Source organism: Mytilus galloprovincialis, chromosome 13, assembly GCF_965363235.1.
Source record: "Mytilus galloprovincialis chromosome 13, xbMytGall1.hap1.1, whole genome shotgun sequence".
Classification (NCBI taxonomy): Eukaryota; Metazoa; Mollusca; class Bivalvia; order Mytilida; family Mytilidae; genus Mytilus; species Mytilus galloprovincialis.
In genome coordinates, this window is record NC_134850.1 from 21,394,921 (window position 1) to 21,683,278 (window position 288,358).

At 32.3% G+C, this 288,358-nt stretch overlaps 3 protein-coding genes and 2 long non-coding RNA genes across 7 annotated transcripts in view; 4 read left to right on the plus strand and 1 right to left on the minus strand.

Annotated features, from left to right (window-relative positions):
* The first annotated feature begins 6,006 nt into the window (after positions 1 to 6,006).
* LOC143056373 (caspase-2-like) lies at positions 6,007 to 34,900 on the plus strand. 2 transcript variants are annotated; one of them, XM_076229464.1, is made up of 15 exons: positions 6,007 to 6,145; positions 10,837 to 10,985; positions 12,105 to 12,411; positions 13,381 to 13,484; positions 15,121 to 15,354; positions 16,288 to 16,513; positions 18,320 to 18,430; positions 20,300 to 20,415; positions 22,813 to 22,936; positions 23,666 to 23,769; positions 24,357 to 24,578; positions 25,866 to 26,100; positions 27,279 to 27,389; positions 28,812 to 28,927; positions 34,457 to 34,900. In XM_076229464.1, exons 2-15 carry the CDS (start codon positions 10,851 to 10,853, stop codon positions 34,664 to 34,666), a joined length of 2,355 nt encoding a protein of 784 aa, XP_076085579.1. In that variant the 5' UTR covers positions 6,007 to 6,145; positions 10,837 to 10,850; the 3' UTR covers positions 34,667 to 34,900. The 2 variants fall into 2 exon arrangements, with proteins under 2 accessions (XP_076085579.1, XP_076085580.1); XM_076229465.1 differs by having other exon boundaries at positions 27,279 to 27,386.
* A 3,693-nt stretch (positions 34,901 to 38,593) lies between these two features.
* On the plus strand, positions 38,594 to 197,566 carry LOC143056750 (caspase-2-like). Of its 2 annotated transcripts, none has more exons than XM_076229900.1 (15): positions 38,594 to 38,791; positions 40,949 to 41,098; positions 42,609 to 42,909; positions 46,795 to 46,898; positions 47,323 to 47,523; positions 48,291 to 48,516; positions 49,536 to 49,643; positions 50,493 to 50,608; positions 52,890 to 53,022; positions 53,685 to 53,794; positions 55,311 to 55,547; positions 56,932 to 57,166; positions 57,999 to 58,106; positions 59,372 to 59,487; positions 196,679 to 197,566. In XM_076229900.1, exons 2-15 carry the CDS (start codon positions 40,964 to 40,966, stop codon positions 196,907 to 196,909), a joined length of 2,361 nt encoding a protein of 786 aa, XP_076086015.1. In that variant the 5' UTR covers positions 38,594 to 38,791; positions 40,949 to 40,963; the 3' UTR covers positions 196,910 to 197,566. The 2 variants fall into 2 exon arrangements, with proteins under 2 accessions (XP_076086015.1, XP_076086014.1); XM_076229899.1 differs by lacking the exon at positions 196,679 to 197,566 and adding an exon at positions 60,295 to 61,225 and having other exon boundaries at positions 38,596 to 38,791.
* Positions 108,980 to 111,753, minus strand: LOC143056752 (uncharacterized). Its single transcript, XR_012972494.1, has 2 exons — positions 111,447 to 111,753; positions 108,980 to 109,187 (listed from the first exon to the last, which is right to left on the minus strand). It is a non-coding gene; the product is annotated as an uncharacterized LOC143056752 (long non-coding RNA).
* Positions 135,611 to 161,697, plus strand: LOC143057346 (uncharacterized). The gene is made up of 4 exons (XM_076230649.1): positions 135,611 to 135,926; positions 150,216 to 150,337; positions 160,641 to 160,793; positions 161,605 to 161,697. Exons 1-4 carry the CDS (start codon positions 135,650 to 135,652, stop codon positions 161,695 to 161,697), a joined length of 645 nt encoding a protein of 214 aa, XP_076086764.1. The 5' UTR covers positions 135,611 to 135,649.
* A 13,947-nt stretch (positions 197,567 to 211,513) lies between the features above and the next one.
* Positions 211,514 to 288,358, plus strand: part of LOC143056751 (uncharacterized) — a 78,421-nt gene continuing 1,576 nt past the window's right edge. The window contains exons 1-4 of the long non-coding RNA XR_012972493.1: positions 211,514 to 211,536; positions 278,236 to 278,300; positions 281,198 to 281,512; positions 283,200 to 283,260. This is a non-coding gene — a long non-coding RNA (uncharacterized LOC143056751). The remainder of the gene's footprint in view (positions 211,537 to 278,235; positions 278,301 to 281,197; positions 281,513 to 283,199; positions 283,261 to 288,358) is intronic.

The following is a 288,358-nucleotide window of genomic DNA, read 5'->3' on the forward strand; positions in this document are numbered from 1 at the left end:
TGCGCACAAACAGCAAGATGAGACACACATGCACTTTAGAGCCTCTAGTTTTCTAAATAAAATCCCATAAGTTGAAAGCCTTTTTTGAGTTATTGTCAGGAACTGGAACATCCCCCTGGTTAATTAATAAAACCTAATAACCCCGGAAACGTATAATCTTAAAGTATTTGTCATTAGATATACATAATTCACCAAAGTGTTAGGTTATATGTTATACTTCTATATTCCTTTTACTGGTGAAACAAAACTCTCAAACTGCTGGCAAAACAATGATGACTCGTACAATATAAAAAAAGAAGATGAGGTATGATTGTCAATGAATCAACTATCCACAAGAGACCAAAATGACACAGAAATTAACATCTATAGGTTACCATATGGCTTTGAACAATGAGCAAAGCCCATACCGCATAGTCAGCTATTTTTATATATGTTACATTTTACGTTTCCGAGTAATAGGGTTTTATTAATTATAAAAAGGGGGGATTTCAAGTTTTCGAACCAAAACTACTTTTCATGAAGCTTTGGTGAATTGTTTATATCTATTGAAGTGTCCTTCCTTATGATTTTTATAAATTTTATGGGATTTTATGAATAAATAAAAATCTGACGTACTGAACATCGGATGACCGCAAGTTCTGGTGGATGGTCAGATGCAATTGTCTTAGAACAAACATCACATCTATATACCTGAAAGTGAGGTTAATATGTACAGAGATATTTTTTTTGTTTTCTTGCGTTGATGATGAATAATTGACAGGCAATTCAACATCACCGTAATAACTATAATTATATTAAAGTGATACAAATCAATATACTCTAGTATGTTGTTATATATTATATAAATGATTTTCTATAACAGTAACCTGTATATGTTATTTTCATCCATTTGTATATCATTCTATTCTAATATTCTAATAATGGTGCAGTGAATTAAAGTGCAAAGTGGACATTCTTCAGTAATAGTTGAATTTTTCTAATAGATTGGATTTTAGCAGACATTATATATTTCTAACGACAAAACTGATTCATATTATTATTTTATGTTCTAAACAGAAACATTTTTATGAGTATTCATTTAAGTAATGAATGTATAACCAGCATACGGAATTTTATTTTGCTCTTAAAAATGACCGCGTATTTATAGATCGGTTACCAGTCAAACACGATCGTTACGTAAGTTGAAATCTCGTTGGCAACAACTACATCGGAATGACCTCATGGTCATCGTGATGTAAAAATGGGTTTTTTTCCGGTTTTCAGACAATATCTGAAATGAGCAGTTTTTTCATGAAGCTTTTGTGAATGGTTTCAATCGATTAAGAAAGCCTCCCTTCAGTTTTTTCATAAATTTTCAGATAAAACATTGAGAAGTTATATTGAACTTTATTCTTTCTATCATGCGCACATGGCGCAGCTGTTTATTTTTGTATGTTATTCATTTGATCTGCTGATGGCTTTATCTTATCTTTAGTCTGCTGTCGCATATTCGGGTTGCCAATATCAGCTCCTTTAAGTGTTGCAATTTGCAAGATTCGCAATAAGAAGACTCTAATCACAACCTTCGAAATTAAATTATAATCCTGGTACCTTTAATAACTATTTACACTACTGTCATGGGTCGATGCCACTGCTGATGGACGTTTCGTCCCCGAGGGTATCACCAGCCCAGTAGTCAACACTTCAGTGTTGACATGAATATCAATAATGTGATCATTTTTATGAATTTCCTGTTTACAAAACTTTAAATTTTTCGAAAAACTAAGGATTTTCTCATCCCAGGCATAGATTACATTAGACGTATTTGGCATAACGTTTTGGAGTTTTCGATCCTTAATGCTCTTCAACGTTAACTTTGTACTTGTTTGGCTTTATAAATATTTTGATATGAGCGTCACTGATGAGTCTTATGTAAACGAAACGCGCGTCTGGCGAACTAAATTATAATCCTGGTACTATCACTTAAAGGTATCAAGCTTCAAAATAAAGTTATTATTTTTTACTATTGTTTTTTTATTATTTTAGGAAAAGTACTTATTTTTGTTAATGTGTGGATCATATGCGTACTTTCCTTTACATTCAAATTTGGCAAAACGAAAGTGGATGGTCCAAAATATTTTTAATTTTAAAGCAGGAAGTTACTTTTACAATTAGCCCACCAAAATTATATTCGTTTAAATACACCATCACTAGTTCACCTTTGTTTGAAGGGTGTGAAGTTTAAATCTACCTAGAACTACGTTAATTTCAATTCTGAGAAAATCTCGAAGCAATATATACAATGCGATCCTAACGTTCCGGGAAAAGAGGTATAGACGGGTACATAATTTTAGTAGATAAAAATACGATATTGCAAATGCAAACTGTCTTAACAGCTTCTGCAGGTAAGGAATTTAAAACGCCTATTCTTTTCTCTTTTTTAACGGAACCAAGTTATACTGAAATTGATTAATATATGGAAAATATTATATACTTTAATCATAATTATTTAAATCAAATGTTTACTAATAGTACGAAATCAATTGTTGTAGTGTGATGCAAAGGTCCAATATACCTCTAACTGTTTGATATGATATTTATTTTAGGCAAAACTATACTAAACCACACAAATAACGCACCACATCTAATTATTTATGTCAGTTTCATAGTTATATGAAGATATTATCTTTAAAGCATGATTTTCAAAAGTAATTCAGAGCTTACAGGACAATTTAATGTTAGTGATGACAATGAAGTTTTTCTACCTAAATCCCCCAAAGTATCCTATAAATCAACTTTAAATTGGTCTTCTTACAATAATTGAATTACTGAAGTGAAGGCCTAAGTCATTTTGTTGGGATTTTTTTCGAAGGAAAAGTGTCACACGTCTTTAGTATTCGCAAACTTTTAGTGTTTTGTGAGATTTCAGAAAATTAGAAATAGAGAAATTCTCATAATTTTGATATGTTGATGTTGATGACTTCATAAAAGTTGTCTCGATATTAATTAATAACAATAACTTTTTTATGCCAATGGAGGTGGTAATAATTGCATGCATCCAAAGCTCTTTTCTGGATTTAGTTAACAAGAACGTTTAAAGCTAATAATGTGAAAGCCGAAGATGTACAGGAATTGAAACAGTTAAAATGCTAAATGACAAAAAAAAAAACCTTTAAAAAATAGCCAAATTCATCTGAGGCAAACTATGTCTGGGGAAGTTGAAACCTTTGTTTCTTTTTAATTTCATTATTTTTAAGGGACAATTTTATACAGCTTTGTTATAAATCATTCCAGTACAGAAGTATTGACTATTGATGAATTGATGATACCCTCTGGGACTGATAGTCCATCAACATAGGAATCGATCCAGTGGTGTAAGCGCTCCAATACTTCGAAACGATTTACCTTCACATTTAAAAATAAAAGTTCGAAAACTGAGGATAAATAAATATCGAATCACATAAAGAGGTATATAACTTTACGGGACCTTGCAAAATATCCGAATCCCCCTTATGGACAAATGTGTCTTGGGAATTTGGGTACATTATTAATATAGCATTATGGAGACATTATTTTGTTTCATGAATACAGAAGCTCTGATGGAGGTTTTAAAGAACCTGTATTCACATTGAAGTAAAAAAAAAAATTGAAGCAATCATTATCATCGAAATGTACATCTACCGCAGTAACATTGGTACTGTTTGTTATTCGATTCATCCTCATCATGTTTATTTTCCCTTAACTCGAATCAAGTTATCACTATAAAAAAAATCATATGAAACATAAATCTACTTTTATTTGCATTATTGCATTAGAATTTAAGAAATAGTAATTTTCAATACGTTATGCTGACATGTTATTGATAAATACCCTGAATCTGTTTGCATTGCAAATATACAGAAATGCACACAAAGACAGCTTTATTATAAGCAAGAGCTCAAGCTTAAACGATTTGTATTTAAGTTTCGATGGGTTTGTTATAAAAATGAGTAAACTGTCTGATTTTGAAGATTGCAAATAAGATGATCGTCCTTATTTATAAAAAAATAAATATTGTTAACACTGCACTAAAACTACTTTCTTCATTAATCATAAGTTTTTTTGTAATACTTGTCACATAAAATTATGTATTGTCATGGTTGGTTTCTACAAAAGAGACATATCTACTTACCTTATACTGTAATTAGAAACTATTTTTTGAAGCTTTAAACTCTAGTCTATATATTTTTTAAATGTATTGATATGTAAATTGTAGTTGAATTGTGGATATGAATATGTATATGAATACATGTACAGAGTGCTGACTGACTCGTGGATTTATATACTTGAGATTGCAAAAATACTCTAGTTATCAGAATATATCTAGTGCATAGCAAATCCAATGGCTTTAAATGTAGATGTGCATATCGAAAGGAAATTATGATTCAGGTTTTTTTCTAGGAGTTGCACCCCATTTTACTTATTTACCTCAATAAACTTTTGCAACAGTTTGTCATCGCAACCGTTCTTAAACCACTCAACAGAATTTCATGAAACTTTGTAGATAATATAGACATACCACGTATATGTGCATATCGACAGCAAATTATGATTTAGATTTTTTCCATGAGTAACGCTCCTTTGGACTCATTTGCCTCAATATACTACTGCAACAGTTTGTCATCAAAACTCCTCTGAAACTCCACAACAGAAGTTCATGAAACCTATTAGATAACAAGGACATACTATGTAGATGTGCATATCGACAAGAAATTATGATTCAATTATTTTTCCTTAGAATTATTTTATTTGTCTCTGACAATGTTGGGGCGTGCAGTATGTGAGCACACTCACCAAGGTTCTTTAATTACACTAAATTTTAAAGGCGGTGCCTTAATAGCTTTAATGGCACCAGGCAATTACCATTATGATTTTACGTGAGGGTTAAATATATCACCATTGAAGTCCAAAAAAGTGGATTTTTTCTCTTTCTATTTGTTTTTTTTCCCTTGTAGTTCATTGACCTTGTGAAATTAAGTATCGAACGGTGTTTTGTAAGTTTCAGAATTTACGATATCGTTTCAATTTGCGTTTTGAGCAGTCAACCGATTGCCATATTGGTATTGCCTAAAACACCTTGTGAAAGAGTTCAGGTTTATTACGAGTGGTATTTCAATCTTTAGTTACTTCGAAAATTGCATCAGTCGTTGATATAACCATAAAATGTCGACTGATCTATACCAGGTAATGATAATGAGCTTAATTCTGAACTGTTCAGACTATTCGCTTTAATTTAATTTAAATCTGTTCAGTCTTTTTTCGGACTGCTCATATGTCGCGTTTTGTCTGCTCCCTTCAATTATATACAGAATTGTCTGAAACGCTGCTGAACAATACTAAATTGACGACAAGTGTGTTGACTGAATGTTACTTACTTTTACCGTAGCGGAAAATTCTGGAAATTGACTGGAACGTAGAAAATTACTAATGTGATGTTCAGATTTTTCAGAATAATTCAGGATCAAAATTGCTGTTTCAGTCCAAGTTGATCTTATTCGTGTTCCTTTATGCGTTGCAATATTTTAGTTTTGCATTGGGAAACTAAAACACATCTTTCGAAAACATCATTATAAGATATCAATCTTACAGATAAAGGTATTGATTTAAACTATATTTTATCAAAAAGTAAAATCACCAAAATACTGAACTCCGGGGAAAATTCACAAAGGAAAGTCCCTAATCAAATGGCAAAATCAAATGATAAAACACATCAAACGAATGAACAATATTGTTTTGATTATTTGGTGCAAATTACCAATATTTCCTTACATTGTGGATCCTCTGGACCTTCATTTGTCTTTAAATTTTGTAAAACGAAAATAGACTGTCCTAAATATTATAAATATTCATAAATTTAAAAGCATGACATAACTTTGTGTTTAAATCACCATATATACTAATCGGTTGAATACCCCGTCACTTGATATACCTTGTTTGAAGGGTGTGTTGTTAAAATACATACTTGTTATTATGTTCTGCCAAGAACTTGTTTAATTTCATTTCTGAGAATACACCGTAACAACACAATGCGATCCTATCGTATTCCAGAAAAAGGTGTAAGGAGTGGTAGATAAGTTGGTAGATAAAACAAATTACCAAATACAAAGCATCCACAAAGCTACTTCAGGTAAGAAATTTACAATCTTATAAAACGGATTCTTCTGTCTTGTTAAACGTAACAAAATTGTACAGATATTTATTGTTTGGAAATTATCGTGAGCGTTAATTAAGAAATAATTCATTAAAGCCGTAGATTTGTTTTCATTCAACCATGGGTTGGGCATTTATATCCAATTATTTTATCCTGAGTGACAGCGATCCTACATACCAGCGACGTCACTATGTATGTTCAGTTTGTAATTCGATAAATTACAGCATCATGGAAGTTGTATAACCTTCACATTTTCACGAAATTAGGAAAGAAGGTTGTTTATGATTAAATACAAATTTTTGAAAGTATATTGTTATTCAATATTCGGTATTGTATTTGTAAATCAACTTTTTTGTAGTTGTTTTGTTTTTGAAAACATTAAGAAACAATCTACGGTTAATTTTTTTCAGAATAAGATAACGTTTGTCAAGCTTTCGTGATGTTTAAGGACACAGGTCGCAACATTCTTCCCCACTTTTCTTATCTTTTAAACAGCGGTCTATGGACTTTTTTTGTATCAGTTAGTATTGGCTTTGAACTAACTGCAAGTACTCTTATATATTATGTATTTTTGTAGTAGGGATGTATAAATGTCCTGCCCCATACATTCTACATTTTTTACATGTATTTGCAACTGAGTTTCATATTTTTTCTCATGTTGTACTGTTAAATCCCTGTCCTAACTTTAAGTCATGGTGGCACATTCAGACTATTTTTAACCCGGTCATATTTTGTATATACTTGTCCAAATTCAGGAGCCTGTAATTCACCGGTTGTTGTTTGAATTATTCAAATTTATCATTCTGATGCCTTCTTCAGCTGAACATGGGATATGAGCTTTGATTATTGTTAGAGACCGTTTGCTGATCTATAGTTATTAATTCATGTGTCTTTGTGTCATTGCAATCATACCATCTCTTCTTACTTTTATATTTAGTGGGTTTATCTTTGGAATTTGACAGTTTTATGACACTGTCTTAGATTGCAGTTTTTCAAATATCAATAGATTAATAAAAAACCCATGGAATTTAGAAGAACCTGGACCAACAAATGTTGATGAAGCCGAGCTTAGTTTTTTTCTATTCAATCAATTAGCGCCAGTTAATTTATATCTGTTAATTCCATGTTCAGGCTGTACAGAAGTTACTTATTGCTTGTTTTCGTGAATTGTCTGAAACGCTACGGAACAGTAATAAATTTATTGCAGGCGAATGGTCTAAACGGTACTTAATTCGAAATGGAAAAGTCTCAAAATTCGCTAGAAGACTCAAATCACTGACACATGTTTTGTGCAGACATTTCAGACGAAGTTGAGTTAAAAATTACCGTTTGAGTTACAAGTTTATTTACTCATTGTATAAAGAACCAAACAAATATTTGAAAACGTTATGGTTTGCTCTAGTAATTCCTGGTAGTATCACAGTATTGTGATTTCATTTCAATCGTCAATAAATGTTTGTTTCTACCGAAAACGGTTTGTCTTTCTTTTTGTTTGAAAATCCTGAATAAATCAGTCCTCCATTTGTGTCAGTCATTTTCATGCTATATTTTATATTTCTACATACCGTCTACTAGTATTATACAAATACATAATTTGATTCATAATTTCTTGTTTTTGCTACAATTTTCTCATGATATATATTATGTTTAGCATTAACTATGAATTACAGATTACAGGTAACTGTAACAGTTAGTGGCGACAATGAGGATTACATCGATTCCATGAAATTAAAAATTTATAGCATAAAATTAGAAAGAAGATGTTGTATGATTTCCAATGAGAAAACACTTCACAATAGACAAAAGGACACATAAATTATCAACTATAGGTCACCGTACTGCCTTCAATAGTAAGCACAGACGATACCGCATAGCCAGCTATTGAGGGTCCCGAAATTACAAATGTTAAACATTTCAACGAAAACACTGACGTTATAACGTGTTAATGAATGTACAAAATGATAAACGAAAAACAAATATGTGACGATAACCGCAAACAACATCCCTGCATTACATGCTCCCGACTTGGGATTGGCATGCACAGAATGTGGCGATAAGTTCAAGTTTAATTTGATAAAAATGAAACTGGAAATGGGGAATGTGGCAACAAGCAGAAAACAGCCGATGCTAACAAACGGTTATCAACACCGCGTACCAAAATGTGTACTAGTTCATTAAATATTGACCTCTTACTAACCTTAAAGACAAATGTTGTTATTGTTGACTTAAATAAAATTTTCACACAACTTTAATTTTCGCAAATTAATGTTTGTGTAAGATTTCGAAAACTTCAAACTGTGGAAATTCTCATTCGTTTTTCTTAAGAGATCGGTATTGTTGTTTTATACTAGTATCCTTTTTTCAACTTTGATTAAATGTTTCTTAAATGTGTTTCTAAGTAAATCATAATCACATTGTGGATTAATATACATGTACACAGGCTTGAATTATTGTTATATATAACCCAAAGAGGATGGCAAATCTACATACTTACGCAGGAAAATTCTTAACACTTCCCATGGTATTTCATTCCAAACACTGATGCGAAACAACACATTATGTTTAGTTTGCTGTTCCTTATATTATTATTTACGAAATGTCATATTCTGACCCAAAAAAATGAGAAATTAATGTACAGCATTAATATCGTTATTGTTTCTCATTTATAGTAAATGCGTGCGTATGAAGTGTTCGCAAGCATACGTAAAGCTTCGTGGATATGTTACAGTGAATTTGTATAATCAGCGATTATTTAAAATCCTTGAAATTTTCAGGAATTATGTAGAATCACAGGCCAGTTTAGGGATTATATGTAATCACTTAAATTTTCAGGGATTATTTATAATCACTAGACAAAACGTCATGGATTATACAAATTAACTAAATGAAAAAAATAGTTTTAAATATAAAGAAAAAGTAAAAAAGTCCAAAAATTCATGCTATAGATCATATTAAAACAGTATTACACTGTATAAACATACATTGTAAAATTTAAGCATCAAATATAAAAATGATAACCCTATTTTTTTAAATGTTCGGCACACTATATAAAATTCTAATGCAACAACGTTTGTAACGTTCATTTTGATTGGATAACGTCACTTATTTACATGGCATCAATTGACAATTGATGCTATGGGACGTACGCGCAAGCGCAGACGGCATATGACAGATTTTAAATACATGTTTTAACGTTGTTTTCTGTCAGTTTCATTAGAATGGAGATAACAATATTGTATTTTAAGCTCAGACGGCATCAATTGGGGATTTGATGGTCGCAAATACCCGTTCACTTTCTCCGCTAACGCATCGCCAGTAATCTTAATTTGCGACCATCAATTCCCCAATTTATGCCGTCGGAGCTTAAAATACAATACAGTTATCTCCTAAATGTTTAACACAATATAAAAAAAAATGCTTCACATCTGTTTTTACTACAACATCCACATTTAAGAAATCATTTTCATTCACATATTGAATCAGATTTTATGACTCACCTAAGTGAAATAAAGTGTTCAGTAAAAACATTTGTAGGTACCCAAAAAAAATGGAATTAGCAACCTCGAACAAATTTGAGCCAGGCGATATCCTTTTTCAGACTTTTGGTGAACAGATACCATTATGTGTTTTGGGATTCCTTTCCTACATGTATGTTACCCTGTGGAGATGCAATGAGAATATTACAATAAATGCCAGCTTCCTCTAAAATTTTGTTCTAATTGTCAATTCTTAGGTTTTCTATACATATAGATGCGTAAGTTCTATCTGTTTTAATTTCTTATTTTTTTTAACAAAAAAAACCCCAGATGTTCCATAGTCTTCTTTACCATTTGCTTTGCATGCACCACAACTATCACGCTCTGTAGATTTACAAATAGAACATTAATATCCATGTGACGCTGGATTTTAACAGACAAACAATGCATTTAAAGTTATCGCTATAAAGAAAATGTTGATATTATTAATTTTGAAGTCTTCAACTTTATCTCGAAACCCTGTGTTGGTTATATCTTTAAGATCATCCTCGAGCTCTGTGTTTAAAAGCAAAATTATTATATTTGGCAAGGAATACGTTAGTAAAAAATGATAATTTGTCTACATTTTTTTTTAACAAACAAAGGATCCTAAAATTATTCATTATCCCTGAAATGATGTTACGGAATTTGTAGAAGGATTACCAAAATGTTCAGTGATTATGTAAAATCACTGGTCATTTTCAGGGATAACATATAATTACTAATGATTTTAGTGATTCTACATATTCCCTGAAAAAAAACAGTGATTCTACATAATCCGTGATTATACAAATTCATTGTTACAGATATACAGTTACCACATTTGTTTACAATAATAGTTCATTATATGTATCAGCTATTTAAGGAACAACAGTTTTTCTGTATTTTTCAGCTTACAAACATTTAATTAGTCCATCAGATTACCTATAGTAAAGTTGCATTCAGTTAATGTGGTAGTCGAACATTACATGGGATATTTATGTGTGCTTATAGCGTTAAAGAAAAATACATGTATTTGTTGATCAATGAGATTGTGATACTATGCAGTATATACATTTACAGCATATTGTTTTAAACAATGATATAAAAATAATACACAAGTGAATAAGCTGCATTTTATTGTTGTTTATTATTGTTTATTTTTTTTTGTAGAAAACACAATCAAAATGAATGATCAACACAGGAATGTTCTTCAAAAAAATTTTGCATACCTGATAAAACATCTTTCAAATATAGACTCCATATGCGATGAATTGTATCAGAACGGGATACTGACATCTAGTATGCAAGATTCAATAAAGGTCTGTCATAGAAATGTACTTTTCATCTTAAAATACACATGGACCATTATTGTAAACATCTGCTGTTCTTGGGAATCATATCGACTCAAACTGGTTTAAAGTTTTACTGATTTGATCAATATTTTTTTGTTTGTTTAATTTATATGTGACATAAATCGTTTTTGTCTCAGATTCAGAATGAAAATTGTCCGAAACGATATTTTGATTTGCATTTATTATTTCTAATTTATGTACTAAAAATGTCTTTTGAATTTTTGGATGTGATTAATTTGACAACGTCCTAGTAGTGCTCTCTGTATTAGAAAATGTATACCGAGATATGATTTATTTGAATTGCTCGTAAAATTCATATAAATCTCTAAAAACTGTCGTTAGTTCACGCATCATTGTAAATATAACGGACCACTATTTTCTACATTTGAAAATGCCTGTTCCAAGTTAGGAATATGACAGTTCTTGTCCATTTGTTTTTTATGTGTTTTGTTATTTGATTTTGCCATGTGATTATGGACTTTCCGATTGGATTTTCCTCTGACTTCAGTATTTTTGTGATTTTACTTTTTGTATGTCAACCAATGCGTCAATTTCTCTTTTGAAGATTTGTCACTTTTTAATTTTCCTTTACTATTTCATTAGCTTGCAATGGTTCGAGTATTAGCGTTCCTAGCCTGAAGGTAAATAAAGAATGACGCTTAAAGATGCAAGATATTTTTATAAAGTGTTTTTATATTTCTCGTCACTGGGTCTACGCCACTGGCCTTTGTAAGTTAGTAATCGGTCCATGATTTTTTACAACATAATTGTTTTAGATTTATGAGTTTGACTGTCCCTTTGGTATCTTTCGTCCCTCTTTTGTAATAATGTTTACATATTAGTTTATGTTCATCAGTAACGCTCGAAAACAGCAGTCAGTATTATTTTAATAATGGTTTGATGGGTTTTATTCTGCCTGTTATCTTAGAATCGAATCACACAGTTTTGTTTTGGTCAGAACGTCAAACATTACTATTCTAGTAATTAACATATGAGCAGTACCAGGGCAATCAAGAAATACATTGAGATATAATATAAAAATGTCATATAAATGCAACATGGGTTTTCTTACTTTCTTTTATTTAGAACAAAAAGCCAGCACCTTCTGCACAGATAAGAGAACTGTTATCTATCTTACCTAGGAGAGGAGGGGAAGCCTATGACTATTTTATTAAAGCGCTCTATGAAGCAGAAAACACTGGTGTTGCTAACTACTTAAGAGAAAGAGATGGTTCAAAAATTAAGGAAACAAGTCCATCAAAACCGTCTGATATGTCAGATAATAAGAATATAGGAACACCAAAAGATTGTAATGGTGATACAAAAGTGACCACAAAACAGCATTCCGGGAAAATAGAAGAAAACAAAAAACTAGCATCTACAAATATACAAGGTATGACAACCATGAGAAAATATTTGATTGTCATATTATATTATTTCCTTTTAGGGTCGATTTTAACCAGCCCAGTAGTCAGCACTTCGATGTTAACATGAATATCAATTATGTGGTCATTTTTAAGAAAACTAAGGATTTTCTTATCCCAGGCATAGATTACCTTAGCCGTATTTGACACAACTTTTTGGAATTTTGGATCCTCAATGCTCTTCAACTTTGTATTTGTTCGGTTTATAACTATTTTGATATGAGCGTCACTGATGAGTCTTATGTAGACGAAACGCGCGTCTGGCGTACTAAATTATAATCCTGGTACCTTTGATAACTATTAACATAGTCAGCTTGACTTCACGTCATTTTGGTCAAGTGGACGATTGCCTAATTTGCTATTAAACTAAATATCATTGTCCTTTATTGAAACTATCTTACCATTATTAGGCATATCATTCTGGATATTTTGCGTAAATCATGTAAATAGTACCATACAATGTTAATTTACTAAATTTGTCTCTTTGACACATTCCTCATTTCCATTCTCAATTTTATATCTAATAGTTTGTATATTTTGACTTTTCGTGTAATTATATTCAATTGAACATGTTAAAACACGACACGACCATAACACACTACACTGTATCGTGATATATGTCTTCCTTTCACAGTGACTTCCATTTGAGCTTTTGTATAAAAAAATCAACAAAACAATAGTCAAGTTACTCCGAAAAGTTTTCTCTCGCAATCAATTCAAAATGTAATGTATTCAGTTATTCAAAACAGACATTAGCGAATTTGTAATTTTAACAAAAGAAGTTTTATTTTAACTTTGATCAAAGACATATTCATTCTAATGATAGCATAGCACAATAGCAGAGTGTGAATAGGTCTTTTAGAAAATTCTTTTTAGCAAATATTCATTTCGAAACAATGTTTGTTAACATATTATATAATGTCAAATTTTGCTTATAGATTGGCCAGATTTAAGCAAAAAATTGGAATTTGTAAAGGAAGATGACATAATAAAATGCACTGAAGAATCTTTAACAAAGATATGCGAAAACAAAAATGGAAAGGTATTGTCTGGTATTCTTAATCATACTTTAAAATATGCTGTTAGTAGATTCTGGTCGTTAACGTTATCCTTGAAGGTATATTTTTATTGGTCACCGTTCAGTTTATCATTGTTTATTTACAGGTTTAGTGTATTGTTTTTGCGTTTCTGCAAACATGGCAAAAGCAAACATGTTTTAATATTGTCATGAATGACAGTATAAGGTAAAACCTACTAATGATGAATCTAGCAAAAGTCCTTTCAATAAAACAACACTTTCTATTTGTTTGAGAACATTTTGCTGTAAATAGAAAATAATTATCTAATTAGACAGCAAAATAAACAGTGTGAGATCTGAAACAAAAAATAAAAAGTGAATATCGAAAATCGACCCTTTCCTCATTTTGGAGGGTCATTTTGACAATCCATAATTACATTAAATACCATTTTCTGTACTAGATTTGTATTTTATGTCTTTAAAACGTTTAATTGTGTTGATCGAATGAGTTTAGCACTTTTCGACTGATTTTTATAATTTGTTCATATGTTGTAATGTTTCACAACTGTTACAGATAGGAGGAGGGTTTACTGCAATTTCTGTATATTCTATATGTGTCTGTCCAAAATCAGGACACTGTAAGTCGAATCTGTTAATTTATTGCTGTATATATCATTTGTATTTCATTTATTGTTTTGTATATAAATCAAGCTGTTACTTTTTTGTTTGTTTGATCTGTTTTACTTTTGTTTTACTGGTGCATTTACTGCTTACTAGCTTCATGATTTTGGCTCATCGGTGAAGCAATAGATTGAACTATTGTTGTTATCAAAATCAATTTTAGGGAATGGAATTTGTAAAACATGTCGAGTTTTTGTAATGGCATCTGTTTTCAAAACATAGCACATTTTATTTTTTAAATATACACTTATCCCATTAAAAAAACTCATCATGGATACCAGGATTGAAATTTTATATTTGCGCCAGACGCGCGTTTCGTCTAAAAAAAGCTCGTTAGTAACACTCGTATAAAAAAAGGCCAAACAAACACATATAAAATGCTCCTTTTCATTACATATTATTGGTTTTTACGTTTGTAATTTTGTAATTACAAATGTTGTCCCTACATGACAGGTAAACTGAATACCAATTAAATAGTAATTTTTATAAGTTACCTTATTTTCGAAAATCGCAGAATGTTTTATCCCAGGAATCGATTACCTTAGCCTGTGTACATTTTTGGGTTTATATCTATTTTAATCTGGGCGTCACTGATGAGTCTTATGTAGACGAACGCGCGTCTGTTCTTTTAAATTATAATCCTGGTATCTTTAATAACTATTAATTTGTCGCAGGTCGTATAATATCATATAATCTTTATCTAGCTGTCTTCTTTTAATCATTTCTTAAATATAACATCTGTGATACAGAAATGCAGTATGTTCGTGGCATCTTAGGTTGATAAAAGTATATTTGATTAACCAACCATAAACATTACGTAGGAGTTAAGTCGTACAATTACGTACGGTTATTTGAACATTTTAAACACATGCAGAGGTGATCATGCATAAATGAACGAAGTGCTTATATATTGCCAACAAAATATGCTGAATAAAGTAACTGGATAATTAAACAGTTCATACCTTTTTTTTCATTTTAGGTTTACGATATGACAGGCAAAACGAAAGGAAAACTTATAATTATATCAAATGTTCAATGTACTGATCACGACACAGCAGCAAATTCCACTGATGATGCTCTTTCCAAAAAGACAGAAAAAGTTCAGAAATGTGGACGTTTGGTGGACTTTGATCAAACTGCTATATCAAAACTATTTACGGAAATTAAGTATGAATCAAAAGCAGCAGATATAAAGAAAGGTGTCTCAGAAGAGGTACACATGTAAATCTTAATGTTTATCAGACCGTTTTACCCAAAATTTTTCATTTAATGTATTAATAATACTAAACTAAAAGTGTTTTCAAAATCTTTACTTTCCCTTGACAAAAACTAGAGCAAAAAAAAAAAACAAACTAACTGCACACTCCTAGTTATGTGGTGGAAATACGTACAAACTAACGAATATTCAGGAAGGGAATCCGTGATTATTTGCCCTTCAAACTCAGACTGAATTGCAGACAGAATACAAACTTTAAATCAGCCATAAGGTATACTAAACCTTAGCTTGAAAACAATAATGGTACAAACAACACGAATCGTTTGGATGCACTGCGTATATAACTGAACATATTATCACTATACAAACATAGATTTTGCCAAACAATATGCTTTTTTAGAAAGAGTAATTGTAATGTTTATTATCATAAAATGTCAACATGGGAACAGTTTTGTAGCATCGTATTTCAAGGATATTATAGGTTTTGATCATGAGCATCATTTATCATGTTTATGTGATGTTATACTAGTTAAGGGCTGAAGATATGTGAGCTATTGCCATTACATAACTTTTAACCTTTACGGTAAGTTTCATCAGATCTTCTATTGTGTAAACTTCCCTAAAAACTATTTTAATAAGGTTTATGACTAGAATCACAATATGTTTAAGTACATATATTTTTGCAAATTGTATTACAAAAGTTCATATCATCACAAAGCCTTGATAAAGTGGCACTGATAAAAATAAATTGCATGTCATAGCTTTGTTTCTATTTATTATAAATTGATTAATCAAATATATCATTTCTTTAGGAACATTTTGCATGGATTTATTTGATATCAGTTTTGATTAGTTTTCAATATTGATGTAAATGTTGGTTTGATTTAAAATAATGCTTCAGTTCAAATTGTTTTTATAACATTTAAAAAGGAAATGACAACTTTCCTTGCTGGGAAACTAGATAAAAGGGAGAATTCAACATCTGATAGCCTTGTTGTAGTAATATTCTCTGGTGGACTGAATTATAAACCAGGACAGATATATGACAAAGACGGCAAAGAATTAGACAGAGATAGAATATTAGAAATGATCGGGAAATCTGAAGCCTTTAAAAACAAACCAAAAATTGTCATTATCAGAACATACAATTTTGAAGGTATATACACGTATAATAATGATTAAGAAGAGTGTGAGTAGATAGATATGAGTGCCAATCAGACAACTCTCCATACAAATATCAATTTATAAAAGTAAACCATTGTAGGTTAAGGTAAGGCCTTCAACACAGAGCCTTGGCTCACATCGAACAACAAGCTATAAAGAGCCCCTAAATTACTAGTGGAAAACCATTCAAATGGGAAAACCAACCTTTTAATCTATATAAAAAAAAACGAGAAACGAAACAAGTATAAATTACATAAACACACGACAACTACTTAAAATCAGATTCCTGACTAAGAACAGGTGCAAACATTTGCAGCGGGATTAAACGTCCCCGAGGGTATCACCAGCCCAGTAGTCACGAAAATCAATTATCTGGTCACTTTTATAAATTTCCTGTAACAAAACTTTGAATTTTTCGAAAAACTAAGGATTTTTTTATCCCAGGAATAGATTACCTGAGCCGTATTTTGCACAACTTTTCGAAATTTTGGTCCTCAATGCTCTTCAACTATGTACTTGTTTGGCTTTACAACTATTTTGATATGAGCGTCACTGATGAGTCTTATGTAGACGAAACGGGCGTCTGGCGTATTAAATTATAATCCTGGTACCTTTTTTTATGGCACCAATCTTCTCACTTCTTCTGAAACAATAGTATAACATTACAACATAGGAAAACACACGAGTCATAATTATATGAATTAATTCTGTACAAATGATAATAGGAATGCAGATGTATTACATTCACTTAATTTATTATTTATAATGGTTTTATGCCGTCACGTCTTCTTAGCTAGTATCTTTTAATTTTAAAATGTTCTGTACTTTGGTAGTTTAAGTTTTTGTACATGTTGGTTTATGGGAGTAAATATTGTTAGTCAATAATAGTTATACAGATAAATTATACCTGGCACATCTGAAATTAATTTGACCACCTTTTCGGTCATGATCAGTTGACTTTTCGGCATGATGACAATCAATGAGTGTTTAAATTGTGTTTTTAAGAGGAATGACTAATTGTAAGTCAATAATGCTCGTATACCTTTGTTTCAATGTCGAAAAATTAAATGTCTCTCGATATCGTTTGAATCTCCAACTCGTTCATGCTCAAATTTTTGGTTAATAAACTCATCATAGATACTAGCAATAATATTTTGTATTTGCGTCAGACACATCTATTACAAAAAACTCATCAGTGACGCTCGAATATAAAAAAAAAATATTAACAAAGCCAAATAAAGTACAAATTGAAGAGCATGGAGGTCCAATAATTACTAAATATTTTGCCAAAAACAGCTATAACTGTTAATTAGTGTTGCTATGCAAATGCATCAATTGTATTATACTGTCAATCACATACAGACGTGGGTTATCTCTGTGTACCTATGTACTCATTGTTTGTATCTTTACATGAAAACATATAAGAGTCTTCTTTGTCTAAATTTTGGCATATATATTATTTGGAGACCCATTTATTCAATATTTGTGACATAGATGACAATACATAATTGTTAAATGTAGTATCCACATATCCAAAATGTCATCTTTTCACCGTAAATTTCTTCATCGACAAATCCGATTACTACAACAGCATGTTAATATTTTATCATAAGATAAAGGGAATTTGAATTTTTAAAACGACCATGCATCTTTCTTTTATTTGTGATTTGTCACTGTAAATTTCAAAAGGTTATTCATGAATTTGATTAATGAAGGGATTGTGGTATATAATATTTGAAATTTAATAAAGATGCAAATTTTAGAATTCAAGAACATCTTTTTATTTGTATATATACAGAAGAAACAGAAGCAATTGATTCTTTAGATGCAGAAAAGCATGACATCCCTTTTCACACAAAAGAGCCAAATCAAGATGATTTATTTGTGGTGTCTTCAAAACCGAGACCAAGTATGGATATTTCTCTTACTTTTATAAACATAGATTAACAAATTTGAATTTTTGTGTGCTTAAATTGTTAATAATGAAACTCAACTGCTATCTAATAATATTCTAGCATAAAACTTTAGGTTGCATGTCCTCATTACAGAAACGTATTGTGAAAAATATGATTTTTTGTGACAAACTTAAGAACTCATTAAGTATATCTAACTTTATCGTTCTTAATGCGATAACATTGGCAAGTGACCTTAAACTTTAAGTTTTTAACATACAACATGTACAATACTTTCGAGTCTGCAATGAGTAGAAAATGTATTTTTTAAAAGTTGCATTTGCCCTATAAATGAAAACATTATCATTAAGAATAATTTCCTGCATGTTATATTTTGTAATTTTCAATATGATAGTATCTGATTTAATTGAATCATGTCCTTTTATTAAATCCTTTTCAATGCAGCAATTGAGTAAAATAAATTGTTAAAATAAGTCTAAAAGCATGAACTTCGCCAAGAAACTTATACTTTTTGGTTTTGAAAAAAGTTCTTTTTGTTATGAAGTCTGATATTCTAGTTCATGGAATAATATATATACAACTTAAAGTACAAGAGCTGATCTTGGAAGACTTTATCTGAAAGTAAATATCAACTTATAATCTTTATTGTACCGTGTTTGATTATATTCTGGTGTCATGAATTATCTTTGAAATTAATTCTCGGTTTCGATTTGAAAAATATGCATTAAAAGAAATAGGTATGAATTTGGAAAATATATTTCTTACATAAAATAACTAACATTATAAGAGAAAAAAATACAATTAAAATTGAACTACTTCTATTTAAAGCTAGTAAATGATAATCTATTTGATATAAAGGATAACATCAAACTCACTATCTATCAATATTTCAGTAAAACTTAATAATACAGAAAAAAAAATTTGAACTAAGAAAACTGATAACAAAATTTGGAATGACTAACCACATTTTTTTAATAGAAAGAGTAAAAATATCTTAAACTACCAAGAGACGAAAGGTTATGAAAAAAGATGCAGTTCATTTCTCATGTTATTGTGACAATTACATTTATAATAGAAAAGGTTTTTTCTTTCATTTTTGGATAAACGAAAGTAAGAACTTTACAGATTTAAATTATAAAGATAGAATTACATATTATACCCAAACCAAGATCGCACATTCAGGTAAATAACATTGGTTCCTTTTTTTTCAAATCTATAGAAACGGGGACAGGTGACTTTTTAAATCAATATTTAAAATTGAGAATGGAAATGGGGAATGTGTCAAAGAGACAACAACCCGACCAAATGAAAAACAACAGCAGAGGGTCACCAACAGGTCTTCAATGTAACGAGAAATTCCCGCACCTGGAAGCGTCCTTCAGCTGGCCCCTAAACAAATATATACTAGTCCAGTGATAATGAACGCCATACTAATTTCCAAATTGTACACAAGAAACTAAAATTAAAATAATACAAGACTAACAAAGGCCAGAGGCTCCTGACTTGGGACAGGCGCAAAAATGCGGAGGGGTTAAACATGTTTGTGAGATCTCAACCCTCCCCTATACCTCTAACCAATGTAGAAAAGTAAACGCATAACAATACGCACATTAAAATTCAGTGCAAGAGAAGTATAGTAATAATCTTGTTGATATTGGTTATTTTTATTTTTTATGTTGTGCCACATGCTATAAATATATGGTGTTTTTGCAATAATGATTGCATAAAATTGAATTCTATCAATTTAAAATATAATGTTTAAATCAAAACCATTTGGGTTTAGGCAAATGGGCAATCTATATTTGAAAAAAATAACTAAATGAATATAACTATTATTTATTTATTTGTTTTCAATATCATTATAGAAAAAGGACCTTGGATAGTTGGAGACGAAATTCAAGGATCATACTTTATACAGGCCTTAATTCATGTTTTTAAAAATATGGCTTACGACAAAACATTTATGGAAATGATGAAAGAGGTAACAAAATAAAACACTATCTCATAAAAATGTCAGAACTGTTTCTGGATTGATATTCATCAGAAAGGCTTAATCTCGAATTTTTGAAAGCCAAAGTTGAAACAGCATCGAAACAGTGGAACAGATTTATGAACACAAAGAACCTAAGATTAATAGCCAACCTCATTTTAGTTCAAATATGCCTGAGGGGTTTGAAAATTAATTTTTATAATGAATTAAAATATTATAAACGTACAATTTAAGAAATGTTTACCAAAGATAATGGCAGTTCCGAAGACTGACAACTGGCCGCGTGCTACTGTCGGGTACTGGCAATCTTACAGCAGCGACATATACCATGTGTTGTATAATAAAAACAACACGTTATTCCTTCTATTCATCCGAAGCGATTTTGTGAGGAAATGTTTAATGGCGAATTATGCAATTTATTGAGTATTAAAAACATGATTTTTTTTATATCTATTAATAATATATAACCAGTCCGTAAATGTTCGAAATTGTTTAACAAAGTCTTATGAATAAGTAATGTTAGTCGAGCTACAACAAGAAGAACACATGGCTACAATTCTGAGGCAGAAACACCCTGCAACTTAACTATTATTATGCGGCTTACTTCTATGCATATCAATGTTTAAGTCATATCAATGTTGGAGTATTAATTTTTGAATTAATCAGCATATACATTCAGCGATAAGAACTACAACTTATAGACATTATTTGGTTTGGATCCATTAAAACGTTTAATCCCGCTGCAAATGTTTGCACCTGTCCTAAGTCAGGAATCTGATGTACAGTAGTTGTCGTTTGTTTATGTAATATATACGTGTTTCTCGTTTCTCGTTTTGTTTATATAGATTAGACCGTTGGTTTTCCCGTTTGAATGGTTTTACACTAGTAATTTTGGGGCCCTTTATAGCTTGTTGTTCGGTGTGAGCTAAGGCTCCGTGTTGAAGGCCGTACTTTAACCTATAATGGTTTACTTTTTAAATTGTTATTTGTATGGAGAGTTGTCTCATTGGCACTCACACCACATCTTCCTATATCCAATTATGCTCCGATCAATCATTGGTTGTAATCAGTTCAATGTATTTGTAGAACTAGGTTATTCAAGTCCATCTGGTGAGTTCGGCCTTTTTCAACTGATTTTTATAGTTCGTTCTTATATCGCACTTTTACACAACTCCAAGGTTAGGGAGAGGGCTGGGATCCCGCTAGCATGTTCAAACCCATCACATTATGTATATATATACCTGTCCCAAGTTAAGATCCTGTAATTCAGTGGTTGTTGTTTGTTTTTGTGTTACATATTTGTTTTCGTTCATCTTTTGTGAATAAACTAAACAGGTTGTTTTCTCGTTTGGGTTCTTTTACATTGTCATTTTGGAGCCTTTTATAACTGACCTTACGGTATGGGCTTTTTCATTGTAAAAGGTGACCTATAGTTGTTTATTCCTGTGTTATTTTTTGTCTCTTGTGGAGAATTGCCTTATTGGCAATGCTACCATTTATTTTCTTTTTTCTATATATACAATCTCTATATCATACAGGATGAGGGTTTGATGAGTTTTTAGTTTCGTTCTTTAACACTTATTGATAACATCTTGAACTTACATATAGTTTGTCAATGAATATAACATGTTTAAATCCAAATTAAATATTTGCTTGACATTCCATACGGAAGCAAGTCATTTCGTACCCTGACCATTTCGATGATACCACTAATGCTACTTGTTCAAGTTTAACGATTGTTAGGATGGTTATTTTAGTATAATATGTTTGTGTGTATATTTTGCTTGATATATTTGTGATTATAAAAGTTCACTGAGTTTTACAAAAAGTCTAAAACATTGCATTCGTTGGTGTGTTTACAATTTAACCACCTTATCAGTTGTTGATCGCATCAAAGATAATATTTGTCATGTACGTTCTCTAATGACATATGTTTGGAAGTATTCCTACACGTATTATGTATTGTGGTGTCAATCACAAGGAGTATGACGAAAGAGTAGATTTTACTTAAATCACAACTTAGAAATGATTAAATGTACCTTTATTTCATAAATTTCGGTGAGAAATTAAGCTGCACTAAACATGCTAAATAGATGTATGGAAAATTAAATAACATTGAGTTGCTATATTTTCTTTTGGACTATCAAAACCAACACTGGTGAATTTGCTTTATCATTTTTGATCAAGTTTCCGATCAGCTGGAAAGTTGCAATGGGGAGAGAATTTTGAATTCACTGTACTATATTTAAGGTGAAAGAAACACTAATTATTTAATCTCAGTAAACAATGAAAAGGTTACAACAATCCATGTTTGAAAACCTATTAAGACATTAACAAAAAATCGCTACATATTCAGATACAATTTAAAATACTTAGAATTTTTTTTAGATAGATAATTGTCTCACCAGTGCTGTGGTACCTGGAAAAGGAAAGCAAGATGTGGCAAACGTTATGATTCTTGAACATAGCAAACAGAAGGAATTGTTCTTTTTTCCAGGATTGACAGGAATAGGTACAAATTTATTACAATTTGGATTCATAATAAAGTAAAAAAGTATAGCAGAAATACAGATCTAGGCAAACCCAAAAGGGAAGTCCATATTGTGTTTAGAATTAAACTCTACCAAGTAATATAACGAGTGGTAGAGTACTGTTGCATTCCTAAATGAGATACATTTGATGTAACTTTTTAACGTTGTTTTTTTGAGAAAAAAAATCATGTTGGTACATTTGTGGTAAGCACCCTAGTTTTCATTTTCTTCCTTAAAAAGCATAATTAAGTTTGATATCTTAAAAGAGATTACAGTATAATAAAATTGTATTACAAGAACAGATAGAAAAACGGCGAACAAATAGTTTTTATACCATATTACTTATAAAAAGTTAAAGATACCAGAGAGACATTCAAACTCATAGATTGAAAATAAACTGATACCGCCATGGCTTAAAAAGAAAAAGACTGACAAATAATACTACACAAGACACAACATTGCATCACGAACTTGCCAAAAACTGGAGGGATCTAAGGTGCTCCACATGTGACACCCGACGTAAATTTACAACATTTTGTCAAATGAGTACATATATATTATATACCTCATAATATATTCATCAATATTGATAAAGATATTAATTGTATAAACATTCATGATATATATTGCAAACATGTTATCCAACTGCTGTCAACTATCTTGAATACTGTATAATCATCTAAATTTTACTATGCAATGTGTTCAACTAGTAACTGGATGGCCAGACTTAAAACGAGGAGTAAAACTAGTACAGAAAAAGGATATAGAACCATGTTCAGGGGATTTCTATGACAAGATATCAAACGAAAAAATGGTAAATATTGTCAGATTAATTTCTTATGCGTTAACCAAGGATAACTTGAAAATAAAAAAATATAAACCAATACTTTAGTCAAAAGTAATACGGCTTATTAAAGTTAAGAAAGCAAAAGTCATTTTGTTTTCCACATTGACTTCTTTTAGTAAATAAATTAAACAGTAATCAATTGCTCATTTAATTCTTCTACCTATTAGTATTGAATAAATAACTAATGTAATATCATGTTTTTATAAGCACCTTTTGATAATTGATTAAGATGTCAAGCTCAAACAACAGTTTTCACATTTTATAAACGTAAAAAAAAACACATTCGCTAATAAGACATGTTATAATAGACACACACGTTTACCGGGGATTATCAGAGGGTGCAACGAGCTTGCTGGTCAAACTCTACATAAAAGTATTTCAAAAGAACGTTCTCGCATTAACATGCGAAATCGTATTTTAACTTTGTTCAATAAAATAAGAAAATAAAAGAAGGATATAAAGTCCTTACGGAAAACCGAATAATCAAGTATCCTTTGCATTTTGATACTAGATGCTACTGAGTGTTACAGTTCAAATAAGAGTTTCTCTTTAAGGCATACCCAATGAAAAGTGTAAAGAGGGGGAAGTTCATTCTGATATCTAATACTCAGTGCAAACCACAATCTAGCAAAACCAAGACCAAAGAAGAAGAAGAAATGGAAAATCGATTTAAAGGATGCCTCGGAAAATCCGACTTAGATAAATCCAACATGAGTATGCTATTCAAGTTTATGGGTTTTGACATGGATGCCATCCAGATAGATAAAACAAAAAAGGTAATTCAAGTTTGATTAAAAGTCTTTAGTCTAAAAACAAAAACATGATGTAAAAAGTCATTTGATAAAACTATTCATCTGCTTTGTTCTATTGAAATTGTTGGTTTTGCCGTTCAAACGGAAATTCATGCAGCTTGTCTTTCATTATAATGAATACAAACTTTAGTTTTAGTGCTTCGTAGCCTCAGTGGTCGGATTTTCAGTTTTTCTACCAACTGACGATGGTTCTCTTTTCACTCTCCGCAAATGCAAATTCACCACAACAAAATTTGAAGTGACGTTTTACACCAAAAAAATCATTCGATCAATCAACCAATCAAAACAAAACAGTTAAAACAAAATATACTAGAGCTTTTGACAGCTTCCTAAACCTAGGACATCCAAAACAGATCGCCTTTTTAAGCGAAAAGCTAAACAGAACATATTTGTTAGTTAACATGTTTCATTAAATTGATGTTTATTTTTAAATACATAATGTGTCACACAAAACGCGTCAGGCCTTGTGAATAGCTTTTTCTAAATAATATTGATAGTACTTTGAATGATGCTCAGATTCTTTACATAAAAGCCATATTTTCTTTTCATAATCATTATTTTTAAACATGTACATAACTGTCTATTTGAAGTCTACAACTAGACTGGTCAGATCAAACCCGCCTGTAAAATGCAAAAGGGTAATGTCTTAATTTTGTCACTGAATGTACATCATTTGAATATCTTTGAGACTTTCACGACCAATTGGTCACCAAAACAATATCTGACAAGATCATAAGTGTAATGGATTAATTTTAATGTGGTTTTGTTCAACCTGTTTTAATTATTCTAGGAAATAAACAACATTAAATGTCGATTGTAATGTTTATAATATAACCCACATAGATAAATCTTTTTAAGGAGTCCTGTTTAATACATGACCATTTTTTACAAAAACGTATTGTACATTAACATAATTAACACAGCATAATTTCAGCACTTTATGTGCTGATATGAATTATCATTGGTATTGTTATATTTATAAATTAACTGTTTACAAAATTTTGAATTTTTTTAAAAAATAAGGCTTTTCTACCTCAGGCATAGATTACCTAAGCTGTATTTGGCAACACTTTTAGGAATTTTGCATCTCAATGCTCTTCAACTTTGTACTTTATTTGGCCTTTTTTTTCAACTTTTTTGGATTCGAGCGTCTGTGATGAGTCTTTTGAAGACGAAACGCGCGTCTGGCGTATATACAGAATTTAGTCCTGGTATCTATGATGAGTTTATTTCTAATATTTTACTTTTTAGGAAATCAAAGATATATTGAAAAGACGGTTCAGTGAAATAGACACTGATGTGTCTTCCAATTATGATAGCCTTGTTATAATGTTCCTATCTGCAAAATATGAATCGTCAGCAACAAAGATTTATGACATAGACGGAGAAGATGTTCCACAGAATGAGATTTTAGAAATAATCAAAGACTGCAAACATTTTGAAGGAAAACCAAAAGTCGTTTTCATCCAAACCTACAATTGTAAAGGTAGCTTGTTTGTAATAGTTCTAAAAAAGTCAATGTTTAATTATATTCATAGTAAATTTTTAAAGCCTTTTTTCGTTCCATACAGAGTCTTTAAGTGGCCAACCAATACATACATTCAAACTTATTTTTTTCAAATTATCTCAGTTGTTACTTTGAAAAAATAATCATATGATTTCCTCATTCATTTTGTCTAAGCAGTAGACAACAGTCCAAGATCGAACTGGGTCTTCAACACTGCGAGAACATTATGCACCCGGACACGGGCTTCATCTATAAAACTAACATAGGCCAGAGGCTCCTGACTCGGAACAGGTAAACATACGACGGGGTTAAGTGTGGGTTTTTTTTTCTCAGCCATCCTCCTAAACAATAACATCTAGCCGATGTAAAATAAACAAACTCACAGCAGTACACAGAGCAAAATACATAAATTAAAAGAGGACTGCTGGCAGTTACTGACATGCTAACTATATCTTTTCTGAATAAGTATGTGTAAAGGTTTGGTTAGCTTTTGAGGTGAATGACTACAATTGTGTGCTTTGTTTAGAATATTACAATAAACGCTTGAATGTGAAATGTTTGGACGTATAAGACTACAAAACATTATTCCTTTTTTTCAACAAAAAGTGAATTGTATGAATTTAATAAATGAACAAATGAAACCCTGTCAAATCTTCGAGTATTTGCAAACTAAGAGTTTCATCTCAACCTGTAATGCAAGTAATACCACGTGTTCAAGTATAATGAGCGTTAGCATGGTTATTATAGTGTTATAGTTCTGTATGTATGTTTTGTTTTATATAATTGTGATTATCAATGTCAAGAGGATTTAGTTTATAATAAAAATCGTCTTAAACATTTCCCTCGTCGGTGTGATTGTAAATTAACCACCCTGTCAGTAATTAACCGCCTTAAAGATAATATTTGCCTTATAAGGTATTTGTTGACAGAATGCTTGGAAGTCCCCATACACTTATCGTGCCTTCTGGTGTCAATCTTTTTTGGTGTTGTTATTGACATTTGTAATTATATTTGTATTGAAAGAAAGAACTATCAATTGTGCAAAATATATATTATATTTCTATCATATTCCTAGAATTTCTTAAGTTACCTGACTGTGTTCAAAAAGTGAATATATAATTTGCCTGTTGAAATAAGCTATTTATATTTGATTTCAGAAGCAGAGGGTGTCATTGATTCAACTGATATTACAGCTACGGACATCATAAAAAATATTGATCCAAACATGGATGACATATTTGTTGTGTCAAGTTATAAAAAAACAGGTGGTGAGACATTTGGTGGTTAGATCATGAAGAACAATAACGTTAAAAATAGATGCAAAGGGGACAATCGGCACTTTTCATTATAATACAACATGTATAGCTAAACATCACCATGTTAATAAATAAAACGACGCAATACCAACAAAAATAACAAGAATTCACGTAAATAATGAACACGCTGTACTCATTTTTAAACAAAAGCTCCGGTTAACGGTCAAGTGCTCAGGAAAACTGGACTTTTCCACTCTTTATTTGTCACAATATGATTATATCTGTGAAATTCATTAACTTTGAGAACGGTCTATATTTGTGATTTGTCTTTTGATTCATTTAAAATTCAAAACTGTAATTGATTAAAACATAAAATGATAAGTAGTTGACAATGCAATAAAACAACTTCTTTATTTATAATGGAAACGATCGATCATTATTAGTTTGCTTAAAGCTTTGATGAACAGTGTATAACATAACAATGAATGAAGTATTTAATATTACTTTTTTTTTTTTTTTTTTTTTTTTTTATTGTATTTGATATTATTAGAAACTTTATTCATTCAAAATTTAATGTCGAATTAAGTTTTGGGGTGTCAAATACGATGAGTTTTACATGTCTTATTGTTTATTTTAGTTTTAAAACATGAAATTAGATTTGTCACAACTATAACACAAAATTGTTGAAAAAACTATTCTGGTTCTAAGATACGGACAACAGTTGGATGCCATTTAATATCTTTACAAAAATATACCGACAATAAGTGTGTTGATTTATTTGGAAATAATTTAATTTTGGATGTAACGCGTCTTCTGATTGGCTCACGTTATTTTGTTATGAGCCCATAGACATAGTTTAGTCATGTGACCGTGACGTCATCAACGTTTTTTCATGGTTTTCTACGGTTTAAAATGGAATTTAGAATTAAATTATAAGAAATGACTGTAATATTTTTTCGGTCTATTCGAAATAACATAAAAATGTGGTGCACACTGTTAAATAACCCGCTACGCGCGTTATTCAGTGTGCACCAAATTTTTTATGTTATTTCTTCATAGACCAGAAAAAATATTACAGTCATTCCTTAAATATATTTGTAGTTATCTTTAAAAGTAAAATCACAAAAATACTGATCTACCAGGTATATTCAAAACGGAAAGTCTGTTATCAAAAGACAGAATAAAAAGCTCAAACACATCAAACGAATAGATTACGGCTGTCAAAAGAATGTATTGTCTCGGCAAACATGTATTGTTTGCGAATGATATAATAAGACGCCAGAAGTTAACAGATGCTCAAATCTTGTAAATCGATTGAAGGGAAAAAAAGAATGGTTACAAACACAAACTTAGGGAATCATTGAACACTTATAATAAGCGAGATCGAGTGCGATAACAGGATAGGCGTCTTATAAGTTAAAGTTTGTTTTTCAGAGAAAGGTCCATGGATCATTGGAGAAAACATGAGTGGATCATACTTTATTCAGGCACTTGTCCATGTTTTCAAGAAATTTGCATGTGAAAAATCATTTATGGAACTGTTACAAGAGGTAAAAGTAAAAAAAGTACAGCACTTTAAAATATTATAATGAGATATATTGTGATTTGTGTTTAAAAATAACTAAATAAAGTTGTCGCTTTGTAAAACTAGATGATTCCTACTGAATGTGTAAAAAGAGCCGGAAGATACCAAGGAGACATTAAAAACTCATAACGCGAAAACGAGGCAATACACGAAAAAGGACGAGAGACAAACAAGCAATACAATATCATATACTAGACAATTCAAAACTTTGTGATTCAATCCTCAACAGTAGGGCTTGATTATATGGTTGTCTTATCGGTCGCATCTCCTCCTTTTATAAAAACACAGAGCAACACTAATCACACAAAACACATGGGGTGATCTCAGGTACTCCAGAATGGTAAGTGATCCTCGTCAATTAGTGGCGGCCGTCATAATAGTCATGGTAACACAAAAATAGTGATGAATCTCAATTGTTAATGTTATAATCCGGATTTAACTAGAATTGTGGTTACGACGCTAGAAACATAATCGTGGTAATTGATTTAGAAAGATATACCACAACGGCTAGTTAACATGCGTACGTTAAACATGGATGCGTAGTTATATATTAGGTATATGAGAATACAAACAATTATCTACTCAACGTGAATGTCATCATGACTAATGGGTTATCTATTTACTCATTCTACTATTTAATACTGATAGCGTTTGACATTTTTAGCCGAACAAATTTATCCATTTTATATAACTTCAATTATTGTATGCTGGTTCATATTCTGGACGCCAATCTTTGCTCCTTTATTATATAATTCACTAACAAAACAATTATGAAACTTAGAAATGGAAAATTACTAAATACTAAACTTGTTCAAAGGGTATCCACACGTCTCAATCTTCAAAATCGGTTATCTAAAAGTACTACCATCACTAACATTTTTAACAATAAAAATCGTGGTTACCCTTCTATCGATAAGTGTCATGCCAAAAAATGACTTACATGTCCCCGTCTTTCCACCAACAATACGGTAAGGTCCACGTTTAATGGTCGCACATTTTCTTTAAATTTTGAAACTGATATAACTTGAAAAACAAACAGTATTATTTATTTACTCACATGAAACAAACCGGGGTGTGGTATTCAGTACGTAGGAGAAACTGGACGATATTTATCTAAACGCACTCAAGAACATCTGTATCGTTTTAAAAGACCCAATAAATTCAAAAGTATCATTTACCAACTCCTTAAGAAGCACAACCTTCCTTTTAAATATTTAGCAGTTCAACCTTTAGAAGTTGTAAATAAGCAGCCTGGTGAATCGCATTCAAAGTTTGTACGATCACGGAAAATAATTGAATTAAATTGGATTAAAAAATTACAGACAGTTTACCCTCTCGGTCTAAATGATAATATCATGGGAATTGGTAATATATCTAGAACCAATTCCGTTAACATTTTGGATATAGTTTCTAAAACTGTTCGTAAAAAACGTTCTCACGGTCGTAGAACAAATCGCAATCAAAGAAAATTTCGGGCCAATCATACCAATATTTCGGACCTAATTTCTATTTCAAAAAACAACGGCAGACATTATCTGTTAATAAAACTCTGTTCGTTACCGGTTAATAAGTTAAATAAAATTTTGGAGGATTGCAACACAATTTCATATAGCAGTCCTAAGTATGAAATTGTTCAAATTATTATGGCATATTGTTATTCTAAATTATTTCCCAAAATTGATCGCCCTGAAGATCATAAAAAACATTTTATTAAAATTAAGTATGTCAATAAAGGCTTTGATTTTGTAAATATTGCCGGTATATTTAACGACCATTCTGTTAAAGAACAAATTCCTGGATATTTTGACAATACTGAGCTACCTCTTATTTGTTATATTTACAAGAAATCTACCCGAAAATTTGTGTTTAATTATAGTCAATTGTGTAAAGATGTTAATATCAGTGAAAATACACCTACTTCATGTAATTGCAGTAATTCCGATTATATTTATGGACCCATTTCCCATGTTATAACAGGAGATCTTAACATCGTTCAAGACCGAGAGTTAAAATCATTCCTCAGTAAAGGACCTAAATATCGTCCCCCGTCAATTATAAATTGGAATGAGTGTGGTAATATCATCCACGACTCACTCCATACTTACTGTATGAAATGGATAAAACGGGAAAAAGCTGACAAAAAATCTTTGGACTCTTTTTTTAATTCAGTAATGAAGATAGTTGATATACGTATTCAACATTTTAAAGAACATTTTACTATAAACAATAACCACAATAAACCTATTTCTCGTATCAAACATAAACTAAAAGAACTAGCCAAGGAATTTGTTTTTGTCCCGGCAGATAAAGCTGCTAATAATATTATTATTGTTTGACGTAAATTTTACATTGAGGTTCTGAAAAAGGAAATCACCAATTCACCAACATTCCAACTGACTCCATTTTCAGAAAACGAAATCTGTAACAAACATAAACTTTTAGCCACCGCTTTACAAGCAGAGCCAAATACAATGAAAGTCCCAACTATGTATTGGCTTCCGAAGCTACACAAAAACCCTTACAAATATAGATTTATTTCGTCTTCAAGCCATTGTTCAACTACTAAATTGTCTATTCTTCTTACCAGCACACTTGGTACAATTAAAAACCTGATAATAAATTGTTCAAATAAGGCCTTCGAAAATAGTGGAATAAATTACTTTTGGAGTGTCAAGAACTCGTTGGAAGTACTTGATAAATTGCATGCTTATATTGGTGATTTTGAATCTGTTCAAAGTTTTGATTTTTCTACCCTGTATACCACATTGCCTCACATTCTCATTAAGAAAAAATTCACACACCTAATTAAATGGGCATTCAAAAAATCAGAATGTGAATATATATGTTCAAACTCTTTTAGGTCATTTTTTAGTAGCAATAAACAAAAAACTTTGTTAATTGGACATGCTTTGATACTATATATGCCCTTGAATTTTTACTAGATAACATTTTTGTTCGCTTTGGAGATTCCGTATATCGTCAGATTATCGGAATTCCAATGGGGACTAACTGTGCACCACTTATTGCGGACCTGTTTTTGTATTGTTATGAGTTACAATTTATGACAAAAATAAGCAAAGACCCATCGAAACAACATCTGATAAACAAATTTAATAATACTTTTAGATATTTGGATGATATTTTGGCTCTCAATAATGACGACTTCAGTATGTATATTAATGAAATTTATCCTGTTGAACTTACTTTAAATAAAGCTAATACTAACAATGACCACTGCCCTTTTCTCGATCTTAATATCTATATCACTAATGGAAAGCTGAATACTAAAATTTATGATAAAAGGGATGATTTTTCATTTCCTATCGTTAATTATCCGTTTTTAGATGGTGACGTTCCCTTGTCACCATCTTACGGTGTTTATATATCTCAACTTGTACGATTCGCTCGTGTATGTAACAATGTTTTTGATTTTAACGAGAGAAATTTATGTATTACTGAAAAATTATTACACCAGGGTTTTCGATATCACAAACTAGTCAAAACATTTACTAAATTTTATCATCGGTATAAAGACATCATTCGTAAATATAGCTCAACATGCAGACTTCTAATACGTTCAGGTATTTCACATCCAATTTTTTATGGTAATATTCTTTATAAAGCACAAAGGTGTCAGTATTCACCTCAGAAACTTACAAAACCTTTGAATAGACTTATTAAGAAGGGATATAATTACGATACTGTTGTCAAGTCATTAAAGATTGCATATTTTGGCGTTAATATTGAGTCACTGATAAGGTCTTTGCATCGGAACTAAACACATTTATTCTAAAAACAGTTGTTGGCATGACACGGGTTATGTTCTTCTCATATATGTTATGATGGTATGATACTAAACCCCTAACGGGAAGGATTGTGCCTGATGTTCATATGATGAAATCATAATCTTTCAGTCAGTTTAATTGAAGTCTGGAGCTGGCATGTCAGTTAACTGCTAGTAGTCTGTTGTTATTTATGTATTATTGTTATTTTGTTTATTTTCTTTGGTTACATCTTCTGACATCAGACTCGGATTTCTCTTGAACTGAATTTTAATGTGCGTATTGTTATGCGTTTACTTTACTACATTGGTTAGAGGTATAAGGGGAGGGTTGAGATCTCACAAACATGTTTAACCCCGCCGCATTTTTGCGCCTGTCCCAAGTCAGGAGCCTCTGGCCTTTGTTAGTCTTGTATTATTTTAATTTTAGTTTCTTGTGTACAATTTGGAAATTAGTATGGCGTTCATTATCACTGGACTAGTATATATTTGTTTAGGGGCCAGCTGAAGGACGCCTCCGGGTGCGGGAATTTCTCGCTACATTGAAGACCTGTTGGTGACCCTCTGCTGTTGTTTTTTATTTGGTCGGGTTGTTGTCTCTTTGACACATTCCCCATTTCCATTCTCAATTTTATCTGTTTATCGTCTGTTCAATTTGAATAAATAAACACAATTAATACAAAAAAAAGCCCCCACATGTCTTTACATGGGATGTAATGGTATGTAAAATAGGACAACCGAAATTAAACAAAAAACTGTTGTCAAAACGAAACAGACAAAAAAGAATAACAAAACCTGTATATCATTATTGCACAGAAACCAGTGGACTACTGCATAAACGGTTATTAGTTTTGTCTTTAAATGCATACATCTCATGCTGTAGCGTTGTACTCACATTAAATAAATACTTGCGAATGTTTAGCGCCTGCAGTGCTGTCTAGTAAACTCTTTCATTAACACTTAAAACTAAATGTTTGAAAGATACGTATATTTTAACACTCAGAAATGTAGCGGTTGAAACGATGTCTCAAGCGAATTAACCGTATTCATTTTCCAACTATTCAGTGATGCCGATGTCAATATCTTTCAAGATATACAACCTAATAAATTGTTGAAGAACTACTTTAATACTTCCATTTTTTACATCACTGGGTCGATACCTCTGCTGGTGGACTATCAGTCCCCGAGGGTATCATCAGCTCAGTAGTCAGTGCTTCGGTACCGACATGATTTAACAAACTTTACTAAAATTGTCTGTTTATAAATTTTGAAATTATTATGAAACTTAGGCTTCAACTCCCTCAGGAAAAGTTGGCTTTAGATGAGTTTGGCTATTTATTTTAGGTATTTTTGACATAAAGCTCTTCAACGATTTTCGGTACATATACATCTTCGGATTTCAAATGTTTGGCTTTGAGCGTTCCTGATGAAGGTAAATCCAGAAAAGCGCTTCGGACGCAATAAATTATAAAACGTGTTGTTTTCCATTTTTTAATAAAAAATGACATAAAGTAAGACTTAACCTGGACAAGTAATCAGAAACACGGGAGTTGGACGGTGCTTATCAAATTTCAATAATTTCCAAAATTAATGAAATAGTATTATATTTAGAAGTGAATTAGGATTTTTGAGAAATATGTAATTATAGTTAGAGATGTGTAAATTTTGGAGGATAATAAATATTTTTTTGGCTTTTCGCTTTGATTTTTACAGACTAACATGTGCTTAAATCACGCTGTAGTACCGGAGATGAAAGAAGATAGTAAAAACAGCGGGAAAGTAGAGAAAAAACATGTTGCACAAATTGTTTTGTTACAATTTTGTGAAAAGAAAAAGCTTTATTTTTTCCCGGGACATAAAAATGCTTCATCATCAGGAAATCCTGTCTGTACTCCTTCAGATGACAATAATGCAAAGACATAATTTGAATATAATATATTTCATTCACTAGATTGAGCTTACTTTTTTCGTTAATGTTTAAAAACAAAAACAAATATACTGAACTATACATATTTTATAGATATATCATTATTAATGGTCACATATTAATTGTTTTAGAGACAACTTACAGAAATATAAACATAAAATGACTCATTACAATGTATCCTGAGGAAATGAATTTTAAATGTTTTATACAATGTAATAAAAGAATAAGCCAGTTAATTAGTTAGGTGTCATATTTTCTGAGGATGTTACCTTAATTAGAAGTAAACAATTATATGTACAAAAGTAAGAACATATTGTTGAGTTAAATTTCAATAAAGAGATCTCCGAACAAACAAGTACAAAAATTTAACCATCCTTTTTTTTGCATATGAATGCAATAAAAGAAAAGAAAATAATTTAAACTTTTTTTTATCATCAAAATCATCTTTAAATTATAAAACTATTAATTCGAACTTTGGTGCATAGTTGTGTCATTGCCATCACACAGTACGGTGACACATAAGGTAAATTTGTAAATGTAATACTCATGGCTAATTTCAGTCTTATTTTGTAGATCAATAAACTACTATCCTTTGATTAAGGCACGTCGTAGAGTGTAAAAGTGGTGCAGATTTTTTAAAACTGTGATCAAAGATCAAAAGTGGGGATTTTAAGAAATCGAAATTTTTAAACATTTTGACAAATTCTCGGTAATCTCTTGTGGAGGCATACGCTAGGAATGCTCAACAAATACAGCTAGTGATATGTATGTATGATTACCAGATATTAGTGATACATACCCTCGTTTGCAACATGTGAGAAAATGAAACAAAAAACTTTATCTACGGAAATTATCGACAAAAATACTCAAAATTAAGATTTAGCTATAATATAATATATGGCCACATATAAAGATATTTTTGGGAAAGTTTTGTTAAATGACATAAAGAACAGAGGAGAAACAAGAACTGTACAGTTAACACCCGGTCCATAATGTTTTGAAAAAAAAATGATGAAAATTCTTGGCTGATTATTTTAACCTAAAATGATGTTAGAACTATAAAAATATAGTCTTAATGTTCATGACACTATAGGATACGAATTTTATACAGCAGACTTGAAATTAACTCATCCTAGATACCAGGTACCAGGATTAAAATTTTATACTTACGCCAGACGCGTGTTTCGTCTACTAAATACTCATCAGTAACGCTCGAATCAAAACATGTTATAAAGGCCAAATAAAATACGACTATTTATAATTATACTACACTAACACTAAACATCAATATGCACATCAATTTGAAAAGGTAACGGAATCTGGAGAACAAATAGCTGGATGTCATTGTATGGCACCGACAATATGAGTTTATTCAGACCACAATATACTGACTTATAATTGCTTCTATGGTCATTTTGATTAGCGGTAAACTGATTTTCACTGCAACATACATTTGGATGTGTGAATATAAGAACCAGCTAGAATGACAAATTTTGATACATGCATGTTTTTCACGACCCTTTGTAATTGTTGTCCTTTGCAAATTTCGGTTAGAGAAGACGTATCGCATTCTGTAAGAGAGCGAGCTGCTGTTGGTGTGCCAGAAACCAGGGGTCCAGTAACTAAAAAGTTTCAAATGTCGTAAATAGGTAAAAACTGTCTTGTGGCTTTGGTTGATGAAACGCCTCCAGTCTAAAATCCCAATTCATCATGTTTGACAACTGAAGAAAAGTGTTCTTGCAAACCAAAATCATTGTTGTGCGATAGTGCATAGTTACAATGTACATACAAATATTATCAACACATGTTTATTTTCAGGTGCATAAAGACATTTAATATAAACTCTAATTGGTCTGAATTCAATGACTTGAAAATAAATTAGATCTACCACCATTTGAAATAAACCTTATTGTTCTTTTGACGCTTTAATAACTGACTAATTGGTATGGGACTTGCTCATTGTTGAAGGTCGTGCGGTAACCTATAGTTGTTCTATTGGCAATCATACCACAACTTATTTTATATACACCAATGTCCGATGTAAATGGATGGTTTGGCGCACGCTGACACATTTGACCTTGCCACACTATGTATGTTATTCAATTGTTGTCATTTGTTGCTGTTACATTTTTGTCGTTTGTTGATTATTTTGTACATTGATTATGCCTTTTTTTTCGTTTGAATTGTTTTACATTTGTAAAATATATCGTGGTGGTGTCTTGCCATGGCTTTATTTGGACTTGTTTGTACGCTTTTTAGCCTTGAATTTTTGTCCCTGATATTTTATTAACTGTGCATTTGCATTCAGGTATCGCAGATCAAATTTGTTCGTTCATAGAGTGTTACGGTTTTTGATTGAGTTAAGCCTTTCAATTGATATTTTATCGTGTGGTTTTCTATGTTGTGATGTTATGTTATTGTTTCAGGAAAATGGGAGAAGGTTTGAACCATCAAACGTTGAATCCCGCTGCAAATGTTTGCACCTGTCCTAAATCAGGAATCTGATGTACAGTAGTTGTCGTTTGTTTATGTAATTTATACTTGTTTCTCGTTTCTCGTTTTTTCTATAGATTAGACTGTTGGTTTCCCTGTTTGAATGGTTTTACACTAGTAATGTTTGGGCCCTTTATAGCTTGTTGTTCGGTGATAGCCAAGGCTCCATGTTGTAGGCCGTACCTTGACCTATAATGGTTTACTTTTATAAATTAATAAATATTATTTGGATGGTGAGTTGTCCCATTGGCATCCATACCACATCTTTCTATAACTATGGATGCTCTACTATGTAATCATTATTTTAAGTCTACAGTTTGTATGTGCATTTTATAAGTGTTCCTGTGGGTGATGAACACTTCACCTGCTGTTCTGTTGTAAAGGTGTAATTATTTGTAGCGTTTAAACTGAAGGATAACGTTTGTGTTTTCCACATGGGAACACACTCTTATTAATGTTTTTTATGTTGTCGTTAGACATCAACATATGTTTCAAATACCTTCCACATAGATTTCAGAACCGTTTGATTTAAGTGAATATGAATATGGATGTCAAAAGAAGGGTATTTATTGTTTCTGGTGAAAACATTCCATTTGAAAAAATATGCAAAACTGAACTTGCATAACAAAGAATGGAGATTCGAGGCGACATGCCACCATTAGTTTTAATTCATTACATTTGTTTTATTTCTAATTAAAAAATCAATATTTCCCCCCGACATTTTCACTATTTAAAAGTATAAGACTTATTGATTTATTTTTAACACCATTATGATATTATATTTATTGATAATACTATTATCATTTGTATGATACTGATAAATCATCATTTGTTCCGTTGTGGACCCTCTTTATACTTGAAGTTGTATTAAAAGTTAAGAAACCGAAAGTTAATTGTTCTAATTAAATTGCATTGTAATGTAGTAACACGAGGAAGTTAAACATGTTAAATCTGGATAAACCGGCGTACGATGAATAAAGGTCAAGTATACATGGTATACTGTAAGTGACATTTGAGTGATCAATTTAACGAAATTTAGTTAGAAAACCCCATAAAAGACATGTTTTACTGAGAATCTATTCAAATTAAATTCGGAGAAAATTCCAGGCAGATTACAACAGCACAGCGGGATTTTCCAGGAAAAGAAGTAAGACTTCAATTTATTTTTTGTGAATGGTTGGTATTAAATAAAAAACACATTTATACGTAAGTAAAGCGCACGAACAGCTACATGTACCTCAGGTAAGAACTTAAATTTTCTAAAGCCGTACACTACTTTGTATGATACTGAATCATCATTTGTTCCGTTGTGGACCCTCTTTATACTTGAAGTTGTATTAAAAGCTAAGAAACCGAAAGTTAATTGTTCTAAATACATTGCATTGTAATGTAGTAACACGAGGAAGTTAAACATATTTAATCTGGATAAACCGGCGTACGTTGAATAAAGGTCAAGTATACATGGTATACTGTAAGTGACATTTGAGTGATCAATTTAACGAAATTTAGTTAAAAAAAAAACAACATAAAAGACATGTTTTACTGAGAACCTATTCAAATTAAATACGGAGAAAATTCCAGGCAGATTACAACAGCACAGCGGGATTATTTGTTTTCCAGGAAAAGAAGTAAGACTTAAATTTATTGTTTGTGAATAGTTGGAATTAAAAAAACCACATTAATACGTAAGTAAAGCGCACGAACAGCTACCTCAGGTGAGATCTTAAATTTTCTAAAGCCGTACACTACTTCGTATGATACTGATAAATCATCATTTGTTCCGTTGTGGACCCTCTTTATAATAAATGAAGTAACAATGATTCCCCCTTTTTTTTCAAGGGTTTTGATTTTAGTTATATCGACGCCTAGCTGCAGAACCGTAGCTCCTATGATATTGTTTCACTATTTGCAGACCATAAATCTATAGTCCGCAAAAGGCAAAAAGTATCATAAGGACCTAATAGCTACGTTTCAGCATTTTATACACGCCGTACTGAAGTTTCTGTTCTTGTCTAAGATTAAAATCCTTTAACGAAGCTATCGATAACATTTTGGACATTTTGTCAATTTTAGCGATAGGTATTAGTATCAATAGTGGATATGAAAGTAGCACCATCTTCCGTCTCAAAAAGGTACGACTACTAACAATCATATATCCCTTTCATCATTATTCAGAGTAGAGGTTTACGACTGGAAATTGTTGATGTTTGTGGCCGGTTCGTTATTCGTTTTCGATATCCAACGGGCTCTGTTTAAAGAAAAATGTTTGGAATATGTTGTCTTCAATACAAACAAAGATGGCTTTAAGTACCGAATCAGAACCAAAATGTATTTCAAACTGAGGCCACTGAAATGACGTTGAGACTTTCCGAATCTTTCAAAGTCAATATATGTTGATTAATGTTAGGCTATATCGATAGCAGTACTATCAAAGCAATAAATTTGTAAAAATGCACATTAAACTGGTACACGGAAGACTTAAAGTAACACTTTACTATGAAACAAATCTATGAAAATCAAAAAGGCCGGATGCGTTAAATAGTATTTCCTGATCTTTCAGCGATCTTCAACTGATATGACATTTAGCACAGGACAACCATTTACGTATCTAAGATAACAAAAAATCTGGAAAATCCATCTGATATGATATGTATCTATGCCTAATATAAGGAATGGTCAATGTCCATAAATGTTGAGGGTCTCCTGGTCAATAAAGCGATCTCCGGATGTCTTTTTTTATATAAAAATATCAAACTGCCACATAGAGTCATACGTTCAAATCGAGGAAAAGAAATGTCTTTGAATACATACTGACATCATGTATATATATTTATAATATTTAAGGTTGGTCTATTGCTTTCATCCCAAATATGGAGGCCACTTCTCCAAGTTAGTCAGCATTTCAGAGCAGTCGGGTCATAAACTTGATTTGTTTAACCGCATGAAATTTCTAATGATTGAATAGAACATTCACTGGAGTTACGTCTATTGAGTATCGAGTTATGTTTTTTTTTATATTAGGATGATCAAGATTTGGAATTAAATTAATTGACCAAAACTTACCTATATTATTGTGCTTAATATTACCCATACAATAAGTATTATTAAAATTATTGACACTAAAGAAAGCTATTTGTTAAGCCGAAATAGTTGTCCCCACATCGATTTTATAACATCATGTCCGTATATTATCGTCTTATATAAGTACCGTTGCGCAAATCTTTAGACTTTTATATATATACATATTCATAATATATACGACGCTAGATTAAAACTGACGGGAAAAGGTAACACCCAGCCACCGAAAGCTTTTGTAGAGCCTAGGTGGTCGAATGGTCTGGGCGTCGGGCATGGTGCAAGGTGATTTGGTGCCACGAAATCTTAGTAGCATGAGTTCGAATCCGAGTGAGGGAAAAACAAAACATTTGCGAAAGCAAATTTATAGATCTAACATTGTTGGTCAGATTTTTAGACGAATTATATATACAGATGTATTTTCAGCTTTGTATCACCATCACTGCCGGTGATCCGATTGATCAGATATATATGTAGAGTCGTCACTAGTTCAGACGTACTCGCGTATATATACATGTACACAGAAGTCTATAAATAGTACCAACCAGCAAATTTAATATGTACTGGATCACCTAGAATAAAGTTAAGAAATGGAGTGTTGGTAAGAATATTGATCCTGACGAAGGATATGTATTAATTTAAAATATTTGTCAGGATAATACATTTTATCATTTATCACTTATCTTGTTGTCTTTTCATGTTTTTCACAGAACTAATCCGACAGGATGGAAAAGAAACACAGAAATGTTCTTCAGACCAACTTTGCATACCTTATAAAAAATCTTCATAACGTGGAAGCGATATGTGATGAATTACTAGCAGACCACATCCTTACATCAGGGATGAATGAATCAATTCAGGTTTGTCTGAGAGAGAAAAAAACCCACATATTTGCTATTTAATAACTCAGATGTTAGAGATGAGGAATGATAGTTAAATTACTTTATAAGTTAAAATCATACAAATGACATTTTGATGTTAGTTGATCAATATGATTATGAATTCTATTTACAAGGTTGTTGTTTAGGAAATTTCAAAATGACTAGAAAGGAGTTATTATATGTACTTTAAGAAGTATGTATATAATTATATATGTGTGTGTGTGTATATATAAACCCAATTGTGACGTTATGTCTCGTGAACTTTTGAATTGTCCTCTGACTTTCTGTCCTATAGCTATCTATACTATTCAACTTAGAGACCAAAACCATTCTATAAAATTGAGAATGGAAATGGGGAATGTGTCAAAGAGACAACAACCCGACCAAATAAAAAACAACAGCAGAGGGTCACCAACAGGTCTTCAATGTAGCGAGAAATTCCCCACCCGGAGGCGTCCTTCAGCTGGCCCCTAGCATGTTTGTCTCCGAGCCGACTATCGTCTGAAGTATTTTAAAAATGATAATAAAAAATTAGTCTATGTTACTAGTATGTACTTTATAACTTCATATAATAATTCTATTCAATAAGCGTAGCGTAATTAATTAAAACCCAAATAAATTTCCGTAGCTGGTTTTCTACTGCCTACGATTTGTTAGCAGTCGGAAATGATTTTGTATTCAATTTATATGACAACTAGGCACACGGCCAACTCGCCGAAATCAAACACGCTCACTAATTATTACAACTTGCAATACTTTATCAAAGTCGAACCACTAAAAAAAGAATTATAACGAGCTCACAAAAATGTGTGTTTTTTCTCGTTTGAATTGTTTTACATTGTCTTTTCGTGGCCTTTTTATAGCTGACTATGCGGTATGGGTTTTTCTCATTGTTGAAGGCCGTACGGTGACCTATAGTTGTTAATTTCTGTGTCATTTTGGTCTCTTGTGGAGAGTTGTCCCACATAGACAGAACTCGAGAAAAATACTACTAACTCGGACCACTGAAAATAAAATTAAATCATCAGACAGTTCTAAATTGTCTTCTTTTAGTTATTTCCTCCGTTCTTGGATCACCAGTGGAATATAAAGTACATGTACAGGGTGAACAGGGGTTTGTCGTCAAAAATGATAAAATAAAGCGTTCTTTTTGTCAACATAAAATATGTTTAAAACATGTCATAGATGGCAAAAATACGGTAGTTACTCAAAATTTAGACAGCCAGTGCACCTGCAGTGAGATAAACTTTGAATAACTTTGTGGGAAACAATGTTTGCTTGGGGCAATTACTTTTGGTGTTTGGCATGACCAATCGAGGGGTACACATTGGAGAAGATATATCAAATAAAAAAAAATATATATAACTGTGAAAAATAAAGAATAGATTAATATGTTAGCACTTGCAAGGGTTACTATTTAGCAATATAAACTCAAAAATAAGAATTTAACATTTCTCCCGTGATGTTTATTTTAAACTTAACATTATAGCATAAAACGCCAAGGCCTACTGAACAGACCAGGGAACTATTATCTATATTACCACGGAGAGGAATGAACGCTTATAAAAGTTTTATTAGCGCACTCAATAAAACAGGGAATGGCGAAGTAGCTGATCATTTAATAGCAAAGGATGGTTCTAAAAATAATGAAGTAAATTCAGACACTTCTGGAAAAAAAGATAATGCCTTGTCAAAGCCTAAAAATGGTAACGGTGATACACAGGAGACAGAACAACATTATTCCGAAAATCCAGAGAAAACTAAAAAATTAGAATCACAAAATTATCAAGGTATGACAAAATATTAGATAAGTAAAATAGAGAAAATATCTGCATTGATTTTTTTTCAAAGCTGACGATTCAAATAATCTAAACTAACGAGTTGGAATATTCCTTTGGTACCGTTAGCCTGTCTTTAATTACATACACATCTACAAAAAATGGTAATGAATTTATCCCTTCTAGATTTAGATATTTCAGTTTCTCACTGGAAACTCTACATCACAATTTACGATAAAGGGGACGATTTTTCATTTTCTATTATTATTTTTGTTTGTTTTCGATGGTGATGTTCCTTGAAGCATTAATAAGTTCAAATTTCTCAACTCATTCACTATCCCATTTCTGAAGTGACGGTTTGGATTTCAATTAACCTAATCTGTGAATTACTGGTAAATTGTCAAGTCAAAGATTTCGTAACCACAAATGACTTGAAAGCTTAACTAGATAAATAAAAAGATATGGTATGGAAGTTTGGCTGTATATGTAGACATTGTATATTAGACCGGATATCACATCCTTATTTAGAGAAGTTGTTACAGTGAGTTGCTTATAGGTGTTACTGTAAAACTTTACCTATAGCTCAACCTGTTTTTAAAATTGACAACACAATAGGGACATTTAAATTGACCAGTTGGTATTGTTAGATTTAAATCTACCTTGATGCTACCTGTAAAGATTTTTATTCACCTAACCCAAAGTTTCAGCATGCTTTTTTCCTGAACTTTTTCTTACCTAGGATTATTCTATTAAAAAATTGATAGGGAAGAAAATAGTTTCGGTTTTCATTGTTTTAAATCCCTGATATATATAATTTATCTATTTTTTACCTAAAATTCTAAATCAGTAAAAGATTAAATTAAATATGTATTACTATGTTTAAAAATTAAACTGTTTTTACACACTATATGCTTCTTTATATATAGTATTGTACAGCTGCCAGTGAAACAAGAAATAGCTGTTCAGGTGTTTACAGTTTAAATTTTCAGATGGATATGTTGTTCATTTCTTCACATGTCCCTTCAAGATTCTCATTTTGGATTATTATTTGCAATGTTTGAAATCTTTTGGGTGTCATTGTGCATACAATATTGGATTTATTTTATTTGAATTCACTTCTTAGATTTTTTATAGCAATTTTGCTTCTTAAAATGTGATGTGTTTTTTTCAAGATTTTATTGTCATGAAGGACATCAAGGAGGAAATAATTCATTCAAACTGTTTTGTAGGGCTTACATATGATGTTGTACATGTAAAATTCGAAAATAAGTTTGGAGTATACCTTGCTGTGTTTTTTCTTTGAAATCTATTATAATATTAGTGGGACTTTTGTGCATAAAATGCTGTGTTTGCTCAAGGAAATTCAAATTTTCATACGATGGGATTTAGTTATGTTAAAGATTAAAAAATTTCAAAACTGGAATTCAAGTAGGAGATATAGTGTGAGTTCATCCAACATGTTTCTGTGGCTTTAAATGTGATTTTAAAAACATTCATTATTAATTTGGGATCTATTACAAACTTAAGATGATTTACCATTTAAATGGGATCTTGGAAATGAAATAAAATGTTGAATTAATGCAGTGGATATAGTCTAATCTAGTGATAAAGTAAAAAATGAAAGTAAAATATTCTAAAATATTCCTAACGTGGGGAAATGTTTTAAGTGAATGTGACATTGGAAATAGTCATTATAAAATTCTGGATCAAATATTGTTTGATTTGGAAATTTGTAATAGGAAATGAAATAAAATGTTTACTGTGGATATAGAAAAATCAAGTGATATATAGTAAAAATATAAATAAAATATTACAAAATATTTGTAAAGTGAGGATAACTTTTTGGAATATAGTAATGGAAATGATAAAAAAAATTTACAAGATTCTGAATTATGTATAGATTCTGCACCTGTTAAATTAGGATGTATATATCATGGGAAGTTAATCAGAATTTATACTATGGATTTAGAAAAAAATCTAGTGAAGTAGTGAAAAATGAATAAAATTGGGAATTATTTAAAAACTTTGGAATTCTGGATGAGATGTCAAATATCAGTGTAAAAAAATAAATGAAATTGTTTATTCAAATATGATTTTGATGTTTCATAAAGTGAGTGAAATATTACGACTGGATTATTTAGGGTATTAAACACTGCTAGTAGTGGCTATGCAAACATTAAGATGAAATGTAGTGCATTTGAGGCCATGCAATTTTAAATAAACTGCAAGAAAATAACATATATGATATAGTCATTCTTGTTCGGCTTGATAACTCCTAATATTTTGAATGACAGTAAAATAAAAATCTCTCAATAGAATAATCCTCGGTAAGAAAAAGTTCAGGAAAAAAGCATGCTGAAACTTTGGGTTAGGTGAATAAAAATTTTTACAGGTAGCATCAAGGTAGATTTAAATCTAACAATACCAACTGGTCAATTTAAATGTCCCTATTGTATTGTCAATTTTAAAAACAGGTTGAGCTATAGGTAAAGTTTTACAGTAACACCTATAAGTAACTCACTGTAACTGATCCTCTAAACTAAGATACACTCCCGATAAATCATTAATCATTGAAATACATTTATTCGAAATTATTACCATTTCAACACTTTCATTAGAATACTGTTTTTATTGGTAGCTTAAATAAATTAAAATAAAATACCGTTGTTAAATAAATAAATAAAATAAAAATATGCAGATTCAGTGTTCATAAGTCTGTCGATACCTATAGTTTGGCATTTCACAAGGTTATTATTTTTTTTTGACAGTTAAGGATGTTTGTATACTAAACCCAATGGATGCAAGATTGTACTGATTAATATTTAAGCTCCAGATCTGCATATTGGTTTTGAACTAGCTGTTCGTTACTGGGAGAACTCTCAAAACTGGACTTTGTGTCGTTTGTTGTTGTTGACGATTTAAAATTTCGCTGATACGTTTAGTCTGTGATTTTATTTGTTGCTTTTCTGCTTTACCGTATATCAATCCGATGAGCGTTTTTTTTTAAATTTGTATACTTTGTTCTTCTTTTGTGCAGTTACACCACTGTCCCATGTTATGGGATTGCCACTTTTTGTATGTTGCTGTCCCACGATAGGAGCCTGTAATCCAGTAGCTGTCTTTTGTAGCTGCTTATCATATCTATTTTTCGTTCATTGTTTTGTACACAAATGTAAGCCGTTAGTTTCCCGTTGAATTGTTTCTATTAAAAATGACTGGGCCTTGTATAGCTGATAATGCTGTATGGGTTTAGCTTATTGTTGTCGGCCATACGTTGCCATATTGTTGATAATAAGTTTGTTGTAAACAGGTAATCAAATTGTATTACAACAAAGTACATGTTCATGAAGTTGCGAGCATTACCATTAATTAGATTGTTCTAGCATCTGCCATGTTTACCTCTTTATTAAGCTGTGATGATTGTCGTGCTTTTATAATCTGAACCACCAAAAGTTGCACCAACTTTGCATATTATAAATTTATTGTTTTGTTATTTCGTTAATATGTAAAGAAGATATAATGAAGTTTGCAATAAATTCAAAATTATACCAAGTTGTGGTGCAAACCCCGGTGCAAACACAATCTTAATAAATATTCCAAATGTACTGTAAACCAACTTATTTTTGCCGATATTTTACATCGCACTTAATTCTTCCTAATCCAATTCGCGGCGATTTAATTTCGCGATTCTAAAATTGTCTCAATAATAGAAAAGGAAAAGTCGAAGTTTTACAAATATTTTTATAAATCGATTTATATTCCCGTTATTTTTCTACTAGCGAAAGTCGCGAAAAATAAATCGCTCGCTAAATTAGTTGGTTTACAGTATTCAAAAGTCACAGTTTGAAAGTTATGTTGTTTAGTATGCAAGTATATATTGTTATGGTTTACTTGAAGGTTGGCCAGATTTACTTAAAGGTTTACCATCTTTAAACAAACGTGATATAGTAAAGTGCACTGAAGACTTACGTACAAAGATTTGTAAAAGCAAACATGGAAAGGTAATTTTGAGAAGCTTTTACATGTACATGGAACAATTTTCCAAATTGATCTTGGCTGGGTGACACTAAACAACACAATAAATATTCCGTGAAAAATAAGAACAATTGTTTTACCTTTTTGCAATTAGATTATAGATAAGTTATTGTGAATAAAAAATCAAACAAGCAAACAAACAGTTAAAGTCCTAAGTTTCTATTAGTAAATTTTTTGAAATCTTCTATCAGATGTGAATCAATTTAAACACAAGGATGGAATGATAGAAGTCACACAACTGATTAGTACAGATAAATTACTGTTTAAGTGTATCTCTCTTTCTTCCAATATTTTGTTTGCTAGTTAATCAAATCAACAACAACATACTTATCAACATAATTACCTACAATAAAACAGTTAATGACCGGTATTATATTACTTTATTATTAGGTATACCATATGACAGGCAAAAAGAAAGGAAAAGTTTTAACTATATCTAATGTGCAATGTTCGGATCAGAGCATAGAAGCAAAAGCAGTAAACAGGTGCAGAAGCTGTGTGGACTTTGACAAAACTTCTCTTTCACAATTGTTTACTTACATGCAGTATGAAACAAAACAGAGTTATACAAAAAGAGATGTTTCAGAAGAGGTATATCATAATGTTCAATATATACAATTAATGTAATATAGAATGCATGATGAACGGCAGGGCTGCTGTCAAAGTGTGTGATTGGATAATTGATATTATCTAATTGTAAGATAACAGTAAAATCTCTAAGGAATATTCAAAACGTAAAGTTCCATAAAAAATGGCAAATCAAAAGATCAGACACATCAAACTAATGGAAATGAACTGTATTACTACTAACTGGCATTAAACCTGGTTTTATAGCTAGCAAAACATCTCATTTTTATGACAGTCACGTAAAATTACAATGTTTAAACAACAAAGTATGAGCCAAAAACAAACATGCAGACATGATAGGTAAAAATGTAAAAAAATGGGGTCCAGCGGTTTACATTGTGCTGAGATTTATAGAACAAACATATGTCAACAAAGAAAAAAAATAATAATATGCAGTTACTTTATAGACAAAGCACACACCAACAATGTTATTAAATTTTGAAAGTCAATGAAAAACAATTTAAAACGATAAATTACATCATTAAAAAGAGCAATTAGGCTTACATGTTTTGCCAGGTCAAATATTTAGGCTACATAATAATCTTGTTCATCTGCTCGGCTAGAACTGTTTTAAGAAATATTATAATCCTTTGTTTTTCTGAGAGGTTCTTGAAATAACATTTACGTTTAAATAATGAGTCACGTTTTTTATCTTCTCTTGGTATGTAACGTATCAGTTGCTGGACTTCAAAAGTAAATTTGCCATCTTTTTATACTTTTTTTTTTTACAGGAAATGAAGACATTTCTTGCTACGCAGTTAGAAAATGAAGATAATTCCACTTTTGACAGTCTGGTAATAGTTTTTTACTCTGGTGGAATGGAATTTAAACCAGATTGCATATATGACACAAATGGCAAGGAAATTGACAAAGATGGCATACTTGAAATGATCCGACAATCAAAATATTTTAAAGACAAACCAAAAATTGTTATAATCAGAACTTATGATTTTAAAGGTATGTAACTTGATGTTATTGTATGTTCTGTTACACATCTTACAGCTAAGTGTATAAACTATTATCAACTTGTATACATGTGTTTAGCAATATTCATAATATGTGTATACAATATTAGATTTCCTTTATATAGTCTACTTTTAATTTCTTTATGAACATGTATAATAAAAAAAACTTCAAAAAGTGTTGACCTATGTTTATTTAGACTATGTTTGATACTGTGATGTCAAAGTATGATTGAAAACATGCAAACTCCTTTAGAGTCGAAGAAGATAAAACAATTTCCTCAATTGTACTAATTATAATTATAATTATAATTAACAGAAATAATTAATGTCTATATTGTGATTACAACTTTATATAGTAAGATGGTGTGCGTTATTTGTGTTGCTAAGTATATAGTATTACTTAAGGAGGTACCTAACACTACAGGGAGATAACTCTGTAAAATCAGCTAAGCGTTTTAATCACGTTGTATTGTAAGGGAACTATTAAGCTTCTCAATGATAAAAATTAGTGTTTGCCAAACTGCTATCCATCCAACCATTTTTTCCGAGAAAGTGATTAGTTCAAAATTTCTGAAATTTTTATATTTTTTTCGAAGGGTCAAAGTAAATATTTTGTCAAAATTTTATGAAAATTAAACGAGCCAAATTAATTTCAGTCAAGGTGTTACTTACAAACATGAATTCAAAGCCTATAGTCTTTCGAGAAAAATGCCTAATGCAGTTATCCATATTAATAAACGGTTCAAATTTTGAAACCTTAAATTGTACATCTTGTACGGAACAATTGCAGCAGTTTATTTGCAGAAAAGACATAATGATCACTCTAATGTTTTGTACCTGGCGTTAGAATCTCATATTACTAATAGAATGTGCTAAATAATTGATGCAACACAAAGGAATCTATTTTCATTTTAATTCATTGAATGCTATAATGGGTATGATTATCATTTAAGAATAGAACTTGAAGACAAACTGCTCATGTCTAATTTATATTTCGTTTCACTTTATCAGAAGAAACAGAAACGGGTGATGTACTTGATGCTGTTTCACATGAACTGCATTTTTACAAAAGGCCAAATAAAGATGATCTTTTTGTGGTGTCATCTCAACCCAGGACAAGTAAGCATATTAATTATTACATATATTGTAAGGCAGTAAGTAAAAATTGTTTTTCTATGTAATGATGCTAGGAGAAAAGTAAAATCACAAAAATACTGAACTCCGAGGGAAATTCAAAACGGAAAGTCCCTAATTAAATGGCAAAATCAAATGAAAAAGCACATCAACCATATGGACAACAACTATCATATTCCTGATTTGGTACAGGCATTTTCAAATGTATAAAATGGCGGATTGAACCCGGTTTCACAGCGCTAAACCTCTCAATTGTATGACAATCGCATCAAATTCCATCACATTTACAACGATTGTGTCACAATCTCAATTACGGATCACATATGATATTTTCTTTAAGACATGTTTGATAAAACGTGAATATATCTCTTTAAATTAATCAGCCCATCTGGTTCAAACTGGAGAAAGTATACTTTAATGGATTTGACATACGGCCTGTAAATGTAAAGAACTGATATTTTTGGCCTGTAGATAATAACAAAAATGGTGACATTTACCAACGGAATAGATTACCTTAGCTGTATTTGGCAAAAAAATTAGGAATGTTTGTCCTGGATGCTCTTCTACTTCATACCTTATTTGGCCTTTTTAATTTTTCTGGATTCGAGCGTCACTAATGAGTCTTTTGCAGGCGAAACGCGAGTCGGCGTTAATACAAACTGTTATCCGTTTTTATATCCATAGTATTGCATGATCAGTGTCAATATCATTATTTTCTTCTCTGCTAATTAAGCAATTATGATAAAACATTTGTAGCAGGACACATATGTTCAAACTTAATATTGTTATTAAATAACGAATAATGTTCATGTTTGAAAATTATATTCATTTAAGAAAAAGGACCTTGGATTATTGGAGATGAAATGAATGGATCATATTTTATACAGGCGATTATTCAAGTCTTTAAGAAAATGGCCCACGAAAAATCATTTATGGAAATGATGGTAGAGGTAATTTTAGAAATAACAATTAAAAAAAAAATTTGTCCTCAATGCTCTTCTACTTCGTACCTTATTAGGCCTTTATAACGTTATTTATGAGTCTTTTGTAGATGAAACGCGCGTCTGGCGTAAAGATAAAATTTCAATATTGGTATCATGGTATCGATGATGAGTTTATTCACTTACTTCCCAACAATAATGTGTGGACTCAATCTAGAAGACACTCGCAAAATCGCGGGCATTCAGAGCGTGGCTTTATGTATGTTTAAAGTGTTGAAAGATGAGGTTTTGTAAAAAATAATAATAAAAGGTATCAAAAGTCATAGGTACTTGGGAACCGGACAATTTTTCTTCTACCCTCTTCCTTTTTTTCCAAAATTCCCATTTTTTTTCTATTCAGGAAAGGTATCAAAAGTCATAGGTAATTGGGGACAGGACACTTGTTTTTCTACTTCTCCTTTTTTTTCTCCAAATTTTTCCATTTTTTTTTTGTTTTCTATTAATTCCAATATGAACCTACATTTAGAATATTATGAACATTCATTACTATAAAGGGAGTGTGTTTGTTTTTTACTATCAATTCTCAGTTTACTAATCAATCCACGGTGGTCATTGATATATTATGTAGACCCTCTGTAGTTAATATACTTTGTGACCCGATGAATTTTTGTAAAAGATTATATGACTGGAGATTTCAGAAAAGGTATCAAAATTCTTAAATACTTTGGGACAGGACAATTGTTTTTCTTGCCCGGTCCTCCTTTTTCCCCCAAAAATTCCCATTTTTTTCTATTAATTTCAATAATGTTAGCGTTATCTGTATATTATGAACATTCGTTTATACTATAATAAATAAAGTGTATTTGCTTTTTAATATCAATTCTCAGTTTATTAATATCGATTCACTGCGGTCATTGATATATTACATAGACCCTCTCTATTTAATAAACTGTCTTACTATAAATAAACTGTATTTCCTTTTTACTATCAATTCTCAGTTTATTAATATCGATCCACTGCAGCCATTGATATATTACATAGACCCTCTCTATTTAATAAACTCTGTGACCGTCGTGGATAGTAAACTTGAAAATGGTAGCAGATAGCAAATACACTTTATTCATGTATAAAAAAAAGTATACAGAAAAACGCAAATCGGAAGTATATTCCTACTTAAAATTGCGTCCAATGGCGGAACAATATCCGGACGTCTTTTTTTTTCGTTTTTATCCCAAAATAACCCAAACTGAATAATCATAAGAATGGAAGACAAATGCGACTATGTATGGTACCTATAGTACACAGAGGCATGATGAATAATTTATTATGGAAAGACACATAAAATGAGGTCTTCTCGTTTAATACTATAGATCTATTGTCATATGGTATTTTTGACACCATGGATAATTAACCCCGGCTTCAAAATACTGCTTTGGAAAATTTACCTTCAATAGAAAATTGATCTCCCCTTTTTTTCCTTCTAAATAATTTTTAGAAAATTTTTACATTATTTTAAAGCTTATTACTTGAATGGGTTCATTATTTGAACTTCTAACATATAAAGGGAGTTAAATTTTTTCACATCCAATCTCTAAAACCAGAATTTGAAGTCCTGTGTTCGGACCAGTACAATGTTGTTTTTACCGGCTTTTTTGTATTATACATGTAGTAATGACCAGTTCTCAGACACATGAATTCAACGGACATTTTTAAAATGTGTTTTTTGTATTTTAGGCCATTGACTCATAACAAACTATATATTATAGTTAAGTAATTATTTTTACTAATGGACTTTTAATATTTTTCTCAATCATATTTTTGTATGCTTTACTGTAGGAATTGATGACAAATAAACCAGACACATACTATATTCATCATTTTCTTGTACCGTGTGTATGGTACATAATAAATACAAACATTGATAAAGGGTAGGGTAACCATACGTGATATTTGATAACAATAATAAGCAATTGTTCGGTGTCTTTTTTTAAAACAAAAATCACAGTATATATGTGTCATTATATTTCTTTACAAATGAGAATAAAATACGTTATCATACGTGTGTAAGGTTACTTTTTTAATACTTTATTATTTATTTTACAGTAAATATGTGTATATATATAACAGTTTTTGTTGTTTATACAAGTGATAAAAAAAGTAAAATCACATACGTACTGACCTCTGAGGAAAATTCAAAACGCAAAGTCCCCCAATCAAATTGCGAATCACAAACGACTGGATAACAATTGTCATATTCCTGAAGTTGATACGAATTCAATTCTATTCTCAGGTAAATAATTGTCTAGCCAGTGCTAATATGCCCAAGAAAGGAAAACAAGCTGTTGCAGAAGTAATGGTTCTTGAACATAGTGACGATAAAGACTTGTTCTTCTATCCAGGATTAAAAGACCTTCCAATGATTGGTATGGAATATGTAATTCATATAAAAACAAAGAGTTTATTCAAATCCGTATCATTAAAAAGCAATTTTTTCAACCATACTGCAAACAAATACGGTAAAAAGTATCGTTTTTAAAGATAACACTACATATGCAATACAGAGAACATACATCTACAAATAATTGCCTTTTAGAAGACGATAGTATGTAACCAATAATCTCATGGTACATTGTGAATAAGTTATTACCATTGTAGAGTGATATTTTGTACGGCCAAATTGCATTAATAGAAACAATTAACTGTGTGTGTTCAAAGTTTGTAAGGAACTTTGTATTTCCTTCAAACATCAATACATTAGCTTAACAACACGAACCACTACTCTGTGTCCAATAATTTCAAACGTATCCTGGTACCTATGATGTGTTTATTTTCGATCTAAGAAGCAATATAGTCGTTTTCATTGTTACAAATGATAATTGGTGTTGACAGAAGTGTAATATTTTCATGAAATTTGTTGCAATTTGTATTTATTATAAAATGTATACACAATACTTTAAAATAACACTATATATATTTACATAATATATATATACATTTTATATTAAAAAAAATATATTGTAAAAATTATCATATGCTAGTTTTGATCTGATTATCTTAAATCCTTTATTTTGAATGTTTCATTTAGTACCTGAATGGCCAGACTTAACAGCTGGTGGAAACAACGTGCAGAAGAAAGATGTCATATCACATGTATCATCTGAATGGAATTTCTACACTAAAATAAAAAATGAAGAAGTAAATATTTGACAAATTAATATGTTATTACAAAATATACATCACTAGACCCAAGGTGTCAATTAAGAAAAATGATTTGCATGTCTGTATTTAGTATACACCTCGAAAAAAGTATTGCAACACTTCCATTGAAAACAATGTAAAATGACATGATTGTAGAATGGTTATAATTTGGGTTTTACCAAATACTTTTAACCCATTTATGTTTTAAAATTGAATTCATGGTATCAACTTACTTTCATCCAATATTAATGCTACATATATAGGACATAACAGCTGCGCGAAAAATAGTTTTTCACGCTTTTCACAAAAAATGCAAATTTTGCAGGTCTCAATTTTTCAAAACATTAGTTCTGCAATAAATACATATTTTTTAATGCATTAAACTCATTCAGACCTGTTTAAAATGCCTAGTTTAAAACATATTTTCTGTATCAGATGTTTAGTTTGCTGTAAAAATTCTACAATCATGTCATTTTACATTGTTTTCAATGGAAGTGTTGCAATACTTTTTTCCAGGTGTATAGTTTGCCAGTTGTTTCTTAAACCAAATACTATAACCATGTTCATGGAAGGAACATAAGAATATGATTGTAGAAATGAATTACATACTTCTCTTGAACTGAATTTTAATATTCGTATTGTTATGCGTTTACTTTTCTACATTGGCTAGAGGTATAGGGGGGGATTGAGGTCCCATAAACATGTTTCATCCCGCCGCAATTTTGCACCTGTACTAAGTCAGGAGCCTCTGGCCTTTGTTAGTCTTGTATGATTTTTAATTTTAGTTTCTTGTGTATAATTCGGAGTTTAGTATGACGTCCATTATCACTGTACTAGTATACATATTTTTAAGGGGCCAGCTGAAGGACACCTACAGGTGCGGGAGTTTCTCGCTACATTGAAGACCCATGGTGGCCTTCGGCTGTTGTCTGCTCTATGGTCGGGTTGTTGTCGCTTTGACACATTCCCCATTTCCTTTCTCAATTTTACATATACCAATAAACCACACCCTGAAATTAACTACATGAGTTATTGTTTAACAATTGATGTTTGTCCAATTTTGGAAGACACAGAAATTTGAACTCAAGTGGCATATAGTCATTATTTGGTAGCTCAAGTCAAATGCCCAGTTTTATATGACTCTTAGAATTTCAATCGTGTATATCACTTTAAATTCTTGGGATCTAAATGGAACCAAACCTGCAGTGAATTGTAACCATAGTACGTTATTGTAGATTTCCCATTCAACTTTGCTATTTTGACATACTATCTAAACTTCTCCATGTTCTCCTCACTTGAATTAAAAAAAAAAAAAAAAACTAACTTTGATTTAGCAACCTTCTCCTTTGGGGGGAAATACGTAGGTTCATGTAATAGTTTATTTGCAGTAATTTTAGATAACTTGTTTATTATTTATTGCAAATGTGCAGCGTTTTGAAATTTCAACCCACAGACGGTTCTTTGAGTAAAAGACGTATGACACAATCTAATCGAATCGTATCTTTTTTTGAAGATTTATTCAATGACAAGTGCAAACAGAGGGAAGTTTATTTTGATATCAAATGTGCAGTGCATACCATGTCTAGGAAGCCAGAACGAGGAAGATAAGAAGGAGGCAGAGAGATGTGCAGAGAGATACTCCGAATGTATCAGGAATTCAGACTTTGATAAATCCAACATGAGTCAGCTATTGAAATACATGGGATATGATTTCAAAGCTGGCGACCAGGTTGAAAATTTGTCAAAAGAGGTATATCATTTACACTTAAGTTTGATCACGACGGCTAGTGTGTCTGGCGTACAAAAGTATAAGCCTGTTATGGATTATAAATGTTTACAACCAGTGGGCTTTTGTTAAAGTCGGATTTGAAAAGACATTTTGAATTTTCACGTTTTTATGATATTCTTAATTAACTCTATATTTGATTTGGCCTTACATGTAGTTGGGTATTGAGCATTTCTTGAACTATGATCCAATAAACGCAACACTGGACTATAAAAACATACTTGAGTTTGCTTTCATGTTTAGTAATCCAATGAATATATTTCCACTATTTTGACTTTTTGAGCATTTTGAACATGTGTTGAAGTGTTGTAACAGCAACACCTTGTGACCACATTGGTTTGATAGAAAGCTGTATTACTAGGTACTATTTATTGAGATCATGTGCAGTAACCATATTGTACCATTTCTTTTTTTATCTGAATTTTTTTACAAGAGGTTTGGGACTTGAACTATTATTTGGAGTATGGATTGTATTCCCATCATATTTGTTGTTGTAAACGTTCGATCACAAAGATGGTAATAATAGTTGTCAAAGGTACCAGGATTTAAATTTTGTACGCCAGACACGAGTTTCGTCTACATAAGACTCATCAGTGACGCTCATATCAAAATTTAAGCCAAATACGGCTAAGGTAATCTATGCCTGGGATAAGAAAATCCTTAGTTTTTTCAAAAATTCAAAGTTTGGGAAACAGGAAATTTATAAAAATGACCACATTATTGATATTCATGTCAACACCGAAGTGTTGACGAAGTGTTAATAAGCCTTGAGTTCCAAGCCGTAAATTTGAAACCATTTCTTAGTAAACTTTACGGACGCAATCCTGAGTTGAGTGACCATTATTGAATACCTGTTTTACAGATGACGACGGATATCTGCCAATTGTCGTAACGACAAATCCGTCCTTTTTTCCCCAAATGTGAAATACCGAATTACACAAATCAGCGGATTTTAACAAACATGAGTAACACGACGGATGCCACATGTATAGTAACATATGCCTTCCGTACATAGATTCTGACACTACACGGTTTTAAGTTGGGTTCGTGTCGCTATGTCTTTAATTCTCTATACTGTGTGCTTAAGATTTAAAAAAATCAAAACAAATTGAGTTTTCATTCATTGTGTGTCTTCTACATTCACGTTTTATTTGATATGTAATATTTCTTTGCAATTCATTGGACGTCTTTCCCATCAGAATGTAAACATGCTGCAGACACTAGTTTTTTATATGTTACTCTTTTTAAACTTTTTATCCCGTATTTACACATCTATATCTATGTGAAGAACATTGTCTGTACAGTTAGATACAATAATTAATAAAAGAGTGTTCCTTTATTTTTGCAGGAAATCAAAGAGTTCTTGAAAACGAAATTAGAGGAGATCGATAACGATACTACTTCCCAGTATGATAGCATGGCTATATTGTTTTTGTCAGGGGAAATAAAGTGTGAAGCAGCAAAGATTTATGACAAAGAAGGAGTCTTCATTCCAAGAAATGAAATTTTAAATATCGTTAAAGAATGTAAACATTTCAAAGGGAAACCAAAAGTTATATTTGTCCAAACCTACAGTTTCCAAGGTACTTATTTTTAATAAATCAATGAATAATAATAATTTTGCTATTTTAGATTTCAATTCTTTTTTAAATAAACATAAGAAAATCATTGCAATAACTTAAATGTCGAAAAAAGTAAAATAACAAAGTACCTTATTTCAAGGAAAATTCGACGGACAGTTCCTAGCTAGCCAAAAGGCGAAATTAAACGCTCAAATCCACGAAAAATGAAACAGTGTATTAAAAATATTTAATTTAAATACGGCCATTTCGACGGGGTTTTTCAAACTTTTACTTTTGTTTTACGTTCCTGTTATAGAATGTACTAAAATTTGTATTCCACATACAAACATGAGGACATTTCCTTATGGCGAAGTTATTTTGTTATATACATGTACATTCTGATGGGCATGAATTATTATGTAACATCAAAGCATTGCCAAATAATTCCATTTATTTAGAAATGCACTTCTTCATATAGTTTATATGTGTTGTTCAGTGTTTTCCTTTCTTCATTTGTCTATATTTTGTTACCATAAATTTCAATAATTTGTAGATAAAATATTTTCCAAAACAGATTTTACTGTGTGTTATTCATTTCATTTTCTGCAATCTCTTTGATAGAAAAAAAAAGGAGGAGGGAGGTATAATCAGATGTTTATTTTCGAAATAACGTTTAATCTAGGTTCCTTTTTTGTGTTGTACATTTTCTATACATATATTTTGTCTGCCGAAAAGAGTTTATTGCAAAACAAAATAATAGTATCTTGTATAACCCCTTAGTCAAATATGTTTGAAGGGTATCTTGCGTACTTGTATTTAACCTGTATATTAAACTGTTTATGTTTAATTTTAGACAAAACTGAACCTTTGGATCAAACAGATTCTACAACAAATGATATTATCAAGAGAGGTGAACCAAACACAGACGACATATTTATGGTATCTAGTTACCCAAGAATAGGTAAAGATTAATATGGCCTCTTATTGATTTACTCTAGTTATTTATATCTAGTAGCAATTTATGTATAGTTATCTAGTTTATATTTAATTACCTTTCAACTCCATTTTCGCTTTTACTTAATCATATTTATGTAATAGCCTATTATGTTTTGATATTAGAAATGAGAAGTGTTTTCAAAACTTTGATTCAGGGTGATACTTTGACATGTGTAAATGTCTCCTGCTAGGAGTTATTTCCTGTCGTATAAATTTGCATTATATAAAAATGTCACAATAGCAAAATCAGAGACAGTCGATTAGTTTATATGATACCTAACGACTCTTCTCTGATCTAAAAATCTAAAACCCCAAACATATGTCGCTTGTAATATAAGACCTAGATGATAACTCAATACTTATCAATTGGCCATCGTTTTAGTCGTTCTTCACATTGTCCTTTTCAAGTAGTAATCAGGAAACATATTATGCTGATGATTAAAAATGAGATTGGTAATGGGGAAAGTGTCTAAGAGACAACAACCCGATCAAAGAGCGGACAACAGCCGATGGCCATCAATGAATCTTCAATGCAGCGAGAAACTCCCGCACTTCAGCTAGCCCCCAAACAAAAAAATATACTAGTTACGTGATAATGGACGTCCTATTAATCTCCAAAATGTACACGAGAAACTAAAGTTTGAAATTATACAAGACTAACGAAATCCAGAGTCTCCTGACATGGGAGAGGGGCAAAAATGCGTTGTAGAAGTCCATCAAATGCAAAAAAATATGTTCAAATCACACACTTAAAGATATTTAAACAATATACGATAGAGCATCATGCTTATTATATCTGTGAAATAAAAATAATGATAAGATATATAGAAATTGTCTCAGTTGTCACCGAGTTAAGCTTGAGATCGGTCATTTGTGTCAGCATCACGACGTTTATTGGTGTAATTATATCATTCTTTTATTTTAACTTAACTGTAGCATACATTGTATACATTAAAATATGGGATATTGAGTTTAAGGGCCATTTATATATCAATCTAAGCAAGTTTAGGCGGCAAGGTGAGCATGGACACAGATCTTTTTATAGTGTAGATAGATCATGGCGAAAGATATAAGTTTTGAAACCGTACTTTGACATATAATGGTTTGCTTTTAAAAATAAAAAAATAAATCGATGGAGAGTTTTCTCATTAGTACTCATTAGTACACATCTTCCTATATCTATTTGTTTGCACAGTCAGAATTACTAATAGTCAGAATTATTCTTTACAGAACAAGGTCCATGGATCATTGGTGAAAACATGATTGGTTCATACTTCATTCAAGCACTCGTACACGTGTTCAAGAACTTCGCATATAAAAAATCGTTTATGGAATTATTGAAAGAGGTATTTGATGAATACAAAACAATTGCTAGAATTATGTAAAAAAAAAACTAAAAATCAAAGATCATAAAGGTAACTCGATTACCCCTGTCAATCACTATTGTCGTCTGTCAGCCTAATATGTATCTAAAGTAGTTTGTCGGGCTTTCTTTTATAGATTGTCCAGGATTAAGGATTGGGACATCGATATCGTCTACAAAGGACTCTTAGTGAATCTTAAAACTTGAAGGGGGGATAAATAAAGACTATCAAAATGTATATAATGCTGAATCCTTAAACGTATGTTATCAAGTTATGTTTTCGTTCTTTTATCCATGAGGTACATGTAGAGGTGCTCAGTTAGAAATAGTGCTGTTGTTAACATTCATGTTATTACATAGCAATCCATGTCCAATGACTGTTCGTGTGATAAGTGAAATGTTCAGCTTTGTATTTTCACATAGGTCTCACAAAATTTGGAAGATACTGCTCTCATTTCATTCAAACAACTGTTTATTTACACTTTGATATAATATGTTTGCGTATACATTTATCCCATACTGAGTCCATTACATTGCAAACAAATCTTTCGGGTCTGTATGTCAAGAATTCGAAACGGAAACATTACCAAAATGACAAAATGTTAACAAACAAATTGCAATTTCAAAAAACTATCTATGACTGGGCAACACAAACCACACTGAATCATTGATAAGCAGTAGCACAAATCTCTGAACACGAGGAAGCCAAATATACTTGCAGTTAAGAGTTATCATAGTTTTTTCTTTGAATTAAATGTTTAATCTCAGGAATTTTCATTTCTCTTTGCAGGCGAACATTTGTCTGAACCAAACTTTGATTCCTAAGCTGACAGTTGATGGGAAAAACAGTGGTACTGTAGAGAGAAAACCTGTTGCACAAATTGTCTTATTAGAATATTCAGAGGAGAAAGAACTTTACTTTTTTCCAGGACTCGAGTTTGAAGCAACTGTATATAAAGACGTCGAGCCTGTAAATTTGTCTAATTCAATGTCTGGCCTACCAGTTACCACAGCAAGTTAAAGTTACCCTACGAATTCAAATAATGCAGTTAAATTTTGAGGAACATATTGTTCCTGAAAAAAGTGGCTGAATTTTAATGGAATATTGTATGAGATTAAAGAAATCAATTCATGAAAAATAGGTCAAATTGTGCCTTATCTTACCTTTTCTTTTACTAAAATTGTATATGACATACATTGTTTTTTATGAAGTTATGATTACGATTCACTTAAGTAATTATAAACAATAATTTGTATTAAATTTGCAGTTATTGACTCTTAAAAATTTCGCAGTCAATGGTTTAAAACATATATTAAAATACAACTGATGATTTTATAGATAATAATGTTACATAACAAAATAGACTTCCAAAATTGCAGAATGATGCAAAATCACTTTTAATAACAAAAAGTAAAAAAAAAACAGTTTTAAATATATTTGCATTATTATATATAAGATATATTGGATTTGTCAGGATGTCAACTTTCATTGACTGGAAGAACTTTAATTATATGAATAAAAAATAAATGTTAACCTCATAAAGTGCAGTTGGAATAATGTATCAATGCCTAAACATCTAACTGAATATTCGACAACAACCTGTATAAGAGAAGCTTAAAATTAAAATTGCAATTATTTGAATAACGTGTGTCTTTTGAAGTTATATTGCTAGTTTTTGTTTTGATCTTTTATTAAAAATGATATACGGTTTATTACATGGACTATTGGCTTAACTTAAATGTTTAGAAGTCCCACTTATGAACATTTATGTATTCATTATTATATTCTTACGAGCCGATGGACTATACACTACAAAATATAATATATAACAGTCTGAAAGGGCACAACAGTCCGAAAAAATTACTATAAAATGAATAACAAAAATATCCCAAAACACGACGCAAAGATATATCTAAAATAAAAATTGTAATTTGCGATATGAACTGGCAAAACTCTAAAATTCCAAATGACGACAGTTAATATGTTACAACAACTGCGTGAAAATACATTCCCAATTAACAGCACTGACGGATATAAGCTAGTATAATGTTTTAAATTTGTCAATTGTAGAGTAATTTTAAAAACATCCCAAACATATATCAGCCTGACAATGATTAGAAGAGTAATAATAAATTTTGACTAAGGTTCACTAATTGAACGTGACTGCATACTTGTACATCCCTACCAAATGAAAAGAACCAGTATAATTTAAAAAAAAACAAAAACTGTAAGAGTCCAGTAAGGAAACCGAAGTTACTGGAAACAATGTAAACAAGTAATGGCTTGAAAATGAGTGATGGTAGGTAACATGAGTGACTCATTCTATGTTGTTTTCATTTATGCCCTCTTGAGAAACTGTTCTTAGCTTTCTTATTCAAAACCTTTCACGAGCAAGTCTTTCGGCCCTTAACCAATCATCGTTAGTTTAAACATATTTATTTATAGTGGATTGGGAAACAATTTTAACAACTTATATTAATCCCTTTCCACTTTGCGGGTGCGAGTGCTGCCTTGTAGCGGCATTAGCCTACTCTTTTTCGAAATCTACAAGGGTGTCTTTAACGTGCAATCATCGTTGTGGTCTATGATCGTGACGGTAAGGGTTTTGATATCAGCTTGGGCGTGCAATGTGAGCTGAAATGACGACTAACGGGGAGGTCTGACTTGCAGGTGTAGTCACTTCGATGACCATTCATGCGTTTGTTGAATGGCTGTTCTGTCTTGCATACTGCATGCCACATTGACACTGAAGAAGGTATACAACATTCTGGGTTTTACCAGTTAAATTGGAACACAAGTGGAGTTGCAAGTAAATGTTTTAGTATTCAGTATTTGTTGGCACGTTAGACATAGTATGTTACCACACAACTTGCATCATGCTGCAGTTGAACCGCTTTTATTAGAGGAGACTTCAGCTCTTACAAATAAGTCTTTCAGACTTGCTTGTCTCTGAAAAGCTAAGCCAGAAGGATTGGGAAAGGTCTTGGGTAATTTTGGGTGGTAGGCAATAATTTGCCAATTGGCACAGATCAAACGTGTAAGGTTAGTAAAGGCGGGATTGTATATCAAAACAAACTGAACTATTTTGCTGCGCCTTTTTCTGTTTGTACTGTAACAGGTCATTGTTGCTGTTATTATTAGCACGCACAAACCGTTCATCTATGTCTCATTTATTATAACCTCGTTTGGTCAAAAATCCGCGAATTTTCTGAACCGTTTAGTGACAGCCTCCTCAGAGGAGCAAATCCGCTTTACTCTGAGAGTTTGACTGTACTGGATACTTTTTGTACAGTGATTGGGCTGACAGCTTTGGGAAGAAAGGTACTGATGTTTATTTGTAGGTTTACAGTAGAGATCTGTCCATATGACACTGTCCTTAATAGATGTATTTGTGTCTAAGAAAGATATTTTGGAGTGTGAAATTTCGTATGTAAATTTAAATGAATGGTGGTCGTCGTTTGCATGTCTTATAAAATCATCAATTTTTTGTTTTGATTCAATCTATACCAAGTCAACATCATCGATGAAACAGAATCAAGACAAAGGTTTGATAAAGATGTTGAAATAATGTGTTTCTCTAATTTGCCCATAAAATATTGGCGTAAGACGGTGCCATTTTCGTTCCCATCGCTGTCCCGTTTATCTGAAGGTAATGTTTACAATTAAAGTTGAAATTGTTGCATTTCAGAACAAAAGTAAACAGATAGCTAAACATTCGGTAGGTGGTTCTTAGGTGTTCAGTAAGTCACATAGTGCCTTACAAGATTGTATTCCGTCATCACGAGGTATGTTGGTATACAATGAGGTGACATCTAAAATGACAAGGAGGGTGTCCGGAAGAAAATGATTAATGGATTCCAGATTACGAAGATAATCTTCTGTAGTCTTCAATATGAGAAGGGAGATTTTCTACATAAGATCTTAAATGAAAGTCTACGAATTCATTGATTTGTGGATACAAGGGGTCTGCCAGGGTTGTTGTCCTTGTGTATTTTGGGAAGAAGATACTATCGACCAGGCTTGGCGTTCTCTTTGTTTTAATATCCGATTGTATCCACATCTATGTGACCTTCATCGTGTATGGTTTTAAACGCAGTAATAATTTTGGAACTAAACTCGGAAGTAGGGTCAAAGTCAAGCGTCTTATAACATTTCTCATCAGAGAGCTAATGCTCTGCTTTCGCGCTGTAGCTAGCTTTGTCAATTTGTCTGCTGGTTTTATCAAAATATTAACTCGGTTTCTCAGCGTTTGTATGGCTTTTATTTCTCGTCAGAAGAGGTACTTGTTGCTAGCTATATGAACAGCATCCGATATGGCTTTTATTGCTTCCAAAGAAACATAGGAATAAACATACAAATAGATATAATCTTTTATTTTTCTAAGTCATTGAAGATAGAGAAAATCAAGTGGTGTCAAAATGATCAAACTAATGCTACATACCATCCAATTTGACCAAAACTGGCAGACGACCCTTATATGAATTATTGCCTTGCATGAAGAGTTTTGCAATTTGTTGCCACGTTTTGCAATTCTGGCTTATATATTTAAATCTGTATTAACAGAAGTAAATTACTAGACGAAGTGTGCAAACTGTGCTATATAGTGAGACAATCACGATGTCCCCATTATCATTGGAAAGCGCAATAGGTGGTACTCCCAAAGTTTCGTTTTATAACCATGGAATTATGGGTAAAAATATTATCATATAACAGATAACTTCTTATAAATCTCCTTCGGTTTATTTGGTTAATTATCAGTATGTGAAAATGAATTAAATCAACAAATATTGTGCACAGTGCAATACTTATTTAGATTATTTACCAAAACCGAAGACTACAGCAACTGAGTATAATGTGGCTTTAAAAACAAAATCAACTCAGACAGGAACACAAAGTAAGTTACAACTGTAACAGTTTCTGTAGCAGTATTGGACAAGGTTTTAAATTGTTTTTAAAAAAGTTGTAACCTCATACTCAGGAAATTTAAAATCAAAAGAAACAATTTTAATGCAAAATTATATTAGATAATATTTATCACAAATACGGATTTAGTTAAAAGATTGATCGGTGTTTTACGCAACTTGCAGCATTATTATACTATTTCGTGGCGGTCAATGTTATTAGTGGAGGCGGCAAAAGTGCACAGCTAGAACCACCAACCTTCGGTATGAATACGGATTTTGTTATAAATAATGTACCTGTAAAATGAACATCAAAGTACTTACGCAGTGGTAATTATCGTTTCAGTAATACCTAACTAACAAACAGTATGATCTCTTTAACCCTGAGCATCTGTTCGAAAATTCGTCAATATAAAACTTCCGTGACTTCCATGATATGAAATACCAATAACATGTTTTAAAAAAAGGAATGATTATAACCTAAAAAATTAAATGAATATCTACGAATTCTATTTTTATAGAAAACAACCTCTGTTTCATAAGACAATGAAGTTAATCTTTCAATTGGGCATGGGGATTAGTAGTTTTAATTGTAGAAAAATGAATAAATGAATTGTTGCTACAAAATTGCAGAGATTGTTATCAAAGATTTAGCAGTTTATCTTTACAATTTGAAAAATAAATTCAAATCAGATCGACACCACTGGTTGAATTTATCTCAACCAATATTTTTGGAAGTCACCTATTACTGTAAAAAGAAAAGAAGTCAGCTTTGTAGAAAGATATTAAGTCCAAAATCTGGATGATCCTGCTATGTATCGTTCTTCATAAGGAGATTTGTGTAGTTTTCGTATCCCATGTAAAGACAATAGTTTTTTTTCGTTTTCTTTTGATGTAAATCTCAAAAGATTTTGTAAAATGTCTTCCTTTTTAAATGATGTAAAAGCATATGTAGGATTACTATTTTTGCTGTTTATTCCAATTTCCTTTGTGATTTAGTCCAAGTAAGGATTTTTACATATGATGACAATATTTTTGGAGGCTTTATCTGCCGGAACAACGACATATTTATCATGAAAAGAGGATAAAGCCTCTACAACATCCGGGTTCTTTAATGTGTTAAAAACTCTTGTGCTCATTAAACATCGTAGTTGAATGCGTTTCTAAATATGTGATCGAATAGTTTTGATCCATTCGGACAAAGTGTCTACTTCTTGTTAATCTGGCGCACGCTTTATTTTTGCCGTTTTAACTTTTTTTGATTCGTCACTGATGAATCCATTGTAGATGAAACGCGCGTCTGGAAAATTTCAGTCCTGGTATCAACGATGAGTTTGTTTACACATTTTCTGGCGTAGTTTTTAACTGCATTCATCGGTAACCTGAAGTTTCTTTTCTAGTAAACTGACTGGGAATTTATATTTTGGTCCACTGGCTATCAACTATCTTATTTGTTCATCGGTTACGATGACAAGGTCGTCAGAAATAACATACCCAGTTGGACTATAATATTATTCTTACGATGCGCATGCGATATGAGCAATCCGGAGGTTTTGATTTCATATCTTTGAAGTTAAAGGCCTCTTTAACACTCTCACTGGTGGTTGACAATCGTTGATGCAATATGCTTGGTATATATATGTATATGCAATTACAGGCGTAGCTTTATTTATGATGTAATCAAGTACAGTTTATGTATATATGCTTTGTGGAAAATATTGCTTAAATTGATAGCACCTAAATCTTTAGTGGTGATTTCTACTTAAACAAAATTTCCTCATCTTTGGAAGTAGTAGATACAGGTTTGAATAGTCTATGGTTAGCAATGTCCATGATTATTCCACTTTATATATACAAAACATTACTAGAATCAATTACATAACATGCATAGTACGTAAGGCCTCTATAAATAGTTAAGATAACGGATTGAAGTATAATTTTATTCTGAAATGGTGAATGCCTAACGGTTTTGAAAAGACGATACTATTTAAATTTTTCGAAAAACTAAGGATTTTCTTATATCAGGCATAGATTACCTCAGCCGTATTTGGCACAACTTTAAGGAATTTCGGATCCTCAATGCTCTTCAACTTTGTACTTGTTTGGCTTTATCAATATTTTGATATGAGCGTCACTGATGAGTCTTATGTAGACGAAACGCGCGTCTGGCGTACTAAATTATAATCCTGGTACCTTTGATAACTATTTACACCACTGGGTCGATGCCACTGCTGGTGGACGTTTCGTCCCCGAGGGTATCACCTGCCCAGTAGTCAACACTTCGGTGTTGACATGAATATCAATAATGTTGTCATTTTTATAAATTTCCTGTTTACAAAACTTTGAATTTTTCGAAAACTAAGGATTTTCTTATCCCAGTCATAGATTACCTTAGCCGTATTTGGCACAACTTTTATGAATTTCGAATCCTCAATGCTCTTCAACTCTGTACTTGTTTGGCTTTATCAATATTTTGATATGAGCGTCACTGATGAGTCTTATGTAGACGAAACGCACGTCTGGCGTACTAAATTATAATCCTGGTACCTTTGATAACTAGACAACAATTGTCAAACAGGGACGAAAGATACCAAAGGGACAGTCAAACTCATAAATCTAAAACAAACTGACAACGCCATGGCTAAAAATGAAAAAGACAAACAAACAACAGCACACAAGACACAACATAGAAAACTAAAGAACAAACAACACGAACCCCACCAAAAAACTAGGGGTGATCTCAGGTGCTCCGGAAGGGTAAGCAGATCCTGCTCCACATGCGGCACCCGTCGTGTTGCTTATGTGATTACAAATCCGGTAAATAGTCTAATTCGGTAAGTCACATTCATGAAAGGGAAGGGGATTGTAGTTACGACGTAAGGAACATATCCGATAACATTTGTGAAACGGTTATTCCATAACGGTCAACCAACTCGTGATGGCGTCCGTAAAATTTACGAAGGGATGATTTCAACTTCACCATTTGGAACTCTTGGTTTAATAGCTTCCTTGTGAGCAGCAACCCTCTATCAAGAAAATCATGATAGGAAATGCAAGCACGGGAATATCGTATCAATTGGGATATATATACCCCGTATGCAGGTGCTGCTGGAATGTTGCTACTTCGAAATGGAAAGTTCACAATTGGAAAGCTGAAATCATCCCTTTTGTCGTAAAGTTTTGTTTTCAACCGACCCTCATTGTCAATTTCTAGATTTAAGTCAAGATATGAGGCCGACTTAACTGTATCTGTAGTATCCTTTATTTCTAGCTCGATTGGATAGATGCGTTCCACATAGTCAACAAATTTTGAATTATTTAGTGAAAGAACATCATCTATATAGCGAAAAGTAGAGTTAAAGGATATTGCTATCTTCTTATCGTTCTTCCTTAGAAGTTCCTGCATGAAGTCAGCCTCATAATAATAAAGAAACAAGTCGGCAAGTAGAGGGGCACAGTTTGTTCCCATTGGAATGCCGACAGTCTGTTGAAAAACACGTCCTCCGAACGTAACAAATATGTTGACAATCAAGAAATCAAGCATCTTGATAATATCAGTTTCAGAGAATTTTTTGTTGGAATCAGAGTGATCCTTTACAAAGTAGGATTTATCCCTCCCTAAGACAAGATACTTGTATCTACGTTGGCCATTCTTTTTTACGAAGCAAAGCAATACATACTCTTTCAATTTGTCTTTTAGTTTGGAATGTGGAATACTAGTGTACAGAGAAGAAAAGTCAAATGTTTTAATGCTGTTACAAGATGAAAGAGAGTTAGATTGTATGTACTCTAAAAGATCTTTGGAATTTTTAAGTATCCACATCTGATTCACCCCCCCCCCTCTAGAATAGGCAGTTTCACAATAACTTTGAAGCCCGTCTTTGATTGCTGATAAAATAGATGTTGATAAATTAGAAAGAGGTATCGTGGAGCACTTGGAAGACCCAGCAATATACCGTTGTTTGTAAGGACACTTATGTAGTTTAGGTATCCAATACAGTGATGGCAGATCCAGTTCTTCATCTTTGGTTGAAATTCCAAAGGAATACAGAACAACGTGTGAATAACAAGTGGTGAATAACAAGTGTGTATAGTGTCAACGTGTGAATAACAAGTGGTGTATAATTTGTCACCATTACTTCTATTTCGTCGAGCAGCATTGTTACTAAATTGTAGTGTTATAACTTCATCTGTCGACGGCATCAAATGTTTTTGTCCTTTGAAAGGCTTTTTGGAATCCCTCATGTCAACACAAGGAATTCATAATGATTCGTTTTAGATTGTGTGAAAATAGTTGATGCCAAGACTGTCAGAGTTGTCTCTATTTTTTTTCTATAATGTCATCAAGCAGTTGAGACAAAGAATGCACATAGCTTATTTCTGAAAATGCGTTATGATAATAGTATTCCATGAGATTAATTATGGGTGTCCCTCGCATATATGTAGTCGAATTGTCAATTTCTCCATTTGGTATTCACTACATTTGTCAATTTCAGCTAAAGAAACTCACAAAGATTTAAGAACTTTAATACATTGTACGGCTTGTAAAACCTACATTACTTTAAGTGTAGAAACATGGGTATCTGCAATCTATTGATCCACCAGTTTGGAATGATCACATTTCCGATGTTATTAAAATCAGCAACACAAACAAGTTTTTCGTCAGTTGTTCATATGAAAAATCCTTTTTCGGCGACGAACTATTTATTGATTCACTATCAGAAGTTATATCTAAGGCGACACATGCTGACCTGGCCCTAGTGCACTAATGTTTATTTTAGCTGAATTGATTAAGGTTTCTGAGTCCGTTGTACATGGACTTCTATTAAAGAAGTCGCTGTTTATGGTATATTTGCGATGTAGAATCCATAGTTGCAATTGAAACGGCCATGATATATATGTCATTGTAGTTGGAAGGTCAAAAAAATATTAAACACAGCCCTTTTTTATAGTCGTATGGTGCATTTTTATATGTTTTTATGGTATGATATTTCATAAAAATGTTTTATTTACTTGATGAAGAGTAAACAAATATTTACAGAGTATGGAGGGGTGTTGTTATTTCTGGGACTAGTCTTGTGAATTGTAGATTTCTATGTTAGAGCGGTATCTCAAATACCTATGTTTACTTCCAAATCTTAATTATTTGATATTTCGATCTGTGTATGTTTTGCGAATCTGATGATTCATATAAACGTAGACTTCCAAGACCGTATTCGAGATCTCTGAAAAAACCTACTTACAGAATATCGGTTTGCAAAGACAAATATGGACTGCACAGTCTCTGTTAAGGAGGAACACAGGCTTCTACAGCAACAAGTGAAAAAGATAGATTGTTTAAAGGACATGGTCGATGAAACAATTATGTTAAAGAGTCACATCGAAGGATTGACTTTTCATTTCTGATAATATTGGAAGTTACTTCTATAGTTTTTGCCATTTCTAAATTGTTTTGAAGCTTAACTGTACATTGTCAGGATAGCTGATTCCAAGCTCATAAAAAAATGTTGGTTTTTATGTTGTTAACTATGTTTTGTTCGTTAAAATCAGCCAATTAAAATTTATACATATTTATAAAAATAATATACACTTTAATTTAAACTTTTTGACGTGTATGTGTAATATTTATTATACAACTAATTTGGTCCATCTTGCTATTATATAGGAGAAGGCCTGTTAGTATATGTTAGACGAACATAGATTATATTATGTTTAATTTTAACTGCACTTAATAAGTCAACATTGAACACCATATATTTCAAACCAAGACACTTTTTTTGTGGAAAAACATAGAGAAATGCGGGACCTAAATGTAAGTCTCCAACATGAGTATAGCATTTGTTATAAAAAAGAATTGTTATTGGTCATGTCAAAACTATTAATGTACTAAATATAATATAAACAAAAAGAATCAAAAAGTATGCAATCACTCACTAGTTTATCAATCTGAATAATCTGCTTCGAGCAATTCACGCTTATTTGTCTTCTCATTTAGATTTTGAGGAGTCGGACGTTTTGAATGATGGCAGAATTTTATAGGTTCAATGATATAATTGTCGAATTAATACACCAAAATCATCTCAGTTCTCGAAGTAGAAAAAACAATTCCGTTTTACATGTGAGGGTGAACTTCTAATTGACAATCTAAAAAATACATATATAACGATAAGCAAGGAACCCTTTGTTATATGACTTTTTAATCATTTTCTTTACATAAATGGAGATGACGTTAAGGTTTTTTAACGTACAGTTTTAAACTGAATGTGATTGATCGATTGATCGATTGATTTTTAAAGTTTAACACCTCTTCAACACTCGTGGGTTTATCATAACAGTCAGTTTTCGTTGGTTGAGTTAAACTTAAAAATAAAGAATTAAAATGCGATATGAATTATTAAAATACAAAACTTTTCACAACACTTAATCATATTGCTAAATGTCATTACAATCGTAAGTTGGATAAATGTTTTACATGGCTATAAATCAAATATGATAATTTGAGTTAAACTGGTGAACATGAATTTGTCAGATAGTACCCATTTTGTGGAATAACTGTAATATTTTTTTATATATTGAAATTGGACAGTAATTTTGTTGATTTTTATCTATATAAATTGATATTATTTTACCTTATACATGAGCCATAGGTCGTTTTAAAACCTAAACGTATCAGGAAGAAATATTCCACATTAATATGATCGGTAAAATAGGATACAAATCATGCAAATCCTTACAGAAAAAATATATTTGACGATATATAAGTCAGATATTGCACATGTAAAGGTTTTTTCGGTCGTATACCACACTTTTGGGTGTCGGGACTGTCAAAAGACAACCCACTCTATGGTTGATTTTTCATTTGATCAATCCCGTCACCCCTCGATGAGTTAAATGACAAGAAATCCTTTCACTAGTCATTACCTGTACAAAGATGATGTGCTTTCCAGCTAACTAATATGAACATTTTGTAGCAGAGTATTTGTTTTTCTTCTACAACTCGTTGACATCAACACACTTTATAAAGGTAAGTGTCTGAGTTTATATGTTCTAAATCATAAGGATTTGACCCTTGTTTTAATTTTTTTTTTACTTTAAGACTAGACCATAGTTATGTATTTGTAATATATTTTGCAACTGTTTGGTATGATAATTGTTTTCTGCACGATTTTGGCAATCAAATTTTTACTTTCATTCTAATGTATTTTCAAATAAAAACAATAAACATCAATAAAACAGACTGAGTAAACGATAACTATAAATTACTTGAACATTCAACCTGTTAACACATGAACTTTTCCATTTTTTTTTAAATACACATATTTGATCAAAAATATAGGGTGAACCTTATTGTTGGACATGCACATTGTATTTAGCTGCGTAATACAAAGGTACACACTGAAGTTTCAGTTGATATTCTTTAAACAAAACAAAAAACCCAAAAAAACGTCATGCAAGGATGAAGTCTATTTAATTGTTTATATATATTCATATAGAATTTTATTCTTTCAAAACGATAGTTATTTCTTTTCAAAAGTCAACCTGGACGACCATAAGTTTAAATGAAACGTGTGTCAAGGCTACATGTGTATTAAATTACGAACTACAGTTGGTTAATAAATGTAATTCAATTTTTTTAAATACAGGATAAGATTTAATTGTTGGACACGTACATCTATTACAGGAAAGTATGATGTTTAAATTGGTTTTATTTTAATTTGAGTTAAACAATTAATTTGTTAATCTAATAAATTGTTTTTGGAATAAGTATTTTAACATTTGAGGTTGATAACTTAGGGTTAGTGAATGGCAACAAAGAAGAATCATATACCTTAAAGCAAATATTTTACTGAAAGTCCTTAATCTGAAAACAATAGTAAATTAAAACCATGCGATTGAAATTTCTACAACGCATTGTAAAAAGTATGTGTCTTTAGGTAGAGGAGAGGTCTAAATAGAAAAACAAAACAAACATGTTTAATACCTTTATAGTTAATAACATGACATTGGAAAAAATAAAATAAAAAGAAAGTGTAGTATAGCTTCTCTTAGAGATGCAGATAAGACTAATCAATTATGTGTGAGAAGGAAACGTTCACGGTAGATATTAAATAACAAATTATGAAAATATTGCTCTTATTATGTTCTTTCATAAAATAAAAGACAATCGTTTTCTTATTACAGATCACATAATTGGAAAATTAACCTTCATTTCTTCATATCATTTGATTATCTAAGGCTGTCACCCTGATATGACTTTATTGAACCTAATACTTATATGTTCAGCTATTTAACAATTTAAGATTTTGGAAACACATTATTTATTACATAGCAGTTTAAATTTCTATGATATTTTATATTTTGCCCTATATACAACTTTTGGCTTATATCTATTTTTGTTTTCAAGTTGATATGATATAAGACTAAACACAGTGCACAATGCAGCTGTGAAGGCCTGTAATTGACATTTCTATGCAATTTCAAAAAAGTCAATTGAACTAAAAAGATTGAGCATATTTAAAAGCCATCTGAAAGTTTTACCGCAATAGATGTAGATATAGGAAGATTGGTTGTAACAACAAACTAAAATCAGATGGAAGCAAATATAGGTCATCACACGACATTCAAAAATGAGCAGAATTCATACATTATAGTAAGATATAAAGGTCATTATATTGTTGTAACCGTTTTGTATTGCAGTGACGGGACTATCATTTTCCTGTAAACAACCATTATTTTTATTTTCACTTTTATACATTTTTAAGAGTAACTTTTGACCTTAGAAAAATTATTGGAGGTAACTTAATGTATATACATATAACGAGTTATGTTATATATCATGTTGCAATGAAATATGATTCAAGACATAAAGTAATGACCTGTGTGAGGGCATTATTGTCCTTGAAAAAATTCAAACTATAATTTACTTCCAAATTAAATTCATTTGATAGTTAGTTGTTGGCAATTTTGAAATTTATTTTTCAACGCCCAATCTTTGATAGGTTTAAAACAAAGCGTCATCGACACTTATTTCTACTCTAGAAACAAACGAAATAATGAGAAGTTTTGTTAATTTATCGCTGCAATACAGGGACACTTTTATATGTTTGAGATGAATTTTACCAATTTAACACTGTAATTAGATCATTGAATATTGTTCTTATTGGTATTAATGTTGATTTTGTTATTAGTAAATTAAAAGCAACTAATATAATTGTTATATACATATACATATTCATGGATCTACAATATGTCGATACATGTATCTTGGCACTTCACAAGGCCATGTTTTGTTCTCTGACTGTTTTTGACGTCTTTACACTAAATCCATTCGATGTGGATGTGTACTGATTGATAATTCAGTCTTAGATGCATGATTTTTGTTTATTAGTTGTAAGTAGCTTTAAAATAACTGTCAGTAACGGCGAGTAGTTTCAGAACTGTATTTAGTGTCTTTTTGTTGTTTGGATCAACAAGTATCCGGCCACATCCTCTTGTATTTGTAACATGTGTATTTATTTAATCTGATGAGTTAAGCCTTTTTCAACTGATTTTTCGTTCTTATGTTGCACTGTAACAACACTGTACCATATTAGGGGCGGTCTGGGATCAAGCTAACATGTTTAACCCCGCAAAAGTCTGTATGTATGTGCCTGTCTAAAGCATGTCATTCAGTGCTTGTCGTTTGTTTATCATGTTTATGTTGTACATATTTGCTTTTCACTAATATTTTGTTCATAAATTATGCCGTTAGTTTTCTCGTTTGAATGGTTTTAAATTGTCATTTCGGTCGGGGCCTTTTATAGCTGACTATGTGTTATGGGCTTATGAACTATAATTGCTTTGTCATTTGGTCTCTTGTGGAGAGTTGTATCATTGGCAGTCATACAACATTTTCTTTTTTAACCATCCCAAAATTTATTAGCATTAGTCTTTTAAATGCAGTTGTTTGTTTTCTAGTGAAGAGTTGTCTCATTGGCTACCATATCACATCTTTTTTTTTTATATTTATTGTTAATGATTATCATAATTGTGAATTAAATCTGTAACAATTGACTGAAACTATTTATTGTCCAGTTGCAAGTATTTCATGCTCATTTCAAGCGAACACACAAACAAATGTAGTACAGTTGAATTAATCGCCTATTTTGTAAATTAGTTGTAACTAATAAACTCCGATAATGCATTCTATATTAATACAGTGATGGACTTTCAGCAGAATTGACCTCCTTTTTTCAACAGTTCTGATAATTTTAATAAAAGCTCTTTTAATAAAAAATGTTCATCAGGTTTGTTAATACATTCTAGGTTTCGACCATCATTAAAGACACACAAACAAGAGACATAACGTCCAGTGACAATTATGTCATGCAATATTTGAACGACATTATGTTAACAATGAATACTGTACATAGGTCTTATTATCATACCAGGAATTTAGTATTGGACCAAATTATTTTACGGTTATTCGGGATTAACACTTATTCTAGTTTATATTATAATCCAAAAAAGTAAGAGCCAGTAAAGACCGATCTTTTTATGACTTCATTAAAATACTACTTCAATCTCCGTTATGTATTACGTTCAGGCTGTTTTAAATAAAAATTTCCATGAAATAGCAATCATCAAATAACATACGCATTTCTAATATGGACACAAATGCAAGTGCATTTAAAGAAAACAATTGAGGTTGATAAGGACACGTTGGAGGGGGGACGTAGGGGGCACGTTTGAGTGTATAATAAAAAATTGACATGTTTTAGCGTTCATATAAGTGATACACTTTGATGCCCTTTTAAAAATTAACATATGTTGCAGTTCAAGTACGTCATGTGGAGACGTTTGGGGGAAGGAATTTCGGAGTGTTACATATTTAATGTAAAATTTTCCATACGACTTTTTGAAGAGCCAGATTATTTAACACATTTGTATGTGAGAATTTGAAAATGTCATTGATTCACACTGAATAGGAAATCATAATGTTATCTACATGTATTGATATTCGTTTTCGTGTTATATGTGCATGTATCACGATTTTTGTGCTATCTTGGTGTCAGTTTTAGATTTTTAACATTGATTTTATATATGCCTGTTTCTCTATCAACGGATAAACTAATAATATTTTCTTGTATTTTATTGAATAAAATCCACGTACCTCCCAATTGGTGGGGGGAATTGTTTAAACGCAGTGGGGTCGACCGGAAGGGTATAGAACTAAATATTGATTATCTGTTTAAAAAAAGTATTCAAATGAAAATTATTTTGAATATTTCATTCGATTCGATTAAAATTGTTGAAAAAAAATTCATTTTAAATTTAAAACACAACAACATAGAACCCCTTCTAAAAAAAAAATTGATACAATAAATGTCTTACTAAGTGACTTGTATTCTTCATACACTCTAATGTATTGTGTCTGAATAATGATTTGTAAGGTTTGTATAATTGTTTTTTCTTTTTCACAAGCATAATAAGCCATAGGGCGTATACGAACCTGAACGCATTAAAAAGGTATATCTAACTTAAGATTATATTTTGTTTACGGTATATAAGTCAGAAAAAGCATATATAAAGGTTTATCTTTTCGTAGAACTACCTTTGGGTCTCAGGATTCCACAAAAAAAGACCTTCCGTAACTGATTCTTACAGGTTAATGATAGTTAAAGGGCTGGAAAAATATGTATCAATTCTTTCCTCCTTCATTTTGAATAACAAAAGAACAAAAACTTTTTTCTTTATTTAGGTCATCTTCGCATACTATAATTTTATCACTCAACAAGACACGGTTTGTGTGACGGGTGAAAATAAGGGGGGGTAATAATGTTTAATGATTCTAAAGACAGTGTGTTAAACGACAAACAGAACCTTACAATACTCATGTTCTTAACCACGATGCGCTGTCTTCAAATAATCATTGTGAACATTGTAAACAGAGCATTTTTTGTGTTCTACTACCTTTTGAAATTAATACATTGAATGAAGGTAAGTGTCTCTGAATTAACCAGATTGAAAAATGAAAACAACTCGTTAAGAATAGACTGAATTACTTTTTTTTTGCTGTATACTTATTATTAGTTACATAGTGTGTTAGTGACCTAATATGATATATACGGGGTCAGTAAATTCCATATGGGGTGAGAGGTCACTAGCACACTATGTAACGAATTTATTTGACCGACTATCTTTATTTGTTGAATTTAGACTTAAGTTGTCTTTTTTGCTATCATAACACATCTTCTTATTTCTGCATTAAAGTGTTCAAGTGTTCAATTTAAAGAACCTCCTTCAATTGGTCTGCACTAAACCACTAATGTAAACGATACATATTTATTATCAACAACCTTGATATCAACAATATTAAACAGAACTTTACTGGTTTTAAATGATCAAACAGTGCCCAAGTCGTAAATCCACAACTAACCGTGTATTGAAATAAGCCCCGCCTCCCTACTAACCTAATATTGAATATACACGGTCTCCCCGAGGTCGCTTTTAACCAATCATATTCCTAGAAATGTATAGGAGGTAAGATAAGTGTCCCTATCGGCAAAATATATATTACTAGCTTCCATCTAAAAATGCAGAGTTTATATTTTCTAGAAGTTGAAAATGAAAATCAATGCTTGCTTTATAGTATAAGAAGTTTTTTTTTAACTTTAACTCTTTTTTTTTCAATTGAAGAAAGCAATTTGTAATTAGTTATCACAATGTGTTGATTTTCAAGTAAGGTTGATTTCTCTGTTTTGAGTAATTTACATGAATTCGTCTCTTCTTTAAAGAAAGTTTTATTCTACACTAGACCACAGTTATTATTGAATCGTTGATTTGTAATAGACTTTGCAACTGTTTTGGTATCATGTTTGTCATCTGCATTATATCGGCAATCCAATTGTTCGTTTCATTTTTATGTATTTTTACAATATAAACAATAATCAACGATGACAAGGGCTGGGTGTATGCTAAATATGATAAAGAATAACTTAACATTTTAAATAGATAAAAGAAATATTTGAATAGTCCGGATTCCAAATAGATATTGTCCAAATATTATTCATGTGAGTAAATTGTGTATATTTTAAACGATGATGCATAGTATGAAACAGTACCACTCAATATATGTTAAAAACAAGAATTTATTCAGTTTTAAAATAAACATTTGTTATCAAAAATGTAGGATAAACCTTATTGTCGGGCAGACACGCTGTATTTAGCTGGAAAGTATAAAGGTACACAATGAAGTTAGGCATGATATGCTTTAAACAAAGAACAAAACATATCATGCAAGGATTAAGTTATTCATTTGGAGTTACATGTATATTCTTTCAAAACGATAGGTAATTTTTTTTTTAAAAGTCAACCATGACGAGAATTGTGCTTTAATGCCTAAATTTACTACCTGTGTATATTAAGGTCATCATTGTTCTGGTTGAAATGCAAACCACAATTTGTTTCAACATTTTATTCATTTTAAAGTTATCGTGATAAAGTAAAGGATCAGATTTAAACCAAGTAGGTCACAATACATAAAGAAAATGTAGTATAATAATTATTAGATATCGTTTTATGTCTGACATCCTGATCTCGCAGATCCGATTGTAACTCAGAAAACAGATGACACATTAACTTAATATTATCTTATTTTACAGTATCCCATTAAATGAATGAAAGCCTTGAATTAAAAAAAATATATTCCTATTCTGTATAAACTTACATTCCTTCACATACATTTAATTTGATTATTTAAATCTATCTCCCATGATATGACTGCATTGAACCTAGACCACATGTTTTTAGCTATGGGAAAATCTACGATATAAGAAGAACAATATCTACATACCAAACAGTGTGTCTTCTTAGGATATTGTATATTTTTGCCTAATATAAAACTGTTTGCTTATATCATTTTTGGTTTTAAGTTGTGATGATGCGATATGTAAAACAGTTCACAATGCAGTCATGATGGCTTGGAATGAACCTTTTTTTGCATTTAAAAATGTTCATTGAAACAAAAATCATTGAGCACATGTAAAAACCATCATAAGTATGTAACACAAGTTTTAATTGGAAATGAGTCAACTATCTACAACAAACTAAGATTAAATGTAGGCAAATAGAGGTCATCACACGAATTGAATAATGAGCAGAATTCTTACATTATACATTTTGTAGTTTGAAATAAAAGTTCCTTCAATGATTTTAAACAAATATATTTGAAACTTTCTTTTCACACATTTTATTTTTTTCATTTAAAAAAATTTACAACAAAAGACATTTTTTGGTATTGAGGTCATCTTCCAATACAATAATATCGTTATTCATCAAAACTGTTACATGAAGAAAATACTTTTAAAGTAAGTCTTACTCTGCTGCCATCAAAAATTATTTCACAACCATTTTTTCGAAAATGAGCAGGCTTATTCTGCTACAAGGCAGTGCTCGTAGCACCGGCAAAGTGGAAAATTGTTATAACTGGTTTCCCGATCCACTATAAATAAATATGTTTCAATACTAACAATGCTCTGCTTTGTAAAAAAAAATCTTTGCAAAGCGAAATTGATGCACAAAAATGTATTTCGGTAATATGAATATATCCGAAAAGGACCTACACGAACGTGCAGAAAAACCAGAAAGGGTTTTATATATACATTAATTGCTGGAAGTAAGAAATACACTATATGGATCATAATTATCGTAAAATGCATTAACATAATTGTTTTCCGTTCATTCCGAACTACATGCAATTATAGATATCATATATAGAATCCGTAAAGAGTTGATAGTGCTCTTATTGAGCTGCATATTTTATAATTATAATCTCTTTTTTTCCAGGAATTTGTAAGATATGACGTATTTATTACCACTGTGGATTCTGATTAACTGTCGTTTAACTCGAGGTAATCAAATGGTATTGTATATATATATATATATATATATCATTTTCACAAACCTGCATACTGCAAGTTTACAAAAAAACATTAAATGTTGAGAAAGTGGTAAAATATTTAGATTTTTGATTCCTTATTTAAACCAAACATGTACATTTTTAACAAGTTGGCCTACTGCTGTTTTTTGGTCCTTTGCAATAGAAGAGGTTTTACTTTGTCCGTCTGTGGACAGTCCAAAGACCTGTAGTTGCATTTTATAGAACTTAACGATATCGAATGTAGGCTTCATTTGTGAATGCAATATCATGTGATAGGTATTCTTAATCTTTGTTCATCAGCTTAATGTTTCTTAAATACTTATTTCGTGTCCGCAATGAAGAGTTTCCAGAATTTTGCTTCGCTTATCATGATATTGGTACATGTATACAGGTCATCTAGTCAAATTACCATACTGTAGAATTTTCGTTGTATTTTTTCAAATGAATTCTACTTTAAATTAATATCAAACTTTATATGACTTATTTTTATATTTTGTTCTTATGTTATACTATTACAACACTGTTCAGGGTAAGGGGAGGAATGGTGGCTTCATACTAGTTTTACCTTGACACATTCTGTATATGCCAGTCCTTAGCCGGGAACATGTAAGTCTGTGGTTGTCATTTGTTGCTGTATATCATATACTAATATGTTTTTCTTGTGATATGATTTACTTTGTGATTGGCTTTCAAATCCATAACTCGTCAACTTTCTGGTATACGTGAACACTGGTAACCGTGATAAAATATGCAATACAAATAGCGCATGGACATATGCATTTGTTCTTGTCTTTGTGTCTTAATATAATTGGTCACTACTCACTAATTACAAAATGAACCTTAAATCAGTAAAAGTGGTAAAACAAGGTTAAAATTTGTATTGTATTAGTGATTTCTGGATAATTGTTAAGGTCTTCACTGTGAATGAATATGTTTGTCAGAGAACTATTCATTTTCTGGTAACCGAATAACAACCCATGAGTCAAAAGGAATTGTAAATCTTCACGTATCTGTCCTCTCTTCGTGTTTCATAAAATCTTTCCTATTTAATTGTTATTTAAATTTTCAGCTCCAGTCACTACAAAAGTCTAAAAGTCTAAAAAGACCAGTTTTTGTCTTAATTTGCATGAACTTTAACAAGACTTTCTCCAAAAGTATGACTTGTGTCTTAATTTTTCTTGACAAATTCTCATTAATATTCAATTTGCATTTACTCGACATATTCTCGACATTCTGAATATGATCTTAAGATTTCTTGCCAAAATTCTTGACATATGAATACTGTTTTGAAAATTCTCGACATATTCTCGACATTTTTATTTTTTCTCAGTATGACTTGACATATTCTGAAACATTTGTTATTGTGTCTTAAATTTACTTGACAAATCATGACCAATATTCATGATATAACTTTAATCTTTCTTTCTCTTTATATGATATACTGTTGTTTCAAGTACACTTCTTCCAACAAAAATAAAAGTTGGGCATGTAAAATAATTGAAAATTTGGGTAATTAAATATTTTTACAAATGCAAATATTGCTATAAAATCTAAAGTATAAAATAATTTAAATGTGGGTTTTTCAAATAATTACAAATTTTGATTCCTGAATCTTATAAATTAACTGTAGACATATTTCATTAACATTCATAATATTCACTGTAAATATGGTAAATAATCATTGTATTAAAATGTGGTTAATATAAATAGCAAATTATGATGATATACAAATTTTTCATTTTACAAAAAAGAAACTTTTGTGTAATGTCATCTGTTGAAATATATATCAAGTATTACACATGGACAGGATGTTCCCCATAACATTAAGGTATTCCACACCCCAGAGTTCACGTGTCTGTCAAATAGAAATTACTGCTCTACCTGTAATCAGCCACACAACTTATCAATTGACCGACCATGCCTGGCTACAATTTAAAAAAGTTTGTTGATAGATGAAAATGAACAACATTTTTCATTAATCAAATGTTAAATCAAAATAAATCAAAATTAAACTACATGGGGGAATATTCAGTTTATTCCAACAAAATGGCATCCAAAGGGTATCTTACTATACCAAATTAATCCTTGATTCTTATAAGTTTAGTTTAGTCATAATAAAAAGGAGTATATAACAGCAATAGAATGTCATAAACAGTGCAGAATAAATCTGTTTACATTCCAGGCAAAAATTATACTGTTGAGATGTGTCAAGACATATTCAAGACTGGCAAGAATGTTTCGAGACATGTTCAGACATTATTTAGAATGTCAAGAATATGTCAAGACATATTCAGACATTATTAAGAATGTCAAGAATATGTCAAGACACATATAGACAAATTTTAGACAGTCAAGAATTTGGCGAGACTTATCAAGACTCTTATCAGATGATACAGGAAGTGTCGAGAAATATTAAGACAATGTTAATACTGTCAAGACACTTGTCAAAAAAAAAAATCAGGAACCTTATTGGACAAATTCATACAATGCCAAGATTTTTTAAAAATTGTTAAGACAAATTAAGAATGTCGAGTAACAGTTCCTGCAAATTCAGACAAAAACTGGTCTTTTCAGACTTTTTGACTTTTGTAGTGAATGATTTCAAACTCTACAATTTTTATCCCTTTCGATATAATGGTATTAATGAATGGGTGTTTTTATAATGGCCCTGTTATATGTCCAAGGTCTGTAATAATGGTCGAGGAAGTCTGTAATGGCCCGAGGCAAAACCGAGGGCTACTACAGACATCCGAGGCCATTATTACTGACCGAGGACATACAGTATAACAGGGCCATTATAAAAACACCCACTTCTTAATAACTTTATTAACCAACTGAATTAAAGTGTATGTGTTGCTGCTAACTTTAAATATACCAAATATATTTCAAATGTGTTGAAAAACAGGATGAACAGTGATCCCCTTATATAGTTCTTTAATGTTGATTGCTGGTTACTAAATTACAAATATAATCAAATACAAAAAGGTATTTTACTCTTTACAACTTAATTTTATTAACTTTATCAAAAACCCAAACAGGGCTTAATACAAAAAAACTGGGCATTAATACAGGGCCATTACAGAAAAACAGGGCCTTTACAGAAAAAACGGCCATTACAGAAAAACAGGGCCATTACAGAAAAAACAGGGCCATTACAGAAAAACAGGGCCATTACAGAAAAAAAACAGGGCCATTACAGAAAAACAGGGCCATTACAGAAAATATGCACTTAGTTGGTTAATAAAGTGTGGTCATAAATTATATAACGTATATACGTAATTTTCTGGAGAAAAATGTTACTTAGGCAAACTTGTTGAATATCCATTATATATGATATAGCAACAGTTATATTACAATGATTTGCAAATCGAGTTGTAAGTGCATCAAACATTATTAAATGCAAACAGCAAATTGTTAAAAACAAACTCATAATGATATATTGATTTTTTTTGTTTTCAAAATGGCAAATATCCAAGATGGCCACTTGCACTTTATTATCTAAAGTCCTCAGATGATAGTCTTTGTCATTAGTAATTGATATACCAAAGATAATAAAACTCGGTAAATTTCGATCTTTTAAAATAATTTTTGTTGATTTTACGGCGGATATTTTAAAAAGGGCGCCAAGAGCAGCAATTTTGATGTTTTAACTAATGTAGAAATTTCGGAAATTTCGTACTATAGTTAAAAAGGGAGATAGACAAATGCAGTTGCATACTAAATATGTACCTAACTTCATTTTTGTCAGCAGTAGACATATAACACTATAAAATCGAAACGATGATATTATATTAACAATTTAAGGTTTTGTCAACTTTTTGCAAGGAGTGAGTCTGTCTAACATAATGTCCTATAGCCCTTGTATTCCATATTGTTACTGTTTTTATATCTTTACTATGTTAAGCAGATATACCCTTTTTTTAATGAAGAAATAAACTTTATAAATTTAGGTGTTTTGGAATGGATTGTTATTGGAAAGGTTACGGAGTATGGACAAAACGTGACATTATTTTGCAGTGTGTCAAATTGCTGTCCACAATCTTCGGGATGGGATCGATACACTCCACAGCAGCACACACTGTTTATCGATCTGAAAAAAGGACGACCAAATAAAAAATATGACGGAAAGGTTTCCGGAGATGGATACACATTAATTATACAAAATTTTACTAAATCAGATCTTAATATTTCGTATGCCTGTGTGTATGGTGCGACAATTGGTGAAATTAAATATCTACTTGAAGAGGATGTTTTTACCTGTAAGTTAATGGACTTTATACATAGGAGTCTGATAGGTTTCATTTGCTTTTCATATGGTGTTGATGAGATAATTATATAACAAACAAGTTGTTTCTTTATAAAAAAAAAGAATTAACACTGACTGTCCGGTCACTAAAAGATTAATGCTGATTTTTTATTTTCTTTTGCTTTTGAATTGAAATAATTGACCGTAATTAGAAGAAAATCAATTAAATGATAATGATAAAACACCTTTATTAATAATATATATTTGTTTGTACATTAACAAGTCAACTTAAAGTGTATATCCTCGTCTCAGGGATTATTGTGCTATTACGAATGCATTGTGACGTCATCATTTCTATTTTTAAACATATATATTTTACAATATATACAGCTACTATTGTAAAATAAATTGCAAAGCTCGACTATTTTATTTTGACTTTAGAATGTATTTTTTCCCGATAATAACACTTTTTCAAATCACTATTTTTACAGACCGGATGTCCTACATTGCACAAACCAATTGCAATATAAATTTAAACACCCAGTTTGCTTTAAACTCCGGATGCATTTATTTTATCTATCATATCTTTCTATTTTGTTTCCTGCATGGTTTTCTTTAATTTTTTTAACTCGATGTCTGTATCATGGTAGACATGTTTATATATAGAGATATTAATTTAAAGTCCAATTTCCTTTGTGGCATGCAAAATATTGCGACATCTTATATAGTGACTTATTTAGGTCTCATAACACATCTCAAATGTTATTGATTTCCTGAGTTTTTCGTAAATCAATACAAATATTCTATAGACAAAAAATGACAGGGTAACTGGTATTTTGATTTTGAAGAATATCTTATTATCAGAAGTTTAATGAATACCTGAATATACTCTCAAATGAACCAATTCATATTAAGAGATATATGTACGCCAGACGTGAGTTCAGTCTACAAATAATCACCATTAATGCCCGAATGAAAAAATTAAAAAGGCCAAATAAAGTATTAAACCCATTTATTGAAGAAAAAACAGTTGTTGGCATGACACGGCTTATGTTCTTCTCATATATGTTATGATGGTATGATACTCAACCCCTAACGGGAAGGATTGTGCCTGATATTCATATGATGAAATCATAATCTTTCAATCAGTTTATTTGAAGTCTGGAGCTGGCATGTCAGTTAACTGGTAGTAGTATGTTGTTATTTATGTATTATTGTCATTTTGTTTATTTTTCTTTGGTAACATCTTCTGACATCAGACTCGGACTTCTTTTGAACTGAATTTTAATGTGCGTATTGTTATGCGTTTACTTTTCTACATTGGTTAGAGGTATAGGGAGAGGGTTGAGGTCTCATAAACATGTTTAATCCCTCCGCATTTTGCGCCTGTCCTAAGTCAGGAGCCTCTGGCCTTTGTTAGTCTTGTATTATTTTTATAATTTTAGTTTCTTGTGTATAATTTGGAGTTTAGTATGGTGTTCAAAATCACTGAACATGCTGAACTAGTATATATTTGTTTAGGGGCCAGCTGAAGAACGCCTCCGGGTGCGGGAATTTCTCGCTACATTGAAGACCTGTTGGTGACCTTCTGCTGTTGTCTTTTCTATTGTCGGATTGTTGTCTCTTTCTTTGACACATTCCCCATTTCCATTCTCATTTTTACATAGTTTAGTAATCTATTCCTTGGGTAGAAATCCTTAGCATTTCTAAAATGTCAAAGTTTAGAAAAGGACTTTAAAAGGAAATCGAAAGAGAAACAGCTAGATGTCGGGATATCGTAAGTAATGATGACTGTGCTTGGTAGTTACATGCCAAGCACTTACTGCCATGTCCTGAAATTGTATGAGAAAAGCGAAAATGAGCATTCACGAGTAAAATTAATGTTATTGTATGAACGCGGTTAAGTCTAACATTCAACTATACACACAAAAATAAGCTACGGATTATGAATCCATATGAAAACAGTATACAATTATTAACATTATGATAGTATTTATATTTTGTTGTGATCATATTCTTATAAAACGGTATGAAATAATTAAAATTGACATATAATGATTATTGTTTATCAATATTGTTTTTGTAGGATGCAATCATGTATTTAAATTTAATCAATATGTTTCATTTACAAATGAAAATTCAAAAATACGAAAGCAGAATATCTTATTATGCAAAATACGTATTTCTTAATTGCTACTCTGAAAATATTCTGACTTCAATCATTGTTAGTTTTTACAAAAACATAAATACAGTATATATTGTGTATATATTTCTTTGATTTCTATCAAATGAATTAAATCAAATACTTTCGATAATAATATTGTCTTTCTGTTTCCGAATTAATATGTATATTTAATTATATATATATAAATCAGAGTATTCTCTTCTAAGTCTATGATGATCGAATATACACAATATCACGTTGTTAAATCTTCCGACATAATTAGTTTACATGTTATCGTGACAATGCACAATACAACGTTTTATTTGACCTCGATACAGACAGGGTACTGGGGTCGTTTCAAAACAAATTATATTTGCTATTTATAATACCTGCTTAGAAACTTTCACATCAAAGCGCTTATAAACATTTACAATATTAAAAACACATAAGTTTTGTATAAAAGTCAAATAGGGTCTAATATATAAACGATTATAGATAACTACCTGTATAAATGATCGAAAACTTTTGAGACGTTCCAAGAATTTTATTCCGACTTCCGGCTGATATATATTAAGTGGCTCATAGACACTCACAAAACTCGCCAATTTATACGCGTGAACCCCTGAGGCAAAACGAAACATCTGTTTCAGTACTTTGATAAATTATTAAACGGAGGTAACGTGTGGTAAACATCAATTACACAAAAAAAAAACAACAGTAGACATTAAATGATGAATACAATTAAATATTGGTCATAGACCAATGATAAATTTGAAAACAAACAAAACAAAAAAACAGGGGGTCATCTGTTAGACCGTTCTCAACAGTAGACAACAGTTTATTCATCATGTAAAACTAGCTTGCCTGAAAAGTCTACAAAACGAGTATTATTTGATAGATATTATCAAACATCTTCAATCAATATCAATTCCTATAAAGACAATACTGATCTAAAATTCGTCCTTTCTTTTTGTGTTTATGTTAATATCGTAGATAAACATGTCTCAACATATTGATAATTTTCAAAAGGTATTTTTAATTCATTAACATACAAAGCAGTTAACCTGTTATTGTATATGCTCGCATGTGTTAAATATGAAAAAAATGTATGGTAAACAGCAATGAGACATAGGAACACAAAAAATACAGCATTAGTCAACTACCACTGTTTCAGTTTTTTTATGAGTAGTGCTTTTAGGAGCGATTTTCAAATGTTATGGTTAATGAAAATATCAGTACTTACTATTCAGGTGGTTTCAACGGCTATGTGATTTCAGCGGTGTACCCAACTACTTCTATGTACTTTTTGCAAACAAAAAAAGTGAAATTACATGAAACCTTAAGAGAAACTTTACATGTTGAAGGTTGTGCTTTGTAAATACAGCTGTTTCTCACATCACGCCTCTTTTAGGGAGATATATAATATTCATAGATATGTTAATTTTTTTAACGTACGGGTTCCCAATTATGCTATTTGTGTTTCATATAAAAAAGAAATCACTTTGGAATTTAACCAGTATAGAAAAACATGGTAACGTCTAAATTTTAATTATTAGGAGGTACAAAAATGGAGGTAAGGGTAGTATAGATTTTTAGTATAATGAAACCGCATGTAAGAATCCTGGGTTTTGCTTGGTTAATATCCAGTGTATTTTCACCAATTTATTTTAAACAAATGAATACCGTTCATTGTTTAAGGCTGCCGCGGTATATGCATGAGGGATATTCCTATTTTACCCTCTCTGTCATGGTATTTCCCCAAAAAATACTCTATCCATCTTGACGCTTGTAACGACACGATCATCGATGCGTTTTTTACCGTTAACATTCAGTGTATACAGATATATGATATATCTTGAGAATAAATTTCCCTCGCCTTACGGCTTGCGAAATTTAATATTCTCTCGACTGGTATTTTTCGCAAATACCCCTCCTTAACATGATATATATGTTTATAAGTTTAAACTCTTAGAAGTTCAGGGCATATAAATGTTGAAAATATGCCGCACAGCTCTATAATGTGACCTTATCATAAAATAGTAGTACATATTCCATTCTGGGATATTATTTTCACGAAACTCTAAACTAAATGTTACAGTTATAGCCACAAAGGCAGTTTCTTAGGGAAATATCATTGTCTATAGTACAGAATTGCAACCTGAAGGCGTTACAATTGCATTATAATAACACAAACAACAAACAAATTATTTTGACTACTTAACAAATATTACGGCTACTGTGATTTTTTTTCTTCATTTTCGTGGATGTCAATTTAAGGGGATAATTGAATTCTTGCATTTGCATTGCTTTTGCAGATATTGCATACAACTTTTTATAAAATATGCCTTTCGTAGATCGTTAAAATATTAGGTTCACCAGTACCAATGAAATCCCTGAAAACTGGTTTCCAACAAATAATAATGATTCTGCAGTAATATTTAGTTCCCTTAACAAATTTGATTTCAAATAAGGTGTGGTAGACTTGTCAACAAAACACCTTTCCACATTATTACAAATTAGGTTCGCAACTCTAAGTATCCATTTCTGCCTTCAGCATTAAACAAATACCCCTGTCTTAAAAAAAATGTTCAACTGCGAAACAAGTCAAACGTGAAAGCAATGGCCTGATTTATGTCAAAGACAATAAACGAAAGAAAAAAACCCAACAACATCAGAAACAGCAATCAATAAAACCTGACGTGCCACGTGGAAAGGTCATCTTCTCAAGCTTGAAAATATATGGATAGGTCGGGAAATCTATCAAAAATATATGATAAGGTCAATAAAAACATTTCGTCTGTCATCTTTCTTGGTGATCCCGTCTGTGTTATTTTTTTAAAACCTTTTTATCTCTTTTGACACTTTGATATTCTAAGATATACTAAGGCTTTTCTACTTCAGGCATAGATAACCTTAGCTGGATTTGGCAAAAATTTTAGGAATTTTGGTCCTCAATGCTCTTCAATTTCGTACTTTATTTGGCCTTTTTAACTTTTTTGGATTCGAGCGTCACTGATGGGTCTTTTGTTGACGAAACGTGCGTCTGGCGTATATACAAAATGATGTCCTGGTATCTATGATGAGTTTCTTTACAACCACTGGGTCGATGCCACTGCTGGTGGATATTTATTTCCCCGAGGGTATCACCAGCCCAGTAATCAGTACTTTTCGTGCTGACATGAATTATCATTGATATGGCTATAATATTAAATTAACTGTTTACAAAATTAAGAATTTTTGAATTACTAAGCTTTTCTACCTCAGGCATAGATTACCTTAGCTGGATTTGGCAAAAAAATTTAGGAATTTTGGTCCTCAATGCTCTTCAACTTCGTACTTCATTCGGCCTTTTTAACTTTTTTGGATTCGAGCGTCACTGATGGGTCTTTTGTAGACGAAACGCGCGTCTGGCGTATATATAAAATGTTGTCCTGGTATCTATGATGAGTTTATTTATATCCACTGGGTCGATGCCACTGCTGGTGGGGATTTATTTCCCCGAGGGTATCACCAACCCAGTAGTCAGCAGTTTTCGTGCTGACATGAATTATCATTGATATGGATATATTTTTAAATAATTGTTTACAAAATTAAGAATTATTGAAATACTAAGGCTTTTCTACCTCAGGCATAGATTACCTTAGCTGGATTTGGCAACACTTTTAGGAATTTTGGTCCTCAATGCTCTTGAACTTCGTACTTTATTTGGCCTTTTTAATTCGAGCGTGACTGATGAGTCTTTTGTAGACGAAACGCGCGTCTGGCGTATATACCAAATTTTGTCCTGGTATCTATGATGCGTTTATCTACTTTTACATTTCACACTCCAAATAATTCAGGAAAAAGTTACATTTTTACCTACGCAATATATGAAAAAGTATTCATATTTTAAAATCTAAATTATATGAAAAGGGTGGGATTACAGAACCACAGTAGCACCCCTAACAAAAAAGTATTGTAATAGCACCCCACCCGGGCTAATGAACAAATTAAAATACGCCAGGAGCCCCTTTTCTTTTTTGGGAAGGGGTGGACAAAAAAAATGTGTTTGTTTATGTTAAAGAGAACTGAACACATTGAAGTCAAAAAAGTGGTTTCCGATGACTCTGTTATAACACCCAAATACAATATAAATTGCTTATTTCATTGCAGACATAACTACAACACAACCAAACACGTCAACTGGTAAACGTATACCTGATGAAGTTATCTTGTAAGTAAAAAATGTGTTTCTCAAATTATTTTCTTATTGCTAGTATCATGAAAAGTATGTTTTGTTATTGTCCAGAAATGTCTTTATATCAGTTTTTTTACTATATATTTATACTTCATACTTTTTCACTTTTTTTGGTCTTTTGGAAAATGTTGTTTGTGCTGTTTTAAGACCCTTCTACAACGAAATTTGTTTTACATGCACACGTTTATCCAACGCAATCATAGGTTTGAACGTAGTTTTCAATTTATACTCGTTTATATATATGTTAGCGGCAATAAGTGAAATTAGGCATTTAGCTTAAATCCTAGGTAATAAGCTAACGCCTAGGCATTAAGTTATTGCCTGGAATTTTCAGGCATTAAGCTTATTTCCTGAAATTTGATGATGATTATTCATCCTATTGCCGAACATAATTTTAGGCAATAAGTAAACTCTGGAATGTATGCATATTTAGTGATTTATTCATCATATAAAGTCGTTTCTTAATAATATTTCTAAAAATCACATGTATTAATATACATTCATTTGACAGATCTTCAAAAGTATGTTTAATTAGTTATGTTAACAGTTTACCAAAATATTTAAAAGATTTAAAATGAAAAAAAAAAGCGATTGTATCCAAATAAAAAAAGGGGGCGATTCTATAGCATAATTATAATATCTATTTGAAATGTGTACACTTCACTAGTCGAGCTGGTTAGAACTGCACAAAAAAAGACAACATTAAGATATGATTGCTCACACCATTTTCCAATTTTTTTATTGGATGAGTAAGTTTTCTTTGTTCACAGTTCCAGAACTTGTGATATCAAAATGAATTCGACACAAATTTTTATTAAATTTTCATATTTTTAGATTATTATTTGAAGCGTTTAAATACAAATAACATATTTTATTAGTGCTTCTATTAGCGATCTCTTGTGGACAGTTGTCTCATTGGCAATCATACCACATCTTCTTTTTTTTATATATTTAGGATGAAATTGGGCCCTGTAGTTAGGCATCAGTACAATATTTTTTTTTTTCTTTTGCAGTAATAAAATAAAATATTTGAAGTACTCAGTATCTATATGAAAGATGTACGATTATATTAACTATTTACAATTCAATTCTAATATAAAACGTAGTTATATATGTTTTGGCTTCAAAGAGATTCAATGTACAATTATAATATTAAAATTATTTATTACCCTTTAATTTAAAATTTTAAATAAGTATTTTCTAATAATAAATCGCTTTATAAATTTAAGTTCTTGGTTAAATTTGATACAATATCTGAAATTTTTTTTATTTGCTATTTTCTTTTACGCCAAAACAAAGGACCGCGGTTAGAACAATCTAGCTAAGATAATCAATCTTTAAAGGTAAAGCTCAGACAGCTTCGATGTGTATGCTGAGACATGTCGTAAGTCGGTCCTTACTTTATCATAATTTCTGTCCTAAGAATATAATTTTACAGGACCAATCAGAGGACAGTTTAATTTCGATAAAGCTAGTTCTCATAATGTTATTATGTAACAAATATATTTTTATTTAGGGTAGCACAATACAAAGATTTTTTCACTCACAATCAGACAACTTTAAACTGATGTAATTAATTTCATCCTTCTTTATATTTTATAAATGAGGTACCAAAAGAAAGAAGAAAGATTAATCTTTCAAATTGTGATGATTTCATTATGACATAATTATTACATAATTTATTATTATGTAATTAGTCGCTATATTGTGATGTCCACACTTGAATGAATTTAGCGTCTTTGTTTTTCATAGCATCCCAAAATATTTTATAGATTCTTGTACAACACAGCTTGACCTCCAAAACTGTGTCTCAGATTTCCAAAAACATCAATAGAACAAATGTTATACCCAATTGAACTTAGTGGTCTCTAATGAATTAATGTTGCAAACTTCATTGAAGATTTATGAGAGAATGAAATACAATAGGAAAAATCTGAGACACAGTTTTGGAGGTCACACTGTGTTGTGCAAGAATCTATGATTTTTTTTTATGATTCTATGAAGAACAAAGAAGCTAAATTCATTCAAGTATGGACATCACAGAATGGCAACTAATTACATAACAATTAATTATGTAATAATTATGTCATAATGAAATTATCACAATTTGAAAGATTAATCCTTCTTCTTTCTTTTGGTACCTCATTTATAAAATTTAAAGAAAGATGAGTGGAATTACATCAGTTTAAAGATGTCTTATTCGGGATGAAAAATCTTTGTATTGTGCTACCTTAATTGAATAAATGTCTTTTATTTACTCGCATTTATATTTTAGGCATTAAGCTTAATGCCGGTACATATTTTTCAGGATTTAAGCTTAAATCCTAGGATTTAAGACTTATGCCTAACATCATTTAGGCAATATACTTACTGCCTAGGCGTTAGCTTATTGCCTAGGATTTAAGCTTTATGTCTAATTTCACTTATTGCCGCTAATATATATATATATACAACTCGTCTAAACATCAACCCAACAATGTTAGATCTGTAAATTTGCTTTCGCAAATTTTTGGTTCTTCCCTCGCCGGGATTCGAACCCATGCTACTGTGATATCGTGACACCAAACCGCCTGCACTGCAGCCGTCCCGCTAGACCACACGACCACCTGGGCTCTCATTAAAAGAGCTTTCGGTGGGCATGTGTTACCTTTCCACGTCAGTTTTAATCTAGCGGCGTACTACAGTACATGATATATAAGGCATGAAGATGTTATTGTTACAGATCAGCTAAATTATCTATAGTAAAGGATCCTACAAATTAATGTAAGATACAGTCACAGAAAATAATTATATTCATAAGTACGTCTGAGTCAGTGACAACCCTACAACAGATGTATCCATCGGATCGCCATCAATGATGGTGATACATGGCTGTGTACATAATGTATATACAACTCGTCTAAACATCAACCCAACAATGTTAGATCTGTAAATTTGCTTTCGCAAATTTTTGGTTCTTCCCTCGCCGGGATTCGAACCCATGCTACTGTGATATCGTGACACCAAATCGCCTGCACTGCAGCCGTCCCGCTAGACCACACGACCACCTGGGCTCTCATTAAAAGAGCTTTCGGTGGGCATGTGTTACCTTTCCATATATATATATATATATATATATACAACTTCATATATATATATATACAACTCGTCTAAACATCAACCCAACAATGTTAGATCTGTAAATTTGCTTTCGCAAATTTTTGGTTCTTCCCTCGCCGGGATTCGAACCCATGCTACTATATATATATATATATATATATATATATATAGAGAGAGAGAGAGAGAGAGAGAGAGAGAGAGAGAGAGAGAGAGAGAGGAAGATGTGGTATGAGTGCCAATGAGACAACTCATCATCCAAATAACAATATATAAAAGTAAACCATTATAGGTCAATGTGCGGTCTTCAACACGGACCATTGGCTCACACCGAACAACAAGCTATAAAGGGCCCCAAAATTTCTTAACCCATTCAAACGGGAAAAAAATGGTCTAGTCTATATAAAAAAAACGAGAAATGAGAAACACTAATAAATTACTTAGACAGACGACAACTACTGTACATCAGGACAGGTGGAAACATTTGCAGCGGGATTAACGTTTTAATGGTACCAAACCTTCTCCCTTTTACTGAAACAATAGTATGACATCACAGCATAGAAAAATACACGATAAAGTATCATTTCTAAGGCTTAACTCAATAAAAAAAAAGTATATATTTTCATTTTCAATGGCCTATTTAGTCGTGTGCCTTTTCATATGTACTAAATATCTGAGTACAGTAACTGAAAGTCTTGGTACACTGTTGCTTCAATCTTGGATTTAAAGGAAACTTGCAAATAGGAATATTAAGTCCCAATCTTGTTAATCAAACATTCCGACTTCGTTGTAATGATTTCCAAATGAACACAATTGTCATTTCATAAATAATCAATAGAAATTAAACGTAATTTTGCGTAATTAATTATAAGATATCTTGATCCTATTTTAAATACAATATGTTACATGTATAGACTGCTAGAATGATCCAGATTGAGAAAAGTAGGACTTCAAACAATATAAAAGATACTAGACTAAAAATAATTAGCGTCAAGCATGTTTTTCGTTTGCATAATGCACATCAGTAGAACGCCCCTCAAACAGTGACTAGGCTACATTAATTACTAATACAAATAAAATTGAGAATGGAAATGGAGAATGTGTCAAAGAGACAACAACCCGACCAAATAAAAAAACAACAGCAGAGGGTCACCAACACGTCTTCAATGTAGCGAGAAATTCCCGCACCCGGAGGCGTCCCTTAGCTGGCCCCTAAACAAATATATACTAGTCCAGTGATAATGAACGCCATACTAATTTCCAAATTGTACACAAGAAACTAAAATTAAAATAATACAAGACTAACAAAGGCCAGAGGCTCCTGACTGGGGACAGGCGCAAAAATGCGGCGGGGTTAAACATGTTTGTGAGATCTCAACCCTCCCTCTATACCTCTAACCAATGTAGAAAAGTAAACGCATAACAATACGCAAATTAAAATTCAGTTCAAGAGAAGTCCGAGTCTGATGTCAGAAGATGTAACCAAAGAAAATAAACAAAATCACAATAATACATAAATAACAACAGACTACTAGCAGTTAACTGACATGCCAGCTCCAGACTTCAATTAAACTGACTGAAAGATTATGATTTCATCATATGAACATCAGGCACAATCCTTCCCGTTAGGGGTTTAGTATCATACCATCATAACAAATATGAGAAGAACATAACCCGTGTCATGTCAACAACTGTTTTTAGAATAAATGTGTTTAGTTCCGATGCAAAGACCTTATCAGTGACTCAATATTAACGCCAAAATATGCAATCTTTAATGACTTGACAACAGTATCGTAATTATATCCCTTCTTAATAAGTCTATTCAAAGGTTTTGTAAGATTCTGAGGTGAATACTGACACCTTTGTGCTTTATAAAGAATATTTGCATAAAAAATTGGATGTGAAATACCTGAACGTATTAGAAGTCTGCATGTTGAACATTATAGCCACTTATGTCGAAAATGTTACCAAGCACGGTTAAGGTCCTTTATGTTGAGTTGAACTTGGATTGTTAAACTTAATACTTAAGGAAATTTCTGTACCAAGTCAGAAATATGACAGTTGTTATCCATTCGTTTGATGTGTTTGAGCTTTTGATTTTGCTATTTGATAAGGGACCTTCTGTTTTAAAATTCATTAGAGTTCAGTGTTTCTGTGATTTTACTATTTAATACAATGTAAATTGACAGAAGATATTACGTGTCAATCCAAAAGTGTTGACAAGTAGGCTTTGTAAATTTTAGGAGTTAAGAAGCTGTATCGAACCATTTAAACTTCAATGAAGGCAACACAAAAACACAGCTTGGCTATAGTCATTAATCGATTAAGCGTAAAGGAATCTGGGTTACAAACTAAAATCGAGGGAAACACATCAAAATAAACTTAAAACATTTGTTAAAGAGAGGCAAAATCAGTTTGAACATTCCTTTGATATATTTCATCTCCCTTTTCTAGAGACAAAAAATATATATCAAGGCATTTTGATGATAATCTATTTACAAGATCAACTTCAATTGATTTCAGAGCTGCTCTTATAGCTGGTTGTGTGGCGGTAGTGGCCATTATAATCATGACTTATATATATATGCGACACTACAAGACAAGAAGAGGTATAGTATTTGAAACCAGTCATGGGGTAAAGACATTTTGTAATTGTAATACATGGTAATGCCACATGTGTAGCAAGATCTGCTTGCCCCTAAACAATAATATTTACTAGTTCAGTGATGAAGGGCGTCAAACTAAACTCCGAACTATATAAGGAAACTAAAATTAAAAATCATACAAGACTAACAAAGGCCAGATATTACTGGCTTGACACGGACGCAAAGTTGCGTGGGGTTAAACATGTTTTTGAGATTTTAACCCTCCCCCCTTCACCTCTAGCTAATGAAGAGGTTGCATTTTGTGAATATAGCTGTTTCACAAGCCACGATTTTTTTTAGCAGGTATACTATATTTATAGGTTTGTTAATTGGTTAACCTACTGGTCCCCAGATATGATAACTTGAAAATGTTACCATTTTAGAAAAACATAAAAGCGCCTAAAATTAAATTCGTAGGAGGCCAAAAAAAAAGGTAGGGGTAGTATAATATGTTGGTGTCAGTTTAAACTCTTAGAAGTTCAGGGCATTTAAAGGTTGACAGTATTTTCACCTTTGAAAAAATCTACTAATTCATATCTACTTTCCGCAATTTACCGTTCTGGAATATAATTTTTCACGAAACTTCACAGTATAAGTGACACAGTGTTAAGGGAGTTCCCATGAAAAATTGCTTTGTCTATATTATCAGAATTGCAACCTTTATAGGGTGGAAATAGGGAACATATAGAATTTCACCAAATGTTGTTTATCTAAGAGATTTAAATAAAATTAACCCAACTGCAAAGTTTAATGAATATTTTATAATGATAAAATCATGGGCCTTAACTATGATGATTCATAATAAATTCACAGTTTACAGTATTCATAGTTTACTTTAAAGCCTCAAATCAAAATAAATTCTTAATTTATGAATATTTGCAATTTGATTTTTTAAGTACTTATATTTTCTCGTCGCAGTCATTAAAACCTGGAGAACCTTCCTGAATATTGTTTTTGGAGTGTTTTTTGACCTGTCATAAACCCCAAAGTAGGCTTTTTTGTGACAGTGAAAAAAACAAGTTAAAAATAAAAAAATATATACCCAAATCAAACTAACAAAAGTGTGCACTGTCCTAAAAATGTACTTAATATTCCTTATTCACAGAAAAAGAAGAATTATTTAGCAAATGTGAAGCCCCAGAGCAAAATAAACAGAAAAATCCCCCCCCCCCCCCCCCCCGCGTCACATAACAGATAATTTAATCTATGATTTTATCATTTTAAAGTCTTTAATATAGAAAACAATAACTGAGCTTTGTCTCATGGAGAGTTGTCTTGTTTCCACTGATACCACATCTTCCAATATCTTTTTAAAATTATGCAAATACCAGACGTCAGCAGTCAGTTCTATATAACTTTAAGTGAAGTCATACCTTAGACTGGTAACTGTACATGTATACATACAATTTTTAGAAAATATGGCTTTGTTTAAACACTTTTAGTTCATTTATTAGCTTAATTATGTTAAATATATTGTCAGAGATGATATTGTTACGAGAACATTTCTACACTAACGATTTAAAGTAAAAATTGTGAACTTTAATAGACAAATAGACATACTGCAAGATGTGGACTGAAGAATAAGTCAAAATTTGAAACTGTATATCTTGAATATTGGAATGATTAACTACTTAAATTTTTAATAAATTGTTATAACAATAGTTTCAAACAAGTTCTAGACATTCCATGTCAGAAGGCAGGCACATACGGTAAGCTGACAATAATTAAAGTCTTGTCTTTAAATTCATTAAAACATTGAAACAAGGGTATAAATGTTCTGTAAATGAAAAGTACGAGTATATGCAATAATTTCATTAAGACTCTTATTTTGATAAAAGAGTGTTGCTGTAAGAAAAAAAGAGTTTTCTATTTGAATAAATGTGTGTATAGGTTGCATTTTGTAAATATAACTGTTTCACAAGCAGCGGCACTTTTGGGGAAAGATATAATATTCATAGGTATGATTATTAATTAACGTACTGGTTCCCAAATATGATCTTGGTGTTTCATCTCATTGAGACATAACTTGGGAATGTTACCAGTATAAGAAGCATGGTAGCGCCTACAATTTAATTCTTTAGAGGTCCAAGAATGGTTGCAGGAGTAGTATTATATACATGTCACATCCAGGCCAAGGTTGACAATGGTTGTTTGAGGGTTTCCAATCTGCTCTATCATCCTCTCAGCTATGTGTTTTCTAATTTATCATACTGAATGTCCTATCATTGTCTTTTACAGATTAATTCTTATTTTAAAAGTTGTTTCTATGACGTTACGTACATAACAACTTTACGGGTATTAGAAAAGACAACAACAGTTAAGCAAAATGTTTTATTTTTTTATTTTGACAGTCAAATAATAAAATCTGAGCCAAAACGTAAAGCTCAAAGTATTGTACTTAATTACTTGATGTAAATTCGATTCATTGTCCTTTAAATTATAGACTTTTGATTGATCGTGACGAGAGGGTAACATTAAAAAGAAATGGTCACCCACTCAGCCATGATATATAGTAAATTAACACCCTCGTTTTAGCCAATCAAAATATGACATTTTAACGTGAAGTATAATAAATACTTCAAGTGTAAGTTTAAACTAAGGCTCAAAAATTGAGGTTCAGATGGGTGCAGTCCTAACCTGAACAGCAAGTTAACTTGATAAACAGTCATTTGGACCGGTCAAAGTTAACCTGTGACCGGATTTAGGACTGCTCTGACCAGTCCTATGACAAAAATCTAGTTAACTTGAAAAGCGGACTTGGTCCTAGGACTGTTTTTATGTCTGCCAAAAAGTTAACTTAAAAACAGGTCTGCTATTGATATAAGTTAACTTCGAACCAGTTCTGTCATAAGCTAACAGAAGTTATCTTCGAAACCAGTCCTGCCGTAAAGTTAACATAAGTTAACTTCGAAACCAGTCCTGCCACAAAGTTAAAATAAGTTTACTTTTGCTTTGACAAATCCGATCGAAACAAGACCTGTTCCCAAGTTAACTTCTGACTGGTCTGCTCAACACTAAGTTAACTTGTAACCAAGTCCGCTCTACATCGATTTTTTGAAAAATATTTTTTAATATCTTTGTTTCGTAGTATAAACATCGACAATAAAGTAAACTTAATACTTCCGTCATATAAACAGTATTAAATACAAATATTTTAAAATAACGTACACATAAAACGTTGCTTTTTACACAAATTTATCTGTGATCTGCCAATCTATAAATTAAAATAAAACGATCTTGGTAACAATGATAACGGGCACTGAATATATATTCCAATACCTTTCATATTCATCCATATTTATTTAGCACTTTATTGTATATATCTATGCAAGGACGTATATTAGATGTTAGTTATACGTCCTTGATCTATGTAGCCACAATCAGCAATATCTTACTTTCAGAAGAGAATTTTTTTAGAAAATAATTAATCATTAGTCCCAGCAGGTCCTCATTTTGTTCAATATATTGATATGTAACAAAATTTCAATAGTTTTGATACCTCATGCCCACATACATGCACCACAAAATTGTTTGACCGCATAGACCATAACTGACATATCTATATATATACCCGCATAGAAAATGAGCCATATTTTTTTATGTCAGGATTCAATGTATAATGCAAAGGAGATCTATATTGCAATACAAAAACAACATGAACATCATTTTTTTATTCGCATAAATTAAGGGTGCTAGCATGGCCTCCTTTTATTCAAAATATTGATACGTAACAAAACTTCAGTAGTTTTGATGCCTCATGCTGACTTGAACAACAAAATTTTTTGACTGCATTGACCAAAACTGACCATATTTGCACTTGACTTTGTAACTCCATATACCATGTATACCCCCACAATAAATCAGCCATTTTTTTGCGTCCGTATTCAATGTATATGACAACGGACAGCAATGTTGCAATACAATAACAACAAATGTTTGTTCGCATACATTTAGGGTGCGAGAATGTCCTCCTTTGATTCAAAATATTGATACGTAACAAAAAATTTCAGTAGTTTTGATACCTCATGGTAACTTGTACAACAACATTATTTGACCGCTTCCAACAAAACTGACCATATGTGCACTTTAATTTGTAAATATATATACCTGCATAGTAAATCAGCCATATTTTTATGTCAGGATTCAGTGTATAATACAATGGAACAGCTATATTTCAATACAATAACAACATGAACAACAAATGTTTGTTCGCATAAATTTAGGATGCCAGCTCAAAATATTGATACATAACAAAATTTTAGTAGTTTTGATGCCTCATGCTGACTTGTACAACAAAATTATTTGACCGCATTGACCAAAACTGACATATGTGCACTGAAATTTGTAACTCTATATACCATGTATATCCCCATAATAAACCAGCCATATTTTTGTGTCAGGATTCAATGTACAATACAATGGACAGCAATATTGCAATACAATAACAACAATCTTTGTTTGTACAAATTTAGGGTGCGAGAATGTCCTCCTTTTATTACAAATATTTATACGTAACAAAATTTCAGGAGTTTTGATACCTCATGCTGACTTGTTTAACAAAATTACTTGACGGCATTAACCAAAACTGACCATATGTGCAGTTTAATTTGTAAATCTATATACACTCATAGTAAATCAGCCATGATTTTTATGTCAGGATTCAATGTATAATACAATAACAACAAATGTTTGTTCGCATACATTTAGGGTGCCAGCATGTCCTCCTTTTGTTCTAAATATTGCTTTGTATCAACATTTCAGTAGTGTTGATGTCTCATGCTAACTTGTACAACCAAATTATTTGACTGCTTCCAACAAAACTGACCATATGTGCACTTTAATTTGTAAATATATATACCCGCATAGTTAATCAATCATATTTTTTACGTCAGGATTCAATGTATTATACAATGGACAACTATATTGCAATACAAAAACAACATGAACAACAAATTTTTGTTCGCATAAATTTAGGGTGCTCTATTTGATTGTATAGCCATTGTTTTATGTATATAAGAATATATCAAATAAAAAAGAAAAAAAAAAGGTTGTATAATATCTAGTAGAGTCTAGCGAGTAAAGAAATTTGCTATCCGGGGGAAAAACAATGCGAATGTTATTTACATTTTTTAATTAAAGCTGAAGTCTGATATGAAAAATTTTAAACACGATAATATGTCATAAGTAGAACTGTCACCAGGTCTGGTCAATAACAGACTTGTCCACAGGTCTGATCAGGAGCATACATGTCCACTGGTCTGGTCTGGGGCAGACATGTCCTCAAGACTGGTGAAAAGCAGACTTGTCTACAGGTCTGGTCTGGGGCAGACCTGTCATCAGGACTGGTCAAAAGCAGACTTGTCCACAGGTCTGGTCTGGAGCAGACATATCGATAGGTCTGCAGCAGTTCTAAAAAAGCAGGCCGTAGGTCTGGTCCATCAACGACGAAGTTTTAACTAGCTTGTCTCAAGTTAACTTAACAAGCAGTCAACAAGTCTGCTCCAAGTTAACTTTTGTCAATGTTAGGACCGCACCCATCTCTAGGGGTAATATAGAATGTTGGTGTAATTTTAAACTCTCAGTAGTTCAGGGCATGAAGGTTGAAAGTATACCAAACAGTCAAATATTTTGACCTTTGTAAAAATATAGTGCATATATATATATCGTTCTGGGATATAATTTTTCACGAAATTTCACAGTAATAGTGGCACAGTTTTAGCCGCAAAGGGACTTCCTAAGGGAATTTGCATTGTCTATATGTTCAGAATTGCAACCTATGAAAAACAAACACATTGTGCACAGTAAAACTCAGTTAGGTTTAAAAAAAAGTCTGAGGTCGATGTCAGGGGTAATAGATAACAAAAAAAATTTAAAAAAATGACAATGATACATACATTAACAAAGCACTAAGCAGTTACAGACATACCAACTCCAGACCCTAATTAAACTGATTTTAAGATTATGTCTTAATCATAAAAATATCAAGCAAAATCCCTCCCATATAATCAAAAAAATATACGAGAAGAACATAACCCGTATCAAGCCAACAACTGGTTTTAGAATATATCTGTTATTTCAGATGCAAAGACTCTATTCGTGAATAAATAATAGAGTCAAAATATGCCATCTTTAATGAACTGACACCAATATCGTAACTATATTCCATCTTAACGAGTATCTTGAAAGGTTTTGTTACCTGTGATGTGAATGCAGATTTTTTCGTACCGTATACTATGATATTTGAAATTAAGCAAATGTAGTAATTGAGTAAACTTTCCAGTTGTGCTTTTTGGAGAGCATAAGACTACACACTGAAGATGTTAAATCATTTTGACATTTAGCTGATCGGTTAAAATGGATGAATGATTGGTAAGTTGATAAGTTTGTTGTTTTGTAATTGATTGATCACATCTAGTTTTCGATTATTAGCATGATTGGTTGGTTTGATTGATTGATTGAATGATGAATACATTCATTATATATACCAGGATTGAGAAATTGATTGATTGATAAAGTGATTAGTTAATGCATAGATTGTTTTGTTGGATCATAATTCAAGTCAGTATCCATAAAGCGCATCAAAGGGAGAAACTTAACTATATATAGAAATAAAAAGTTCAATAAATAGTTAGAAAGAAAAAGACTGCTATACAATGACGTTGGAAATACAGCTTTTTTCAGGCATTGAGTGAGCTTACTCGTTGTGCTTTTTTGAGAGCATACGAATGCGCAATAAAGATTTAAATACTTTATTGATATGAAAGTTTCGTTAAAAATGATTTTCCTAGCAATTCAATTATGTGAAAATAGGGAATGTTTACTTAATAATATGGCATCACGTGGGGCCTTTCATGGTTGGCAAAGGTTAAACAAAACGGTAAAACATACTACACAGAGAAACAAGTGATCAGTCTGCTGGAGTTTCTAGTTGACAACATGTTTGCTAAAATATTTTATTTCAACAGATCGCCGGCAATTCTATGGGAATGATCTGTGTGCCTCTCCTAGCTTATTTTCATATGAGTCGGAGTTCCTTGAGAAAAAAAAGGAGGTTCAAACACTACAAACTCCTCAGAGTCTGAATTGACCAGTTTTTGTGCTCGACCAGTAAAATCGAGCACACATTTTACTCGACTAGTCTCGACATTGTCTCGACTGTACTTAACTGTACTTAAGTGTACTCGACTAGGTCTCGACTTTACTTAATTAGTCTGATTCAGTACTTGATGATCTTTGTGTAGTCTGAAATGGTCTTGACCAAGGCTCGACCTGTCTCGACCTGTCTTGACTAGTCTCGACCTGTCTCGACTAGTCTCGACTCAGTCTCAACCAGTCTCGACCTGTCTCGACTAGTCTTGACCTTCAAATTTAGTTTTGACTGGTGTAAATCAGCCCATCTAACTAAATTAAATATTGATCTTACAAAATTCAAGCTTATTAGGTAGTTTGATTTATTGCTGTGAAATGAAAGAATTTAATTTTACAATATGTAAAAAAAAAATTATTATATAAAAATTCAGATAGGCATCTTTAATTTTTTTTATAACTTTTTCAAATCAACTTGGATTTTCATCAAACTATGTAGATATCTTAGATATATATCAAGCTTACTGAATCCCATTTCATTTAGTTTTTTGTTGTATTGCTGTAAAATTTAAGAATTAAAGTAATCTTGGTATAAAAAGCTAGAATTTGCAATTCGGACAAACTAGAGATAGTACACTTTAATTTTTTTAATAACTTTTTCAAATCAACTTGGATTTGCATCAAACTATACAGTTATCTTACATATATATCAAGCTTACTGAATCCTATTTCATTTAGTTTTTTGTTGTATTGCTGTAAAATTTAAGAATTAAAGCAATCTTGGTATAAAAAGCTAGGATTTGCAATTCGGACAAAATAGAGATAGTACACTTTAATTTTTTTAATAACTTTTTCAAATCAACTTGGATTTGCATCAAACTATGCAGCTATCATACACATATATCAAGCTTACTGAATCCCATTTCATTTAGTTTTTTGTTGTATTGCTGTCAAATTTAAGAATAAAATTAATCTAGGTCAAAAAAGCTAGAATTTGCAGTTCGAACAAAATAGAGATAGTACACTTTAAGCTTTTTAATAACTTTTTCAAATCAACTTGGATTTTATTAAAACTATTTAGCTACCTTGGTGATCTTACTAAATCCCAGGTTGTTATGAAGTTTTAAAATATTTTTTTGTCAAATTTAATGACATGACACTATACATGATTTAATTACATCAGTACACGTGAGTTTTACAGGTAAAAAGAAAGCCCTACTTTTCTTAAACTCGTGTATTACTTATCTAGTGAATTAAAAGCCCTGTGATTTAGATTTAACAGGATGTTGCAACTTTGAATAAATGTTATTTAGAATTTAAAACTCTCTGGTAGATGTGATCTTTTTAATAAGTTTGCCCCAAGCAGAAGGTATTGCTTTATAAATCACCACAAATCAGAAGAACTATTTTAATAATTTCTAATGTTTCATCCCTTTTTGATATATTTATAAAGTGTATATCAAAAGGAATAAAACATTAAAGGAATTATATTAATATTTTATATATACTTTTTCCCAAATTATGAGAAAAGATATATTTCTAATATCGTAGCTTTTTGACCTAGGTTAATTAAATTCTTAAATTTGACAGAAATACACCAAACAAAATAACAACCTATGATTCAGTAAGATCAATATATTGCAAAGATATTTGTAGAGTTTGATGAAAATCTAAGTTGATTCGAAAAAGTTCTGAAAAAAATTAATGTGTACCATCTCTATTTTGTCAAAACTGCAAATCCTAGCTTTTTTTTACCTAGATTAAATTAATTCTTAAATTTGACAGCAATACAACAAACTTTGTAACAACCTGGGATTCAGTAAGAAGAATACATCACCAAGATAGCTATATAGTTTCAATAAAATCCAAGTTGAATTTAAAAAGTTATAAAAAAAATTAAAGTGTACTATCTCTATTTTGTTCGAACTGCAAATTCTAGCTTTTTTGACCTAGATTAATTTAATTCTTAAATTTTACAGCAATACAACAAAAAACTAAATGGAATGGGATTCAGTAAGCTTGATATATATGTAAGATAGCTGCATAGTTTGATGCAAATCCAAGTTGATTTGAAAAAGTTATTAAAAAAATTAAAGTGTACTATCTCTATTTTGTCCGAATTGCAAATCCTAGCTTTTTATACCAAGATTACTTTAATTCTTAAATTTTTCAGCAATACAACAAAAAACTAAATGAAATGGGATTCAGTAAGCTTGATATATATGTAAGATAGCTGCATAGTTTGATGAAAATCCAAGTTGATTTGAAAAAGTTATGAAAAAATTAAAGTGTACCATCTCTATTTTGTCAAAACTGCAAATCCTAGCTTTTTATACCAAGATTACTTTAATTCTTAAATTTTACAGCAATACAACAAAAAACTAAATGAAATGGGATTTAGTAAGCTTGATATATATGTAAGATAGCTGCATAGTTTGATGAAAATCCAAGTTGATTTGAAAAAGTTATTAAAAAAATTAAAGTGTACTATCTCTGTTTTGTCCGAATTGCAAATCCTAGCTTTTTATACCAAGATTACTTTAATTCTTAAATTTTACAGCAATACAACAAAAAACTAAATGAAATGGGATTCAGTAAGCTTGATATATATGTAAGATAGCTGCATAGTTTGATGAAAATCCAAGTTGATTTGATAAAGTTATTAAAAAAATTAAAGTGTACTATCTCTATTTTGTCCTAATTGCAAATTCTAGCTTTTTATACCAAGATTACTTTAATTCTTAAATTTTACAGCAATACAACAAAAAACTAAATGAAATGGGATTCAGTAAGCTTGATATATATGTAAGATAGCTGCATAGTTTGATGAAAATCCAAGTTGATTTGAAAAAGTTATTAAAAAAATTAAAGTGTAATATCTCTATTTTGTCCGAATTGCAAATCCTAGCCTTTTTTTACCAAAATTACTTTAAATCTTAAATTTTACAGCAATACAACAAAAAACTAAATGAAATTGGATTCAGTAAGCTTGATATATATCTAAGATATCTGCAAAGTTTGATGAAAATCCAAGTTGATTTGAAAAAGTTATTAAAAAAATTAAAGATGCCTATCTGAATTTTTATATAATAATTTTTTTTTTTACATATTGTAAAATTAAATTCTTTCATTTCACAGCAATAAATCAAACTACCTAATAAGCTTGAATTTTGTAAGATCAATATTTAATTTAGTTAGATGGGCTGATTTACACCAGTCAAACCTAAATTTGAAGGTCAAGACTAGTCGAGACAGGTCGAGACTGGTTGAGACTGAGTCGAGACTAGTCGAGACAGGTCGAGACTAGTCAAGACAGGTCGAGACAGGTCGAGCCTTGGTCAAGACCATTTCAGACTACACAAAGATCATCAAGTACTGAATCAGACTAATTAAGTAAAGTCGAGACCTAGTCGAGTACACTTAAGTACAGTTAAGTACAGTCGAGACAATGTCGAGACTAGTCGAGTAAAATGTGTGCTCGATTTTACTGGTCGAGCACAAAAACTGGTCAATTCAGACTCTGAGGAGTTTGTAGTGAAAGAAATCTGGTCATTTAATTTAACACTCAAATATAATGATTATGTTCTTTTTTATTAACAATCCAACTTTTTCGACTAGGTTCCATTAATATATCCCCTTAAACTAGAAATTTAAGAAACAACAGACACAGATTATTCTGCCTCATTGACTTATATCTTGAATTTGAGCGTTCAACGCTGTACTAGAATCTATGACAAAGGTGGCGATTTTAATTTTTAAATTATCAATATCCACCACCTTAACAACAATATACCAGCTTCACCTGCATATGGGATATACATTTCTCTACTCATTTTGTAATCAAGATTGCAGCTGCTACTTAGACTGTATAAAACGTCACCAGCCAGTGTTTTATCAGAAAAGCCAATGGGAAAGCCAGTGACATTGAAGAGCTCCTTCCGGTGGTCACGCGGGAAAGGGGAGATAATATAAAAATTTCGAGGTGGCGCTGTAACCAGCGTGTAAACAAAAACATAGCCTATGCTTCAGACAATAAATTTATTAAAACAACTTAACATCCATCAGTATTTAAGGTTAATTTTTCATTAGAATAGATTTTGGCACACGACTGCCAAAATAGGTATTGAAATAAGTGCTCCGTTACTGAAATATGATAAATCAAAAGACGTCCTCTGTAGATTTCCAAAAAACCGCGGGTAATCCCCCTGTTTGCTAGGAACTGACACAAATGCATCCTAAAGCTTTTCATTGGTCGAGATATAAATAAATGTGACCCAGAAACATATGGGCACATGACTATGTATAGGATTCCCCGTCACTCTGAGTCTTGTTTACATAATAAATACTTCAACCGGAGGTCAAAATTCAACACTTGTCAAACGTTTTTGGAGTTATTTCGGCACAAAATTAAGCAAATAATGTCATATTTAACAGTTTTTAATCACGAAATTGATTGAGACAATGAAGGGTGATGATGTTTCCAGGATTTTAAATATATTTTACTTAAAAATGATGATGGGTTGAAGGCTTTACACCGTCATTTGTTGATGTTTTTCATGTTGCTCAAACTCCTCGTATTACATTTTCTGTAGTTATTTAATTATGCTGCAGTGTGTAACAGATGTATGTAGTACATTGAAACTGGGTTAATCTATGAACGAATTTTTTCCATATAAATGACTTCAGTTGTCTGGAAGTACCCCCCCTTTTTTCCCCCAACTTTTCAAAAATTTCAGCAAGGGGTAAGTCAAAAGTTATTGTCTGTATAAAAAGCCTACGCAAGTGCAAAGTGTTAGCACTTAGTTTATCTTTGTTTTAAGCCATTTTTTTTTAGGTTAAAGGTTACAGTCATTCTTTGATTCAGTAAATATTAATCTGAAATCAATTGTCAATTTAAAAAAGTACCAATCAACAAATATTAATCTGATGCATCAATAATCTTCACTTGATTTTTAGTCTTCGCTCTTGTTGTTTATATAAAAAAAACTAAGCAAGTTGGAAGTTGACACTTACACATGTTTATAAATGTCTGTCCTGTCCTTATCATGCATATCAAGCAACATGGTGTACACTTAACCATTCATGCTTGAGTGTGTCTGGGCCCTGGGGCATGTTTAACTCTTGAGAACTTGAGATTAACATTCAATAGGGATGCCCAATGCCTAGAACATCCAATTCTTAATACATGTTAGAGCTATATGACCATTTAAAGCATTTTAAAAATGCTGTATCACTTCTAAGGTCTACTATGAAATTGGCATATGAAAGTCTCACTCTGATTTTGGTGATCCTGTTTTGTTGCATTGATATTAATGCTTGACCCATATTTTAATTTTACACCAATCTACAAGAAAACAAAGCTTGGTCACAGGATCTATAGTTTAATCAGAATCATACCATTCCTATATCTGTGTACTGATTTTTCTGCAATATAATACTTTTTCACACATTTTACTCCATTCTAAAAGCACACAATTGCAATAATTTGCAAAATCATGTGATTACATATATGAAAAGTGCACCTGTACATCTCATTCCTAATACTACACAAGTAGCTTGATCTACTTACTCTTCCAGAACACCTGATATCAATTGTATGTTGTGGGTTCAAGTTGCTCAGCTTTCTTTTTTCTAATTTGAATATTAGTTTAGACTTTTCATAAAAAAAGTATGAAAAAAGAGAGACTACTGAAAATGATTTATTTAGGTGCAGGGTTTACCACACTTCAGAAAAACAGTGAAAAGTCGTCATGATAGGCCATTTGAGAGACCTCAAGGATACCTCACTATGTCTAGGAGAACTGAACGATTTAAAAACCTTTCTGTTTCAGTCCTTCACACCTAATCAATCATTAAAGACCATCAAGTTGACTTTTTATATCTTTGATTTTTTTTATGTCCCAAATACTACAGTACATACATGTAAATCAGGATATCAGTGACGGATCTAGAACTTTTTCTAGGGGGCTGCTGACTGACTTAAGAGGGTTCCTATTTAATCAACCACAAAAGGGTACCCCTATGAATATGCTAGCTTTGCATCTATGAATCTCAGGTTTTTCAATGACAATAAGTTTTATTGTATTGCAACAGCATTATTGTCTCATGTACATTTACCCCACATTATCAATATAAAATGGTTAAGTGTTTCACATTGTATATTTAAAAATATAAAAATGTTTAGAAATAAACGTTTATTAAATGATAAATAAATACAGTCATAAAAATAATGTTAAAATGAAACATACGTAAAAAATATTTTAAATAATTTAAGAGTATTATGGTTAAAAAGTCCAAGTTAAAAGTAAAATCAAGTCAAATAGTCCTCTGTCCCATACATGTAAATCCTCAAAATAGAAATCCTGCTCTTCTTATTCCTATTGTTATCTGAAAATATATAATATATATGCAGATGATATTATCAAATGAAAATAATTTCGATTTTTTTCTACAGTTGTTATATGAAATTATAATATATTTTAATTGTCTAGAAATTTCTATGTGGTCCAAGAATGAGAAGGTTCACATTTAAATTGGAATTGAATGTTTTTTATTTGAATTTCACTAATGGAAAACTAATCAGATGTGAATAATTGCCAATGAGACAACTATCCCAAAATACTCATTTGGAGTGGATATATTAGGCATTTTTTTGCTACATGAAAGCCTTTCAACATGAGAAAATCCCATAATGTATATACATGTACTATGATTGTTTTCAGATGTTTGTTAAATCCTTCTTATTTTAATCTTAAATAATCAAAAGGAGGTTTATATGATTCAACAAAAATAAAGAAATTACTTTAGACTTTTGATGTAAATAATTGATTTATTTTTAATGACTTTATATTATATGTCAAAGGAGGAGGTGGGGTCCTGATCCCAAAATCCCGGGCTAAAAACATGATCTTCTGAGGTCGTTCCCAAATTTAAAAAAAAAATCACGAAAGAAAATCCTGGATCCCAAAATCCTGAGCTTAAAAACACCCAATCCAAACGTCCCGAAAAAGTCCTGCCCTCCATCAAGAAAAGTTAATAATCATATACAGCAACACAAATTTTCTATTTATTTATTCATTTACTTCAATACCTTAAATCCATCAACATAATAACATATCAATCTTTTTAATAGATATATTAAATAATGTTTAAATAAAGTATAACTTTATATGCAACATTAAATTATCTTAAATGTATCTGTTATTTAAAAGGTAACTTTTCATTCAATCATTCATATCTTTAATTCTTCATACCAGTAATTGATATTAAATGTATCCACCACCAATAAAACCTGGCCACAACACCTAGCCAATACTGAATGTGGCAATAAAATTCAACAATAAATCACATAATTTTTTTTGCATGGAAGGACGGGCAGAATTTATACTGTCCTACTGGTTATAACTTAATATTTCATATACTTGAAATCTTTAAAAGATACTTTACATAGATATAGGAAGATGTGGTGTTAGTGCCAATGAGAAAACTCTCCATCCAAATAACAAATTATAAAAGTAAACCATTATAGGTCAGTGTACGGCCTTCAACACGGAGCCTTGGCTCACACTGAACAACAAGCTAAAAAGGGCCCTAAAATTACTAGTGTAAAACCATTCAAATGGGAAATGCCTATATGCACTATTCAGCAAAAATAATAGTACTGTTGTTCAGATAAACAAGGGTCTGGATGGGGTGTTTTCCATTACTTTATCATTTATTCTTTACGTTCATTTGTCTCTATTTTTTTTTTATACTTTTTGTCCATCATTTCTCTTTTCTCAATATATAAATTAGCACATCAATAGTTCAAATAATTATAACGTCTGGCTAGGATATTTTATAATTTTTTTCTGGGATGTGTAGGAAGGCGTCCCAGATAAAAAATAAAATAGCCTCGTCAGACGTCATAATTATTTTGACTAGCATGTCATTTGCTCTATTCCTTATTACAGTCAATTTTCTCTATTCTTTGTTCCTTTAGTCATACTAGTTCTCCAATTTTTTATACTTTTAGCCATAGTTCCCAGTGGCGGGTCCAGGGATAGGGTTCCAGGATTGGAATCCTCCCTTTTTATGGACAATCAATGCATTTGAAAGGGGACATTTAGTTGGAATCCCCCCCTTTATCCTGGGTAGGGAATTAACCCCCTTTTCAAAATGGCTGTATCCACCCCTGGTTCCCTATTTTGTGAACCCTCACCCTGTACTATCTGTAAGAAATGATGGATAGAGGTTTAGGATAAAGTTAAACTATACTTATGCAAATCCTTGACTTATGTAGTTGTTATATTTTTCCTATAATTTTATTTTGTTTGTTTTTGTTTTTTGTCACACACTTTTTGGGTTCAAAAATAATAATATAAAACCATTTAATTAACCTTTTTACTATTCGAGACAACCAAACAAATCCGCACAAATGCTTAACACAACCGTAATAATTTAATTAAAATTTAAATGCTAACATTGACATGCCAAAATTCAAGTTTTAATCAAAATTGAAGTCTCGGGCTAAGAAAGGGGCGTTTATTTCGTGTGGTCTGTGGGAATTTAATGGATTTCAGCATCAAAAAAGAGGCAAACATATAGCCATAACCCTATCTGATCAATAAATTATGTTATGGATAATGTTCATATCTTTCTACTAACCATTAAAAGTAATAATAGTAGGATTTCGTGAGCTCAGAAACCTTAATTTGTTGAAAAATGGCGTCGATTTATGTGCTTCCTTTTCGCAGCCTCAGTTACAATTTGACAAGGAGTGATGGGTATTTATGCAAATATTTAGGGACTCCTATCATCATAGATACTATTTTTGGTCATTTTATATTTAAATAGCCAATAGGATGCAAATGTGTCAGTTATTTTCAGAAGCGGAAAACACCCGCCATATTTTTATCTTCCAAAATAACAACGCCTCTTGCCATTTTCAGATGTTTGTTTCTTGTAAAATAAAATCTCCTAAGAAGAAAATATAGCATAGTCACCTGTAAAACTTACCTATATAACTAATTAATGATGAAATGACACAAGTTTAATTGTCTTTAATAGTAAATTTCTTGAAAAATCACACGTACCCGATGTAAACAAATTACCGAGATGGCGCGATACTGTCGCCGTCTATGTAAAAATCGCGATTGTCGCTCTTGATGTTTTGGCCGTTACGTCATATGGAAGGAGGCGCAGAACTGATCCGTGGCTTTCCCACTGAACCAGGGTTATTTCGAAGAACATTTCGTCATTTTTGTAAATAAATCATTGGAAGTTACTCAGAGCTTGTTGATAAATATTCCGTACAATGTATCAACTTCACAAAAATACATGATGGCCTTGATTTTTGATTCTAGGTACTGACGTCATCTCAATCACTAGTTAAAGTATTAAACATTTGTATAATTTTGCCTTTACCATTTAGTCCTTTTTCAGTCATTTCCAATATGAAACGGCTCGGTATTGTGTTTTTAAGATGTGGTCAATTTTTGTTTTTGTTTGTCTTTAATTTTTGCGTATGTTCGTTTTCTATATGTTATTCTGTTTTTTCTTTGTTGATATATTTATTTTCATTAAAGTGATTAAGATCATATCACAATTTTGACAGTTATACCCCTATTTTTTACATGTTTACCCATAATATAATTCATGCATTTTCCACATTAGAAAATTCCTGTACAAAGTCAGGAACATAACAGTTTTTTTTTCATGCGTTTGATGTGTTTGATTTTTATTCTGTCATTTGTGGGGGACTTTCCGTTATACATTTTAATCAGAGTTCTAAAGTATTGTTTGTTAACCATTAACCCACTTTGTGACAAAAATGATCTCATTTCGTGAATTTAACTTCTTCTGTAAAAGTTTCTCAGCTTCAAAAAATTGAAAACAACACGTTTATTATGAGTAAATCTGATAAAAATCAAACCTTTCAGCGATCCCGTTTTTTATGTTGCGTGTCAGAAAACTCGAGGTTTCATTTTTATCCGACTGCACCATGGGTAATCTTACACATCCAAGTTTTGATTTGGACAGATAAATGGAGGAAAAGATAACCACTGTGTGCAATGTGAATAAATATCAAAGGTATATGGATAATAACATTTATCTGAAGTTTTGATTAATTAAGTTGTTAATTTCTAATTGTTTTTTAATATAAAAAAAAAGACTTACACAAATTCGTATTTTCATGCATGTCAAGAAATTCGATATATGAATTCCAACCAGTTGTACCAACTTGGGAGCGAGTTGAATGTCATTTATTGTAAGTCATGACAGCAAGTGGCCCATCCGTCTATATTGTGTGAGAGGGAATATGTCATGTCTTCTTCATTTACATGTTCATTGATGTCTTACCATTGACCACGAGCCTTTTATTGTATTCATGTTGTGCTAATTGAAATGTGCAGTCACATTTCACACTATTCAAGTTATTAATCAAAAAGTGTATCGATTATTTTTTAAAATACATAAATATGTTTTTTTACTTCAGAGATACATAAACAGTATGTGCATAATACTGATTGCAGATTACAATCGAAGAGGTAGCAAAATCTGTGAACTGAAATTTGCCCCCACTTAGATTATTCAAGGGATGGGGAGGGGATAGTTGATCGATTGAATCAAAAAAAAGTTTGACCATGCATGCTGCAAAGTTTTAAGTTGAAATAAGATCATTTTTTATCTAAGCATTTCAGGTACTTTAAAACTTTAATAAAATGTTTCCGAACATGTAATATAAGAAACAAATGTTTATAGTTACAAAATGTTGGGAAAATATGTTGGCTCAATTATGTTATGTTATTCTCTATTTGTGTATCAAAAATGGAGAAAAAAAAACTTTAAACGGGGAATCCCTTTTTAAAATCGGAAGGTCAAAAGCATGTCCTTTTATACCAAAATCATGAAAATAAAGGCAACAGTAGTATACCGCTGTTCAAAACTTATAAATCGATAGAAAAAATAATCCGGGTTCAAACTAAAACTGAGAACAATGACACAACATTACAATGCAACAAACAGAAACGAACTAAGCATTAGAAAAAACCGATGAGAATAACGAATATAACATCAAAACTAAATACATGAATTCGGGATAGAAAAGTACCGTGACACGTATTTTAGTAATGCGAATTCACACTTCAATATAAGAGGAAACAAACGACACAACAGAAACACAACGTTAAAATGTAAGACACACAGAAACGAACTATAAAACTAAGTACAATGGCCATATTCCATTTTTTTTTTTATTAAACCTCATTTTGTATGTAGCTAAATCGATTACTTGTATGACAGTCTTATAGCATTTTATGACATTGACCACAATGTATGAGCAAAACAATCAGAAACAATATATAAAAAAGTAAAAAAAATATGGGGTACAGCAGGCAACACTAAAACATGTACTCTTGCTTCTGACTTTTATTATTTTGAAAATTAAGGGGGAAAGGTTTTGAAGACATGAACACTCACATTTGAGTTTATTTTTGACATTAAATTTGTACACATTATTTTAAAGAAATTATAAAAATAAAACCATGCACATGTTGTTTTTCCTTTTCTTTTCAGATCTAAGTTTCGGGTACAGTACACGCATTGTACGTGAGTAACTCCAGGATACACATTTGTTATATAACTTTCTTATTTATATTTGTTTATATTGGCATCGTATTTCATGATGTCTTTAACAGTAGTCAAATTTTATTTTTAGTATCTGTATTGTTTTTTAATTATGGACAATCTATTATAAAATTGAGCGTCTAAGTTATAGAATGACATATGGAAAAAATGTAAAAACAATGTAATGTCTTAGAGAAAAAAACATATTAGAGAGATAAATCTTGCATGGGTCAGAGTGCTTTAATGATCCTTAGGTCAACACACAAAAATGCCCATCAATACCAGATTTGAAAATATCATCAATGACAGCCTTTAAATTCCGGACATGTGCATTTCTTCTACAAGCGAATCATCAGTATAGCTCAAAACAAAACTGCTGGACATCAAAATCAAATACGAAGTTGGAGTGCTCTCACATAGCAATAAAAAAAAACGCACCCGGAGGTTTGCCTAAGCTTGTCACTAAATAAACATATGTACTTATTCAGTAAAAATGGACGTCATAATTATACTAACTAAATATTAGCATGCCCAATTGATGTACTCTTTGTTATAACACTTTTCCATCTATTACGCAAATTCGCAGCATCTTCTTGTGCAGTTTATATCTCTAAGTTGATACAATATTCCACAGCTTGCATTTACTTTCAAAATTTCATTGATAATTGGTTAATACTCACAATGAATCAATGTAATAAAGGCAACTATAGTATACCGCTATGTAATAGTTATTAATCGATTTAACTGCAACAAATCCGTGTCACAAACAAACCTGAAGGAAACGCATCAACTATAAGAGGAAAACAACGGAATAACCGAAACAGTGAACTGCTACACAAACAAACGCCAGCATACACAAATCGGACAATTTGATAACAACTGCCGAATTCCTGACTTTGTACAGGACATTTTAAAGAAAAATGATGGTTTAAACATTGTTTTTAATCAGAGTTTTAGTGCAAAGATGAAATCACCCCTCGCAAAATTTATGGACGCCACTACGAGTTTGTTGACAGTTAAGAAATATCTGATTCGTCATATGACGACGGATAAGTTGTTGTTCATTCGTTTGATGAATTTCATTATTTGATTTTGCCATTTGATTAGGGACTTTCCGTTTTGAATTTTCCTCGGAGTTCATTTTTTTTGTGATTTTACTTTTTTCCAATCGACGCAACAAAAATACCGTCATGTCTGCCTTGAATGTCACCTATCGAATAAGGCTTATCACCGAGGAATTACATTAGCCAGATGACGTTTGTCACATGGGAAACAGGATCTTGTTACTCTTTAGGAGCCCCGGAGTTGACTCCAAATTAACATTTTTGGGAGTTTGTGTTTCTCAATCTGTAGTTTATATGTTTTGTTTTGAATACTGTTACCCATTTGTTTTTTTGCCCGACCAGCTTTGTCAGTTAAATCAAATTATGATGAGTTTTGATATCCCTTTGATATCTTTTGTCTCTCTTTAAGTAGTAACAAATGTTCAAAATTGTGGTTAAATGTGTCGTGTCATGATTACGATTTGTTTTATATAATATTATATCAATTTGACCATATTATCTTTTTTCGCAGATATGTGTCTTATTGCGTTCAATCTTTTTCACTTTACTGAAATTTGTTGCCGATTTTCATTACTGCAACTTAAAGTCTTTAAAGTAGGTTGATACCAAAAGGACAATTAATCTAAACCATGAACCAAGAAAAAGCTTAAAAAAATGAATAATATAAAATTGAAGTCAAAGAGACGATTACCGTAAACACCGCACAGCATGAACATCAGCGAATGATCTTATGATGTCATATTTCTCGCCTTGTTATGTACAATTTTATCCTTTCTTGTTTCACAGTCATTGACAGTAAGTGTTGCCAATGTAAACACCCCGGTGTTCTTTCAACTAAATGTAGACAAGGTAGACCATATGACTCTGAATTGAACTACGGTGTTTAATGAATAACTTTCAAATTACATTTATTCATTATCTTTGATCAAAAACAAATTATTCTATTTGAATATTATAATATAATATAAGGATGGTACAAATAAATCTATTGACTACAACATTTCATTGACAAGGGCGTTTTTTTTTAAAACTTATATGAAAACTAGCCCGGTCGTTAAAGTATACATGCGCAGCGGTTATCAATCGAGAGTATTTAAATCGAAGAAAATGTCAAAATAATGGCAAAAGACTTTATCAATCTGAAATATAAGGAAGTGTAATCTCTACCTTTATGTTTAGAAAGGTCGATCTAAGGTGGTTATGATTTATTACCAAAGTCAATCTGCCAGTGCTATACGAACACTCAGAACGAAAAAGTGTCTGTATCAATTAAATCAACATCCAAATTCGGCAATTTCACAATTCTAACCGGGATCGGCATTCAATTAATTTGCCATTCGGAATCTATTCGGTATTAGTTTTACTTATTTTTTCAATAAACATCTAGAAGCTTATGTCAATGTGCTTTCGCTATGGGTTTAATGCAAAATAAATACCCAGATGGACTGCAAACGATTTAATGGCTTCTAAGGTCAGGACATTGGTCACGTGATAAAAGCTTAGAGTTTACGATATTTAACTAAACGTCCATGCCTCGTGGTTTTTGGACTCGTATCGTCTTATTTGTACTCGTACAATAATAAAAAAATAAAGTCTTTAACTTTAGATTGAACAGGCTTCCCTTTTTATTTAATTATTATTAAAAAGTGTTGTTCAAGGGTTATCAATTCACGAGTGAAGTGAAATATTTTCCTAAAACTTTGCGTAGGTCCACGGAAAATCCGTAATAATTCCTTAAATAGATTTGGTAACGTGTTGAAGGATATAAAATATGAAGTAAAACCATTTCTTTGGCTATAATTTGACTCTAAAATTACAAAAACCCTGGATACGCCATTGTGTAAACTTATTCGTTGCGAATCGGAGATAAAAGGGAGAGAACACGGTACACGCATCGTAGGATACTGCAAGTTAACAACAGAAAATTCGAGGAAAATTAATGATTGCAGTTATATTTCGACACTTTCTTGAATAACTTTTCCGATTCTTTATGTTCTTCTACTACATTAAAATAGTCATGGAAATGACATTTTTTTTTTCAAAAACTTACTGGTTTTTAAAAACTTTCAAAAAAGAAAATTATAGATTTAACTGACTTTTCTCTGAAATTTGGATTTATTGATATTCCCAAACACTCTTTTGGTTGATGAAAGGATACAAGAAGGGTTTATCAGCCATTTGTCAGCAAAATCTGTATTACATTAAATTTTAATAAAAATATGGTAAAAAGGACATGTAGTCTTTGCATGCTTGAAAATTGTGAACATTAACATTGAATGAAAATATAAGAACATGACTTTGTGTATAATTTGTTATTATTCCTGCTTAAAGATACAGTGTTGGGTCCAATGGGTCTGGCGGATTGGAATCTCCTCTTTTGATGGAAGATTAGTGCATTTGAAAAGGAGCTACAGTAGGAGCCCTACCCCCTATTATCTTTGGTTGAAAATACTCCAACCCCTTTTTGAAATTGGCTGGATCCACCCCTAGATAAGAAGCTGAAAAAGATATACAAGTTGTGTTGCTCGCCTTAATGAAGGGAAAACTTCTGAACATACAAAAATCCAGAATTAGGTTTAAAACATAATAATAAACACAAAGATAACTGAACAAAAAGCTGTACTGCAATCTAATATCCTGCAGTTCTCATAATTCCTCTTAATATATGTATTATTTCAAGATTTGCTTTACTCTTTTTTCTTATATTTGAATTAAAAAGTCCTGCAAATAACTGTTGAGTCCTTCAAATTAAATTATTGATTGAATAATAAGCTAAGCTGACCAGTAAATAAAGTCTGAAAATGCTTTGTTGAAATAAAAGAGTGGTATTATGTCATAAAATATACCTGATCAATTTAAATTTAATCCAAATTATTATTTACTTCCTTAAAAATGCAAAGCCATTGATGTGAACTACAAAATCAAAAACCTGAGACTACTAAAATGTATAACAAAGACATTGGTCACTTCCCATGTTATAGTAGTCTCAGACAAAAACAAACTGACTTAAATACAGTATGTTCAGAAATTTTTCGACAAATGGACAACAATGAGATATTTATTATTCTGATATCAGAAATAATCTCATAGTATCAAATTAAAAAGCGAGTTCTTTTTATTCAGATAATCAATTTAATCGCCTTATTTACTTTAATAAAAAAAACTAAAGATATTATCTGAACTTACAGTCATGACTTAGCTTGTCAACAGCTTACTTATTTTAAATACTTAAGTAAACCTGGTAGTACTAAAACAAAGAGATGTGGTATAAGATAAGATAAAATAAGATACCTTTATTCCAATTAAAGGGCCCACGAAGATCAAAGTAGTTTATCACAATGATTTTTATAATTGACACAAAAATGTTAATATAAATCATATTAATATGAATTTTACAATCTCAATTCTTAGATTTTAAACCAAAGCCAGATCAGGGTCACAAATATAGTAGACAAAAAGGAATATATATGATATTTTAAAGCATGCAAACATTCTCAATGTCTTAAATAATTGATATTGTTCTCAGTTCAAAAGATTCATTTATATAAATTGCAACACTCTTCAATACCTCTAGGTTTTCTTGAATAAAAAGCCAATTAAATTTGGCACGTGTGCTTAACTTTTCATCTCTTTTTTTCAACCTATTAATATGTTATAATAAAATTCTTTTCTTAAAAACTTATAAAAGGGACACTGTAATTTAAATATGGTATAATTGCCAATGAGATAACAGTCTAGAAACTATCCACCAGAGTCCAAGTGTCTGTTAGCAGTTACACTATGAGACACTTTACAGACATCAACAAAGAATACATTTAATTGATTTCAAGCAAATGAGAAAAAAAGAATAAAACTAGCTATTGTCTTACTGCATGTACAAGAGAATATAAGAAAAAATAATATAAATAAGGAAATAACAGAGACAAAAAAAACAGGACAAAGCCACTGGACTATATGTAAACTATTCCTTTACTATTCCTTAGAGGAGCTGCTGTATACTTAGATAAAAGGATGTTGAGGACTTGACCCATCAATCAGAATTTTAGACACTACATTATGGTAAATTGCCATCTGCCCTTTTTGTTCCAACCTATAAGTATTAAAATGTACACCTAGGGTTGGAATCAAACCCTTGTATGTTCATTTACTCTATTGTTCATCATGTACATACATGTACATGTATATCAAATATATAAAATACAAAAAAAAAGCTATTATGTAAATATTGTAATTTGTAAACATCATTACAGCCTCATGTGTTATATAAGTCTTGAAAGTTTAACACGATAATGGTAATTGCTAAGTATTAAGTAACAACAACGTGCAATTGAGGTAAATAAACATCTACCACGTGTTTGTCTGCTGTGTTTGAATTCAAAACGACCTATCAGGCTTATTTACACGACGTTTTGCTAAAGCAGACAGTTAAATATATCTAGTTACCTTATAGGTACTATAAAGAATGCGTTTGCTGTAATGACTTGTGTACGCATAGACATATAATGAAGATAACATTGATTTTTTACCGTAAATTTTGAATACATATCATTTCCGAGGTATATCCACAAAAACAATGGCTACTTTATAACGATGGCTTGTAACGTGTAGCCACTTTATAACGGTATAGTTAATTGGATGACCTTCTATCATAAAAATCAATAATAAAATTACTATTAAATGATTGGATACAAAATTGGGTCACCTTTAACTGTGATGGAAAAATGTAATTTTGACATCCGCGATTTTGAAGTTAGAAACTAACTATTTTTCAATCTTGGATTAAAGGACATTGCGCACATTGCCAGCGTATCATGCAAAACCAGTCAGGTGCAAATATATCTTTTAATTTGTTTTTTTACACTTACTTTTTTATGTTTAAGTTAATTTAATGTTTTAATTTACTACAGAACGCAACATCGTTCTCAGGGATACCGCATACAAAATAATAGGTATCACTGTGTGTGGCCGTAAATATTTTACATACGGGTCCTTTTTGTGTCGACAGGTTGACCGTTATCTGTCGGATTCAGGCGTTTGCCGTTCAACTATACCGGAAATCTATGGTAGTTAATGGGTTCATTTTTCTTACTTTATAACACAATCGACTCGTTATTTCATATAAATAAAATGCATTGTTCACGTCATAAAATAAAATTGAGAACGGAAATGAGGAATGTGTCAAAGAGACAACAATCCGACCATAAAGCAGACAAGAGCAGAAGGTCACCAACAGGTCTTACAAACATATATGTATAAAATGTCTAAAAATAGCAAGAATCAAAACACAAGCTTATGATGGATTAGTTTAAAATATGAACTGATGTATTAACTAGCTTAAATGATTTTAATACCCTTAAGAATGTTAACGCAATATTTAGATCAACAAATTCGCCTGATCACGCGTCTCCAGTTATCAAGGTAAAATCGGATGCCATGAAGAATTGTTTACAGCTTTATAATTAGATGTTAGATAGAGTATGTATATCTAATTTGTCACTGTGCTGGTGAAAAAGAGTTTTAGTATTGGCCACTTTACAGCACTTACAAACAATGCGGAGGAAGCTATTGGCAATGCTGCAAAATGGCAAACACTAAATAGTGTTCCACCAGCACAGGAATAATGCAACATCACAAAATCTACGTAGTATCGACCTGCCAAACAGTAAATATAATATATACTCTAACATGTCTTACTTTTGGAACTTGGAAGCTGCAATATGTTGGCGAAAAAAAAATTAAATTCAACATCACATTTTATAAAAACCGGTCATGTTTTACCAAAGGAAGAAACTGCCCCATCTTCCAAACCTCTTCAGAGTAGGACATATTTTTCACAACATCAAATAAAGTGTGTTAACAAAATTTGAAAGACACAAAGTAGAAAACAGAGATAGAACATGTGAATGCACAAGCTACTCTTGCATCTGATTAACTGAACGAGAGAGATAAATAGCTGTTTTTATATATAAACTAGAGGCTCTAAAGAACCTGTGTCGCTCACCTTGGTCTATGTGAATATTAGGTCTATGTGAATATTGAACAAAGGTCACAGATGAATTCATGACAAAATTGTGTTTTAGTGATGGTGATGTGTTTGTAGATCTAACTTTACTAAACATTCTTGCTGCTTACAATTATCTCACTCTATAATGAACTTGGACCAGTAGTTTCAGTAGAAATAGTTAGTGAAAATCTACAAATTTTATGAAAATTGTTAAAAAATTACTATGAAGGGCAATAACTCCTTAGGGGGTCAATTGACCATTTGTGTCATGTTGACTTAGTTTTAGGTCTAATTTTGCTGTACATTATTGTGTAACAAAGTTACTTGGATCACCATTATATGAGTCAGCAATTTATTATACGTCCAGTAATTAATATCTACTCATATAGACTTATACTTACATCTAGGATTTGTGTTAAGAAACAATAGAACGCACGTCCAGTGATTGATGTCCGTTCATATGGACTTATACTTACATGAACTTACATCGAGGATTTGTGTTGGGAAACAATATAGCGCAACACATGTTGCTGAGGTCAGCTGAATGTTTAGATATATAAACTGTGTCGTTTTCTAACGAGGAGCGACTTCTCCGATGCCACTATACGCACGTTGTCTCTCACATACATTGTAAAATGATGTAATAAAAGTTTGTTTGTCAAATTATCTAGTGTTAGTGTTACACTAGTAATTTTTGGTGCCGTGACCAGGATTCGTCAACGACGTCTGCCACAAATTTTGAAGGTATGTCTATATTTTAAATTGTTTTTGTGAAAGAATGGCTGACCAGCAAGTGAGGAAATTTACCAGGCTTTGGCTCACACCTTGGGGCAGTTGTCAGATTCGATTGGGAATCAAGGTCATAACCAGCAGGCTCTCTCGGCTCAAGTCGAGCACTTATCAAATACCGTGGGCACGCAAAGTGTTTAACAAGTTATTTCATCTTTTGGGGGGAATCCAAAAGAGTTTCAAGAATGGATCAAGGCCGTTGAAAAGTATGCTGTCTTAACGCATGCGATAGGGAACGCGGATCGCGTTAAACTAATTGCGTATCAGTCCAGTAAAGGGGCTGTGAGTGATTATATTAAGAGATGCTTGACCGCGAATGATCAGGCAACTTGGGACGAATGTAAAACTCAACTAACAGCAAGATTTTCCGAGGTAATCGACCCGCAACATGCGTTCTCTCTGCTTCGTCAAGTCAAACAAAAGTCAAACGAAACGGTTCAAGTGTTCGCCGAACGCTTGATGGCTTTAGTAGAAGAAGCGTATATCGGCCAGCCACGGGACGTTGAACCCGTGGAAAGACAAATAATCGGTTTTTTCGTGGATGGTTTTTATCTCGACAAACTTAAAATGAAAATCATGCGAGATAATCCAGCTACTCTCGAGGCCGCAATTACTTTGGCAATGACAGAACAAAATCTAATCACGCGTTTTGGGCTAAGAACGAAAGGGTCCAACGTTCGTTTTAATAGGGATGATCAAGTAGGCGCGAATCATCAACCTATGGAGGTTGACCACTATCGTTCGGCTAGTCGATGCCATAAATGCGGTAAGATAGACCACTTTGCAAAAGATTGTAGGAGTAATCCTCCACGTAAATACGAGACGCACCGAGTTAATTTGGTACAACAGCGAAGTATGGCAGAGGCGGAATGCTACTTCTGTCGCGGGAAGGGACACTTCCAAAGATATTGTCCACAACGAAATCGACAGGTAAACTAAAGCGCTCTCTTCATAACGAAGCCAATGAAGGTAGAAATAGTAAAAATAAAATATTTAAACATAAAAGTAAAAATTATGGTAACAAAACTAAAACAATTAATTTAAATAAAGCATTTGAAATAAATTCAACAAATTCTCCAAATTCATGTTTAATTAAAATTGAAAAAAATAAATATAGAGCTCTAATTGATTCCGGGGCAAGTTGCTCTTTATTACATACAAGAGTTTATCAAGCTATGAAAAGTCCACCTAAATTAATTAAAAGTAAAGTCTCTCTTCAAGCGGTAAACGGTGAGTCCTTATTAGTAGACGGTAGCGGAAATTTCACATTTGATATTGGGTGATCAAAAATAAATCATGTTTTTCATGTAGTGTCGGATATGAATAGAAATATAATTATAGGAAGAGATTTTCTACAACAGCAAGGTGTACGTGTCTATTTTGACTTAAACTGTAGAAGAATTGGAAAAGTTTACGTGCCTCTTGAAAATGACATCCATTTTGCCATGATAGTCAGAGTTGCTAAGAGGACACTGTTAAAACCTCAAAGTGTAAACATTTGTATAGGAAAGATCAAGAAACATTCATGTTTTTTAAACTCTGAATTGTTACAAGTATCTGCCGTGGATTCGGGCTATATAAATTCGGAAGCAGGATTATTAGTAAGTAACTCAGTTACTAAAATACATAAAGTGAACAAGATTCCTGTTTTAATGTTAAACAACACCAATAAAACTATTTGTTTAAATAGGGGATGTGTAGTAGGTAAAGTCCGTGACATCAATACCAATGACGTTTCATGTGTAACAAAAGATGGTCAAACAATTGAGTCAATAGATATATCAAAGCAGAAAATTGATGTTCCTCAACATTATCTAGAAGTAGTACGATCTCTTGTAAACGCAAATGAGGACATATTCGCTGATAGTGACAAAGATTTAGGGGGAACTGACACCGTTAAAATGTTTATTGACACGGGAAATCATCACCCTATTAAATTAAAACCATATAGGACTCCTATACATAAAAGGCCAATAGTTGATAAAGCAATTGATGAAATGCTGGACGCAAATATTATAAGAAGGTCTAGATCACCATGGTCATTTCCAATTGTTGTTGTTGATAAAAAGGATGGATCTAAAAGATTTTGTATTGATTTTCGGTTATTGAACCGTATAACGAAAGTTATCTCTTATCCTTTACCATTGATAGACGATATTTTGGCACAATTAGATAAAGCAAGGTATTTTACAAGCTTGGACTTAAAAAGTGGGTACTGGAAAATAAACATGAAAGAAAGTGACAAGGAAAAGACTGCATTCACTTGTCATAGGGGTCTTTTTGAATTCAATGTTATGCCTTTTGGACTTGTTAACGCGCCTAGTATTTTTAGCCAACTCATATCTATTGCAATGCAAGGATTGGACAAATTTTCGGTCGCCTATTTGGATGATATTTTAATCTTTTCTGAAACATTTGAAGACCATTTACGTCACATTCAGACAGTGTTTGATAGGTTGAGACAACATAATTTGAAGTTAACATTAAAAAAATGTAGTTTTATTAAAGAAGAAACTAAGTATTTTGTTTTTGTTATAACGCGTGAAGGTGTTAGACCAGATCAAGATAAAGTAAAAGCTATTCAAACAATTCCGATACCGAAAACTGTGAAAGAAGTTAGAGGATTTATTGGTATGTGTAGTTACTACAGAAGATTCATTCCGAATTTTTCTAAAATAGCGGAACCTCTTGTCAATTTAACGAGAAAATATGCGAAATATCATTGGTCAGAGGGTTGTAACGTAGGCTTTAATTACTTAAAGGATAGTTTAACAGTAGTACCTCTACTTGCATATCCAAACCCTAATTTGCCTTATGTCTTGTACACTGATGCAAGTGATACATGTGTTGGTGCATGCTTGACACAGATAACTGAAGAACAAAATGCAGTTGAAAAACCTATTTACTTTCTATCGCATAAATTAAGCCAGACTCAAACTCGGTGGTCAACTGTTGAAAAAGAAGCGTTTGTGATTCATTATGCACTACAGAAATTAGATTTTTAATTGCACGGAGCAAACTTTATCATCAAGACGGATCATAAACCTCTGAAATATTTATTAGATTCTCCGATGAAAAACAAAAAGCTACAAATGTGGTCTTTAGGGATATCTGGGTACAATTGTAAGATTGAATACAGAGCAGGAGAAACAAACTATTGTGCAGATCTTTTGTCAAGAACTCCGCAAAGTGATGAAGATAAGGGAATAAGTAATGAAACTGTCGATCCCGACATAAATGATAATACCTATGAAATTAATACAATTAATTCAAATAGATTAAACACAAGAAATTTTGCTACTTGCACTGTAGAACAACCAGATTTACCTAGTAAGGAGACTTTTCAAAATGAAGATTTAGATATGAAATAAGAACAAGCAAAAGATTTGAACATTGTTAAGGTTAAGAGGGAGATTGAAACAGGTACAGCGAGTAGCTCTACACAAAGTCAATTCATGATTATTGAAGATGTTGTTTATTTTCTGTCACAGCCTGATATTGATCCTCTAATCCGATTATATGTCCCAGAACATTTAAGGGAATATATTGTCGTTCAATATCATGATAATAATGGTCATTTAGGTATTGATAAAACGTATGACAGTATAAAGCTACGGTATTATTGGCCAGGGTTATACAAGAAGATATATGCTTATGTAACCATGTGTGTTACATGTCAAACTAGAAATTTAAGAAAAGTAAATCCTCCTGTTCAAGACGTAGATATACCACCTTATCCGTTTGCTAAAATAGCATTAGATTTATCGGGACCCTATCCAGAAACATTGTCGGGGAACAAATACATAATTGGGTTCATTGATCTTTATTCGGGATTTCCTGAAGCTTTTGCAGTAAAAGATAAAAAAGCTGAAACAATTGCACATTTCCTTATTGAGGAAATAACTCCAAGACATTCAGTCCCATTACAAATTTTAAGTGACAACGGATCTGAAAATGTAAATAAAATTATGAAGGAAACATGCGAAACGCTGAATATAAATCATATTACTACTTCATTTTACCATCCGCAAAGTAACGGACGAATTGAAAGATTCCATCGTACTCTTCATGATGTTTTATCTAAACTAATGAAAGACGACACATCAACGTGGGATTTGTTTTTAAATCAAGCTTTGGCCTCTATTAGGTTTAACATAAGTGAGTCTTCTAAATTTTCACCGTTCTATTTGTTATACACTCGAGATGCCGTTCTTCCCGTTGATAATATAATGAAACCTCATAGGAAATATATGGGCGAAGACTTGCATCAAATAATGCTAAATCAACAACATAAAGCATTCGTGCTGGTACACAGGTCCATGAAACAAGCTCAAAAACGACAGTTAAAATATAAAAATAAAAACTGTGTAGATGAAGGTTTTAAGATAGGGTCTCCTGTTTATTGTAAAAATCATTTGAAGAAAAATAAATTAGATAATCGATGGACACCGTATTTCCGTATTGTTGATCAAACCTCGCCAGTGTCATTCATGATCAAGGATCAGTTGACTGGAGTGGTACGGAAAGCACATGCCGAACATCTGCGATTAGCTAAAATCGATGAATAGGATATTCCTAAAAATAAGGGTAAACAGTTAAGAAAAGCTGCGTATGTTGCATCTCCTGATGTAAGTAGTTCAGACATGGAGATTGACACTGACTCGGATTCTGATTTTAATCAACCTCTTGCTACTCTTGCAAAGAAATATCGAAAAGAACGAACGAATAGTTCTGATGAAGAATCAATTCCTCTTATGGAGTTAAGTAAACTCTTAAAAGAAAAAGAAAGAGAGGAAAATTATGACAGTGATTCAGAGGAATCAATGTCTGTCAACGAGATTATCGAGACAAATCTGAAAACGAAAAAAGTTAGTCGAACGTTGCCGTCAAATATATGTAAAGATAAAAATGTTAAAGTTAAAGAATTGTTGGCGTCAATTTCTAACATGTTGTAAGGCTTCACAATATGTTGATAATGATTGCACGGGATTATAAATTGTATATAAATAATATTAGGATATCTTGTTTTGTAGATATAAAACGTAACAAAGATGAATTGTCGACTATTGTTAGTTTTGTGCTTAACCAGTATTGTTTATGGTCAACATAACGTGATATTTGATAAAATAGGGGAAATTACAACGACGCGTTCAAAATGGCTCGTCACTTTTGTTATCGATCTGGACATATATCAGACATTTTTAAGGGTTCTTTCGTGTGATATTCAATCGGCAATAGCTCTGGCGCAAATTGTACGTGTAAATGCACCTAAACGTTGGGTCAAGTCATTAACCAACCTCAGACAAGAGTTGGTTAAGTTAAATGTTACGCATAATACAATTACCGACATGTTTCAAGAATGCCGATCGTTATTGAGAAAGTCGAAACGATCAATCATTCCGGTAGTAGGAAAAATTTTAGGTTTTCTCTTCGGAACCGTATCCGAACAAGATTTGGATTCTATACGCAGTAATGTGAATATGTTGGCTAAAAACCAACAGAAGATGGTACATGTTTTACGAGAAAGTTTAACTATTCTAAATATATCTCGTTCGGATATCGCGGAAAATAGAAATTCAATAAAGGACTTGTTTATTGCGTTTAACGAATTATATGTTGATTTTAAAAATTTCACTAGAGCTGTGAAAGAAAGAATTTTTCAAATTGAGAGACATGTAATGATAAATTCGATAACTGAAGGGTTATCGCGTCTTGTAACGCAGGCTCAATTTTATATTTCTCACCTACAAATGCAGCTGAATATGCTGTCGTTAGGTCATTTGTCACCAAGCGTGATTTCTCCGAAAAATTTAAGAAAACTGTTAATTGGGATTAAGTCAAAATTGCCACCAGGTATAATGCTACCAAGTGATCCAACTACAAAATTATGGGATTACTATCAAATATTAAGCTGTCACACCGTGTTGGATAATAATCGTATCTTCGTTGTCTTGTCGGTACCATTGATAGATTATAACAGTAATTTTGAGATTTTTAAACCATTTAATTTACCAATCCCGATAAACTTAAATCTGCAAGTGGACACTACAAAGTCTTTGCTAGCTTACTCTAATCTTGAAGCTAAGGCGTTAGGTGTAAATGCTAAAAGAACTGAATATATTCTTCTAAATGATGATCAACTAAATAAATGTATTCATCCGATAAGAAATTTTTGTGACATAAGAAGTCCAGTCTATCGAATAAATTTAAGTAAATTTTGTATAGTTGCTCTTTTTAGGAATGATGTAAAATTGATTGAAAATAATTGTCATAACACCATTAAAATAAATGCAATACTTCCAATGGCGGAATACTTATCTTCTGGAACGTGGATAATTGTCATAGCCAAGCCGTTGCGTATGTCAATTAACTGTGGACCTAACATTCGGGCCGTAGAAAAAATAATGAAACCGCCTATCGATTTATTAACTCTCGAAGTCGGTTGCTCAGCTAATAACGATCAGCTTACTGTACTACCCTACTATCAACTTGAATCTAAACTAAATATTGATGAACCATTTGCCAAGTTTATGAAAAATTATAATAATACATATGTTAAAATGTGGAAACATTTATACGATAGTATTCCGGAAAATCAATCGCGTCCGCTGCTTAAAGCGTTAAAAAGAATTGAAACTCTTTCAATGGATTCCTTGGTTCAAAAACTTAAGGGGGATAATCAGATGCCGGACTTGCAAAAGAGAGAGTCTACATTTCCAATATGGGTCTATATTGTCCTTACTGTGGCCATATTAATTATTGCCTACGGGGTTGGGACAAATTTAAAACACTGGTTAGCCAAAACTTTCATTAGGGCAAGACAGAATTTGACAAAGCCTGACGAAGAAGTGGCGGGTTTCACAGACGAAACTCAGAGCGTGGTCACCGCAACTGAAGATGGACAATCTAAGCCACTATCATTTATAAAGGGCCTGAGACAGAAGTCGAAACGGAAAAGATACACTTCGTTGTCAAATCGAACACCTCAGTATACATATATATGTAACAAGGAACCTGAAGAACTTTCATTGGAAAATCGGTTGCTGAGGATTAGCCGAATGCCAACCCTCGGAAATATTCCCGAGACGGTTCACGAAGTGGAATCTGAGCAATAATTTGTATCATTGAATTAGAAATATAATTCACTCAATAACTTGTATAGTTACATACTATTATATAACATGGATTTTTTGTTGTGATAATAATTATATATTATTACTGTGGGAACTCTATAGCAATGGAAAAGTGAAGAAACATTATACCAGGAATAAATATGTTTAAGTATATATAACATAAACTCTAATATGAAGGAACCAGACAACGTCATGTTGGACTTACCTTGAAACATTTCGTATAAACATTTAATTTCCATGTAAACATTTTTATTAATATATATATATATATAAGAAAGACTTATTTGTTAGAGCTGACGTCTCCTCAAATAAAAGCTGTTCAATTGCAGGATGGTGCAAGTCATGTGGTAACAGACGTTGCCTGACTTGTCAACAAATACTGAATACTCAAACATTTACTTGCCACTCGACTGGGTCTGTGTACACTATATACTGTGAAAGTACTTTTATTCGTGGGGTACCAATTTTCGTGGTTTTCGTGGATGACTTTATCCACGAATTTAAGTGTCCAACGAAATAAAACAACTATTGTCCAAATCAAGTCATGAAAAGATCCCCATCGGTAGGTTCGACTATTGATATGATCTAGAGAAATATTGAATAACGCCAAATCTGAGAATACTTTAATAGCAGTCACAGAACTACAACCGTATGCAGGATTATACCCATTTAATCTTTAATAACCTAAACTGTACAACTGTTGATCTTTTTATTCTCATAAAAGATATTTTTGATCGACGAACGTCAGATTTCCGGTATTGCTATGCCAGTATGATAAAGTGTTCATTTTATATCCTCATAGTTCTCGTACATATGGGAAATAATAATTTCATGCTGGGCTTGATTTTGATAAGAATTATTTGACAATTCAAGGTACGTTTAAAGCATTTGTTTATGTTACTGTTTTCTTAAGGTGACATATTTATGGCCTAATTAACACCTTTGATAGTCTTTAATCTGTTGATCACTTTATCATGGGTTAATTAGTGTTATCACTACGATTTACACGGGTCAATGTTTACTTTGCAATTTCCTTCAATCAAGACTATTTGTAACCTTCGTTTCTAAAGGCTTTAGTTTTTCAATTATTTTTTTTTATAAGAAAACTAAAATCCACGAATTTAAAAATCCACGAACATGTTAATATTGATCAAACCACGAAAATTGATACCCACGAATTAAAGTACTTTCACAGTATTGCAATGTAACTTGCAAAACCAAGAATGCTGTATACCTCCTTCAGTGTCGATGTCGCATGCAGTATGTTGGCGAGACAGAGCAGCCATTTAACAAACGCATGAATGGTCATCGAAGTGACTACACTTGCAAGCCCGACCTACCCGTAAGTCGTCATTTGAGATCACCTGGACACACACAAGCTGATCTCAAAAACCTTACCATCACAATCATAGACCACAACGAGGGTTGGTCGAATGTCGACAGAGTCGCTCGGGAAAGATTTTGGATAAGAAAGTTACGGACAGTTTCCCCAGAGGGCATAAATGAAAAAACATAGAACGAGTCCTTCATTTTCCTGTGACCACCTGTTTCAAACAACGCCGGATTTAGTACTGGATTTACAGTTCGAAATTATTTTTAAAAATAACAGTTTAATTACAGGTTTCCATTGATTCGGGATGATGTATAAGTACGTTGCCCGTTCAATTATTTTACCTCATTATATAAAACTTATTTTTTCAATCATTATTAGACTGCTATTCGTTTGGGAGGCTTAAATATGTAGTTTCTGTTGTAATTGCCCTACCGTTGTCTAATTTATACCATCCTGGATCGGTTAGGACATTTTTGATCTTTTTGTTTGAGGACTGTCCTCAATGCAGTTATAACATCTCAACTGTCACAACCTTTGGAAATCTAGAGTTGTGCCAGTTCACAACGAAAATAACTACTTTCATTTGGCATGTCTTAGTAATCTTTGCGCCGTGTTTGGAACTTTTAAAATTGTATCAGCGTCTGTGGTGTTCGCTTAAATTGTATAAATTCAAGATTTAGAAAAAGTATCTCAGTTTGAATATATTGACATGATTCATTTGACATCGTGCTATTATTGAAAAAGGATATCTGTTATCCGAAATATCTAATATTTGTATATTTCATAGTTATTTAATGGTGATGTTGTACCCTTTTTGACTTGTTATATATTATATTTTGTAGTGTTCAGAATCATATTACATGATCCATCGCCCTGTAAGATTGATCGTTGACTATTTATTCAGTCATTTATATATATATATATATATATATATATATATATATATATATATATCCAACGAGGACACTGGTATTAACATCGAACTTTAAAGAAAATTTCTATGTGTAGAAACTTTCTTTTCTTAGTATTGGAGGAATGTAACAAAGTTACTTGGATCACCATTATATGAGACAGCAATTTATTATACGTCCAGTAATTAATATCTACTCATATACTTACATCTAGGATTTGTGTTAAGAAACAATAGAACGCACGTCCAGTGATTGATGTCCGTTCATATGGACTTATACTTACATGAACTTACATCGAGGATTTGTGTTGGGAAACAATATAGCGCAACACATGTTGCTGAGGTCAGCTGAATGTTTAGATATATAAACTGTGTCGTTTTCTAACGAGGAGCGACTTCTCCGATGCCACTATACGCACGTTGTCTCTCACATACATTGTAAAATGATGTAATAAAAGTTTGTTTGTCAAATTATCTAGTGTTAGTGTTACACTAGCTGTTTACAGTTTATCTCAATCTATAATAATATTCAAGATAATAACAAAAAAAACAGTAAAGTTTCCTTAAAATTACCAATTCAGGGGCAGCAACCTAACAACTGGTTATACGATCCATCTGAAAATTCCAGGACAGATAAATTTTGACCTGATCAACAATTTCACTTCATGTCAGATTTGCTCTAAATACTTTGGTTTTTGAGTTATAAGCCAAAAACTGAATTTTACCCCTATGTTCTATCTTTTGCAATGACGGCCATCTTGGTTGGTTGGCCAAGTTACCATACACATTTTTAAACAAGATACCCCAATGATGATTGTGGCCAAGTTTGGTTTAATTTAGCCCAGTAGTTACAGAGGAGAAGATTTTTGTAAAAGTTAACGACGGACGAAGGACGCCAAGTGATGGAAAGCTCACTTGGCCCTTCGGACCAGGCGAGCTAAAAAGGGAATCATTTGAAGACATACCATTTAACCATCAAAATTATTTGTTTTGATCTCTCAGGGCAGTGGACAATAAGCTATAGAAATTTATTTAAAGGTCATGTGCGATAATAAACTGCTAAATTTTGAACAGCATCCAATTTTTTATGGATAGCTGCACGCGCCTGATGACATTAATGAGTTAAGCGAAATATTGCGTGTATGTATAGAATAAAACAAAATATTAGCGTGTTTAATTTACATTCTTAGGCATATAAATATTGATCTTACCTCCTATAGATTTATGGGGATATGATTGGTTAACGGACTACACGTAGTGACTATATAAATTACGTATAGGGTGCTCTAACAAAATACATGGTTAGTTACCATCCCTTTCAAACCAATAAATATCCAACGCCCCTCTATAAAAACAACACGGTGTTGAGGAAAAATCTGAAAGGATTCAACAGCAAAAAAGAAATTGCTGATGAAATGTTGAAATAAGTTTATAAAACATAATTGAATCAAGTCGTTATTGTTGGCATAACGAAGTTACTTCCCTTTCAAAACAAAACAAATAGAAATCTGAAATATTCAACAGACTATGAAATTGATACATGTAATGAACGATTGAAATATATTCATTTATATTTAAGTTGTAACTGTTGGCAATTTTTTTCTGTATAGAGAAATAAAAGTTAGTCTTAATACTAAGTATTGAAGACTTGACCACTTTGATAGGCCGCTAAACAAAATACCACGTGTAAAGAAAGTCGGTAAGATAAATTCGTTACACGGTGTGCTAGTGACCAAATACGCTTCGCTATCACCCAATATGAAATGTATTTACTGACCCCATATATATTGTATTAGATCACTAACACACCATGTAACTAATAATGTATGTATTTATGTAAACCTATATTGTAGCATTTCGAAGAACGATTTGAAGAAACAGATCGACTTAGATATATCAAACTTATGAAAGATTCAAAAACTGAAAAAAGGTACTTTGTTAAAATTATGATCGTGGGCAAGCAATCTGTTGGGAAGACGTGCTTATTACGAAATTTATTGAAAGAGGATATTAAAGATGTATCATCTACAGATGGCATTGACATTGTAATTCATCGATCCAAAATCAATATAGAAAATGGTAAATGGATAATAGACAAAGGTATGTAAAATTTAATGATGTTCAACGTAAAATCACAAAATACTGAACTCCGAGGAAAATTCAAATTGGAAAGTCCCTATTTAAATAACCTATTGAGTCTAAATAATATATGTCGAAACATCACTTTGATGAACTCTTTTTGATCTCTTCTTAAATGCCATTACATGTTAATCAAGTCGTTGGTTTAATATTGATTGTAAACTACATACATATTTTTTTAACCATACGAACATGAATGCTTCTGCAGCAGAATTTGAAGCTGTAATGATTCAAAACAAAGTCTTTCGGTTATATACCAATATATACAATACTTTAACAACAAAGGATAATTTGTAATACAAATAGAAAATCTGTTGAACTAAATTGTACTTGACGTCGAGGGCTTCAAGATGTTTTTTTTCCCTAAAAATACACCTAATTTACGTATTGTTAGTTTATGAAAAAAACATATACAAGACCATACTTTATTTGATCTTGATAATGTGAAACATTAAATTACATAAGTGCGCATGGTACATATTTTTTATATCTATACACAAAACTGATCTAAACTATGATACAATTTCATATTGTTAGGGCCAACGGCTACGTAAGGCTTTGACACCTTTTTTTTACAAAATAAGGTCGATAACAAACCACTAAATGTCTGGCGATATTCGAAGCTGTTAAACGTCTGTGTTTGATCCCCCATAAAACCAGTACGCACTTTTTCTAACACTTCTCGCATAACATGCGTCTTGTTAATCTGCTAGTGTACATGTATCGATGTTTTATTAGTGCTGGTATATTGAATAGTTTCTAGATATGTATGTTTAGTACGTTTAGTACGTTGTCATAAGGAATGATGTATCGTGTGTTTTTTGAACGGTTTAATGGGTCTGTATTCTTTTTTTTTATTTGTATTGTTTTCAATATTTAAGATTTCAATTGTATTCCTCCGTTGTATATACATTATATTTACTTGATAAATTTAATTGTCCAATGGAACTGTTACATGATGTATGGTTGAATGGTAAATTGAATGAGTGGAAAATTAACATGGTCTGTATCGTTATGTTTCAACTTTAACATTTACTGTTCTTTATGAACCATGATTCTGTAAATTTTGACATGTTATACACAACTACATTTTATACCCAATGGTAATTGTTCAACTCATCTTTTGCTATAATTTTTACTATAAACACAGTATGCTCTTCTGCCGCAGAGTATACATTATGTTCTTAGTTTGAACATTTCTAGTACCATGTTTACTGTACCAACTGTACATTTCGCTAAAAGTTATAAATTTATGGAATGGAAATGAAATTGCATGCATTATGTGCATATCAAGTACCTCTCCTGATCAACATATTACAATAATACTCCCAATTTATTAATTGAAACACAAGGATGCCAAAACATATTTACACATGACAAGCTTTATTACGAATATGACAAAGACCTGAAGGTTAGCCCCCTACCTATTAAAATAAAACCGTACTAATATGCGGTACAACTTCCGTAGAGTAGTAGAAACAGTAATTTCTTGTTAATTTCTGATTACACTACCAGGAAATTTTCAACAAGTTTAATATTAACCAAGACACTACATGTACCTTATCACTGAATAATGAGCTGACACTATATCAGGGACTTACAACTCACAAAAAAATCTAGAACCGGTCATTTGCTAGTATATACCAAGAAAATTTATACTCTGGGGCGGAAGATCATACTGTGTTTTACAGTTAAAATGATGTCAGTTCAATAATTTCCTTAATACTATAATTACTAGAACTTCTTTTTATATAAAATTAAAAGTAAGGGGTTTCTGTGCTTTATGTCAAGATTAATATGCCACATTTTTTTTTTATTTTCTTTGAAAGATAGACGTAAAGAAACTCGAGACAGCATTGAACTGCATGATATGAACAATTCAAAACAACTGATTATGCCGTCAGATCTAATATCTGATGTTTTTACCACGACGTCAATTTCAAATAGTCCTTCAAATAACTACGCTCGATGTGGATTATGGGATTTTGCAGGACAAAAGGAATTTTATTGTACACATCAGGCATTTTTGACAAGTAGTGCAATTTATCTGGTGGTTGTCGATATGAAAACCGATTTTGTGACAGAACAAAAAAAACACTATACAACAGAAGACGATATAAGTTCCCTTTCAGATTTACAAGAAGAAGGTAACTATATAATGCTGCACCAAATGTATTCACAGTTTCAAATATGCAGTTAACATTTTTTTTTGTAACAAACATTGCTTATTTCGAAAACTTATTTTTTTATTAAGATTTCATTGATATTAATTATAGGAAGGTGTGGCATGAGTGCCAATGAGACAACTCTCCATCCAAGTTATAATTTATAAAAAGTAAACCATTATTGATCAAGGTATGGCCTTCAACATGAAGCCTTGGGTCACACCGAACAGCAAGCTATAAAGGGCCTCAAAAATAACTAGTGTAAAACCATTCAAACGGGAAAACCAACGGTCTAATCTATATAAAAACGAGAAACTAAACACGTTTAAACTACATAAACAGAGGACAACCACTGTACATCAGATTCCGGACTTAGGACAGGTGCAAACATTTTCAGCGGGATTAAACGTTTTAATGGTACATAACTGTCTACCTTTTCGTAAACAATAATATAACGTCACAACATAGAAAGACACTCTATCAAATATCAATTGAAAGGCTTAACTCAATCAGAAAACTCAAACTAACACACAATGAACGAATAAAATGTGTCTGTGATACCTGAATGCAAATAAATAGTTACATCTTGTAATAAAAATATAAGGGATACATTCATTTTGTAATTAAGGTAAAAAGTAAATTAATAGGTTTAAACAAAGTTAAATTATGATACCGCTGTGAAATATTAAACATTTTTTAGAAAATCATCACGTTTGAAAAAAAACCTGCGTCATAATATACACAGGTAAATGAAAATAATTTTGTTGTGTGTATTTCCTCTTCTTTGCGTAATATTTTCTGTTTAGGAAAACCAAGAATTTCAAATTTCTTGTATATCATTAAAACTCATCTAACACTTGGTGCAAATGGGGTGAATATCAACAATAAAACTATACAATGGGTGCTAGATAAAACATCCTGTTCAGCTGCCATAACAGTATTTAGGGAGAAATGAAATATTTTGATGTTCATAGAACGAAGAAGTGAACATTTGTAGTAATTCAATTCTAAATTATAAAAAATATTATATAGACAAGATCCATGATGTCATTTAATAACAGAAAAACATTACAAATAGTATCAACAGGTCAAATTAACAAGAAAGTACGATTTGAAAGTACTCCCAGATACATGTACTGACAGCTAGTTAAAAGCCAAAAAAAATGAATAATAAAAAATCATGCATCAGAGATTTCAAGCAACTAAACAATCCCAGGGGTTTTTAACAGACATAGCATGTGAGATATTTGCGAAAAATACAAGTCGAGGAACAGTAAAATTTCCTTAGCCGCTAGCCGAAGTAAATTCGCTCCCAAGATTGGTATTTTTCGCAAATACCCCTCCATAATATGATATTTCTGTTTAATTTACCGAACAGATATGAATTGAAACTCTTTGTACAGGTGAAGATAATTTGTTTTTACCTGTAATACATTAACATGTTTATGCATAATTTTGAGGATAAGAGAATATTATCATAGAACCACGGGAATGATACATGTATCAAAACGCGTTGTCTCGCGTATGTAACGTCATATCAAAAAAAAAATGTCGAGAAGATGCTCGAGAGGGTGATAAAGGAATATCCAAAATGGCCAATACCCCATGGTTTTTGAGGCAAACTCACTTGCAGTGGTGAAAAACAGGCACATTCAATTGAAAAGAGGAAAGCATATTAGAATATGCGAGACATACACTGGCTATCAATCAATCAAAATCTAACTCTCTTATATAAGGTGTAAATAAGTATTTTAACGTCATGAACAGTCAAAGAAGACGTGACTTGTGCAATGCCAAACATACATGTATCAAAAGGTAGTAGGATAGTTAGAAGTAATAAAATTAACGGTACCAATTTTCTTGCACCAGATGCGCATTTCGACAATACATGTCTCTTCAGTGATGCTCGTGGCCAAAATATATGAAATTTAAAGCTTAGATAAAAGATGAAGAGCTATAATCCAAAAGGTCCAAAAAGTATAGCCAAATCCGTGAAAGGAATCAGAGCTTTGTACTTCTTCAAAATGAACGTGTGTGTATCTCTATACATCCCGTTTGAAAAGAAAATACAAATTAAATTATATTTTAATTTGCTAATGACAAAATCGATATAAGTGCCAATGTAAACTATATTCAGAGATCTAGTTACAACATTGGTACGATAACCCTTACTTATAAGTTTGTTTAATAGTTCGATGAGTTAATATTGATCACATTGTGATTTCCGCGCTTGAAGTATAATATAACAGTAAAATTAAGGATGTGAATGCATTCTTTGTACGTATATACATGCACACTGTGCTATTCCAAGTTGATTCCAAACGTCAACAGTCATCCTTACAACACACTTGCTGAAATGCATGTCATAATGAATCAATGAATAATAGTCAGCTAATGTTAAAGACGCTCGTTATTTACCCTGAACATATACTGATGTTTACTTAGTGTCAAAATTTATAAAATGTGAAATGTTAATAGATTCATCCATTCCTTTGTATCATGATCAATTATTTATATTTATGTATTTAAGGGCTATTTCCAAAAACAATATGTCTTTCTTTCTAACCTTTGTCAGTCTCTTGTGTGATACTATATATGTGATGTTTTATGTCAGATAATGTGTTATGATAAGTTAGTTCTTACTATCAAAGATGGTAGAATTATATGCTAGGTATAAAAAATAATGTCCAAAAATGTACATCAAAATGTCAGGAGTGTAACGCTTTTAGTGTGACATTCACAAGACAGCATGTGCATTCATTGATGATATGAAATGAATAAGGGCAGATACAGTACCAAACAATATCTCTTATCTAACTAGTATATCTTGACTAGGATTTCTTTCTCAAATTTTCCATATATTTACATGTCTATGGACAGCATAAAGTAAGTCAGATTTTTTGTACGGAATTGGTCCTATGCAAAAGTAGCTGTGTAGAAAATCAGTTGTGATATCAATTATAAATTTACAATCTCACAAAAAATACATACTAGTCACTTGATTTTACTTTTTTTTTTTAATTTCGAAGCAAAGAGCAAACTTTTAACATGTTTAACATGTATAAAAAAAATTGTTAAGAATCTTAGATAAAAAGTGTCAAGAAAAAAAAAATGCAAGGTAGATTAACTACTCTTTGACTTTCTCATTACATTGTAAAGGTTTTAAAATTGTTGTAATTAGGAATTATGTTTAATTTTGTTTCAGATAAGTTACATCAGAAACTAAATGTCAGGTGTGTAACATATGTAATGCTCCTGACCAAAATTTATTGCTACCATATTTAACCTAAAAGTGACCTGATATCATGTAGAGTCTTTTGTCAAACATATAATGTTCGAGCACACTAAGAACAAGTTTGAAATTTTTATTTCTTACATATTTTCCACTTTTGCTGATGGTATATTTAAAAAAAAGATGTCTTTCCTTTTAACCTTGGTCATTTTCTTGTTTTTATGTCAGATTATGTATTATGCTAAGTTGGTTCTTACTACCAAAGATGGTAATAGTATATGCTCTGTATAAAAATTACTGTAAAAATGTACCCAAAAATATCTAGAGTGTAACGGTTTTACTGTGACATTCATTTTTTTTTTTATGGAAACAGTGATGTTATTGTTTGTTTACTTTTCTTGGATTTGATTTTCTACACAGCTACTTTTGCATAGGACTAATTCTGTACAAAATATCTGGAAACCGACTTTTAATATTCCGTACTATTGTGTTACTTTAAAAATTACTGTAATATTTATGTAACTGTTTCTTACAGAACTTGATTCGTACTTGGAATTTAAGTGCTACAGTTTTTTGGTTAAACCGTTTCATTTTCAGCATTTTTGAAAGTTTGTCTATTTCAAATCTCTTAAGGTTATGATTTTCAAACATGGAGCTTTGTGATTACTGTTGGTATTATTTCTGTACCAAAAGTACTAAATTTTAAAAGTTAATTTCCGGTACTACAGGTTTTAAGTACAGAAAGTACAAAAGTATCAGTGTATACATTCCATTTAGAACAGTCTTACAGTTACTAAAAAATATATAAAGAGTGTAACAAAAGGATCAAAAACGTATGCACGGTGGGTATGGTTGTCCTGCGAGAAAACGTTCTGTGCTGGTGATTCGGTCCTGACGGGTGCTGGTGATCAATGAAAAAATGTAAACAAAGACGAAAATGATGATTTTTGACGTTTTCACTCATAAAAAATGGAAGAAAACAGTTGAGATTTTTAAATTTTGTTTCTTATGGGTTCATATGTAAACCATTAAAAAGTTGACCCTCTAAACTGTTTCAGTAAGCGTAACACAAAATTGCTCATTTTCAGAAAATCTAGAGCTGAAAAAATAAAACAAAAATGCTCATAGAGTCCGCTTTCTATACCGCAATCCGCACGACAAAACTATTTTGTGACAAAAACATTGCAATTTATTAAAATTTAGCATTTTCTCAATTTATTCATGTCCTGATACTGTGCTGGTGGGTCCTGTCATTGTGCTGGTGGGTCCTGATACGGTGCTGGTGATTTTGGATAAGAAGTTGGTCATATTTGAAACAAATGTTACAAAATCAATAAAATTGGGCAGATAATTGTTGTCAATAGGATCTATGACTCCTATTTTAGCTCTTGTGCATCCATTTGGCTGTTTAACATGTGTTTTCAAATAATCGTAACTTGTATTACATAATTACATAAAAGGGCAACATCTTTCGTCCAATATCAGATAACAGTATATAGTATCTAAAATAAGAATACTTTTATTAAGATATTAAATGCCCCTTACATTGATGCTTCAACAATGATCAAAGCCCATGCCGCATAGACATATTTGTTAGTGCTCCGCATACCGTCCCCACTTCCACCCAACCAACCCTCCTCATTTCCTCCTTTATTGTTACAGTGGTGTACCAACACAACAATTTATCACATAAAATAATAACACAAAGACACACATTATTGAACAACGAATGCTCGCAGGTACTGAAAGCTAGTTCAAAGCCGCATTTTCAACTAATAGATAAACCATGTTCTCATATACAAAAATTCCAATCGTGTCGATTAAAAAAGTCTCAAAACTTAAGTTCACATTTTAATGTTTGGTGAAGCAGAACTTTAAAAGTGTGCAGTGAATCTTGTGCTCACAACAGTCATTGTCATAATTATGTTTACATAAGACTTATAAAGGAATTAAGAAGGTACCAAGAATTATTTTACAGTTCAATTTAATGATCATGAATGGAAGGAAATGGTACGGAAGTTTACATAGGACAAAAAGAAATTTATAGTATTTTTTGGCGAAAGACTTAAACGCTTCTTTGGATTATATAGTACAGCTCTTTTATAAAAGCATGCAAAAAAAAAAAAAACTTTGATTGACTTGCTTGCTATGTTTGCTTGGATGTTTTCAAACAATAGGTAGGCGGAGTTTCAATACATAGTGGGATTTGATTGGACAAATACAAACTGACAGGAATTGAATATAATGTTTATTTTCCAAACAAATTCTAGTATATAGTAAACAGACTACTTACCTGTCGTTTACAAACATCCAATCAATCATAGCAAGCAATTTATTTGATCAATGGTTTGCTTTGCATATATTTATAGAAGAGCTATCAATTTAAAAAAAAATCTTGTTGTCGTAGATGGTTAAATCCTCAACAAAATCTCAATAACTTTGTTGGAACGAATAAACGTTTTACATCAAATTTTCGTGGACTGTTTAGGTTCCATCCTGACGAGGCATGTTAGCTGTTCGTATGCTGTTGCACACGGAAACTTTCACATTTCCATCTTCTTTTCTGAAATAATTTACCCAGCTCATACTTAACAGGATTGTTATCCTAGTAAAAGGTGTAACCAATGAATTGAACACAAGTTAAAAATTCCACAATACTATATAATTCATTTTATGTGTCAATTTGTTCGAAAAGAGTCGAAAAGAAGAGATTTTTTTTAATGTCATGATTATCTGTCGCTTTCTAGATCTATGCTTAGCATTTATTTCAGATGACATGGACTCCTCACCCTGGTGACCCTTCTGCCTTTCATAACTTTATCCGTATACATATATTAATAGATAAACAAAAGGCTGCAACTGGTATTTTTGTATTTAAAATGATTCGTTGTAACGAGAATATTTGTGGTGAATGGAAACTGTGAGGGTCAAAATCTTAAATTGCTTATAAATGTTGTTGGACCCAGTTTCGTTATCTGATCTGAATTTTCTGAAATGTGCAAGGTAGATAGACATTGGCCTTTTGATTTTTTTACTCGGTAAGTTTTGCCCTAATTGCTTGAACTTTTGCAATATTAAAGCCGACTTCAATGAGTGTGTAGACAAAGGGAATATCTTTGGTTATCTTGCTTGCTGAACAGAAAAGTCATTGTTAGGTTATGTAAACTACCCTACTTTAAGAGTAGACTAGTCCGACAAATGACACATTTTTCTGTCTGTAGGACCAGGCTACTTCGAAAGGAGGGTAGTATACCTTACCTAACAATGACTTCACGGTTTAGCTAACAAGCAAGCTAACCAAAGATATTACCTTTGCCTACATACTCAATGGAATCAGCTGTAACTAAAAACTCGAATACATTTTAACAGACAGTGGTCATGTTTGTTGATAAATATCGTTTTTTCTAGATTCAATTTTGAAAAGTCATTTGGTAACATTTGGTCAAGTAATTTCAGAAAAGATCTTTTTCTAATTGCGGACGCCAAAACAATACATGAACCTCACACGACCCCTCGACACAGGTGAGGTTATATATGATCTTATAGCGATTCGGGTTGATAACCAGTTGAAATTAAGCCAGTTTTGTGTGTGTGTAGATTTGTATTGTTTTAAACTGTTATGACCTTTTAAAGTTAAATGTAGGTGTTTAATCTAAGAATTTTTTTTCAAACTTATATACTTGTTTTATACTCAAATGGTAGTATGAAGCTACGAAATATTTTAATTTTTGAAATTGAAGGCACAATTAACAAAGCAAACGGTAGTTTCAAATACTTTTAAATAGATTTTTAAGGATAATGTACCCTTGTGTTGATCCCATGCTAAACATAACAAAAATCTCTGTACAAAGGTCTGTGAATTTTCTACAAAAAAAATGATTTTATTTTCACCAAATTCTCTTTTTCTACTAAATACAATAATGAACTATAAATATTAATGCTTTGCAAGAAGTTTCCCCCTGATATATGTACAAAATTATATCTCTATTATTCATTGTCTGTGCTGTTTTGATACTATTGCAGTTTGCACATTTCGTAATTGACATGCCACAGAAGGGGTCATAAACCATACACGAAAAGATATCATATTGATCTAAGTACTTAATTTGCATCTCTGAACCCCCACCCTCGGCTTGTTTTTTTTAGGAGGGTGTCTAAAAATGGTCGATTACAGACAGCCCAGTACGCATTTTACTTTCAAGGCGTGTTTACGTTGATTGTTAAAGTCCTGAAAACGGATAGATGGAAACAAAAATGTTTGATATATCTGGCTTTAGATTCAGTTTTTTTTAAATATAAATTAAGGCTACACTTTAATATAATAAATTAATACTAAGAATTCACAATATCAAAAAATGCAGAAAAAAAAATGAAGTGAAATATCTTAGTAAGGAGTATTACTACAGAGATGGTGTGTTTGACACACAAAACTTAAAAGCTTAGTGATATTACCAATATTAAAATAAAAGTGTATTTTAGTTAGGTATTTTTTCCATTTACTCATTTTCAATTATAATTAAGGCCCTTAAAAAAAACTTTCACTGTAACCTCGCTCTAAATTATCCCCCATCCCCCTCCAAAAATAACCAAACAAACAAACCCGCAATACTATTGCCATTCTTATAGTCAGTACTAAATTGTTCACAAACAAATGCGTTTAAGCTGCTAAAGACATATGATTCAAACGCTCATCAAGTCCTTTGTTCTATATTTTTACTCTCCATTTTTATGCAAAACCTTTTACATTTTTATTTTATGGGTTATAATTGTTGAAGGTCGTACGATGACGTATGGTTGTTAACACATACTTCCTTTGGTTTCTTATGGAAATTTGTCCATTAACAGCAAACATACCACATCATCTACTTTATATAAGTATTCATTTGTATAAATTACAACGTATTTTGGTGATCTTGCAAAATGATCGTAATCCCTAAAATTGTAAACATATTTTCTTATCTTAAAAGGGGCAAGAAGGGTTCCATTAACAGGCCAATAAATAAGATTACAGTTAATTTAAAAAAAATATAAAAAATAGGGGTATTTTTTCTCTCATAATAACAGTAAACAGATTCACAACAATGTCAATTTCAAGAAAGCAGACAACAGTTAATTAGTCAATAACAGTACAGCATCAATGATCTTGAATATATGCCACTTTTAACCAAACTATAAAGGCACAGAACCAGGACATAGGAGCACAGAATCAGGACCGTTTTTCTTATCACCAGCACAGCGTCAGGACAATTCCGTTTAACGAACTTGTACGACTTTTGCAATATAATATTGTTGTAATATACTTTGCATGGTACTTATGACGCATCAGAGAAAAATTAAGCAACAAAACAGTCGTTTTATTGCAGTTCTGATACAATGTAAACAAACCCACCAGCACAGAATCAGGACCCACCAGCACCTGACAGGACCAAATCACCAGCACAGAACGTTCTCTCGCAGGACAACCATACCCACCGTGGTATGTGTGTAGTTATTAAACGAAAAAAGCTTAAAATTGACAGAAGCAATCAGTGTGAAATTTTAAAAGACGATGTAATGAGATCATAATTTTAAAATGTTTGATTTCTTGTAATTTTAATATAAAGTTTAAGCTTTTGTTATTAAATATTAAGGAAAACACTAAAAATTGGTGAAATTTATGTATTTAAAAAAAAAACTGTATATGAGGGGAAAAAATGGCAGGAAATCATTTATTATCTTCAATGCATCAAACAAAAAAATTACAATGATTATTTATACTTATTTATGTGTGTAAGTTGATAATAGTATGTTGTTGTTTCCTTTAAAAAGTTGGAAAACTCTGATGAATAAAATGTTGTTATCTTTTTGTAATTATTTTTTTGCAAAAGCCCATGGTGGTTTTGTACATTAGAATGTATCTGGATTAAAGGAGAATGATAGAAAATAGATTTGCAATGACTTTTTTTTTACAATGTTTGTCACGCTTTGGCATAATTAGTTTTTAAAAAGCCCATTTGTGTATCCAACGCATATACACAACAGTACAATTCCAGGCTTTGTCAGTTTTTTAAATATAAACCTGAGTTTAAAGCCACAGAAACAAAGTGAATAATTATCGTCATACATAATCATGTTTGTTAATTGTTAACTTGTTGTTAGGAGTCCACTAGTTCTAACAAATCTCCGCCATACAGAGTCTTTGATTTTTATACGTTTATTATTTTTCTACTCATCTATTCTCTTTCAAATAATTTTTCAAACTTTAAACTAGTTGTCCACGTTAAACAAAAAAGACAAATTGACATAGTTGGTCTTTTTGTTCTTCATAAAGATAACACGGCCTAGGTTAAAACAAATATCTCGCATAATTTTTAAATAATCATTCTTATTATTATTATGTAGTCGAGTGGTCTAGCGCGTTGAGCATAGTAAGGCGAATTGGTGCCATGAAATCTCAGTAGTTTGAATTCCGACGAGGGAAGAGTAAATAATATTTGCAAAAAAAAAATTACAGATCTAACATTGTTGGGATGACGTTAAGACCTATTATGAATACAGATGCATTTTCAGCCTTGTACTACCATCACCAACGTTGGTGATCCGATCGATACAATCTGTTGTAGAGTCGTCACTGGTTCAGACGTACTTATAAATATAATTATTTCTGTGACTGCATCTTACATTAATTTGTAGGATCCTTTACAATAGATAATTCAGCTGATCTGTAACAATTCTATCTTCATGTCTAATATATCATGTACTATGTTACGACGCTAGATTAAAACCGACGAGGTAACACCCGGCAAGCTTTATTTTTGTGAAGCTTAGATGGTCGAGTGAACTAGTGCAAGGCTAACTGGTGCCATGATATCTCAGTAGCATGAGTTTGAATACCGGCGATGGAAGATTAAAGAATTTGTGAAAGCAGATTTACAGATCTGACATTGTTGGACTGATGTTCAGACGAATTATTAAAATATAGCCTAGCTAGGTCTAGCGAGCCGACATAGTGCAGACGATTTGTTGCGATGTCACAGTAGCATAAGTTTGAATACCGGCGAGGGAAAAACAAAACAATTGCGAAGGCAAATATACAGATCTAACATTGATGGCCTGTTATCTATACGAATTATATATAGGAATGTTGGTCCTCAATGCTCTTCAACTTCGTACTTTATTTGGCCTTCTTTACTTTTTTGGATTCAAGCGTCACTGATGAGTCTTTTGTAGACGAAACGCGCATCTGGCATAAATACTTAATGTAATCCTGGTATTATTTGTAATTGTTTTATGACTTTACGTACTTAACTACCGTACGCGTGTTATTGTTACAATTATTCGCCTTTCACCTGAAGATTGTTGCAAAGCATGAAAGTACTTGTGAATATTAAATAATATTATTGATTCGTATATTTTAACCACATGTTAAACTATATTTTCGAAGGTAGATAGAAAACGGCGGATAGCAATAGACATATTGCACGGTTATTTCTAGAATTATATCTAAAAACCGATTACTTTGTGACGTCATGTAATGAATTTCATGATATTGTTAAGAGCTTTATACAAAATATCTATGATCGATTATTTGAAGAAAAACAATCTTAAAATACATACTGAGATGTGAAAAAAAGTAAATAAAACTAGATTTGCCATTGCAAGCAATAGCGGATGGCACCCTCTCCCCATTGCCAGGCGAGCGGCAGCCAATTAGAAAATTCCAAGGTCAAAGAATGTATCTACACATGCAAATTATCATTATTGTAAAGTTTCGTTAAGTTTGGAGCATTTTGATATTTTAAACAATTTTGTTGTTTCCATGGTTACGGCGGCCATTTTAAAAAATCCAACTGCAATAGTCAACTCTTCTTATGCCAGTGACCCTTTCTGTAAAGTTTCATCCAGTTTGCAGCATTTTCAATTTTTTTTTGAGAGTTTTGACCTTTTTGCATTATTTCCATGGTAACAACAGATATTTTGGAAATTCCAACGCCAAATTCCACATGTTCCAATGTTGCTCATCGTTATTGTGAAGTTTCATTAGGTTTGAAACATTTTGATATTTTAAAAAAAATTTGGTGTAGTTTCCATGGCAACATAGTAGTTCCAATGAGTGTCAAAATCATCCAACACCTGTATATAGTGGGCACCTACATTGTATTAAAATATAATTTTTCTGAGTTCAAGCATATCCAAACAGTTCACCAAAAAAAAAACAGGAATTTTCACATTTGTTTCGTTTACATGGCAACGGTAGCCATCTTGATGATGCCATACCCCACTGCTTTATTTAATGTGGTGGTCAACATAATGGTATAGTTTCATCAATATTGTTCAAGCCAATTCTGAGAAATAGCATGGACAAAAAAGTGTGGAAGAATAAATATAATAATAAGAAAAAAAAAGAAACGAACAATAACAATATGTCACCCCAACTCCGTTGAGGGTGCCATACTAATAACAACTTATATGTTGTTATTGTCTATGAGACAATATGATATAAAATTCCAACAAAATCAAATCACTATTTTGATACAAATATGGTCGGAAAATTAATAATATAACAATTATAGCCTACATATGAGGTCAATACAGGATATATCGACCCAAAGAAGTATAATGACCTCGGACTTCGTCCACAGTCAATATACTTCTTAGTGTAAACATATGTTATTAATTAAATTCAGGTAGAGTGATGTACACAAATAGGCATTTACATAATATACAAGTTAAATAATTAATAGGATCCAGAAACAAGTAGTTAGCTTATATTAATCCGTTTCCTAATTCAAATAAGAACATTTTTTATTGTAATACTCAAGGAGTAGAATGTTAAAAAGATAACAATGTTTCACTCGATGGAAAGAAACAAAACATATAATAAGGTTGTGAACACATAAGAAAGAAGAAAAAAAAATATACATCGGAAATTCAATAATAAAGCGAATGTTTCTGAACGGACACACTTATTTAAGATATAAGTTTTACTTGTTGAACAGGATGTGTGCTATCATATGACAAATCGTTTGCTACTGCATGAGTATACATGTTTGAACTGCCAAGAATATTTCAATATTTTGTTCGTAGCTGAAATCCGTTGAACCGTGTAGCAAGAGTTCTTCAAACAATAAATGTATTATATTGATATTATAAAAATGCTGTTCACGCATAATGTGAAAACGGGGGCAGTGCAACAAGTAGTGCGCTGTTGTTTCTATAGCACCACATCAACAAAAATATGTTGATTTAGAGAACTGCATTGCATACGAATTATTGAGTGGTACATTTGACCTAATCGCTTAGCAATGTACATATAATTTGGAGGTTTAGTCACACGAGACTGGACACAATTCCTGAATGCCCCTACCAAAGTAATGGTCTTAGCATTCTCAGGGAGGAGATTCCATGAACGTACAGTTGTCGGTTAATAATAATTCGAATACAGGGCTGTTCTTGTTCGAACAGGGGGATTAGGGACGAGTTTCTCGTATTATGATTATGTATGGTTGCATGGGATACTGGAACTAAGGTTGATAAATATTCCGGAGCAATATTATTTTTCATCTTGTAAAAGTAAATTAATCCGTAGGCCTTCCTTCGATCTTTAAGCTTTTCCCAACCCATTTCGAAATATAATCTCTCTAGGGACACAAACCTTGTACCCCCAGTTACGATCCTTGCAGCCTCTTTTTGTACGTTTTCAATCTAATCATTCAAAATATGTGTGTTATTGTCCCAGATGACATCAGCCTATTCTAATAATGGTCTGATATATGTTAGGTATATTGTCTCGAGTGTTCGTCTGTCTAGGATTAATTTAAATTTTCTTTTAACATTCAGTCGTGTGTATGCCTTTTCGTTTATTACATCAATATGTTTATGCCAAGTGCAATCGTTTGAAATATGTAATCCAAGGTGTCAATATATCCTTGTATCGACCTCATACAAAGGCTATACTTGTATAATATATGCATTATCTGGCAGTATTAGACTTTTTTATTTCGATATATTTGTCTATACTCAAGACTTTTAACAATTCGATTTATATATAAATATATTTATGGCCTAGTAGAATGAGTATTCAGCATCAGTTGGCAAGTCAGACGCCGTCTGTTACCACACAACTTGCACTTTCCTGCAGTTAAAGAACTGTTTATAGGGGAAATATCAGTTCTCACAAATAAGTCTTTCAGACTTCTAGATTTCTCAAAAGCTAAGACAGAAGGTTTAAGAAATATCTTAAATATTTTTTTGTGTTTGGCAATTATCGGCCAATTGACACGGATGACACGAGAAAGGTTACTGTGGATTCATTAATATTCGTTGGATACCAATTTTCGTGGATTTCGAGGGTACAGGGAAACCATCAATTTAAATGTTCAACGGATTGAAAATTTTCTAAAAGAATGTAAGAAGACTTAGACAAAACCACGACATTATATATTCAGAAATATGCATGTGTCTTCAAATCACAAAAATTGGTACCCACGAAAATAAATGAATCCACAGTAGTAAAAGCGGGATTGTATGTTATAGTAAACTGGATCATATCGCTTCCCTTTTCCGTAAGTACTAAACTAGGTCAATGAGGCTATTATTTTTAGAACGCGCAAACCCATCATCAATGTCCTATTTCTTATAACCTTGTTTGGTAAAAAATCCTAGAAATTCCGTAAACAGTTGATATATATTTTATACTCAATTATTCTAAATATCAGATCAACAATGTTCAATCTTCAAATTTACGAAATCAACTTTTTCTTATTCCATCTTCGAGATTCGAACTCATGTTTTGGGGATACCGAGACAACACCACCTTTACTCTGTTCATTGTTCTAGACTGAACTAATAAATATTCAGCTGTCGATGGCGTAGCGTCACCTTTCCTCGTCAGTATAATCAGGACTTGTTACACAGTACATGACATATTAGGTATGAGGATGATATTGATTGTATAATAGCTTAATTATCTATCGTAAAGGATCGTCAGATACAGTTTTGATGGATTATTCTATTTGTGTGATTTTTAATTTAGTTTATTTTTTTTTATCCTTCCTCAGATTACGTTGGTTTTTGGTTTGATAGTATACATTGTTATAGAACAGTCGACCCACAGGATGGTGAGGCATCAATGGACCCTCCAGTAGTAGTAGTTTTCACTGGAAAAGATCGGTATGACCAGGTAAGAAATTATTCTGCATAACAATATTTATGTATCTGCTTCATGAGTGGCGGAATAAACTAGAGAGAATTTCAAGCTCAAAACACAAAATCTAAACGCACAACTGACAATGACATGAGAAAAACGACATATTGATCAACATGAACCCCACTAAAAAGGTGGAAGGGAGATTTCATTTTATTCGTGATAAGAAACGATGAAAATGATAGTGTACTTTCCAAAGTTGAGGTAAAAGGCAATTATAGAATGAAGAGTCGAAGAAGTACCAGATCTTTGATCAGTGGCAATCACTTCACCAAATAGACTTTTTACAGAAATTTGGCCGTATCTGCAACTACTATTCAACCTAATCCTTATCTAATATTAATATTTAAAAAAAAAACCCGCACATTATGACTTTGGATAGCGCTATAGAACACAAATAAGATTTATGTAGCAGATCATAAAATTTAGACTTCGACGCTATAGTAAAAACCCATCAAAGAAATCAGGCTAGAAAAAAAAACAGTGAACAACATTTGATCCACAAAATTATAATTAAGAAACCCTTTTAGATATTTGGATGATCATTTAGTAATGTTAACTCAGAATGTACACTAAAGATACTAAGCCTGCCGAACCTTCTCAAAACAACTTATAACAATGGACACTGCCTATTAGTAATTATCCGTTGGAAAATGTGACTTGCATTGACACTATCGTATGGAGTTTGCATATCTCCACATGTTTGTTTCACTCGTTACCATATCCAGAAATCAACGCCACTTTGTTTATTTGAATATTATACTAAAGAAATCGGAAACGGGTCACGGAACTTATATTGAAATGATAGGGAATTTTGAAAAAAAAAATGTCTGTTTTAACTTTAGTTTAAGTGATAGACAAGTTGCGGGGACAGAAAATAAATATACATAACAATATACACCATTTAAACAATACATAATGACTGTCGTTGCAGAAATTAAGGTTCCTGAACTATTTTAAAAATCGAAGCAAGAGGCTTTTAACATTGCAGTATAAAATACAGGCTAAAATGGCTGAAACGAACGTCAAATTTGCAAACTTCGTGTTGAAAATTGGCTAACAAGGTCATTACAGTTTGCCGGGATGAATCTTGAAACTTGAATGTCCAAAGAATAAGCAAGTGCAAACCTTGTATATGTAGTCGTTGAACTCTAGGTTTCCACTTTAATTTAAAATGCCCCTATTTCAAGAAGAATAAACTCACAAAAACAAGAAAAATCACTAAATTCGTGTTCATTGTTTTGATTTTGACCGCCTGACATCTTTACGGAAACATCAGAGTTATTAAAAACAAGGTTTCTGTAACGGGCAACTTATAATATCCGTGTTTTAAAGATTTTAATGATATCAAACCAGTCAAGTTAAAACTGTTATCACGTGGTACAATTTTCATATACATATTATGAATATTAATTAGCAAAAGTACTACTAATATCTGGCTCTGCAACGTATTTGATTTTAAAAAATAATCGTTCTACTATTAAAAGAATATTAATCCCAGATTTTCTATTTCACAATCTTGTCAAAACATTAACTGAAATGTTTTGTTCACATATTTTTTGTCAGTGTGATGGAATTTTTATGCAACGGTCATACAAGTGAAAGGTTTAGCTAGCCATAAAACCAGTTTCAATCCACTTTTTTCTACATAAGGAAACGACTTAACAATTCAGATATGTGATAGCTACTTTCAATTCGTTTGTATGGTAGTACTTTATACGATACTCAGAAAGGATTCTTTCCCCCAATAAGCTTACCAACCCCGCTTACAGATTTATTAACAAAGAATGATATGGATTCTATACAGTAATGGCAGGTAATTAAAAGTGACATTTTTTTTTAAAATTGATATTGATTCACTCATACTAAAATTGAGAATGCTGGCCATAAGGAAAAATATGTACTAGTTCAGTGAAAATGAACGCCATACTGAACTCCAAAACATATATATGATTTGAAATTAAAAATCATACACGTCTAATAAGGGCCTGACAAAAATTGGGCGGGGTGAAGCATGTTTAGTTAGATCTCAACCTTTCCCCTTTACCTCTAGCCAATGTAGTTAAAAAAACCACAACGATACGGTTAAATCAGTTAAAAAGAAGTGAGTCCGATGTGAGCATAGGGAACAAAATAAAGTAAGGAAAATGACAATGATGCATAAATTAAAAAAAGGACTACTAGCAATAACTGATATGCCAGCTCCAGACCCCAAATTTAAACAATTGCAAGAGTATGTCATCATCATTTGAATATCAAGTACAGCCCCTCCTGTTAGGGGTTTAGTATGATGCTATCATGAAATATATGAGAAGAACATAACCCGTATCATGTCAACAACTGGTTTTAGAATGAATGTGTTTATTTCCAATGATGTTCCATTCCTTGTATCGATGATAAAATGTTATGAATAGTTTTGTGTAATCATTTTTGATAATAGAGATATTTCTTTTAATTAAAATTAAATACGTAGTTAAATACACGGGCGAATCGAACAACTTGAGAAACGCCCTACGATTGTGACAAGGCAATGTCTCTGTACCGAAAATCAACACACCAGTGCAATCCACAGAGAGTCGTATAGTAAACAAATATAGCATTACCACATCACAGCTAAAGCCTTCTTCGGAACATTTGAAGGTCCCTAACATGTATTGGTTATCTAAACTACACAAAAAGTAGGTAAATATCGTTCAATCTCGAGTAAGTATTCTACGACTTATCTTTCTGTGCTTTGAACAAGTCCCTGAAGTACTATTAAAGAGGTTATCATACACTTTTGTAATAAAACATGTAAAATGAAGATAATGGAATCAATTATGTTCGGAGTGTAAACCATTCTTTTGATGATTTAGATAAATTGCGTGTTTTTAATGGTCCTTTTGGTTCTGGTGAAATTTTTGATATTTATAACTGTTCAACTCTTTTCACTATACTTTCCCTTAAAAAAGTTTTCCTATTTAATTTAGTTTGGTAAGTCTGAATGCAAACATATTTGCTGCCACTGGTGTAAAGCCTTCGTCCCTAAAAATATGTTAGATATACTTATTTGAGGTACGATTGGTTCATTGAAGCTATAATTTTCACTCATGTCATATGTACATTTCGACAACAAAGTTTATGACAGGTTGTATGTATTCCTATTGGCACTTATTACGCCCCTATTATAGCAGGCTTGTTTTTGTACTGATATGAATCACAGTTTTTGACCAAACTCAGTTAAGACCGGTTCAAGTTGCATTCAATATATAAATTCAATAACATTAACCGTTATCTTGATGATATTTTGTCGTTAAACAATCAAGAGATTTCTAAATATACTGCCAAAACTTATCAGAAGAAAGGTGCTTTAAATAAATCCGACGTAAACGGTTATAATTGTTGTTTCCTATATTTATATATTTTCCGTTTTATACCGGAAACTTCCCACAAACATTTTTGTTACCGAACTGAACAAAGAAATAACACGATGGGTACCGTATACGGTGCAGGAAATGCTTATCTATCCGGAACACCTGATTTCACTCCTGGTTTTTACTGTTGTTTCTTATTTATTATATATAACTGTTGATGTAAATGTCTTTTGGTTTTACGAGTCTTTGTTTACGCCTTGGTTTGATTGTTATTGTCTTTCTACAAAAGGGACGAATTTTTGTTACCTATATTTGTAAGTTTCTGTTTTGATGGTAACGTTCCTCTGGTACCATCTTACGGTTTTAATATTTCACAACTGACTCGCTATGACCGTGTCTGTTAAATACATCGTACGTATTCTGTGTATAACTGGTAAACTATTAACGACATTTTGTTACCACGTATTACTTAAAACATTTACTATAAAGATTCAGTATTGAAGTTTGGTTTTACATTATTGTACCTATAAAATCTTATTTTGAAAAGGGACAGCACATCCTCATTTTTATGAAGATGTTGTATACGATACCCGGAAATGTAAAAACGATCCTGATACTGTAAACAAAATCATTGAGTATTGTTTTTTTGGTATTTTCATTGATTTTGTTATCAGTAAACGAAAAGCAAACTAAATTTTATTGTTATGTACATATATACATTTACGGATCTACAATATGTCGATACCTCAATCTTGGCATTGCACAAAGTCATGTTTTTCTCTGACTATTTATGACGCCTTTACACTCAGTCAATTGGATGGTTGATGTATACGGATTGACAATTATGTCTTAGATACATAAGTTGTAGTTGGCTTTCAGTAACTGCAAGTACTTTTCGATCTTTACTTGGTGTATATTTTGTTGTTGGAAATACCCGGCCACCTCCACTCTTTGTTTTGTTAGATGTATTCATATGATGAGTTGAACCTTTTTTCAACTGATATTTATAGTTCATTCTTATGTTATACTGTTACACCACTGTCCAAGGTTCAGAAGAGGGTGGAATCCGGCTAACATATTTAACCCCACCACATTATGTACGGTTGACCTGAACCAGGTCCAGTGTTTGTAATTTATTGGTTGTCGTTTGTTGCCGTGTAACACATTTGTTTTTCACCTATATTTTTTGTCCATAATTTCTTTCGTTATTTTTTTCGTATGAATTGTTTAACATTTGTCAATTCGGGGCCTTTTATGGACGACTTTGCGGTAAAGGCTTTACAAGTAATTGAAGGCCATACGGGTACCTATAGTTGCTAATTTCTGTGTCATTTGCAATCACGCAATATCTACTCTTTCGCTTTCTTTTTTAAACAACTTAATTTGCGAAGAAAAATGCAAAAGATGAAAGAATTTATAGGTTTCCGTATAGCCTTCAACAATGAACAAATCAAACATTCTATAGTAAGCTACAAAAAAGACACGAAATGACAAAGCGTAAAATAACAAGTTCTTTTATCGAAGTGTCTCTAGCATTAATTCCCATTTTCAATTGTGCGCTTCTTTGTGGATTTAACAATTGTATATGTGTATCGTTGAACTATATTTATTCGTGTTAAGACTTGGTTCCATATTCATGGTTTCAACAGCATGAGTGTATTTATCGGTACATTAAAAGGTCATATGCATAGTTGTATGTAAATTAATGGGGATAACTGATTGATAACATACATTGAGACTACATTACTGTTCAACAGATACAATTTGTGCTTTGTTTTTAAGTGTTTGGTTGTAAGACAATATAAATAATGATCTTTAAAAACATATGTATTTTAGAACGAACTACAGGAAAGAAAAAAGTATCTTGGTGATCAATTATCACAACTTCACGGAGAGCAGGAAAAGTACCAACACTATCGACACAAATATTGCATATCGAATACTGAAGATCCTGATACAATATTTGAAAAGATACGAACAAAAATATCTGAAATTGCACAAAAAATGCCGCTTTGGGGTACATTAGTTCCTTTGAAATGGATCCTTTTAGAACGCTTGATTAATATTAATAGGGATAGCGGGAAGCATTTTATATCTTTTAATGATATGACCAAGATGGCTAAACATCCTGAAATTGAGATATTTGACGAAGGGGAAGTATCAACGTTTCTTCATTTTCAACATGAAGTCGGTAACATTATTTTCTTCAAAGATATACCAGACCTGATCATTCTAGAGCCTCAATGGTTGGCAAATGCTTTCCGTTGCTTAGTGTCAGACAGATTTAATATTGATGATGTTCATGATGTAAGTCCTATAGAAAAACGTCAAATAAGCTCGGACTGGACTCTTGTAAAGAACAAAGGAGAAATAAGCGATCTTTTGATCAATACCCTTTTTAAGTTAAAAGGTGGCGATTTTTTTTTTACACAAAAGAAGCAGTTGCTGGAAGTAATGAAAAAATTTGACATATTGATGCAAATAGAGGGAGAAACTGCATATATAATGCCAAGTATGTTTCCATCATCTTCTCTTTCAGTTGTTTGTATGAACATTGGTATAGTAAACACTAATTGTCAAAGAACGTCTTGGTTTTGTATGAAATTTAAATTTCTTCCACCGTCCTTCTTTAGTCATTTATTGGTTTGGTTGATGAAAACGTACCGTCCTACGAGAGTGAAATCTGAGTTTGCGTTATATAGAGGGTTATGTGTCTTTGATCTTGACAGCTCACAATGTGATAAACTTTTGATGACAATGTCCATTGATACAATAGCACTTCAAATTGTGTCGTTTTCTAAGCAAACACTAGATCTGCTAGAAGTGTGTTCTGGTGTTCGCAAAGATATGCGGAGAAAAATAGTAAATTTAAAGAAAAGATATGGAATTGAGTTATCTTATGAGCAGATGTTCAAATGCAGCGACTGTCCTTGTCATACCGATGCATTCTCCTTAAAACAGCTAAAAGATCATACCAAAATTTACTGTAGTCATCACCAGAAAGCACACGAATCTGCAACAGTATGTTTTCCATGGGCAGTTGAAAGCACGGAGGTTGGTAATATGAAACAAAGCATTTAAGTTGTTTAATTCTGCATAGATAATTCACAACTAGTTTTAATTTTTAAGATGCTTTTTTCTATCGAACATGAAATATTGTACAAACATTGTAACTGATTCAGGTTATAATCTAAATTGAGTTTATATGTACTTATATTGCTCAATATTGTGTCGGCCTCGTTGGCTGAGTGGTATAAGTGGTCGAACTACTGTATACCTATATTGTAAACACTGAGGTTGTGAGTTTGAAATCAAACATGTGGCAATCATTATTGATCATGAAATACTGTTTTCCTAACGAATTCCAGCTTCTGTCCAGGCACCGGCCTTGCTATCAATAAAACAGACCACAACAAAATGTAAAATAGTACTGAAAATCGTGTAAACAATCAAGTAATAAAAAAACATAGAAGATTAAACATAGTCATGTTGATGGCAGATTTAATAAACAGTATATACAGTTGGGTGCAGACCAAGGATTGCAATAAGTATACGAATGTTTGCGCCGTGTCCACATATTTGTCATTTACCTTCAACTTTCATGTTTAACATTGTTACGTTAACGCAGTCAAAATGGTAATTTTTAATGTCTACCCGAGTAAACTCGGTGTCCGTTAAGTCAGCAGTAAACGGGCGTCTAATTCAGTTTTAACAAGTTTGTTTTACGTGCACTTTATTTTATATATATAATACATTTAAACAATCAGTCAAATAATCATATAATTACGTAAGTATACCAATATAACAGTACAGTAGATAATGATAATATATAACACCTATTGATCATTTATAAATGAATTCAATTACGTGCCTTCTCGGCCAAAAAGAAACACTTCCTTGAATTGTTTAGTTCCTTTACATTATGAACAGATAGCAATTGTACGAATTAAAATTAAGGTTTTCTCCAATAATATGGTTTGATAAATTTCGAAGCTCATTATACTTTTCACATACTAGAATAAAATGATATTAATCTTCAATTACTTGTTAATCACACATACTACAAAGTCTCAGATGTCTCTCAATATTATAAAACCTACAAGTTTCTATATTTAAACAATGAGCAGATATGCGGTATTTTCAATTAAATGGTTTATAAATATAATTTACAGCATGCTCTTAACAAAATTATAACATTTTGGGTTCAAATACATATTTATAAAACATACATTCTGGCGAATCTTCCAATAAATGAGTTAATTTTACTATGAAATCTACCCTTTACTCTATCTTTAAATTCAATTAGAAACAAATCCACATTTTTAACTCCCTGATGTAACCATACATTCGGGAATCCGTACATGTATAATATGTATCTAATTCAACAGGCTCAGTTATATTTGTCGTTTGGTTTTTTATGACATCTCTCAAGCATGTCTTCATTAAAGCATTTAAGAATACAGTTATCCGAACATAATAACTAAAACCAATATTTTAACATTCGATAATATATTTCTATATCAACGTAGGGTATAGTCCTAACTCTCAGTGAACCATATAACTAAAAGTAGATGATTTAACCTTAAAAATACGTTTAAAAATTTTATTTGATTTTTTCGATATAATCACATTTGAACTTTTTCGATATTTTCACAATACAAACTCAATAAGGCTTTACGACCTTATTTTACTAATGATTCTTGGGTATATGTAAAATAGCCACTATATCTAAATAAAATACCCAGATATACAAACACATGTCTATTGCGTTTCTATTTAAACCTTATCAAGTCAAGATCTATCAGCCCTGAAATTTTCAGACGAATTAGACAACTAATTGTTGGATTGTTGCCCCTGAATTGGTATTTTTTAAGGAAATTTTACTGTTTTTGGTTATTATCTTGAACATTTTTATAGATAGAAATGAACTGTAAACAGCAATAATGTTCAGCATAGTAAGATCTACAAATAGGTCAGCATTACCAAAATGGTCAGTTGACTCCTAAAGGAGTTATTGCCCTTTATATTCACATTTTGTCAATTTGTCTTAAATATTTGTTAACTTGTACAAAAATATTCTCCTCTGAAACTACTAAAACAAATTTTACCAAACTTGTCAACAATCATCATTGGGGTATTTAGTTTAAAAAAAATGTGTCCGATAACCCTGCCTGCGAATCAAGATGGCCGACATGGCTAAAAATAGTACATAGGGTGAAATGCAATTTTTGGCTAAAATCTCAGAAACAAAATCATTTAACAGTCAGGGGCATTACTTAAACAAGTAACATTTAAAATTACCTATACAAGTAATGTTGAAAATGAGGCTATTTCAAATATTACTTATATAAGTAACTTTTCTAAACATTATTTTTATAGGTGTCCAACTATACAGATTTTACTAGCTTTAACAAATTTTCACGGTCATCTGGTTATTTTTCCCGTGAAATATAAAATCGAATCTTTCTGAAACACTAATTGCCTTTCTGACGCACTTATCTTTCATTTCGAGGCTTTTGGGTCAAAGATTGGTCTCTTGGGACTATTAAAATATCATTTTCCTCAAAAATCTTGAAGGTAGACAGATATAAATAGATAGAAACTTGTGAATTATTAAGACTTGAAGTTATTTATAATTTGTAACCCAAAACAACTACATATGTTCCTTAAATAAGTGTTATTACTAATTATTTCAAAGATGTACAAAATAACTTATTCAAGTAATATTTTTGTCATTATTTTTTTAAAGTAACCCTTTATCCCTATTCTCCTCTAAAATCTAATGAATTGTTCATTTTATGATATAAAATAATTTAAAAATTTATGAAAACTACATTTAGTCAATGCTTCTATTGAAATTAAAAATAACTCTATTGAGTAATTTTATAATTTTTGAAAACAAAAAAAAAAACTATATAAGTAACTAAAAAAAAATACTTGTTTAAGTAATGCCCCTGACTGTTTAAAGCAAATCTTACGAAGATACATTTGTTCGTTAGGTCAAAGTCTATTTGCCCTGAACTTGTCAGACCAATCAGGCAAATCGTTTTTGGGTTGCTGCCCCGGAATTGGTAATTTTCAGAAAATTTTGCAGCTTTTGGTTATTATCTTGAACATTCCTATAGATAGAGATAAACTGTAAACAGCAATAATGTACAGCAAAGTAAGATCTACAAATAAGTCAACTTGATTAAAATGGCCAATTAGATGATGTTTACATAAAGATGGATATGCTTATCCTTCAAGAGCGAACTACATTCTACATGTACCTAGTTTGGATCATCTTATGTGAGAGTTCGTGTAAGTCGTGGTGAATTTTGCAGTGTTTTACTAGCTGCTTTCTAATACAGATATAAGAAGATGTGGTATAAGTGCCAATAAGACAACTGTTTATCAAAGATAAAAACAATAACATAAGGGCATGCACCACCAGAACCAAGATATGTTTCTCCTTCAACACAACAATAGCAACCAACCCTGTGTCTATATGTCCATATCTTTATTGTTATACCTGTCACATTCTTCTTTTCAGAATTATCCTAAATAAAGGCAACAGTAGTATACCGCTGTCCAAAACTCATAAATCCATGGACAAAAAACAAAATCGGGGTAACAAACTAAAACTGAGGGAAACGCATTAAATATAAGAGGAGAACAACGACACAACATTAAAATGTAACACACACAGAAACGGACTAAGCATTAGACAAAATCATATGAGAATAACAAATATAACATCAAAATCAAATACATGAGTTTGGGATAGATAAGTACCGTGACACGTCTTATAGTAATGTGAATTCATACGCAAAAATAAGAGCAAACAAAACGTTGTTAAAATTCAACATTTATCATTTACGGCAAATGCAAGAGCTCGAACATATACTTATACATAATTATATGTAGTCTGTCATGTTGTTTTACAGAGTCACATCGAAAAAGGTATGAAAGAGAAACACAGCCAAATTCTTCAGACCTGTTCGGAACACATGGTGGAAAATCTGTATAACGTGGACATGATATGTGAATATTTGGAGATTGATGATATACTTACACAAGAAATCAGGGATAAAATTAAGGTTTGTCAGAGAGAAAACGCACTCTTAATATACAAAATCAACTTACCTCTCAGACCCCGTTTTAGATATCTGGACTGGGTTGCTCAAAACGTTGCACAGAATTAACTACTGGTTAAACTGATTTTCCAATTATTAACTTTGAACAAAAGAATCGTCTCTATTGCTTACAAATTATCGAGTGGATGTAACGGCATTGCGATTGATTTACAACAGTTACGGCTTTTTTTTAATTCATATTTTAAAAATTTATTGTCGAAATCCCGATCTGGTGTACAAAAAAAGAATTGACACCTCATGTTTGTGGCATGACATCTGTGCCACAAGTTTATTGTTTTCTGTTTAGTATTGAATTAATATTAAGATCCATTTTGTTACGTCTTAAGATAAATGTATTTGGCAATCGCTAATGGCAGTCAACAGGGTTTAAGAACATCAGTTGTTTGACCTGTTAGTCAAGTCAAATGCGTTTTGTTAAAATATACTGTTTCACTTTCTTGGTATTTTGGTCTTTTGGAAAATGTTGTTTGTGCTGTATTTAGACCCTTCTGCAATAAAATTTGTTTTACATGCAAACGTATAAGAATTGCGGTTTTTATCCAACACAATCATAGGTTTGAACGAAGATTTCAATTTACACTTGTTTATATATATATATTTATATGTATGCTATCTTCCGACAACCGTAACAAACCATCTGATAAGATGTAAGGGTCAGAATCCGACGAAAAGTTCTTTTTTGGATTGTAAGGGCAATGTATAAATGAATGGAGAAATTAGAAAGTAAATTGAATTAAATATTGCATTTTTACAGCATAAAAATGGAAGACAAAAACAGACGAAGGAACTTTTGTCTACATTACCAAACAGAGGAGAAAAAGCTTATGAGAGATTTATTGAAGCATAACATAATCTATAATATAATAGCTTGGCCTAGAAAAGGGGTTAATTAAGTCAAGCCAAAAACGTCATAGTAACCAAAACAAATCACATAGTATTTAACAACAGAAGCAAAAAACAACAAATTTCTAAATTAAGAAGAGGAGTTGAAAAAAGGCGATGGAGGGAGAAAAAAAATTAGATCAAACTCAAATAAAATCTTGTGTACATAAATATCGATCGTGTTGCTTATCAAGAATGTGTATCCTGTGACGTGTAGTGTAAATCCTGACACACAAGATCTAGTGCAGGGGGAAGACAAAATTAAATTAGAATAAAACTAAAGATTTCTAACATCTGCATAAAATAAGTTATTAAAATAACTTGCCTTTATGCTACCTTCCTACAACCGTAACAAACCATCTGATAAGATGTAAGGGTCAGAATCCGATGAAAAATTCCATTTGGATTGGAAGGGCAATGTATAAATGAATGGAGAAATTAGAAAGTAAATTGAATTTAATATTGCATTTTTACAGCATAAAAATGGAAGACAAAAACAGACGAAGGAGCTTTTGTCTTTTCTACCATCTAGAGGAGAAAAGGCTTATGAGAGATTTATTGAAGCACTAAAAATTACAGAGAACACAAATGTTGCTCATTACTTGGAACAACAGGTTGGATCTACAGATACATTTTAGATTTACAATATTCTAGCAAACCAGACAATAACAGTTACATATAAGAAAATAAATAAAAGATAATAACGGTTTTACTTTCTCACTTTTACTAGCGCTTGCACTGCTTTAACTGATCGTCAGATAATGTGACTTGTATACATAAGTGAAATATAAAACAACTGATTGACGTTAACAATATTATGATGTTAACAAATACATGGCCTAGGGAGACAACCAATGTCATTCTAAAATTAAAATATTATTTTTCATTTAATCCCGGGTTGAGAATATTTATTAATAACTCTTCTTTCTTCTCCCGGAGAAAGTCATTTTTACGATTGACCATATACAATAGAAATATTTTAAATCATGCATTGGAACAACAATGAATATGATCGTTAGCCCTAATGATCGATAATCTTCATGGTTGGTTTGCTGTCTATGTCAAGTCATTCTAGTCTGCAGTTCATTTTCTCGTCTCTCCAATATAGAATTCCTCACAATCTGATTATATGAGTTAATAGATAGCGTCTGAACTTTTACAAGACATATTGTGTTTAACAGTAAAATGCTTTCCATTTTTGAAATAAATTGAACTTTCTTCTATTATATCTTGACATGTCATACCGTTTTAAATTGGCACATCTTCTATCAATAGGTAAAGTTCAATTAAAGTCAAATTCTAAAAATGTTAAAAATCGTTTTGACTTTTCATCTGTCTTTTACTGTTGATAATTTCTTTTTTGTAAGACTTTGTCACCTTTGTGTACATTATTTTCAATTTGTATTGAAACTAAATATATCATAATCTCTTCTAAGATTATATGTTCTGTCTAACGTAATAATTTTGTCTAAATTGTTTGATGTTTCTTTGGTTGGTCAAATCGCTGTGATTCTGTAATAATTGTCCTTTTATCAGTGCCTTTTGAAATCCGTAATTAATTACCCGTTCCGGATAGTGTTGCGTTTTAAGTACACTTTTAATTCTTCCAATCTTTTATTATGTTATATGTGTGTACTAGTGATGGTAATTATTCTTGACGCTATATTAAAAGGTATATTTACATATTTCAGATGGTTTGAGTAAAAATTTAAAAAAAAACATATGTGTATCGGCGTCTTTAAAGAAAGACATCTGTGACAATTTCATTTTCCTTTGTTATCAATACAAAAATATAAAAAAACGGCATTTTCTTGACATTTCTTGCAAAGTGAAACGAATATGTGCATTTAAAGAATTTAAATCAGAATTAAAGTCTGAGACAATTCCGTTTTTAGGATTCATTTTTCCGTATAATAAATGTTCTAAATATCCAAGTACCAAAGTAGCATATAAAGGCCCACAATAGGTCGATATTTTACATCATTTGGTCTTAAAAGTTCGATGTATTCACTGTTCTCTTCTGATTTAAAATTTCTTCACTTTTGTGAATTGGAAGTTATCTATGAAAATAGCTTTCTGATAATTGAGAGTTTGAAATGTAATCCATTTCTTCTTTATACAATAAATTACGTCTTATGTTTCTTAAGTTCTTTTTTAATCATTGCGCTTGTTTATTTGTCTACTTTTTATCTGTTACCTCATAAAATATATTTGAAATGTTATCTCTTTAATACTCACGGTTCATGATTACAACTGCATTACTCTTATCCGGTTCTTTTATCATTATTGATTTATCTGATGTTAAATTTTGCAAAGCTGTTTTCTCCTCATGGGTTAAATTCTCATGTCTATTGTGTGTAAGTGATTGGTTTTGAATGTTTTTGTCTGTTTCTTCTATTTCTTTACCTTTTGTGGGTTTTGGAATCCAGTCTGATGTATTGCTTACTAACGTTTTCCTCATTATCCTCACAGAAAAATATCCTCAATCTTCTGCCAAGTTCATCGGATTTAACGTCCCCATTTTGACTGGACGTGACTGCAAACTTGATAAATCCCGCAGAGCCAAACGGACGCCCCACTTTGGCAAGCGTTTAACTGCCGGTCGGTAGAAGACTAAGTGACGATATTTCTATTCCCCAGTCACCCTTAGGGGTATCCTCATTAGGGGTTGGTGCACAATTTAATCCTTTATTCAAAAGATTTATTTATTTCCCTTAATTGTTTTTATACGGCAATTTTATAATGCTAGGGTGATTTTTTCCGTGTTTGTTAGGCTAGTTCAAGGGAACGTAGATGATACATTCACAATTTATCTCTCTTTGTCTAATGTCTCATCCGAGAAACATTCTAATAGTTTGCGTTGATATCAGTCAAGAGTGACAATATTTCTTTTTTTTAAACGTACAGTTAAACATATTTTACGAAGCTAGTCATGTGAAAACAGAGCTCGGTGTATCTTTGAGACGATACCAATCTGAGTAAACGTGTGGTAACTACAAATATACAGTAGTGAATGCGTTCACATTTTACAAAAAGTAGAAGACGCGCCTATTTCACGTTTACGTGGAAGTGAACACTAAAATTATCCCCCGTAAACTTGCTATGTTTATCAAAAGAGTAAGAGATAACGCAGAGTTAATGCATCGATGACAAAAAGAGCACATGAGTAAAAACTGCGTTAATTTTTCCGGCGTCTACCTGTAATGTTTGGTATGCATCCAACTGTTTATCTTTACAAAAGTTTCTGCACTGTTTTTAGTAAAACCTTTATCTTTTAGACTTTCAAAATAAAAAGCAATGGTCTTTAAAGCAATAAAGACATATCAACGTGAACGCTCTTGTGTTACCAATGTATAATTATTCTGTTTTCGTGCTAATTCATGATTACATGCTGAATCAGCAGATTTGACTCCAACGAAAAATCACAGATCTATGATTGGTTTGCATTCTTGATGAAACTTGTATCTTTATCTTTAACATTTACAGGCTAACAAACGTCTACTGCAAGCTATGGTACTTAAAACAGAAGTGTAGGCACGTGTAGCAGAAATTGTGTTATTGGAATACTGTGTAGGAAAACCATCCATGTCATGGAATCCAGCGGGTATACCACAAAACTATAGTTATAAATGTATTGGAAAAGTTAGTTGTAAATATTGTTCTTAAATCAATGAGACTTTTGTTTAATAACATCCTGTTTGACAAATTAATTTGAGTTATTAAAATATGTGTGTCCTAGAATTGCTTCAAAAATCTTAACGTATTCAATACTTTCAACTATTTGCTTCATTTACAGTTAAATGCATAGAATATGTAACAGGTTACAGAATAAAACACATTACGAGTGATATCGATTGTCCTAAACTACTTCTTAAATGAAAAATTAATGCTGTTTTACTTATGCTTTTTGTATAGTCAAATATTAGTTATAGTTTTATATGAAAATATGCTTACCATATATTTTACATAATCCTACATATATAAAACAGCATAAAGCTACACATGCCATTGTTTTGGCATTTTGCTCAAATTTTAATACATTTTTTTTATGTAACAGCTTTGAAATTAGTCATGTTTGGTGATTCTGTTTTCAAGTGATAGGCAATCATTAACTAAACTAACCAGAGGTTTCAAAACTATAAATTGTCCTGAGTGTTATCAGAATGTAACAATTGTATATCATATTATCTACGAGGTATACCAATTAGGATAAAGTCATTGAGATTAAAGTACAATTTTAAGAAAGAGTATTGAAGTTTTATATCTTTTTGTCAATTGAATTATGCCTAATTTAAATATCTAAGGCATTTTTTGAATATGTCAAGACTCAAACAAACTATTTTAGGTCATTTTATGGTAGCAATGAACAAAACAAACTATGTCAATTGGACATGCTTTGATACTATATCTGCCCTTGAATTTTTACTAGATACCATTTTTGTTCGCTTTGGAGATTCCGTATATCGTCAGGTTATCGGAATTCCAATGAGGACTAACTGCTTATTGCGGACCTGTTTTTGTATTGCTATGAGTTACAAAAATCAGCAAAGACCCATCGAAACAACATCTGATACACAAATTTAAAAATACTATTAGATATTTGGATGATATTTTGGCTCTCAATAATGACGACTTCAGTATGTATACTAAAGAAATGTATCCTGTTGAACTTACTTTAAGTTAAAGCTAATACTAACAATGACCACTGTCCTTTCCTCGATCTTGATATATATATCATTAACGGAAAGCTTAATACTAAAATGTATGATAAAAGAGATGATTTCTCATTTCCTATCGTTAATTATCCATTTTTAGATGGTGACGTTACATTTTCACCATCTTACGGTGTTCATATATCTCAACATGTACGATTCGCTCGTGTATGTAACAATGTTTTAGATTTTAACGAGAGAAATTTATGTATTACTGAAAAATTATTACACCAGGGTTTTCGATATCACAAACTAGTCAAAGCATTTACTAAATTTTATCATCGGTATAAGGACATCATTCGTAAATATAACTCAACATGCAGACTTCTTATACGTTCAGGTATTTCACATCTAATATTTTATGGAAATATTCTTTATAAGGCACAAAAATGTCAGTATTCACCTCAGAAACTAACAAAACCTTTACATAGGGATATAGTTACGATACTGTTGTCAAGTCATTAAAAATTGCATATATTGGCGTTAATATATATTCACTTATAGGGTCTTTACATCGGAACTAAACACACTTATTATTAATAAACCAGTTGTTGGCATGACACGGGTTATGTTCTTCTCATATATGTTATGATGGTATGATACTAAACCCCTCACGGGGAGGATTGTGCCTGATATTCATATGATGAAGACATAATTTGTCAATCAGTTTAATTGAAGTCTGGAGCTGGCATGTCAGTAAACTGCTAGTAGTCTGATGTTATTTATGTATTATTGTCATTTTGTTTATTTTCTTTGGTTACATCTTCTGACATCAGACTCGGACTTTTCTTGAACTGAATTTTAATATGCGTATTGTTATGCGTTTACTGTTCTGCATTGGCTAGAGGATTAGGGGAGGGTTGAGATCTCAGAAACATGTTTACCCCCGCCGCATTGTTGCGCCTGTCCCGAGTCAGGAGCCTCTGGCCTTTGTTATTTTTGTATTATTTTAACTTTTAGTTTCTTGTGTAAAATTTGGAGTTAAGAATGGTGTTCATTATCACTGAACTGGTATATATTTGTTTAGTGGCCAGCTGAAGGACGCCTCCGGATGCGAGAATTTTTCGTTGCATTGAAGACCTGTTGGTGACCTTCTGCTGTTGTCTGCTCTATGGTCGGGTTGTTGTCTCTTTGACACATTTCCCATTTCCATTCTCAATTTTATGTAACAGTTTTAGATCAATAACTATTATTCCTTTACCTTTACATGTTGAGCATCATGTACTGTACCAGAAAATCATCAGGAAACTATAGTTACTGCCCAAACTTAGCTCTGTGTGACAATTATGTGTGTAGTGTTAGTCCTGACGTTCGGCTACAAGTTTGAGGTGGTTTCCGATCTTTTCGCTGCCTACTGGTATTTAAATGTAGATAACAGTTAACTTGGTACCACTATACATATTCTGTATTATTATCGCTTCATACAGAAGCATGACAGCTTCAAGTAAAGCCACATAGCTAAACATTTTAACTGCATATACTTTGATCTACAGCATTTACTGCTGAGGAATATAATTTTTTGGTGATATTAATATTTAAACTATACCTTTTAAAAGTCAGGTTTCAATATGCTAGAGTTTCTTGTTGGCAACATATTTGTTGAATTGGTTAGAAAACTTTTTTAACAAATTGTCGCCGTTCCTATTGGAACAAACTGTGCACCCGTCCTGGTCGACCTTTTATTTTTCTTATAAATCGGAATTCCTTTACAAACTTGTTAAAAACAAGTCAGATTATTTAATTTCACAATCAGATATATTGATGATGTTCCATAAAAATCCGAAATATTTTAATTGGGTTCCATTAATATATCTTCAGAACTAGAAATTGAAAAAACAGTAGACACGGCTTCATCCGCCTCAATTTATGCCTTATACCTGGAATTGGACATGCACAGTCATCTCAATACATTAATCGATGACAAACGAGACGATTTTGATTTTAAAATTATCAATTCCCCCCAACCTAATAGCAATATACCAACTTCACCTGCATATCGGATATACAATTCCCAACTTATTGGTTATTGAAGAGCTTGCAGTTCCAACTCAATTTTGTAAAAAGTCACCGGCGTTTGAGTAGAAGTTGGTGAACCAAGGGTATGTCAAAAAACGTCTTGTCCTTTTTGATAAATATTCCTTATCAACTTCACAAATAATACACGATAATCTTGAAGTAGAGATTCCTGGTACTGACATTGTTTATCATCTTATAAACGTGTTATAATATTCTTGTACTTGTCTTAATGAACATAATTTTTACTATTTAGTCTGTTTATATTAGGAGATATCCATTTGACGTGACTCTGTACTTATATATCCTGTCATTGAGTTATTGTTCTATGATAGTTTATGTATTGTTGTCTTTCATATTGCTTATGAGCTTATTTGTAACGGTTACAATATATTTGTTTGGTTTTGTAGTGATTATGATTTTAGCACAATGTCGACTGATGTAACTCTACTTGTGATTTTATTTTTTCATTGACATTATGTCCAAGATGTTGAATGTATATATCGCAATTAATACATGAACTTGTGTTTATTCTTGATTAATATATATGGCAAACGTTATGGATTTTGCATAACTAAAAATAATGAAATGATAATTTTAATAATTATAATAATAATGATTGTTATTATTGTATTATAAAGAAGGTGAATAAACTCATCATAGATACACGGAATAAAATTTTGTATTAAAACCTGACGCGCGTTTTATCTATAAAAGACTAATAAGTGACGCTCAAATAAAAAAAGTTTAAATGCCAAAAAAAGAAGTATTGAGGACCAAAAATTCCTTAAGGTTTTGCCAAATACAACTTAGGTAACACAGCTATAAAAGTTATCTTCTATGTGGCGTTACACAATAAATGTTTTCCAAACGGGTAAGCTTATTGTGAGATAAGCAGCATGTATTTTTGGATATAGATTGGCAATTGTTTGTTTTTTTAATATCTCATTTTAAAACACGTTCATGCTTTTTCTATTCAGCTGCATGATTGTTCTTTTGACAGTTTAAAATTGAAGCTCTTTTTTTTATGTATGTGCTAAGTGGGATCTGCCCAATTGAACAAAATGTTGACTAATTAACGCAATGGCATGAAACGTTTTGTCATCGGACAGCAGCCGATTAATGTACAAATATTTTCCTCTACTATTATAACCTTATAATAACCTGCAATCTTACTATAACCAACTGTTTATTAATTTAAGAATATCTGTATCTTTAATTGATAGTATCTGTCTACAATAATTAATGTCCCATACACTTTGATATACTGACATCACTATCTTTGAAAGATCCTAAAAGTACAAAAAATATATGTAATTTAATATTCTTTTATATAGGTATGATTTTCGTACTGTCCATTCATCCACTTTGTTTAACTAATAGCTTCATTTTAAGTTTTCCGTAGGTGGTATTCGTCACACTTTACCAACTTGTTATAACTGAGCGAATCTTGGCTTGTTTACAAATTTTTGACGATAGTTGCATTATCATTGAAAAGTTAAAGGAATTCTGTCTTGAACAAAGAAATAACAACAGTTTTTATAAGATCCAGAAACTATAGCTATTCTAATAATTTATTTATTTTCACATATTATATACATTAAAGTGTAGTAGACTTAAGGTTTATTATATTTCTGGATAAATGTATTTTGATTTTCTTAAATATATACAAAATATTCATTTTGTATTCGCAATTTCTTACTGTTTATGTAACTATTCTTTAATAAAAATGTTCTTTCGTGTTTTATTCTTCATGTTAAGTTTGGCATGATAATAATATCATAGAGGCTGAGTTGTGTGTTTTCCTAGATACTCGGATAATATTTCACAGGGATACTTTATTGAAGCTTGAACAATGAAGTAAAATTGTAACAATTAATATGAAGAATACAGAATAGTGAGTTGTTGTTGAAAAATCTACTTCATTAAGAGAAACAACTAGATTCAAAATTGTCACAAATGTTCAATTAAAGGTTGTTTTTTTAGCTAATCTTGGAATACCTATTGATGCTAGATGGTAGTAAATTGTTATCATAGTAGAACACCATCTGGGTTCTAACTAAGAAGACAAACTAAGCAACAATGATCTTGAAACCAGACATTTTTTACATCAGGAAGTACATCACTAATACATGGTCCCATTGCTTTCTATGTTAAATTCCTCCACACAAGCAGGCCCACCTCTTTCATTTTAAGTTCAAATAAAGTGGCAATCATTGCATGTCCACGCATCACTTTATGGTGTCTTCTACTGAAAAGATTAACATACCTTTAATGGCATATAAGAAAGAACTGGTTCCCGGAACTTTGGATGTACCAAAACAGGTACTTCAGATCTGACAAACAGACAAAATGTACCCTCTTTTTACAATTTGGTGCAGTTTTTTTCAATATTTAAAATTAAAACTCCAAAAGTGTTTTACAATGATCACCAGTCCTTAAGCTTACATTTGATGCCAAAAAATACCTAAATATCCTACATATTTTGAAAGTAACACTCACTCATGCGTAGGAACTATTTTGTGTTAAATATGTACTACTTTCTGGTATGTGCTTTCTGGCTGTGCCCGAATTAGTGGTGTTACACCTTTAAAAAGTTAGGAATATAGGTTCGACCTTCAACACTGAGCCTTGAGCACTCACAACATTTACTAGAGGCCGAGATGAAAAAATATGTTACAGATTTTTTTAGGAGCTACGGTAACCAACAAAGAGAAGGGATCTTCAAATGACCAGAAAATGCTTTAGCTTTGATGTGTTTAAGATCAAAACAATTTTTACTCTAAGACTCTATGTGGAGCGCACGGACTTGGTGCAGGTGTATTCAAAATGCTATTCTTAAGAACGTTCGTGTAGTACATTGTATTTAAGGCATACTACCATCACATTGTTGGCTACTTTGTCGGCCGGTGCAAACACACTAGTTTGCGTTAAATATGTACTACTATCTGGTATGTGCTTTCTGGCTCGGCCCGAATTAGTGGGGTAACACCATAAAGACAACCAATGAAAATACCATACTTATCATTGGACTAAGTTTAAGTACAAAACAAAATTAAAACAAATAAGCTTTCATCAGATATAACTTTTCACTTAAGGCAAAAAGAAGTCATTAATAGTCAAAAAAGTACGTCGTATTATATATCTTCTTTTTTGATAAATTGCTGCCGAAAATATGAGGAGTAATTTCATTAAAGGTACAAAGAAAAAAAGGCAAAATGATTAATTTTTGTAATTTTCGTCTGAGATTTACACAATAACAAACGGATACAAAAGAGGAAAGTGTATTTTGAAATCAAATGTTCATTGCCAAAACGAACACGACCAAATGAAAACATTAAGGCATTCACAGTGTTTGAGTAAACTGGACACTGATTTGACCAACATAAGTCAGCTATTTAAACTTATTGGTTATGGATTTCAACCAGAGTAAGATTTTCAAAGAGGAGGTCATTTCGATGTTAGTGTTTTTTTCGAACTTAATACTTTTGTGTACCATAATCTATTTTCGTCTCCCAAAAACTCAATGTGTTTTGTTCGATATTATTGTTTTTTTAATCAGTTTCCAAGATCCCCTTATTAATAAATTATCTATAATCTGCGTATAAAAGTAATATGTGGGTGTTTATGGTTACATGATGGGTTAATTCAGTGAAGTTGTTTTTTATTCAGGTTTTTTTCTCAGAAATACAGTTTAGCTTTGCTATATATGTTGAAAATAATGGTTGAAAAAAGAAAGCTTTTATATGATGAGATTTTTCTTACATTGACACCAATGTTACGGTTTATTGTTTCAGCGTTCAGTTTCATGTGAAAATCAGTATAATAAGATAAAACGCAACTGTAAACAAAACGCAGGTATAATGCAAATGGCTGATACTGACAGGACAGAGACAGAGATCTCACTCAAACGAACAAAAGACAATAACAATCAAAACCAAGGAGTATAAACAAACACTCACAAAACCAAAGGACATTTACATAAATAGCTATAAATAGTAAATAAGAAACAACACGAACTCCACTAAAAACCGGGAGTGAAATTACGTGTTCCGGACGGATGAGCATTTCCTGCACCGTATACGGCACCAATCGTGTTATTTTTTCGTTTAAAGCCTCGGTGAATACTCTGAGGATCAAACATTCAACAACAAACTTCTCAGTGGTGTAATAGGCATTCAACAAAACTAACCACTCTTATAATAAAATTTTAAACCCAAAATGAAGAAATACATTGTATAAAAAATTATATATACGCCAGAGATGGCATTGCAGACAAGTTCAAGCTGTTGCTACAAAAACTGATGATCAAATAATTATGAAATCAAAGCACTAAATTTACAACAGAATTAAATGTAATAATATCATACGTGGTACATTAAGTAACTAGACTCGACTGTCAATAAAGTCAAATAGCAAACCTGGTTGAACGTAGCATGAGGGAAAATGCTATTGTAATAATTGAACGAAAAGACGAAAACGTAAGAGCGGAGTTAAAATTCATCTTAAAAAAGTTCAAATATTTAACTGAAGACATTGAAATTGACCGAGCACACAGAATTTGGACCCAGACAAATCAAATCAACACCAGTCCTATAATTGTAAAATTCCATGACTACAATGACCTGGAGCATGTCATAAACACTGCATAAACAATAAGCAAACAAATTAAGGACTTACTTAATGAATATAGGAAGATGTGGTATGAATACCAATGAGAAAACTCTCCATTCAAGTATCAATTTATAAAAGTAAACCATTATAGGTCAAGGTACGGCCTTCAACACGGAGCCTTGGCTCACACCAAACAGCAAGCTATAAAGCGCCCAAAAAATTACTAGGGTAAAACCATTCAAACGGGAAAACTAACGATTTCATCTATATAAAATATATAACTCCACAATTTCCAGACGATATGCATTAAATCAGAAAAAGGCTGGTACCAATACAAAAAGAGTATAAAGAAATAGACACAAAAATTAAAGGAAACAGTCTATTTTTCGGTAAAAGTGGAATCAAATATGTCTAAAAAGTGTCAACACCAAAAGCTTTTGCATTTTTTTCATTCTAACAAGTCTACGTTTGGTGTATTTAAACAAACTAGTTCCAATGAAGTTAATGAAAATGTACATATTGAAGTATTGTGTCACAGCTGCTGTCACCACAACATATGCTGAAGTTCGTGAAGATGTCCGACTTATAATGCAAGGACCCGTATTAACATGCACATTCAACACTTTGATTTATAGATTTACAGACAAAGAACGACATACACACGATTTGTACTATGACGACAGAGACTACGGAATTTGATCTAGGATACTTGACTGTTTTTAAGAAATAGATGCACTTAACATAACTATTATTTCCTCACGTACACCGTCATCTGGTACAGCAAAGATAGGTTAAAGAAAAAAACAATATCATCTTGGAAGAAGTAAAGTCGGTTCTCCGCAAAATGTAGAAAATCAAACTTTAAACCAATTTACTGTCTAAACTCATTTTAATAGATAACAAACATGCAGCAAAGCATGCTGAATGCTACTTCCTTCTTCTTTCGTGTTTACAATTTTTTAGGTATTATATTAACTATTTTCAAAGTATCTAAAGAGTTTCCATTCTCTACATGCTCTAATTTATCTAAATATCATTTATAAATTTCAAAACTACCAACATAGTAATAGCGATTTGTGAAACAAACAACTTCGAATGAAATTATTTCTGTCATTTGTATATAAAACTACATTTTATGAATTCTAAATTTGAATAGAACGATACCCTATGCTATATTTTTAATAGTGTTACCATGAATTAAAAAAGTCAGTACATGCAGCGTAAATTGTAATTTTATATAACATAATTTACTTACGGTACCGGTACGCAGACACCATAAATGTAACCATCTTCCTTGTGAACTACTAAATCCGGGATAAACAATCACTCATTTTTCTTTGTTGACACTATATTAACATAAATTGCACATACACACGTGAAAATAAACAGAAATACCTCGTTCATGCTTTTTCTATTCAGCTGCATGATTGTTCTTTTGACACAGTTTAAAGTTGAAATTCTTTTTTTTCATATGTATGTGCTTAAGTGGGATATATTGATATTACAATTGAACAAAATGTTGACTAATTAACGCAATGGCAGTAAACGTTCTGTCATCGGACAGCAGCCGATTAATGCACAAATATTTTCTTCTACTATTATAACCTTATAATAACCCACAATCTTACTATAACCAACTGTTTATTAATTTAAGAATATCTGTATCGTCAATTGATAGCTTCTTTCTACCAAAATTAATGTTCCACACACTTTGATATACTAACTTCACTATCATTGAATGATCCTAAATGTAAAAAGGTATATGTAATTTAATGTTCACTTATATAGGTATGATTTTCGTACTGTCCATTCATCCAATTTGTTTAACAAATAGCTTCATTTTAAGTTTTCTTGGGTGATATTCGTCCTACTTTACCAACTTGTTATGAACGAATAATGGTTTGTTTACAAATTTTTGACAATGTTTGCTTTAAGAACAGTTTTTTATAATTTCAAGAAGTTATTCTGATAATTTTTTTATTTTCACATATTATATACATTAAAGTGTAGTAGACTAAAGGTTCATTATATTTATGAATAAATGTATTTTTTTATTTTCTTATATTTACAAAATGTACAGCTTTTTTTTCGCAACTTCTTAGTGTTTATGTAATTATTCTTTAATAAAAAAGTTCTTTCGTGTATTAATCTTCATATTAATTTTGACATACAAATAATATTATGAGCTGTGTATTTTCCTAGATACTCAGAGATCCTAGATACTCAGAGAGTATTTCACAGGGATACTTTATTGAAGCTTAAACAATGAAGTAAAATTGTAACAAGCAATCTAAAGAATACAGAATAGTTATTTGTTGTTAAAAATCCTTCTTCATTTTGAGATTCAAAATTATCACAAATGTTCAATTTAGGGTTTGTTTTTAGCTAATTTTGGAATATTTTGGAATAACTATTGATGGTAGATGGTGGTAAATTGTTATCGTAGTAGGAAATCATATTGGATCCAACTTAGAAGAACTACAGTAACTTAAACTGTAAACCAAATCAGCATCAATTATCTTGAAAACAAACATTATATACATAAAGAAAACCAATGACAATACCATACTTATCATTGGACAAATTTTAAGTACAAAAACAAAATTGCAACAAATAAGCTTTCAGCAGATATAACTGTTTTCACTTAAGGCAAAATGAAGTCATTATTAGTCAAACAAATACTATGTATTATATTTTTTTTTTTATAAATTGCTGCCCGACAATATGCGGAGTAATTTCATTACAATTTAAAGAAGAAAAAAGGCCAAATGACTAATTCTTTTAATTTTCTTTTGAGATTTACACAATAACAAACGACAACCAGAGAGGAGAGTGTATTTTGATATCAAATAATCATTGCCAAAACGAACAAAACGAGATGAAAACTCAAAACATTCCCAGTGTTCGAGTAAGGTGGACACTGATTTGACCAACATAAGTCAGCTTTTAAAACTTTTTTGTTATGATTTCAACCATAGTAAGAAACTCAAAAAGGAGGTATTATATCATTTGGATGTTGTTGTTTTTTTCGAACTTAATACTTAATAAAAAAAAAAGAAAAATAACTAATTATTTTAAATTTATTTTGAAATTTACCCAATAACAAACGGCCACAAGAGAGGAGGGTGTATTTTAATATCAAATGTTCATTGCCAAAATGGATACGACGTAATGAAAACGCAAAACATTCACAGTGTTCGAGTAAATTGGACACTGATCTAATCAACATATGTCAGCTATTTTAACTTATTGGTTATGATTTCAACCAGAGTAAAAGAGGGACGAAAGATACCAGAGGGACAGTCAAACTCAGAAATTGAAAATAAACTGACAACGCCATGGCTAAAAATGAAAAAAGACAAACAATAGTACACATGACTCAACATAGAAAACTAAAATATAAGCAACACGAACTTGCACCATTCTGCAGTTGAACAGCTTTTATGAAGGAAGACGTCAGATCTAAAAATTACGTCTTTCAGACTTGTTGGTCTCCGAAAAGCTAAGACAGGAGGATTTGAAAAGATTTTGGTTAATTTTGGTTGCTATACAATAATTTGCCAATTTGCACGGAAAAGGTTAGTAAAGGCGGGATTGTATGTTAAAACAAACGGAACTATTTTGCCGCGCCTATTCTGTTCACAGGTCACTGCGGCTGTTATTATAAGCACGCACCCCACCAAAAACTAGGGATGATCTCAGGTGCTCCGGAAGGATAAGCATATCCTGATCCGCATGTGGCACCCGTCGTGTTGCTTATTTGATAACAAATCCGATAAATAGTCTAATTCGGTAGGTCACCTTCATGAAAGGGAAGGGGATTGTAATTACGACGTAAGGAACATATCCGATATCATTTGTGAAACGGTTATTCCATTACGGTCAACCAACTCGTGATGGCGTCCGTAAAATTTACGAAGGGGTGATTTCAACCTCACCATTTGGAACTCTTGGTTTAATAGCTTCCTTGTGAGCAGCAACCCTCTATCACGAAAATTATGATAAGCACGGGAATATCGTATCAATTGGGAGATATATACCCCGTATGCAGGTAAGAATTTCCAACGGAGGTATTGTATCATTTAGATGTTGTGTTTTTTTAACTTAACACTTTTGTGTATCACAATATATCGTCATCCAAAAATTCTATGTGTTTTGTTCGATATATTTTTTTAGTTCTTTAAATCAGTTTCTGAGATCCCCTTATTAATAAATTATCTATAATCTGCGTATAAAGAAAATATGTAGGTGTTTATGTTTACATGATGGGTTAATTCAGAGAAGTTGTTTTTTATTCAGGTTATTTTCTCAGAAATACAGTTTATCTTGGCTGTATACGTGGAAGATAATGGTTGAAAAAAGAAGGTTTTTATATGATGAGGTTTTTCTTATGTTGACTCCAATGTTACAGTTTATTGTTCCAGCGTTCAGTTTCATGGAAAAATCAGTATAATAAGATAAAAGTCAATTGTAAAAACAAAACGCAGGTATAATACAAATGACTGATACTGACAGGACGGAGACCGAGAGCTCACTCGAACAAAACCTCGGTGAATAATCTGAGGATCAAACATTCAACAACATATTTCTCAGTGGTGTAATAGGCATTCAACAAAAACTAAACAGTCTTATAATAAAATTTTAAACCCAAAATGAAGAAATACATTGTATAAAAAATTATATATACGCCAAAGATGGCATTGCAGTCATATTCAAGCTGTTGCTACAACAACTGATGATCAAACAACTATGAAATCAAAACACTAAATTTACAACAGAATTAAATGAAAGAATATCGTACGTGGTACATTAAGTAACTAGACTCGACTGTCAATAAAGTCAAATAGCAATTCAAGTTTGTGTATGATCACAAGATGGTATCCAGAATTAAACCATTTAAAAAAATCCTGTTTATCAGTTCTTAGTTTGTAACCCGGATTTGATATTTTCTATCGATTTATGAGTTTCGAGCAGCTGTATACTACTGTTGCCTTCATTTAACTTGTAAATGAACTTAGTTTTTATGCCAGTTAACATAACATTCACTCTGTGGTTAAAAATTTAAAAAAAAATAATAACTTTCTAAAGCTATCCAGGGTTTCTGCAAAACTTGAACAGAAGCTTGTTTATGATCAAAAGATAGTATCCACAAGGAAATTTTGTAAAACAATCCTTTGTATTTGTATTTGTAAATGGACTTAGTTTTTTCTGCCAGATAACATTAAACTCACTCTGTGGTTAAAGTTTTAAAAATTCTTATAACTTTCTTAAACTATAATGGATCTTATCAAACTTGAACAGAAGTTTGTTTATGGTCAAATTCTAGTGTAAAGAAGGAAATTTTGTCTGTATATTACTTTATATATGACTTAGTTTTTCTTCCAGTTAACATAACAGTCTGCAGTTAAAGTTCTTTAAACATTTATTAGTTTCATAAAGTAAGGCCAGAAACTGGGTTTCATTGAGATTTTTTTTATTTTCATTAGTTACATATTGTTACATCGGAATCGGGCTTCTTTTCAACCGAGTTTTATTGCACGTATTGCTGTGTGTTTATCATTTCTACATTGGCTAGAGGTATAGAGGAGGGATGAGATCTCACAAATTGTTGTTAACCCCGTCACAATGTTGCGCATGCACCAAGTCAGAGAATCTTGCCTTTCTTAATGTTGATTAAGTCTTGCTGATGTTGTCAGAAATATCTTCTTTCATTCCATAAGGCATAATCTTAAAATGGTTTCATACTTAGCTTATAGTGCAATCCTACTGCTGTCAGCACCAGCACGTTTATAAATATTTTTTTCTAAATGTGTATATTTCTTAATCTTACAACACGTTTCGTGTTGTTCAAATAAAGTTTGATAAAGAAAGTATCACCGAAACACGTAAAGGCAACATTAGTATACCAGAGATCAAAAGTCATACATCGATTGAGAAAAAAACAAATCCGAGTCACAATTTAAAACCAATGAAAACACATCAACTATATAAGAGAAAATCAAAGGAGCAACATGAACATCGAAGTACAACAAAAACAAACTCCATCACACAGAGGAACAAACTATTTGATAACAACTGTCATATTTCTGACTTGGTGTACGGGACATTTAAAGAAAAAAATGGTGACATGAGCCTGGTTTAATGGCTTGCCAAACCTCCCGCTTTATTATAATGTAAAAAATATCGCTAAATCACTACGTAACATACGCTTTCTATCCATCGTTTGGAGATCTAAATTGATACCTTATGCTCATCATGTTCTCCCGATAGACTTCTTTTTCAAGTATATGCTTCAACATAGCTAGGAGGAAGATCGTCTAAATTCGACTGTTATGTAGTAGTCTGTTGTTATATATGTATTATTGTCATTTTGTTTATTTTCTTTGGTTACATCGTCTAACATCAGACTCGGACTTCTCTTGAACTGAAATTTAATGTGCGTATTGTTATGCGTTTATTTTTCTACATTGGCTAGAGGTATAGAGGGACGGTTGAGATCTCATAAACATGTTTAACCCCGCCGCATTGTTGCTCCTGTCCCAAGTCAGGAGCCTTTGGCCTTTGTTAAAATTGAGAATGGAAATGGGGAATGTGTCAAAGAGACAACAACCCGACCAAATAAAAAACAACAGCAGAGGGTCACCAACAGGTCTTCAATGTAGCGAGAAATTCCCGCACCCGGAGGCGTCCTTCAGCTGGCCCCTAAACAAATATATACTAGTCCAGTGATAATGAACGCCATACTAATTTCCAAATTATACACAAGAAACTAAAATTAAAATAATACAAGACTAACAAAGGCCAGAGGCTCCTGACTTGGGACAGGCGCAAAAATGCGGCGGGGTTAAACATGTTTGTGAGATCTCAACCCTCCCCCTATACCTCTAACCAATGTAGAAAAGTAAACGCATAACAATACGCACATTAAAATTCAGTTCAAGAGAAGTCCGAGTCTGATGTCAGAAAATGTAACCAAAGAAAATAAACAAAATGACAATAATACATAAATAACAACAGACTACTAGCAGTTAACTGACATGCCAGCTCCAGACTTCAATTAAACTGACTGAAAGATTATGATTTCATCATATGAACATCAGGCACAATCCTTCCCGTTAGGGGTTTAGTATCATACCATCATAACATATATGAGAAGAACATAACCCGTGTCATGCCAACAACTGTTTTTAGAATAAATGTGTTTAGTTCCGATGCAAAGACCTTATCAGTGACTCAATACTAACGCCAAAATATGCAATCTTTAATGACTTGACAACAGTATCGTAATTATATCCCTTCTTAATAAGTCTATTCAAAGGTTTTGTAAGTTTCTGAGGTGAATACTGACACCTTTGTGCTTTATAAAGAATATTTCCATAAAAAAATGGATGTGAAATACCTGAACGTATTAGAAGTCTGCATGTTGAGCTATATTTACGAATGATGTCTTTATACCGATGATAAAATTTAGTAAATGTTTTGACTAGTTTGTGATATCGAAAACCCTGGTGTAATAATTTTTCAGTAATACATAAATTTCTCTCGTTAAAATCTAAAACATTGTTACATACACGAGCGAATCGTACAAGTTGAGATATACAAACACCGTAAGATGGTGACAAGGGAACGTCACCATCTAAAAACGGATAATTAACGATAGGAAATGAAAAATCATCCCTTTTATCATAAATTTTAGTATTCAGCTTTCCATTAGTAATAAAGATATCAAGATCGAGAAAAGGGCAGTGGTCATTGTTAGTATTAGCTTTATTTAAAGTAAGTTCAACAGGATAAATTTCATTAATATACATACTGAAGTCGTCATTATTGAGAGCCAAAATATCATCCAAATATCTAAAAGTATTATTAAATTTGTTTATCAGATGTTGTTTCGATGGGTCTTTGCTTATTTTTGTCATAAATTTTAACTCCTAACAATACAAAAACAGGTCCGCAATAAGTGGTGCACAGTTAGTCCCCATTGGAATTCCGATAATCTGACGATATACGGAATCCCCAAAGCGAACAAAAATGTTATCTAGTAAAAATTCAAGGGCATATATAGTATCAAAGCATGTCCAATTAACATAGTTTTTTTGTTTATTGCTACTAAAAAATGACCTAAAAGAGTTTGAACATATATATTCACATTCTGATTTTTTGAATGCCCATTTAATTAGGTGTGTGAATTTTTTCTTAATGAGAATGTGAGGCAATGTGGTATACAGGGTAGAAAAATCAAAACTTTGAACAGATTCAAAATCACCGATATAAGCATGCAATTTATCAAGTACTTCCAACGAGTTCTTGACACTCCAAAAGTAATTTATTCCACTATTTTCGAAGGCCTTATTTGAACAATTTATTATCAGGTTTTTAATTGTACCAAGTGTGCTGGTAAGAAGAATAGACAATTTAGTAGTTGAACAATGGCTTGAAGACGAAATAAATCTATATTTGTAAGGGGTTTTGTGTAGCTTTGGAAGCCAATACATAGTTGGGACTTTCATTGTATTTGGCTCTGCTTGTAAAGCGGTGGCTAAAAGTTTATGTTTGTTACAGATTTCGTTTTCTGAAAATGGAGTCAGTTGGAATGTTGGTGAATTGGTGATTTCCTTTTTCAAAACCTCAATGTAAAATTTACGTCAAACAATAATAATATTATTAGCAGCTTTATCGGCCGGGACAAAAACAAATTCCTTGGCTAGTTCTTTTAGTTTATGTTTGATACGAGAAATAGGTTTATTGTGGTTATTGTTAGTAGTAAAATGTTCTTTAAAATGTTGAATACGTATATCAACTATCTTCATTACTGAATTAAAAAAAGAGTCCAAAGATTTTTTGTCAGCTTTTTCCCGTTTTATCCATTTCATACAGTAAGTATGGAGTGAGTCGTGGATGATATTACGACACTCATTCCAATTAATAATTGACGGGGGACGATATTTAGGTCCTTTACTGAGGAATGATTTTAACTCTCGGTCTTGAACGATGTTAAGATCTCCTGTTATAACATGGGAAATGGGTCCATAAATATATTCGGAATTACTGCAATTACATGAAGTAGGTGTATTTTCACTGATATTAACATCTTTACACAATTGACTATAATTAAACACAAATTTCCGGGTAGATTTCTTGTAAATATAACAAATAAGAGGTAGCTCAGTATTGTCAAAATATCCAGGAATTTGTTCTTTAACAGAATGGTCGTTAAATATACCGGCAATATTTACAAAATCAAAGCCTTTATTGACATACTTAATTTTAATAAAATGTTTTTTATGATCTTCAGGGCGATCAATTTTGGGAAATAATTTAGAATAACAATATGCCATAATAATTTGAACAATTTCATACTTAGGACTGCTATATGAAATTGTGTTGCAATCCTCCAAAATTTTAATTAACTTATTAACCGGTAACGAACAGAGTTTTGTTAACAGATAATGTCTGCCGTTGTTTTTTGAAATAGAAATTAGGTCCGAAATATTGGTATGATTGGCCCGAAATTTTCTTTGATTGCGATTTGTTCTACGACCGTGAGAACGTTTTTTACGAACAGTTTTAGAAACTATATCCAAAATGTTAACGGAATTGGTTCTAGATATATTACCAATTCCCATGATATTATCATTTAGACCGAGAGGGTAAACTGTCTGTAATTTTTTAATCCAATTTAATTCAATTATTTTCCGTGATCGTACAAACTTTGAATGCGATTCACCGGGCTGCTTATTTACTACTTCTAAAGGTTGAACTGCTAAATATTTAAAAGGATGATTGTGCTTCTTAAGGTGTTGGTAAATGATACTTTTGAATTTATTGGGTCTTTTAAAACGATACAGATGTTCTTGAGTGCGTTTAGATAAATATCGTCCAGTTTCTCCTACGTACTGAATACCACACCCCGGTTTGTTTCATGTGAGTATATAAATAATACTGTTTGTTTTTCAAGTTATATCAGTTTCAAAATTTAAAGAAAATGTGCGACCATTAAACGTGGACCTTACCGTATTGTTGGTGGAAAGACGGGGACATGTAAGTCATTTTTTGGCATGACACTTATCGATAGAAGGGTAACCACGATTTTTATTGTTAAAAATGTTAGCGATGGTAGTATTTTTAGATAACCGATTTTGAAGATTGAGACGTGTAGATACCCTTTGAACAAGTTTAGTATTTAGTAATTTTCCATTTCTAAGCTTCATAATTGTTTTGTTAGTGAGTTATATAATAAAGGAGCAAAGATTGGCGTCCAGAATTTGAACCAGCATACAATAATTTAAGTTATATAAAATGGATAAATTTGTTCGGCTAAAAATGTCAAACGCTATCAGTATTAATTACCCGAAAAAGATGGGGTATATCAGGGTAGGACTGATGGCTGACTAAATAGTAGAATGGGGCTGAATATTGAAATACTACTTTTTGATAAATATTCCTAAAGTAATGAACTAGAGCAGTTCTCGTTCGGACACACACTCCATAATCTAGTATATTATAAGAGCATAAACCTGAAGCACGGGGAGGCACTCTACTGCCTCCACACGGCACTAAAGACAAACTCTGTAAAATAGTCTTGTATTATATTTGATTTCAGTTTCTTGTGTACAATTTGGAGTTTAGTATGGCGTTCATTATCACTGAACTAGTATATATAAATTTGTTTAGGGGCCAGCTGAAGGACGCCTCCGGGTTCGGGAGTTTCTTGCTGTATTGAAGACATGTTGGTGACCTTCTGCTGTTTTCTGTTCCCTGCATGGTCGGGTTGTTGCCTCTTTAACACATTCCCTATTCCCATTCTCAATGTTATTGTTGTACAACAAAAGAAAATTATATAATTTGGTTCATAAATTTGAATTTTGTGAACGGAGTTACACTTACCAGATATACTACCCACCTCCTCCCCTCAGTAATTTCTTTTGGTGAATTCAGCTGGATTTTTGCCGGAGAAAACTGAAGTGCTAAGTGCTTAACTTATATAGATGTAGATGATCAGCTAAGCGCTTGAGCGAGATAAGACGAAATACCGGAGAGAATATCCAATTATGTAAACCTATCAGTGTAAGTGTAACGGAGAGAATATAAAATTATAATACTTAAATCTTTTGCGATTCTTCAAGCCACTCAGAACCATACCGTTTTTTAAGTTGTCCAAATTTTTCATTAAACTCAGTCATGAACAATTCAAAACTCGATTATCTTGGGTGGTTTGGGTTTTCAATGCTCTTAAACTTTGAATGTGGCAATATGATATTCATTCAAATGAAATTAATTTGTTGTTTAGCGAATAAAATTCAAACTCAGTACAAGTATATTAAGTAAACAATCATCACTCAACAAACATATTTTTGTCCCGTTTATAGACTTTATAACAAACAAGTTTCTTCACACTGGCAAACAAATATATACTCAAATCCTGCCTCAAGGAATAAATAAAATAGGTAGGTAAATTAACTTTGTTATTTTTTTAATATATTATAAAGATAATTTAAGGATATTCTCTTCAGTTAAACAGTGCCTTTCCATGTGGATAGTCATTAAAAAGTAGACTAGGTAGGGAGACAGCAAACATATTGCATTTTCTTTGGCCTTATCAACAACTCATCGACCCTTTTCACATCGTCTTTGAAAAGCCATTTTGATATATCTTTTATACATTTATGAAGATGACATGCACTTCAGCCTCTCAAATGCTGCCTTTTCTGAACCTTCATTATAGTTTGTATGTTCTAGCTTGATCAGATCATAAGCTCTTCGTTGTAGATTCTGTTAAAATGTTATGAACATGTGCTCTAGTGGTAACCACACAAGCCCCTGAGAATAATACAAAATAAAATACTACAAATTCCCAAATAACAGGGTAAATAAAAAAAACAATACAATTGGTTCTATTACAATTAATATAATATATCATGGACAAAGGCAGATACGATTATCTTAAATATTGCCTTAACATTGACTCCATTGATATATATTTAGAACAAGTATTTGATTGATGCACTACGTAGAATTACTGACATGAGAATGTGAAATATCTATAACGCAAAAACTAACACAACAGCAATAGCCAAAGTTATAAAAAGATATAAGAAGATATGTAATTAGTGCTGATGAGACAGCACTCTATCAAAGTTAGAATGTGTAAAAAGAAAACAATGATAGGTCAGAGTTCAGCCTTTAACAAAAAGCATAGCCTAGGCTAAGATCACACATAGTAGCAAGCTATAAAGGATCCAAAATGACTAGTGGAAACCAATTTCCGGGGAAAAAAATTGACAGACATGAAACAACTATAACTATAATTATAAATAATTATATTCAAAGTAAAACTGTACCAAAAGGTTTTAACATCAAAGTGAGTCCCCAGGCACCGGGACAAAAATCCAAAAGATTCATGTGCCGTTGGAATGAAATTCTGTTTAACTGTTCAATCCAGCCTCTTCAACTGTTACTTTCTTTAACAACCACAAATTACAAACAAATTGTAAATGAAATATCAGATATCATCAACAATAGTAACATTTCCCGTGACGATTTAGCAGTAATTAAACGTCACCTCGCAGATATTGAAAAACAAAGGAATAAATTTCAAAGAGATAAAATTAACACTGTCCATTTAAATCAGCATATGAATGATATTAATACAAAAAACCATAAGATCCCTAGAAAAAGAAAATCTAAAAGACTGAAACAAAAACTGAATGCATTGTTGTAAATTTGTCATCTAAAGAACTTACACGTGCTGCGGAATGTCTTTTAAGAAAAGGTTTAAACTTCTGTCCTATCCCACCAACTGTAAATAACTTTCAGATAGACGAAGCCCTAGACCAATACGCTAGACGTTTACGTTTGAAAGTTTTTTCTACAATAGGGGCAAGAAAAACCTCGAAGAAGCCGGATAAACAGATTCAGATACTGACACCAATGAAGACGTCACGCCCATCCAAAAATTTAGGAAAAAAAGTTCATGTAAACCACCAAAGAGTAAAAATGATAATTTGGAGTCATTCATTACCTACGTGAGGTCTGATATAAAGTCCTGTATAACAAATACAAGAATTATAATTTATCCAAGTCAGAAAGTATAGCTTCGAAAGCGTTAAAAGATCGAGAGGATATTGTTAAAAAAAACCTGCCGACAAAGGGGGCGCTGTGGTTGTCATGAATAAAACAGATTATATAGCAGAGGTGAATCAAACTCCATTTTTTATAAACAATTAACCACAGATCCAACGCTTAATACCATTCGAAGGATCAACACCATCCTTCAAGAGATGTTCGACAATAAGCATATAGACAATGACACCTTTGATTATCTCCGACCTCTTGAGAACGAAGCAAAGGCCGGACGATTCTATATGTTGCCTAAAATACAGAAAACGGACAATCAAGGTCGACCAATTGTGTCAGCAAATAGTCATCCAACTGAAAAGATATCAGAATTTGTGGACCATCATCTAAGACCTCATGTGAAAGAACTACCCTCATTCATTCAAGATACAACTTATTATCTAAAGAAAATTGAAAGCCCCAATCCTTTACCAAACAATACTATCCTTGCATCCATGGACGTGTCTTCTTTAAATACTAACATTCCATAAGACGAAGGAATAGCAGCGTGTGGAGAGGCATGGAACACTCGTAGTGAAAACAATCCTCCTACTGATTGCCTTGTTACACTTCAGAAACTAGTACTGGGGAATAACAACTTCTCTTTCAATGAAAAACACTATCTCCAGATAGTCGTACTAGTTTGGGCACAAAACTTGCCCCGTTATATGCCAACATATTCGTGGGCCAACTTGAAAAACGACTCTTAGCTAGTGTTCCATATCAGCCCTTGTCATGATTCCGATTCATTGACGATATTTATTTCAAATGAACAGATTCACAAGAACATCTTAATGAATTTCTAGAACACTGTAACTCTTTCCACCATTCAATAAAATTTACATATGAATCATCTATGGAGAAAATGAACTTCCTCGATACTACGAGTTAATTCAAGAACGGAACCATTATAACGGACCTTCATACCAAACAAACGGACTAACATCAATTCCTTTCTCCTAAAAGTTGCCATCATAAACACTGATCCCGTTGTATCCCATTCAGCCGGGCATTGCGAATCAAGAGAATATGCTCTACTGAAAATACGAAAAATGCTAGACTTTGAACAACTTCGTAAACATCTAGTTGTTCGAGGATACAGTAACAACATCATTGATAGTGCTTTCGAACGGGGCCAAATAGAACTAGTCGCCAAGAACTTCTTCAGTACAAAGATAAGAATAAGGCAGCTAACAGAACACCCCTTGTACTCACTTACCATCCTGATTTTAAAAATGTGTCATCCATTGTTCAGAAGCATTGTAAAATTTTAGAAAATGATTTAAATCTTAAAAAGTATTGTCATCACCACCAGTCATGGCCTTTAGAAGACATAAAAACATCCTTGACGAACTTGTGACATCTGTATTGGCAAAGCAGCCTACTCCATCGCCCGGTTGCTACAAACAATGTTGTCGAAGGAATTGTTTGTGTTGTAAAGCTGCAAATACAAGCAGTCTTTCATCAGATCCGTTACTAAACAAAATTATACCATCTTCTCCAATTCCAACTGTAAAACAGAGAACTCAATTTATATATTAACATGTGACACTTGTGGCATTCAGTATGTGGAAGAAACAATGGACAAATTTAATATTCGGCTCAGTAACCATCGTTCATCGTACAAAACCGACAAAAACTGTCCTCTCACAAGACATCTTCGTTCAACGAAACATTCTTTTGATAATGTTACTTTCCAAATTATAGAAGTCAACACCGAGTGGGACACCACGGCGAGAAGGAGAAGAGAACTTTTTTATCCACCAACTCAACACTTTAGAACCTGATGGTCTTAACGAAAAAAACGAGAAAAGATACAGGAAAGATAAAGAATAATTTAAAACAAAGCATCTTCCTTTTTATCCCGTAATATTGGCCAATGGACGTTGGTAACTTCAACTACCAATTACGTATTTTCAAGGCAGCTAAATCCAAGTGCAACATATACATTGAGCTGCAAAATTTTCTTATTTTCAAGGCAGCTAAATTCAAGTGCAACATAGACATTGAGCTGCAAACTTTTCTTATTTTTAAGGCAGCTAAGTGTAACATATACATTAAGCTGCAAAAGTTTCGTATCATTTACATCCGATTTCACCTGGATAGATGCACGCTTGATAGAGCTAGTTGGTCTAGCGTAATATTGCGTTTATTTTCATCATTTTGTAAATATTTTAAACATTCTTATATTTACATACTAAATAGTTTGTTCAAATTACATTGTTAGGCAATCTATAATTTTATTTGTGTAATTGAATTAATCTCTGTACTGATTAATCCACACTCCCATAGATTTGTATGTCATGTGCTGCTATATATAGGCACTTATATAATATACATAATATATATACATTATATATATATACATAAAAAAATGTATTGTAAAAATTATCTTATGCTAGTTTTGATCTGATTATTTTAAATCCTTTATTTTTAATGTTGCATTTAGTACCTGAATGACCAGACTTCACAGCTGGTGGAAACACCGTGCAGAAGAAAGATGTCATATCATCTGAAGGGAATTTCTACACTCAAATAAAAAATGAAGAATACATATTTGACAAATTAATATGTTATTTCAAAATATACATCACTTGACCAAAGGTGTCAATTAAGAAGTGAGTTGCATGTATTTTTTCAGTACAGCTCTGATGATGCGTCTCTCTAGTCTTACTTAATTAAAAAATTAATATTTTTGATTTAAGAACCTTCTCTTTTAGTGGAAATACGTAGGATCTTGTAATAGTTTATTTGAAGTAATTTTAGATTATTTGTTTATTATGTATTGCCAATGGGCAGCGTTTTGATATTTCAAAGTTCATGGATGATTATTTGTTGTCCATTTTGTGTACTTTAATACTCATACAGTTGCAACACACAACCTTCAAATATCAATTATAATAACTTATTTAGTGTAATTCATATTGTTAATACATTTGGGGACAGGGGTGAGATTTTCATAAAGGTGTCAATTTTCAACAACCTCATTCATATTTGAAACTCCAACAATTTCAACCCACAAATATGGTTCTTTAAGTATACGAAATGTAAGACGTATGTCAAAATCTAATTGAATCTTAACTTGTTTGAAGATTTACTGAATGAGAAGTGAATACAGAGGAAAGTTTATTTTGATATCCAGTCCTCAGTGCATACCATGTCTAGAAAGCCAGAACGAGAAAGACAAGAAGGAGACAGAGGGATGTGCAGAGAGGTATTCAGAATGTATCAGAAATTCAGACTTTGATAAATCCAACATGTGTCAGCTATTGAAATACATGGGATATGATTTAAAAGCTGGCGACCAGGTTGAAAATTTGACAAAAGAGGTATATCATTTAAACTTAAGTTTGACGAGGACGGCTAGTATGTCTGGCGTACAAATGGATAAGCCTGTTATGGATGATAAGTGTTTACAACCAGTGGGCTATTGCTATAGTCGTATTTGACACGACATTTTGGATTTTCACATTTTAATGATATTCAACTTTATATTTGATGTGGCCCTTCATATAGTTGGGAATTAAACATTTCTTAGACTATGATCAAATGAACGCAACACAGACAAATAAAAACGTACTTATGCTTGTTTTTATATTTATTTATCCAATGTTTATAAACTCATCATAGATACCAGGATTAAAATTTTAATTATACGCCAGACGCGCGTTTCGTCTACAAAAGACTCATCAGTGACGCTCGAATAAAAAAATGTTAAAAAGGCCAAATTAAGTACGAAGCATTGAGGACCAAAAAATTCCTAAACGTTTTGCCAAATACAGCTAAAGTAATCTATTCCTGAGGTAGAAAAGCCTTAGTATTTCAAAGTTTTGTTAACAGTTAATTTATAACTATGAACATATCAATGATAACTCAAGTCAACACAGATGTGCTGACTACTGGGCTGGTGATACCCTGGTATATATTTCCACTATTTTGAGATGACCATGTTACGTTAGAAGAGGACTTTTAAGCATTTTTTATAACATTTGTTGAAGTGTTGTAACCGCAATACCTTGTGACTACAATGGTTTGATAGAAATTTCTTAAAATACTAGGTACTAATGATTGTGATCATGTACAGTAACCATATTGTACCATTCCTTTTTGTTATCTGAAAAAATTTACAAGAGGTTAAGGACTTGAACTATTACTTGGAGTATGGTTTGTATTCCTATCATTATTTTTGTTGTAAAAGTTCGATCCCGAGAAGGTAGTTAGCCATGTCATAAAGTTGAAACCATTTCTAAGTAAACTTTACGGACGCAATCCTGAGATGAGTGACCATTATTGAATACCTGTTTTACAGATGACGCCAGATATCTGCCAATTGTCGTAAAGACAAATCCGTCCTCTTTTCCCCAAATGTGAAATACCGAATTACACAAATCAGCGGATTTTAACAAACATGAGAAACACGACGGGTGCCACGTGTAGAGTAACATCTGCATTTCGTACATATATTCTGACACTACACGGTTTTAAGTTTGGTTCGTGTCGCTATGTATTTAATTCTCTATACTGTGTACTTAAGATTAATTAAAATCAAAACAAATTGAGTTTTCATTCATTGTGTGTCTTCTATATTCAAATTGTATGTGATATGTAATATGTCTTTGCAATTCATTGGACGTCTTTTCATTCCGAATGTAAACATGTTGCAGACACTAGTTGTTTTGTATACTACTCTTTTTTTAAACTTTTTATCCCTTATTTACACATCTATGTATATGTGAAGAACTCTGTCTGTACAGTTAAATAAAATAATTAATAAAAAAGTTTCCTTTCTTTTTTCAAGAAATCAAAAAGTTCTTGAAAACGAAATTAATTGAGATCGAAAATGATACTTCTTCCCAGTATGATAGCTTGGCTATATTGTTTTTGTCAGGGGAAATAAAGTGTGAAGCAGCAAAGATTTATGACAAAGAACATGAAGAAGGATTCTTCATTCCAAAAAATGAAATTTTAAATATCGTTAAAGAATGTAAACATTTCAAAGGGAAACCAAAAGTTATATTTGTCCAAACCTACAGTTTCCAAGGTACTTTTTTTTAATAAATCATTAAATAATAATAATTTTGCAATTTTAGATTATAATTATTTCTGAAATAAACATAAGAAAATCATTGCAATACCTTAAACGTCGAAAAAAGTAAAATAACAAAGTACCTTAATTCAAGGAAAATTCGACGGACAGTCCCTAGCCAAATGGCGAAATTAAACGCTCAAATCCACGAAAAATGAAACAGTGTGTTAAAAATATTTAATTTAAATACGGCAATTTCGACGGGGTTTTTCAAACTTTTACTTTTGCTTTACGTTCCTGTTATAGAATGTACTAAAATTTGTATTCCACATACATACATGAGGATATTTCCTTATGGCGAAGCTATTTTGTTATATACATGTACATTCTGATGGGCATGAATTATTATGTAACATCAAAGCATTGCCAAATAATTCCATTTATTTAGAAATGCACTTCTTCATATAGTTTATATGTGTTGTTCAGTGTTTTCCTTTCTTCATTTGTCTATATTTTGTTACCAAAAATTTTAATAATTTGGAGATACAATATTTTCCAAAACAGATTTTACTGTGTGTTATTCATTTCATTTTCTGCAATCTCTTTGATAGAAAAAGGAGGAGGGAGGTATAATCAGATGTTTATTGTCGGAATATATCTATACTATTAAACGAGAAGACCTCATTTTGGGTGTCGCTTCTCTTCTTTCCACAATAAATTAATCAACACGCCTCTGTGTCCTATAGGTACAGTGCATAGTCGCATGTGTCATGCATTCATATGATTATTCAGATTGAGTTATTTTGGGAGAAAAACGAGAAAAAGGCATCCGGATATTGTCCCGTCATTGGACGAAATTTTAAGTCAGATTAGACTTCCGGTTTGCGTTTTTCTGTATACTTTGAACATACATATACTACAAATTTAACTTTATAAAGTGAATTTTAATTCTATCTGCTATCATTTTCAAGTTTACTATCCACGGCGGTCACAGAGTTTATCAAATAGAGGGTCTGTATACTATATCAATGACCACCATGGATCGATTAGTAAACTTAGAATTGAAAGTAAATACACTTTATTTATATAGTAATGAATGTTCATAATATACAGATAAGCGCTAAAATTATTCATGTGAACTTTTGATACCTTTTCTGAAATTCTCCGTCATTAAATCTTTTACAAAATTCATTGATTACAAAAAAAAAAGAAGATGTGGTATGATTGCCATGTCGAGACAACTCTCCACAAGAGACCAAAATCACACAGAAATTAACAACTATAGGTCACCATACGGCCTTCAACAACGAGCAAAGCCCATACCTATCCACGGCGGTCACAAAGTTTATTAAATAGAGGGTCTGTATACTATATCAATGACCACCATGGATCGATTAGTAAACTTAGAATTGAAAGTAAATACACTTTATTTATATAGTAATTAATGTTCATAATATACAGATAAGCGCTAAAATTATTCATGTGAACTTTTGATACCTTTTCTGAAATTCTCCGTCATTAAATCTTTTACAAAATTCATTGATTACAAAAAAAAAGAAGATGTGGTATGATTGCCATGTCGAGACAACTCTCCACAAGAGACCAAAATCACACAGAAATTAACAACTATAGGTCACCATACGGCCTTCAACAACGAGCAAAGCCCATACCTATCCACGGCGGTCACAAAGTTTATTAAATAGAGGGTCTGTATACTATATCAATGACCACCATGGATCGATTAGTAAACTTAGAATTGAAAGTAAATACACTTTATTTATATAGTAATGAATGTTCATAATATACAGATAAGCGCTAAAATTAATCATGTGAACTTTTGATACCTTTTCTGAAATTCTCCGTCATTAAATCTTTTACAAAATTCACTGATTACAAAAAAAAAGAAGATGTGGTATGATTGCCATGTCGAGACAACTCTCCACAAGAGACCAAAATGACACAGAAATTAACAACAATAGGTCACCATACGGCCTTCAACAACGAGCAAAGCCCATACCGCATACTCAGCTTTAAAAGGCCCCGAAATGACAATGTAAAACAATTCAAACGAGAAAACTAGCGGCCTTATTTGTGTACAAAAAATGAGCGAAAAACAAATATGTAACACATAAACAAACGACAACCACTGAATTACAGGCTCCTTACTTAAATGTTCACAACATACTAAAGGTATGTTCATATTGAAATTGATAGAAAATCAAAAATTAGGAATTTAGGAAATATAGGAGGAGGGATAAAAAAAACATTTTCCTATCCCCAATAACCTATGACTCATGATACGTTTGCTGAAATTCTCCAGTCATTCAATATTTTACAAAATTCTTCAAACAACACTTTACATACTTTAAACTACGATCTGAATGCCCGCGATTTCGCGGGTGTGTTCTAGTAAAGTTTAATCTAGGTTCCTTTTTTGTGTTGTACATTTTCTATACATATATTTTGTCTGCCGAAAAGAGTTTATTGCAAAACAACATATTATCTTGTATAACCCCTTAGTCAAATAAGTTTGAAGGGTATCTTGCGTACTTGTATTTAACCTGTATATTAAACTGTTTACGTTTAATTTTAGACAACACTGAACCTTTGGATCAAACAGATTCTACAACAAATGATATTATCAAGAGAGGTGAACCAAACACAGACGACATATTTATGGTATCTAGTTACCCAAGAATAGGTAAAGATTAATATGGCCTCTTATTGATTTACTCTAGTTATTTATATCTAGTAGCAATTGATGTATAGTTATCTGGTTTATATTTAATTAATTTTCAACTCCATTTTCGCTTTTACTTAATCATATTAATGTAATAGATCATTATGTTTTGATATTAGATATGAGAAGTGTTTTCAAAACTTTGATTCAGGGTGATACTTTGACATGTGTAAATGTCTCCTGCTAGGAGTTTTTTCCTGTCGTATAAATTTGCGACTAGTTAAAATGTCACAATAGCAAAATCAGAGATAGTCGATTTGTTTATATGATACCGAACGACTCTTCTCTGATCTAAAAATCTTAAACCACAAACATATGCCGCTTGTAATATAAGACCTACATGATAACACCGATACTTATCAATTGGCCATCATTTTAGTCGTTCTTTACAACGTCCTTTTCAAGTAGTAATCAGGAATCAAAAGAAAACATATGTTGATGATTAAAAATGCGATTGGTAATGGGGAAAGTGTCTAAGAGACAACAACCCGACCAAAGAGCGGACAACAGCCGATGGCCATCAATGAGTCGTCAAGGCAGCGATAAACTCCCGCACCCGGCGGCGTGCCTCAGCTGGCCCCCAAATAAAAAAATATACTAGTTAAGTGAAAATGGACGTCATACTAAACTCCAAAATGTACACGAGAAACTAAAATTTGAAATTATAAAAGACTTAGGGACGACATCAAAAGATCGATGTAGGATAAAAAAAAACTTAAATCAAATAGTTTGGGGGTGGGGGCTTAAAATTCTACAAGTTTTGTATATTCAAAAATCGATTTTTATATATATCCCTATTGGTAAATCAATTTTTCCAAAATTAAGTTAAGAGAGGGGATTGGGGGGGGGGGGGGGGGGGGGTGAAAAAACTATGTGAATTAAGTTTTTTTTTCCTACATTGAACGTTTGATGTCGTCCCTTACGAAATCCAGAGTCTATTGACATGGGACAGGCGCAAAAATGCGTTGTTGAAGTCCATCAAATCCAAAAAAATATGTGCAAATCACACACTTAAAGATATTTAAACAATATACGATAGAGCATCATACTTATTATATCTGTGAAATAAAAATCATGATAAGATATATAGAAATTGTCACAGTTGTCACCGAGTTAAGCTTGAGCTCGGTCATTTGTGTCAGCATCACGACGTTTATTGGTGTAATTATATCATTCTTTTATTTTAACTTAACTGTAGCATACATTATATACATTAAAATATGGGAAACTGAGTTTAAGGGCCATTTATATATCATTTGTAAGTAAAATTACAAATCTAAGCAAGTTTAGGCGGCAAGGTGAGCATGGACACAGATCTTTTCATAGTGTAGAGCATGGCTAAAGATATAAGTTTTGAAACCGTACTTTGACATATAATGGTTTGCTTTTAAAACTAAAAAAATAAATCGATGGAGAGTTGTCTCATTAGTACTCATTAGTACACATCTTCCTATATCTACTGTGGATTCATTATTATTCGTTGGATACCAATTTTCGTGTATTTCGTGGGAACAGGGAAACCATGAATTTAAATGTTCAACGAATTGCAAATTTGCTGTATGATTAAATGCAGACTTTTGGAAAACCACGAAATCACATGTCCATGAAAATGCAATTTTTCCTCAATCCACGAAAATTGGTACCCACGAAAATAAATGAATCCACAGTATTTTTTGCACATGCTAATAGTCAGAATTGTTATTTACAGAACAAGGTCCATGGATAATTGGTGAAAACATGATTGGTTCATACTTCATTCAAGCACTCATACACGTGTTCAAGAACTTCGCATATAAAAAATCTTTTATGGAATTATTGAAAGAGGTATTTGATGAATACAAAACAATTGCTAAAATTATGTAACATAAAAAAAATCCAACATCTTGTAGGTATCTCGGCCCTGTCAATCATTCTTGTCGTCTGTCAGGCCAATATATCAAAAATAGGTAGTCGAACTTGCTTTTAAAGATTATCTTGATGTATATTAAGTATGAGAATTAAGGATTAGGACATTGATCTCGTCTACAAAAGACTCATCAGTGACGTTTAATTAATAAAAGTTGACGAGGCCAAATAAAGATTGTAAAAATGTATATAATGCAGAATCTTTAAACGTAAATGGATATTTTCAGTTTATGTGTTCATTTATTTTTTCCACAAGGCACATGTGCTGAGTTAAAAATAGTGCAGTTGTAAAACATTAAGTAATTACGTAGCAATTCATGTAAAATTACATTTCGCGTGATACATATGATTTTCAGCTTTGTGTTCTTACATAGGTCTAATTTATTTGTAAAATACTGCTCTAATCTCTTTCAAACAATTGTGTATAAAATTGAGAATGAAAACGGGGAATGTATCAAAGAGACAACAACCCGACCATAGAAAAAACAACAGCAGAAGGTCACCAACAGGTCTGCAATGTAGCGAGAAATTCCCGCACATACACTTTGATATAATATGTTTTCATATACATGAATCCCATACTGAGTCAATTACATTAAAAATATATATTTCGGGAATCGGAAAATCAAGCCTATATGTCAAGAGTTCGAAACAGAAACATTACCAAAATGAAAAAGGTTAACAGATAAATCCCATTTTTACAAACTATCTACGACTGGGCATGAGGAAATCATAGATATTTGCAATTAAGAGTTATCAAAGTTTTCCGTAGAATTAAATGATTCAATCTGAGAAATTTACATTAATTTTGTTTTTGCAGGCGAACATTTGTCTGGACCAAACTTTGATTCCTAAGGTGACAGTCGATGGAAAAAACAGTGGTACTGTAGAGAAAAAACCTGTTGCACAAATTGTCTTACTAGAATATTCTGAAGACAAAGAACTTTACTTTTTTCCTGGACTTGAGTTCAAATTAACTGTATATAAAGGCGTCGAGCCTGTAAATTTATCTACTTCAATGTCTGGCCTACCAGTTACCACAGCAAGTTAAAGTTACCCTACGAACTTCACATTATGCAGTTAAATTTTTAGGAACATATTGGTCCTGAAAAAAGAGGCTTATTTCTAATGGAATATTGTATGAGATTAAAGAAAATAATTCATAAAAAAATGTTAAATTGTACCTTATCTTACTTTTTCTTTTACTAAAATTACATATATAGTGTTATTTATGAAGTTATGACTAACTTTTTGTATATTATTTGTAGTAATTGACTCTTAACAATTTCTCAGTAAATAGTTGATAAAATATATTAAAATACAACTGATAATTTTATAGATAATAATGATTCATAACAAAATAGATTTCAAAAATGCAGAATGATCCAAAATCACTTTCAATAATTCAAAAAAAAAAAAAACAGTTTCATATAATTTATATGAGTATTATAGATATATTGGATTAGTCAGGATAGTGACTCTCTCATTGACTAGAGAAATTAAATTCTATGATTAAAAAATAAATGTTTACCCCAAAAAATGCATTTAAAATAATATGTCAATTTAGTGCCATAACATCTAACTCTGAATATTCGACAACAATTAATATGATAGAAGTTTAAAACTAAAATTGAAATTATTTGAATAACGTGTGTATTTGATGTTATGTTGCTTTTTTTAAATTTTATTAAACATGATATTACATGAACTATTGGTTTAACTTTTAATATTTAGAAGTCCCACTTATATACACACACATATATATAATGACCGAATAAAAGTATGATACAGTGCACTACAAAATATAATATATATATAGTCTAAAAGGGTACAACATCACCAAAATACAAAAGCAACTGAACAATCAAATTCTTCCAAAACACGACACAAACATATACCTTTGAATAATAAAAATTGCGATTTGCCTTATGAACGGGCACAACTCTAAAATTACAAATGACGTTAGTTAAGGTCTTACAACATCCACTTGAAAACATATTCCCAATATACAGCACTGACGGATCTAAGCTAATATTTCAAATTTGACCATTGTAAAGTAATTAAAACAGAGACTGTGTGTTTTAACATCCCAAACAAATAGCAGCCTGACAATGATTAAAACAGTAATAATAGATTTTGACTAAGGTTCAATAATTGAACGTGACTGCGTACATTTCATTTAAATAGTTAGAACCCTGTAATTTAAGCTAGTATAAATCAAATAAATCCAAAACCTTTTAAGTCAATTAAGGAAGCCGAAGTTACTGATGTTACTGGAAACAATGGAAACAAGTGAAGGCAGGAAAATCAGTGACTCATTCTATGTTTTTTTTTTCAATTATGCCCTCTGGAGTAACTGTCCTTGAAATTCTCATCAAAATAAATTTCCCGAGCAAGTCTTTTGGCCCATGACTAACCCTCGTTGTGGTCTACGATTGTGATGGTAAGGGTTTTGAGATAGTTTGGGCGTGCCCATGTGATCTCAAATGAAGACTTACAGGGAGGTCTGACTTGCAGTAGTAGTTACTTCGATGACCATTCATGAGTTTATTGAATGGTTGTTCTGTCTCGCTAACATACTGCATGCCACATCGGCACTGAAGAAGATATACAACAATTTGGGTTTTGCATGTTACATTGCAACATATAGTGTACACAAACCCAGTGGAGTGGCAAGTAAATATTTTACTTTTTGGCAAGTCAGACATCGTCTGTTATCACACGATTTGCACCATCCTGCGGTTGAACAGTGTTTACAAAACTAAAGTGGAGACGTCATATCTCACAAATTAGTCTTACAGACTTGTTTTTCTCCGGCAAGCTAAGACAGGAGGATGAGAAAAGATAATTTTGGATGCTAGGGAATAATTTGCCAATTGGCACGGATCAAACGTAAAAGGTTAGTAAAGGTGGGATTGGTTGTTAAAACAAAAGGAACTATTTTGCTGCGCCTAATCTGTTAACAGGTCATTGCAGCTGTTATTATAAGCACGCGCAAACACCTTATCGATATCCTATTTTTAAAACCTCGTTTGGTAAATAATCCGCAAAGTTACTGTAACCGTTTAGTGACAGTCTCCTCAAAGGAGCAAAACCGCTTTATTATGAGAGCTTAAATGTACTGAATACTTTTTTTTACAGTGGTTGGGGTGACAGCTTTGCGGAGAAAGGTACTCATTTTTATCTATAGGTTTGTAGTAGAGATCTGTTGATATGACACCGGCCTTAATAGATGTAGTTGTGTTTAAGAAATATACTTGTAAAGTTTCGTATATAAAATGACTGGTGAGCGTTGCTAGCATGTTTTATAAAATCATCCATTTTTTGGGGATTCAATCCATTCCATGTCAACATCATCTATGAAACGGAATCAAGACAAAGGTTTGGACAAAGAGGTTGAAATGATATGTTTCTCTAATTCGCCAATGAAAATATTGGCCATTTTCGTCCCCATCGCCGTCCCGTTTATCCGAAGGTAATGTTCCCCATTAAAGGTGAAATTGTTGCATTTCAGAACTAGAGTAAGCAGCTGGACTAAACAGTCTGTAGGTGGTTTTAAAGTGTTCAACAATTTACATATGTCCTAACAAGATTGTATTTTGTCATCACGAGTTATGTTGGTATACAATGAGGTGACATCTAAAATGACATGGGGGTGTCCAGAGGAAAAGGGTTCTTTGACTCCATGTTACGAAGATAATCTGTAGTGTCTTAAATGTGAGAAGGGAGATTTCACACATGAAAGTCTACGAATTCTGTGATTTTCTCAGTCGTCTGACCGTTTGCGGATACAATGGCTCTATCAGAGTTGTTTTATTTGTGTATTTTAGGAAGAAGATACAATCGACCAGGTTTGGCGTTTTCTGGTTTTGAATATCCAATTGTATCCTCATCTATCTACTTCATCGTGCATGGTTTGTAATTTTGGAACTCATCTCGGAAGTAGGGTCATAGTGAAGCTTCTTATACAATCTCTCATCAGAGAGCTGACGCTCTGCTTCCGCGCTGTAGTTAGGTCTGTCCATTATCACAACAGCAATTCCAGTGTCTGCTTGTTTTATCACAATATCATCTCGGTTTCTCAGCATTTTTATGACTTTTTATCTCGTCAGAAGGGTTGTTATAAAGCGACTAGTACTTGTTGCCAGCTAGATGAAAAACAACCGATTTGATTTTGTCGATATCCTGTTATATATACACAACCATAATTTATGTAGTTTTAGGATTAATTGGATAGTATACATATCCGAACAGATGAGTACCAGTTATTTTTATATAATATATTTATGTGTAGCTTTAAAGTACTACTTCATACATCATTTAAAAACAATGATAATCTCTTCTAACAGAATAGATCTAGAGTTTATGATAAGTTGTGTTAAAAGAACAGACTTTATCTGCACTAGCATTATTATTCCAACAGCTTTTGGCAACAACACAATTGTCAACTGTCATAACCGGCCCGAACAACTTGACCCGGACATAACAATGACGTCATAATGTATGAACTGACGTTAATAATTTTCACCCGAACTTATCAAGACATCTTCCTGTCTGTTAGGGAAACTATAAAAAAGAAGATGTTGTATGCTTGCCAATGAGACAACTCTCCACAAGAGATCAAATGACACAGCAATCAACAACTTTATGTCACCGGACGGCCTACAACAAGAAGCAAATACTTGTTTCTCTCGTATCAAAATACACAAATACACAAATACAACATACTAAATAAATTAACATGTCTGTTTGCATATTGACAGTTCAAATGGTTTAGTGAATTATGATTAGATTACCGTGAAGATGAAAACTGTTGGGGATATAAAATAAATTTAGTGTTAAAGCAAAATATTTACTGAATCGATTCATATAAGGAATGGATTTTTTTTTTGCATTAATTTAAAGGGTACAAAAAGCGTCTGAAGCGGAGACTGTCGAGACCTAAACTATATTTCGTAAGCCACCTTCTTCTATATATATGGATAGTCGACCTTCATATGGATAGAAACAAGTGCCTGTGTATTTAATCCCTTTGTTCCAATCGGATTTCCCAAACCTTCCAAGATTATTTTCTAAATGATGCCACAAGACAATACAGTCAGTAAAGTCGTTCCAGAACTGCTCAGAACAATAATTTTTAAAGCATTTCATGTATGAATGATAATTTTCTACCTTTTCATCTCTTGAATATTGTTCCTTAAAAATAGAATTTCCTTAATTTAATACTTAGTAATGTCTAACATGCACAGTTAACTGGATCTTTCTGCATCATTCTCACAGCCAAAAACAAAACAATATAAATGTTTGATCACTTTTTAATTACTGCTATTTTAAAACGTGCAAATGACTTTCAATACATGTGTAAGAGTTATATCCCATAGAAGATATGCAAAGAAAGTACCAGATTTAATTCGCTTTCAAAAGTAATTTCTATTTGGTTTTAAATTTGTTTTAAGGTGTTTTTAGCACACAGGAGCTTGAGTGAGCTTATTTCATAACTTAATGTCTGTCGTCCATTCTCTTTTACTTCCATAATCTGTTTTTTTTTTTTACTTAAAGTGGAACCAAACTGCGAACAAATCATCGTTAGGGTATTTCATGTTGTACTTTAAAGCCTTATCTATACAACATTTACCATGAGTATAGACAGCTTCAATGACGAGTTGAGAATATGAATGCATCCATACAGGAAAAGAGGTATGATAGATAGAATAAATGCATTAAGAGTTCCAGATTATAAAGCAAACTGAGGGAATACATTCATATTGCGATTGGTTTGTGTAATTCGCATAAGTCATCCGATTTGTAAAATTGTGATTTGCAAAATTTATCATCGGACAAATTATGTACATTTCCAAGTAATCAATAAAACAGTCGAGCTTTAAAATGTATAACAAAATAGTAGCTGTAAATAAACACTTTCAACTGGTCTGATCTATTCACAGTCAGTTATTTCATTTCTAAATCTAACACAAATGTATCAACACTCTTTTGGTGACCCGGCAGTCAGCGATCTCGGGTTCACGCATTGCTTTCTTTTTTAGGAAAGCAACTTGTTAAATCTATTGTAGTTTTAAAGATAAACGCATAATATTAAAAGTCACCGCCGTATTTCTTCACTTAGACAAATCAAAAACACAACTCTCTATATGTTAGAGATCACCAGTCCACAGTAAACAATAAATACATATATAGTGTTTTTATGTTCATTTAGACACAAATATAATTAAATTACAGATATTGTGTGTCCAAGCTATGCTTAGGAGGATCTGAAAACGCCCCGTTCTATTTACTGTTTAAAGACCATTGCGGATTCTTGGTTTTGTCGGATTTATATACACCTTCAAAAATGTGAACTTCACAGGCTGAATTTCATTGGCTGACGAAAGGACTGCAGTACTAAACATCGGATGACCGCAAGTTCTTGTGGATGGTCACAAGCACTTGTATAAAAACTAAAAACAATAGCATCTCTATTACTGAAAGTGAAGTAAATTTACAGAGATATATTTTTTTCTGAGACAAGTTCGTGCGTGGATGATGAATAAATACCAAGGAATTCAACCTCACGATAATTACTTTTATATTGTAGTGTACAAATAAGTATACTCTGTTTTTTGTTATATATTATATAAATATTTGTATATACATGTATATATAATTTTCATCCATTTATATATTATTCTATTCTACTATTCTAATAATAGTGCAGTGCAAGTGCATGGTGAAAACTCTTCTGTCATAATTCGATTTTTCTAATAGATTTGATTAAAGTAGGCGTTCTTATTTTCCCTCGAAAACGTTCTAGAGATATTCTTCCGCTTACCTTCACACAATTTTTCTGTACGTGTGCATAGACATTAATATTTGTTTACGTACAAAATATATATATACATATTTCTAACAACACAACATTTTCATATTATTAATTTAACATGTTTTTATACGATCGGTTACCAGTCTAAAACGAACGTAAATCCCCGTGGCGACAATACATCGCAATGCCCTCACGATCATCGCGATGTGAATGAGTGTTTTAAGCCCTGTTGACTAGAATCCGGAGTTGTAGCTGTGCTGTCTAGTGGCGGTGATTTGATGGGAGCATGTTCGCCTCAAGTGTGTCTGGTCGTGGATTTGAATCAAAACCAAAGCATTTAAAATTTGTATTTGCTGCTTCCCTGCTAAACATTTCCATAAAGACGATTTTTTACCTGATTAAATCAAATATGTAATAAAAATAAACCTTTATGTGCTACTTTTTGAGTAAAATGAGGTTGAAATTGGTATATTTGCTCAAAATTCGGATTTGTGGCCGTATTTTCCCTTTTGAAAGAAAGACATAACTTTTTTGTTTTAAAAGATAAACACAAATTGTTTGTTGTTAAATAATTTGTAATTTCTGTTTTGTATAAGTATCATAACAATTTGTACATTTTTTATTCAGAAATAATTCATATTTATCAATTGTTCATGAATGTAGAAAAAAAACATCATTTTTTAGCTGTATATTTATCAAATTAATAAAAATTGCACTATTTACGTGTTCATTAAAATTGGCACACATTATCTTCTCTCGTAATCAAACCAAATGGCATTTAAAAAAAGAGGGTCTATGAACTCGTTTTCAAGTTACATCAGTTTGAATGAGCCGAAAACTGCATCTTTCCCCGATAAGACGACGCGAAAATAACTATTTACGTTAGCAACGTCATTACCTATCCTGTAACTGTATCGTATGCCCTTAAGGAGTTAAAGCAAAGACTTTTCGGCTCGGAATTAGAATAATGTGTCTGGGTAAGGTGAAATGTATTCCTGTGAACATGTTAAAAATTCGGCTCAGAGTGTCGGTCTAGTACAAACCGGTATTTGTTTTTCGTTCATTTTTTGTACATAATTTATGCCGTTAGTTTTCTCGTTTAATCTGTTTTACCTTTGTCATTTGGGGGCCTTTTATAGCTGACTATGTGGTATGGGCTTTGTTTATTGTTGAAGGCCGCGCGACGACCTATAGTTTTTAATTTCTGTGTCATGTTGGTGTCTTGTGTAGAGTTATCTTATTGTCAATCATACCTTATCTTATATATATATATATATATATATATATATATATATATATATATATATATATATATATATATATATATATATATATATATATATATATATATATATATATATATATATATATATATATATATATATATATATATATATATATATATAAGCTGATCTCAAAAACCTTACCATCACAATCATAGACCACAACGAGGGTTGGTCGAAGGTCGACAGAGTCGCTCGGGAAAGATTTTGGATAAGAAAGTTAAAAACAGTCTACCCAGAGGGCATAAATGAAAAAAGCATAGAATGAGTCACTCATTTTCCTGTCATCACTTGCTTCCAGTAACTCCGGCTTCCGTACTGGCTGTACAGTTTGAAGATTTTTTTAAAATACAAGTTTACATTACATGGCTCCATCATGTCCATTCATTTGGGATGGATGTATAAGTACGTAGCTACGTTCAATTATTTTACCTTATTAAATAAAACTAATTTTTCTTATCAATATTAAACTGCTATTCGTTTGGGAGGCTTAAATATGTAGTTTCTGTTGCAATTGCCCTACTGTTGTCAAAATTTTAATTTGAAATACTATACCAACTTGGATCGGTTACATGTAGGACATTTTTGATTTTTTTGTTTGAGGACTGCTCTCCATGCAGTTATAACATCTCAACTGTCACAACCTTTGGAAATTTAGTGTAGTGCCAGTTCACATTTCAAAAAAGTATTTTTATTTGGTATATCTTTGTAATCTTTGCGCCGTGTTTTGAAATTTTTAAATTGTACCAGCGTCTGTGGTGTCCGCTTAAATGGTATAAACTTTCAAAATTTTGATAGTGTCTCAATTTGAATATATTGACATGATTCATTTGACATCGTGCTATTACTGACTGAAGAAGGATATCTGCTATCCCAAATATCTAATATTTGTTCATTTTATAGTTATTTAATGGTGATGTTGTACCCTTTTTGACTTGTTATATATTATATTTTGTAGTGTACGGAATCATACTACATGATCCATCGCCCTGTAAGATTTATCGTTACTATTTATTCAGTCATTATATATATAGGCGATTAGGTGTCACGATATCTCAGTAGCATGGGTTCGAATCCCGGCGAGGGAAGAACAAAAAAATTGCGAAAGCAAGTTTACATATCTAAATAAAGGCAACAGTAGTATACCGCTGTTCAAAACTCATAAATCCAGGGACAAAAAACAAAATCGGGGTAACAAACTAAAACCGAGAGAAACGCATTAAATATAAGAGGAGAACAACGACATAACACCGAAACGTAACACACACAGAAACGGACCAAGCATCAGACAAAACACCACGAGAATAACAAATATAACAAGAAAACCAAATACATGAATTTGGGATAGACAAGTACCGTGCCACGTCTGATCTCAATATCTCAAAAATAAGAGAAAACACAAACGACTCAACGTTAAAATGCAACACACACAGAAACGAACAATAATATAACAATGGCCATCTTCCTGACTTTGTACAGGACACTTTTAAAGGGGAATAAAAGTGGTGGGTTGAACCTGGTTTTGTGGCATGCCAAACCTCGCACTTTAATGGCAAAGTTAAATATAACATTGAAATGACAACATAATATTACAGGACTACAATACAAATAAATAGGAGAACATATTAGACAAAGAAAAACATGATTAATAGATAACAAAAAGCACCAGGTTTAAGATGCAATACGCCAAAAACGCGCCTTGTCCACACAGGACTAACAAGTGACGCCCAGATATAAAAGATCGAAAGTGAAAAAAGTACAAAGTTGTACAGCACTGGAGATAAAGTTGAAAAGGTTTCGCCAAATACGGCATTGTTTTTATGCCCGGGATAAGAACATTCTTATTAACATTGTTTGGTTGATGTTTATACGAGTTGTATATATATATATATATATATATACTAGAACACACCCGTGATATCGCGGGTCCGTGACTGTATTAAAGTATATAACTATGCGTAAGCCTTATTTTAGTATTGGTAATTGTCATCATGGTCATCTGATAAAGTCATGCCGATTATAAGAAGTACAGTTTTATCTGCTTTCAAAAACTTTCTGTTTGCACCCGTCGACCTGGAACTTATCAATTATTGGTAATATTAATTATTTGGAAAGCAAAAGGGCCTGACATGAAGTATTTTTTAATCAACAGCATTGTCCTTTATTAGTTATAAATAAAGTTGAATTTTTTGAATCGCTATTTTACGTCATGCCGGCTAACAAATTGAAAACTCTACCGGCTATACGCCTTATTTTAAGTCCAGATTTTTAGTATTCGTATTGTCATCTTATAAAGTCATACAGATTAAAATACTTCAATAGGGAACAGTGTGATAATGATTGAACTTAATACATGTAGTGTCAACCCTGTTATTATGACCCGTGTATATAGCAAAATCCTAAATACACCGTTTGGTGGTGCGCCTGACAGATGCGGAACGTACAGATAAGGTAAAAGGTAACAGGTGAATATACTATTGGTATCGATATCGGAATCGACCCGGAACTTGTTAATTATTGGCAATATTTATTATGTGGAAAGCAATAGGGTCGGGAGTGGTGTAATTTTTAATCAACACCATTGTCCTTTATTAGCTATATATAAAGTTGAATTCTTTGATTTGTCGTTTTTACCCGATGACGGCTGACAAATTGGACCTCGTTATTTTAGTATTTTAGATACATATCAATTTTCCGCTCGACGTCAAGCTTCTTTTCATAATCATGCAAGTGAAGTTGTGCAATAAATGCATGACAACATATTAAAAAGATGAACGCAAATATTATGCACCGAGTTCAAGATCATCCCATATCTCCTTTTATTCATTTTTAAGGGAGGGGGTGTCGGTAGCCGAGTGGTTCAAACATCTAGCCTGTTTACACTTAGGTTGTGAGTCCGAATCCGACACGTGACAGGTAGGGACTCCAATTTTAATTGAATAGAATTATTAATTTTTCCTACCGAAAGTCGGTGGTTCTCTCCAGGGACTTCGGCTTCTTACATCAAAATATAAACTCACTGACACGAAATAGCATGATAAATTAGTGTTGAAAATGACGTTTTACACCAATCAATCAATAAACAAATTAATCAACCAATAATCCATACCAGAACAATTATTCAAGAGTAGAAAATTTTGTAGCTGTCGTTAAGAAATATTTTTAAAGTTGACTTTGAGTTCATTTGTGTCTTTTGCAATGAATAGAAATAAGAAGATATAGTATGCGTGCCAATGAGACACTCTACATCTAAGTCATTATGTGAAAAAGTAAACAATTATAGGTCAAATTACGACCTTCAACTCGTAGCCTTTGCTCAAACCGAATAACAAGCTATGAAATTTTCGCCGCAGCCGGGAAATTTCTTCACCTAGATCCTGTATTATTTGATCTTAAACTTCCTCAGAAATGTTTGAGACTTTAATTTTTGCACTGAGTCTGTCAGATTTTATCTTGAAAATACACTTTCGGTTGCGATAGCAACAGCTTTAAGAATTATTTCTTAAACTTAATAATTTTTACTGTATGGTTATTATTGTAGACTCCGAATATTAATTATTGTAGACACATCGATTTTTTTCATCTTAAATTGAGGAACCAACACGTCAAGGTTTTTCTCTTCCTATATCGCAACTATTTTCAAAACGATAGCTACAGATTTAAGCCAGGTTAATATGTCGTATCCTACCTCCTATACATTTCTAGAAATGTGATTGGTTAAAAGCGTCCGCGTGAAGACCGTGTATATTTGATATTAGGTAAGTAGGGAGGCGGGGCTTATTTCATACACGGTTAGTAGTGGAGTTACGTCCCTTTATATTCCATATTAGGTAGTAGGGAGGCGGGGCTTATTTCATAGACGGTTAGTAGTGGTGTTACGTCCATTTTTAAAAACAAAACGGAACTAAGAAAAATCATAAAGGTTTGAACAGAAGAAGAAATTGATGATTAAGATTGAAATAAATTCGTTAAGCATTATACAAATTTAAACCTAACAAGTTGGTATCGTTGGCTATTCTTGGAAATAGTTTCTTTATGCTAACAGTATTGAAGACTGGCTTGCTCATTTGATAGACCACAAGTCTTAATTTTACACGATGAAATAGTCGGTAAGATAAATTCGTTACATAGTGTGCTAGTGACCTAATACGGTATACATGGGGTCAGTAAATTTCATATGGGGATAAGAGCTCCGTATATACTTATTATGTCACTAGCACACTTTGTAATTAATATTCCACAGAAGCAGATCGGAATCAGTTATGACGTCCACAGTAATCATTAAAATCGTAATCATGGTCATTGACAATAACGACGATGGAAGCACCTCATATAATGAAGTTAACCGAACCATGCTGTAAGATTACAAGCACATAATATAATGCCACAATCACATCATATAAAGATGTTTCCACATAATATAAGGGAAAATGCACATCATATAAGGAAGTCTGCACATCATATAAGTACATTTGCACATCGTATAAGCACATTTGCACGTCATATAAGGATATTCGCACATTATATAAGTACATTTGCACATCATAGAATAATGTTTGCACATCATATTAGTATGTCTACACATCATATAAGTACATTTGCACAGCATATAAGTATATTTGCACATCATATATTAGGTAATTATGCACATTGTGTAAGTATATTTGGACATAATATAAAGATGTTTGAACATCATATAAAGATGTTTAGACATCATATAAAGATGTTTAGACATCATATACGGATACTTGCACATAATATATGGATATTTGCACGTCATATAAAGGTGTTTGAACATCTTATAATGACAAGTGCACATCATATAAAGGTAAATACACATCATATAATGAAATGGTAATAACAAGACAATATTTGCGTTCCATAGTAAACTATAGATATTAAATAACATAAATAACAAATTATGACATTATCGCTCCTATTCTTTCATATATATATATATATATATATATATATATATATATATATATATATATATATATGTCGTGTACATTTTATTATTTTGTACAGGTTATTACTTGTACAAAAACTTTGTACCAGTAATTACTTGTATGATGCCATCATACAAGTTATTACTTGTACAAATATAATTGTACCAGTAACTACTTGTACAATTTTTGGTGAGAAAAAGATAATAACTTGTACAACACAATATATTTGGGTTATATTTGTTTCTTCTTTTGCTTTTAATGTTTTATTCAAAAATTCCTTTCTTTGGGTTTGTAAGTCTGGGAATTTTTGTCAATTGTTGGGTATTTATTTATTCGTTCTTTTTTTTTATTTATTCTTATCATTCAGCGTATGTTTTTTAAAATCTATATTGGGTTTGAGTTTCAATGATATTTTTTTTAAATGTTGGAAGATTACAAAAAACAACAGACGCAAATAACAACATTAGGTAAATTGACACCTCGAGCAAATTTACCTAAACAGCTTGTTGCCACATACAGACTACTGGTGCAAAGTGACAAAGTCGTTCAAATCAAGAATAAAATAAAATCCTTCTACCATTTATTTTCCAACATAAATCATGATAAAAAGTTGCATATGTAATATCAGATATTGGAAACAAAAGTAAAGCTTGATAAATCAAATAACCTATTGGTAAGCACTAGACAAGGACGCATGACATCTGGAACTTCACAATATGTCTGACAACCACTTTGACAGCTGTAGTGAACATGGCCATGGTCAACACTTAAAGTAAGCAATTGTACTGCTTTCATGACGTTAAACTCAGTGTTCTCTGGTATGTCCAACATTGTCTCTGAATTTTTTCTATTGATTTTGACTCATTAAACCAATCATGATTCCAACTTTTGTTTCTATTTTGTATCCCTTTTAAAGCAATATTCAGCACAACTCTTTTGCAATTTCTATAGTCATTCGGACCTCGGTCTATCAACTGTACAACAAAAATAATTTCGTCTCCTTTGCGAATGAGTTTTTCGATTTCTGCTACATTCAAAACAACATGCTGCCGTAAGAAATATCTTTGATGCGCTGTGTTTTTGGAACTTAACTTTACTTCCTTTACATAAATAATATTCTTACGCGTGTGGATGTCGAATTATTAGAAGATATATTGTCATGATAAAATTAATCATTTCATTATACTATTTTGTTTCTACAGTGTTTTCTATCTTACACTTTAGTTTTGCCTTTTTTTTTTTTTTTTTTTTAAAGTTTTGCTCATACATTTGATAAACAAAAAGTACACACATGTTGTATGCCTTAAGGTTTTATTCATAAATTATTTGTTTAATACGAAACAATTTGTTGAGAACATCACATAGGCCAACGTAGAATAATGATTTGTACAAGTTATTATCTTTTTCTCAATAAAAATTGTACTAGTAATTACTTGTACAATTGTTTTTGTACATGTAATAACCTGTATGATGGCTTCATACAAGTAATTACTTGTATTAAATGTTTGTACAAGTAATAACCTGTACAAAATAATAACATGTACACGACATATATACAACTCGTCTAAACATCAACCCAACAATGTTAGATCTGTAAACCTTCTTTTCTTATTACAGATCACATAAATGGTAAATCAACTTCATTCCTTCATACAATTTGATTATCTGAAGCTATCTCCCCTGATATGACTACATTGAACCTAATCCATATATGTTAAGCTATTTCACAACATTAGATTTGGGAAACCTGTTATTTACTACATAGCAATTTAAATTCCTATGATATTGTAAACTTTAGCCTTATATAAAACTTTTTGTTTATACTATTTTCGTTTTCAAGTTCAGATGCTACAAGATTACAAGCCCGTCTCTCTAAATTTCGTTGTATAAATTTTTTAGGAGACTTTCCAATTTACAACTCAGTATTCTTTTTCTTAAATTTTTTTATATTCTTTTTTGGCTGACTAATTGTATCACAAACTTTTATGTAAAAACTAACTATATTCTTTTGTATTTGGTTATTTGGGACACAGCATTTTATTCCAAAATAGCGAGTATCAATTTTTATATCAATATATTGATTAAGATACAATAAATCTTACCCTTGTTGTTCATGCATAGTTACTTAGTAAACATAAAAGTATCTACTATGAAAATTAGGAGGCGAATTCAAGCTATTTGTTCACAGGAGAAATTGTAATCACGTGCTAAATCTTGATTATTTAGCTGTTTTTTTGTGTTTTATTATAAATGACGTATTTAAACCTAACGCATAATAAAGGAATATCCCATTTTTAATATGATAGGTAACATATGATTCAAATTCTACAAATCTTTGGAGAACATTATAACAATTGCTGTAAATAAATCAGATAATGCATATCTTTATGTTTTTCTTGTCGTATAATAGACGATTGGATGTCAGGATCGAACGGAGATAGACCTGCCTGAGATCAGTTTACTATTTCATCCATCCTGACACCCCTCGATGTGTTAAACGACAAGAAAGACCTTTAAATAATAAGTATATATTACCGATTCATTGTTTTTGGCTAATCAATATGAACATTGTATAACTGAGTATGTATTTGTATTCCACTGCTTCTTGATATAAATACATCTAATGAAGGTAGGTATCAGTCACTTTACATTAAACTTTAATTCAGTTGCTTTTTTGCAGATGAGTACCTTTCGAAAAAATGTATTGCTCTATTTAATTATTCTTAAATTGTATCTACTAGTAGATGAACACAAATATGTGTATATTTAGTATTACAATTATTTGAAATATTAGAAACAAAACGTTTTATCATCAAATAAAATAAATCAAACTTCTATCAAAGTTGATATTTTATTCTGATTAATTCATATGTATAAAAAAGAAGATGTGATATGATTGTCAATGATACAACTCTCCACAAGAGACCAAAATGACACAGACATCAACAACTATAGGTCAACGTACGGTCTTCAACAACGAGAAAAGCCCATACCGCATAGTCAGCTATAAAAGGCCCCGAAATATTAACGTTAAACAATTTAAACAAGAAAACTAACGACCTTTTCTATTTACAAAAATGAACGAAAAACAAATATGTAACACATAAACAAACGACAATCACTAAATTACAGGCTCCTGACTATGGACTGTACATCTGTTTTTCCCTTGTTATTTTTTTTTTTTGTTCGTCTTTTGCACTGGACCATGGTTTTGATAGAATCGTGTATTTGTAATACACATGATATATTTTGTTTATGTTTTGGTATAAAATATTTCTTCTACCTTATTTAGGCAATCCAAATGTTATATTATTTGAATGTATTTCTTTTTGATATAAATAATAATCAATAATAAAACAGACTAAGTAAACAATAGATGTGAATAAGAATAACTTCAACATGCAATCTGTTAACACATGAATTTATAACGTTTTAAAATACACATAGTTTGTCAAAAATGTAGGGTAAACCTTGGTGTTTGACAGACAAATCGTGTTTAGCTACGTAGTACAAAGGTTCACACTAAGGTTTGGGTTGATCGTCTTTAAACAAAAAAGTAAATATGTCATGCAAGGATAAATTATATTTGAATATTTTTATATATTCATGTGGAGTTATATCTTTTCAGAATGATAATTATTTCTTTTGAAAAGTCAACCTGAAGGACAATAAGTTTCAATAAAATGTGCTAAAAGGTCAAAATTAACTCATTTGGTAAGGTCATCCTTGTTCTGATTAAACGTACATTGTAGTTTAACAAATATTATATATCGTTCAATGTCTGACATCCTGACCTACAAGATCCGATTGTAACGCAAGAATGAGATGACACAAATGAGTTAAAACAATTATCATACATTTAAAGAACAGGATACTAGATTAAAATAAGAATTTAAAATGTATTTGTTTTGTTTGTTCATTTAATATTATCTTATTTAACAGTATCCCATCAAATGAACGATAGCATTGACTATTCTAAACATTAAATCATTCCTATTCTGTACTTAAATGCATTTGTACAATGTATCAAGTTAGATTATAATTTTTCACAAAATACAATATTATAAACATGATAAACTTGGGCTGAGATCTCAGGAGCCTCTGACCTTTGTAAGTCTTGTAATTCTAGTTTTTTGTGGATAATTCGGAGTTCAGTATGACGTCCATTATCACTGAATTAGAATAGATATTTGTTTAGGGGCCAGTTGAAGGACGCCTCCGGGTGCGGGAGTTTCTAGCTACATTGAAGACTGATTGATGGGCGTCGGCTGTTGTCTGTTCTATGGTCAATTTGTTGTCTCTTTGACACATTCCACATTTATTATATTTCTAATTGTATTGGTATATTTTTAATTCGAACTATTAGTCATGTTGCAAAAAGGTATAAACTCGACGCTGAGGTTTACAAATTAGACTTTAAATGTGGGACTGTGTATAAACACTAATTATCGATGAAGTCAGGTCAAATTTAATTTGAGTAATGTTGACCAGGTATCCTACTCAATTTTTAGTTCATTAAAACATGTTAAAATTATACATCAATTTCAAGTAACTATTTTCTGATATCACTGCTTGTAATTATATGATGGGAAAGGTATACGTGTTTGTGGGAGATGTGGACGATGTTATTTTAGTATGAACTTTTAGATTTAAACAAAATCAATTTAAAAATTAGGCCAGTTTGATTTTTTAAATAATTAATTACGATATCTACTACTGTACCTTGTCCTGTCCTAAAAACGTATGAAATATTTGTCACTGGACGAAACACAAACAACATTCAATCAATATCTGCAGACGCGCCAAAACAATATTCAGCTTGGTTGTTTGCTATGCCCACACCAACGACAGTAGAGAGGGGCATTATGTTTTTTGGTCTGTGCGTCCGTTCTTGCGTCTGTCTGTCTGTCCCGATTCAGGTAAAACATTTTGGTCAAGGTTGTTTTGATGAATTGAGAAGTCCAATCAACTTGCAACTTAGTTCACATGTTCCCTATGATAAAATCTTTCTAATTTGTATGCAATATTAGAGTTTGAAACCCCAAATTCGCGGTCCACTGAACATATAAAATGATTGTATGAGTGAGGCTACCATTTACTATGGACACGTTTTTGTTTGGAAGTCACCACATATTTCCACTGACTTGGAAAGTTTTTAAGCGCCCTATGCATATTCCACATATATCTGATACCCGAACTATAATTGCATGTTTAACTTTACATTATCTTCTTTCTGAGCTTGGTCTCAGACGACTATATTGTGTTATAGTAGCCCCAGTCTTGTTCTACACGTAGCTTTCAGTAATGGTGCCAACAGAGGAAACGTACAGAGTATGACATGCAGTATTATTATTTATTCTAAAATGACAAAATCCCAAGGAAACTGTCGAAAAGGAAAGGGGGCGGGGGCATTCCAAGACTTAATTGATAGGGGTTGCCGCTGGGGGTTCTGTTACCCTTAACCTTTTCATATTGTTTAAATTTTAGTAATGTATACCTTTTCATATATTGCGTAGGTAAAAATGTAACCTTTTCCCATATTTTTTTGGTTTTATGTGGTGTGAAATTGTCATAAAAAAAGTGGACCTCCGAATGAAAGCTCATCAATTTTAAGGCATTGTTTTCTGAATTTAACTGTAAACCATTACCCTGTTGTCCTAGGAGACTATACTGCGTGTGAACCTAAATTGATTAGTTTTGTCCACAAAAACCTGCTTTGGTATGTAATGCCTGTATCTGGGGTAACATTGTGCCTAAGGCTATTTTTCTTTTCGGAAAATGGCACGATTATTGCTGTCAAGTAATTCTTACTTTTCATGCATTTATTACTAAAAACGGATATCTTCTTATCCTTCTTACCTGTACGTCTACCAGCCAGCAGGCTGACTTTCATAATATTGTATGGTAAGTTGTTTCTGCATTGAGCACGTCAACCCCTCCTAAAATTATGACCACGGATAAACACACCTTTAACAAGTGAAACTGCGAGTTACTGCTCACTAATGATACCTCGCCCAAATACTTGACGGTAAACAGGAAATTGTTGGGTGATGAATCTGAAAACGCATCACGGTAGAACTGAATCATATAAACCCTGAAAACAGAAAAATTGTAATGCTTTAATTCTTAAAGGATGGCTATGTTTTTTTTGTCTCATTACTCGTATTTTTTTTTATCTCAGCTTTCCTTACGGGTTTTATATCTTTTTTGCTATACCCTCGCCTCCTCATGATGAGTGTTCCAAAATAAAAATAAAAGGAAGAATGTTATTAGTTATCATTATTGTTATTTTTCACGAAATAAGTATTATGAAATATTTGTTCAATAAGGAATAGTTATAATGAAATTGTATATCAGGTTAAAGATTTCGAAGGGACGATTGTAATAAGAAATGAATATACGCGGACACCATTACTTAGGTGTTTAAACACAGTATTTAATTGAAATACAGTTAATTAAAAATTTTAAATCACTTTTGTGTTTAGATACGATACCCGAATTTAAAGTCTTATTTGTCAACCTTAGCGTCGATTATATACCTTTTCGTATCATTTGTAATCATAGTGTTTCATTTTATATGTCGTCCTAAACCTGTTTTTGTTGTTTTAACATGTCATCCATTACAGGAAATTATGTTGTTTAAAATACAATTATTGTAGTTTGAGTTTAACATATGTTAAATCATCATTCATTTGTTTTAATAAATTATTTTTGTTTTTGAAATGAGTGTATTAGCATTTGGGGTTGATAACTTAGGGTTAGCGGAATGCAAATAAACAAAAGGTTATCATCTTAGAGCAAATATTTTACTGATCGTCTTTTATCTGAAAATAAAAGTAATAAAATAAAACCATTATTATATTGAAACTTGTACAACGCATTGTCTTCCGGAGGACCTGATATCACCACCAGTTTTTGGTTGGGTTCGTGTTGCTTAGTCTTTAGTTTTCTATGTTGTTGCTTGTGTACTATTATTTGTCTGTTTGTCTTTTTATCTTTTAGCCATTGCGTTGTCAGTTTATTTTCAAACTATTAGTTTGACTCTCCCTTTGGTATCATTCGCCCACAAGCATTTGTCTTAAGGTAGATAAGGGGTCTAAATTAAGAACTATAAAGTGTTCAATACTTTGGTAAATATAGTTTATATCATGATATTGTTAAAAATATAATGACAAAAAAGGATTGCCTACCTTTTTGTCTGCAGATGAGACACACCAGTTGTGTGTGAGAATAAGAAAAGAAATTCACGAGAGATATTAGATAACAAGTTATGAGAATATTGTACTTATAAGATTCCTTCTTGAAATAAAAGGACATCGTTCTCTTATTACAGATCACATAATTGGAAAATTAACTTACATTCCTTCAAATAATTTGATTACCTAAAACTATCTCCCATGTGTGACTGCATTGAACTTAGACCATACGTTTTCTGCTATTGGACAATCTAAGATAGAAGAAAAACATTATCTACATTCCAAACTGTGTCTGTTCTGATTATACTGTATATTTTTGCGGAATATAAAACTGTTGGCTTGTATCTATTTTTGTTTTAAGTTGAGATGATGCGATATTCAACAGTTCACTATGCAGTTTTGACGGATTGGAATGAACATTTTTGTGCATTTAAAAATGTTCATTTAAACAAAAATCATTGAGCACATGGAAAAACCATCATAATTATATATCACAATATATATATATATATATATATAACTCGTCTAAACATCAACCCAACAATGTTAGATCTGTAAATTTGCTTTCGCAAATTTTTGGTTATATAAACGAGTCTGAATTGAAAACTACGTTCAAACCTATGATTGCGTTGGATAAAAACCGCAATTTTTATACGTGTGCATGAAAAACAAATGTCGTTGTAGAAGGGTCTAAAAACAGCACAAACAACATTTTCCAAAAGGCCAAAAAAAAGAAAAAGTATATTTAAACAAAACGCATTTGACTAACAAGGTCGAACAACTGATGTTCTTAAACCCTGCTGACTGCCATTGGCGATTGCCAAATAAAATTGATCACAAGATGTAACAAAATGGATCTTAATATAAATTTAATACTAAACAGAAAAATAATAACTTGTGGCCACGATGTTATGCCACAAACATACGGTGTCAATATTTTTTTAGTACACTAGATCCGGATTTCGACAATAAATGTCTCTCCAGTGATGTTAGGGATCGAAACGGTATTTGGAAGGCCAAATAAAATGTACCCTCATTTTTAGAAAAAGTACCCTCATTTTTAGATAGACTCTTGAATTTTAAGAGTCATATAGGATGAACGGATCATATACACCGGAGGGAAAATATGATACAAGCCCAAACGAAAAAATATAAACGAGTCTAAATTGAAAACTACGTTCAAACCTATGATTGTGTTGGATAAAAACCGCAATTTTTATACTTGTGCATGTGAACAAAATTTCGTTGTAGAAGGGTCTAAAAACAGCACAAACAACATTTACCAAAAGACCAAAAAAGTGAAAAAGTATATATTTAAACAAAACGCATTTGACTAACAGGTCGAACAACTGGTGTTCTTTAACCCTGCTGACTGCCATAGGCGATTGCCAAATAAAATTGATCACAAGATGTAACAAAATGGATCTTAATATAAATTTAATATTAAACAGAAAAAAAATTACTTGTGGCCACGATTATATATATATGTTCCAGACCGTATGAGTATTTGGACCGTACGCGTACGGTCTGGACCGTATGCGTACTTTTTCAAAATACTCATACGGTCGGACCGTACGCGTACGGTCTGACTAATATTTAACTAAAAAATATTTAAAATAGGGTAAAGTTTATTAGATACAAATGCATATAGCAGATCAACATTACTTAACTATCAAATTAATATAAAAAAGTTCAATTGTAATTGAAACAAAAACTTTATATTTTAACTTTTTTTAATTCACGCTAATTAAATATGTTAATCTCTTGTATTAAGCATGTTGATCAGTTATACATTAATTGAATTATGAAGACTGAAATTGAAAATATCGGAAGTAAACATAATGTGGGAGTTCAATCGTTTTAGAATATTAAGCAACTTTACCAAAAAAATTCAAATCCAAAAGAACATGCACGAATTGCATACATGAAAATGCTAAAAATATTATTTTACCTGAATTGTTACCTTGGGTGAGAGTACCGAAATAGGATTCAGATATACAATTAAACAAATATCTAATTTCAATTGTTCGTTTGTTCATTTTATCTATCTAATTATAATAAATTATCAATAACAATTTGTAAAACTAAAAATAAAGATTGTTTCAATTTAACCCATATTATCAAATAACATTTATGGTCAGCTCGTACTGGACCGTACGCGTATACTCGTACGGTCCAAATACTCATATGGTCTGGAACATATACACTTCTTTTTACTTGAATTTAATAATTGCAAACACTTTTATTCCGATTTCCTGTTAATGGTTTTTATTAATTTAATTCCCGTAGGTATTGCCCAAAGACATATGATTTTTTTAAGGGTTTACACATCTTCCAGAGACATATATACACATGCAATGACATATATATGTGTATAGATGTCTCTGCATCTTCATAGCTTAAATATTTTGATACTTATACATGTATCACAAACAGTTAGCAGTTATATCTAGACGACCTTCAATAATGAAAAAATACGGAAACTGTAAAGTCGGTTATTAAAGGCCCGGCCCCGACATGAAAACTATGAAACAATTCAAATGAGTAAACTATATCGGCCTTCTTTATTTCAAAGCTATCTTGCAACAAAAAAGCCCAAATACATGTATATAACAGAATTGATGTTACGCAAAACCACTGAACTACATGCTTTTGACTTTAGACAAACACATAAATACACATAATATTGTGAGCGTTGAACGTTCCTATAGTGAAATAAATCCAGAAAAGTGTTACGGTTGCATGAAATTTAAAAAGTGTTGTTTTGTGACGGGATCAAAACGTAGGGATCTATGCTAATGTCTGTTTGATATGTGCAATAGTATAGGCCTTCTAGCTTTAGTGAAAATCTGCAGTTTAATGTATTTGATATGCAAATTATCACAACACTAAAAGGATAAGATGGATGAATTAATTATACATGTAGTTGATCGTTTAACGTCCAGTGGCATATATGATAGATTTATTATAAGAGGGAGTACAATAAGTATAATACATTTATGAACATTGGCTATCATACCACAACTTCTTTTTTATAAGAACATTATATGTGTAAATTTTCGTCTTTTACTGTAAACGACAGTGTCCCCGATAGTCATAGCTTGGATACTTTGCCTACTCATACTGCGTTGATAACATGTAGCGGGGCAAATCAGTAGCCAGGACCCCAGGCTACGGAAGTCAAAGCCGAAATCAAACTTGTAAATTTCTGAAACATACATTTCATTATTTAACCCAATGTAAATCAACACTAATAATACCGTTTTGAGCAATAAAACCAAGGCAACCCTTTATACTAGTCAAATGTTTTTGGATCTTGATAGATGCATACGAAACTTTTTCAATCTTTTATATTCGGTAAAAAATGAAAAAAAAATATATCGGAGAAAAACTACCGATTTTTCTATGAGACAAAATGTATCCTTATTAAAGTCAACTTTGTCATATGGATTCATAAAGGACAAAAAAATGTCCTCAGTAACAGAACAAAAAAAAACACATGGTAAAAAGAATTCGTCATTCTTTAATAATCCTAGAAGGTTAACAACTTACTATTGTGAATTATTTTTTCGGATATTAATCTTTTACATGTTTTAGACATACATTAAGAACCGTGTCATTGATATTAACCATGAACACAATGTAAAATGAATCCGTGAAAGTGTTCCATGTTTATTTCATTCAAAGAAAGACTTGTTATGATAATATCATATATTTAACTATTTTATCAATAAAATTAAATAAACAAGAATGTATCTTAAACTTGTAAACACAATTTCAAGTTTTAAAAGTTCCTCAATTTAAAATCCTTCTTAAGGAATACGTGATATATTTGCCTAATCTTATATTTGTTTAATTTAAAAAATCCCTTCAAATACATATCATATTTATTTTTATTCAACTTTCCACAAAACATATTTAGCTTAGTTTAAATGAAATTAAGAACTGAGAATAAAAACACCGTTGACGAGAATATACCTATTCGTGTTAAAGTCGCCACAGTTTAATTTGTCAATTCAAGTTTGACATCTAACATCTTAATCCGCAACCCACATTTACCCGAAAATCTTGTATATTGTATTTTGTCAATGGAATAACAATACGTGCATGTGACTATAGAAACTAAGATAAAAATGATATTTGTAATGGTATTTATCAGAACTTAGATTTTTGAAAATGTCTTAGTAGAATATGAATTTGCCAAATAAGCGAAGAATTATAATGTAGCCTAGTTCAACATTGGAGAAATGACTCAAGTTAAACGATAATACTGATTCAAAATTTAATTATAGTCTCACTACATACTAACATAAAATGGGAATCACAGAAATAAACATAAAACATTAAAACATTTGCATTGTATGTACCAATCTTAAAAAGAATAATGAGAGACTTTTAAGACACAATATATATTTACTTATTTACATTTAAAATTTACAGTGTCTTAAATTTACATATAATGGGCATTTCAAAATGACATGAAGTTCATCTTCAACACATGTGATCATCTCGCGGACTTCTTTTCTGTCATACTTTCCAGGTTTTTTTTAGTGGAGGTACCCCACATCTAAATTTTGCAAAAACACTTTTGATTTTAACTGACAAACTATTTTCAGAAATAACAGTTAACCAACAGTATATTTTTAAGCCCATTTCGCTCAGTTGAATAGAAATTCCAATTTTAACTGTTCTGTCGTAGAAATGTCAATATCATCTTATTGTTTGTACGTACAGCATGTATCACTATACCAAAATGTGTCAGTCCCAGCCAAGATTCACTGAATAAACACGAAATGTTAACGTTTACAGATGATAAAAATTTTACACAAAAAGTCATGAATCTAAATGAACGTTAAGTACGATGAAGTTAATTCAGTGTTCACAAGAAAGTAAGTATGAATTTAAGTTTTATTTAAAGTCGGAACATATATAAGCTTTTATATAGGTACACGCACGATACATGCACGATGCACGCACGCAACACGCACGATACACGATGAACGCATGGAATAATGGTCAGTTTGAATTTTAGAAGGTCTGAATCACGATTTCTGTGCTAGTTTCGTGTCGGTTCTTAATTGTTTGCATTGATTTTGTGTATGCCTTTTTCTCTATCAACGGATTAACTAAAAACATAGTCTGATATTGTATTGAACAAAATCCACGTACCTCCCAATTGGTGGGGGAATTGTTTAAACGAAGTGGGGTCGGGTGGGTAGGGTATAAAATTAAATCTTGATTATCTGTTTGAAAAAGTATTCAAAAGAAAAATATTCTGAATATTTCATTCGATTCGATTAAAATTGTTGAAAAAAAATCATTTTTCCGCCATAAAAATGTCATTTCAAATTTAAAACAAAACAACATAGAACCCCTTCCAAAAATAAAAAGTTGATACAATAACAAAGTGACTTGTATTCTTCATACACTCTAAGGTATTGTGTCTGAATAATGATTTCTAAGGTTTATATATATTTTTTTCACAAGCATAATAAGCCATAGGGTGTATACAAACCTGAACGCATTAAAAAGGTATATCTCACCTTAGATTATATTTTGTTTACGGCATATAAGTCAGATAAAGCATATAAAAAGGTTTATCTTGTCGTAGAATACCCCTTTGGGTGTCAGAATTCCAAAAAGAAAGACATTCCGAAACTGATTCTTACAGGTAAATGATAGTTAAAGGGCTGGAAAAATATGCATCGATTCTACAATTTACTCCTTCATTTTGAACAACAAAAGAACAAAAACTTTTTTCTTTATTTAGGTCATCTTCGCATACTATAATTTTATCACTCACCAAGACACGGTTTGTGAGACGGGTTAAAATAAGGGGGGGTAATATTTTTTAATGATTCTAAAAGACAGAATGTTAAACGACAAACAGAACCGTACAATACTCATGTTCTTTACCACGATGCGCTGTCTTCAGATAAAACAACTCGTTAAGAATAGACTTTATTGCTTTTTTTTTGCCTGTATTCATATGTGTCCCTACTGGCAGAATATATATTACTAGCTTCCATCTAATATGCAGAGTTTATATTTTCTAGAAGTTGAAAAGGAAAATGAATGCTTGCTTTATAGTATAAGAAGTTGTTTTTTTTAACTGTAACTCTTTATTTTCAATTAAATAAAGCAATTTGTAATTAAAAACCAATTGTTCAAAGAACAATTGAAAGTCTTTCCACATCAAAGAAATTTGGATAAGTAGGTAGTTTCTTCATACTGATGCGATAAATAATGGTTTAATTATATTTTTGAGTGATATAAGTGAGAGAATAAGCTTATAGCTTCTTTCACAATGATTCCAAAAAAGTTTATTTTCTATATACTTTTGTATGTAGAATGGGAGATAATTGGCCACTTCCGGTTTGTTGGAAGTCATTTTTAGTCTTCAGTAATCAGTTTATGTATCGATATGACAAAATATATGGATGCTGAGTACTTTATATGTGAAAAAATTGCAAAAAAAACTACTTCCGGTTTTCTCAAGGTCACTTCCGATAGCCATTTTTCAAGGTCATTTGTCACTTAACATTTTGTATAAGGTCAAATGTCTTTATAATGAACTTATTGAAGTTATAATCAAATAACTTCATATCAAGACATTTCAGGGGCACCAACTCCTATAAGATGCCATTTAATTGTATAAGACTAAATGTAGCATATCTTCATTACAATAAAGCAGACATTTTGCACTTGTTCTTTTATATGTATCTCTGAAAGTGTCGGAGAAAATGCAAAAACAAGCAAAAGTCACAATTGAGAACTTGACCTTGACCTTTGACCTTGACCTCGTTTTCTTAGTTCGGACCTAGGAATCGCAAATAAAAGCATTCCAGGGTTATACGGTTAACTGTTTATGAGTTAAAAAAACATACCGACAAATTTATATTGTAAAGGTAGATAACTCCTATAAAAGTTCATCGAATTGCTTCGATCCAAATTAGCCAAAATTTACTGAGGATGTAACGAACAATTTGTAAAAAGAATTTTGTCAATATATATTTTTTTGTTACGAAGGAGATGCACACAGATGATAAGCAGTGAAAAGGGAGATAACTCTTACAAAGAAAATTGTTCGTCTTAGCAGGGTGAGATTTAAAACCGTATAACCTATACGAAACAATATACAAAATATCTAAGCGACATATTGCGAAACAAAAATTTCAGAATGTGGCGGAAAAAAATAATAATTAAAAACCAATTGTTCAGAGAACAATTGAAGGTCTTTCCACCAGTAAGAATCTATTTAAAAATGAAAATATTAAAATTTGATTTTAAATGTCAGTTTCAGCATCAAATGACAGTTTATTCTACGCTGATTCCAAAAATATATGGTTTCTATATAGAAAAATCTATAAAAAAGGGAGATAATCTTTTACTTCCGGTTTAAAAAGTTTACTTCCGGTATTGTTTGATAGTTTACTTGACACTGATTCCAAAAATATATGGTTCTATATACTTTTACATTGATTTAGTACAAAAAATAGCTAAATCCGATTGACAAAATGTCACTTACGGTTGTTTTTTTAAAGGTCACATTGCTTACAACTAATGCAAAAAGTCCCATGCCTTTATCATGTGTACATATGAGGTAAAAGCAAAGGTCAAAATCTAGAGCGTTAAATAAGCATATGACCTTCAGCTCAATTTCAAGGTCATAAACCAAGGACCTCAAATAAAAAGACTCTAGTCCTCTATTTTATATTGTTAATGAGTTATATTGCCATACGTATGATATTAGATATAAAAAGGGGAAAAACTCTCGCCAAATGTCTACGGACCCTTTCGACTAAGATTTATGTGTTGTAATCTTTTACGGTTGCGAATGAGTTGTGGACACAAGGAAAACAGTGTTTGGGGAGATAACTCCTATAAAGAAAAGTATTCGGTTACGCAGGGTAAATTTCAAAAGTGCATAATCTGTTCGATATCATATACCAAATATCTAAGCGACATACTGAGAAACAAATGTTTATCGCAAGAACAAAATTTGGCGGAAGAAAAAAAAAATAATCGGAAGAAAAACAATAGGTCTTTCCACAGAAAAGTGGAAAGACCTAATAATCAGAACAAATACAATAAGTCTTTTCAAAGAAATGTGGAAAGACTTAATTAATAATCACAATGTATTGATTTTCTATTAAGGTTGATTTTTCTGTTTTGAGTAATTTATATGAATTCGTCTCTTCTTTAAAGAAAGTTTTATTCTACAATAGACCATAGTTATTATTGAATCGTTGATAGACTTTGCAACTGTTTTGGTATCATGTTTGTCATCTGCATTATATCGGCAATCCAATTGTACGTTTCATTTTATGTATTTTCACAAAATAAACAATTATCAAAGATGACAAGGGTGTATGTTAAATATGATTATGAATAATTTGACGTTTTAAATAAAAAATAGATATATTGAACATGTCCTGATTCCAAATAGATATTGTCCAAATATTATTCATATGAGTAAATTGTGTATATTTTAAACGATGATGCATAGTATGAAACAGTACCACTCAATATATGTTAAAATCAAGAATTTATCCAGTTTTAAAATACACTTTTGTTAACAAAAATGTAGGATAAACCTTATTGTCGGGCAGACACGCTGTATTTAGCTGGAAAGTACAAAGGTACACAATAAAGTTTGGCATGATATTCTTTAAACAAAGTACAAAACATATCATGCAAGATTTAAGTTATTCATTTGGAGTTACATGTATATTCTTTCAAAAGACAATGGTGCTTCAATGCCTAAATTTACTACCTGTGTATATTAAGGTCATCATTGTTCTGGTTGAAATGCAAACTACAATTTGTTAAACATTTAATTCATTTTAAAGTTATCGTGTTTAAAGTAAAGGATCAGATTGAAACCAAGTAGGTCACACTACATACAGAAAATGTAGTGTTATAATTATTAGATATCGTTTTATGTCTGACATCCTGATCTCGCAGATCCGATTGTAACTCAGAAAACAGATGAAACATTAACTTAATATTATCTTATTTTACAGTATCCTATTACATGAATGAAAGCCTTGAATGAAAAAAAAATATTCCTATTCTGTATTAACTTACATTCCTTCACATAAATTGATTATCTCCCATGATATGACTGCATTGAATCTAGACCACATGTTTTCAGCTATTGGACAATCTAAGATATAAGAAAAATATTATCTACATACAAAGCAGTGTGTGTTCTTATTATATTGTATATTTTCGTCTAATTTGAAACTGTTCCCTTATGTCTATTTTCATTTTCAAGTTAAGATGATACGATATTTAACCGTTCACAATGCATGGGGACGGCTTAGGATGAACCATTCTGTGCATTTAAAAGTATTTATTTAAGCAAAACTCATTTGGCACAAATTAATATTTAAAACAGTAGATAAATTTATATATCTCCTTCAGTGTCGTTGTGGCATGCAGTAAGTTGGCAAGACACAATAGTCATTCAACAAACGCATGAATGGTCATCGAAGTGACTACACATGCAAGCCCGACCTACCCATGAATCGTCATTTGAGATCACCCGGGTACGCCCAAGCTGATCTCAGAAACCTTACCATCACAATCATGAACCACAACGAGGGTTGTTCAAAGGTCGACAGAGTCGCTCGGGATATCGGGAAGAAAGTTACGGACAGTTTTCCCAAAGGGCATAAATGAAAAATGCTATTTTACGTTCACTTTTAACTAAAATGTATGTGTTACGGCATGTCGCATCTAACAATCTAGTAAAAGTTGCTGTCGATATCTTATATGGTTTTTAAAAAGAAATGAAAATAATCCCCAATAAACATTAAGAACGTGAACTTGACCTAGTTTACTTTTTTTATACCATGAACCTCGATCAAATCAGTAGACCCTAGGGCTGTATCCTTTATGGTTTACCAGTTACAAATTCATCGTAAACGCTTTAGTCAAAACCATCTTAGCATCTGAGGATATAACGAAGAAATTCATGAAATAGTACTGTCTTTAACAGTTGCTAAAAAGTAGCAATAACAAAACAAAAACAGTGATCGGGAAGATAGCCCAAATTACAAAGAAAAGCATTTGGTTATGCGCATAAACTGTTGCATATCATATACCAAATACATATATCTACTCAACAACTTGCGACACAACCAACCAATGAATGATAAAATCGGAACAAAAGCATAGAAAGTTGACAAGACCTAATATCATAATAATCATTAAATCATTCATGATTAAACGAGTATGATTTTAGTTTAAATACCACGTGACGATACCTTGATAATCATTTATCTGAAAGGCGTGTAGTTCAAAAGGGAAATAAGGCGACATTCATTTGAAGATGTTTCAATATCTTAAATTGTTTAAGGAAAGACCTAGCGTAGACAATATGTTTTAATATAAGAAAGTTAACAAACAATGTGATCCGTTTACCCAGAAATAACATTTGGCAAGACCTTGCAAAAGTACTACACGTTATTAGTCACATCCGTACAACTATACCAGGTAAGAATTGTTAACTCTTGTACAATACCGACCAAGTAATAAAACTACTTCACAACAAAGTAGAGTAAGTGTTATTTCTCCATTTGTAACAAATACGTGATTAGTTTGCATATAATAATACAAAGTAATTTAGATTTAAACACCCACTTCTCCAAATATGATTTTTCTTTATTTCATGCACACACGTTTATTATTACTGAGAATTTGCATCGACAATAAAAAGATATCAAACGGTCCTCTTCATAAACTTGATTTCTGTAGTTGAACTCTACGTATTGTTGAACATTATTTCAGAAGAAATCGATGATATATGAAGTCAACAATGTTCTATAGACCAATATATCGCCGCTATGGAGTGTAATAGATAATCGTGTCGAGAATACTTGATTATAACCCCTTACATCAATGTATTGTTCCTTGTAGAAGTTTTTACAGATACTTCTAATCGCTTTCATCCCGTTCATTTGAACTCTTGAGCCTACTTGTCTTTTTGGCAATTATACCACATCTCTTTATTTTCATATTTCATATGCAAAGTATCTGTTTGAGTGAAAAACTCTTTAATTTATCTTTGTTATGAAGAATTCATTATTCCTTTGTGCGTAGCGGATGTGGAATTTGTTTGGGTATTTATGAATGTCATTTGCTTGTAGATGATGGTACTGTTTTAGTCGACATTTGCCATATTGGTATTTTTTTTTGTTGTAACTGTTTGTTTATTGATTTTGGTAAACATTTTATATATTTTAAATCAACATGTTATTGTTTACTGTTTGGCATAGTTAAAATTTTATGTGACTTAACTGTGGTTTATGGTTATTGAAGGATCGTTTAGTTCAGCATATTTTTTTTATTCCTGTAAATGTGTGATAAAAAGGTCAATTTGGTGGTTCGGAAATGAACTAATTTTGTTTTATATTATGTATAATATGTTGTTTATAGACATCTTTTGCTTTTCGTTACTTACATTTGCTTTTAATTTGGAATACATTGCAAAGTTTTCCTTCTCGTGTATTACAAAGAGTATAACAAAAGTACTGAACTCAACGGTAAATTAAATAAATGGGAAGTTCGTAAATAGTAATCAAATGTATCATGCTGATAGATTGATACGTCAGACGCACGTTTCGTCTAAATAGAGGTTTCCGGATTTGCTACGTATCAGGTACGGTTGGTACGTAACACAACCGTTGGTGCTGTTTTGGAGAAGTCATTTAATGAATGAGATCATTTCATTCATCATTATAAAATCAAAAGATTTGAAATGCATATCAGCAAAAAACTAGCTTAACGTTTTATTTGATAACGATTTGAACGTTTCTAGAACACTTTGTTTATGATTCCTTATGAAATTATTTAGTTGTGCAAAAGAGCATGAATCAAACAGACCTGAAACGAACTGATTTGACATGACCTTGATATTCTAAATATAGATTTGCGTTCGTTATTGGTATTGGTATTGTATTTGTTTCGTGTATTTATAAAAAGAAAAATATTTTGTTTCTTATTTATATTCGTTAACGTGTCAAAATTGTGTTAATTTCATTGTATAATTAGTTCTTGCATGAAATTATACATTAAAATTAAATAATTAATTTCGATTGTTTCGTCAAAAGATTTTTTTTTTAGATGATTGGAAACCTGCTAAAGATTTTGCATTGAGTGAGAAAAGGGACTCTTCTCATATTTTATTATTAACAACTTGTAGGAGCTGGTCTAGCCATTTTAAAAAGGGGGGTTCCAACTATATGTCCCAATTCAAATGCGTTGATCGGCCAAAAAAAGGGGGGTTCCAACCCCCGTATCCCCCTCCCCACTGGATCCGCCAATGACTTGAGAAATTTTTCTTGAAATGCATTCTAAAAAAAGTAACTGAAAACGTATTGATAAATAAGACATATTTCCTTATTCTATTTTCGATGAAAAACACCAATATAAAAATGAATAAATGATATTACTGCCAATGAGACAACTGTCCATCACAGGCAATTCCCCCCCCCCCCCCCCACTGATATATAGCTTAATATATATTGAGGTATATAGGGGGAATCTGAGACAAGGACATGTGCTTTCCACAAGAGACCAAATGACACATAATTAAACAACCATAAAAGATCACCGTACAGCCTTCAACAATGAGCAAAGTCCTTTCCGCATTGTCCGCTTTAAAAATCTCCTAAATATCAAATTCTTAAAAAGTTCAAACAAGAAAACTGACGGCCTAATTTATGGTAAAAAAATGAACGAAAAACAAATTTGTAACACAGCAACAAACGACAACCTCTGAACTACAGGCTCCTGACTTACCGCGCTGAAGTACGTCCATTATTCATAGTTCATTATTCATTATTCAATAATGAATAATGAAATAGTTCATTATTCACTATTCACTATTGAAAAATGAATAATGAATAATGAAATGGTTTATGTTTCATTATTCAAATTGAAGCGGTGAATAGTGAAAAAAATATAGAAAAAAATTGACTGTGACACAATAGCTATATTTTGATTCGAAATGACCATAAGAGGGTTTACGGAGGACCTAAATGCCACAAAATGCATAAAAATGAGGAAATTTAAAAAAGAAGATGTGGTATGATTGCCAATGAGACAAATATCCAGAAAGACCACAATGACACAGACATTAACAACTATAGCTCACCGTACAGCCTTCAACAATGAGCAAAGCCCATACCGCATAGTCAGCTATTAAAGGTTCCGCAACGAATATTAGAAGTCCTAAATGCCGAAATACGCGTGAAAATCAAGAAATAGCCAATTTTGAATAATGAAATGGATATTTTGAATAATGGAATGGAGTGCGGCGACCCTTTAGCCCCCAATTATAGATAAACCTTATACCTCATTCGAAAGCTGATTACAAGACGAACAAAATGTATATAGTCAATATGTTCCGCAACGAATATTTGAAGACCTAAATGCCGAAATACGCATGAAAATTAAGAAATAGCCAATTTTGAATAATGAAATGGATATTTCGAATAATGGAACAGACTGCGGCGACCCTTTAGCCCCTTATTATAGATAAACCTTATACCTCATTCGAAAGGTGATTACAAGACGAACAAAATGTATATAGTCAATATGTTCCGCAACGAATATTAGAAGACCTAAATGCCTGATTACGCGTGAAAATTAAGAAATAGTCAATTTTGAATAATGAAATGGATATTTTGAATAATGGAATGGACTGTGGCGACCCTTTAGACCCTAATTATAGATAAACCTTATACCTCATTCGAAAGCTAATTACAAGACGAACAAAATGTATATAGTCAATATGTTCCGCAACGAATATTAGAAGACCTAAATGCCAAAATACGCGTGAAGATTAAGAAACAGCCAGATTTGAATAATGAAATGGATATTTTGAATAATGGAATGGACTGTGGCGACCCTTTAGCCCCTATTATAGATAAACCTTATACCTCATTCGAAAGCTGATTACAAGACGAACAAAATGTTTATAGTCAATATGTTCCGCAACGAATATTAGAAGACCTAAATGCCAAAATACGCGTGAAAATTAAGAAATAGCCAATTTTGAATAATGAAATGGATATTTTGAATAATGGAATGGAGTGCGGCGACCCTTTAGACCCTAAATATAGATAAACCTTATACCTCATTCGAAAGGTGATTACAAGAGGAACAACATGCTTATAGTCAACATGTTCCGCAACGAATATTAGAAGACTTAATTGCCAAAATACGCGTCAAGATTAAGAAACAGCCAATTTTGAATAATGAAATGGATATTTTGAATAATGGAATGGACTGTGGCGACCCTTTAGCCCCTAATTATAGATAAACCTTATACCTCATTCGAAAGCTGATTACAAGACGAACAAAATGTAAATAGTCAATATGTTCCGCAACGAATATTAGAAGACCTAAATGCCAAAATACGCGTGAAGATTAAGAAACAGCCAATTCTGAATAATGAAATGGATATTTTGAATAATGGAATGGACTGTGGCGACCCTTTAGCCCCTATTATAGATAAACCTTATACCTCATTCGAAAGCTGATTACAAGACGAACAAAATGTTTCTAGTCAATATGTTCCGCAACGAATATTAGAAGACCTAAATGCCAAAATACGCGTGAAAATTAAGAAATAGCCAATTTTGAATAATGAAATGGATATTTTGAATAATGGAATGGAGTGCGGCGACCCTTTAGACCCTAATTATAGATAAACCTTATACCTCATTCGAAAGGTGATTACAAGAGGAACAACATGCTTATAGTCAACATGTTCCGCAACGAATATTAGAAGACTTAATTGCCAAAATACGCGTCAAGATTAAGAAACAGCCAATTTTGAATAATGAAATGGATATTTTGAATAATGGAATGGACTGTGGCGACCCTTTAGCCCCTAATTATAGATAAACCTTATACCTCATTCGAAAGCTGATTACAAGACGAACAAAATGTATATAGTCAATATGTTCCGCAACGAATATTAGAAGACCTAAATGCCAAAATACGCGTGAAGATTAAGAAACAGCCAATTTTGAATAATGAAATGGATATTTTGAATAATGGAATGGACTGTGGCGACCCTTTAGCCCCTATTATAGATAAACCTTATACCTCATTCGAAAGCTGATTACAAGACGAACAAAATGTATATAGTCAATATGTTCCGCAACGAATATTTGAAGACCTAAATGCCGAAATACGCATGAAAATTAAGAAATGGCCAATTTTGAATAATGAAATGGATATTTCGAATAATGGAATGGACTGCGGCGACCCTTTAGCCCCTAATTATAGATAAATCTTATACCTCATTCGAAAGCTGATTACAAGACGAACAAAATGTATATAGTCAACATGTTCCGCAACGAATATTTGAAGACCTAAATACCGAAATACGCGTGAAAATTAAGAAATAGCCAATTTTGAATAATGAAATGGATATTTTGAATAATGGAATGGAGTGTGGCGACCCTTTAGACCCTAATTATAGATAAACCTTATACCTCATTCGAAAGGTGATTACAAGAGGAACAACATGCTTATAGTCAACATGTTCCGCAACGAATATTAGAAGACTTAATTGCCAAAATACGCGTCAAGATTAAGAAACAGCCAATTTTGAATAATGAAATGGATATTTTGAATAATGGAATGGACTGTGGCGACCCTTTAGCCCCTAATTATAGATAAACCTTATACCTTACAAGACGAACAAAATGTATATAGTCAATATGTTCCGCAACGAATATTAGAAGACCTAAATGCCAAAATACGCGTGAAAATTAAGAAATAGCCAATTTTGAATAATGAAATGGATATTTTGAATAATGGAATGGAGTGCTGCGACCCTTTAGACCCTAATTATAGATAAACCTTATACCTCATTCGAAAGCTGATTACAAGACGAACAAAATGTATATAGTCAATATGTTCCGCAACGAATATTAGAAGACCTAAATGCCTGATTACCCGTGAAAATTAAGAAATAGTCAATTTTGAATAATGAAATGGATATTTTGAATAATGGAATGGACTGTGGCGACCCTTTAGACCCTAATTATAGATAAACCTTATACCTCATTCGAAAGCTGATTACAAGACGAACAAAATGTATATAGTCAATATGTTCCGCAACGAATATTTGAAGACCTAAATGCCGAAATACGCGTGAAAATTAAGAAATAGCCAATTTTGAATAATGAAATGGATATTTTGAATAATGGAATGGAGTGCTGCGACCCTTTAGACCCTAATTATAGATAAACCTTATACCTCATTCGAAAGCTGATTACAAGACGAACAAAATGTATATAGTCAATATGTTCCGCAACGAATATTAGAAGACCTAAATGCCGAAATACGCATGAAAATTAAGAAATGGCCAATTTTGAATAATGAAATGGATATTTCGAATAATGGAATGGACTGCGGCGACCCTTTAGCCTCTAATTATAGATAAATCTTATACCTCATTCGAAAGCTGATTACAAGACGAACAAAATGTATATAGTCAACATGTTCCGCAACGAATATTTGAAGACCTAAATGCCGAAATACGCGTGAAAATTAAGAAATAGCCAATTTTTAATAATGAAATGGATATTTTGAATAATGGAATGGAGTGCGGCGACCCTTTAGACCCTAATTATAGATAAACCTTATACCTCATTCGAAAGGTGATTACAAGAGGAACAACATGCTTATAGTCAACATGTTCCGCAACGAATATTAGAAGACTTAATTGCCAAAATACGCGTCAAGATTAAGAAACAGCCAATTTTGAATAATGAAATGGATATTTTGAATAATGGAATGGAGTGCGGCGACCCTTTAGACCCTAATTATAGATAAACCTTATACCTCATTCGAAAGCTGATTACAAGACGAACAAAATGTATATAGTCAACATGTTCCGCAACGAATATTAGAAGACCTAAATGCCTGATTACGCGTGAAAATTAAGAAATAGTCAATTTTGAATAATGAAATGGATATTTTGAATAATGGAATGGACTGTGGCGACCCTTTAGACCCTAATTATAGATAAACCTTCTACCTCATTCGAAAGCTGATTACAAGACGAACAAAATGTATATAGTCAATATGTTCCGCAACGAATATTAGAAGACCTAAATGCCAAAATACGCGTGAAGATTAAGAAACAGCCAATTTTGAATAATGAAATGGATATTTTGAATAATGGAATGGAGTGCGGCGACCCTTTAGACCCTAATTATAGATAAACCTTATACCTCATTCGAAAGGTGATTACAAGACAAACAAAATGTATATAGTCAATATGTTCCGCAACGAATATTAGAAGACCTTAATGCCAAAATACGTGTGAAAATTAAGAAATAGTCAATTTTGGATAATGAAATGGATATTTTGAATAATGGAATGGACTGTGGCGACCCTTTAGACCCTAATTATAGATAAACCTTATACCTCATTAGAAAGCTGATTACAAGACGAACAAAATGTATATAGTCAATATGTTCCGCAACGAATATTAGAAGACCTAAATGCCTGATTACGCGTGAAAATTAAGAAATAGTCAATTTTGAATAATGAAATGGATATTTTGAATAATGGAATGGACTGTGGCGACCCTTTAGACCCTAATTATAGATAAACCTTATACCTCATTCGAAAGCTGATTACAAGACGAACAAATGTATATAGTCAATATGTTCCGCAACGAATATTAGAAGACCTAAATGCCAAAATACGCGTGAAGATTAAGAAACAGCCAGATTTGAATAATGAAATGGATATTTTGAATAATGGAATGGACTGTGGCGACCCTTTAGCCACTATTATAGATAAACCTTATACCTCATTCGAAAGCTGATTACAAGACGAACAAAATGTTTATAGTCAATATGTTCCGCAACGAATATTAGAAGACCTAAATGCCAAAATACGCGTGAAAATTAAGAAATAGCCAATTTTGAATAATGAAATGGATATTTTGAATAATGGAATGGAGTGCTGCGACCCTTTAGACCCTAATTATAGATAAACCTTATACCTCATTCGAAAGCTGATTACAAGACGAACAAAATGTATATAATCAATATGTTCCGCAACGAATATTAGAAGACCTAAATGCCTGATTACCCGTGAAAATTAAGAAATAGTCAATTTTGAATAATGAAATGGATATTTTGAATAATGGAATGGACTGTGGCGACCCTTTAGACCCTAATTATAGATAAACCTTATACCTCATTCGAAAGCTGATTACAAGACGAACAAAATGTATATAGTCAATATGTTCCGCAACGAATATTTGAAGACCTAAATGCCGAAATACGCGTGAAAATTAAGAAATAGCCAATTTTGAATAATGAAATGGATATTTTGAATAATGGAATGGAGTGCTGCGACCCTTTAGACCCTAATTATAGATAAACCTTATACCTCATTCGAAAGCTGATTACAAGACGAACAAAATGTATATAGTCAATATGTTCCGCAACGAATATTAGAAGACCTAAATGCCTGATTACCCGTGAAAATTAAGAAATAGTCAATTTTGAATAATGAAATGGATATTTTGAATAATGGAATGGACTGTGGCGACCCTTTAGACCCTAATTATAGATAAACCTTATACCTCATTCGAAAGCTGATTACAAGACGAACAAAATGTATATAGTCAATATGTTCCGCAACGAATATTTGAAGACCTAAATGCCGAAATACGCGTGAAAATTAAGAAATAGCCAATTTTGAATAATGAAATGGATATTTTGAATAATGGAATGGAGTGCTGCGACCCTTTAGACCCTAATTATAGATAAACCTTATACCTCATTCGAAAGCTGATTACAAGACGAACAAAATGTATATAGTCAATATGTTCCGCAACGAATATTAGAAGACCTAAATGCCGAAATACGCATGAAAATTAAGAAATGGCCAATTTTGAATAATGAAATGGATATTTCGAATAATGGAATGGACTGCGGCGACCCTTTAGCCTCTAATTATAGATAAATCTTATACCTCATTCGAAAGCTGATTACAAGACGAACAAAATGTATATAGTCAACATGTTCCGCAACGAATATTTGAAGACCTAAATGCCGAAATACGCGTGAAAATTAAGAAATAGCCAATTTTTAATAATGAAATGGATATTTTGAATAATGGAATGGAGTGCGGCGACCCTTTAGACCCTAATTATAGATAAACCTTATACCTCATTCGAAAGGTGATTACAAGAGGAACAACATGCTTATAGTCAACATGTTCCGCAACGAATATTAGAAGACTTAATTGCCAAAATACGCGTCAAGATTAAGAAACAGCCAATTTTGAATAATGAAATGGATATTTTGAATAATGGAATGGAGTGCGGCGACCCTTTAGACCCTAATTATAGATAAACCTTATACCTCATTCGAAAGCTGATTACAAGACGAACAAAATGTATATAGTCAACATGTTCCGCAACGAATATTAGAAGACCTAAATGCCTGATTACGCGTGAAAATTAAGAAATAGTCAATTTTGAATAATGAAATGGATATTTTGAATAATGGAATGGACTGTGGCGACCCTTTAGACCCTAATTATAGATAAACCTTCTACCTCATTCGAAAGCTGATTACAAGACGAACAAAATGTATATAGTCAATATGTTCCGCAACGAATATTAGAAGACCTAAATGCCAAAATACGCGTGAAGATTAAGAAACAGCCAATTTTGAATAATGAAATGGATATTTTGAATAATGGAATGGAGTGCGGCGACCCTTTAGACCCTAATTATAGATAAACCTTATACCTCATTCGAAAGGTGATTACAAGACAAACAAAATGTATATAGTCAATATGTTCCGCAACGAATATTAGAAGACCTTAATGCCAAAATACGTGTGAAAATTAAGAAATAGTCAATTTTGGATAATGAAATGGATATTTTGAATAATGGAATGGACTGTGGCGACCCTTTAGACCCTAATTATAGATAAACCTTATACCTCATTAGAAAGCTGATTACAAGACGAACAAAATGTATATAGTCAATATGTTCCGCAACGAATATTAGAAGACCTAAATGCCTGATTACGCGTGAAAATTAAGAAATAGTCAATTTTGAATAATGAAATGGATATTTTGAATAATGGAATGGACTGTGGCGACCCTTTAGACCCTAATTATAGATAAACCTTATACCTCATTCGAAAGCTGATTACAAGACGAACAAATGTATATAGTCAATATGTTCCGCAACGAATATTAGAAGACCTAAATGCCAAAATACGCGTGAAGATTAAGAAACAGCCAGATTTGAATAATGAAATGGATATTTTGAATAATGGAATGGACTGTGGCGACCCTTTAGCCACTATTATAGATAAACCTTATACCTCATTCGAAAGCTGATTACAAGACGAACAAAATGTTTATAGTCAATATGTTCCGCAACGAATATTAGAAGACCTAAATGCCAAAATACGCGTGAAAATTAAGAAATAGCCAATTTTGAATAATGAAATGGATATTTTGAATAATGGAATGGAGTGCTGCGACCCTTTAGACCCTAATTATAGATAAACCTTATACCTCATTCGAAAGCTGATTACAAGACGAACAAAATGTATATAATCAATATGTTCCGCAACGAATATTAGAAGACCTAAATGCCTGATTACCCGTGAAAATTAAGAAATAGTCAATTTTGAATAATGAAATGGATATTTTGAATAATGGAATGGACTGTGGCGACCCTTTAGACCCTAATTATAGATAAACCTTATACCTCATTCGAAAGCTGATTACAAGACGAACAAAATGTATATAGTCAATATGTTCCGCAACGAATATTTGAAGACCTAAATGCCGAAATACGCGTGAAAATTAAGAAATAGCCAATTTTGAATAATGAAATGGATATTTTGAATAATGGAATGGAGTGCTGCGACCCTTTAGACCCTAATTATAGATAAACCTTATACCTCATTCGAAAGCTGATTACAAGACGAACAAAATGTATATAGTCAATATGTTCCGCAACGAATATTAGAAGACCTAAATGCCGAAATACGCATGAAAATTAAGAAATGGCCAATTTTGAATAATGAAATGGATATTTCGAATAATGGAATGGACTGCGGCGACCCTTTAGCCTCTAATTATAGATAAATCTTATACCTCATTCGAAAGCTGATTACAAGACGAACAAAATGTATATAGTCAACATGTTCCGCAACGAATATTTGAAGACCTAAATGCCGAAATACGCGTGAAAATTAAGAAATAGCCAATTTTGAATAATGAAATGGATATTTTGAATAATGGAATGGAGTGCGGCGACCCTTTAGACCCTAATTATAGATAAACCTTATACCTCATTCGAAAGGTGATTACAAGAGGAACAACATGCTTATAGTCAACATGTTCCGCAACGAATATTAGAAGACTTAATTGCCAAAATACGCGTCAAGATTAAGAAACAGCCAATTTTGAATAATGAAATGGATATTTTGAATAATGGAATGGACTGTGGCGACCCTTTAGCCCCTAATTATAGATAAACCTTATACCTCATTCGAAAGCTGATTACAAGACGAACAAAATGTATATAGTCAACATGTTCCGCAACGAATATTAGAAGACCTAAATGCCTGATTACGCGTGAAAATTAAGAAATAGTCAATTTTGAATAATGAAATGGATATTTTGAATAATGGAATGGACTGTGGCGACCCTTTAGACCCTAATTATAGATAAACCTTCTACCTCATTCGAAAGCTGATTACAAGACGAACAAAATGTATATAGTCAATATGTTCCGCAACGAATATTAGAAGACCTAAATGCCAAAATACGCGTGAAGATTAAGAAACAGCCAATTTTGAATAATGAAATGGATATTTTGAATAATGGAATGGAGTGCGGCGACCCTTTAGACCCTAATTATAGATAAACCTTATACCTCATTCGAAAGGTGATTACAAGACAAACAAAATGTATATAGTCAATATGTTCCGCAACGAATATTAGAAGACCTTAATGCCAAAATACGTGTGAAAATTAAGAAATAGACAATTTTGAATAATGAAATGGATATTTTGAATAATGGAATGGAGTGCGGCGACCATTTAGACCCTAATTATAGATAAACCTTATACCTCATTCGAAATCTGATTACAAGACGAACAAAATGTATATAGTCAATATGTTCCGCAACGAATATTAGAAGACCTAAATGCCTGATTACGCGTGAAAATTAAAAAATAGTCAATTTTGGATAATGAAATGGATATTTTGAATAATGGAATGGACTGTGGCGACCCTTTAGACCCTAATTATAGATAAACCTTATACCTCATTAGAAAGCTGATTACAAGACGAACAAAATGTATATAGTCAATATGTTCCGCAACGAATATTAGAAGACCTAAATGCCTGATTACGCGTGAAAATTAAGAAATAGTCAATTTTGAATAATGAAATGGATATTTTGAATAATGGAATGGACTGTGGCGACCCTTTAGACCCTAATTATAGATAAACCTTATACCTCATTCGAAAGCTGATTACAAGACGAACAAATGTATATAGTCAATATGTTCCGCAACGAATATTAGAAGACCTAAATGCCAAAATACGCGTGAAGATTAAGAAACAGCCAGATTTGAATAATGAAATGGATATTTTGAATAATGGAATGGACTGTGGCGACCCTTTAGCCACTATTATAGATAAACCTTATACCTCATTCGAAAGCTGATTACAAGACGAACAAAATGTTTATAGTCAATATGTTCCGCAACGAATATTAGAAGACCTAAATGCCAAAATACGCGTGAAAATTAAGAAATAGCCAATTTTGAATAATGAAATGGATATTTTGAATAATGGAATGGAGTGCGGCGACCCTTTAGACCCTAATTATAGATAAACCTTATACCTCATTCGAAAGGTGATTACAAGAGGAACAACATGCTTATAGTCAACATGTGCCGCAACGAATATTAGAAGACTTAATTGCCAAAATACGCGTCAAGATTAAGAAACAGCCAATTTTGAATAATGAAATGGATATTTTGAATAATGGAATGGACTGTGGCGACCCTTTAGCCCCTAATTATAGATAAACCTTATACCTCATCCGAAAGCTGATTACAAGACGAACAAAATGTATATAGTCAATATGTTCCGCAACGAAAATTAGAAGACCTAAATGCCAAAATACGCGTGAAGATTAAGAAACAACCAATTTTGAATAATGAAATGGATATTTTGAATAATGGAATGGACTGTGGCGACCCTTTAGCCCCTATTATAGATAAACCTTATACCTCATTCGAAAGCTGATTACAAGACGAACAAAATGTATATAGTTAATATGTTCCGCAACGAATATTTGAAGACCTAAATGCCGAAATACGCATGAAATTTAAGAAATGGCCAATTTTGAATAATGAAATGGATATTTCGAATAATGGAATGGACTGCGGCGACCCTTTAGCCCCTAATTATAGATAAATCTTATACCTCATTCGAAAGCTGATTACAAGACGAACAAAATGTATATAGTCAACATGTTCCGCAACGAATATTTGAAGACCTAAATGCCGAAATACGCGTGAAAATTAAGAAATAGCCAATTTTGAATAATGAAATGGATATTTTGAATAATGGAATGGACTGTGACGACCCTTTAGCCCCTAATTATAGATAAACCTTATACCTCATTCAAAAGCTGATTACAAGACGAACAAAATGTATATAGTCAATATGTTCCGCAACGAAAATTAGAAGACCTAAATGCCAAAATACGCGTGAAGATTAAGAAACAACCAATTTTGAATAATGAAATGGATATTTTGAATAATGGAATGGACTGTGGCGACCCTTTAGCCCCTATTATAGATAAACCTTATACCTCATTCGAAAACTGATTACAAGACGAACAAAATGTATATAGTTAATATGTTCCGCAACGAATATTTGAAGACCTAAATGCCGAAATACGCATGAAATTTAAGAAATGGCCAATTTTGAATAATGAAATGGATATTTCGAATAATGGAATGGACTGCGGCGACCCTTTAGCCCCTAATTATATATAAATCTTATACCTCATTCGAAAGCTGATTACAAGACGAACAAAATGTATATAGTCAACATGTTCCGCAACGAATATTTGAAGACCTAAATGCCGAAATACGCGTGAAAATTAAGAAATAGCCAATTTTGAATAATGAAATGGATATTTTGAATAATGGAATGGAGTGCGGCGACCCTTTAGACCCTAATTATAGATAAACCTTATACCTCATTCGAAAGGTGATTACAAGAGGAACAACATGCTTATAGTCAACATGTTCCGCAACGAATATTAGAAGACTTAATTGCCAAAATACGCGTCAAGATTAAGAAACAGCCAATTTTGAATAATGAAATGGATATTTTGAATAATGGAATGGACTGTGGCGACCATTTAGACCATAATTATAGATAAACCTTATACCTCATTCGAAAGCTGATTACAAGACGAACAAAATGTATATAGTCAATGTGTTCCGCAACGAATATTAGAAGACCTAAATGCCTGATTACGCGTGAAAATTAAGAAATAGTCAATTTTGAATAATGAAATGGATAATTTGAATAATGAAATGGATATTTTGAATAATGGAATGGAGTGCGGCGACCCTTTAGACCCTAATTATAGATAAACCTTATACCTCATTCGAAAGCTGATTACAAGACGAACAAAATGTATATAGTCAATATGTTCCGCAACGAATATTAGAAGACCTAAATGCCTAATTACGTGTGAAAATTAAGAAATAGTCAATTTTGAATAATGAAATGGATATTTTGAATAATGGAATGGACTGGCAGGACCCTTCAGCCCCTAATTACAGATATATATTGTACCTCAATCGAAAGTTTATCAAGAGAGGAACAAAAGGTATATAGTCAATTTGTTCCGCAACGCATATTAGAGGAGTAACAAAGGACTTAAAGATCGAATTACGCGTGAACATTGAGAAATCGGCAATTTTGAATAATGAAATGGATATTTTGAATAATGGAATGGACTGGCAGGACCCTTCAGTCCCTAATTACAGATATATATTATACCTTGATCGAAAGCTTATTAATAGTGGAACAAAATGTATATAGTCAATATGTTCCGCAACGCATATTAGAGGAGAAACGAAGGACTCAAATATCGAAATACGCGTGAACATTGATAAAAAGCCAATTTTGAATAATGGAAGGGACTGGCAGGACCATTCAGCTCCTAATTACAGATATATATTATACCTCGATCGAAAGCTTATTAATAGAGGAACAAAATGTATATAGTCAATATGTTCCGCCCTATTAGAGGAGTAACGAATGACTTAAATATCGAAATACGCGTCAACATTGAGAAACAGCAAATTTTGAATAATGAAATGGAAATTTTGAATAATGGAATGGACTGGCAGGACCCTTCAGCCCCTAATTATAGATATATATTATACCTCAATCGAAAGCTTATCAAGAAAGGAACAACGGTATATAGTCAATATGTTCCGTAACGCATATTAGAGGAGAAATGAAGGACTTAAATATCGAAATACGCGTGAGCATTGAGAAATAGCCAAATTTGAATAATGAAATGGAAATTTTGAATAATGGAATGGACTGGCAGGACCCTTCAGCCCCTAATTACAGATATATATTATAACTCGATCGACAGCTTATTAATAGAGGAACAGAATGTATATAGTCAATATGTTCTGCAACGCATATTAGAGAAGTAACGAAGGACTTAAATATCGAACTACGCGTGAACATCGAGAAATAGCCAATTTTGAATAATGGAAGGGACTGGCAGGACCCTTCAGCCCCTAATTACAGATATATAATATACCTCAATCGAAAGCTTATCAAAAGAGGAACAAAATATATCAAGTCAATATGTTCCGCAACGCATATTAGAGGAGTAACGAAGGACTTAAATATCGAAATACCCGTGAACATTGAGAAATCGGCAATTTTGAATAATGAAATGGAAATTTTGAATAATGGAATGGACTGGCAGGACCCTTCAGCTCTTAATTACAAATATATATTATACCTCGATCGAAAGCTTATTAATAGAGGAACAAAATGTATATAGTCAATATGTTCCGCCCTATTAGAGGAGAAACGAATGACTTAAATATCGAAATACGCGTCAACATTGAGAAACAGCCAATTTTGAATAATGAAATGGAAATTTTGAATAATGGAATGGACTGGCAGGACCCTTCAGCCCCTAATTATAGATATATATTATACCTCAATCGAAAGCTTATCAAGAAAGGAACAACGGTATATAGTCAATATGTTCCGTAACGCATATTAGAGGAGAAATGAAGGACTTAAATATCGAAATACGCGTGAGCATTGAGAAATAGCCAAATTTGAATAATGAAATGGAAATTTTGAATAATGGAATGGACTGGCAGGACCCTTCAGCCCCTAATTACAGATATATATTATAACTCGATCGACAGCTTATTAATAGAGGAACAGAATGTATATAGTCAATATGTTCTGCAACGCATATTAGAGAAGTAACGAAGGACTTAAATATCGAACTACGCGTGAACATCGAGAAATAGCCAATTTTGAATAATGGAAGGGACTGGTAGGACCCTTCAGCCCCTAATTACAGATATATAATATACCTCAATCGAAAGCTTATCAAAAGAGGAACAAAATGTATCAAGTCAATATGTTCCGCAACGCATATTAGAGGAGTAACGAAGGACTTAAATATCGAAATACCCGTGAACATTGAGAAATCGGCAATTTTGAATAATGAAATGGAAATTTTGAATAATGGAATGGACTGGCAGGACCCTTCAGCTCTTAATTACAAATATATATTATACCTCGATCGAAAGCTTATTAATAGAGGAACAAAATGTATATAGTCAATATGTTCCGCCCTATTAGAGGAGAAACGAATGACTTAAATATCGAAATACGCGTCAACATTGAGAAACAGCCAATTTTGAATAATGATATGGAAATTTTGAATAATGGAATGGACTGGCAGGACCCTTCAGCCCCTAATTATAGATATATATTATACCTCAATCGAAAGCTTATCAAAAAAGGAACAAACGGTATATAGTCAATATGTTCCGTAACGCATATTAGAGGAGAAATGAAGGACTTAAATATCGAAATACGCGTGAGCATTGAGAAATAGCCAAATTTGTATAATGAAATGGAAATTTTGAATAATGGAATGGACTGACAGGATCCTTCAGCCCCTAATTACAGATATATATTATAACTAGATCGAAAGCTTATTAATAGAGGAACAAAATGTATATAGTTAATATGTTCTGCAACGCATATTAGAGGAGTAACGAAGGACTTAAATATCGAACTACGCGTGAACATCGAGAAATAGCCAATTTTGAATAATGAAATGGATATTTTGAATAATGAAATGGTTATTTTGAATAATGGAATGGACTGCTATGACCCTTTAGCCCCTAATTACAGATATATATTATACCTCAATCGAAAGCTTATCAAGAGAGGAACAAAAGGTATATAGTCAATATGTTCCGCAACGAATTTTACAGGAGTAACAAAGGACTTAAATTTCGAAATACGCGTGAACATTGAAAAATAACTTATTTTGAATAATGTAATGGACTGCTGCAACCCTTCAGTCCCTAATCAAGGCAAAATTTATACACTAAATTAAAGCTTATTGATAGAGGAATAAACTGAGTATAAACGATATGTGCCGCAATGACCATTAGAGGGTTTACGGAGGATCAAATGCCAAAATACGCGTGAAAATTAAGAAATAGCCAATTTTGAATAATGAAATAGATATTTTGAATAATGTAATGGATTGCTGTGACCCTTTAGCCCTTAATAATAGATAAACCTTACACCTCATTAGAAAGCTTATTACGAGAGGAACAAAATGTATATAGTCAACATGTTCAGCAACACATATTAGAGGAGTAACGAAGGACCTAAATATTAAAATACGCTTGAACATTAAGAAATAGCTTATTTTGAATAATGGAGTGGACTGCTGCAACCATTCGATCCCTAATCAAGACATTCTTTGTGGAAGAAAGAAACACACACACACAAAAAAAACAAGAGTGCACACGCTGAAATGTCTCGCCTTCTTTACTAATCATTGATATTATTTTGATAGTCTTAAATATAAAGCTTTATTACAACTGTCACATAAACTCAACATAAACCAAGAAAATGAAACATTGATCAATTAACCATGAAAATAAGGTCAAGGTCAGATGAACCATGCCAGGTAGACATGTACATCTAACAATTCTTCAATACAACAAATATAGTTGACCTATTGCTTATAAATTAAGAAAAACCGACCAAAACACAAACACATAGCACTTAGCAATGAACCGTGAATATGAGGTCAATCAAATAAAACCTGCGCGACTGACATAATTTTATTATAGATAAGTATGTAAATAATTTCCATACACCAAATATAGTTGACTAAATGCATATAGTATTAGAAAATAGACCAAAACTCAAAAACTTAACTTTGACCACTGAACCATGAAAATGAGGTCAGGGTCAGATGACACCTGTCAGCTAGACATGTACACCTAATAATCAATCCATACACCAAATATAGTAAACATATTGCATATAGTATGAGAAAAATAGACCAAAATTCAAAAACTTAACTTTGACCACTGAACCATGAAAATGAGGTCAAGGTCAGATGACACCTGTCAGCTAGATATGTACACCTTACAATCATTCCATACACCAAATATAGTAGACCTTTTGTATATAGTATAAGAAAAACAGACCAAAACACAAAAAACTTAACTATAACCACTGAACCATGAAAATGAGGTCAAGGTCAGATGACACCTGCCAGTTGGACATGTACACCTTACAGTCCTTCCATACACGAAATATACTAGACCTATTGCTTATAGTATCTGAGATATAGACTTGAACACCAAAACTTAAACCTTGTTCACCGATCCATGAAATAAGGTCGAGGTCAAGTGAAAACTGTCTGACGGACATGAGGACCTTGCAAGGTATGCACATACCAAATATAGTTATCGTATTACTAATAATAAGAGAGAATTTAAATTACAAAAAATCTTAACTTTTTTTCAAGTAGTCACTGAACCATGAAAATGAGGTCAATGACATTGGACATGTGGCTGACGGAAAGTTCGTAACATGAGGCATCTATATATAAAGTTTGAAGCATCCAGATCTTCTACCTTCTAAAATATAAAGTTTTTAAAAAGTAATGTAACACCGCCGTCGCCGCCGGATCACTATCCCTATGTCGAGCTTTCTGCAACAAAAGATGCAGGCTCGACAATAAAAATTCAAAATAGAATAAACACAATGGATTTTACGATTAAAAATATGTCTGATCAGAGATAGAATACGGCGAAAGAGGTATAAATTCTGAAAAAAAAGTGGACGCTGTTAAGGCCAATCGAGAACAGCGCTGCAATGACGAGGAAATTCTCAAATGGCAAGGATTAAGGCCGGACTCAACATGGATTGTCAAAGACATTAAAGATGTTGACACGAAGTAAAAGTCTGCAAAATTGTAACCTTGTGCTCGAAAGGGGGACTATTCGCACATGGGAATGTGAGAGATTAAACAAGCAGCTTTCTACCGTCTTGGCAAAGAGAGAGACCGATGGAGCTGTGCAATTTTTGAGCTATGGGATTAAAAAATCCAGATACACCGGGTACGTTTCACGACTTTCTGATTTTTCATAAGGATGTAGGATCGAGAGTGTTAGGATAGGTTTTGTAGGTCCCAAAACTGGTCTGAAAAACAGTGAACTGGGGATGGTGTTTTTGGGGTGACCTAAATTGATTTTTTTTATTGTTAGGATAAAGACATGAATCCAATAGTGAACATGGAGTTAGTAGTTGAAAACGTGAAAGCCCTGAGAGGTATAGTCAAAATGAACCACCTTCGAGGGTATTCCCGGTTGAGGAAAGATCAGTTGGTTGAGAGGTGATAGAAACGAAGACAAATCTTAAATTTCATCGTCGTCCCAAACCCCACACGAGGAAGGAGATTATCACCCAGACAAAACAACTTGGGTTGAAAGGGGTTAGCAGGCTGTCGATAGATCGACTGCTAAAGAAGGTGCAGGAAAAGATTTGGGAAGATAGGAAGGCCACTGGGGATAACATTGAGGTACATTTGCCGTAGAAAGCCTTTAAAGATGTATTTACTACCTGGAATATGACCCCATCATGGCATGGATGTGCAGACCCCCCTTGAGGTCTCTCGGGTGTCACGTGGGGAACTTATAGAATATGGGCATTGTAAGGGGCAAACCAATGTGATCATGCACTGTACCTTTGAAAAGATTGTTATGATATTGTAATTATTATGTTTATTTATGTTGGCCTAATTTGTGTTGTATGGCCTGATAGTTGTTTACCAAATAATCTTATAACTGTGCAGTTTAGGAATCACTGGAACAATCACAGAATGATTGGAACTTTCTAGAATGATCCTTATAAAAGATGCGTAATTTAAACTTCTACGTTATTCCAGAAACTTCCGTTGTAACTTTCCAGGATTTTCCACAATGTTCCATTATAGAGTGTTTTAGAATTTTCCATGACAACACTATATATACAGACACTAAAGTTAAATTCCAATAATTAAACTTAGACTTAGACATTGATAGACATTAGTATTCACGGCATTTGGATTGACACTTTTATTCTACAAACAACATCATACTGGATTGTGACCTTAGTAGTGAACATAATATTCAGATTGGATTCCGAAAGATTTCCGGATACAGATAAAGATAAAAGAGTGGACTCATATTTTGACAGTTAAGTTATCAGTAATATTTGTAAAATACTTCTTGTAAACTTTTGTATAATAAATATTGTTAAATTTTAGTATTGATTTGTGTCTTTTGTTGGCTACAATTTAAAGGCGATTTCTGGCCGTAACAAGATTAATCCAACAGGTAAGGCGGATGATGAGAACGAGAGATACTTTCACTCTGGAAACTAGATTTTCACCGCGGCCAAGGACTTGGTTGAAACCCTTGAGAAGATAGATGAAAAGATCGTAGAAAAGATTGCCCGGTTGACCTCTGACAAAACTAGGGAAATGGTGAATACTTCCTCGGTCCAGTGGGGGGTGTAATTCTATTAGCTATAAATGGTTTTTGTATTTTTGACGAATACAACCAACTCAGAACGATTTGGCTATCATACCAAAATGTAATTTCTGTAATTCCTAAAATATTTGACACATGTTTAGCTAATTTCGCTCCGACTACGGCGCCCATCAACTCCAATCGCGGCAAAGTAATTACTTTAAGAGGTGCAACTCTGTTTTTAGCCATAACTAATTGCGAATGTTTTCCTTGTACAATGTAGGCGCATGCTCCATAAGCTTGTTTGCTAGTATCGGTAAAAATGTGTAATCTTGCTGTTTGTGGCGATAATCCATCGTTGTTAAGTAGTCTGGTAAATTCAACTGATTTTGTATCTTTAAGATCTGTAGATAAAGTAGTCCATTGCGTAGTTACATCTTCAGGTAAGCGTTCGTCCCATCCAAAATTACGTTTCCATAGTGACTGCATTAGTATCTTAGCTTTCACTGTCACGGGACTAAGTATGCCAAGCGGATCAAAGATTTTAGACGACTGTCGTAATATTTCTCTTTTGGTTACATCTACCATGGTTGAATCTATGTCTACTTCGGCAAATAAAAGTTTGTCGTCCGCAACATTCCAGCGCATTCCAAGTATGTTGACCTCGTTACTGGAATCTAGTACGTTTTCTGTTTCATCAAGTTCTCGTAGTCTGTTAGAATTAGAGTTCCATGATCTGAGGTTAAAGCCTCCTTTCTGTAATAAACACCTGGAATCACGGTAAAATTGCATTAAGTCGTCTTCGGCAGTAAAACTAGTTAAAACATTATCTACAAACAAGTCTTGTGTAATTCTTGAAGCTGTTGGACTAGGATTCTCTTCAAAGTGTTTTAATAAAGTTGCATTCAGTATAAATGGTGAGCATGTAGCTCCGAATAAGACTGACTTGAAACGATATGTTGTAAACGGACTGGTTGAATCTGTTGGGTCACTTAACCAAAAAAAGCGAGTTACATCACGGTCAGATTTATGAAGTCCAACTTGCAGAAATGCCTTTTTGATATTTGTTGTCACTGCAAACTTCGTGACAGCCGCTCTATTTCCAGCTCGAATACACTTGATTCTCGACGAATCCATCTTTTATCCTGGTCACGGCACCAATCTCGTGATCGTATAATTGTAGTTTGCGTTGTGTTGTATGAATAGAGAAAAAGACGTCTATACAAATGGATGATTTAATGCTGGAATACAATGACGTTTATATATAGCAACCATGACGTTACATATAGAGAGTGGTAACGCGTATAAGTACATGTATGAATCCCGCGTAATGTGATTGTCTCTATTTATCATCGACAGGGGTGTATCCCTTCTCGAATGTACCTTTCATCTTGGTGATTCGGAAAATCGCGGTGGTTTAATGGGAGGTATGCTGCCGTAAAGGTTCCAATACAACTTGTTTTCATTCTCCTTATGACTTGCGGCAACAGGGATCATCTTGATAGCGGTGCTTGGTGGTATTGCACTGGCGATCAAGATCGTCCAGGACATCGATATAGGTGCGTGTGGAGTTGGCTGAAAAGTATTTGAACATTTTCTCTTTCATGGTGCGGTTTCAACGTTTGACAATACTCGATTTATCTTCGTTCCCGGTGGAGTAGAGATCGATACCATGCTTTTGAAGCAGCTGATTTACATGTGTGTTGTAAAACTCAGTGCCTTTGTCTGTACATAGCTTCTTGGACACACCGCTTGGAAGGCATCCCGCACCATCAGCCCCTTCCTGTTCTTGAGTGGTATCAGCCAGTCATATTTCGAGAAGACATCGATAATGCTCAGGATAAATTTATTTCCCTTGATGTCCCTAGAGAAGTCACTCATATCAATGAGGTCAGCCGCCCAGGTCTCATCCACACCACCCACCGCTACACAGCGTTTATGAAACTAACGTCAAACTGGTTTGTGCAACTCCTCAGCTAGCTCATCAGTCCAGCGAACAGTTTTTTAACACCTAGACGGAATCGAACTTTGGTACCGATGATTGGTCCGACGATACTGCAGTCCAAGCGTTCGTGTTTGGTACAGTTGGAAATGGTGTTAAGCGAGGCTAGCATAGCTTCGTCACATATGGTGTTGCGTGCGGTTGCATCCTTGTGCTGGGCATAACAAAGATCGTGGACCAAGCCTTCGGGTGCCATCGGGAAGTAGTAGCTTTCTAAGTCTAGTCCCTCGCCCGGTGAAGTTGTGTCCGGGTACATGCAATTCCATGGGTAATCGGTTGATTAGTTTGTTCATGAACCCTGTACCGGTTGTGGCAACGAACTGAGACTTCTTGGCATCGCACACCTTGTAGTTGCCAACCTTTCTTCGTCGCCCGTTGCTGGTCATTACCTCGCTAGCGCTTGTGTTAACTGTGTCCGTCTTTCTATGACTTTCACGCAGAAAATCATCTCTATGTTATTTTAATAAATGAACGTTGAAGACATTTCCTACAGTGCCAACGCCCCCGCGAGGAGTAATCACTACCTCCTACTTCAGCGATCGATAAGTCAGTTGATCATTGGGAAATCGGACTGTGGTAAGACGACGCTGCTGAACAACCTATTCCAGCGCGATTGATGGCTCCGACTAAAATCGATTGTACGTCTACGGATAATCGCTTCAACAACCTATCTACCAGCAGTTGGAGCAAGCGCTGAAAAAAAAGCTTCCCTAAAGAAGATATCGAGACCTACTACAGTGCAAAGGCAAGTCACCCTACTCGTTGATCGATGTGGTCAACACCTTATCACCACCACGACACCCGAGTGGTATCGATACTTTTTTCGATCAAGGAAGCGATGTACCAAACCCCCGAGAACTTGATCCCAGCCGTAAGAACCTCATGGTGAACCTGATGGTGTTCGACGACTTGATGCTGAGAAAACAGAACACGTGTAAAGACAACGTCGATTGTTTCTACCTGTGCCAGAAATACTTCACACTGCCCCGCCAGTCGATCCGGGAGAATGCCAACTTCCCCTGCCTCTTTCAGCAGAATGCTAAGAATATCGACCACATCCGACACGATCACTGCAACGATCTCACCAAGGAACAGTACAGTTTGACGCTCTGTGTAAGCATTGCTGGTCCAAGCCCTATGGATTTGTAACCATCGATTTTACAAGCACCAAGGCAAATGGAAAATATGCAAATTAAATGAGTTCTTTGAGGTATAAGATAATATAAATAGATAATATCTGGACACAGAGGAACCCCAGCCCTGCAAGTTCGAATGGCCCTGCAAATGCAATTTTGAGTGGGTTCCATGTTGAAAATGCAGTTGAGTGATCCTTCGACCGATCTACAGCGGTGGAGGTGATTTCAATGCATGGAACTCCACCATTATGGTAAGGTGTAGCGATTTTCTCAACCTCAATGCCCTGCCAAGACGCTTTGAGGCCACCAGTGCACATACCCATGACACTTGAATCTTTCGAAGAAAAGGGATCCGTATCAGCTGTGTAATACCTTCATGCGCAACTCATTGATTAGGGGCGTTCACACCAACGCTTAGGGGCGTTCAACAGCATTCGATCCTATTAGATAAATGACATTTATCAAGATTATCGACCCTAAGCAGCGTCAGGCACTTGTCAGGGAGTTGCAAGACACCAAACGGAAGATTCAAGCCAGTAATATGCAACATCGCCTCTACAAGATTGAACTTAGCCGGGACCTTTACAAGGTGTTCAAGCCTGTGGTTGAGGCTTAGCGAGAGGCAGCTTCACAGATCACCAAAAAGATTGCAGACCTTCCTGCAACAGTGCCAGTACTCCCTCCTCCACCGCCCAAGTTTGCCGACCCACTACTAATTGCACCACCTACAGAAACAGTCCTTGGAGCTCGAGCACAGCAGCATTTGCAGCTCAGTATGACTACATCCGCCGACCACACCTTTTGATTGCGATCTGAAAACGATGGTATCTTCATCAGAAGCTGACCAGTTACTTTTGACGGCGATAATTTGTTCATGGATAGTGTAAAGTACAAAGGAACCCTTGGCCTCTGGGAAGTTATGGTGAAAAAGAAACCAGAATCGTTCCAGCACGACGACCTTGACGACTATGCAGAGATCCTGAAAAGTTCCGGTGATATGTATAAAGTAGGGATGGCAACGAGTACTCGAGTACTCGGGTACTCGCTCGGAAGGCCGAGTACTCGAGTACAGTTTTAGTACTCGGATACTCGTTTGCCTGTTATACATTTTGAGATATTTTCTCTTCACATTTCCACTCACTTTAGTTCCGTTGAAATATCCCCTTCGTAATATTAAATAAAATCAATTAAGATTATAGATATGATTATCCTGAGGCTACTATTTGTTAAAGTAGTATCAGCAACGTCCTTTCCTTCCGAGGGAATGTTTTCATGTGCACTACTTGTAACAAAAAATAGAAAGTCAAACAGTCTTTCGTCTGAAATTGTTGACCAGATCATATTTCTAAATAAGAACAAAATCAAAGTGACCGGCGGTGAACCCTACGCAACAGATTAGGGACATTTTTAACGGTGTTTGTATACGGATCAACACTTTCATGGATTAATAATTAACTCGTCACAAGCCATAAAACTCACCTTTGTTTGTTAATCAAGACTTCTATGTAAACGTTATTGGTATGAGATGTACAATTAAATTAATTTAATCACTCTGTATTTTAAACTTAACTATAATTGTTTAATATTAAAAAAAACAAAAGTCGAAAATAAACTGACAACGTCATGGCTTTAAAAAAAAAGAAAATCAGATAAACGATGGTGCAAAAAGGGAAGACTAAGCAACACAAAACAGTTATTTGAAGTCCAATATTATTGTTGCCAAATTAATGGACAAGTCCTATCATAAAAGATACCAACTCCTCATGAATAGATGATACATATATTGGCTACTTTGTCGGACTTTATATGCAAATATTTTTGTTTTTTTTTATTGTAATTTGGTTCATGAACACGTACACAAACTGCTATTATGATAGGTTATTTGTAGAAAACGGCAGTCGGTAATTCATTGCTTAATTGACACAAAAACAGAGGAGCAATGTTTATAGTACGTTAGTTTTATATGTAACAAAACGCTGCATCCCACCTTAAATCTCAACTTTTCAATAGACGTTTAAGATTCATCCGAGTACTCGAGTATCTTGACCGAGTATCCGAGTATTAAATTTCAGATCTTTTGACATCCCTAGTATAAAGGCAATTCCATCTTTTCAAGAACCCCGAAAGCGAGTAAGAATTACAAGTGGATGGGAATCGTGTCCCACATCTACCAGAAATATAAGTTTGGCAGTGAGATGCAAACCGTGTTTTTTTCCAACTTCAAGCAGCTTCTATATCGCTTGGAACTGTGTGCTGCAGCATACCGAGCAGGAAATAATGGTGTGCGCAACGAAATTGTGTCGATTGTCCATGCTATGAAAAAGGGTAGATATATCAGCATCGAAGAATATATGGCGCTTCATCATAGTATCCTATAATAAATGTTGCAAATCAAGAAAGGTTACGCCTGAAAGTAGGCATACAGTGGTAGAGGACTGTTTGGCACAATTAACAGTTTGGCTGGACGCATGTTTACTTCCTCTGCCACCAAAACCATAGGAAGTAAGACCGTGAGTGCAAACACCAATGAAGCCTTGAGAGGTGTTGAAAAAGGGGCCCCAAAGCCGTCGACCATGTGGTTGATAAAGTGACCCGCCCCCGAAAATGCAGAATGTCCACTCAACAGTCCAATGGTCAACCAGCAAACCGCAGCAAATCCAGTTGAACAACCTGATCTCCGGTTCTGGCATTGCTACCAGCCACGACTTTGTGCAGCGCTATAAATAAATACATAATGTCCAACATCCTTATAATCACCGAAGGGTTGATCTACGACGTAAGTCTCCAAAAATATAAGGTTCACGAATACGAACCTCAAGCTGGTGCCAACCTGAATAATTCAGGTGAGATCCGAATCAACATCGAAACCCAAGACTTGTTCCTCCATCCCGCTGAAAGTTATCTCTTGGTAAAGGGGCGACTGTTAAAGAACCACGGTAGTTCATATGCTAATGCAGATCTAGGGTCTCTCATTCACAATGGAATCATGTTTCTCTTCAAGACTATCAGTTACAATTAATGCAAGCTCTCATGCCAGCTGATCGAACATATCAACGACCCAGTCGTTGATATCACTATGCTGGGAATGTTGATTTATCCCAACAATTTCTCCAAATCCCAAGGCCTTAACTAGCTGTGGTACAAAGATTCATCTACCGAAGCCGAGGCCGAAAACACAGGCTTTGCAGCACGTCATGGGTATATTATCACCAAGCCCGCCAATAAAAGGATCGTTTTCATTCACCACACCCCTGAGACATATTTTCGGCTTTGCAGACGATTACAACAAGATTGTGTATGGATTCAAGCACGAATTGTCACTCGTGCGCGACTCGGACGACAATGCCATCCTGCTGCTGCCGTCAACGACGTGGCGAAAATCATCCTGAGTAAGATCTCTTGGTTTGTTCCTCACGTCCTTCCTTCCTTCCGATAAAAAAAAACTGCGGTTGTAAAAGACCATCCAAAGCAAGAGTAAGATCGATTTTGGTTCCGAATACGACAGTGTGATTCTACAAGTGCTACCGAAACCTTACAGTTCCACTGGCGTTTGTCTGCCAAGAGCGGCCGGGAGAAACTGAGATACATCATCGTAGCCTTTCAGACCGGTAAAAGTACGATCGGACTTAAAATGAAGCCGTGTTCGACCACTGCCGGTTGCGAACTATCTACGTCACCCTCAACGCAGAACGCTACCTGGCGTTAGACTTCAATGCCAGTTTCACACAAACCAAGATCGCCAGAGAGTACAAGAATGTCGCAGAGTTCTAACTACTTCAACATTGACCGTTTTATCAGCAACTGCAACATTAACCCCTCCGATTTCAACGATCTGTATCTACTGTTTGCCATTGATGTGAGTCACCAGTCCATTTGAATCCGATAGTCAGAAGATGAACGTCGTGTACAAAAAGTACAAAAATGGATAAAATTCACCTACAAGTAACTCCTCTTTGCCAGCCGCCCTGCCGAAGTCTATGCGATCGTTGTGATCAACAACTGAGAAGTATGACGGTATCGAAGAGTGGAAGTAAAAATATGTGATAATGGTGTACCATAAATAAATGGATAACACATGGTTTCAGCAATTGCTAAAATCACCAACCCCAAGCATGGGTTTTCCTTCATCGTTTCTGGAAACGATAGCCAAATTCTTTCCCGGTTCAACCTCCACTGCAACTCAAGGAATCAAAGACCTACGAGATGGCATTGGTAAATCTGAAAACCAATAATTCCACCCCTAACATTCATATGTATACAGGAAACCATTCAATCTGCTACTCTCCCGATGATGGTGCCAACTGGTTTTCCATCGCACTGAGCACAGGTTCCTATGACATCGAAGACATCAACAATGAAATCCAGCGACAGCTACGGCTCAACAAACACAAAACGAAGATCATCATCGATGCCAACCAAGCGACCCTAAAGCAACGCTGACCCTCGCCAAACTCTATCAAGTAGACCTCAAAGTTGTCAATAACATCAACACCGTCTTGGGATCCAAGTGGCAGATTTACACGTTCGGTATGATCACAAACGGTTATACAGAAGGGGAGCACATTGTAAATATCATCAGAATCAACAGCATTCTGGTGAATGGTGATATCAACCATGAAGTTATGTAAATGGTACACAACAGTCTTCAATCTACAGCTTTTTTTTCCCGCAGACGGTCCTGGTATGAAAATCATTCAAACCCCCAAGCACCTTTTGGTAGTATACTTGCTAGTGATCTTGCGAACCAGCAATCGCATGCAAACATATATCAACGATCAAGACGGTAGGCTCATCGATCTCAGAGGTGAACATCTCACTAACCGTTTTCATCTTCTTGCGTTTACACAGTGAATCCCAGTGGCAACGGTCTCTACCTCAAATCCCCAAACGCCCGGATTACCTATGGGTATGGACTCTACTTGGAGCGTGGTCAGCAATTCCATGACGGAGCCGTTCTGATCTTATATTTAGATGCTTACAGTCCCTTCAAAAACATTGCCCTCCTCGGTATGCTCCTATAAAATAAATGAACGATTTAGATTCTTGGTACCGACAATGTGTGTCGAATCAACTCGATGCAGAAATTTGAAGGTATCAAACTACCTTGAATGCCTATAAACGTCTGGACAAAGCTGTATCTGTAGCACTGGGTGCTTGTTCTGTGGTTAGTTTGATGTTAACCAGCAGTACCCTGGGTTCAGCTTTGACCGGTACAAGTCTTATAGCCACCCTTCCTCTGGGGTTTCTAGCTTGCTTGAATGCTACCACCGTAATGGATCTCACACTAATTTCTAGGCATGTAACAAAACAAAACCAAAAAAACACCACGATACCTTGCGATTGCCCCAGTCCAAAGAGTCCTTGGTTGAGCAATGTATCAGATCTGATTTAGCTAATGATGAACTGATCTATGATGCCGAGTTTGGGAAAGTCGTCACCTGCCTCAAAAACTCAATTCAATGGTTTTATACCCGATTTCCAGGCTTAAACAACATATCCTAACACTTCCAATTATACCGTCCTTATCAAAAATATAAAAGCCGTGGTAATCATAGCCGGTGCGCCTGGTTTTTTTTTCCATCCCATAGCTCACGATTTGCACTGCTCCATCGGTCTCTCTCTTTGCCCCGACGGTGGTCAGCTGATTGTTTAGTCTTTCACATCCCCGGATATTTTTCCCTTTCCAGCACAAGGTTATGATTTTTGCGAACCCACATTTCGTGTCAACTTCGTGTCAACATCTTTAATGTCTTTGACAATCCAGGGTGAGTACTGACTAACTTCTCGCCATTTGAGGGTTTCCTCAGCAGTATTTTCCAAAATTTTGACCTCTTGCGCCATATTCTCTCTCTGATCAGACATATTTGTAATCTCACAATCCATTGTGTTTATTATCTGTGGATTTTTCTTGGTGTGTTTTCTTTCTTCCACAAAGATACATTTTCCCACGACCCCAGCCCCCACTTTTTCTCCTCTTAACCTCGTCAACGAGCGTGCAAGATTTTCGAATTTTTCAGTCCGGTCCTAGCAGAACTCCCCTCAAAATGTTCACGCATATTTCGATATTTAAGTCCTTCGTTACTCCGCGGAATAAATTGACTATATACCATGTGTTCCTCTTTTTATAAGCTTCCGAATGAGGTATAAGGTAGATCTGTAATAAAGGGCTGAAGGGTCACAGTATTCCATTCCATTATTCAAAATATCCATTTCATTATGCAAATTGGCTATTTCTTAATTTTCACGCGTATTTTGGCATTTTAGTCCCCCGTAACCCCTAAAATGGTCATTGCGGTACATATTGGTTTTTTTCTCAATTTATTCACGTATTATTTCGACATTTAAGTCCGTCGTTACTCCTCTAATATGCGTTGCCAAACATATTGACTATATACCTTTTGTTCCTCTCGTAATAAGCTTTCGAATGAGGTATAAAGTATATCTATAATTAGGGGATAAATGGTCGCAGCATTCCATTCCATTATTCAAAATACCCAATCATTATTCAAAATTTGCTATTTCTTAATTTTCAAGCGTAATTTGGCATTTAGGTCCTCTGTAATCCCTGTAATGGTCATTGCGGCACATAATGTTTATTCTCAGTTTATTCTTCTATTAATAAGCTTTGATTTGGTGTAAAAAAATCCTGAATAAAAGGCGACGGGTTGCAGCAGTCCATTCCATTATTCAAAATATCCATTTCATTATTAAAAATTGGCTATTTCTCAATGTTCACGCGTAATTTGATCTTTAAGTCCTTCGTTACTCCTCTAATATGCGTTGCGGAACAAATTGACTATATACCTTTTGTTCCTTTTTTAATAAGGTTTCGATTGAGGTATAATATATATCTGTTATTACGGGTTGAAGAGTCCTGCCAGTCCATTCCATTATTCAAAATACCCATTTCATTATTCAAAATTGGCTATTTCTTAATGTTCAGGTGTATTTCGATATTTAAGTCCTTCGTTACTCCTCTAATATGCGTTGCAGAACATATTGACTATATACCTTTTGTTCCTCTCTGAAAAAGCTTTTGATTGAGGTATAATATATATCTGTAATTAAGGCCTGAAGGGTCCTGCTAGTCCATTCCATTATTCAAAATATCCATTTCATTATTCAAAATTGCCTATTTCTTAATGTTCATGCGTAATTCGATCTTTAAGTCCTTCGTTACTTCTCTAATATGCGTTGCGGGACATATTGACTATATACCTTTTGTTCCTCTCTTGATAAGCTTTCGATTGAGGTATAATATATATATCTGTAATTAGGGGCTGAAGGGTCTGCCAGTCCATTCCAATATTCAAAATATCCATTTCATTATTCAAAATTGGCTATTTCTTAATTTTCACGCGTATTTTGGTATTTAGCTCTTCTAATATTCGTTGCAGAACATATTGACTATAATCATGTTGTTCCTCTTGTAATCAGCTTTCGAATGAGGTATAAGGTTTATCTATAATTAGAGACTAAAGGGTCGCCGCAGTCCATTCCATTATTCAAAATATCCATTTCATTATTCAAAATTGGCTATTTCTTAATTTTCACGCGTATTTTGGCAGTTAGCTCTTCTAATTTTCGTGAACATATTGACTTTATACATTTTGTTCCTCTTGTAATCAGCTTTCGAATGAGGTATAATATTTATCTATAATAGGGGCTAAAGGGTCGCTGCAGTCCATTCCATTATTCAAAATATCCATTTCATTATTCAAAATTGACTTAATCTTAATTTTCACCCGTATTTTGGCAATTAGGTCTTCTAATATTCGTTGCGGAACATATTGACAATATACATTTTGTTCTTCTTGTAATCGGCTTTCTAATGAGGTATAAGATTTCTCTATAATTAGGGGCTAAAGAGTCGCCGCAGTCCATTTCATTATTCAAAATTGACTTTTTCTTAATTTTCACGCGTATTTTGGCAAATAGGCCTTCTAATATTCGTTGCGGAACATATTGACTATATACATTTTGTTCCTCTTGTAATCACCTTTCGCATGAGGTATAAGATTTATCTATAATTAGGGGCTAAAGGATCGCCGCACTCCATTCCATTATTCAAAATATCCATTTCATTATTCAAAATTGACTTTTTCTTAATTTGCACGCGTATTTTGGCAATTAGGTCTTCTAATATTCGTTGCGGAACATATTGACTGTATACATTTTGTTTCTCTTGTAATCAGCTTTCGACTGAGGTATAAGGTTTATCTATAATTAGGGGCTAAAGGGTCGCTGCACTCCATTCCATTATTCAAAATATCCATTTCATTATTCAAAATTGGCTATTTTTTTATTTTCACGCGTATTTTGACATTTAGGTCTTCTAATATTTGTTGCGGAACATATTGACTATATACATCATGTTCCTCTTGTAATCAGCTTTCGAATGAAGTATAAAGTTTATCCATAATAGGGGCTTAAGGGTCGTCGCAGTCCATTCCATTATTCAAAATATCCATTTCATTATTCAAAATAGACTTTTTCATAATTTTCACGCGCATTTTAGCAATCAAGTCTTCTAATATTCCTTGCAGAACATATTGACAATATACATTTTGTTCTTCTTGTAATCGGCTTTCTAATGAGGTATAAGATTTCTCTATAATTAGGGGCTAAAGGGTCGCTGCAGTCCATTTCATTATTCAAAATTGACTTTTTCTTAATTTTCACGCGTATTTTGGAAATTAGGCCTTCTAATATTCGTTGCGGAACATATTGACTATATACATTTTGTTCCTCTTGTAATCACCTTTCGCATGAGGTATAAGATTTATCTATAATTAGGGGCTAAAGGGTCGCCGCACTCCATTCCATTATTCAAAATATCCATTTCATTATTCAAAATTGACTATTTCTTAATTTTCACGCGTCATTAGGCATTTAGGTCTTCTAATATTCATTGCGGAACATATTGACTATATACATTTTGTTCGTCATGTAATCAGCTTTCGAATGAGGTAGAAGGTTTATCTAGTATTAGGGTCTAAAGGGTCGCCGCACTCCATTCCATTATTCAAAATATCCATTTCATTATTCAAAATTGGCTGTTTCTTAATCTTGACGCGTATTTTGGCAATTAAGTCTTCTAATATTCGTTGCGGAACATATTGACATTATACATTTTGTTCGTCTTGTAATCAGCTTTCGAATGAGGTGTAAGGTTTATCTATAATTAGGGGCTAAAGGGTCGCCACAGTCCATTCCATTATTCAAAATATCCATTTCATTATTCAAAATTGGCTGTTTCTTAATCTTGACGCGTATTTTGGCAATTAAGTCTTCTAATATTCGTTGCGGAACATGTTGACTATAAGCATGTTGTTCCTCTTGTAATCACATTTCGAATGAGGTATAAGGTTTATCTATAATTAGGGTCTAAAGGGTCGCCACAGTCCATTCCATTATTCAAAATATCCATTTCATTATTCAAAATTATCTGTTTCTTAATCTTGACGCGTATTTTGGCAATTAAGTCTTCTAATATTCGTTGCGGAACATGTTGACTATAAGCATGTTGTTCCTCTTGTAATCACCTTTCGAATGAGGTATAAGGTTTATCTATAATTAGGGTCTAAAGGGTCGCCGCACTCCATTCCATTATTCAAAATATCCATTTCATTATTCAAAATTGGCTATTTCTTAATTTTCACGAGTATTTCGGCATTTAGGTATTCAAATATTCGTTGCGGAACATGTTGACTAGATACATTTTGTTCGTCTTGTAATCAGCTTTCGAATGAGGTATAAGATTTATCTATAATTAGGGGCTAAAGGGTCGCCGCAGTCCATTCCATTATTCGAAATATCCATTTCATTATTCAAAATTGGTCATTTCTTAATTTTCATGCGTATTTCGGCATTTAGGTCTTCAAATATTCGTTGCGGAACATATTGACTATATACATTTTGTTCGTCTTGTAATCAGCTTTCGAATGAGGTATAAGGTTTATCTATAATAGGGGCTAAAGAGTCGCCACAGTCCATTCCATTATTCAAAATATCCATTTCATTATTCAAAATTGGCTGTTTCTTAATCTTGACGCGTATTTTGGCATTTAGGTCTTCTAATATTCGTTGCGGAACATGTTGACTATAAGCATGTTGTTCCTCTTGTAATCACCTTTCGAATGAGGTATAAGGTTTATCTATAATTAGGGTCTAAAGGGTCGCCGCACTCCATTCCATTATTCAAAATATCCATTTCATTATTCAAAATTGGCTATTTCTTAATTTTCACGCGTATTTCGGCATTTAGGTCTTCAAATATTCGTTGCGGAACATGTTGACTATATACATTTTGTTCGTCTTGTAATCAGCTTTCGAATGAGGTATAAGATTTATCTATAATTAGGGGCTAAAGGGTCGCCGCAGTCCATTCCATTATTCGAAATATCCATTTCATTATTCAAAATTGGCCATTTCTTAATTTTCATGCGTATTTCGGCATTTAGGTCTTCAAATATTCGTTGCGGAACATATTGACTATATACATTTTGTTCGTCTTGTAATCAGCTTTCGAATGAGGTATAAGGTTTATCTATAATTAGGGGCTAAAGGGTCGCCGCAGTCCATTCCATTATTCGAAATATCCATTTCATTATTCAAAATATCCATTTCATTATTCAGAATTGGCTGTTTCTTAATCTTCACGCGTATTTTGGCATTTAGGTCTTCTAATATTCGTTGCGGAACATATTGACTATGTACATTTTGTTCGTCTTGTAATCAGCTTTCGAATGAGGTATAAGGTTTATCTATAATTAGGGTCTAAAGGGTCGCCACAGTCCATTCCATTATTCAAAATATCCATTTCATTATTCAAAATTGGCTGTTTCTTAATCTTGACGCGTATTTTGGCAATTAAGTCTTCTAATATTCGTTGCGGAACATGTTGACTATAAGCATGTTGTTCCTCTTGTAATCACCTTTCGAATGAGGTATAAGGTTTATCTATAATTAGGGTCTAAAGGGTCGCCGCACTCCATTCCATTATTCAAAATATCCATTTCATTATTCAAAATTGGCTATTTCTTAATTTTCACGCGTATTTTGGCATTTAGGTCTTCTAATATTCGTTGCGGAACATATTGACTATAAACATTTTGTTCGTCTTGTAATCAGCTTTCGAATGAGGTATAAGGTTTATCTATAATAGGGGCTAAAGGGTCGCCACAGTCCATTCCATTATTCAAAATATCCATTTCATTATTCAAATCTGGCTGTTTCTTAATCTTCACGCGTATTTTGGCATTTAGGTCTTCTAATATTCGTTGCGGAACATATTGACTATATACATTTTGTTCGTCTTGTAATCAGCTTTCGAATGAGGTATAAGGTTTATCTATAATTAGGGTCTAAAGGGTCGCCACAGTCCATTCCATTATTCAAAATATCCATTTCATTATTCAAAATTGACTATTTCTTAATTTTCACGCGTAATCAGGCATTTAGGTCTTCTAATATTCGTTGCGGAACATATTGACTATATACATTTTGTTCGTCTTGTAATCACCTTTCGAATGAGGTATAAGGTTTATCTATAATAAGGGGCTAAAGGGTCGCCGCAGTCCGTTCCATTATTCGAAATATCCATTTCATTATTCAAAATTGGCTATTTCTTAATTTTCATGCGTATTTCGGCATTTAGGTCTTCAAATATTCGTTGCGGAACATATTGACTATATACATTTTGTTCGTCTTGTAATCAGCTTTCGAATGAGGTATAAGGTTTATCTATAATTGGGGGCTAAAGGGTCGCCGCACTCCATTCCATTATTCAAAATATCCATTTCATTATTCAAAATTGGCTATTTCTTGATTTTCACGCGTATTTCGGCATTTAGGACTTCTAATATTCGTTGCGGAACCTTTAATAGCTGACTATGCGGTATGGGCTTTGCTCATTGTTGAAGGCTGTACGGTGAGCTATAGTTGTTAATGTCTGTGTCATTGTGGTCTTTCTGGATATTTGTCTCATTGGCAATCATACCACATCTTCTTTTTTAAATTTCCTCATTTTTATGCATTTTGTGGCATTTAGGTCCTCCGTAAACCCTCTTATGGTCATTTCGAATCAAAATATAGCTATTGTGTCACAGTCAATTTTTTTCTATATTTTTTTCACTATTCACCGCTTCAATTTGAATAATGAAACATAAACCATTTCATTATTCATTATTCATTTTTCAATAGTGAATAGTGAATAGTGAACTATTTCATTATTCATTATTGAATAATGAATAATGAACTATGAATAATGGACGTACTTCAGCGCGGTTCCTGACTTGGGATAGGAACATATACATACATAATATGGCGGAGTTAAATATGTAAACTGGACAGTTGTGTTACAGTTCAACATAAGAGCGAACTATAGAAATCATTTGAAAAAGACTTTAGAAATACACCTAACTAAAAACAGAGTGTACGTGGCCTGGTACTTGTACATATCTTAGAGTTCTCACACTTATTACCATCTAGTTCAAAGCCAAAAACAAATAATAAACAAAATCTTGCATCTTTAGACTTAATTATTAATCATCATAGAATAAATAAGACTAGACATTATATTCTTTGAATACTTTATAAACGTATCTTTTAATTGACACTTTTATTGGTAAAATGTCGCATTCGTGTAATACGATTTATTTTGAAAATGGAGAAAATAATAATTAAATATATTGATTAATTGATTGTTGGTTGTTTAACAGGTCAGGACCACTACCTTATATAGAAATGCATAAATTAGCATACTTATGTTCTCGCACATGTAATTGTTTATTTACATGTGACGCAATTTATTTTTACCTAGGTTTTTGACCAATCCACTAAATGAGTAACAATGCATGATGGACTACTACGTGTTTACAATCAACCAAGAACACGTGTTATTTACTGAAATACAACACATTTTTTCGTGCAATGCGGGATTCACAATTTCGCTCAGTTTTTCATTTTGTGTATCCTCATTTATAGTTCGTGATATAAAGTATTACTTCCGTACAGATAAATAAAGGCAAATTTGTGATCCTTGAATTTCGTGTTCGTAAAAAAAGGCGAAGAAGTATTTATTTTTGTCAGCTGTTCCCTTTGTTTTCAAGGTAGTGAAGTCAGCAACTGTAGTTTCAGTTTGTTCGTTTTTTAACAGGCTCGTACTTTAAAAAAAAAATCATTACAGCTGATTTCTTATACCTGCAAAGTAAAACTTTGGTTGGCTTGCTTGCTTTGTTTGTATAGTTGATTATACAAGCTTAAAACTAAATAAATATTGACATCTTTAAACAATATATCATATATATATAGGCATAGTTTAACTTGTAGATTTTATATTTTGAACAATATACAAACAAAGCAAGCAAGCTAACCAAAGTTTTGGTCTACATGCATTAGGAAATAAGCTGTAATAATGTTATCCATATGTATGTGCGACAAGTTGGAAAATTTTATATGTTTTGTGAAAATTGCAGCGTTGGACCTATGATAAAAAAAAAAAGAAGATGTGGTATGATTGCCAATGAGACAGCTGTCCACAATTTTTTAAGAGACCAAAATGACACAGAAATTAACATTTATAGATCACCGTACGGCCTTCAACAAAGAGCAAATGCCATACCGCATAGTCAGCTATAAAAGGCCCCGATATATCAATGTAAAACAATTCAATTGCAAACGAGAAAACTAACGGCCTTAAGTATATAACAAACAAAAAATTGAACGAAAAACAAATATGTAACACTTAAACAAACGGCAACCACTGAAATACAGGCTCCTATACAATATTTTTTTTTGATGGGATAGATTTCTTCTCCTTTGATATATTTAATTGGACCGGTTTTTTGTTTGTTGTTGTTTGGATTGTTTTACACAAGTTATTTTTTGGTCATTTATTATAATAATAGCTTACTTCATTTTTCAGTATTGAACCTATGACTGCTTATATACTGAATTGTCTTTGTTGGAAATATGTCTCATTTTGGCACTCATACCTCATCTTCTTATTTCTATATACAAAGCACGTTTTAGAAAAAAAAATAATAGGTAATATGGCACCCACTATGGTCCAGAAACTTTTGATATTGGAGATATTTTACATATGTCAACAGGACAGCAGCCGAACGATAATAAAACCTCTAAGGTATATTTTGTGATGAAATTCGAAACAAACGGATATTATCAATGGATGAAACATAAAAAATGAATTGAGCTATATACCGTACCCGCTCCAGGAGGGTGGGGGTTCCGGGGGGATGGACCCCTTTTTTGAGCGATCAGTGCATTTGAATGAGGACATGTAGTTGGAACCCCCTCCCCTTTTTAAAATGGCTGGATCCGCCTCTGCCGCTTTCATAACACTTATTTTTAGCATACTGAATATTATGATGTTCTTACTTTTAGTTCAGGTCCTGATAAAAAAAATTTACACATTCAGTACAGAAAGAAGTGTTTCAATGAAAGTTTTCGTGTTTTCTAGGCAGAAATGATTTTGGAATGACATTATACCGGTTTAAAAGAGCTCAAATGATTTTCTTACTTGACAGTGGTCACTTCATTGGATAATTCACTGTTTCATGTCGTGAAATTAATGCAGGTTCAATTCATAACAATGCACAAAACCAGTTCAACTACTTTTGCAAGGCGAAAAAGAAAGTCGAATCTTGAAGCCAGTAAACAATATTTTTTTAATCTGAGCATGCAAATTGAGGATTACGTTATATATTTTACATTAAATATATTTGCAGAATAAAAACATTGAAAATAAGAGTCCCAGACAATATATTAGTTGACTGTTTTCCCACTAATTCCACGTGTTTTAAGTAGTAGTTTACTCGTAGTAGCCCACAATGCATTGTAGTTCATTGAGTCGATTGGTCAGTTTTTCAAGGCCATACTGGCCTTGTGTTTTGGAAATTACTATGCAAATATATTCTGACGTCAGATAATCTAGAGTTCTCGACCTGTTTAACGTCCAGTGGTAAATATTTCTATGCATATTCAGGACGAGAACAAGTTAACAATACATACAATAGGTAGGTCTTGTAATAATAAAGGCCATCCGGGATGATGGTCGAAAAAATCTTGACTGCCACAGGAAAATGAGGGTATATTGGATAGGGATAGGCATTTTGCCTTGCAAAGGTCACCTACGGACCCTCAAAGAGTTGTTGCAAGGGTTCTTAACGTACCAGGAGCGTGACACTTTCTTTGCACCTGTACGGATGTGGATGCATACTTGATACATCCCGCACATCCAAACGGACGCCCACGTTGGCAAGCTTTTTACTGCCGGTCGGGAGAAGAACAAGTGACCATATTTCTATTCCCCAGTCCCCCCTGGGGGTCAGACAATATATGAAAGGTAGAGACAATGAACTTCAATTCTTAAATAACTTACAATATTAAATTAAATAAAAAAAGAATGCGAAGAAATGATACTCATAATGTAGTTAAAAGTGTGTTGATAACTGTTGCGGCATATGATCAAAAGGCATGCTATTAAAGGTTTGTAGTTGAATATTTCTATCTTCTATGTCATTTTTTTTTTATTAAAATTAACTAGTTAAACCTTTCGCAAGTTTAGTACGCACATTCTATCTATACTTAAACTGATTTAACTATGGAGTTGAGAAATGGTAGGTTTACACGACCTTGATAGCCCTTCAATAGTCATTCACGTAATAGTGATTGGGTTTTGCGTTTATATTAATTTTATTATTAATACATTTTCAATAAGGTCAAATTGTAAGTTAAAATAGCTCTTATTCTATCGCGGTTATTAAAGCCTACCCAAACAAAAAGCCAACCTATTCAATCTATACTGATATATCTATATAGCAAGCGATTATTAGAAAAAAATATGAATGTGTTTTATTTTCAGCTTGTTTTTGCCTGTGCAATTTCAAGGGAAATAAATCTTAATCACAAACCGTTCGTTGCAACGGTTACTTGCAACGGTTGGTTGAAAGTATAATCGAATACACACAATATCGTTTGTTATGAATAGGGAACACATGGTCCGTGTAACACTTATCAATTCAAAGTTTTAAAAAGTTTTGAAATTTTAGATTTTTCGAATTTTGATCAAAGTTTTAAAATATCAAAATTTCAAATTGTGTAAAAGTTTTGAAATTTTAACCAAATTATTAAAATATTAAAATTCTAAATATCGTTTATAAATTTGATAGTTTAGGAATTTGATCAAACTTTTAAAATACTAAACCTAACGTGCAATTTTGATTATTTCACTTTTTGAAAGTTTGATTTTTAAATTTTTGATTAAAATATCAAAATAAAAAAGGGGCGAAAAGAGGAGTACCTGTAAACACTGATGTAAACACGGCTCTGATAACAATCATTCTTAGTAATAAATAAATAGCACGAAATAAATCATATCATTTTTAATTACAAAATAAATAATGAAAAGAAGAAGTTTTTTTTTGTTTTTTTTTTATGAAACATATTAGACATCACATGGGATAACAGTATCCTGAAATTTTAAGGTTGTGCATCTATCTAAAAAAAAATATAGTTTAACCTATTTAAACCGGAATCAAATAAGTTGATTTAAATCTCTTATATAAGGTTAGCGTTTGAGATAAATAATTCAAAGCTATTTGGTGTTCCCAGTGCCCAACATTTAGAAGTAATAGTGAAAACTGACCAACTCGCAGTAAACCAAATAGTGTTACTCGCCTTGTTGACGTTCCTGATGAAGGTATAGATACAGAAAAAGTGCTTCGGTCGCATGCAACTTTTAACGTTTTGTTTTCTTTTTTTATTGATTGCATGACGATAATATATTGCCTTTTATGATTTATTTCAGTTCAAAGAAATGATACGGAAGGAATACTTAATATATACCGTCGCAATGAACGTTGTACTAGGCGTGCTTCAGCTGGCCCCTAGACAAAAAAAGTGTACTGGTTCAGTGATTATAGACGTTATACTAAACTCCGAAATATAACAATAAACTAAAATTAAAAGAGGCTCCTAAATTGGGACAGGCGCACAAATGCGACGGGGTTAAACATGTTTCTATACCTCTAGCCAATAAAGAATGAAAAACACACAGTAATACGAACAGTAAAACGCACCCGAAAAGGAAACACAAGTCCTATTTCAGAATAGGAAACAAAAGAAACTAATCAAAATGACAATGATAATTAAAAACCAATCGTTCAGAGAATCATTGATGGTCTTTCCACCAGTTAAGACCTTTTTTTTTATATGAAAATATTAAAATTTGGTTTTAAATGTCAATTTTAGCGTCAAATGACAGCTTATTGAACGCTTATTCCAAAAATATATGGTTTCTATAAAAAAAAAAAAAAAAAGAAAAAGGAGACAATCTTTTACTTCCGGTTTAAAAAGTTTACTTCCAGTATTGTTTGATAGTTTACTTGACACGGATTCCAAAAATATATGGTTCTATATACTTTTACATTGATTTAGTGCAAAAAATAGCTACTTCCGGTTTACAAAAGGTCACTTCCGGTTGTGTTTTTTAAGGTCACATTGCTTACAACGTAATGCAAACAGTCCCATGGCTTTATCATGTGTACATATGAGGTAAAAGCAAAGGTCAAAATCTAGAACGTTTAATTAGCATATGACCTTGAGCTCAATTTCAAGGTCATAAACCAAGGACCTCAAATCAAAAGACTCTAGTCCTCTACTTTATATTGTTCATGAGTTATATTACCATACGTATGATATTAGATAAAAAAAAAAGTGGGAAAACTCGCGTCAAATGTCTACGTACCCTTTCGACTAAAATGTATGTGTTACAACATGTCGTAACTAACAATTTTATGAAAATATTTTGTCAATATCTTATATGATTTCTGAAAATAAGAGATCACAGGCCAAAATCAAAATTTTAATCATGACCTTGACCTTTGACCTTAACCTCATTTTCATTTTTTTGGACCAAGGACCTCAAAACAAAAGACCCTAGGCCTCTAACACTTATGGTTTTCCAGTTAAAAATGCATATCACTTATATCAAATATAAAAGGGGAAATAACTCTCATATGGAGTCTCTGGATAGCTTCAGTCAAAATAAATCAAATCATCCTGAGGATATATAGAGCAATTTGGTAAAATACATTTGTTGGTTTCTTATACGGTTGCGAATATTAAGCGATCACAAGAAACACAGTGTTCGGGGAGATAACTCTTACATTGAAAAGATTTTGGTTACGCGGTGTCAGTTACAAAAGCGTAATAACTGTTCGATATCATGTACCATATGTCTAAGCGACATCTTGCGAAACAAAAAAACTGCGAAGGAAAAAAAGTTTGGCGGAAGAAAAAAAAAATAATAATTAAAAACCAATTGTTCAGAGAACAATTGAAGGTCTTTCCACCAGTAAATATCTAATTTGATATTAAAATATTAAAAATCAGTCTAAAATGTAAGTTCCTATGGCTTTATGATGTATAGATATGAATTTTAAGCAAAGGTCATATTCTACAACGTCAAATTTACCGCTGACCTTGACCTCAATTTCAAGGTCACAAACTGAGGATCTCAAATCAAAAGACCCTAGGTCTCTAATATGTATGGTAAATAAGTTATATCACTTTACGCATAATTTTAGATATGATAGGGGCTAAAACTCCTGTTTATTGACTACGCACCCTTTCAACCAAAATTATTAAGTAACGACATGTCGCAACTAACAATTTAGTAAAAATAATTTGTTGAGATCTTATAAGGTTAATGAAAATTAGTGAAAATAAGCCAAAATCAAAAATTTAGAATATGACCTTGACCTTTGACCTTGACCTAATTTTCATTTTTTTGGACCATGGATCTCAAATCAAAAGACCCTTGGTCTCTAATATGTATGGTTAATAAGTTATATCACTTTACGCATAATTTTAGATGTGATAGGGGCTAAAACTCCCATTTATTGTCTACGCACCCTTTCAACCAAAATTATTATGTTACGACATGTCGCAACTAACAATTTAGTAAAAATAATTTGTCTCTATCTTATAAGGTTAATGAAAATGAGTGAAAATAAGCCAAAATCAAAATTTAGAATATGACCTTGACCTTTGACCTTGACCTAATTTTCATTTTTTTGGACCAAGGATCTCAAATCAAAAGACCCTAGGTCTCTATCACTTATGGTTTTCCAGTTTAAAATACATTTCAAAATTTCAAATACAAAAGGGGAACTAACTCTCATATGGAATCTCTATACGGCTTCGGTCAAAATAAAACAGAACATCCTGAGGATATAACGAACAATTTGGTAAATAAATTTGTCATAATCTTTTACGGTTGCGAAGGAGAAGTGGCCACAAGAAAAACAGTGTTTGGGGAGATAGCTCTTATATGGGAAAGTATTTAGTTAAGCAGAGTTGGTTTCAAAAAGCGTATTACCTGTTCGATATCATATTCCAAATATCGAAGCGACATCTTGCGAAACAAAAAAAAGGCGAAGGAAAAAAATTAGGCGGAAGAAAAAAAAAAAATAATAATTAAAAACCAATTGTTCAAAGAACAATTGAAGGTCTTTCCACAAGTAAAGATCTATTTTATTATCAAAATATTAAAAATCAATCTAATATGTCAGTTCCTATGACTTTATAATGTATAAATATGAATTTTAAGCAAAGGTCAAAATCTAGAACGTCCTATTAACCTTTGACCTTGACCTCAATTTCAAGGTCACCAACCAAGAACCTCAAATAAAAAGACCCTAGGTCTGTAATATGTATGGTAAATGAGTTATATCACTTTAGGCATGATTTTAAATATAAGATGGGCGAAAACTCTCATTTATTGTTTACGCACCCTTCCAACCAAAATTTATAAGTAACAACATGTCGCAACTCACAATTTAGTAAAAATATTTTGTCAATATCTAATAAGGTTTTGAAAATTAGTAAAAATAAGCCAAAATCAAATTTTAGAATATGACCTTGACCTTTGACCTTGACCTAATTTTAATTTTTTTGGACCAAGGATCTCAAATCAAAAGACCCTAGGTCTCTATAACTTATGGTTTACCAGTTAGAAATGGAAATCACTTATATCAAATACATAAGGGGAAATAACTCTCATATGGAGTCCCTGGAAAACTTCAGTCCAAATTAATTGGCTCATCCTGAAGATGTAACGAGCAATTTGGTAAAAAAAAATTGTCGTAATCTTTTACGGTTGCGAAGGAGTAGTGGCCACAAGAAAAACAGTGTTTGGGGAGACAACTCTTACAACGTAAAGTATTTTGTTACGCAGTTCTACATTTTTAAAGCGTATAAACTATACGACATCATATTCCAAATATTTAAGCGACATCTTTTGAAACATCAATACTACGCAAGAAAAAAATTTAGGCAGAAGAAAAAAAAAAAAATAATAATCAGAACAAATTCAATAGGTCTTTCCACGGAAAGGTGGAAAGACCTAATAATCAGAAGAAATCCAATAGGTCTTTCCACGGAAAAGTGGAAAGACCTAATAATAATAATCAGAAGAAATCCAATAGGTCTTTCCACGGAAAAGTGGAAAGACCTAATAAATTAACAAAGGACTACTCTATATAAGGCTAGCAGTTACTGCCATACGCCAGCTCCAGACCTCAATTAAACTAATTGAAAGGATATGTCTTCATTATGCACACTCTTCCCCTGTTGTATTTATTTCTAATTTGTTCCGGAACATTCATGAAATATTTGTCACTGGCAACAAAAAAAATCGATAATTTAAAATGGGTTGTTTACGTACAAATTACGAAGAAACGTAGGATGCAACTCCCTAGGGGAAAGTAGCCCTTACAGTTGGATTTTGATATGTTTCAACTTCACTCTGGCAAAACACCTCTTCAATTGTTTCGGTTCTTATTTTTCTTGACTTTCAAATTTCAGTTTCAGCGTTCCGTAGGTGAATTATTTACTTAAAATTCAGCGTTTTACATTGTACTGGTTTTTCGAGAGCAACATTGGTGTACGGCCAAAAATGGAAAAATCCATCTTGCAGCTGACAGTGTGGCTTCTCTTTACACGCCCCATTCTGACTGGATGTACATGTGTTCTTTTAGTTTGCCCAAAGTCGATTGTCGTACGGTAATTTAAAAATGCTCAAATAACAAAATTCAAATACGGAACAATAATATCCCTTAATACAAAAAAATCCCTTTCCTTTTATTTACTATTTAAAAACAGTGGTTGATTTAGGAACCATAATGGAGCTACGTATATGATAACCAGTCCAAACGTTGTCTATAAGGTAGCAACCATTTAACTTTAAAAGTAGGCGTGGTTGTTTTGTCGAAGCGCTAACAATTTTATTAAGTTTTTCATCGCTATTAATCAACTTGTCTGGTTCAAAATATAACACTATAAAACATGGAGAAAATTTTGATTCAGAATTTTTCTTTTGTCCTCTGCTGGCAAAGAATTTTTTTTTTTTTTTTTTTATCAAAATGGAGATTTTAATGTACCCTTATCGAAGCCCCTCATGGTAGTATCAAAGTAAAAAAAAGGGACTTTCTATATATTGAATTCTCCAAAAGATAACCATTTATCGCTGATATAAACTTTTGAAATGAATTTACAATTTTCAAAATGCCGCGACAACTATTACATAAATATGAATGCTAGATGGGCGCTTAATGTAGTACAGCGGCAACTATTACATAAATATGAATTCTCGTGAAAATAATATTTATGGTATACGTTTATATATGATATGAAAGGTTTCAACTTTTACAAAACCAGAGCTATAAGTTAGATTTAAACTTTTACTTTATTTAGCCTTTTTAATTTTATTAGACTTTATTTGCCTTTTTAACTTAGTTTGATTCGAGCGTCACTGGCGCAAAATCCGGCAAAATTTAAATCCTGGTATCCATCTATGATGAGTTTTTGTAGATACCTTGTAACAGTATCTTGGCTCCAATCTACTAATATTTGATCTTAGTACTCTTAATTTCAGCGTAAATAAGAGATATATATATATATATATATATATATATATATATATATATATATATATATATATATATATATTAAAAACCTTCCACATTGTAGACTAGCACAACCTTAATTGGGACACCATGCATTCAGTATTCCTACTGTACCAAAAAAATATTAACTAAAATCATTGATACAAGTCAATAGAATTATGATCGTCATACAACCGATAAAAATGAAAAAATAACGTTAAAAGTTACGACCGAAGCGCTTTTCTTGATCGACCTTCTTAGGGAACGCTCAAAGCTGAATATTAAGGGCCAACAACTTACAAAGAACAATTTAAAACGTTAAAGATGATCGTTCATGATGTACATGAAATGATATATTCTTTAGCAAATATGATTGCAGAAAGTAAGAAGTCGTAGAGCAAAACAAAAAACAATTGAAATCAAAAGAGATAATACACCGTGTACTGAGCCTTTTTATTGCTTATAGAGTTCAGTAGAAAATATATATACATGCTCAATCTAACCATACCATCTGACCTACTGCGAGTTGTTCAGTTTTTACTGTTACTCCTGTTTCTTCTTAAATAATGGTGCTAGAAAAACCAGCAAGGAAAATGGCCAATATCAGAGCCTTACGTCTGGTTTTGAAATGAATTCTCTTCTTTTGAGAATTATTTATATTGTCATCCTATTTTTGACTGCTTACAACTGTCTGTCTGTGGTTTTATTTCATACATTAACTTTAAAGTATCAGTATGTTTTCAATTCATATTGTTTTGTTTCGTTCCGCTTTTATTTCGTTTTGCTTTTTACAGGTACCACTCTTTTAGCCCCTTTTCTATTTTTGATATTTTAATCAAAAATATAAAAATCAAACTTTCAAAAAGTGAAATAATCAAAATTGCACGTTAGGTTTAGTATTTTAAAAGTTTAATCAAATTCCTAAACTATCAAATTTATAAACGATATTTAGAATTTTAATATTTTAATAATTTGGTTAAAATTTCAAAATTTCAAAACTTTTACACAATTTGAAATTTTGATATTTTAAAACTTTGATCAAAATTCTAAAAATCTAAAATTCAAAACTTTTTAAAACTTTGAATTGATAAGTGTTACACGGACCACACATCTACGTGAAATTTATATTAAGAAGTAGCTAAAAATCACCAAATACTTTTGTTAACAATTCATAAAACATACGTTGTCAATAAGTGCATAAATGCATTTTTTTAAGAAAGTTCAATGACGGCTCCCAGTTCGTACTACGGTTGGTACGATCACAAATCGGGAAACCTCTAATAGAGGTTTTTCAACATCTTACGAACGAACGAAATTTGACCTAACTTCACGTAACTTGCCGTAACGAGAAAAGAGGGAGCATTCATTTATTCAATAGTTTTGGACTATCGGCTGTGATCTTCTTCCCTTCGAAATTTCTTTTGCATAAAAAATATTTACATTTTGGAATTTGTAAGACCTTTTTGAGTCGTAAACATATTATTGTTACTTGATATATATAATATATGATATACAATTTACGGTTTAATCAAAACAGTTGAAAATCTAATTGATCAATAAATTATGGCGAAGGATATAAAATATTTAGGCACAGGACAGCAATCGTACAAAAGATGTTGATAAACATAACAACATCATTTCGAATTTTTTAATACATATATATGAAAAAGGGTAAATATAGAACTTTGGAATAAAAGAGGCTAGAAATAATTTTGAATTTTAGAAATGATAAGATCAATGGAAAAAGGTCTTTTGCAAACATTAGGGAAAACTAATTTAGGAGTGAACGCCTCTATTTTTTTTTTTTTTTTTAAACATCCTCGGATCCGGGGTAACCTCCTTGCCCTAACTCTAACATTTAAATGATCACTTCTTGACCTTAAATAATTATAACTGATTTATATTCTAGCTAAACTGATAAAGTCAAGAAGATAACTAAAGGGAAACATTGAAATAAATATTTGAAAAAAAAAAAAAAAAAAACAGTTCCAAAAAGATGTTCTGTAATGTATTTAGGTTTTTTTGGTTTGTTTTGTTTTCTTCGCAGTTCTTATTTTCTTTGTAAGTATATATAAATAATTATTATTATTATTTTCGTGGAGTTTTTATGGAATGCTGTTCATGTTTTCTTCGGTTTTTATTTTTTTCATTTTTTTTCTTTTAAATTTGAAAATAGAATTTAATGAAAGTGCACTTTAAAAAACTACTAGAACACACCCGCGAAATCGCGGGGAATTACAGCGTATGTATACTGTAAAAAAATTAACTGGAGAATTTCAGGAGAGGAATCAAAAGTCAAAGGTACTTCGGGGACTGGGCACATTTTTTTGCCCTCCCCCTTTTTCCAATTACCGATTTTTATTCCTTCTGTTTTTCTTTATACTATGAACATATATATATATATACTATAATTGCAAATACCATTTATTCAATTTCATATAGTATATGTATGTAGTATACAGAAATATATCAGTGACCGCCGTGGTTAGTGAACTATTGGAATGGATAGTAAATAGCAAATACACTTTATTTATAGTTTATGTATGATCATAGTATACAGAAAGAACGCGAAAATAATTGTCCTGCCCCAAGTACTTATGCGCACAAATTATGTTTAATTTTAAAACAGGCCTTAAGGGCAGCGGAAGTCTTTATATTTCATAAAAAGTAAGTTAAATAACCCAAACTGAAATACTTTAAGCAAGGATGGTAAATTCTAGAACACACCCGCGAAATTGCGGGCATTCAGAGTTTCGTCCAATGACGGAAAAATATCCGGACACATTTTTTTTTCGTTTTTCTCCCAAAATAGCCTGTAATTCAGTGGTTGTTGTTTGTTTATGTGTTACATATTTGTTTTTCGTTCATTTTTTTGTACATATATAAGGCCGCTAGTTTTCTGGTTTGAATTGTTTTACATTGTCAGTTCGGGGCCTACTAAAGCTGAGTATGGGCTTTGCTCGTTGTTGAAGGTCGTATGGGCTTTGCTCGTTGTTGAAGGTCGTACGGTAACCTATAATTGTTAATATCTGTGTCATATTGGTCTCTTGTGGAGAGTTGTCTCAACATGGCAATCATACCACATCTTCTTTTTTTGTAATCAATGATTTTTGTAAAAGATTTAATGACTAGAGAATTTCAGAAAAGGTATCAAAAGTTCACATGAATATTTTTAGCGCTTATCTGTATATTATGAACATTCATTACTATATAAATATAGTGTATTTACTTTCAATTCTAAGTTTACTAATCGATCCATAGTGGTCATTGATATAGTATACAGACCCTCTCTATTTAATAAACTCTGTGACTGCCGTGGATAGTAAACTTGAAAATGATAGCAGATAGAATTCTGAAAATACACTTTATTCTTTGTATATGTACGTTCAAAGTATACAGAAAAACGCAAACCGGAAGTCTAATCTTACTTAAAATTTCGTCCAATGACGGGACAATATCCGGATGCCTTTTTTCTCGTTTTTCTCCAAAAATAACTCAATCTGAATAATCATATATGAATGGATGACAAATGGCACTATGCACTGTACCTATAGGACTCAGAGGCGTGTTGATCAATTAATTGTGGAAAGAAGAGAAGCGACACCCAAAATGAGGTCTTATCGTTTAATAGTATAGATGTAACTATCTGTTTTGTTGGTGCTGTAGCACTCATACTTTCAACAAGAATACACAAAACTCTATAACTTTACGATTGATTGAGTGCACCTTTATATTTCTGTAACTTCTTCCCAAAAATAATTTAACAGCAAGTCGGACTACTTGGACCTAGCTCACATTGAGACTTTTCTGTTGGGTGCTTTATTCTAGGAGACAGAATTTACCCAATTTCACCCTCCTTTATTCGTTCCATATTTTTAAAGGATGTGCGGATACAGTTGCGGATCCAGAACTTTTCATATTTAGGGGCCCGCTGACTGACCTTAGAAGGGCCACTCCCAGTCATGATTAAGTGATTCCCTACATAATAACATTTTTTCCCACAAAAGCCCCAACCCAACCCCCGGGGATCCGCCTATGTGATATATTAAATAACAAAAAAATAAACTTGTTTCATCTCAATCATTTTTCAATCCATTTACAAACGCTAATCTGGTCGTGAAAAGCATGGGATACTTGCAACAGAACGTTTAACATTCAACAATCAATCAAATGAAATGCAAATTAGACTTAACGATTGTTTTAACAACATAAGGGAGATAAATCGAACGAATATATTCGACATGTAAACAAACGAAAATCAACGTAAGAATACGTAGCATTCAACAACAGAAAATGAATTGGAACACCGATGTTTAACCTCAAAAATAAAATGCAAGGTTGCAAAAAGACTAGGCAATTGTTTACTGTTGTCTTTAAGCACACTGATATATAGGTAGACATTTATCGTAGATTTTATTATAACAAAATTACTGCTCCATAACGATACGTTTGTAGAGTTTCGTCCGTTCGTAAGATGTTGAGAAACCTCTATTAAGACGTAATACCGTAAAAAGCTGACTAAATAAAACGTAAGAATTTATCAACCTGATAGGTACAATCATGTATCTGTTTGTAAACGTTATTAAGTAGACGTGGATTTTCATGTTTTTCATATGGACGTTTTTCGATGTTTTGCTAGCAATTAATATTCAATACATTCATTTTATTTGGATAACGTCACCAATTTTTATGGCATTCCTTCACACAGGTTGCTATGTAAGCGTTAACCCAAGCACAAGCGCAGAAGACTTATGGCAGATATTAAATGAATGATTTGAATTTGTTTTCTGTCAGTTTAATAAAAATGGAAATAACCATACTGCATATAACAATTGGTCGATGTAATTGCAGCTTGAATAACTAAACAGTTATCTCCTAATTGGTTGATATCTTTCGTATATCAACAAACCGATTTCCAATATTTTTAACAAATGGTATGATATTATTCTAGTGAACATGTAGTGGTTCATTGTTCACAAATTATATGCAGATTTCACCTTGTTAAGTCTTTTAAATAGAGGATCACAGTTCTTATTTTAAAACAGACATTATGTGTAAAGTAGAAACAAAGTTTATTAAAAAATGAATCATATACATAGATTGTTAGTACGTTTTACTTGAACAAAACTAGATACCATATTGATCTATCTTAACCTTTAGATATTTTGTTTGTTGAGCCGGAGAAAAAGAATAGGCTATGCGCATTGACAACTTAAGGAGAAAACAAATTATAAGTTCGGGAAAATACTCTTACAAATACAACCTCATTGACGAGAACAGATTTTCCTAAATTGAATAGTTGATGAACAACACAATCGAAGCATTAAACTAGAAATAACATAGGAAATTATCAAAGCTTAATTTTGTATTGTTTTTATCATTCTAATAGTGATAATACTCCCTAGTTTGCCGGGTGAATAATACTTTTTGAACAAGTGAGCAAGGCTTTGTAAATTATGCATTTGGCCAATACATCATGTAAGTATACAGCCTTTTAATAATCAGGATATAGAAGTAGGATTATTTTGTTTAAAACAATTCTTGTCAATCCAGTTGAGCTTTATGTTGTATTTTGTAAGTAAAACTGTTTCTCAAACCACAATTCTTCGAGGGAGATATTTAATGTTCATATATTGTATTCATTTAAATATTTGATTCCTCCACAACTGTACTGGGTCATGTATTTGTATCAATAATTCCCCTAGCATCACCGAGCCACTTTGAAATGTACATAAAAAGTAAGTTTTGTGAAATCCAAATTATATTTACTCTAAAGCAAGAACAATATGTAAACCGTTTATTATAGTTGTGCTTTGTATTCTCTATGTATTATTAAATTTTCCAGGCTTTTGCGAGATATGAAGTATGTACTACCATGTTTGATTCTGATTAACTGTTGTTCATTACAAGGTAATTAAATGATAGTTGTATGGTAATTCCAAAGAAACAAATATATGTATTACTGAAAAAATAATAACACTCGAGTTTTCGATATCACAAACTAGTAAAAATATTTACTGAATTTTATTATCGATACGACGGCATCATTGATAAATATAAATCAGCATATTTTACATCCAATCTTTTATGGTAAAATTCTTTACAAAGCACAGAAGCTTACCAAACCTTTAAACATATTTACTAAAAAGGGATATAGTTACGATACTCTTGTCCTAAAAAAGGGCTGAATTTTCCAAAACTTACGTGAGATCAATCGAAGATAACCTTTTTTCATATACTTAGCGATTATAAACGATATTTGCATATATAACAGAAATCACCTAAAAATATCGAATATTACAGGCGATTAATTATTAGACCAGCCGTCAAAATTAATTCACTCAAAGGCAGATTATAATTGTTTCTAACAACACTTAAGTAAGTAAAATCTATTAGTAATCCTACCCACTATCTTTTTAAAATAGTACACAATAAGTTTTCAACTAGCATTCAGGTTGCACAGCTCGTCAAAACAATACTGGTCGCATTTAACTTGATATATTAAATCTCGTGTGGATTTATTGAAATATGCTTTATTTCTCATATAAAGTCAAACTTCAAAAACTTGATAGAATGATAATATCAGATTATTACATGACATTTTTCATATCGCATGTATTATCAGCCCTAGGTTCAATATCAGCCCAAGAGCCGCATGGCTCGAGGGCTGATATTGACCGAGGGCTGATAATACATGCGATATGAAAAATGACATGTTATGATCTTTTTATCATATGCTTCAACAGTAGAGAAAAATAACAGATTCATATATTGATCCTTTTACGTGGTTCCCGAAGTTTAAAGAGTAAAAAAGTTCACGGCCGTCGGACCCAAAATTTGATACATTCAATCTGAAATCTTTCTAGCATATATGCCTCAACAGAAAGAGAGAAAGAAAAAAAAACATATTAATATGGACGAATCGACAAAAAAAAGTCAACAATATACATAATGATCATTGTTTGGAAAAGTCAACTTTTTAAAGAAACTTTCTAAATTATGTTTCAGAAAAACTTAAAGAATGCATTTATTAATTAATTTGTTTGTTTTTTTTTTTTTTTTGTTGTTTTTTTTTATCATTTTAAATAATATACTTTCCAGTATTCAAGAAATTGTTTTGTACACTACTTTGAAATGTTTTTCACTGAAAACGTAACATTAAGGTGTATTTTCCGGAATTGGCCGAGTATTACCGGAATGCCATGTGATAACGTTACGGAAAGGCATGTGATAACAATCGAAGCATGTGATAAACTTTTCATATCAGCCCGCTAAGCACCAATTCGAAAAATATGGAATTTACGTCAATTTAATGCTATTATCATACGGTAAAATTTATATGTTATTTAGTCTAAGTATATGATAATAGATTTTATCATATACTTATCATTGATATGATAGCTTTTGCATATGTGTAATGTGCGGAAGTACACAAGCCATAATTTCCCACCCGGGCTGATAACCCATAACAGGAGCGTCTCGTGCAAAAACCCATAACAGTGCTTCTCGTGAAAGTTACTTCCGGTGTTTCTGGTATCGATTGTTTACTTATCCATTGTGACGTCAGATATTTTTAATGACGACGTCAAAATTTACGGGAACTTTTGTTGGGATAGTTTAGTACTTGCTAACAAATGTCATTGACAATTAAGAATCATTTTATAGTACAACAAACAGGGAGTAATAATGATCATAAAACTCTTCAAAATTTTCAATGTTTCAAAATGCCTCGACTTTTACGTTTCACGCTTATAAACAATCGGCAATCCCGCGTCACGCTTAGACACCAATGAGACCCACTATATATATATGGAGGTAGTGATGCTGTTGTCGGACAATTATAGTATATTTGATTCATAATTTAACTTCTTTATACAGTTTTTGACTGTTTTAGTTATTGCATTTGTTTATTTGCCTTACATAAAACTATTGTCGGAAGTATATGATAAAGCTATTAATACATGGCCTTTTCCATACCAGCCTGGGTATCATCCCTCGACCCATATCAGCACCTCGACTCCGTCTCGGGCTGATATGGGGGTCTCGGGATGTTAGCCAGGCTGATATGGAAAAGGCCATGTATTAATCTCAATATAACAGAGAGACATATTATCATGTAAAAGTCATAAAATGAAAGCTGTCATATGAGTTATATCTGTATAATTATTTCGTTCTGCTTATTGAGGAAACATGATGGAGACCTATCTAGTTCCTGTATTCCGAAAATGGTTACCAATGAAATCAACGGAATTCGGAATTTGTTCAATAATAACATCCTCTAATCAACATTTCAATAAGAGTTGAAAGACTCAAGGAGACATTTTAAACTCAAAGGTTGAGAGAAAGAGACAATGTAAGGACAAACAAAAAACGACAGTAACAAAACCCTTTTTCAGGACTGTGCAACATGAACCCCACCAAAAACTGTGGGTGATCTCAGGTTATCCGGAATGCTAAGCAGATTCCGCTCCCCCTGTTAAACCCCTTGTGATCTAATATTTGTTCATTATCCCTATTTTAAGGATAATATCTTTTTTTAGTTATAAAACATAAAGGATGACCTACCCCAATAAATACCATTGACAAATCGTCTACCTCAGGAGCATGGCTTTTAATTCCGGTTTTCGTTCGATTGTGTTACTCTCTCTATATATATATATGTCCACAATATATGTGTTGTCAATTGCCTGCGAGGAGTAGCTCCGTCTGATATTATGTCAGAGAGCATTAACTTAGTTTTAGATAATTAATGTGTTATGTTATACGATACTTGCCACTTTTAATAAAATAAAAATCAACATGGAAAGTTTCAGGTGTGTTGGAATGGACAGTCATTAGAAAGGTTACGGATTATGGACAAAACGTGACACTATTTTGCAATGTGTCAAACTGCTGCCCACAAGCTTCAGGTTGGGATAGGTATTCACCAGAACAACGCACACTGTTTATTGATCTCAAAACAGGACGACCTAATAGAAAATATGACGGAAAGGTTACCGGAGATGGATACACATTAATTATACAAAATTTGACTAAATCAGATCTTAATGTTTCGTATGCCTGTGTGTATGGTGTAACAATTGGTGAAATAAAATATTTACTTGAAGAGGATGTTTTCACGTGTAAGTACAAGTTTTATATACATAGAAGTCTGATAGATATGATATGTTTAAAATAAGATATAATATCATAGATTAACATATCTATTCATATTGAAAGCTAATAATTAACACCCAGAAGTGTTTTTTTTTTTATATTTCCTTGACCTACATTTACAAACCACTTAACCTGTCATTTTCGGTACTTGCATCTGTAAGTATGATTTTAAGGTATGCTCCAATCTGACTACGAGAAATTTCCAAAAGTAAAAACAAACAACACTACAGCTTTGTGTTCAGTTTTCATGAGTAGTGGTAAAATATTGCAGGAACTATTTTCAAATGCTATGATTTAAGCAAAAACAGTATTTACTGTTTGAGGGAGCTCAAAAACTTTGTTATTCTAGTTGTGACTTCTGTCATGTCTATACTCCATCATTTCAACGAAGCATTTCCAAACAAAAATCTAAAAATGACATAAACAGTAAGGTGAAACAATATATGTTGTAGGCATTACAATGGGATTTTAATAACACATAAAACACATACATTATTTCAGCTTGCTAAAAAATAGTATGACTACTATGCACGTGCATAGAGTTATTTATTTTCGTAGGTGTCAATTTTCGTGGATAATTGAAATCTTGAATTTTCGAGGCTATTTAATTTCTTGGTTTTGCAAAATAGTGCATACAGCGTTTTATAATGTTTGTCTTTCGATGAACATATAAATTCGAGGCTAACCAGTACCAATGAAATCTACGAACATTAATATACAACGTATAATAAATGTATTTTATTTCGTTTGAAATAGGTTTTTTTCCCGTTTGCTATTTGTAGTATTATCTATAGATGGGAACTAGTATAACTAGTTCGGATACTGGTTTTGTAATAGTATGTACTATTTATAAGTTTAATGTTAGGTGCAGGAGGCACGAGGAAAGTTTTGGCGGTTTTTATGGGTGGGGTTTAAAAGTACTATATAAAGTTTGGGATTTAAATGTATTAGTATCGAAGGTGCTCGCAGTTACGTCGAATTGAAGTTGGTCACATAGGTATATGTGCAGTTGCTTCTATGTTTATTGTACGTACAGGCGTTGGAGGTATTAGCCGGGGGAAAAGAAACGATGCGAAAGAGGAACAATGTCATATGTCATGTGTTTATATATTGTTTCAATCGAAGAAATATGTACAATAAAGTAAAATAAAATATTGTATCGCAAGAGAAAATAATATGTTACTGCGAGCAACTAATCCTATATCTATGTTTGTCTTGTTTATAGCCTATTGAATTAGAGATCAAATGCTTTAAATTCGGACGAGCAGGGCGAGGGAGAATTTAATGAATCCGCAGTAATACGGTGTTGTATGCCTGTCAATCAAACAACTGTCTTTATTTCTAATTATGTAATCAAGCAAACAACTCTATGTATCCCTTCTACTTCAGCATTGTACAATACCTATACCGTATATTCTATATAATGCTGAAGAAATGCCAAATTGCGAAGCAATTTAAAAGTAAAAGCAACGGCCCGATTTAGGTAAAAAAACAATACATTTTGTTTTATCAGAAACATAATTCATAGACTGAACCATTATAGAACAAAAATATGAACTTCAAGAGGATTGAACACATTTATGTAAAAAATGTTGTTTGTGATGGCTCTTATGTAGCAACCAGATAAAATATTACCTATTCATTTCATTGCAGACATAAATTCAACACAACCAAATGTGTCAACTGGTAAAAGTAAATTTTCTGAAGGTGAAATGTAAGTAAATATTTTTTTTTATTTTGTCATTTTCTTATTATCACAAAAGTATATATTAAGCTGATCTTTCTTTTAGGGGTCACTGTGTGTACTACTCGTATGTCTGTGAGATTTCCTACGTGATAACAAATGTTTATCAACGACTTTTTTTATCCGTCTGACAACTAGTTGGAACATGATGTGTTATAAATTTCTGATTTTAAAATCCTATTCCCTTTATTTCATTGCAATAATACTTAGAAACACAAAATCATGAAATGTGATATGTTAGATTTCTGACCAGATAGCAGAAACGATAATCAGCCAGTCAGTATATGGTTTTCTGTTACGGTTTGTTTTGCTCAGTCATTACATTTCTACGGAGTTTTGTTTTTTTAAAGAAACTGTCTTGTCATTTCGTCGGTGTTCCTTTTTTTACAACGACGCTGGCGGTTGGTCATCAACTCTGTATTTTAGATTCCCTGTGGTATTTTATAGCTATACACCCTTCTTGGTAAGATCATTATAGTCATTATTCTGTGTAATTCATTATCATATACTTAGGCTAAATAAAATATGATTTTTACCGTATAATAAAAGCATTAATTAACATGAATTCAATATTTTTTGAATAGGTGCTTAGCGGGCTGATATGAAAAGTTTATCCCATGTTTTATCTTTTATCACATTCCTTTCCGTAACGTTACCGAATGGCATTCCGGTCATACTCGGCAAATTTCGGAAAATACACCTCTATAGTACGTTTTCAGTGAAAAACATTACAAAGTAGGGTACAAAACAAGTATTTTGATATTGGAAAATATATTATGTAAAATGAAAAAAACAACAGCAAATACATGATAAAATAAATGCATTTTTAACAGTTTCAAACTTAATTTATAAAGTTACTTTAAAATGTTGACGTTTCCAAACAGCGTTCATTATGCATATCGTTGAATTATGTTTATGCCCCAACTATGAAAGTAGAGCCGCATTATGTTTTTTGATCTGTGCTTCCGTCTGTTCGTTCGTCCGTCCGTTCGTTCGTCTATCCTTCCGTTCGTCCATCCGTCCGTCTGTCCCGCTTCAGGTTAAACTTTATTGTCAAGGTAGTGTTTGATGAAGTTGAAGTTCAATAAACTTGAAACTTAGTACACATGTTCCCTATGGTATGATCTTTCTAATTTTAATGCCAAATTATACTTTTTACCCAATTTCACGGTCCATTGAACATGGAAAATGATAGTGCGAGTAGGGCATCCGTGCACTTTGGACACATTCTTGCTCTATCGTCTATACCAAAATGTAGCATACTGCTGTTTTTCTTCTCCGTTGAGGCATATTATAGAAAAATATCATATCGAATGTACTACATTAGGGGTCCGACGTCCTTGAACTTTTTACATTTCAACTCCTATTTGAGAACCACGTAAACGGATTAATATATTTTATCTGTTATTTTTCTCCATTGTTGAAGCATACGATAAAAAGATCATAACATGTCATTTTTCAGCCCTCGGTCAATATCAGCCCTCGAGCCATGCGGCTCTTGAGCTGATATTGAACCTAAGGCTGACATTACTTGCGATATGAAAAATACCATGTAATAATCTGATAATATTACATGATATCGTGATTGTTTAGACATTATCTTTTCGGTTGTGGGACCACTGTTTTAAAATCGCACATCAACAACTATTATTTGTAGTACGTCTGTTAGCTCGGTGAATGTGATTAGTATGTTTAACTCAACTCCTCGAAGTAGACGCAGTCATAGTCATCGTCATTATAAATCACCTACTCTCAATGATCTCAATCACCTACTGCCATTCATACAATAGCCGTCCAGTATTCATCACATTTGGAAGAAGCTTTATTCATTACTCCTTTCAAAACTTCATTACATTAATTTGTTTCTGTACAACGAATGCATGGAAGTCACTGTTGCTAATGGTTATCAAAGGTAGTAGGCTTATAATTTTATACGCCAGACGGGCTTTTCGTCTACATAACACTTTCATGTATCAGTGATGCACATATCAAAATAGTTAGAAAGCCAAAAAAGTACAAAGATGAAGACCATTGATGACCTACAATTCCAAATTTGTGCCAAATACGGCTAAATTAATGTAATCTTACCCTTTTTCAAACCAATACAAACTTACAGCTATAATTTCGGATAAAGCAAGTCACAGACTTTTCAAACCATTTCGCAATTTAAAAGATTGAAGAAGAACTAAAGAAAAGACACTTTCTTAAACTTCCCTTTGCCAATAAAGGTCTCGATTCCCTCAAAATAGGCAATATCCGTCATCATAAATAACGTTCCCTCGAATATACCACCCTATTTTAAAGATCAGTTTGTACCTTTCATTTCTTTTATCGACACAAAACCAATTGCAACTACAATTTTTAATCACAAACACGAGTTGCGGGAGCTCAATATACTTCAAGTCTTAAACTCCTGACTGCACCTGTGCTAGTTCCTTTTTCATATATGTTCTGGCAGGCCACGTTTTTACCGTTGACCTACAAGTTGTCGGCGAAATGTAATATATAAAACCAAACAAATTGTGAGCCTAATAAGCATCAATTTGACACATACTGCAAAATACTGATTTATATATTCAGTCGAGGTTTATATCCGACAATGGAGTGAAATATTCAGTCGAGGATTATACCAGACAATGGAGTGATATATTCAGTCGAGGATTATATCAGATAATGGAATGATATATTCAGTCGAGGATTATATCAGACAATGGAGTGATATATTCAGTCGAGGATTATATCAGACAATGGAGTGATATTTTCAGTCGAGGATTATATCAGACAATGGAGTGATATATTCAGTCGAGGATAATATTAGACAATGGAGTGATATATTCAGTCGAGGATTATATCAGACAATGAAGTGATATATTCAGTCGAGGATTATATCAGACAATGGAGTGATATATTCAGTCGAGGATTATATCAGACAATGGAATGATACATTCAGTCGAGAATTATATCAGACAATGGAGTGATATATTCAGTCGAGGATTATATCAGACAATGGAGTGATATACTCAGTCGAGGATTATATCAGACAATGGAGTGGTATATTCAGTCGAGGATTATATAAGACAATGGAGAAAGCGCGAGAAAAAAGATAAAGATTATCTTTTTAATGTATATAGGCTTGTGGGTTCGATCATACAAATCGACATTAAGAAATTGGTAGGGTCAATTAATACCAATTCTATATCAATCTTTTTAACCCAAATGATGCAAGACACTTGTCTTTTTTTTTTTAGGACAAATATGTAGATAAAGCCCGAAATCACATTACAAAAACTGCTTGATATATGAATAAGGTAGTGTCAATTCACTTGGAAAAATAACCCAGTGACATTAATTTAAGAGAAAATCCTGCATGATAATAGGTCTGTTCTATGTTCATTTGGGAATTACGACAAAAAATGAAAAACTTGAAGAATTGGATCTTCTACAACTGTATTGGATGCTTAGAATACATAGGTCGATCGTCCAAGTGCTCCACGAAACCTCTTTGTAAATTATAAACACACATGCTATCAACAAGCAAAGCCGGGCTTCAAAGTTATTGTTAAACGACATAGAGGTGGCGTGGATCAGATGTGAATGCTAAAAAAAATCAGAAGATCTCTTAAAATACATAAAATAAGTCTCTTTCATCTTGTAATTTTTTTTACATTTACACACAAGTAATTCCCATTACAATCAAAATGACAAATTTAAGAGTTGGACCTGATATTATTTAAACTTTACTATTTGGAACTCTTGGTTTTATAGCTTCCTTGTGAGCAGCAATCCTCTATCGAGGAAATCATCATAGGAAATACAAGTCCGGGATTTTTGTATCAATTGGGAGATATATACTCCGTATGCAGGTTCTGCTGGCATGTTGCTACATGGAGATGGAAAGTTCACAATTGGGAAGCTGAAATCATTTTTTTTTTGTCGTAAAGTTCTGTTTTTAACTGACCCTCATTAACAGCTTCTAGATGTAAGTCAAGATTTGAGGCTGGTTTAACTATCTGTATCTCTAGTTCGATGGGATATATTCGTTCAACATAGTAACTCAATTTTGAAACATCATCTATATAGCGGAAAGTTGAGTTAAAGGATATTGCGTCTTTCTTCCTAAGAAGTTCCTGTATGAAGTCAGCCTCATAACAATAAAGAAACACGTCGGCAAGAAGAGGGTCACAATTGGTTCTCATTGGAATTCCGACAGTCTGGTGAAAAAAACACGTCCTTCAAAGGTAACAAATATTTTGTCAATCAAGAAATCAAGCATCTTGATAATGTCAGTTTCAGAGAATTTTTATAGTGATTCTTTACAAAGTAGGATTTATCCTTCCCCAAGACAAGATACGTGTATCTTCGTTCGCCATTCTTTTTAATGAAACAAAGTAGTACCAACTCTTTTACTTTATCTTTTAGTTTGGAATGGGGAATACTTGGGTAACTTGTAGAAAAGTCAAATGTTTTAATTCTATTGCAAGATGAGATAGTCTAAGATTGAATGTACTCTAAAAGATCTTTGGAATATATTAGTATCCACATCTGATTCATGCCACCTTTACAATAGGCAGTTTCACAATAACTTTGGAGCCCAGCCATGACTGCTGAAAAAAAAGATGTTTCGTGTAATACTTGAAAGACCCAGCAATATACAGCAATATACCGTTGTTTGTAAGGATACTTATGTAGTTTAGGTATCCAATACAGTGATGGCAGATCCAGTTCTTCGTCTTTAGATAAAATTCCAAAGGAACTTAGAACAGACATATGATAACCAGTTTTTTAAGGATAATGTTGCGTTTCCAAGTGAGTTGGCAATGCCTAATTCATTTATCAAGCAGATTATGTAAAAACGGTGTTATTTGAGACTTTATCTGCAGGGAAAACTACATATTTGTCATAAAGGTAAGACAAGTGTTTCGCAAAAGAGGGACGAAAGATCCAGAAAAACAGTCAAAGTCATAGATTGAAAATAAACTAACAACGAAGTGGCTTAATATAAAAAGACAAATAATACCATTGGGTCTTTAAAAGGAGACATAGCGTTGGTAGTGATAAACCTATTTGG

What these genes read in the sequence shown, in the direction of transcription:
- LOC143057346 (XM_076230649.1), top strand. Translation starts at nt 135,650, where the DNA reads ATGAACAATTCAAAACAACTGATTATGCCGTCAGATCTAATATCTGAT. An exon ending in TTCAGATTTACAAGAAGAAG is followed by an intron (nt 135,927 to 150,215) that starts GTAACTATATAA and finishes ATCCTTCCTCAG; the next exon opens with ATTACGTTGGTTTTTGGTTT. An exon ending in AAATCAGGGATAAAATTAAG is followed by an intron (nt 160,794 to 161,604) that starts GTTTGTCAGAGA and finishes GCATTTTTACAG; the next exon opens with CATAAAAATGGAAGACAAAA.
- LOC143056750 (XM_076229900.1), top strand. Translation starts at nt 40,964, where the DNA reads ATGGAAAAGAAACACAGAAATGTTCTTCAGACCAACTTTGCATACCTT. An exon ending in GTCATCTCAACCCAGGACAA is followed by an intron (nt 49,644 to 50,492) that starts GTAAGCATATTA and finishes TATTCATTTAAG; the next exon opens with AAAAAGGACCTTGGATTATT. An exon ending in CTAAAATAAAAAATGAAGAA is followed by an intron (nt 53,795 to 55,310) that starts GTAAATATTTGA and finishes CTTTTTTTGAAG; the next exon opens with ATTTATTCAATGACAAGTGC.
- LOC143056373 (XM_076229464.1), top strand. Translation starts at nt 10,851, where the DNA reads ATGAATGATCAACACAGGAATGTTCTTCAAAAAAATTTTGCATACCTG. An exon ending in AGCATCTACAAATATACAAG is followed by an intron (nt 12,412 to 13,380) that starts GTATGACAACCA and finishes TTTTGCTTATAG; the next exon opens with ATTGGCCAGATTTAAGCAAA. An exon ending in CAGAACATACAATTTTGAAG is followed by an intron (nt 16,514 to 18,319) that starts GTATATACACGT and finishes GTATATATACAG; the next exon opens with AAGAAACAGAAGCAATTGAT.